Here is a 229611-nt window from a genome sequence, read left to right on the forward strand (position 1 = left end):
CCAATGTCTTTCTTCTTGACTGAGTTTGGTGGGCTGTATGTCTCTAGAAAGTTGTCCATTTCTTTGAGGTTGTCAATTTTGTTGACATATAATTGTTCATAGTATTCTCTTAGGGTTTTTAACATTGCTGTAGTATTGGTTAAGATTTCTCCTTTTTCATTTCCTCTTTTGTTTATTTGGGTTCCCTCTTCTTCTCGGTGAGTTTGGCCGGAGGTTTGTCAAATTCATGTACCCTTTCAAAGAACTGGCTCTGTTTTTTTGTTTTTTTTTTCCTATTGTTTTTTTGAATCTCTTTTTTTATTGATTTCCTTCCTTCTGCTGACTTGAAGTTTTGCTGTTTTTCTATTTCTAATTCTTTTAGGTGGTAGGTTGGGTTGTTGATTTGAGATTTCTTTTCTTTTTTTTGAGGAAGGCCTGTATCACTATGAATTTCACTCTAAGAACTGTTTTTGTGGCATTCCATAGATTTCACATGGTTCTGTTTTTGTTTTTTTTCTTTTGTCTTTTTGCCATTTCTTGGGCCACTCCCGTGGCATATGGAGGTTCCCAGGCTAGGGGTCCAATGGGAGCTGTAGCCACTGGCTTACACCACAGCCACAGCAAGTCAGGATCCGAGCTGAGTCTGCAACCTACACCACAGCTGACGGCAACACCGGATCCTCAATCCACTGAGCGAGGCCAGGGATTGAACCTGCGTCCTCATGGTGCCAGTGGGATTTGCTAACTGCTGAGCCATGATGGGAACTACTAAAAAATAGAATCTTGGAGTTCCCGTCGTGGCTCAGTGGTTAACAAATCCGACTAGGAACCATGAGGTTGCGGGTTCAATCCCTGGCCTCACTCAGTGGGTTAAGTATTCGGCGTTGCCGTGAGCTGTGGTGTAGGTTGCAGACTCAGCTCGGATCCTGAGTTGCTGTGGCTGTGGTATAGGCTGGCGGCTACAGCTCCGATTAGACCCCTAGCCTAGGAACCTCCATATGCTGTGGGTGCAGCTCCAGAAAAGACAAAAAGACAAAAAAAATATATATATATACATATGTACATATATAAAATCTTTATGCTTTAATTAAAAATACTTTATTACTGGATTTCCCTTGTGGCGCAGTGGGTTAAGGATCTGGCATTATCACCACAGTGGCACGGGTTGCTGTTGTGACACGAGTTCAGTCCCTGGCCCAGGAATTTCCACACGCCATAGGCAGGGCCAAAAAAATAAATACTTTATCACTAAAAAGTGCTAATCATTACCTGAGGCTTCAGCAAGTCATAATCTTTTTGCAATAGTAATATCACAGATCACTGCTCACCATAACATATATATTAATAATGAAAAATTGCGAAATATTGTGAGCATCCCTAAAATATGTAAACACAAGGTGAGCGCATCTGGTTAGAAAAATGATGCTAATAGATTCGCTTGATACGTTACCACAAAGCTTCAATTTGTAAAAAACACAGTATCTGTAGAGTGCAATAATGCAAAGCCCATTGCTACAAGTGCCTGTCATACTGGGTGGAGGCAGTGCCTTGGTCGCTAAAAGAGTCCGATAAGATGCTGAATGCTGGCACTCGAGGGGAGTGTATTTGCTGCTGGCTGGGGCAGGTGCTTAGTGCAAATCTTCATAGGAAGCCAGGTAGACTGGTGGTTGTTAACCTGGCTCCAGGACTGACGTTTGCTCTTTGACTCAGGGAGGAGGGTTCTAAAGGTAAGGCTAGCTGGTCTAACTGCTGGGCACTTTCTCAAGCACACCGTGGCTGGCCCAGGTGGAAGTTTGTGATTTCGTGTAGAGGGTGAAAAATTAGCAGTGAGACGCCTCCAGAAGAGGAAAGGGCCTAATACATACGTCTGAGTGTGGAAGCTGCTTTAATGGTGAGCACTTGGTGTTCAGTGGTTGGGGGAATTTCTCGGCCCTTGGAGCAGCAGGTGATGCCCAGAAACTTGACAGCTGAGGCTGGGCCTTGGATCTGGTAAGAGGCGATGCCATGTGGGTATAAGAAATCTCCGAGGGGGTGCCACTCACTGTACCACTTGCTCTGACAGTCACCTCAGCATGATGTCGTCACTGTAACGTCAAAAGGGTACTTTTTCAATGGTAAACATAAATTGAATCCCTTCAGAAGTGGAAGCAAATTGGGCCTAAGGTTCCTCTGTGATGGGAGCAGAATAGAACATGAGAGTAGGTTGAAGACAGCAGCAGAGGTTGCTCCTAGGATCTGCTGTATAACCTCAACCAGTCCTGTCATAGGAATCGGAGCCTTAATTGGGAGACCTGAGCATCGATGTTTCCGTGAGGCACCATCATTCCTGGCTGGCTTAGGTGCCGGCCAACTGGGGCTATTGCTCGGGGGATGGTGGTCTGAAGACTGTCACTCGAGCATGTCTTTAATGACAGGGAGTGGGCTTTCAGTGCCCTGTTTAAGTCGGTATCGGGAGTGTTGATCATCTTTTTGCGGAAGAAGAGTCACCCATGTCCAACTGGCGAGTCCACCAGAAAGGCCAAGAGCTCTGGCTTGGTCTCTGGGACGTGGTGTGGTGGCAACCGATGGATGCCTACGAGAGTAAAAGAAAGAACCTGGGCAGCCAGCACCAGTGGAGGCCAGCTGTTTGAGGTCAATGTCCCAGTAGTTATATCCAAATGGGTTTGTAAGCCTTCGATTGTTTTATAGACAAAGGACCTTCCTTTTGGGAATTTAGACAGTGACTTGGGTCCCAGTGTCTGTCAGGACCAAAAAGGACTGAAATCTTGTCTCAGTGGGCCACCAGAGTGGTACAGGGGCAACTGTCCTCAGTAGACGGGTCAGGCCCCAGAGAGCTGTTAGTTTTCTAGGATAGGGGCTTAGGTCGCTGCCAGGCTTGGAGGTTAGGAAGCGGGCAGAGGGAATATCCAGGACAGGCTCGGGGCTGGAAGGTGGCTGCGTGGCGAGAAGGTGGACAGCAGGATTTCCTGTCGTGGCTCAGTGGTAATGAATCTGACTAGTGACCGTGAGGACGCAGGTTTGAGCCCTGGCACTGCTCAGTGGGTTAAGGATCTGGCGTGCCGTGAGCTGTGGTGTGGGGGTGGTAGACATGGCTCAGATCTGGCCTTGCTGTGGCTGAGGTGCAGGCCTGGAGGCTACAGCACTGTTTCAACCCCTAACCTGGGAACTTCCATTTGCTGCAAGCGCGGCCCTAAAAAGACAAAAAAGAAGAAGGAGAAGAAGCAGCAGCAGGTGGACAGCAGAGGCCGGGGGTAGCTGGAGAATGCACGTTTCAGGGCCCGGAGTTTAGAGACTGGCTGTCCAAAGGTCAAGTGGCCAGGTCCCCTGAGTTTGTGGAAGTGTCCCAGTGAAGGCTGGCCTAAGGACTCCCGTAAGGGACAACATGACGTTGGGGGTGTATCGAGGGGAAGGGTGGGAAGCCTTTTCTATTGAGGGAAAATTTGTTTGAGGGAGATGCTTCCAAGGCAAGGGGAGAGTAGAGGGCCATGAATGCATAAGCTAAAATAACAAAAGAGTCAGTTATTTCAACCAAAAACGTGTTTACTCCAGACCAGCAGAGACGTTGCACTTTGGGACATGCAACTATGGAAAACCGCATGTAAGCCCAACAAAACAAAAAAGAGGAGGGGAAGCTGGGAGGGGCTGCTAGAAGGAGAAAGTCCAGTGGAGGAAACTGGGAGTTCGAGGCAAGGTGGCGGTTCACGGCTGAGATGGCAGTTTCTCATTGGCTGAGCCGTTGCCAGGCAAGGAGAAAACCTTCCTCCTAATGTCGGTGGTGCCTTCCGGTGGGAACTGCAAAGTCAGTGTCTTCCCGTCAAGATCTGTATTGAGTTGCCTTCGTGGCTCAGTGGTGAACCCGACTAGGATCCATGAGGATGCGGGTTGGATCCCTGGCCTCGCTCAGTGGGTTCAGGATCCGGCGTTGCCCTGAGCTGTGGTGTAGGTCACAAATGCAGCTCGGATCGTGCGTTGCTGTGGCTGTGGTGTAGACTGGCGGTTGTAGCTCTAATTAGACCCCTCACCTGGGAACCTCCATATGCCGCAGGTGAGGCCCTTAAAAGCCAAAAAAAAAAAAAAAAAAAAAAAAAAGATCTCTATGGAGGTGGAGTAGTGTGGGGGTGAATGCTCCCCCTTCTGGCCTCCTGGCTCCATTTTAGTGAGGTTTTCCCTCTATTCATTTTCACAAGTCTTAAATATTTGGGCTTCTCGAGTTTCCATCGTGGCTCAGCGGAAGTGAATCTGACTAGCATCCATGAGGATGCAGGTTCGATCCCTGGCGTTGCTCAGTGGGTGAAGGATCCGGTGTTGTCGTGAGCTGTTGTGTAGGTCACAGATGTGGCTCGGATCTTGCGTTGCTGTGGCTGTGGCATAGGCCAGCAGCTGTAGCTCTGATTCGACCCCTAGCCTAGGAACCTCCATGTGCTGCATGTGCGGCCCTAAAAAGACCAAAAAAAAAAAAAAAAAAAAAAAAGTGTGTGGCCTTCCAATTGGGAATCTCTGTGTCTAGAAACCAGGTCAGTGTCCTCCGGTGCCTTTCGGATGGTTCAGCAGTTCCAAGAAAACTCATCCTGCCGCCCTGTAATTAGGGAGAATGCCTGTGCAGAGAGTTGTCTGGACTCCGGGTCAAATGCGGCCTCTTCAGGGTTGGAAATGAAAGGGTCATTTGGGTCACTATGGTCATGAAAATAATAAATAAATCCATTTGTGATACTGTGATTTCACACACACAGTCTTTTTCTATAATTTACCTTTTATTAATTTTTTTCATTTTTAAAAGTTTTATTAAAGTATAGTTGATTTACAGTGTTGTGATAACTTCTGTGTAGCTAAGTGATTCAGTTATACATAGACACAGAACGCTTTTTTTTCCAGATTTTTTTCCCCATATATGTTATCACAGAACATTGAGTAGAGTTTCCTATACTACACAGCAGGTCCCCATTGACCATCCATTCCACATACAATAGTGTACATAGACGCAATCCCAAACTCCCAGTCTGTTCCTCCCCCACGTGTCCCCTTCGGTAACCATAAATTTGTTTTCAAAGTCTGTGATTCTGTATCTGTTTTGTAAATTAGTTCATTTGTATCATTATCTTAGATTCCATATATAGGTGATATCATATGATGTTTGCCTTTCCCTGTCTGACTTACTTCACTTAGTATGATAATCTCTAAGTCCATCCACATCATTGCAAACAGCAAAATTTCATTCTTTTTTATGGCTGAGTAATACTCCATTGTATGTATGAACCACATCTTCTTTAGCCATTCCTCCATCAAAGGACATTAGGTTGCTTTCATGTCTTGGCTACTGTAAAAAGTGCTGCAGTGAACATTGGGGTGCATGTATCTTTTTTAATTTTTTGAATTATTGTTTCCTCCAGGTGTATGCCCAGCAGTAGGATTGCTGGATCATATGGTAGCTCTATTTTCAGTTTTTTGAGGAAACTGCGTAGTGGTTGTAACTTTACCAACAGTAATAGTAGGGTTCTTTTTTCTCCACACCCTCTCCAGTATTAATTGTTTGGCCATTCTGACTGTTAAGAAGTGATACCTCATTGCATCATTTCTCTAATAATTAGTGATGTTGAGCATATTTTGATGTATTTTTTTTGTCATCTGTATGTCTTTTTTTGAAGGAATGTCTATTTAGATCTAATGCTCATGTTTTGACTGGGACATTGGTTTTTTATATTGAGATGCATGAGTTGTTTGTATATTTTAGAGATTAATCCATTGAAGGTCTCTTTGTTTGCAAACGTTTTTTCCCATTCTGTGGGTTGTCTTTTCATTTCATTTATGGTTTCCTTTGCTTTGCAGAAGTTTTTAAGTTTAATTAGGTTCCATTTGTTTATTTTTTAGTTTATTTTCATTATTCTAGGAGGTGGACCCAAAAAGATGTTGCTGCAATTTTTGTCAAAGAGTGTTCTGCCTGTTTTTCTCTAAGAGTTTTGTAGTATCCAGACTTAAATTTAGGTCTTTAATCCATTTTGAGTTTATTTTTGTGTATGGTGTTCAAGAGTGTTCTAATTTCATTCTTTAACATGTAGCTGTCCAGTTTTCCAGCACCAGTTATTGAAGAGGCTGTCTTTTCTTGGTGATACATTCTTGCCTTCTTTGTCATAGGTTAGTTGACTATAGCTACATGGGTTTATTTCTGGGCTTTTTATTCTCTTCCATTGATCTATATTTCTTTTTTTACACCAGTAGCACACTGTTTTGATGACTATAGCTTTGTAGTATAGTCTTAATTCAGGGAGCCTGATTCCTCCAGCTCCATTTTTCTTTCTCAGGATTACTTTGGCTATTTGGGTCTTGTATTTCTATACAACTTAAACCTTTTTTGTGTGTGCTAGTTCTGTGAAAAATGCCATTGGTAATGTGGTAGGGATTGCTTTGAATCTGTAGATTGACTTGGGTAGTAGAGTTATTTTGACAATATTGAGTCTTTGAATCCAAGAATATGGTATATCATTCCACCTGTGTCATCTTTGATTTTCTTGATCAGCTTCTTACAGTTTTCAGAAAACAGGCCTTTTGTCTCTTTGGGTAGGTTTATTCCTAGATATTTTATTCTTTTTTTTTTTCTTTTTACAGTGGAACCTGCAGCATATGGAAGTCTCTGGGCTAGGGGTTGAATTGGAGCTGCAGCTGCAATCAATGCTATAGCCATGGCAACACAGATCTGAAGTGCATCTGCAGCCTATGCTGCAGTTTGTGGCAATGCTGGAAACTCAACCCACTGAGCGAGTCCAGGGATGGAATCTGCATCCTCATGGTTACTAGTTGGGTTCTTTACCTGCAGAGTTACAGTGGGAAGTCCCAGTATTCCGTTCTTATTGATGAGATTGTAAATGGAATTATTTCCTTAATTTCTCTTTCTGATAATTCATTACTAGTTTATGAGAATTCAGGAGGAGTTCTGTTGTGGCTCAGTGGTAATGAACCCAACCAGTATCCATGAGGATGTGCTTTGATCCCTGGCCTCGCTCAGTGGGTTAAGGATCTGGCTTTGCTGTGGGCTGCAGTGTAGGTCACAGCCACAGCTTGGATTTGGCATTGCTATGGCTACGGTGTAGGCCAACAGCTGCAGCTTGGATTGGACTCCTAGCCTGGGAACTTCCATATGCCATATGTGTGGCCTTAAAAAAAAAAAAAAAAAAAAAAAAAAAAAGAATGCAAGAGAGATTTCTACTTTGTATCCTGCAACTTTACTGAATTCATTGATGAGCTCTAGTAATTTTCCTCTTTAGGATTTTCTATGTTTAGTATCAAGTCATTTGTAAATAGTGACAATTTTACTTCTTTTCCAACTTGAATTCCTTTTATTCTTCTTCACTGATTGCCATGACTAGGACTTCCAAGATTGTGTTGAAAAACAGTGGCAAGAGTGGACATCCTTGTCTTGTTCCTATTATTAGAGGAAATGCTTTCAGCTTCTCACCATTGAGTATGATGTTAGTTGTGGATTTGTCATATATGGCTTTTATTATGTTGAGGTAGGTTTCCTCTATGTCCACCTTCTGGAAGGTTTTTTTTTTTTCTATCAGAAATGAGTGTTGAATTTTCTCATATGCTTTTTCTGCATCTACTGAGATGAAATATGGTTTTTATTCTTCAATATGTTAATGTGGGGTATCATGCTAATTTGCAGATACTGAGAAATCCTTGCATCCTTGGGATAAACTCCATTTGATCATGATGTATGATCCTTTTAATGTATTTTTGGGTTGGTTTGTTAGTTTTTTTTTTTTTCATCAGTGATATTGGCCGGTAATTTTCTTTTGAGGTATGTCTAGTTTGGATATCACGGTGATGGTGATTTCATGGAATGAGTTTGGGAATGTTCCTTTCTCTGCAATTTTTGGAAAATTTTGAGAAGGCTAGGTATTACCTCTTGTCTAAATGTTTGATAGAATTTGTCTGCGAAGCCATCCAGTCCTAGACTTTTGTTTGTTGAAGGTTTTTAACATTAAGCTTTTTTTTCAGTATTTTGATTGGTCTGTTCATATTTTTTCTTCATTCCTTGGTCAGTCTTGGAAGACTATACATTTGTAAGAATTTGTCCATTTCTTACAAGCTGTCCATTTTCTTGGCGTATTGTTGCTTGTAGGTGTGATCCTTTGTATTTCTATGGTATCAGTTGTAATTTTTCCTTCTTCATTTCTAATATTATTGATTAGAGCCCTCTCCCTTTCTTTTTTCTTTTTTTCTTTTTTGTCTTTTGTCCTTTTAGGACTGCACCAATGGCATATGGACATTCCCTAGGCTAGGGGTCTAATCAGAGCTGTTGCTGCCAGCCTACGACAGAGCCACAGCAATGCCAGATCCAAGCTGTGTCTGCGAGCTACACTACAGCTCACGGCAACGCTGGATCCTTAACCCACTGAGTAAGGCCAGGGATCAAACCTGCAACCTCATGGTTCCTAGTCGGATTCGTTTCCACTGCGCCATGACAGGAAATCCTCCCTTTCTTTCCTGATGAGTCTGGCCAAATGTTTATATTTTATCTTTTTAAAGAACCAGCTTTCGGTTTCATTGATCTTTACTACTATTTTCTTTGTCTACTTATTTATTTTAGCTTAAACTTTTCTTGGCCACACGATGGCATATGGAATTTCCCAGGCATGGGATCGAATCCAAGCTATAATTGCAACCTATATCACAGCTGAGGCAATGCCAGATCCTTAGCCCACTGTGCCAGGCCAGGGATTGAACCTACAGCACCCCAGCAACCTTAGCAGCTGCATTTGGATTCTTAATCCACTGGGCCACAGTGGGAACTCCCTTTTTGTTTATTTATTTACTTATTCATTTATTTAATTTTTTTAGGGTTGCACCTGCAGCATGTGTAAGTTCCCAGGCTAGGGGCCAAATTGGAAGTGCAGCTGCTGGCCTACAGCACAGCCACAGCAATGTGGGACCCGAGCCTCATCTCTGACCTACACTGCAGCTCGTGGCGATGCCAGATCCTTAACCCATTGAGGGAGGCCAGAGATTGAACTCCCATCCTCATGGATACTAGTTAGGTTTGTTTATGCTGAGCGGTAACAGGAACTCCTAGTTGTTTTCTTTTTTAAAAATGGTTTCCTTTGCTGTGCAAAAGCTTGTAAGTTTTATTAGGTCCTAATGGTTTAGTTTTGTTTTTATTTCTATTGCTTTGGGAGACTGACCTAAGAAAACGTTTGTACAGTTTATGACACAGGATCTTTTGCCTATATGCTCTTCTAGAAGTTCTATGGTGTCATGTCTTACATTTAAGTCTTTGAGCCATTTTGAGTTTATTTTTGTGCATGGCATAAGAGTGTGCTCTAGTTTCATTGATTTACATGCAGCTGTCCAGTTTTTCCAGCTACACTTGCTGGAGAGACTGTCTTTTTCCCATTTTATATTCTTGCCTTCTTTAGCAAAGATTAATTGATAGGCGTGTGTGTTTATTTCTGGGCTCTCCATTGTGTATGTCTGATTTTGTACCAATACCACAATGTTTTGATGACTGTAGCTCTATAATATTGTCTGAAGTCTGGGAGAGTTATGCCTCCTGCTTTGTTTTCTTTCCCTCAGGATTGTATTGGTAATTCTGGGTCTTTTATAATTCCATATGGATTTTTGCATTGTTTATTCTAGTTCTGTGAAAAGCATCATGGGTGATTTGATAGGGACTGCATTAAATCTGTGGATTGCTTTAGGTATTATGATCATTTTAACAATATTCTTCCAATTCAGGGGCATGGGGTAGCTTTCCATTTCTTTGAATCCTCTTTAATTTCTTTGATTGATGTTTTATAGTTCTCAGCCTGTAAGTCTTTCACCTCCTTAGTTGGGTTTATCCCTAGGTATTTTATTTTTTGAAGGGGGCTGATTTTAAAAGGTATTGGTTTTTCATATTCTTCTTCTAATATTTCACTGTTAGTATACAAAAATGCAACTGATTTCTGAATGTTAACCTTGTATACTGCTACTTTGCTGCATTTGTTGATCAGTTTGAATAGTTTTTTGTGTGGTGTCCTTAGGGTTTTCTATATATAGTATCAAGTCATCTGCATATAGTGACAATTTTACCTCTTCCAATTTGGATACATTTTATTTCTTTTGTTTGTCTGATTACTGTGGCTAGGACTTTCGATACTATGTTGAATACAAACAGTGAGGGTGGGCATCCTTGTCTTTTTCTAGATTTTAGTGGGAAAGACTTCAGCCTTTCTCTGTTGAGGATTATATTGGCTGTGGGTTTGTCATAAATGGTTTTTATTATGTTAAGTTCCCTCTATAGGTACTTTGGTCAGTTTTGTTTGTTTGATTGTTTTTGTTTTGTTTAAGTTCCTGGGCCAGGGATCAGATCCAAGCCACAGTTGTAACCTAAACCATAGCTGTGGTGATGCCAGATCTTTAACCCACTGTGCCAGGGCAGAAATACAACCTACATCCCAGGGCTCCAAAGATGCCAATGATCCTGTTGAGCCACAGCTGGAACTCCTGGTCAGAGTTTTCATCAACAGTGGATGCTGGATTTTGTCAAATGCTTTCTCTGCATCTATTGAGATAATCATGTGGTTTTTGGCTTTTGTTTTGTTAATGTAATGTATGACATTGGTTGATTTGTATATGTTGAACTTTCCTAGTGAACCTGGGATTAATTTCACTTGGTCATGGCGTATGATCTTTTTAATGTATCGTTGGGTTCAGTTGGCTAAAATTTTGTTGAGAATTTTTACATCTATATTTATCAGTGTTATTAGCCCATAATTTTGTTTTTTGGTGGTATCTTTGTCTGGTTTTGGTATTAGGCTTCACAGAATGTCTGGGAGTGTTCCAAAAGATGAGGGAAGAGTTTAAGAGGATGGGTATAATTTCTTCTTTGTATGTATGGTAGAATTTGCCTGTGAGGCCATCTGGTCCTGGACTTGTGTTTGTAGGGAGTGTTTTTATTACATATTCAAATTTCATTTCTAGTAATAGGTCTGTTCCAATAATCTATTTCTTCTTCTTTCTCTTCCTCCTCCTCGTTTTCCTCCTCCTCCTCTTCCTCTTCTTTTTGCTTTTTAGTGCCACACCTGCAGTATATGCAGGTTCCCAGCCTAGGGGGTCGAATTGCAGCTACAGCTGCCAGCCTACACCACAGCTATAGCAACGCAGAATCCGAACCGCGTCTGCAACATACACCACAGCTCATGGCAATGCCAGATCCTTAAGCCACTGATTGAGGCCAAGGACTGAACCCACAACCTCATGGTTCCTAGTTGGATTCGTTTCTGCTGTGCCATGATGGGAACTCCAATGTCTTTCTTCTTGACTGAGTTTGGTGGGCTGTATGTCTCTAGAAAGTTGTCCATTTCTTTGAGGTTGTCAATTTTGTTGACATATAATTGTTCATAGTATTCTCTTAGGGTTTTAACATTGCTGTAGTATTGGTTAAGATTTCTCCTTTTTCATTTCCTCTTTTGTTTATTTGGGTTCCCTCTTCTTCTCGGTGAGTTTGGCCGGAGGTTTGTCAAATTCATGTACCCTTTCAAAGAACTGGCTCTGTTTTTTTGTTTTTTTTTTCCTATTGTTTTTTTGAATCTCTTTTTTTATTGATTTCCTTCCTTCTGCTGACTTGAAGTTTTGCTGTTTTTCTATTTCTAATTCTTTTAGGTGGTAGGTTGGGTTGTTGATTTGAGATTTCTTTTCTTTTTTTTGAGGAAGGCCTGTATCACTATGAATTTCACTCTAAGAACTGTTTTTGTGGCATTCCATAGATTTCACATGGTTCTGTTTTTGTTTTTTTTCTTTTGTCTTTTTGCCATTTCTTGGGCCACTCCCGTGGCATATGGAGGTTCCCAGGCTAGGGGTCCAATGGGAGCTGTAGCCACTGGCTTACACCACAGCCACAGCAAGTCAGGATCCGAGCTGAGTCTGCAACCTACACCACAGCTGACGGCAACACCGGATCCTCAATCCACTGAGCGAGGCCAGGGATTGAACCTGCGTCCTCATGGTGCCAGTGGGATTTGCTAACTGCTGAGCCATGATGGGAACTACTAAAAAATAGAATCTTGGAGTTCCCGTCGTGGCTCAGTGGTTAACAAATCCGACTAGGAACCATGAGGTTGCGGGTTCAATCCCTGGCCTCACTCAGTGGGTTAAGTATTCGGCGTTGCCGTGAGCTGTGGTGTAGGTTGCAGACTCAGCTCGGATCCTGAGTTGCTGTGGCTGTGGTATAGGCTGGCGGCTACAGCTCCGATTAGACCCCTAGCCTAGGAACCTCCATATGCTGTGGGTGCAGCTCCAGAAAAGACAAAAAGACAAAAAAAATATATATATATACATATGTACATATATAAAATCTTTATGCTTTAATTAAAAATACTTTATTACTGGATTTCCCTTGTGGCGCAGTGGGTTAAGGATCTGGCATTATCACCACAGTGGCACGGGTTGCTGTTGTGACACGAGTTCAGTCCCTGGCCCAGGAATTTCCACACGCCATAGGCAGGGCCAAAAAAATAAATACTTTATCACTAAAAAGTGCTAATCATTACCTGAGGCTTCAGCAAGTCATAATCTTTTTGCAATAGTAATATCACAGATCACTGCTCACCATAACATATATATTAATAATGAAAAATTGCGAAATATTGTGAGCATCCCTAAAATATGTAAACACAAGGTGAGCGCATCTGGTTAGAAAAATGATGCTAATAGATTCGCTTGATACGTTACCACAAAGCTTCAATTTGTAAAAAACACAGTATCTGTAGAGTGCAATAATGCAAAGCCCATTGCTACAAGTGCCTGTCATACTGGGTGGAGGCAGTGCCTTGGTCGCTAAAAGAGTCCGATAAGATGCTGAATGCTGGCACTCGAGGGGAGTGTATTTGCTGCTGGCTGGGGCAGGTGCTTAGTGCAAATCTTCATAGGAAGCCAGGTAGACTGGTGGTTGTTAACCTGGCTCCAGGACTGACGTTTGCTCTTTGACTCAGGGAGGAGGGTTCTAAAGGTAAGGCTAGCTGGTCTAACTGCTGGGCACTTTCTCAAGCACACCGTGGCTGGCCCAGGTGGAAGTTTGTGATTTCGTGTAGAGGGTGAAAAATTAGCAGTGAGACGCCTCCAGAAGAGGAAAGGGCCTAATACATACGTCTGAGTGTGGAAGCTGCTTTAATGGTGAGCACTTGGTGTTCAGTGGTTGGGGGAATTTCTCGGCCCTTGGAGCAGCAGGTGATGCCCAGAAACTTGACAGCTGAGGCTGGGCCTTGGATCTGGTAAGAGGCGATGCCATGTGGGTATAAGAAATCTCCGAGGGGGTGCCACTCACTGTACCACTTGCTCTGACAGTCACCTCAGCATGATGTCGTCACTGTAACGTCAAAAGGGTACTTTTTCAATGGTAAACATAAATTGAATCCCTTCAGAAGTGGAAGCAAATTGGGCCTAAGGTTCCTCTGTGATGGGAGCAGAATAGAACATGAGAGTAGGTTGAAGACAGCAGCAGAGGTTGCTCCTAGGATCTGCTGTATAACCTCAACCAGTCCTGTCATAGGAATCGGAGCCTTAATTGGGAGACCTGAGCATCGATGTTTCCGTGAGGCACCATCATTCCTGGCTGGCTTAGGTGCCGGCCAACTGGGGCTATTGCTCGGGGGATGGTGGTCTGAAGACTGTCACTCGAGCATGTCTTTAATGACAGGGAGTGGGCTTTCAGTGCCCTGTTTAAGTCGGTATCGGGAGTGTTGATCATCTTTTTGCGGAAGAAGAGTCACCCATGTCCAACTGGCGAGTCCACCAGAAAGGCCAAGAGCTCTGGCTTGGTCTCTGGGACGTGGTGTGGTGGCAACCGATGGATGCCTACGAGAGTAAAAGAAAGAACCTGGGCAGCCAGCACCAGTGGAGGCCAGCTGTTTGAGGTCAATGTCCCAGTAGTTATATCCAAATGGGTTTGTAAGCCTTCGATTGTTTTATAGACAAAGGACCTTCCTTTTGGGAATTTAGACAGTGACTTGGGTCCCAGTGTCTGTCAGGACCAAAAAGGACTGAAATCTTGTCTCAGTGGGCCACCAGAGTGGTACAGGGGCAACTGTCCTCAGTAGACGGGTCAGGCCCCAGAGAGCTGTTAGTTTTCTAGGATAGGGGCTTAGGTCGCTGCCAGGCTTGGAGGTTAGGAAGCGGGCAGAGGGAATATCCAGGACAGGCTCGGGGCTGGAAGGTGGCTGCGTGGCGAGAAGGTGGACAGCAGGATTTCCTGTCGTGGCTCAGTGGTAATGAATCTGACTAGTGACCGTGAGGACGCAGGTTTGAGCCCTGGCACTGCTCAGTGGGTTAAGGATCTGGCGTGCCGTGAGCTGTGGTGTGGGGGTGGTAGACATGGCTCAGATCTGGCCTTGCTGTGGCTGAGGTGCAGGCCTGGAGGCTACAGCACTGTTTCAACCCCTAACCTGGGAACTTCCATTTGCTGCAAGCGCGGCCCTAAAAAGACAAAAAAGAAGAAGGAGAAGAAGCAGCAGCAGGTGGACAGCAGAGGCCGGGGGTAGCTGGAGAATGCACGTTTCAGGGCCCGGAGTTTAGAGACTGGCTGTCCAAAGGTCAAGTGGCCAGGTCCCCTGAGTTTGTGGAAGTGTCCCAGTGAAGGCTGGCCTAAGGACTCCCGTAAGGGACAACATGACGTTGGGGGTGTATCGAGGGGAAGGGTGGGAAGCCTTTTCTATTGAGGGAAAATTTGTTTGAGGGAGATGCTTCCAAGGCAAGGGGAGAGTAGAGGGCCATGAATGCATAAGCTAAAATAACAAAAGAGTCAGTTATTTCAACCAAAAACGTGTTTACTCCAGACCAGCAGAGACGTTGCACTTTGGGACATGCAACTATGGAAAACCGCATGTAAGCCCAACAAAACAAAAAAGAGGAGGGGAAGCTGGGAGGGGCTGCTAGAAGGAGAAAGTCCAGTGGAGGAAACTGGGAGTTCGAGGCAAGGTGGCGGTTCACGGCTGAGATGGCAGTTTCTCATTGGCTGAGCCGTTGCCAGGCAAGGAGAAAACCTTCCTCCTAATGTCGGTGGTGCCTTCCGGTGGGAACTGCAAAGTCAGTGTCTTCCCGTCAAGATCTGTATTGAGTTGCCTTCGTGGCTCAGTGGTGAACCCGACTAGGATCCATGAGGATGCGGGTTGGATCCCTGGCCTCGCTCAGTGGGTTCAGGATCCGGCGTTGCCCTGAGCTGTGGTGTAGGTCACAAATGCAGCTCGGATCGTGCGTTGCTGTGGCTGTGGTGTAGACTGGCGGTTGTAGCTCTAATTAGACCCCTCACCTGGGAACCTCCATATGCCGCAGGTGAGGCCCTTAAAAGCCAAAAAAAAAAAAAAAAAAAAAAAAGATCTCTATGGAGGTGGAGTAGTGTGGGGGTGAATGCTCCCCTTCTGGCCTCCTGGCTCCATTTTAGTGAGGTTTTCCCTCTATTCATTTTCACAAGTCTTAAATATTTGGGCTTCTCGAGTTTCCATCGTGGCTCAGCGGAAGTGAATCTGACTAGCATCCATGAGGATGCAGGTTCGATCCCTGGCGTTGCTCAGTGGGTGAAGGATCCGGTGTTGTCGTGAGCTGTTGTGTAGGTCACAGATGTGGCTCGGATCTTGCGTTGCTGTGGCTGTGGCATAGGCCAGCAGCTGTAGCTCTGATTCGACCCCTAGCCTAGGAACCTCCATGTGCTGCATGTGCGGCCCTAAAAAGACCAAAAAAAAAAAAAAAAAAAAAAAGTGTGTGGCCTTCCAATTGGGAATCTCTGTGTCTAGAAACCAGGTCAGTGTCCTCCGGTGCCTTTCGGATGGTTCAGCAGTTCCAAGAAAACTCATCCTGCCGCCCTGTAATTAGGGAGAATGCCTGTGCAGAGAGTTGTCTGGACTCCGGGTCAAATGCGGCCTCTTCAGGGTTGGAAATGAAAGGGTCATTTGGGTCACTATGGTCATGAAAATAATAAATAAATCCATTTGTGATACTGTGATTTCACACACACAGTCTTTTTCTATAATTTACCTTTTATTAATTTTTTTCATTTTTAAAAGTTTTATTAAAGTATAGTTGATTTACAGTGTTGTGATAACTTCTGTGTAGCTAAGTGATTCAGTTATACATAGACACAGAACGCTTTTTTTTCCAGATTTTTTTCCCCATATATGTTATCACAGAACATTGAGTAGAGTTTCCTATACTACACAGCAGGTCCCCATTGACCATCCATTCCACATACAATAGTGTACATAGACGCAATCCCAAACTCCCAGTCTGTTCCTCCCCCCACGTGTCCCCTTCGGTAACCATAAATTTGTTTTCAAAGTCTGTGATTCTGTATCTGTTTTGTAAATTAGTTCATTTGTATCATTATCTTAGATTCCATATATAGGTGATATCATATGATGTTTGCCTTTCCCTGTCTGACTTACTTCACTTAGTATGATAATCTCTAAGTCCATCCACATCATTGCAAACAGCAAAATTTCATTCTTTTTTATGGCTGAGTAATACTCCATTGTATGTATGAACCACATCTTCTTTAGCCATTCCTCCATCAAAGGACATTAGGTTGCTTTCATGTCTTGGCTACTGTAAAAAGTGCTGCAGTGAACATTGGGGTGCATGTATCTTTTTTAATTTTTTGAATTATTGTTTCCTCCAGGTGTATGCCCAGCAGTAGGATTGCTGGATCATATGGTAGCTCTATTTTCAGTTTTTTGAGGAAACTGCGTAGTGGTTGTAACTTTACCAACAGTAATAGTAGGGTTCTTTTTTCTCCACACCCTCTCCAGTATTAATTGTTTGGCCATTCTGACTGTTAAGAAGTGATACCTCATTGCATCATTTCTCTAATAATTAGTGATGTTGAGCATATTTTGATGTATTTTTTTGTCATCTGTATGTCTTTTTTTGAAGGAATGTCTATTTAGATCTAATGCTCATGTTTTGACTGGGACATTGGTTTTTTATATTGAGATGCATGAGTTGTTTGTATATTTTAGAGATTAATCCATTGAAGGTCTCTTTGTTTGCAAACGTTTTTTCCCATTCTGTGGGTTGTCTTTTCATTTCATTTATGGTTTCCTTTGCTTTGCAGAAGTTTTTAAGTTTAATTAGGTTCCATTTGTTTATTTTTTAGTTTATTTTCATTATTCTAGGAGGTGGACCCAAAAAGATGTTGCTGCAATTTTTGTCAAAGAGTGTTCTGCCTGTTTTTCTCTAAGAGTTTTGTAGTATCCAGACTTAAATTTAGGTCTTTAATCCATTTTGAGTTTATTTTTGTGTATGGTGTTCAAGAGTGTTCTAATTTCATTCTTTAACATGTAGCTGTCCAGTTTTCCAGCACCAGTTATTGAAGAGGCTGTCTTTTCTTGGTGATACATTCTTGCCTTCTTTGTCATAGGTTAGTTGACTATAGCTACATGGGTTTATTTCTGGGCTTTTTATTCTCTTCCATTGATCTATATTTCTTTTTTTACACCAGTAGCACACTGTTTTGATGACTATAGCTTTGTAGTATAGTCTTAATTCAGGGAGCCTGATTCCTCCAGCTCCATTTTTCTTTCTCAGGATTACTTTGGCTATTTGGGTCTTGTATTTCTATACAACTTAAACCTTTTTTGTGTGTGCTAGTTCTGTGAAAAATGCCATTGGTAATGTGGTAGGGATTGCTTTGAATCTGTAGATTGACTTGGGTAGTAGAGTTATTTTGACAATATTGAGTCTTTGAATCCAAGAATATGGTATATCATTCCACCTGTGTCATCTTTGATTTTCTTGATCAGCTTCTTACAGTTTTCAGAAAACAGGCCTTTTGTCTCTTTGGGTAGGTTTATTCCTAGATATTTTATTCTTTTTTTTTTTCTTTTTACAGTGGAACCTGCAGCATATGGAAGTCTCTGGGCTAGGGGTTGAATTGGAGCTGCAGCTGCAATCAATGCTATAGCCATGGCAACACAGATCTGAAGTGCATCTGCAGCCTATGCTGCAGTTTGTGGCAATGCTGGAAACTCAACCCACTGAGCGAGTCCAGGGATGGAATCTGCATCCTCATGGTTACTAGTTGGGTTCTTTACCTGCAGAGTTACAGTGGGAAGTCCCAGTATTCCGTTCTTATTGATGAGATTGTAAATGGAATTATTTCCTTAATTTCTCTTTCTGATAATTCATTACTAGTTTATGAGAATTCAGGAGGAGTTCTGTTGTGGCTCAGTGGTAATGAACCCAACCAGTATCCATGAGGATGTGCTTTGATCCCTGGCCTCGCTCAGTGGGTTAAGGATCTGGCTTTGCTGTGGGCTGCAGTGTAGGTCACAGCCACAGCTTGGATTTGGCATTGCTATGGCTACGGTGTAGGCCAACAGCTGCAGCTTGGATTGGACTCCTAGCCTGGGAACTTCCATATGCCATATGTGTGGCCTTAAAAAAAAAAAAAAAAAAAAAAAAAAAAAAAGAATGCAAGAGAGATTTCTACTTTGTATCCTGCAACTTTACTGAATTCATTGATGAGCTCTAGTAATTTTCCTCTTTAGGATTTTCTATGTTTAGTATCAAGTCATTTGTAAATAGTGACAATTTTACTTCTTTTCCAACTTGAATTCCTTTTATTCTTCTTCACTGATTGCCATGACTAGGACTTCCAAGATTGTGTTGAAAAACAGTGGCAAGAGTGGACATCCTTGTCTTGTTCCTATTATTAGAGGAAATGCTTTCAGCTTCTCACCATTGAGTATGATGTTAGTTGTGGATTTGTCATATATGGCTTTTATTATGTTGAGGTAGGTTTCCTCTATGTCCACCTTCTGGAAGGTTTTTTTTTTTTCTATCAGAAATGAGTGTTGAATTTTCTCATATGCTTTTTCTGCATCTACTGAGATGAAATATGGTTTTTATTCTTCAATATGTTAATGTGGGGTATCATGCTAATTTGCAGATACTGAGAAATCCTTGCATCCTTGGGATAAACTCCATTTGATCATGATGTATGATCCTTTTAATGTATTTTTGGGTTGGTTTGTTAGTTTTTTTTTTTTTTCATCAGTGATATTGGCCGGTAATTTTCTTTTGAGGTATGTCTAGTTTGGATATCACGGTGATGGTGATTTCATGGAATGAGTTTGGGAATGTTCCTTTCTCTGCAATTTTTGGAAAATTTTGAGAAGGCTAGGTATTACCTCTTGTCTAAATGTTTGATAGAATTTGTCTGCGAAGCCATCCAGTCCTAGACTTTTGTTTGTTGAAGGTTTTTAACATTAAGCTTTTTTTTCAGTATTTTGATTGGTCTGTTCATATTTTTTCTTCATTCCTTGGTCAGTCTTGGAAGACTATACATTTGTAAGAATTTGTCCATTTCTTACAAGCTGTCCATTTTCTTGGCGTATTGTTGCTTGTAGGTGTGATCCTTTGTATTTCTATGGTATCAGTTGTAATTTTTCCTTCTTCATTTCTAATATTATTGATTAGAGCCCTCTCCCTTTCTTTTTTCTTTTTTTCTTTTTTGTCTTTTGTCCTTTTAGGACTGCACCAATGGCATATGGACATTCCCTAGGCTAGGGGTCTAATCAGAGCTGTTGCTGCCAGCCTACGACAGAGCCACAGCAATGCCAGATCCAAGCTGTGTCTGCGAGCTACACTACAGCTCACGGCAACGCTGGATCCTTAACCCACTGAGTAAGGCCAGGGATCAAACCTGCAACCTCATGGTTCCTAGTCGGATTCGTTTCCACTGCGCCATGACAGGAAATCCTCCCTTTCTTTCCTGATGAGTCTGGCCAAATGTTTATATTTTATCTTTTTAAAGAACCAGCTTTCGGTTTCATTGATCTTTACTACTATTTTCTTTGTCTACTTATTTATTTTAGCTTAAACTTTTCTTGGCCACACGATGGCATATGGAATTTCCCAGGCATGGGATCGAATCCAAGCTATAATTGCAACCTATATCACAGCTGAGGCAATGCCAGATCCTTAGCCCACTGTGCCAGGCCAGGGATTGAACCTACAGCACCCCAGCAACCTTAGCAGCTGCATTTGGATTCTTAATCCACTGGGCCACAGTGGGAACTCCCTTTTTGTTTATTTATTTACTTATTCATTTATTTAATTTTTTTAGGGTTGCACCTGCAGCATGTGTAAGTTCCCAGGCTAGGGGCCAAATTGGAAGTGCAGCTGCTGGCCTACAGCACAGCCACAGCAATGTGGGACCCGAGCCTCATCTCTGACCTACACTGCAGCTCGTGGCGATGCCAGATCCTTAACCCATTGAGGGAGGCCAGAGATTGAACTCCCATCCTCATGGATACTAGTTAGGTTTGTTTATGCTGAGCGGTAACAGGAACTCCTAGTTGTTTTCTTTTTTAAAAATGGTTTCCTTTGCTGTGCAAAAGCTTGTAAGTTTTATTAGGTCCTAATGGTTTAGTTTTGTTTTTATTTCTATTGCTTTGGGAGACTGACCTAAGAAAACGTTTGTACAGTTTATGACACAGGATCTTTTGCCTATATGCTCTTCTAGAAGTTCTATGGTGTCATGTCTTACATTTAAGTCTTTGAGCCATTTTGAGTTTATTTTTGTGCATGGCATAAGAGTGTGCTCTAGTTTCATTGATTTACATGCAGCTGTCCAGTTTTTCCAGCTACACTTGCTGGAGAGACTGTCTTTTTCCCATTTTATATTCTTGCCTTCTTTAGCAAAGATTAATTGATAGGCGTGTGTGTTTATTTCTGGGCTCTCCATTGTGTATGTCTGATTTTGTACCAATACCACAATGTTTTGATGACTGTAGCTCTATAATATTGTCTGAAGTCTGGGAGAGTTATGCCTCCTGCTTTGTTTTCTTTCCCTCAGGATTGTATTGGTAATTCTGGGTCTTTTATAATTCCATATGGATTTTTGCATTGTTTATTCTAGTTCTGTGAAAAGCATCATGGGTGATTTGATAGGGACTGCATTAAATCTGTGGATTGCTTTAGGTATTATGATCATTTTAACAATATTCTTCCAATTCAGGGGCATGGGGTAGCTTTCCATTTCTTTGAATCCTCTTTAATTTCTTTGATTGGTGTTTTATAGTTCTCTGCCTGCAAGTCTTTCACCTCCTTAGTTGGGTTTATCCCTAGGTATTTTATTTTTTGAAGGGGGGTGATTTTAAAAGGTATTGGTTTTTCATATTCTTCTTCTAATATTTCACTGTTAGTATACAAAAATGCAACTGATTTCTGAATGTTAACCTTGTATACTGCTACTTTGCTGCATTTGTTGATCAGTTTGAATAGTTTTTTGTGTGGTGTCCTTAGGGTTTTCTATATATAGTATCAAGTCATCTGCATATAGTGACAATTTTACCTCTTCCAATTTGGATACATTTTATTTCTTTTGTTTGTCTGATTACTGTGGCTAGGACTTTCGATACTATGTTGAATACAAACAGTGAGGGTGGGCATCCTTGTCTTTTTCTAGATTTTAGTGGGAAAGACTTCAGCCTTTCTCTGTTGAGGATTATATTGGCTGTGGGTTTGTCATAATGGTTTTTATTATGTTAAGTTCCCTCTATAGGTACTTTGGTCAGTTTTGTTTGTTTGATTGTTTTTGTTTTGTTTAAGTTCCTGGGCCAGGGATCAGATCCAAGCCACAATTGTAACCTAAACCATAGCTGCGGTGATGCCAGATCTTTAACCCACTGTGCCAGGGCAGAAATACAACCTACATCCCAGGGCTCCAAAGATGCCAATGATCCTGTTGAGCCACAGCTGGAACTCCTGGTCAGAGTTTTCATCAACAGTGGATGTTGGATTTTGTCAAATGCTTTTTCTGCATCTGTTGAGATAATCATGTGGTTTTTGGCTTTTGTTTTGTTAATGTAATGTATGACATTGGTTGATTTGTATATGTTGAACTTTCCTAGTGAACCTGGGATTAATTTCACTTGGTCATGGCGTATGATCTTTTTAATGTATCGTTGGGTTCAGTTGGCTAAAATTTTGTTGAGAATTTTTACATCTATATTTATCAGTGTTATTAGCCCATAATTTTGTTTTTTGGTGGTATCTTTGTCTGGTTTTGGTATTAGGCTTCATAGAATGTCTGGGAGTGTTCCAAAAGATGAGGGAAGAGTGTAAGAGGATGGGTATAATTTCTTCTTTGTATGTATGGTAGAATTTGCCTGTGAAGCCATCTGGTCCTGGACTTCTGTTTGTAGGGAGTGTTTTTATTACATATTCAAATTTCATTTCTAGTAATAGGTCTGTTCCAATAATCTATTTCTTCTTCTTCCTCCTCCTCCTCTTCCTCTTCTTTTTGTTTTTTAGTGCCACACCTGCAGTATATGCAGGTTCCCAGCCTAGGGGGTGGAATTGCAGCTACAGCTGCCAGCCTACACCACAGCTATAGCAACGCAGAATCCGAACCGCGTCTGCAACATATACCACAGTTCATGGCATTGCCAGATCCTTAAGCCACTGATTGAGGCCAAGGACTGAACCCACAACCTCATGGTTCCTAGTTGGATTCGTTTCTGCTGTGCCATGATAGGAACTCCAATGTATTTCTTCTTGACTGAGTTTTGGTGGGCTGTATGTCTCTAGAAAGTTGTCCATTTCTTTGAGGTTGTCAATTTTGTTGACATATAATTGTTCTTAGTATTCTCTTAGGGTTTTTAACATTGCTGTAGTATTGGTTAAGATTTCTCCTTTTTCATTTCCTCTTTTGTTTATTTGGGTTCCCTCTTCTTCTTGGTGAGTTTGGCCGGAGGTTTGTCAAATTCATGTACCCTTTCAAAGAACTGGCTCTGTTTTTTTGTTTTTTGTTTTTCCTATTGTTTTTTTTGAATCTCTTTTTTTATTGATTTCCTTCCAGAGCTTTATGATTTCCTTCCTTCTGCTGACTTGAAGTTTTGCTGTTTTTCTATTTCTAATTCTTTTAGGTGGTAGGTTGGGTTGTTGATTTGAGATTTCTTTTCTTTTTTTTGAGGAAGGCCTGTATCACTATGAATTTCACTCTAAGAACTGTTCTTGTGGCATTCCATAGATTTCAAATGGTTCTGTTTTTGTTTTTTGTTTTTGTTTTTTGTCTTTTTGCCATTTCTTGGGCCACTCCCGTGGCATATGGAGGTTCCCAGGCTAGGGGTCTCATCGGAGCTGTAGCTGCCAGCCTATGCCAGAGCCACAGCAACGCGGGATCCGAGCCGAGGCTGTGACCTACACCACAGCTCGTGGCAACACCAGATCGTTAACCCACTGAACAAGGGCAGGGATCAAACCAGCAACCTCATGATTCCTAGTCGGATTCGTTAACTGTTGCGCCACGACAGGAACTCCATCAAATGGTTCTATTTTTATTGTCACTTGTTTTGAGGTATTTTTTAAATTCCTTTTTCATTTCCTCTTTGACCCACTGGGGTTTTTTTTTTGTTTATTTTGTTTTTTGTTTTTTGTTTTTTTTGTCTTTTTAGGGCTGCATCCACGGCATATGTAGGTTCCCAGGCTAGGGGTCTAATGAGAGCTGTTGCTGCTGGCCTACACCACAGCCACAGCAATGCTGAATCCCAAACCCACTGAGCAAGGCCAGGGATTGAACCTGCAACCTCATGGTTCCTAGTAGGATTCGTTTCTGCTGCACCATGATGGGAACACCATTATTGTATTCCTGTCGATTTATCTTTTTATGTCTGTTAGTATTTGTTGAGTGTACTTGGATGCTCCTATATTAGGGGCATATACACTGACAAGTGTAATATCGTCTTCTTGAATGGGTCCTTTTATCATTAAATAGTGTCCTTTATCTTTCTTTATGGCCTTTGTTTTAAGTCTATTTTTTCTGATAGGAGTATTAGAACTCCTGCTTTCCTGTCATTTCTATTCTCATGAAATATCTTTTTCCATCACCTCATTTTAATTTTCCTATGCCCTTTGCCCTAAAGTGAGTCTCTTGTAGGCAGCACATTGTAGACTCTTGTTTGTTTATCCAGTCTGCCCCTCTATGTCCTTTGATTGGAGCATTCAGTCCATTGACATTTAAGGTAATTACTGATACATATATATTTATTACCTTCTTAAACCTTGTTTTTCAGTCGACTCTATGTTTCTCCATCATTTTGTTCTTTTTTTCGTTAGATGATTTATTTTATGCTTGTGTCCTCCTTTTAGTTTTTGTGAATGTATTGTTTGGTTTTGGTTTGTGGTTGCCCTGTTTTTCAAGTATGTTACTCCCTTCCTATATCTACTTGCTTTATTTAGCCTGATAGTCACATAGGTTCATATACATTCTAAAAAAAAAAAAAAAAAAAAAAGACTCTAGATTTTCCTACTTTCCTTCCCCACATTTTATGATTTTGATGTCCTTTTTACATCTTCATCCTTTTGCATATTCATTTACCCTTTTGCTGTTCCTTGTGTTTATCATCACTTTCACAAATAGCCTTTTTTTTTTTTAATTTGTATACGGAATTATTTAAGTAATTCCTTTTTTTTTTTTTTTTTTTCTTTTTAGGGATGCTCCTGTGGCATATGGAAGTTCCCAGGCTGGGGCTGAATTGGAGCTGCAGCTACTAGCCACAGCATCGCCAGATCTGAGCCGTGTTTGCAACCCATACCACAGGTCACAGCAACACCAGATCCTTTAACCCACTGAGCAAGACAAGGGATCAAATAGGCATCCTCATGGATACTAGTAGGGTTCATTATTGCTGAGCCACAGTGGGAAATCCCAAGTGATTACTTTCCAATTGTGATTTCCTCCATCCTATATCTTCTTAGTTCTTTATTTCAAGTAGACTTTGCAGTATTTCTTTTAGGATAGGTTTAGTACTGCTGTATCTTTTAAGTATTGCTTATCTGAGAAATTCTTTATTTCTCGTCCTATTCTACATCATTACCTTGCTGTGTAGAGTGGTCTATGTGGCACATTTTCCCCTTCCAAACCTTTTTTTTCCCCCTTTACTCAGGGCATAAGAAAATTCCTGGGCCAGGGATTGAATCTGAGCCACAGTTGTGACCTATGCCACAGACGCAGGAATGCCAGATCCTTAACCCATTGCACCAGGCCAGGGATCAAATTCACACCTTTGTAGTGACCCAAGCTGCTGCAGTTGGATCCTTAATCCACTCTGACAGTGGTAACTCCTGGAGCTGTGACTATATATTGCCATTCTCTTCTAGCCTGCAGCATTTCTAGAGAAATCAACTGATAGGAGTTATGGAGTTTCCCTAGTAATTAACTGTTTTTCTCTTGATGCCTTTAGAATCTTCTCTTTAAATTTTACCATTTTCATTATATCTTTTTTAAAAAAATTATAATGTCTGGTGTAGGTCTGTTTGGGTTCACCTTGCTGGGGACCCTCTGTGCTTCCTGTATCTGGATATTTGTTTCCTTCTTTAGATTTAGGAATTTTCCAGCCATAATTTCTTCAAATACATTTTCAATCTCCTTTTCTTTTTCTTCTCCTTCTTGAATCCCTATTGTCCACAGACTGGGATGCATTTTTTGTTGTTGTTGTTTTGTTTATTTAGGGCCAGACCCACAGCCTATGGAAGTTCCCAGGCAAGTGGATAAAATCAGAGCTACAGCTGCTGGCCTACACCACAGCCACGGCAACACCAGATCTGAGCCACGTCTGCGACCTATACCATAGCTCACGGCAAGACCCGGATCCTGAGCGAGGCCAGGGATTGAACTTGCATCCTCATGGATGCTAGTCAGATTCATTTCCGCTGAGCCACGAAGGGAACTCCTGGGATGCTTTACATTAGTCCATAAACTTCTTACATTGATTTCATTTTTTTCATTTGGCTTTTTGTGTGCTATCCTGATTGGGTCATTTCCATTATTCTATCTTGCAAGTCACTTAGCTGTTCCTCTGCATTATTCATTCTGCTGTCCATAGTCTTAGCTCAGCCTTTGTCTCGGCAAATGAATTTGCTGATTTTCCTTGGCTCCTCTTTATAGTTTCTAGTTCCTTTTAACAGTAACCTTTATTTCTGTCAATAGCCTTTTTCAATTCCTTCAGTATTTTCATTACCTCCTTTTAGAACTTGGTGTCTGTTAGACTGAAAAGGTCTGTTTCATTGTTTGTTCCTTCAGTGAATTCTCTTGTTCTTTTAGCCAGGAATAGTTCCTCTTCTTCATTTGTTTATATTCCTCTTGACCTGTGAGTTTACAGGGGAACAATTGTCTACTGTCGCCTTGGAGGGCTATTTTTATTTGTTGGAGCATCCCTATGTAGTTTGTATGGGTTTACTATTCTTTTTGGCGTGAGGGCTGCTTTTGGTTTGGAAGCTTGCTGTCTCTCCTTCCCATGAAAGAAAGAAGAGAGAAAGAGGTTCCTATGGTGGCCCTGTCCCCCCCCTCTAGCATGCCCCAACAATGGCACCTTGCTTCTCTGGCAGGCCCAAGCCGCCTCTAGCCCTCTGTTGGCTATGGCGCACCATTCCCGTGCCCCCTCAGGCTGTTTCCACACAGGCAGCTCTCGTCCTCTCCTCAGGTCTAAGCTCTGAAGCCCAAGCCTCAGCACCCAGACCCTGCCTGGCACAGTGGACAAGCATCTCAGGCTGGGGTGCACTGGACAGAGGCACCACCCATCCATGTGCATCTCTCGCTGCTTTGTCCTCCTCAGACCAGCTGCTGCACTTTCCTCCAAGGCTCTGAAGCGCCCCGCTTTCCCCAGCTGCCCTCCCTGCCAGTCAGAAGGCGTTTCAGTGTGTGGAAGCCTTTCCTCATTCACAGCTCCCTCCCAGGGGTGCTGGTCCTGACCTGGTCCTGTCCTGATGCCTTTTTCTCCCTTCTTTTTTCCTTTTGTCCTACTCAGTTACAGGGAGATTTTCTTGCCCTTTTGCAAGTCTGACCCTCACCTCCCCAGGAGACCCATATAGGTCTGACCCAGGTGAGTATAGAGTTGCTGCTTTGCCCCAGGTCCCAGTGCACATGAGACCCGTGTGACCCTGCAAGAATGGAATCTATCTTTCTCCTCATCCTGGAGAGCTCCTGCACTTGAGCCCCACTGGCCTTCAAAGCCAAATGCTCTGGGGGCTCCTTCTCCAGATGCCAGGCCCCCAAGCTGAGAAGCCTGATGTGGGACTCAGCCCTCTTACTCCTGTGGGAGAACCTCCGTGATGCAATTATTTTTCAGTTTGTGGGTTGCCCACCTGGCAGGTATGCGATTTTATATTGCGAGTGCAGCGCTCCTACCGTCTTGTGATTTCTTCTGTCTTTGGATGTAAACTATCTTTCTTGGTAAGTTCCAGTCTTCTTTGGCGATGGTTGTTGAGCAGTTAGTTGTTCTTTTGGTGTTTTTGTGAAAGGAGGTGAGCTCGAGTCCTTGGACGCCACATCTTGTCTCTAATCTTCATAGGTTATTTTGATTGAACTTTTGTCTAGTTCTGTCACTTGTTGAGAGATGTTAAAATCTTGAGCTGTGCTTGTGGGAATAGTTCCTCTTCTTTAAATATGTTTATTTTTGCTTTGTCTTTTTTTTTTTTTTTTTTTTTTTGCTTTTTAGGTCTGCACCTGCAGCATATGGAAATTCCTAGACTAGGGGTCCAATTTGGAGCTCCAGCTGCTGGCCTACACCACAGCCACAGCAACACCAGATTCAAGCTGAGTTTTCAACCCACGCCGCAGCTCATGGCAACACCAGATCCCCAACCCACTGGGCAAGGCCAGGGATTGAACCTGCATCCTCATGATTACTGGTCAGGTTTGTTTCTGCTGTGCCACAATGGGAACTTCCTGCTTTGTCTATTTTGAAAGTTTCTCATTAGGTACATTCATGCTTGTCTGCTTGAATTGAACTCCTTTATCATTAGGATTATCTTTTATCTCTAGTAACACTCTGTTCTGACGTCTACACTCTATCTGATAGTAAGAGTACCCCTCCAAGCATCTTGTTTATCAGTTACATAATATTTTCCCCATCCACCTACTTTCCATCTGTGTATGTTTATTTTTTTCTTTTTTGGCTGCCCTGTGGCATATGGAGTTTCTGGGCCAGGGATCAGATTCAAGCTGCAGTCAAGACCTAAGCTGCAGCCAGATCCTTGATCCACTGTGCTGAGCTGATACAGAACCTGCGTCCTAGTGTTCCCAAGATACTGCTGGTCCCATTGTGCCACAGCGGGAACTCCTGTCCTTATATTAAAAGCATGATTCTTAAAGAGCATATTGCTTTTTATTTTTTTAATCCATTAGACAATTTCTGCCTTCTATTAATACGACTGAATTTTGGGTCTACCATTTTACTATTTTGTTTCTCCCTCCCCTCTTTTTTCCCTTTCTTCTTACCTTCTTTTTAGGTTAAATACAGTCTTAAAAGCTCCATTTTAATTTATCTATTAGCTTTTAATACATACTTCTATGATTTTTTTCAGTGGTTGGTCTGGATTACAATAAACCTGAACTCTCCATATTCTTCTGAGAGTTAGCGTCATACAGTGTCATGTACCTTGAGCAAATTCCTTAGCCTCTTTGAACCTCAATTTCATTTATAAACAAGAATAAACTTGTTGGATGGGTTATTTGACCACTGAATGAGCTAACCTATAGAAAGTGAAGAAGGGAGTTCCCGTCGTGGCGCAGTGGTTAACGAATCTGACTAGGAACCATAAGGTTGTGGGTTTGATCCCTGCCCATGCTCAGTGGGTTAAGGATCCGGTGTTGCCATGAGCTGTGGTGTAGGTCGCAGACGGGGCTCTGACCCCGCATTGCTGTGGCTCTGGCGTAGGCTGGCAGCTACAGCTCCGATTAGACCCCTAGCCTGGGAACCTCCATATGCCTCGGGAGCGGCCCAAAGAAATAGCAAAAAGACAAAAAAAAAAAAAAAAAGAAGAAGAAAGTGAAGAGGACACTGCCAAGAGCAGAACAAGCAAGCAAATACCTATGCCATCCTCACTAACGGCAGTGCTGTTTTTACTCTTATTACCACTGCTACTGGTCTGGTGGTAGTTGCTGTTGCTGTTGTTGTTTTTTGACATTCTGAGGCCACAGGGTAGACATACTGACATCCTCACCAGCATAACTGTCTTGAGGTCATGTTTTTCCAACTGCTACTGATCACTCATTCCTTTAGGTGGCCTGTTCCATCAATGACAGTTTGTCTCGGTTGGGCACGCCTCAGCTGCCACTTCCTTACCCAGGCTTGGCCATCTTATGCCTACTCCTCAGGCTTCTCCTGTACCCTGAGAGCTAAATGATCTGACCACAGCTAGGCCCACCCCTAGGCTAGTCCTCATCCCAGACAAAAGCCGGCTGGCTTGTTTTCAACGTTACAGCATCTGTTGGTCCTAAGCAAAATGATTTGAAGCCACAGTCCCACAGGTCCCCTGCTACCTTCGATGCATACCTCTCAGCATGAAAGGGTTCCCCACATGTCAAGGGGGTGGCCCCTGCTCTGCCCTGGCTTCTCTTCATTTCCCTTACAGCTATCAAGCCCCATCTGCTGCCTCTCCTTTTTTTTTACTTTCAGTCCCAGCAACTGTGGGACATGAGAGTCTGGTAACTTCCTCTTCTCACATTCAGCATCAACCAGGCAGAGCTAATGTCAGCCCTACCCCCAAACAGCCTGCACTAACTACTCTAAATGTTTTTCAGGATATGGAATTGCAGTTTGGAGGTGAGAACAGGTAATCCTCAGTGGTCTGGTTGGGCTGGAGGCAGGAGGAATGTGGCAAACACCAAAAGACACGAAGAACAGATCTAGGAGAGCAGGAGGCATTCCCTGGTGGCCTAGTGGTTAAGGATATGGCACTGTCACTGCTGTGGCTTGGGTCACTGCTATAGAGCAGGTTTGGTCCCTGGCCTGGGACTTTCTATACGGCGTGGGTTAAGAAAGAAAGAAAAGAAAAGGAAGGAAGAAAGAGAGGGTCCTTGCCAGATGATTTTCACCAGTCGCCAACAATCAGTGACAGACAGGAGAATGCACTTGGTTGCTCTCTGAAGGAGTTTCGTGGAACGCAACTGAGAAGGGAACTGTGAACTGGCAGAGCTCCCTCCCTTAGGTTTCTCTTAAGTGAGAGTTTTTGCTCTGGGCAGCTCCACCCAAATCCCCTCCCTGTTAGCATTAACCTCACATGGAAGTTTCTGGGCCAGGGGCTGAACCTGGGCTCTACCCGTGACCTATACCATAGCTGCAGCAATGCTGGATCCTTAACTTACTGCACCAGGCCAGAGATTGAATCTGCGTTGTCAGATACAACACTGGATCCTTATCTGCTGCACCATAGCGGGAACTCCAAGCTCATTTACTTTTAAAAAAACAGGTGAAGAGTTCCCGTTGTGGCTTGGTGGGTTAAAAACCCAACTAGTATCTATGAGGATGTCGGTTTGATCCCTGGCCTCACTCAGTGGATCGGGGATCTGGTGCCATGAGCTGCAGTGCAGGTTGCAGATATGGCTCAGATCCTGTGTTGGTGTGGCTGTATAGGCTGGCAGCCACAAATCCGATTCAACCCCTATCCCTGGAACTTCCATATGCTGCAGGTGCCACCCTAAAAAGAAAACAAAAATCAGGTGAAAGGTTTCTCCTGATGTGTAGCAGGTTAAGGATCCAGTGTTGTCATTGCAGCATCTTGAGTCACTGCTGTGGCATGGGTTTGATCCTTGACCTGGGACCTTCCACATGCCACAGGCATGGCCAAAAAACCCAAAACATACATTTAAAAAAAAGCAGGAGTTCCCTGGTGGACTAGTGGTTAAGGATTTGGTATTGTCACTGCTGTGGCTCAGGTTTGATCCTTGGTCTAGGAACCTCCATATGTTGGGGAAGCGGCCCTAGCAAAAGACAAAAAGACAAAACCAAAACAAACCCAACCCTATTGTGGCTTCTCATTCTTCTCACAGGGACAGTCCCAGGCCATCCCTATATTTCTGGCTTCAAATAATCTATCCTGTGCCCAGGTTGTCTCTCTGCTCCTGGGGTGCAATGCTACTATGTAAATGCCCCAAGGGCAGGAACCATCTGTCGTAATACAGTCTTGTTCACCAGTGTATCCCCAGCAGCCTACAGTGTCTGCCCCTCTCTGGTGCTCAGGATGTCTTTTGGGAATGAATAAATCAATGTCCCCACATCCACGTCCATCATCAGTGTCCACAGTCTTGGTCAAGACGTCCCATGGGGTTTCACGCCCTCTTAAGTTCTTCAGTGCCCATCTCTGGGGCCTTTCACAGGAGTCCTGCTTACCTTTATGGTATGTTTTGCCTTGTTTGTAACATCTTAACATTCTAATTGTTATAAAACCAAGAGGTAGGTTCTCCTGCATTGAAACGTGTGTGACACACACAATGATTCCGTGCATGTGCCTGAGGTAGCATGGCAGCCTCTCTCGGGGGGCAGAAGGAGAAAGACCTGAGGGTAAGACTGTTGCCAACAGTGAACTGAGAGCTGGAAAATATAGCAGAGGGGATCCAGCCATGTTCCTCTCACTATTTCTTAGCTGGATGAGCTGTGGGAATTTCCTTCTCCAAAACACTAGAGGTCAGACTGGATGAAGGTGGAAGACTGTAGAGACCAGGTCCCAAGAGTCCACTGTACTCTGGCCGGTGGGATCTGATGGGACTTTCAGGCAAGGACTTGAGCCACACACAGCCCAGGTATATATAGTACAGGGTCCTGACTTTGCAGACCAGCTGCCTGGCTGGGAACAGGGCCTGTGTTGGCCACTCAGCTGAAGAGATGAAGGGGACTGTGGCCCAGGTCAGTGAGTGTGTAGGGGAGACAGCAGGGGGGCTTGGACTAAATCCCCAGCGGCATCCCACCCCTGGAGGACCTACAGGGTCTCACGCACTCACGTCTTTACAAGCTTTGTGCCTCCTGCCTGGGATGTTGTCATCTCACTCCCCATCTAACTAGTCCTGAGACTTAGCAATAGTCGAGTGACGTCAACGGGATTTAGCCACACCAGCTTTATACCAAGAAGATGATCCCAACTTTAGATTTATAGAGCACAAAACAATGTGGAAACGCTAAAATACTTAAGCACTTTAGTTATGAAAAATATATCTATGGAAAGTGGAAAGAAAATCTCTGATTAAAATCAGTGGGGAGTTCCGTTCGTGGCACAGCAGAAATGAATCCGACTAGCAACCATGAGGTGGTGGGTTTGATCCCCGGCCTTGCTCAGTGGGTTAAGGATCTGGCCTTGCCGTGAGTTGTGGTGTAGGTCACAGACGCAGCTTGGATCCTGTGTGGCTGTGGCTGTGCCATAGGCCAGCGCTGTAGTTCCAACTGGACCCCTAGCCCGGGAACCTCTATATGCCACAGGAGAGGCCCTAAAAAACAAAAAATAAAATCAGTGGAATAAAGACAGGTCATGGGGCCAAGTGCAGTGGGTATGGGTCTGGAGTCAGACAGGTGGAGGTCTGACTCCCAGAACACTGCTACTAGCTGAGTTTTCTAATGCCAACTGTTCTGCCTCCTGGCCTGCACCTCACCAGTGGAATGACCCCTGCCTCTCAGCATGCTGTGAGGTTCATGAAATACAGTCATAGATTCAAGCTACAAGAACTCATCTTTAAGAGGAGTTTCCGCTAAAGCCACTTTGGTGTATGAGGATTACAAGGCACTTTCTAAAAAAAAAATTACAAGTTCTGATCTGGATTTCTAGGGCCTGGGGAGTAAACAGCTCATGAAAGGACAGTGACCTCCATGACCACTGGTGCAGTTCAAAGGTGGGTATGTTCAGGTTTAGCAAAGCATTCATAACTTGCTAATTTATAGTAGTAATAACCTTGGCATTCCCTGCATTTTTCATTGGTTTTTCTGTCTTTACTTTTTTTTTTTTGTATTAAAGATCCATCACGTGAACAATGAATGTCAAATATTGCTTTTATTGAGAACACAGGCACAGGTGTACACCAGCCGTGAAGGGTGGAGCTGGAGCACAGCAGCTGGCCGTTGTACACAGTAAGAGAACTGCCTTGTATTGTGCTATGTTAACTAAGGTTCATAAGTTAACTAACCGTGTCCATTTTAATGGGTCATGGTGGTATTCTAGTATGAACAAGTATTAACTTAGAGACTAAGGAATGCGTGAATAATTTTACATTGAAAGTAATGTTAATTGTATCTTTTGACTTTAGAGAATTGCTATCCTCCAGGCCCATAGAGTCATATATAAATACACAATATACACACAAGTTTTTCCCTCTCTCTTTCTGCCGCTCCCTCCGTCCACTCCCCCCCAATCTGACCTGGTGGCATTTGCCCCTCCACACCCTTGCTCATGGAATACCATCCAGCCATGGCATATCTTCACCACAGTTGATTCAATCATTCCCTTACTGATGGTCAGTCAGTTTCCTTTTTTTGTCCTTACCAAAAAATACAGTATACCTTGACAAACATATCATCTTGGGTACTGGCACTTTTTTTCTTAGGGATAAATTTTCAGAAGGGAGTCTGCTGGGTTCAAGAGTCGTTGGCCCCTGAACAGCACAACGTCAGGAGCACTGACCCTCTGTGCAGTTGAAAACCCGAGTGTAACTTAGGCCAGTGCTCTGAATCTGAGGTTCTGCATCTACAGAGTCAACCAGTGGGGATGGTGTAGTCTTGTAGGATGTATTTGCTGAGAAAGATCCGTGTATAAGTGGACCTGTGCAGTTCAAACCTGTGTTGTCCCAGAGTCAACTGTGTACATTCTTAATGTTAAAAAACAGTGTTAAGATGATTTCCAAGGAGGTTGTTACAATTTATATTTCTAACAGCACTGAAAGAACTTAACCTCTCTCCTGCTTCCTTGCTATTAGTAGATGACAATTTAGAATGACAAAGACTTACTAGACTACAGATATTCTGATAATTTTGTTTAGAAAATCATGTTCTTATACAGTCACAGCATATCAATAATCTTCAAAAATAAGTGCAAGAAAAAAGCCAGTTTTGGTTACCATTTACAATTCTAACGCATGATTTGTGATTGATAAAAAAAGGAATTGTAAATCTGAAATCAACCCTAAAATGGTATATCTGAGTTAGGCAAAAAGCAAAAAAAATTTAGGTTAATCATTAAACAACTACATAAGGAGCGATCACTGAAAAGTCTAACTTTTCAAATGTTTGTGAGCCTTTAAAGCAAAGACATGACTTATATACCAAGTTAGGTCCTAAAGAAAAATGCTTTTGGTTGACAGCAGTCAAACTCATTGAAGTAGGATTTCTTTCCCCCCATTTTTGGCTGCCCTGCGGCATATGGAACTCCCAGGCCAGGGATCAGATCCAAGCCACAGTCTTCAGCTAAGCCGAGGATGCGGCAAGGCTGGATCCTTAACCCAAAGTGCTGGACCGGGGATCGAATCCATATCCCAACACTCCCAAGAGCTGTCAATCCTGCTGTGCCACAGCAGGAGCTCCAGAAATGCCTCCTATAAACAGACTATTGCAAAAATTTATTTCTGGGAGTTCCCGTCGTGGCACAGTGGTTGGCGAGTCCGACTAGGAACCATGGGGTTGTGGGTTCGGTCCCTGGCCTTGCTCAGTGGGTTGAGGATCCGGCGTTGCCGTGAGCTGTGGTGTAGGTTGCAGACGCAGCTCGGATCCCCGTTGCTCTGGCTCTGGCATAGGCCGGTGGCTACGGCTCTGATTGGACCCCTAGACTGGGAAGCTCCATATGCCGCAGGAAGGGGCCCTAAAAAAGGCAAAAAGACAAAAAAAAAAAAAAAAAAAAAAAATTTCTGAAGTGGACTATGCACGTGGAAATTTTAAAAAGCAGTAAGACATTTATTGACAATTTCTTAAAATAAATTACTTTTTCCCTACAGTCTCTGAAATGTAACATTTGTGAACTACACACGCATTCTATTTTTTGCAAGACAATTTATAAAATATTAAGAGAAATACGGAAACACACAAAAATACAAGTCGTTTCTGGGTTATACAATATTTTGGTAAAAAGACATGCATCTGTCTGTAAACACCCCACTGAAAGATAGAGACAGCACAGTGGTATGGCTATTCTTTACACAGCCCGTTTATTCTGTGGTGCACACTGAGTGACAGAAGCCACCTCTGCCTCCTTCCACCCTCTCCAATTTCTCTTAATCACCTCACACTTGCATATTTATGTCAGTGAGACTTGTAAGAAATCTTCGGCAAACCCGGAAGGTTCCAACTTCACCAGTACGGTCTTCTGTTGACTGAGGAGGTAGCTCAGTTAACCATGGTCATACCAACTTCTACATGCCAGCAAGCAGGAGGAGAGAACACAGAGGCTATATGCTACTAAAACCTGTTAGATACTTCATTTGGAATGCATCCTGGGTTGTGAAGATAATGAAACACATGTGATGTTCAGTATGGAAAATCTTGATGCGTCCTGACTATCAGGACAAGAATTTCAAACTCCCGGTGCCGGAGTTAAATTTACACGTGCAGACTGCAGTGTGTGTGGTGGCATGCTCCCGCACATAACCACCGACTTCCTAGTGTCCTGTCTCTAGATTCCGTACACTGCTGCCCGGAATATGTCATGATGGGAGAATTCATTCCCGATTTTTAAAAGCTCACTGTAATACAGGTAAGTTTGTTTATTTACAGCTGGAGATATGCTGATATGTATTATTTAGCTGGGTTTCTCATCTAACTTGCAGTACAACATTGCTCTCAGAAGACTCCATTTTTGCGCATTTCTGAGCTGATAGATTATATCTCTGTATGAGCGCCCACGTTCCTACAGCACCTCCACATGGGCTCTCCCCAGTACAAGCTGGCTGCAGTCTCAGGGTTTATCCCCCGTATGAACTCTCTGATGGACACTGAGTCGAGACTTCCTGCTGAAGGCTTTCCCACATTCAGAACACTCATACGGTTTCTCGCCTGTATGGATTCGCAAATGTAATCTCAGGGTTGACCTCTGGCTGAAGGTTTTGCCGCATTCAGTACATTCATAGGGTTTCTCTCCTGTATGAGTTCTCATGTGTATAATAAGCTGTGAGTTCTGGATAAAGGATTTTCCACATTCACTGCACTCATAGCGTTTCTCCCCTGTGTGAATTTTCTGGTGTATAATGAGGTTTGATTTCTTAAAGAACGTTTTTGCACATTCGTTACACTCATAGGGTCGTTCTCCAGTATGAATTCTCTGGTGTGTAGTAAGTTCAAACTTCTGGGCAAATGTCTTGCCACACTCACTGCATTCGTAGGGCTTCTTTTCCATATGTGCTCTCTGGTGTACAATGAGGTTTGACTGGTGGGTGAAAGCTTTTCCACATTCAAGACATTCAAAGGGTTTCTCCCCAGTATGAATTCTCTGATGCTTAATGAGGTTCGCCTTATGGGAGAAGGTTTTCTTGCACACATTACATTCATAAGGTTTTTCTCCAGTATGTATTCTCTTATGACTAATGAGGAGTGATTTAAATGAGAAAGCCTTGTCACAATAATTACAGATAAAAGGTTGTACCAAATTTCTAATTTTCTGGTGTTTAAAAATGGCTTCTTTATGGCTGAAGGCTTTTCCACTTTTACTATATTCAGGGTAGTCCATTCCAGTATGGGGTTTCTCCTGCTTCACATAGAGGAGGGCTTTGCCAAATCCATTACAGTCGTCAGCTTTCTTTCGTAGATAGCTTCTATTGCTATTAAGTAAGTCTGAATTGTATCTCAAAGTTTTTTCATATAAGTCGTATTTATACGGTACTTGTCTTAAAGAAACAAAGTCTGTGCTAAGATTAAACGTTTTGCCAAAGAGATGATGATCTCTTTCTTCAATTGGGGTTTGGTTCTTAAAGATTATAAATGGCCTTGCCTGCTCATCTGGGTTTCTGTGGTCCTTCTCCATCTGGTCATCAGCCTTCCATACCTCTAGGAAAGAGCACATGAAATACTGTCAACACTTTCACCAGAATGTGAAGTCTCCACAAATGTTTCATCACAGGACTACCTCTTTGGTTTGGGACTCAGCTGTTCAAAAGTAAAAAAGTCCCTAGTGCAAAGTTTTCCTAGCTCTTAACTTTGGGGGAAAAAAGACAAAGCCTGTGGCAAAAGGGACAAAAAAACAGCACTACCAAATTATAAAACGGCTTTAAACGTGGGTGCAGTGAAATAAAAACAAATGACATAAGAAAGCTGGTAGGTAATTCCACACACAAAGCCAATCTAGTGTCCTCAAGGACACTACACAGTTGGCACAGATCGAGAAAATAAGCAGACAGATGTTAAGGGAAAAACCCAGACAGATCTAAGTTGAGCTTCCACCATTTAGACTGAATTATGGTGCTTCAAGGCTCTGTTCCCTTCTCTCTGCTCTATTCGTCTGGACCAATAATTTCCTCAAGGCAGCTTTTTTCACAGGTTTGCAGGGAGAACCCTATGCAGAGGTCCAATCTCCAAAGTGAGACTTTTGCAAACAGAACCAAAATCCAGAAACCCATACAGTCTGTAGGAAATAGAAAATGGGTCCAAGATCCTCTGACAGACTCACTGCTACTGCTGGTGGCACTCCTTTTGTTCTATCGAAGTAGTTTGAGAGAGAAAATATTTCTACCATCATATCTTATTTTTTTCCTTTTAATCTAATTTCTTTTTTTTTTTTTTTTTGTCTTTTTGTTGTTGTTGTTGCTGTCTCTTGGGCCGCTTCCGCGGCATATGGAGGTTCCCAGGCTAGGGGTTGAATCGGAGCTGTAGCCACCGGCCTACGCCAGAGCCACAGCAACGCGGGATCCGAGCCGCGTCTGCAACCTACACCACAGCTCACGGCAACGCCGGATCGTTAACCCACTGAGCAAGGGCAGGGACCGAACCCACAACCTCATGGTTCCTAGTCGGATTCGTTAACCACTGCGCCACGACGGGAACTCCTAATTTCTTCCTCAAACCAATCTTGTCCCTGCTTTTATGTGAAGGAATTTTAAGGGTCATATTTACCCACCTCAACCTAGACCTTACAAACCTTTGCTTTCGTCTCTGTATTACTGGTTATTCCTGACTCTTGTGATCCTGCTGCCATCTGTGTCACTCTTATACTGAAAAACCTGTATTTTCTTTAAGGCTATGACACCAATTCTCATGACCTAAAATATGGAAGTCACCATTTTGGCAAAATGAGAATACTAATGAAAAAAGGAACTAATTACAAAACAAAGTTTTAAAAAATGTTAGGCAAGAATTAAGGCTCGCATGTGAGAGGTTAATAGCTATAAAACTTAAAACAGGAAAAAAAGTTAAGCAAGGAGAGATGGTTATTTGGAGATATGGCTCAGATCTGAAGTACAAAAGTATCTGTTAGCCACCTCCAAAGGGTTAGGGATGTGAAAAACAGATTCCTAAAAAACATTCCAAAGGCACCATTACATCCATTGACTTCTATCTGATTCTCCTCCCTGCCTTGCACTTCTTCCCTAGAAAGTTCTGAATTGGAAATTTCTGATATTCACAACCCTCTCTCACTGATCCAACCTGAAAATCCGGTTTGATAATAATATCAGAACTTGATAGTGAAACAGAGCTCCTAACTGCCTGGACTTCAGAAAGCTTGGAAACAAAGAAGGTAAAACTTGAGAGTTTGCATTCTCTCTAAGCTTCAATACATGAAGTGTGAAACCAAAACCACTTAGTAATTCAGAAGCTCCTAATTTTGGGTACCTGAGAAAGAACCTAAAGGCTACTAGGCAAACCTTGAACTATGCCTGAAAGCTGTGCTTACCCACTGAAAGTAAGTTGCTATAATTCTCCAGCATCACATCCATGTAGAGGATCCTCTGAGAGGGGTCCAGTTGCTCCCATTCCTCCTGGGTGAAGTCCACAGTCACATCCGTGAATGAAACTGATCCCTGAAATGGCATATTGCTATTCATTCTGAAATGATCAACACCAGTGATGTAGGAAGGACATGTGAAAACTTACTCTTACCATGTTGTAAAAAGAGTCATTTATCTTTAAAATTTACCTATGACGCCAACTGTAAAATGTCATTGTTTTGTCATGTCTTCAAATATTTTTAGAAAGCATTTATTCAGATTCCCCTACATCTCTGGCACTGTCCTATTTGGCAGATATCTAAGCTTAATAAAACACTTTCTTCTCGGAAGATGCACATATGGCTAGAGTCACACAGACATTAATATGCAGTGTTTAATGTTAACACTATAGTGACGATGCTCACGGAGGTATTATTTTTGGCATCTCAAACTACATAATATTAAAAGATTAATTAAAGCTTTAAATATTTAAAGGCAGAAGGTGAAATTCTAAGATGAAATATCAGGCATAAGTAAAGCTCTGCACCATATCAAAACCATAAAAAGAGTTTTAGAAGGGCAAAACCAAGTGAGACTACCTCAAACTGACAAGCTTCTGCAGAGCAAAGGAAAACAACAACATGAAAAGGCACACTACCAAATGGGAGGATATATGCGCAAGGTGTATATCTGAGAAGGGGTTAATCTCCAAAATACATAAAGAACTCAAAGCAAAAAAAACAAAAACAAAAAACCGATTAAAAAATACGCAGAGGAGGAGTTCCCGTCGTGGCACAGTGGTTAATGAATCCGACTAGGAACCATGAGGTTGCGGGTTCGGTCCCTGCACTTGCTCAGTGGGTTAACGATCCGGCGTTGCCGTGAGCTGTGGTGTAGGTTGCAGATACAGCTCGGATCTCGAGTTGCTGTGGCTCTGGTGTAGGCCAGTGGCTACGGCTCTGATTGGACCCCTAGACTGGGAACCTCCATATGCCGCGGGAGTGGCCCAAGAAATAGCAAAAAGACAAAAAAAAAAAAAAAAAATACGCAGAGGAGATAGACATTTTTCCAAAGAGTACATGAGAAGGTGTTGAAAATCACCAATCATCAGGGATATGCAAATCAAAACCACACTGAAATATCACCGCACTTGTTAGAATGGCTATTATAAAAGAGGACATCTACAACGACTTACACATTTACATTGTGTTAGGTATTTTACCCTAGAGATGATTTAAAGTACACAGGAAGATGTATGGAGGTTATATATAAATACTATGCCTTTTATATAAGGGAGCTGAGCATCTACAGATTTTGGTGTCAAAGGGGGCATCCTGGAACAATTCCCCAGGGATACTGAGGGACGATTGTCCTCATGCTCAGCTCAACAGTATTTATATTTATTTATTTTTTTTGGGGGGGGGGTCTTTTTGCTATTTCTTTGGGCCGCTCCCGCAGCATATGGAGGTTCCCAGGCTAGGGGTCGAATCGGAGCTGTAGCCATTGGCCTACGCCAGAGCCACAGCAACGCGGGATCCGAGCCGTGTCTGTGACCTACACCACAGCTCACGGCAACGCTGGATCGTTAACCCACTGAGCAAGGCCAGGGACCGAACCCGCAACCTCATGGTTCCTAGTCGGATTCGTTAACCACTGCGCCACGACGGGAACTCCTCAACAGTATTTATAAAAGCCAGGATACGGAAACAACCTAAGTATCCACTGATGGAGGAAAAGATAAAGAAATTGGGGCAAATACACACACACACACACACACAGGAATATTATTCAGCCATAAAAAATGGCATGTTACCATTTGTTATAATATGGATGGAACTTGAGAGCATTACATCAAGTGAAATAGGTCAGACAGGGAGTTCCCGTCATGGCTCAGCAGAAATGAAACTGACTAGCATCCATGAGGACACAGGTTTGATCCCTGCCCTTGCTCAGTGGGTTAAGGATCTAGCATTGCTGTGAGCTGCAGTGTAGATTGCACACTTGGGTCGGATCTAGCATTGCTGTGGTGCAGGCCAGTGGCTAAAGCTCTGATTCGACCCCTAGACTGGGAACCTCTATATGCTGTGGGTACAGCCCTTAAAAAAAAAAAAAAAAAAAAAAAAAGAAAGACACAAAACAGACAAATACCATATAATCTCAATTACATGTGGAATCTAAACAAACAAGACAAACAAGTATGTAGATACAGAGAACAGACTGGTGATTGCCAGCGGCTAGGGGATAGAGCTAGGAGAAATGGGCCAAAAGATACAAACTTCCAGTTATAAAATCACATAATATACAGTATGGTGACCATGGTTAATAATGCTGTACTGCATATCTGAAAGTTGCTAAGAGAACAGATCTTAAAAGTTTTCATTATAAGAAAAAACTATGTATGGTGATGGATATTAACTAGACATTGTTATCACCTCACAAAACATACAAATATCAAATAATGTACAAGTGAAATAAGATGGCCAATTATACTTCAATAAAAAATAAAAGTCTACTAATTAAAAAAGAATGTTCACAACTACATTTTACATAAGAGCCCCAAACTGGAAAAACAAGTTCATCAATAGATTAATTTCTGGTGGTGTATTAAAACAACTATAAAGCAATGAAAAGGAACTAATTCCAGCTACAGAGGGAGGATTTCCCAAGGGTTTCAACAATGTTGGCTACCTAAAAAGACAAAAAAAAAAAAAAAAAAAAAGTAGGCTAATTTTTACTTCCTGGCCTGAATGTAAATATGATACTTTTTATTCTAATAAATAGTTCTCATGAGACAAAAGACATGCTAAAGCATATAAATACAAAGAGTCATAAACTAGAAAACCAAGCTTTTCACCAAAACCAGGAAGAGGAAGTTGTAAGGAAAGCAAAACTGAAGATCCTTTGATTCACTTGGCCACATGACAGGTCCCATAAGAACTTCTGCCTTGCTGCCACACCAACAAGGGGGATAAACCTGTGGCACATGATTGTGGCTCAAGTTCAATGAATCAGAAATGACTCATATCAAATATGAAACTATTCTGTATTTTTTCTAACACTGCTGTTTTCTATACTCTGTACAAAAACTTGCTCCAAAAGTTAGTGGTAAGACACAATTCTGAAAGGGAGGGCAAACAAAACTGTGCTCAAAGAGTCACTTCTGTCAATGACATGCAGTTTTGACCTGGAATGAATTTTGTGTTCAGAGAAGAAATCTAATGGCCGTGAGTAGAGATATATATTCAGTGTATCTGGTACTCAGAGCAGACCTCAACCCTTCAAACTATTAAACATCTAAAATATTGACCTACAAATTTACTTCTGATTACAAGAATTCTCTCTAACCTGTTCACATTCCCTCTCTTTTGAATCTGTACATCTGCCATCTTGACCTATGCCACAGCTGCGGCAATGCTGGATACTTAACCCACTGTGCTGGGCCAGGGATTAAACCAGTGCCTCCAAAGAGACAAGCTAGATCTCGAACCCACTGTACCACAGTGGGAACTCCCATATTTGTCATCATCTTTAAAATCCATGCCCCAGTGACTTCCCATCATCTCCCTCTCATAACTTGTAGTCTCAGGAAAAGTTATAGGAAGAAAAAAACAAAAACATGAGACAAAGGCCTGGCCACTACAAATGACCTAGTTATACTGCACAAATTTTCAGATAACCCAACTGTATTATTTCATGACATCTTATAGGAATCTTTAGCCACTTAGCATGGGAGCAGACAATGCAGACAGATGGTTCATCTGTGCCTGACATCAGTGACACTGAGGTCAATTATAGAGTTGAAATTTTCCCAGGAATAAACACTTATTACCATTTTCAGATCACTTCTGAAAGTATAATTCTCAAAATAAGTACACTAGGAAAATCCCAGGGCCTAAATTAGGAACCAAGGACACAAGGGCTAAGATATTTCCACCCTCTCAAGCCTTAACCTTTGCTTCCTCTTTCCATGAACACCTCAGCTATAACAAAAGCTCCTTAAGTCTTATTTCCTGCCTCCTCTTCTTCTCATCTACTCTAAATTATAAAGCTAACAGAATTTTTCTGAAGTATAGCTCTAATTATATGATTACCCTGATTAGCAACATTATCCGTTATCTCCTGAACTAATGAGTGGCCCAACATTCAGTACCATTCGAATTCCTTTTCCGTCTCCCTTTCCCCTGCCCCCACCCCCTGCTCAGACCCTCCCACTTAGGTCACATCACGGATCACTTAGATGTGATCTTCCATATTGGAGTCCTTATTTTCTTTTAAACCCTGGGGCACTGTGTATTTCTCTTGTGGCGCTTATTTCACTCTGCTCTTTTTTTTTTTTTTTCTTTTTAAAAATGTGTCTTGTTTATGTGGGAGAAGAATCTGAAAAAAGAACAGATGTGTGTACATGTAAAACTGATTTACTTTGTTGCACAGCAGAAATGATCACAACACTGTAAATCAACTAAACTTCAATATAACTTCCTATTTTTATTTTATTTTTTTGACTTTTTGCCATTTTTCTTGGGCCGCTCCCACAGCATATGGAGGTTCCCAGGCTAGGGGTCGAATCGGAGCCGTAGCTGCCGGCCTACGCCAGAGCCAAAGAAATGCAGGATCCGAGCCACGTCTGTGATCTACACCACAGCTCACAGCAACGCCGGATCCTTAATCCACTGAGCAAGGCCAGGGATCGAACCCGAAACCTCATGGTTCCTAGTCGGATTTGTTAACCACTGAGCCACCACAGGAACTCCTCAATATAACTTTTTAAAAAATATTCCTTATTCCTCTTACTTTCCATTAGATGCTGCAATTTTTTAGACCAGATTTTTTTTTTTTTTGGTCTTTTTAGGGCTGCACCCACGACATATGGAGGTTCCCAGGCCAGTGGTCTAATCGGAGCCGTAGCCACTGGCCTACTCCACAGCCACAGCAACGCAAGATCCGAGCTGCATCTGCAGCCAACACCACAGCTCACGGCAAGGCTGGATCGTTAACCCACTGAGTGAGGCCAGGGATCGAACCTGAGTCCTCATGGGTGCTAGTCGGATTGCTGAGCCAATGATGGGAACTTCCAGAAACTGTATCTTTGTATTCTTTTAGCAGAAAGTAAATGAGTACATGTTAGGTACTCAAATGAGATAAAAACAATGCTATTGAATGTATCTCAGTTTTAAACTTTTCCCCCCACTAACTTCCTGCTTCCTGAAGAGCCATGCCACTTAATTCCTGCAGCAACATCCTAAGTAGCTATCTAAAATAATATAGTATCTCTACTGTTCACACTCAGATTATATAAGCATTTTGGTAAATCCTAAAATACGGCTCATTTTCCTGAGATATCATGCATACCAACCTGCTTGTCTCTTCATTAAAAATGCTCTATGTTATTTGTAATCTGCTTGATTCCCAGGTCAAGTCTGGCTGTACCTGTATTGACTTTATTTGTATTTGGCTACTGGCCTTAGTAGTAGTTATTTAGCTCTTTAGCATCCAGGATATGGTCAGTCCATTCACAGAGTAAGTATAAGTAAAATCATCACCACATTGTCAGCATAATTTAAGCAGAGACACAATGGGACTCATCATCACACAGGCATAAATCATAGGCTAAATAACCTTTCACAAAAGAAACAGTATAGCATAAAACTGAGCAGAAAAAGTGTTAGAAAACATATTTTAATAGCAGATTAGACACAGCTGAAGAGATGGTGAGTAAACTGGAAGATTGGTCAGTAAGGAATGTCCAGACTGAAATACAGAAAGAACAAAGGATGGAAAATGCATCAAGATGCCTAAGAGACACAACGGACAAAGTAAAGGTCTAACATACTTGCAAATGGAGTCCAGTAAGAGAAGCAAAATGCAACAGAAATAGTATTTGAGGAGACAATGGCTTTAGACCTTTCTGGAACAGTTCACATTAGACTATAGAATATCACTAACCCAAGAATAAATATAAAGAAAACCACATTTAGGCATATTATAATAAAACTGCTAAAAATCCCAGAGGGAAAAAAATACTTTGGTTTCAGAGGCACAACAATAACATTGACAGTTGGCTTTTCAAAAGAAACAATGGAAGATAGAAAATGACAGAATACTGGTAAAAGGACTGGAGCTCATGTTCTCTTATAAGAGCAACAATATTACAACCAACTGCTGAACAACCTCCAAACAAATAGACTGCACACTATCAAAAAAGATATCCTATTCCAGAAGACAAAGAGGAGGCAACATCAAGATGGTAGGTGGGGCAATTATAGCATATAAGCAACCCCATACTCACCAGGATCAGAATGGGAGAAAATCGCAAAACAATGCAAAATACAAGGGCTTAATCTCCAAAATATACAAACAACTTATAAAACTCAACAGCAAAAAACCAAACAACCTAACTGAAAAATGGGCAGAAGAGATCTAAACAGACTCCAAAGAAGACATACAGATGGGCAGCAGGCACATGAAAAAATGCTCGACATCACTAATTATTAGAGAGATGCAAATCAAAACTACAATGAAGTACCATCTCACACCAGTCAGAATGGCCATCAGTAAGTCTACAAATAACAAATGCTGGAAAGGTGTAGAGAAAAGAGAACCTTCTTACACTGTTGGCAGGAATGTAAACTGGTGCAACCACTATGGAAAGCAGTATGGAGGGTCTTTGAAAACTAAAAATAGAATTACCATTTGATCTAGCAATCCCACTCCTGGGCTCTATCCAGAAAAAACCATGACTCAAAAAGATACATGTTTCCAGTGTTCATTACACCACTATTTACAATAGCCAAGACATGGAAGCAACCTAAATGTCTGTTGGATAAGATAAAGAAGATATGCTACTGGAGTTCCCATCCTGGCGGGGACTAGGGTTCTGGCCAGGAACCATGAGGGTGTGGGTTCGATCTCTGGTCTAGCTCAGTGGGTTGAGGATCCAGCATTGCCGTGAGCTGTGGTATAGGTCGAAGATTCAGCTTGGATCCTGCGTTGTCATGCTTGTGGTGAAGGCTGGCAGCTGTAGCTCTGATTCAACTCCTAGCCTGGGAACCTCCATATGCTATGGGTGCAGCCCTTAAAAAAAGAAGATGTAGTATATATACACAATGGAATATCACTCAGCCATAAAAAGGAATGAAATAATGGCATTTGCAGCTACATGGATGGACGTAGAAATTATCATGCTAAGTGAAGTTAGAGACACAAATGTCATATGCTATCACTTATATGGGGGAATCAAAAAAAAAAAAAAAAAAAAAAAAAGGACACAATGAACTCCTTTGCAGAACAGATACTGACTCAGACTTTGAAAAACGTAGTTTCCAAAGGAGACAGGTTGGGGGGAGGGGTGGGCTGGGGGTTTGGGATGGAAATGCTGTAAAACTGGGTTGCAATGATTGTTGTACGACTATAAATATAATAAAATTCATTGAGTTTAAAAAATAAAATTAGGTCAATTTAAAAAAAGAGAATAGAGATGGGATTAAGATGGTGGAATAGAAGGACTGAAGCTCAACTTCTCTCCTAAAAACAACAAAATTCACAACAAAGGCTGAGCACTCTTCACCCAAATGGACCGGAAACCTTAAAAAAGATACCCCTACTCCAGAAGAAAAAGAGGAGGCCACATCAAGAGGTAGGAGGGGTGATTTCACAATATAAACAACCCCCTACCTCCTGGGTGGGAAGCTCCACAGACTGGAAACTAACTGGTTCACAGAGACTGACGTACAGGAGTGAGAGTTCTGAGCCACACATCAAACTCTCACGTGTGGGGATCTGGCATGGGGAGAAAGAGCCCCGGAGCATCTGGCACTGAAGGCCAGTGGGGCTTGTGCACAGGAGCTCCACGGGACTGGGAGAAACGGAGACCCCATTCTTACAAGGTGCACACAGATGTTCATGTGCACTGAGTCCCAGGGCAAAGCAAAGTCTCCAAGGGAATCTGGGTCAAACCTGACTGCAGTTCTTGGAGGACCTCCTGGGAAAACAGGGGTGAATGTGGCTTGTTGTGAGGGAAGAACATTGAAAGCAAAGCTCTTGGGAATATTCAGCAACAGTGCCTTTCTCTGGAGGTGGCCATTTAGGGAAAATCTGGCCCCAACCGTCAGTCAGCTGCTGAGAAGCCCCAGGGCAAACAACAATCCAGATGGGATCACAGCCCTGCCCCTCAGTAAACAGGCTACCTAAAGACCCCTCAGGCACAGAGCCTCTAATCCCATCCAGAGACTAAGCCCCACCCACAGGAGGGATTAGCATCGCCTCCACCTACCAGGGGCAAGCATCAGCCCTCCCATCAGGAAGCCTACAGCAAGCTCCCATACTGACTTCAGCCACAGGGGGGCAGACATCAGAAGTAAGAGAGGCTACAACTCTAGTATTTGTAAGAAAGTCACCACACCAAAAACCTATAAAAATGAAAAGACAGACGACTATAACTCAGATGAGGGAAAAAGGAAACACCCCAGAAAAACAGCTAAGTGATCAGGAGATTCTCAGCCTCCAGGAAAAAGATTTTAGACTGTTGATGCTGAAGATGATGCAAGACATTGGAAATAAACTGGAGGCAAAGATGGATAACTTACAGGAAACACTGAGCAAAGAGATACAAGATATAAAACTTAAACAAGAAGAGATGCAAAATACAATAACTGAAATAAAAAATTCACTAGAAGCAGCTAACAGTAGACTACAGGAGGCAGAACAAATAAGCAAGGTGAAGGACAGATTAGTGGAAATCACAGATGCGGAACAGCAAAGAGAAAAAAGATTGAAAACAAATGAAGAGAGTCTCAGAGAACTCTGGGACAATGTTAAATGCACCAACATCCGTATTATAGGGGTGCCAGAAGGAGAAGAGAGAGAGAAAGAGACAGAAGAAATATTCCAAGAGATAATAGCCAAAAACTTCCCTAACATGGGAAAGGAATCACTCACTCAAATCCAGGAAGCACAACGAGTACCATATAAAATAAACCCAAGGAGGAACACCTCAAGACACATACTAATCAAACTGGCCAAAATTAAAGACAAAGAGAAAATATTGAAAGCAGCTAGGGAAAAGAAACAAATAACATACAAGGGAACCCCGATAAGGTTATCGGCAGATTCTTCAGCAGAAACTCTGCAGGCCAGAAACTCTGCAGGGAGTGGCACGATAGGCTTAACGCGATGAAAGGAAAAAACCTCCAAGCAAGATTACTCTACCCAGCAAGGCTCTCATTCAGATTTGAAGGCGAAATCAAAACCTTCACAGGTAAGCAAAAGCTGAGAAAATTCAGCAACACTAAACCAACTTTACAACAAATACTAAAGGAATTTCCCTAGGCAGAAAAGAACAAGAGAAGAAGGAAAGAAAAAAGAGCAACAAAAACAAATCCAAAGCAATGAATAAAATGGCAGTAAGAACATACACATCAATAATTACCTTAAATGTTACTGGACTAAATGCCCCAACCAAAAGACAGAGACTTGCTGAATGGATACAAAAATAAGACCCATATATATGCTGTCTTCAAGAGACACACGTCACTTCTAGGGACACATACAAATTGAAAGGGAGAGGATGGAAGAAAATATTTCATGCAAATGGGGATCAAAAGAAAGCTGGAGTAGCAATACTCCTATCATACAAAATAGACTTTAAAATGAAGAATATTTTAAGGGACAAAGGATATTATATAATGATCAAAGGATCAATCCAAGAAGATGATATAACAATTTTAAATATCTACGCACCCAACACAGGTTCACCACAATATATAAGGCAACTGCTAACAACCTTAAAAGGAGAAATCGACAATAACACAATCGTAGTGGGGGACCCCACTTCCAGCAGTGGACAAATCAACCAGACAGAAAATCAATAAGGAAACACAGGCCCTGAATGAAGCATTAAACCAGATGGACTTCATAGATATTTATAGGACATTTCATCCAAAAGCAACAGAATATACATTCTTCACAAGTGCACATGGAACATTCTCTAAGACTGATCATAACCTGGGCTACAAATCCAACCTCAGTAACTTTAAGAAAATTGAAATCACATCAAGCATCTTTTCCAACCACAACGCTGTACGACTGGAAATCAACAAGAAAAAAACTGCAAAAAGCCACAAACACGTGGAGACTAAACAACATGCTACTAAATAACCAATGGATCACTGAAGAAATCAAAGAGGAAATTAAAAAATACCTAGCAGCAAATGACAACAAAGATACGACACTCCAAAACCTATGGGATGCAGCAAAAGCTGTTCTAAGAGGAAAGTTTATAGCAATACAAGCCCACCTCAGGAAACAAGAAAAAGCTCAAATAAACAAGTTAACTTTACATCTAAAGCAGCTCAAGAGAGAAGAAGAGACAAGACCTAAAGTTAGTAGAAGGAAAGAAATCATAACGATCAGAGCAGAACTCAATGAAGTAGAAACAAAGAAAACCATAGAAAAGACCAATGAAACGAAAAGCCGGTTCTTTGAAAAGATCAACAAAATTGATAAACCCCTAGCCAGACTTATCAAGCAAAAAGGAGAGGACTCAAATCAATAAAATTAGAAATGAAAAAGGAGAAGTAACAATGGACATCACAGAAATACAAAGGATCATGAGACTACTATATGCAGCTATATGCCAATAAAATGGAAAACCTAGAAGAAATGGACAAATTCTTAGAAAAGTACAATCTTCCTAGACTAAACCAAGATGAAATAGAAAAGACGAGTGGACCAATCACAAGAACTGAAATTGAAACTGTGATTAAAAAACTTCCAACAAACAAAAGTCCAGGACCGGATGGCTTCACAGGCGAATTCTATCGAACATTTAGAGAAGAGCTAACACCTCTCCTTCTGTAACTATTCCAAAAAATTGCAGAGGAAGGGACACTCCCAAACTCATTCTATGAGGCCACCATCACCCTGATACCAATACCAGACAAACATTCCACAAAAAAAGAAAAGTACAGGCCAATTCCACTGATGAACATCGATGCAAAAATCCTCAACAAAATAGTAGCAAACCACATCCAACAATACATTAAAAGGACTGTACATCATGATCAAGTGGGATTTATCCCAGGGATGCAAGGATTCTTCAATATCCGCAAATCCATCAGTGTGATACACCACATTAACAAACTGAAGAATGAAAACCATATGATCCTCTCCATAGACGCGGAAAAAGCCTTTGACAAAACCCAACACCCAATTCTGATAAAAACCCTTCAGAAAGTGGGCATAACGGGAACCTACCTCAACATGATAAGGGCCATATATGACAAACCCACAGTGAACATCATTCTCAATGGTGAAAAGCTGAAAGAATTCCCTCTAAGATCAGGAACAAGACAAGGATGTCCGCTCTTGCCACTACTCTTCAACATAGTTCTGGAAGTCCTAGCCACAGCAATCAGAGAAGTAAAAGAGATAAAAGGAATCCAAATTGGAAGGGAAAAAGTAAAACTATCACTATTTGCAGGTGACATGATACCATACCTAGAGAATCCTAAAGACTCTACCAGAAAACTCTTAGAATTGATCCATGAATTTGGCAAAGTCGCAGGATACAAAATCAATACACAGAAATCGACTGCATTTCTATATACTAACAATGAAAGAGCAGAAAAGGAAACTAGGGAGGTAATCCCATTTACCATTGCATCCAAAAGAATAAAATACCTAGGAGTAAACCTACCTAAAGAAACAAAAGACCTGTACTCTGAAAACTACAAGCCACTGATGAAAGAAATCAAAGATGACACAAATAGATGGAAAGATATACCATGCTCGTGGATTGGAAGAGTTATATTATTAAAATGACTATACTACCTAAGGCAATCTACAGATTGAATGCAATCCCTATCAAATTACCAAGGACATTTCTCACAGAACTCAAACAAAATTTTTGAAGTTTGTTTGGAAGCACAAAAGACCCGGAATAGCCAAAGACATCCTGAAAAAGAAAAATGGAGCTGGAAGAATCAGGCTCCTGGACTTCAGACTATACTACAAAGCAACCGTCATCAAAACCGTATGGTACAGGCACAAAGACAGAAATATAGATCAGTGGAAGAGGATAGAAAGCCCAGAATTAAACCCACACACCTACAGCCAACTCATCTATGACAAAGGAGGCAAGAATATACAATGGAGAAAGGACAGCTTGTTCAGTAAGTGGTGCTGGAAAAAGTGGACAGCCACATGGAAAAGAATGAAATTGGAACACTCCCTAACACCATACACAAAAATAAACTCAAAATGGATTAAAGACCTAGATATAAGACCCAAACACTATAAAACTCTTAGAGGAAAACATCTGCCAAACACTCTCTGACATAAAGAACAGCAACATCTTCTCAGATCCACCTATCAGAGTATTGACAACAAAAATAAAAATAAACAAATGAGACCTAATCAAACTTAAAAATTTCTGCACAGCAAAGGAAACCCTAAACAAAATGAAAGACAACCCACACAATGGGAGAAAATATTTGCAAGTGAATCAACTGACAAGGGATTAATCTCCAAAATTTATAAACACCTTCTGCAGCTACATACCAAAAAAACAAACAAGCCTATCAAAAAATGGGCAGAAGATCTAAACAGACAGTTCTCCAAAGAAGACATACAGATGGCCAAAAAACACATGAAAAGATGTTCAACATCACTCATTATTAGAGACATGCACATCAAAACCACTATGAGGCACCACCTTATATCAGCCAGAATGGCCACCACCAAAAAATCTACAGACAGTAAGTGCTGGAGAAAGTGTGGAGAAAAAGGAACACTAGTACACTGTTGGTGGGATTGTAAATTGGTGCAACCACTGTGGAAAGCAGTATGGAGATTCCTCAGAAAATCAAACATAGAACTACCATTTGATCTAGCAATCCCACTCCTGGGCATCTATCCCGAGAAAACCATGAGTCACAAAGACGCATATATTCCGATGTTCACTGCAGCACTATTTACAACAGCCAATACATGGAAACAACCTAAATGTCCATCAACAGAGGAGTGGATCAAGAAGATGTGGTACATATGCACAATGGAATATTACTCAGCCATTAAAAGGAACGCAATGCCAGCATTTTTTGCAACATGGATGGACCTAGAAACTATCATGTTAAGTGAAGTCAGCCATACAATGATACACCAACATCCAATGCTTTCACTGACATGTGGAATCTGAAAAAAGGACAGACTGAACTTCTTTGCAGAACAGATGCTGACTCACAGACATTGAAAAACTTATGGTCTCTGGAGGAGACAGTTTGGGGGGTGGGGGGATGTGCCTGAGCTGTGGGATGGAAATCCTGTGAAATCAGATTGTTATGATCATTATACAACTACAGATGTGATAAATTCATTTGCGTAATAAAAAATTTAAAACAAACAAAAAAATGAGAATAGCTTCAAAATGCTGAAAATACCAGAATGTAAGTTAGCAAATTTTATTCTATAAAGGGCCAAGTAATACATATTTTAGGTTCTGTAGGCTGTATGTAGTCTCAACTACAACTAATAAGGCTGGCTATGGTACCACAAAAGCAGGCACAGACAATGTGTAAACAAACGGACATGGCTGTGTTCCAATAAAAGCTGATCTATGGACACTGAGATTTGAAGCTATTTCATGAAAGATTAAGACTTTCAGAGAAATTAAAACAAAACCATACCTTTTACAATAAGCCAACAAATAACATGAAGCCTGAAGATAAAAGGCATAATAAAGCTGCCACAGGAACATTAGTAATTAGTTAAAACAAAATCTAAAAATATGTATATATAACAAACCCCAAATTCTACTTAATGAATATTAAAGTATTAGAAAAGAGAAATGGCTACCTCTAAAGTGAGAAGACTGGCTTTAATGGTAAAAAGATTTTAGCTTTGAGTAAGGTGACCTGATACCAAGATTAACAGCATGTTAGGAAGTCAGAACCATGCTACAAGGAGAGAGAGAAAGGAGACAGAATTCATGTATGAATTGTGTAACATAAAGAAAAAAACTTATGTATCACAGGTGGAAGCAAATAAGCCAAGATGTGAAGTACTGATGACTAGGTAGTGCAACAGGTTGATAGTTATTAGGTTGAACCACATTAAAATTAATGATATTGGGTGGTTGGGGAGCTTGGGGTTAATAGATACAAACTATTGCCTTTGGAATGGATTAGCAATGAGATCCTGCTGTGTAGCACTGGGAACTATGTCTAGTCACTTATGATGGAGCCTGATAATGTGCAAAAATAGAATGTGTACATGTATGTGTAAATGGGTCACCATGCTGTACAGTAGAAAAAAAATTGTATTGGGGAAATAACAATTAAAAAAATGATATTAAAATTCAACTATGTGAACATCTAAAGATGGCAATTTTATATAGGTCAACCTAATACGCTTTTATTTGTATTTCTATGCATTTTCATACCTCACAGAATCAAACCAAAAAGAGAAAAGAAAATATTTTACAAAATACTAGGCAAACAGGAAGAGAAAAATCATAAAATTTTAGAATACTGGGAACAAAGAGAAAAGCCTACAAATTGCAGCAGAGAACTAAACGGGTCACATTGTGACAAACAGAAAGGCCTTTGCACTTGGTGACTACAACACCAAAACACAATGACTTCAAAATTCTGAAAGAAGGGAGTTACAGCTGCAGCTCAGCAGGTTAAGACTCCGACTAGAGGGAGTTCCCGTCGTGGCGCAGTGGTTAACAAATCCGACTAGGAACCATGAGGTTGCGGGTTCGGTCCCTGCCCTTGCTCAGTGGGTTAATGATCCGGCATTGCCGTGAGCTGTGGTGTAGGTTGCAGACGCGGCTCGGATCCTGCGTTGCTGTGGCTCTGGCGTAGGCCAGTGGCTACAGCTCCGATTCGACCCCTAGCCTGGGAACCTCCATATGCCGCGGGAGCGGCCCAAGAAATAGCAAAAAGACAAAAAAAAAAAAAAAAAAAGACTCCGACTAGTATCCGTGAGGATGTGGGTTTGATCCCTGGCCTTGCTCAGTGGATTAAGGACCCAGTGTTGCTATAAGCCCAGCATAGGTTGCAGATGCAGCTCGAATCCAGTGTGGCTGTGGCTGTGGCTGTGGTGTAGGCTGGGAGCCACGGCTCTGATTTGATCCCTAGCATGGGAACGTCCATATGCTGCAGATGTCGTCCTAAAAAGGAAGGAAAAAAACAAACCCAAAACAAAAACAAAACAATTCTGAAAGAAGAAAACAATAAAAGCTGGGCAAATAAATGAAAAAGTTTGAAGGCACTGGTAAGTATCCATTGCAGGGCTCCAGTTACTCAAAGAAAGGTGAACATGAAGAGAACTCCACTTTCACACTGACGATAAATGTGCTGAAAGGACAAAATTATCCATCTCGCAGTGCCCTAAAGATATTTCCTAAACTATGGCACAGAGAAAAAGAGATCAAGTAGAACGTGACAGTACTGCTACACGGAATAATTAAAAATTGGCATTTGGGTCTCCAAAAGAAGCGGGATTTGGGGGCAGGGTAATGGAGATAAGGAAGCCATAGAGAGAGGCTCTGAAATTCTGCATAAAAATTCACCTCAGATCTTTGGCTGGTTCCTAATATGTTCAGGTGGAAGGCAAACCTCCAGAAGAGCCAGCAGAGAACAGAAGTTATGTTCCACCAGATATTTAAATCAATAGCAGAGTAAAACATAAGAGTCCTTAGAGGGAATTATGTATCATACAACACGTCCAACACAACATACCCTGAGGTGGGAAAATACTAATTTGAGGTGGTTAATAAACAGTTTATATAACCGTATTATTATATAAACTGTAATTTCCAGAAAAACCACTTTAAAAAAGTGATGGAAAAAAGGCACAGACAGGAGAGATTAAAAAAAAAAAGTTGGAGTTCCCACTGTGGAGCAGTGGAAACGAATCCAACTAGGAACCGTGAGGTTGCGGGTTCGATCCCTGGCCTCACTCAGGGGGTTAAGGATCTGGCATTGCAGTGAGCTGTGGTGTATGTTGCAGACATGGCCTGGATCTGGCATTGCTGTGGCTCTGGAGCAGGCCAGCAGCAACAGCTCCAATTAGACCCACAGCCTGGGAACCTCCGTATACTGCTGGTGCAGCCCTAAAAAAAGATGAAAGACAAAAAAAATAAATAAATAAAAATAAAAATTAATTATAACAAAAAGCAAAATGACAGACTTAAATTAATCTATGCCAATAATGAAGTTAATTATAAATAAAGTAATAAATCATTTAAAAGATAGACTGTCAGGCTGGATAAAAACTATGACCCAACTATATGCTGTTTTAGAGGAAATATACTATAAATATAAGAACACAAATAGGTTGAAGTGAAAAGAATGGAAAAGATACCATGAAAACACTAATCATAAAAAGGTATGTAAGGTAGTTCCCTTCTCCCTGTGGCATAACAGGATTGGCAGCATCTTGGGAGCTTTACAACGCAGGTTCAATCCCTGGCCCGGCACAGTGGGTTAAAGATCTGGCATTGCTGCAGCTTTAGCTAAGGTTGCAACTGTGGCTCAGATATGATCCTTGGCCAAGAACTCCATATGCTGCGGGGTGGCCAAAAAAAAAAAAAAAAAAGGTAGGTATGGCTATATGAGACAAACGCTATGATCAAAGATGAAGGACATTCAGGAGTTCCCGTCGTGCCTCAACGGAAATGAATCCAACTAGGAACCATGAGGTTGTAGGTTCAATCCCTGGCCTTGCTCAATGGGTTAAGGATCCAGCATTGCTATGAGCTGTGGTGTAGGTTGAAGATGCGGCTCGGATCTGGCGTTGCTGTGGCTCTGGAGTAGGCCAGTGGCTATAGTTCCAAATGGACCCCTAGCCTGGGAACTTTCATATGCCGCAGGTGTGGCCCTAAAAAGCAAAAAAAAAAAAGGAGGACATTCCAAAATGATAGAAGGGTAAATCTATCAGGAAGATAGAACAAGCATAAATGTGCATGCACTCAATTAATGTATACAAACTCAATAACAGCTTCAAATTACATCAAACAAAACATGACAGAACTAAAGCAAAGAATGGTCAAATTCTGGAGTTCCACTGTGGCACAGTGGGTTTGGGACCTGGCATTGTTACTGCAGGCTCAGCTTGGGTCACTGCTGTGGCATGAGTTCAGTCCCCAGTCTAGGAACTTCCACATGCCCCAGGAGTGGCCAAAAAAAATGTTATTTCTCACATACCCTTTCTCAAGAAGGATGTACTCCAATTAAATGATAATCCAAAAAAGTCAAAGACATGGGAAAAAACAATAAAAGATCAGTAGGAAAGCTGAAGGAAAGCCCTAGGAGAAGTTAGGAGAAGATTGAGGGATGGCAGTGGTTCTCTATTAATAGCAAACTGTTTCTCACAGAGATTGGAAGTGTGATTTAAAAGCAGGCATTTTAGGAGTTCACACTGCAGCCCAGCAGAAATGAATCTGACTGGGAACCATGAGGTTGCAGGTTCTATCCCTGGCCTCGCTCAGTGGGTTAAGGATCCAGTGTTGCTGTGAGCTGTGGTGTAGGCCAACAGCTGAAGCTCCAATTAGACCCCTAGCCTGGGAACCTCCATATGCCGTTGAGTGCAGCCCTAAAAAGCAAAATAAATAAAGAAATAAATAAATAAAAGCAGGCATTTTGAGGGCTATCATAAGATGTCTATTGACATAGTATCATCTTTTAACCTGAGAGAGAAATGCCTTTGGGAGACTATTCTTTTTGTTTGTTTGTCTCTTTAGGGCCACACTCACGGCAAATGGAGGTTCCCAGGCTAGGGGTCCAGTCAGAGCTGTAGCCACCAGCCTACGCCACAGCCACAGCAACTCCGGATCCAAGCCACGTCTGCAACCTACACCACAGCTCATGGCAACACCAGATCCCTAATCCACTGAGCGAGGCCAAGGATTAAACCGGAGTCCTCCTGGATGCTAGTCAGGTTCGCTAACTGCTAAGCCACGGCAGGAACTCCTTGGGGAGCCTATTCTTATCTGTTTGGCTTGGTTTAGCTTTGGTCTTGAGCATCTGCTGAAGACATCTATCTACCCCCTCCACACCAGGCTGCTCTGGATCAGATGAGGACACTCATTTCATCTCAAAGCAGTGTTCTGCTTTGATTTACTCCCGAGAGCTGGCAGTTGACCAGTGAGCTAAGAAGCAGAGAACACTGAGTAGCCCACTCACTCTAATTATATTCCTGTCAGACATTCAGTACTTGAATCACACCTGGACCCTGCCAGATAGCCCAACCTTTGAGCCCTGTGTTTCTCGTGACCTTGCCAATGACTTCTCCAAATAGGATTTTTGTAAACTTTCAGAAAAACTGAAGCCAGACTATGATACAGAGACTTTTTTTAACCAAATGGTTAAGTATCTGGCATTGTTATAAGCTGTGGTATAGGTTGCAGATGTGGCTCAGATCCCGCATTGCTGTGGCTGTGGTTTAGGCTGGCATCCGTAGCGCAGACTCAACCCCTAACCTGGGAAGCTCCATATGCCGTGAGAGCGGCCCTAAAAAGCAAAAAATAAAAAATAAAGGTTTGTTTTTTTTTTTTTAAACCATGTGTTTGAGCCTATATGACTATCAAACTAAAACAAGCAGGTTAATATATTTGAAAAACAGGACAACCACAAATCACACCCCAAAAATACAATTCACAAGAACCAAAAAGACAAAGACACAAGCATAAAATAAAAGGCAATCATCCAACCAAAGAAGAACAAAAGAGAAACACAGAATCAACTGAAAAACAGGGTTTAAAAGGGTAATAAATACATATTTATCAATAATTACCTTAAATGTCAATGTACTAAATGCTCCAACCAAAAGACTGAGAGTGGCAGACTGGATAAAAAACAAGAGCCTACAATATGCTGCCAACCAAAAGACTGAGAGTGGCAGACTGGATAAAAAACAAGAGCCTACAATATGCTGCCTACAAGAGACTTCCCTTAGAGCAAAGGACACACATAAACTGAAAGTGAGGGGATAGAAAAGATATTTCATGTGAAAAGAAATGACAGGAAAGCAGGAGTCACAATACTCATATCAGAAAAAATAGACTTAAAAGAAAGGCTGTAAAGAAAAACAAAGGACATGAGTTAATGATAAAAGGATCAATTCAATAAGAGGATATTACACTTGTCAATATATACGCCCTAAATACAGGAATACTCAACACATAAGACAAATACTAACAGGCATAAAAGGAGAAATTGATGGGAATACAATAGTAGGAGATTTTAACACCCCACTCACAAAAAAGGACAGATCCTCCATAGAGAAAATCAATACAGCAACAGAGATCCTCAATGACACAAAAAAAGTTAGATTTAATTGATATTTTCAGGTCATTACATTAAAAATAACCAGAATATACATTCTTTTCAAGTGCACATGGCCTATTCTCAAGGACTGACCACATACTGGGGCAGAAAACTAACCTCAGCAAGTTTAAGTTATAGAAATTATTTCAAGCATCTTCTCTGACCACAATGGCATGAAACTAGAAGTCACCACAGGAAACGAAAGGAGAAAAAAAACTGACTACATGGAGACTAAACAACATGCTACTAAAAAACCAAATGGGCCAAGGAAATCAAAAGGGAAATTAAAAAAAGACAAATCTCAAATCAACAACTTAATCTACCACCTAAAATAATTAGAAAAAGGAGTTCCGGAGTTCCTGTTGCGGTACAGCAGAAACAAATCTGACTAGCTACCGTGAGGTTGTGGGTTTGATCCCTGGCCTCTCTCTGTGGGTTAAGGATCCAGCATTGCCATGAGCTGTCGTATAGGTTGCAGATGCAGCTCGGATCTGGCACTGCTGTGGCTCTGGCATAGGCTGGCAGTAACAGCTCTGATTAGACCCCTAGCCTGGGAACCTCCATATGTCACTGACGCACCCTAAAAAGAAAAAAAGACCAAAAAAAATTTAAAAATTAAAAAAAAAAAAAAAAAAAAAAAAAAAAAAAAGGAGTTCCCATTGTGGAGCAGTGGAAACAAATCTGACTAGGAACCATGAGGTCGTGGGTTTGATTCCTGGCCTCATTCAGTGGGCTAAGGATCTGGCGTTGCTGTGGGCTGTGCTATCGGTTGCAGATGCAGCTTGGATCCTGCATTGCTGTGGCTATGGCGTAGGCGGGCAGCTGCAGCTCTGATTAGAACACTAGCCTGGGAACTTCCACATGCCTCGGTTGTGGCCCTAAAAAGCAAAGAAAAAGAAAAAGAACAAACAAAACCCAAAGTCAGCAGAAGGAGAGAAATCATAAAGAGCAGAGAGGAAATAAAAAAAATAGAAGTTAAAAAAAAAAAAAGAAAAAAATCAATAAAATCAAGAGATTATTCTTTGAAAGGTTACCAAAACTGATAAACCTCTGGTCAGACTCACCAAGAAGAGAGAGAGAACCCAAATAAACAAAATAAGAAATAAAAAAAGAGAAAGCTTAACAGGATACTTTTTTTTTTTTGTCTTTTTGCCATTTCTTGGGCCGCTCCCATGGCATATGGAGGTTCCCAGGCTAGGCGTCGAATTGGAGCTGTAGCTGCCAGCCTATGCCACAGCCACAGCAACGTGGGATCCGAGCCGCATCTGCAATCTACACCACAGCTCGTGGCAACACCGGATCCTTAAGCCACTGAGCAAAACCAGGGATCGAACCCACAACCTCATGGTTCTTAGTTGGATTCATTAACTACTGAGCCAAGACAGGAACTCAACGGATACTTTAGAAGTATCAAAAAAAAAAAAAAAAAAAAAAAAAAAAGGGAATATTGATAACCCAAAAGAAATGGACAACTTTCTTGATGGCATACAGCCCACTAAAACTGAATCAAGAAAAACCAGATCATTTGTGAGAGTTTCCACTGTGGCTCAGCGGTAACGAACCAGACTACTATCCATGAAGATGCAGGTTCGATCCCTGGCCCTGCTTAGTGGATTAAGGATCCAGAATCACCTTGAGCTGTGGTGTAGATTGCAGACACAGCTCAGATCTGGTGTTACTGTGGCTGGCAGCTGCAGCTTCAATTAAACCCCTAGCCTGGGAACTTCCATATGCTGCAGGTACAGCCCTAAAAAGCAAAAAATAAATAAATAAATAAATTTTTTAAAAAGGTAAGAAAAAAAAAAAAGAAATAGATCATTTAAACAGACCCATCACTGAATAAAACCAAATAAGTAATAAAAACACTCGCTACAAATAAACCAGGGCCAGATGGCTTCTCAGGCAAATTCTACCAAATATACAAAGAACTTATACCCAAAGGTTGAAGAAGAAGGAACACTCCCAAAGACATTCTATGAAGCCACTATTACCATAATACCAAAACTAGACAAAGCTACTACCAAAAAAGAAAATTATAAGCCAATATCTTTGATGAATACAGATGCAAAAAATCTCAAGGGAGTTGCAGTTGTAGCTCAGTGGTAATGAAACTGACTAGTATCCATGAGGACACGGGTTGATTCCTGGCCTCAATCAGTGGATTAAGGGCATGGCATTGCTACGAGCTGTGGTGCAGGTTGCAGATCTGGCTTGGATCCCTCGTTGCTGTGGCTATGGTGTAGACTGGAGAAGCTACAACATTAACTTGACCCCTAGCCTGGAAACTTCTATTTGCCTCAGTTTCAGCCCTAAAAAAGACACACACACACACACACCTCTCTCAACACAATTTTAGCCAACTGAATCCAACAACACATAAAAAAGATCAACATCATGACCAAGTGGGATTTATCCTAGGTTCACAAGGATGGGTAAATCAGTCAACATCATATCCCACATTAACAAAAGAAAAGTCAAAAACTATATGATCATCTCAATAAACGAAGAAAAAGCATCTGACAAAATCCAACATCCATTTATGATAAAAAAACTCTTACTAAAGTGAGTAGAGAGGGTACATAATAAAAGCCATTTAACAAATCAATAGCCGATATAATACTTAATGGAGAAAAGCTAAAAGCCTTCCCCCTAAAATCTGGAATAAGACAAGGATGCCCACTCTCACCACTTTTGATCAACATAGTACTGGAAATCCTAGCCACAGCAATCAGACAAACACAAAAGGAATAAAAAGTATCCAAATTGGAAAAGAAGGGATAAAACTGTCACTCTTTGTAGATGACATGAAACTATATATAGAAAATCCTAAGGACTCCACACAAAAACTACTTGAACAGATCAATGAATTCAGCAAAGTAGCAAGATACAAGATTAACATTCAGAAATTGGTTGCATTTTTTTTTCTTTTTCTGTTTTTTTTTTAGGGCCATACCCACCCTAAAAGGAGGTTCCCAGACTAAGGGTCGAATTGGAGCTACAGCTGCTGGCCTTCGCCATAGCCAGAGTAACTCCAGATCTGAGCGGCATCTGCGACCTACACCACAGCCCACGGCAATGCCAGATCCTTAACCCACTGAGCAAGGCCAGGTATCAAACCTGCAACCTCATGGTTCCTAGTTGGATTCGTTTCCACTGCACCACGACAGGAACTCCCTGGTTGCATTTCTGTACACTAACAATGAACTATTCAAAATGAAATATAAAAAAATAATACCTTTTAAAATTGCACCCCCCAAAATTAAATACCTAGGAATAAATCTGACCAAAGAGGTGAAAGACTTATATGCTGAGAATTATAAAACAATAATCAAGGAAATTAAAGAAGATTCAAAGAAATGGAAAGAGATGAGATTAAGACGGCATTACAGAAGGACTGGAGTGCAACTTCTCTCCTAAAAAAAACAAAATCACAACCAAATGCTGAGCAATCTTCGACCAAATGGACTGGAAACTTTCAAAAAGATATCCTACTCCAACATTCTTCTCAAATACTCATGGAACATTCTCAAGAATTGACCACATATTGGGACACAAAGCTAATCTCAATAAATTTAGGAGCATAGAAATTATCTCAGGTATCTTCTCTGACCACAATGCCATGAAATTAGAAATTAACCATGGGAAAAGGAAAGAGAAAAAACCTACTACATGGAGACTAAAAAACATGCTACTAAAAAACCTATGGGTCAATGAGGAAATCAAGAAGGAAATTAAAAACTACCTTGAAACAAATGATAATGAAGATACAACCTCTCAAAATCTATGGGATGCTGCGAAAGCAGTGCTCAGAGGGAAATTTATAGCAATACAGGCCTTTCTCAAAAAAGAAGAAAGATCCCAAATTGACAACTTAACCCTCCACCTAAATGAATTAGAAAAAGAAGAACAAAAAAGTCCTAAAGTCAGCAGAAGGAAGGAAATTATAAAGATCAAAGAAGAAATCAATAAAATAGAGACTCAAAAAACAACAGAGAAAATTAATAAAACCAAGACCTGGTTCTTTGAAAAGGTGAACAAAATTGACAAACCCCTGGCCAGACTCACTAAAAAGAGGAGAGAAAGAACCCAAATAACCAAAATTATAAATGAAAAAGGAGAAATCAAAACGGATACAGCAGAAATACAAAAAACCACAAGAGAATACTATGAACAACAGTACAGCAACAAGTTTGACAATCTGGAAGAAATGGACAATTTTCTAGAATCTTATAGCCTGCCGAAACTGAATCAAGTAGAAACAGACCAACTGAACAGACCAATCACTAGAAATGAAATTGAAGAGGTCATAAAATCACTCCCTACAAATAAAACTCCAGGACCAGACGGCTTCACAGGTGAATTTTATCAAACATATAAAGACCTTCAAAAGGTTGAAGAAGAAGGAATACTCCCAAAGACATTCTATGATGCCACCATCACCCTCATTCCAAAATCAGACAGAGATACCACCAAAAAAGAAAACTATCGCCCAATATCATTGATGAATATAGATGCAAAAATTCTCAACAAAATCTTAGCCAACCGAATCCAACAACATACCAAAAAAATTATACACCATGACCAGGTTGGATTCATCCCAGATTCACAAGGATGGTTCAACATACGCAAATCAATCAGCATCATACACCACATTAACAAAAAAAAAGTCAAAAATCATATGATCATCTCAACAGACGCAGAAAAAGCATTTGACAAAGTCCAACATCCATTCATGATCAAGACCCTCGCCAAAATGGGTATAGAGGGAACATTCCTGAATATAATCAAAGCCATTTATGATAAACCCACAGCAAATATAATCCTCAATGGGGAAAAACTGAAAGCCTTCTCACTCAAATCTGGAACAAGACAGGGATGCCCACTCTCAGCACTGCTCTTCAACATAGTTTTGGAAGTCCTAGCCACAGCAATTAGACAAACAAAAGAAATAAAAGGCATCCATATAGGAAGAGAAGAGATAAAACTGTCACTGTATGCAGATGACATGATACTATACATAGAAAACCCTAAGGACTCAACCCCAAAACTACTGGAACTGATTAATAATTCAGCAAAGTGGCAGGATATAAGATTAACATTCAGAAGTCAGTTGCATTTCTGTATACCAGCAATGAAATATTAGAAAAGGAATACAAAAATACGATACCTTTTAAAATTGCACCTCACAAAATCAAATACCTCGGAATACACCTGACCAAGGAGGTAAAGAACCCATATGCCGAGAACTATAAAACTTTAATCAAAGAAATCAAAGAAGATGTAAAGAAATGGAAAGATATTCCATGTTCCTGGATTGGGAAAATCAATATTGTAAAAATGGCCATATTACCCAAAGCAATCTACAGATTCAATGCAATCCCTATCAAATTACCCATGACATTTTTCACAGAACTAGAACAAACAATCCAAACATTTATATGGAACAACAAAAGACCCAGAATTGCCAAAGCAATCCTGAGAAACAAAAACCAAGCAGGAGGCATAACTCTCCCAGACTTCAAGAAATACTACAAAGCCACAGTCATCAAAACAGTGTGGTACTGGTATCAAAACAGACAGACAGACCAATGGAACAGAATAGAGAATCCGGAAATAAACCCTGACACCTATGGTCAATTAATCTTTGACAAGGGAGGCAAGAACATAAAATGGGAAAAAGAAAGTCTATTCAGCAAGCATTGCTGGGAAACCTGGACAGCTGCATGCAAAGCAAAGAAACTAGAACACAGCCTCACACCATGCACAAAAATAAACTCAAAATGGCTGAAAGACTTAAATATACGACAGGACACCATCAAACTCCTAGAAGAAAACATAGGCAAAACACTCTCTGACATCAACCTCATGAATATTTTCTCAGGTCAGTCTCCCAAAGCAATAGAAATTAGAGCAAAAATAAACCTATGGGACCTCATCAAACTGAAAAGCTTTTGCACAGCAAAGGAAACCCAAAAGAAAACAAAAAGACCACTTACAGAATGGGAGAAAATAGTTTCAAATGATGCAACAGACAAGAGCTTAATCTCTAGAATATATAAACAACTTATACAACCCAACAGCAAAAAAGCCAATCAATCAATGGAAAAATGGGCAAAAGACCTGAATAGACATTTCTCCAAAGAAGATATACAGATGGCCAGCAAACACATGAAAAAATGCTCAACATCGCTGATTATAAGAGAAATGCAAATCAAAACTACCATGAGATACCACCTCACACCAGTCAGAATGGCCATCATTAATAAGTCCACAAATAACAAGTGCTGGAGGGGCTGTGGAGAAAAGGGAACCCTCCTGGACTGTTGGTGGGAATGTAAACTGGTACAGCCACTATGGAGAACAGTTTGGAGATACCTTAGAAATCTATACATAGAACTTCCATATGACTCTGCAATCCCACTCTTGGGCATCTATCCGGACAAATCTCTACCTAAAAGAGACACATGCACCTGCATGTTCATTGCAGCACTATTCACAATAGCCAGGACATGGAAACAACCCAAATGTCCATCGACAGATGACTGGATTCGGAAGATGTGGTATATATACACAATGAAATACTACTCAGCCATAAAAAAGGATGACATAATGCCATTTGCAGCAACATGGATGGAACTAGAGAATCTCATACTGAGTGAAATGGGCCAGAAAGACAAAGACAAATACCATATGATATCACTTATAACTGGAATCTAATATCCAGCACAAATGAACATCTCCTCAGAAAAGAAAATCATGGCCGTGGAGAAGAGACTTGTGGCTGCCTGATGGGAGGGGGAGGGAGTGGGAGGGATCGGGAGCTTGGGCTTATCAGACACAACTTAGAATAGATTTACAAGGAGATCCTGCTGAATAGCATTGAGAACTTTGTCTAGCTGAATAGCATTGAGAACTTTGTCTAGATACTCATGTTGCAACAGAACAAAGGGTTGGGGGAAAAAATGTAAATGTAATGTATACATGTAAGGATAACCTGACACCCTTGCTGTACAGCGGGAAAATAAAAAAATTATAAAAAAAAAAAAAGATATCCTACTCCAGAAGACAAGGAGAAGACCACATAAAGAGATAGAAGGGGCGATTACATGATATAAGCAACCCCATAAATACTGGATGGGAAGCCCCAGAGACTGGAAAGTAACTACCACAGAGACTCACCTACAGGAGTGAAAGTTCTGAGTCCCACGTCAAGCACCCATGCATGGGGATCTGGCACTGGGAGAAAGTGCCCCTGGAGCATCTGGCATTGAAGGCAAGTGGGGCTTATGCGCAGGAGCTCCATGTGACTGGGGAAAACAGAGACCCCATTCTTACAAGGTGCACACAGACTTTCACGTGCACTGAGTCCCGGGGTAAAGCAAAGTCTCCATAGGAATCTGGGTCAGACCTAACTGCAAATCTAGGAAGATTTCCTGGGAAAACAGGGAGAGACTGTGGCTTGTTGTGGGGGAAGGGCATTGGAAGCAAAGCTCTTAGGAGTATTCATCAGCTTACCTTTCTCTGGAGGTGGCCATTTAGGGAAAATCTGGATCCACCCATCAGCAATGAGAAGCCCAGGCCAAACAACAATCCAGGTGGGATCACAGCCCCACCCATCAGTAAACAGGCTGCCTAAAGATCCCTCAGGCACACAGCCGCCTCTAATCTCACCCAGAGACAAAGCCCCACCCACCAGAGGGATAGGAATCAGCTCCACCTACCAGTGGGCAGGCACCAGTCCCTCCCATCAGCAAGCCCCTGTACCCACAAGAGGGGCAGACACCAGAAGTAAGAGAGGCTACACAACTCTATTATCTGTAGGAAGGTCACCAAACCAAACACCTATAAAAATGAAAAGACAGACGACTATAACTCAGATAAGTGAGAAAGAAAAAACCCCAGAAAAACAGGTAAGTGATCAGGAGATTCTCAGCCTCTGGGAAAAAGACTTTAAACTGTTGATGCTGAAGATGGGAAGACATTGGAAATAAACTGGAGGCAAAGATAGATAATTTACAGGAAACACTGAGCAAAGAGATACAACATATAAAACTTAAGCAAGAAGAGATGCAAAATACAATAACTGAAATTAAAAAAATCCATGAGAAGCAGCCAACAGCAAATACAGGAGGCAGAAGAACAAATAAGCAAGGTGGAGGACAGATTAGTGGAAATTATGGATGCAGAACAGCAAAGAGAAAAAAGATTGAAAACAAATGAAGAGAGTCTCAGAGAACTCTGGGACAATGTTAAATGCACCAACATCCGTATTATAGGGGTGCCAGAAGAAGAAGAGAGAGAGAAGGAGACAGAAGAAATATTCCAAGAGATAATAGCCAAAAACTTCCCTAACATGGGAAAGGAATCACTCACTCAAATCCAGGAAGCACAACGAGTACCATATAAAATAAACCCAAGGAGGAACACCTCAAGACACATACTAATCAAACTGGCCAAAATTAAAGACAAAGAGAAAATATTGAAAGCAGCTAGGGAAAAGAAACAAATGACATACAAGGGAACCCCGATAAGGTTATCGGCAGATTCTTCAGCAGAAACTCTGCAGGCCAGAAACTCTGCAGGGAGTGGCACGATAGGCTTAACGCGATGAAAGGAAAAAACCTCCAAGCAAGATTACTCTATCCATCAAGGCTCTCATTCAGATTTGAAGGCAAAATCAAAACCTTCACAGATAAGCAAAAGCTGAGAGAATTCAGCAACACTAAACCAACTTTACAACAAATACTAAAGGAACTTCTCTAGGCAGAAAGGGCAGCAACCAGAAACAAAAATATCACAAATGACAAGGCTCACCAGTAAAGGTATGTATACAGTAAAGATACAAAATCATCCATGCACAACTATGCCACCAAAATCAGAAATCATGAGAAGAGGAGGGTACAAAAGCAGGACACTGGAGATTCACTTGCAATTAAAAGACCAACAACTTAAAACAATCTCATATATATATAGACTCTTATATCAAAACCTCAGAGTAACTGCAAATCAAAAATCTACAATTGATACACACACAAATAAGAAAGATAAACTCAAATACAACACTAAAGATAGTCATCAAACCACAAGAGGAGAGAACAGGGAAGAAGGAAAGAAAAAAGAGCAACAAAAACAAATCCAAAGCAATGAATAAAATGGCAATAAGAACATACATATCAATAATTACCTTAAATGTTACAGGACTAAATGCCCCAACCAAAAGACAGAGACTTGCCGAATGGATACAAAAACAAGTCCCATATATATGCTGTCTTCAAGAGACCCACTTCACTTTTAGGGACACATACAAATTGAAAGGGAGAGGATGGAAGAAAATATTTCATGCAAACGGGAATCAAAAGAAAGCAGGAGTAGCAATACTCATACCAGACAAAATAGACCTTAAATTGAAAAACATCTGAAGAGACAAGGAAGGTCACTACACAATGATCAAAGGATCAATTGATGAAGAAGATATAACAATTTTAAATATCTAGGCAACCAACATAGGATCACCAAAATATATAAGTCAACTGCTAACAACCTTAAGGACAAATCGACAATAACACAATTAATAGTGGGGGACTTTAACACCCCACTTACAGCAATGGACAGATCATCTAGACAGAAAATCAATAAGGAAACACAGGCCCTGAATGAAGCATTAGACCAGATGGACTTAACAGATACTTATAGGACATTCCATCCAAAAGCAACAGAATACACATTCTTCTCAAGTGCATATGGAACATTCTCTAAAATTGATCACATCCTGGGCTACAAATCAAGCCTTGGTGACACTATTTATTTTTATTTTTATTTTTTTTGTCTTTTTGCCATTTCTTGGAACGCTCCCATGGCATATGGAGGTTCCCAGGCTAGGGGTCGAATTGGAGCTGTAGCCGCCGGCCTACGCCAGAGCCACAGCAATGCAGGATCCGAGCCACGTCTGCAACCTATACCACAGCTCACAGCAATGCCGGATCGCTAACCCACTGAGCAAGGGAAGGGATCAAACACGCAACCTCATGGTTCCTAGTTGCATCTGTTAACCACTGCGCCATGACAGGAACTCCAAGCCTCGGTAACTTTAAGAAAACTAAAATCATATCAAGCATCTTCTCCAACCACAACAGTATACGACCGGAAATCAACAACAAGAAAAAAAACTGCAAAAAACCACAAACACGTGGAGACTAAACAACATGCTACTAAATAACCAATGGATCACTGAAGAAATCAAAGAGGAAATTAAAAAATACGTACAAACAAATGACAACAAAGATATGACACTCCAAAACCTATGGGATGCAGCAAAAGCAGTTCTAACAGGGAAGGTTCTAGCAATATAAGCCTACCTCAGGAAACAAGAAAAAGCTCAAATAAACAACCTAACGTTACATCTAAAGCAGCTCAAGAGAGAACAGACAAGACCTAAAATTAGTAGAAGGAAAGAAATCATAAAGATCAGAGCAGAACTCAATGAAATAGAAATGAAGAAAACCATAGAAAAGATCAGTGAAACTAAAAGCTGGTTCTTTGAAAATATCAACAAAATTAATAGCAACAACAACAACAACAACAACAACAACAACAAAAGACAAAAGACAAAAAAAAAAAAAAAAAAAAAAAAAAAGAAAAAGGAGTTCCCGTCGTGGCGCAGTGGTTAACGAATCCGACTAGGAACCATGAGGTTGCGGGTTCGGTCCCTGCCCTTGCTCAGTGGGTTAACGATCTGGCGTTGCCGTGAGCTGTGGTGTAGGTTGCAGACGTGGCTCGGATCCTGCGTTGCTGTGGCTCTGGCGTAGGCCGGTGGCTACAGCTCCGATTAGACCCCTAGCCTGGGAACCTCCATATGCCACGGGAGTGGCCCAACAAATAGCAACAACAACAACAACAACAACAACAACAACAAAAGACAAAAGACAAAAAAAAAAAAAAAAAAAAAAAGAAAAAAAAGAAAATATCAACAAAATTGATAAACGCTTAGCCAGACTTATCAAGCAAAAAAGAGAGATGACTCAAATCAATAAAATTAGAAATAAGGAGTTCCCGTTGTGGTGCAGTGGAAACAAATCTAACTAGGAACCATGAGGTTGCAGGTTCAATCCCTAGCCTCCCTCAGTGGGTTAAGAACCTGGCATTGCCGTGAGTTGTGGTGTAGGTTGCAGATGTGGCTTGGATCCTGAGTTGCTGTGGCTGTGGCGCAGGCTGTCAGCAACAGCTCTGATTAGACCCCAAGCCTGGGAACCTCCATACGCCATGGGTACAGCCCTAAAAAGACAGACAGACAGACAGACAGACAGACAGCAAGACAGAAAGAAAGAAAGACAGACAGAAAGACAGACAGAAAGACAGACAGAAAGAAAAAGAAAGAAAGAAAGAAAGAGAAAAAGAAATGAAAAAGGATAAGTAACAATGGACACCACAGAAATACAAAGGATCATAAGAGACTACTATATGCAACTATATGCCAATAAAATGGAAAACCCAGAAGAATCGGACAAATTCTCAGAAAAGCACAATCTTCCAAGACTAAACGAAGATGAAATGGAAAAGATGAACAGACCAATCACAAGTATTGAAATTGAAACTTGATTAAAAAACTTCCAACAGGGCATTCCCGTCGTGGCTCAGTGGTTAACAAATCTGACTAGGAACCATGAGGTTGTGGGTTCAATCCCTGGCCTTGCTCAGTGGGTTAACGATCCGGCATTGCTGTGAGCTGTGGTGTAGGTTGCAGACGTGGCTTGGATCCTGTGTTGCTGTGGCTCTGGTGTAGGCTGGTGGCTACAGCTCCGATTTGACCCCCAGCCTGGGAACCTCCATATGCCATGGGAGCAGCCCTAGAAATGGCAAAAAGACAAAAAATAAATAAAATAAAATATACTTTGAAAAAAAAAATTCCAACAAACAAAAGTCCAGGACCGGATGGCTTCACAGGCGAATTCTATCGAACATTTAGAGAAGAGCTAACACCTCTCCTTCTGTAACTATTCCAAAAAATTGCAGAGGAAGGGACACTCCCAAACTCATTCTATGAGGCCACCATCACCCTGATACCAATACCAGACAAACATTCCACAAAAAAAGAAAAGTACAGGCCAATTCCACTGATGAACATCGATGCAAAAATCCTCAACAAAATAGTAGCAAACCACATCCAACAATACATTAAAAGGACTGTACATCATGATCAAGTGGGATTTATCCCAGGGATGCAAGGATTCTTCAATATCCGCAAATCCATCAGTGTGATACACCACATTAACAAACTGAAGAATGAAAACCATATGATCCTCTCCATAGACGCGGAAAAAGCCTTTGACAAAACCCAACACCCAATTCTGATAAAAACCCTTCAGAAAGTGGGCATAACGGGAACCTACCTCAACATGATAAGGGCCATATATGACAAACCCACAGTGAACATCATTCTCAATGGTGAAAAGCTGAAAGAATTCCCTCTAAGATCAGGAACAAGACAAGGATGTCCGCTCTTGCCACTACTCTTCAACATAGTTCTGGAAGTCCTAGCCACAGCAATCAGAGAAGTAAAAGAGATAAAAGGAATCCAAATTGGAAGGGAAAAAGTAAAACTATCACTATTTGCAGGTGACATGATACCATACCTAGAGAATCCTAAAGACTCTACCAGAAAACTCTTAGAATTGATCCATGAATTTGGCAAAGTCGCAGGATACAAAATCAATACACAGAAATCGACTGCATTTCTATATACTAACAATGAAAGATCAAAAAGGGAAATTAGAGAGTTCCCGTCGTGGCGCAGTGGTTAACGAATCCGACTAGGAACCATGAGGTTGCGGGTTCAAGCCCTGCCCTTGCTCAGTGGGTTAACGATCCGGCATTGCCGTGAGCTGTGGTGTAGGTTGCAGACGCGGCTCGGATCCTGCGTTGCTGTGGCTCTGGCGTAGGCCGGTGGCTACAGCTCCGATTAGACCCCTAGCCTGGGAACCTCCATATGCTGCGGGTGCAGCCCAAAGAAACAGCAAAAAGACCAAAAAAAAAAAAAAAAGTAAATTAGGGAAGTAATCCCATTTACCATTGCATCCAAAAGAATACAATACCTAGGAGTAAACCTACCTAAAGAGACAAAAGACCTGTACTGACGAAAGAAATCAAAGATGACACAATAGATGGAAGGACGTATCATGCTCTTGGATTGGAAGAGTTATATTATCAAAATGACTATACTACCTAAGGCAATCTACAGATTCAATGCAATCCCTATCAAATTACCAAGGACATTTCTCACAGAACTCAAACAAAATATTTTGAAGTTTGTTTGGAAGCACAAAAGACCCGGAATAGCCAAAGACATCCTGAAAAAGAAAAATGGAGCTGGAAGAATCAGGCTCCCGGACTTCAGACTATACTACAAAGCAACCGTCATCAAAACCGTATGGTACAGGCACAAAGACAGAAATATAGATCAGTGGAAGAGGATAGAAAGCCCAGAATTAAACCCACACACCTACAGCCAACTCATCTATGACAAAGGAGGCAAGAATATACAATGGAGAAAGGACAGCTTGTTCAGTAAGTGGTGCTGGAAAAAGTGGACAGCCACATGGAAAAGAATGAAATTGGAACACTCCCTAACACCATACACAAAAATAAACTCAAAATGGATTAAAGACCTAGATATAAGACCCAAACACTATAAAGCTCTTAGAGGAAAACATAGGCCAAACACTCTCTGACATAAAGAACAGCAACATCTTCTCAGATCCACCTATCAGAGTATTGACAACAAAAATAAAAATAAATAAATGGGACCTAATCAAACTTAAAAGTTTCTGCACAGCAAAGGAAACCCTAAACAAAATGAAAGACAACCCACACAATGGGAGAAAATATCTGCAAGTGAATCAACTGACAAGGGATTAATCTCCAAAATTTATAAACACCTTCTGCAGCTACATACCAAAAAAACAAACAAGCCTATCAAAAAATGGGCAGAAGATCTAAACAGACAGTTCTCCAAAGACATACAGATGGCCAAAAAACACATGAAAAGATGTTCAACATCACTCATTATTAGAGACATGCACATCAAAACCACTATGAGGTACCACCTTACACCAGCCAGAATGGCCATCATCCAAAAGTCTACAAACAATAAGTGCTGAAGAGAGTGGAGAAAAAGGAACCCTATGACACTGTTGGTGGGATTGTAAATTGGAGCAACCACTGTGGAAAGCAGTATGGAGATTCCTCAGAAAACCAAACATAGAACTACCATTTGATCTAGCAATCCCACTCCTGGGCATCTACCCAGAGAAAACCATGACTCGAAAAGACACATTTACTCCAATGTTCATTGCAGCACTATTTGCAATAGCCAATACATGGAAACAACCTAAATGTCCATCGACAGAGGAGTGGATCAAGAAGATGTGGTACACTGGAGTTCCCGTCGTGGCGCAGTGGTTAACGAATCCGACTAGGAACCATGAGGTTGCGGGTTCGATCCCTGCCCTTGCTCAGTGGGTTAAGGATCTGGCGTTGCCGTGAGCTGTGGTGTAGGTTGCAGACGCGGCTCGGATCCCGCGTTGCTGTGGTTCTGGCGTAGGCCGGTGGCTACAGCTCCGATTCAACCCCTAGCCTGGGAACCTCCATATGCCGCGGGAGCGGCCCAAGAAATAACAACAACAAAAAAAAAAAAAAGACAAAAAACAAAAAAAAAAAAAAAAAAAAAAAAAAAAAAAAAAAAAACAAAAAAAAAAAAAAGAAGATGTGGTACATATGCACAATGGAATATTACTCAGCCATTAAAAGGAACGCAATGCCAGCATTTTTAGCAATATGGATGGACCTAGAAATCCTCATGCTAAGTGAAATCAGACAATGAGACACCAACATCAAATGCTTTCACTGACATGTGGAATCTGAAAAAAGGATACAATGAACTTCTTTACAGAACAGATACTGACTCACAGACTTTGAAAATCTTATGGTTTCCAAAGGAGAGAGGTTGGCTGGGGGGTGGGGGGGAATGCTGAGGGTTTGGGATGGAAATGCTATATCATTGTACAACTATAAATGTAATAAATTCATTGAGTAATATAAAAAATATAAAAATTTTTAAAAATGCAATGAAATGCAAAGATACATTCCACGCTCCTGGATTGGAAGAATTAATATTGTTAAAATGGCCATACTACCCAATGCAATCTACAGATTTAATGTGATTCCTATCAAATTACCCATGACATCTTTCACAGAACTAGAACAAACAATCCAAAAATGTATATGGAACCACAAAAGACCCAGAATTGCCAAAGCTATCCTGAGGAACAATAAATAATAAGGAGGCATAAACTCTCCCAGACTTCAGGCAATACTACAAAGCTACAGTGATCAAGACAGTGTGGTACCAGATCAAAAACAGCCATATGGACCAATGGAACAGAATAGAGAGCCCAGAAATAAAACCATACACTTATAATCAATTAATCTTCGACTAGAAGGCAAGAATACAAAATGGGAAAAGGACAGTCTCTTCAGCAAGCGATGGTGGGAAACTGGAAAGCTGCATGTAAATCAACGAAAGGAGAACAGACCCTCATATCATGCACAAAAATAAACTCAAAATGGCTTAAAGACTTAAACCTAAGACATGACACTATAAAACTCCTAGAAGAGAACATAGGAAAAACATTTTCTGACATCAACTGTACAAACATTTCCTTAGGTCAGTCTCTGAAGGCAATAGAAATAAAAACAAAAATAAACCAGTGGGACCTAATCAAACTTACAAGCCTTTGCATAGCAAAGGAAACCATTAAAAAAAACAAAACAACAAGCCTATGGAATGGGAGAAAACAGTTGCAAATGATGCAACAGACAAGCAACTAATCTCCAAAATATACAAACAACTCATAAAACTCAAGAGAAAAAAACAACCCAACTGAAAAATGAACAGAAGACTTAAGTAGACATTTCCCCAAAAAAGATACATGGATGGCCAACAGGCCCATGAAAAAATGCTCAACATCACTAATTATTAGAGAAATGAAAATCAAAGCTACAGTGAGGTGCCACCTCTCACTGGTCAGAAGGGCTGATAAGACTATGAACAACAAATACTGGAGAGGGTTTGGAGAAAAGGGAACCCTCCTGCACTGCTGGTGGGAATGTAAATTGGTACAACTACTACAGAAAACAGTACGGAGGTTCTTTAGAAAACTACCCTATGATCCAGTAATCCCACTCCTGGGCATCTATCCAGACAAAACTTTCATTCAAAAAGATACAGGCATTCCTATGTTCATTGCAGAACTATTCACAATAGCCAAGACATGAAAACAACCTAAAAGACCACTAATAGATGAGTGAATTAAGAAAATGTGGTACATATACACAATGGAATACTATTCAGCCATAAAAAGAACAAGATAATGCCATTTGGAGCAACATGGATGGAACTAGAGATTCTCATTCTAAGTGAAGTAAGTCAGAAAGAGAAAGACACATACCATATGATATCACTTATACGTGGAATCTAAAATATGGCATAGATGAACCTACCTACAGAACAGAAATGGACTCACAGACATGGACAGTGACTCGTGGTTGGGGAGGGGCACAGGGAGTGGGATGGCCTAAGGAGTTCAGGGTTAATACATGCAAACTATTACATTTAGAATGGAAAGACAATGAGGTTCTGCTGTATAGCACAGGAAACTATGTCCAATCCCTTGTGACAGACCATGATGAAAGATAATGTGAGAAAGAGTGTGTGTACAGATGTATGACTGGGTCACTTGGCTGTACAGCAGAATTTACAGAATAATATGAATCAACTATATTTTTAAAATTTTTAAATAATATTAAACAGGAAAAAGTATCATAATGCTTTATACATTCATTTTTACACGTTACATTACACACCAAAAAAAAAAATCAGGAAAAAATGAGGAACTTCTATGCTCTGATATGGAAAGACTTCAAAAACATGTTACTGAGTGACAAAAACAGACATAATCAAGAGAATGAAAAGACAAAGACATCTCTGCAACACACATACTTGATAAAGGACTGATACCCAAAATAGATAAAGAACTTTTAAAATTAAACAATATAAAAGTAAATAAACATTTAAAAATTGGCTAAAAACTTTGAGACACCTCACTAAGGAAGATATACAGATGGTAAATAAACCCATATAAAGATACTCAATATCATATCATCAGAGAATTATAAATTACAACAAGATACTGCTAAACACCTATTAAATGGCCAAAGTTCATGACAACAAATGATTGCAAGGTTGTGGAGTAACAGGAAATCTCATTCACTGCTGGTGGGAACGCAAATGTTATAGCCACTTTGGGGAATTCCCATTGCGGCTCAGCAGTAACAAACACGACTAGTATCCATGAGGACATGGGTTCGATCCCTCGCCTCATTCACTGGGTTAAGGATATTGTGTTGCCATTAGCTGAAGTGTAGGTCACAGACACAGCTCGATCTGGAGTGGCTATGACTGTGGTGTAGGCTGGCAGCTATAGCTCCAATTCGACCCCTAGCCTGGGAACTTCCATATGCCATGGGTGCAGCCCTAAAAAAATAAAGACGAAAAAGTGTTATAGCCACTTTGGAAGACAGTCTGGCAGTTTCTCACAAAACTAAACAAACTCTTACAATCTAGCAATTGTCCTTAGTGTTTACCCAAATGATTAACTTATTGCCACAAGAAAACACTACACAGAGATATTTACAGCAACTTAATTACAATCCTCAAAACAAGGAAGCAACCAAGATATTCTTCAATAGCTGAATGGATAAATAATGGTGGTACATGCAGACAATAGAATATTATTCAATACTAAAAAAAAAAAAAAAAGAGCTATCATGCCCTGAAAAAACATGGAGGAAACTTAAGTGCATATCACTAAGTGAACAAGACGCCAGTCTGAAAAGGGTACATCTGAATGTTTCCAAGTATATGACATTCTGGAAAAGGCAAAAGTTAAAAAAATTAAAAGGGGGACAGTAAAAAAAAAAAAAATCAGTGGTTTCCAGGGGCTCAGGGAGAGGGAGGAGGGATGAACAGATGGAGCACAGGGGATTCTGTGGGCAGTGAAACTATTCTGTATGACATGATATGGTGCATACATATCATTATATATTTGTCAAAACGCATAGGATGCACAGCACCAAAAGCAAATCCTGATGTAAACTATGGACGTTAAAGTATCAATTGTAACAGGTATACCACATTAATGCAAGGGGTAAATAAGACGGGAAACTGTGTGTGCAGACGGAGTGAAGGAGTATAGGGGAACTGTCTGTACTTTTCACCCCAATTTTCTCTGTGCCCAAAACTGCTCTAAAAAAAATGAAGTCTATTCATTAAAAGCACAATAACCTACATATAAACAGAAGAGTATGATTAGTATGCTATCTCATAATAACCTAGACTTGTACTTGTATAAACATGTAGAAATAAATCCTAGAATGGTACTCAAGAAAGTAATGACAATGGAACTCGTGAAGATTAAAGAACTTAAATACATATCCAACTATTTAATGGATTCTCTTGCATCATGTTAATCTGACTGGAAAAATAAAATATACAATTACCCTGAAGAATGCTATATGAAATAAACAGAGACAAACTAATAACCTACTTAATTTGGGTTGTTTCTGGGGGTGCTATTCAAAACACCATCTATATAAAAGTCTGTAAAATTTATTCAGACCTAATACTAAAAAAACAAGGAAATGGTATTCAAAACCCATGCAAGACAATTAACTTCATTTACTTTTTGGCTGCTGGTATTGATTATTTTTATGATGTTTTCCTTGAGCTTTACTTATTTATACCTTTCTATTTTATCTTCTAGTTCCTTATAAACTTCCTCAAATGCACAGAAAAATAAAACTGAGAATTAATAACTCACCTCGGATTTGCTCATTTTCTGCAGCTTTTGGGCAGAGAACTATGAAGGAAGAACTGGAAGAGAGGTAAAAGGAAGATACTGTTATTAAAAATCTGACCTGACTCACAACTTCTAGAATGACTTGTTTAGAAACCCTGGGAAAGGAGTTCCCATTGTGGCACAGTGGTTAACAAATCCGACCAGGAAACATGAGATTGCGGGTTGGATCCCTGGCCTTACTCAGTAGGTTAACAATCTGGCATTGCCATGAGCTGTGGTGTAGGTTGCAGACGCGGCTTGGATCCCACGTTGCTGTGGCTCTGGTGTAGGCTGGCAGCTACAACTCTGGTTAGACCCCTAGCCTGGGAACCTCCATATGCCACGGGAAGTGGCCCTAGAAAAGGCGAAAGGACAAAAAAGAAAGAAAGAAAGAAAGAAACTCTGGGAAAATATCACCTCCTAGGCTAATAGTCCCTTTGCCTGTTCAGAAGGGGAAAAAGGCTCATGTTGGCAGCATTTACCCTCATTATGAAACATTATGAAATACCTGAAAAAACAAGACTAAGACAACCCACTATCAATGGACAAAATAAACAACAGAAACCATAACTGATGAGATTATCAGGCAGGGACTTTAGAACTTTGATTCATATGTTAAAGCCTTAATTGCACAAGTTTACAACATGAATAAACGAATAGAGAATTTCAGGAGAGAAACTTCACGAACAAAATGGAAATACTAGGAAAAGTATAGTAACTGAGTTGAAAGAATACCTTCAATAGGCAACACAACAGAGCTGCAAAAATTTTCAGTAAATCTAAAGATAAGTCAAAAGAAATTACCCAAACTGAGATAGAAAGAGTAAGTGAGAAAGTAAAGGGGGAGGAGGAGAAGGACAGAATTCAAGGTCAGTAGTACAATATCAAGTGGCCTAATAAAAATGTACTGGAATCTCAAAAGCAGAGAAAATGGGAGAGAAGTAGTCTCCAAAGACAAAATGACCATAAGTTTTCCAAAAATAATAAATGATATCAAACCACAGATCCAAGAAATTCAGATAATTTACCAAAAAAGTTTAAACAATACAATAAAACAAAGACACACCATGTTCAAATATATGGAAACCGGAGTTCCTGTTGTGGCTCAGTGGTTAACAAACCCAACTAGTATCCATGAGGACACGGGTTCGATCCCTGGCTTTGCTCAGTGGATTAAGGACCCAGCATTGCCATGAACTGTGATGTACATCACAGACGCGGGTCATATCCTGCGTTGCTGTGGCTGTGGTGTAGGCCAGCAGCTGTAGCTCCAATTCGACCCCTAGCCTGGGAACCTCCATATGCCTCAGGTACAGCCCCCAAAAAGACAAAATAAATAAATAAATAAATAAATAAAAACAAGTAAAAGGAAAACAAAGTTAGAAATTCTTGAAAGCAGCCAGGAAAAAAACTGACACACTATATATAGACATACCTCATTTTACTGCACTTTACAGACTGCTTTTTTAAAAAAAACAAATTGAAGATTTGTGGCAACCCTGCCTTGTCAGATGATGGTTAGCGGGGTTTTTTTTTTAAAGTAATACAGTTGTTTGTTTGTTTGCTCGTTTTTGCTTTTTAGGGCCACACCTGTGGCATATGGAAGTTCCCAGGTTGGGGGCTCAATCAGCTGCAGCTGCTGGCCTACACAGCAGTAATGTGGGGTCCCAGCTGCATCTGGAACCTACACCTCATCTCAAGGCATCATAGATCCTTAACCCACTGAGGCCAGGGATCAAACCTGCATCTTCATGGATACTAGTCAGGTTCATTACCACTGAGCCACAAGAGGAATTCCCAGTAATAATAAAGTGTTTTTAAACTAAAGTGTATACATTGTTTTTTAGACATAATGCTACTGCATACTTAACAGACTGAAGAATAAGGTAAATATATCATTTATATGCCCTGGGAAACCAAAAACCTCATGTGACTTGCTTTATTGTGGTCATCTGGAACTGAATCTTTGACATTTCCAAGGTATACTTGTACAGAAGAACCAACAAAAAGAATCACAGCCAATTTCTTATCAGAAACTCTGTAAGCCAGAAGACAATGTAGTGACATCTTTAACACACTTAAAAAAAGAAAGAAAAAAAGAAAAAACTACCAATCCAGTATTCTACAGTATTCTATACCCAGCGAATATATCTCTCAAAAAATAAAAGTGAAATAAAAACCCTTTCAAAGAAACAAAAACAGAAAAAAATTCATTAACAATAGACCTGATCTTCAAGAAATATTTAAAGAAGTTCTTCAGATAGAAGGAATATGATATGAGACGGAAACATGGATCTACACAAAGAAATTAAGATCTGTGGGAATGGTTGAAATGAGGACAAATATAAGACATTTTTTCCTACTTTTAATCAATCTAAAGGAGAACTGATTGTCTAAAGCAAAAGGAGTGGAAAAGTTGTGTGAGCTTATAACATATGAAAAAGTAAAATATATAAACAAAAATGGCATGATGAAATTGTTGATGGGAGTATACCGTTTTAAGGATCTTATGATACACACAAGCAGTAGAATATATCTTAAGGTCTACTGTGATTCACTCAAGAAATTAATTTAAACCCTAGGGCAACCACAAAAGATTTTTTTTTTTTGTCCTTCTGCCATTTCTTGGGCCGCTCCCACAGCACATGGAGGTTCCCAGGCCAGGGGTCTAATTGGAGCTGTAGCCACCAGTCTACACCAGAGCCACAGCAACGCGGGATCCAAGCTGCGTCTGTGACCTACACTACAGCTCACAGCAACGCCGGATCCTTAACCCACTGAGCAGGGCCAGGGACGAACCCACAACCTCGTGGTTCCTAGTTGGATTCGTTAACGACTACGCCACGATGGGAACTCCAAAAGATTTTTTTTTAAGAGGGATAAACAGTAAGCCAATAGTGGAGAAAAATATGAAATCATGAAAACTACCACTAAATCCAAATATAATCAGAAAAAGAGGAAGAGAGGAACAAAGACTAGATGGGCCAAGTGGGAAAAAACTAACAAGATGGTAGATTCGGAGTTCTCATCATGGCACAGTGGAAATGAATCTGACTAGGAATCATGGCTTCAATCCCTGGCCTCATTCAGTGGGTTAAGGATCTGGCATTGCCATGAGCTGTGGTGTAGGCCGGCAGCTACAGCTCCGATTAGAGCCTGGGAATCTCCATATGCCAAGGGTGCAGCCCTAAAATAAAAAAAGAAAGACAACAAACCCACAAAAACCAAGATGGTAGATTTTAACCCAACCATCTCAATAACTGGTACAAACACATCAATTAAACAACAGAGGTTGCCAAACTGGATTAAAAAAAAAATTATGTGCTCTCTACCAGCAATGTATTTTAAATATAAAAACAGTGATGAATTTAAATTTATACTTTAAGGCAGAACGAGAAGATTTAAGATAGAATTCTCTCTCTCTGTTCTTTGGGCCTCTTCCCTCAACCTTTAGTGTGCAATGCCCATCCACATTCACCAGACCTCCTCAAAGATGGGAATGCCTGGAGTTCCCACTGTGGCACAGTGGGTTAAGAATCCGATTACAACAGCTCAGGTTATGGAGGCATGGGTTTGATCCCTGGCCTGATGCAATAGATTAAAGGATCCAGCACTGCTACAGCTGTGGCTTAGGTTGAAGCTGGGGCTCATGTTCAATCATGCCTCAGATGCAGCCATTAAAAAAAAAAGATGGGAATACCTATTTAACCATAAAGATCCCCCCCTTTTTTTCCCTTTCTTCTCATGTAACTTCTTAAAAGATTAACACTCTTTCTCAATTCTGTAAAGGGTCATGATGACTTGCTGCTCACTTTGTATGTGCTTACCTGGACTACTGTTTATTTGGTGAATTTTATGCAAATTGTCAGTATGTCATTTTGATGTATGATCCTCTGTATCAAAAATGTATATGATTCCTCTCTGGGCTTGGATTGGATTTGCAATGAAATGGCCAAATGCACCAAGGTCAGAATTGTGGGTAAATACAGCATTATGGTGCTTCTCTCAGGAAAATGGTGATGAAAATTGAAATCAGCCAGCATGCCAAGTACACTTGCTCCCTTCTGTGGCAAAACCAAGATGAAGGGAAGAGCTGTGGGCATCTGGCACTGTGGTTCCTGTAGGAAAATGGTAGCTGGTGGTGCCTGGACCTACCACACCACTTCCACTGTCTGCCATTAGAAGACTGAAGAAATGGAAGGACCAGTAGAAGCACCAACATTGGAAAGCCTATAATAAATGGGTTAATTTATGTAACAAAAATAAAAAATAAAAAAACATGTATACAACTGCACCTTCAACTTCTAACAAGCTAAACAGTTCTCAGAGCTTCTGAGTGTCTCCCAGGTTATAATCCTCAGGTTGACTTAACTAAAATTCTCTTTCTTCTTAATTTGACTGCTAACTGAATTTTCACCAACAATAGCCAGTCACAGACAAAGCTCAGATCCCACGTTGCTATGGCTGTGTGTAGGCCAGCAGTTGTAGCTCCGAATTGATCCCTAGCCTGGGAATTTCCATATGCCACAGGTGTGGCCCTAAAAAGGTAAAAAAAAAAAAAAAAAGATATTCCTTGCAAACTTTAATCAAAATAAAGTTGCAGTGATTATCTTAATATCGAAGTAGACCTAAAAAAAACTATTACCGGGAATAAAGTGTAATAGTACATTATGTCACTGTGATAAATGACAGGTGATAAAAGCGTCAAATCACCAGAACACATAACAACCCTAAATTTATATGCAAAAAAAGAAATTCAAAATACAAGAACTGAAAGAAAAAAATGATAAATCCACAATTACAGTTCAAGACTTCAATATTCTTTTCTCAGTAGGTGACAAAAACCAGTAAGGATATATAAGAACTGAGCCACACTATCAACCACCCTGACCTATGTAGTATTTACAGAAAACTCTACCATCAAAAGCAAAATAGTCATTAGTGTACATTACAAAAAAAAAAAAAAAAAAAAATCCCCAAGACAAATACTATCCTTGGCCATAATTTTTTTCTTTTTTTTTTGGCCAAACCCACAGCATATGGAAATTTCCAGGCCAGGGATTGAATCTGCCTCACAGCAGCAACCCAAGCCACTGCAGTGACAATGCCAGATCCTTAAACCACTGAGGCACACAGGAACTCCAAATCTCAACAAGTTTTAAAGAACTGCAATATGTAACGATGAACACTCTTTGGCCAAAAGAGAATTAAACTAGAAATCAATAATAGAAATAACTTTAGAAAAACTCCCAAATTTTGGAAATTAAATAACCAATGAGTTAAAAAAGAAACCACAGGGAAAAGTTTAAAAACAAACAAACAAACAAAAAAATCCCAGCAAATTGAATGGAAATGAAAGCAAAACATATCAGAATTTGGGGGATGAAGCTAAAGCAGTATTTAAAGAACAGTTATAGCCTTAAGGCCAATATCATGAATGATCAAGGAGACATTACTACAGATGCTACAGACCTTAAAGTTAGTTATTCACAATAAAAATGGATAACCATTAGCTACGCTAATTAAGGAGAAATCCCAAATATACAAAATAAGAAAAGTGGAACACGAGATAAAAGATAAAATAATGGAAAAAAGATTCCATCTTCAATAACAAAATACTACATAAGAATAAAGTTAATAAAAATGCAAATCTTTCATAATCAAGACTATAAAGTGTGAAGGAGGCAAAAATCAAAGAGAACTTGAACAAACAGGAAGGCCGACAGAAAGATTCAACATCATAAAGGGGTCCATTTCTCCTACTTAAATGTAACCATTAAGTGGAGAATGATAAAAAGTACCAATATATTTTCTTAAAACACAATTCATTCTAAAGTACCAATAGGAATCATAAGTAAACCTGTATAATGAGATTATACTTTGAGAAGTGTGGGGAAGGCTTTTGAGTGTATAAAAAGGAAGAGCAGGAGTTCACGTCGTGGCTCAGCCGTTATGAACCCCTAGTAGGAACCATGAGGACATGGGGTTCCATCCCTGGCCTTGCTCAGTGGGTTAAGGATCCCCCGTTGCCCTGAGCTGTGGTGTAGTTTGCAGATGTGGCTTGGATCTGGTGTGGCTGTGGCTGTAGGCCGGCGGCTACAGCTCCGATTGGACCCCTAGCCTGGGAACCTCCACATGCCATGCGGGTGCGGCCCTAAAAAGACAAAAATAAATTAAAAAATGAATAAAAAGGAAGAGCAGTAAATTGAACCATGGGGAAAATCAAATTGCCTCCATGGCAAAAACTAGCAGTGAGTGAAGTTAAAAGGCAAATGAAAAAAATATTTGCCATTAATTTGACAAAGTACCAGCTGGCTATGTGATGCAGGGTAATGCGCTTCACCTGTGCCTTCGTTTTTCCTTCTGTTGAAACTGAAGAACCAGTGAAGTCACAGGGTAGGTGTGAGGATTGCGTGAACATACGACGAAAACGCTCCTGCAAACAGGTCACACCTCTTACTCATTCCGCACTTCGTGCACCTCAGGAAACTTGCGAAGGTTTTTGAGCCTCCCTCCAACCCCGCGAGGCCCGGGACGCAGCACGCGGCAGCCGGGTGCTGCCAGGTGTGCCCGGCCCCGCCCCCAGCCCGCCCGGCCGGGTCACGCGCGCGCCCGCCTGCCGGGCTTCCGGACTCGCTCCCGCCCCACCGGAGACCTTCGCTGCCGGTCGGAGGCGCTTTGCCTGACAAAGGGAGGAAGGCGAACCCTCGCCGCCACCCTCCACCTTGGCCGTCCCCGCCCCCGCACGTCCGGCCAGGCGGGCCCCGCCGGCCCCGCGCCAAGGAGAGCGCGGACCTGCCCCAGACGCCGCCCCGAGGGTCACCACCGCCTGCGAGTCGCCGAAGTTTGGGCTCCTACCCTGCGCGGGCACGAGCCCATCCTTCATCGCCTTCCCCTCGGCCCCTAGACTCCGCAGAGCTGCCTGGCAGGCCCCTTCCTACCTGGAGGAGCACAGTCTCCGCTCGTGGCTCAGTGCCAGGCCGGGTCAGGGCGCAGGGCGGCTAAGACGCGGAGACCGGGGCCCTGTCACCCACTCGCGGCTGGAGGTGGGGGAAGGGCGGCTACCGGCGCGCTCGCTGCATCGCACATGCGCAGATGCAGGGTTGTTCGCGGTCCCAGGGTCTGCCGAGGGGTGGGCCATCGAACTTCGGGACTACATCTCCCATAAGGCTGCGGGGCCGCGCCGTAGGGACTCTCAGGAAAGTCTTCACCTTGTTTAGCGGGTCGGAGGAGGGCTTACCAAAATAATCCCTTCGTGGTGGAGGGGAAACTTCATTTCCCTCAGAACGGGTTGTGAGTTACAATCGCTACGTCCCCCAAATACGGAACACTGGCTTTTAAAGAGTACACAGGTGATTGACGTTAAGTGTATTTAAATTGTAAATATGCATAAAATAAAGCAAATGTCACCCATAATATCACTTTTCAAAGGTATGTAACAAACTTACACCCTCCTGATATTTTTAAAAAATAAAATTGGCCATAAGGATACTGTGTGCTGCAACTTTTTTTTTTTCTTTTTAGGGCCACACGCAGGGCATATGGAGGTTCCCAGGCTAGGGGTCTAATCAGAGCTACAGCTGCGGGCCTACACCCCAGCCACAGCAATGCCAGATCCCAGCCGCATCTGCCACCTACACCACAGCTCATGGCAACACTGGATCCTTAACCCACTGAGCAAGGCCAGAGATTGAACATGCAACCTCATGGTTCCTAGTCGGATTCATTTCCCCTGAGCCATGAGGGGGAACACCTAACTTTTTTTGTTTTTTTCAAGCTTCATGCTCACAGTTAAATTTGAGGAAAATGTACACGGAGGACCGATACACCATCTGCCCCACATATGCACGGCCTCCTCCACTGTCAACATCCAGTACCAGAGTGGTACATCTGTTGTAATGGAACACACGCTGATGTATCACCTAAAATCAACAGTTTACATTAGGGTTCACTTGGTGTTGAACCTTCCACAGGTTTTGACAAATATATAATCTGTAGGCACCATAATCATATCACGCAGAACAGTTTCCTGCCCACAAAATCCCCTGTGCTCCATCTGTGCATCCCTCCCTCCCTCTCCCTGAGCCCCTGGAAACCACCGAATTTTTTTTTTTTTTTTTACTGTTCCCCTAATTTTGCCTTTTCCAGAATGTCTTATAGCTGGAATCATTCAGTATGTAGCCCTTTCACTTCATAATATGCATTTAAGTTTCCTCCATATCTTTTCACAGCTTGAAAGCCCATTTCTTTTTTGCACTGCATAATGTTCCACTGTCTGGACATACCACTATTTATTTATCCATTCAGCTACTAAAGGACATCTTGGTTGCGTCCAAGTTTTGACAATTGTGAATAAAGGTATAAGTATCCCTGTACAGTGTTTTGTGTGGAAATAAAATAAGTTTCGCATTTGTGTAAGTACCAAGGAACACAACAGTTAGAGTGTATGGTAAGAATATGTTTAATTTTGTGAGAAACTGCCAGACTGTCTTCCACAGTGGCTGTAATATCTGCATTCCCACCAGCAATGAATTGAGTTCCTATTGCTCACATCCTTATCAGCATTTGGTGGTGTCAGTGTTGTGGACTTTGGCCATTTTAATAGGCGTGTAGTGGTAGCAACTAGATTTTAATTAAAACAAAAAAAACTACCGTTACTGAACCAAACTTGGGTCTGTATGCCCACACATAGTGAAGCCCAGCTACTGACACCAGATTGTGGTGAAGAAAAGAGCAGCCTTTATTGCAAGGCTCAGCAAGGAGTACGGGTAGCTAATGATCAACACACTGGAATCTCCCAATGGCTTATAGAGAAGGGTTTGCTTTATTCCTCTATTTTAAATAAACCTTTACTGGATAAATAAAACAGTAAAAACATTAAAGAAACAAACTATTTCCATTTTTGTATATTCCTTCCTAGCTTTTGGTCATAAGCCTGCTATTTCTTAGCTATAATAAATGCACATACTGTCTATTTTATCAAATTTCAAATATTTTTATATTTAGTCTTTAAAAATAAAGAGAAAAAAATGCACCTATTAGAGTGTCCTTAATAAGTGCTAGTTAAACGTTTTTTCCTAGATTTAAAGAGATGAAAATGTTAAGATCTTTTATTTATTTATTTATTTATTTATTTATTGTCTTTTTGCCTTTTCTGGGGCCGCTCCCGCAGCATATGGAGGTTCCCAGGCTAGGGCTCTAATCAGAGCTGTAGCCACCGGCCTACACCAGAGCCACAGCAACTCGGGATCCAAGCTGCTTCTGCAACCTACACCACAGCTGACGCCAATGCCGGATCCTTAACCCACTGAGCAAGGCCAGGGATCAAACCTGCAACCTCATAGTTCCTAGTCAGATGTGTTAACCACTGCGCCACGACGGGAACTCCCTAAGGTCTTTTTCTTTCTCTTTTTTTTTTGTCTTTTTGCTATTTCTTTGGGCCGCTCCCGCGGCATATGGAGGTTCCCAGGCTAGGGGTCGAATCGGAGCTGTAGCCATCAGCCTACACCAGAGCCACAGCAACGTGGGATCCAAGCTGCTTCTGCAACCTACACCACAGCTCACGGCAATGCCAGATCGTTAACCCACTGAGCAAGGGCAGGGATCGAACCCGCAACCTCATGGTTCCTAGTCGGATTCGTTAGCCACTGCGCCACCCGGGAACTTCCTAAGGTCTTTTTCTTATGTTAACTTTTCTAATGATATTTTGCCATTGCATTTCGGAGATACTCAATCAAATGTAGTGAATTGTTGATATTCGATTTAGATTTAGATTTTTTATTCTGAGTTTATGAAAGAGATTGACTTGTAATTTTTTTACTCTTTGTTTGAATCTAGAGAAAAGTTTTTAAAGACAGGGTGAGAGAGAGGGTGGTGTGATGTGGGATGATCCATTGGTTCATGGACATTTTCCTGATTGGTTGGTGGTGAGGTAATCAGGAGTCAACATCCATCAACTTTCTGGTTTTAACCGGCCTGGGGTCTATGTGCTTATGGTCAACATGTAGTTAATTTCTTCCACCTGGTAGAGGTTTCAGGATTTACAAAATAGTTCAAGCATTTGGTTCAGAATATTATAAACAGTCTTTGAGGAAGAGATCCTTGACTTAGTTTAATGGCTAAACTATTATTATTTTGTCTTGCTTGACTGTTCTTCTCTGTGTATTTTCTCATTTCTCTGATTAAATTTGCTCTTTGGAACTTGGGGAAGGCAAGTTTTCTACAAACAAGAGACAGAAGTTCCTGTCATGGCTCAGTGATTAACCAACTCGACTAGTGTCCATGAGGATGCGGGTTCAATCCCTGGCCTTGCTTGGTGGATTCAGGATCCCGCGTTGCCATGAGCAGTGGTGTAGGTTGCAGACATGGCTTGGATCCCAGGTTGCTGTGACTGTGGTGTCGGCCAGCAGCTGTAGCTCCAATTCGACTCCTAGCCTGGGAACCTCCATATACCACAGGTATGGCCCTAAAAAGACAAAAAATTTAAAAAATTTAAAAAAATATAAAAAACACGAGGTAGGTAGAGGACATTGTGGGGTTTCTGTCCTGGGAAGGCCTCATAGGGTTCTTCTCAGTCATAGCACTTGAACACAAATGTTCATAGCAGCATTATTCACAAGAGCCAAAAATGGAAACAACTCAAGTGCCCATCAACAGAAGAATGGGTAAATAAAATATGGTATACACTTTTAAGAGAATATTATTCAGCTAAAAAAAGAATGAAGTGCTAAAACAGGCTACAACATGGATGAACCTTGAAGACATATGAGTTGAAATGAGCCACATACCAAAGGACATATACTGTATGATTCCACCTACCTAAACTATCTAGAAGAGGTAAATTCATAGAAAGAAAGTAGAATAGAGGTTACTGGGGACTAGGAGAAGGGAGGCATGGGAGTTACTACTTAATGGGTGGAGAATTTCTGTTTGGGAAGATGAAAAAGTTCTGGAAAGAGACAGTGGTGATGCGTAGCTGTGAATGTGGTTAGCACCACTGAATTGTACACTTAAAAGTGGTGAAAATGGTGAATTTTAAAAAATAATAAACTGGATTGAAGTGATTGTTGCAGAACTCTGTAAATTACTAAAAATCAAAGTGTCAGCAAGATATTTTTAATTATGTATTGTTTGCACTGTTTTGATTCTTTTTTTGTTTGATGGGATAATTCCATACTTCATCAGAAAGAAAAAGAGAATACTCAGGATATTTTTTAAAAGAGAGATTAATAACTATTAGACATAAAAATGTATTACAAGAGGTCCCGTCGTGGCGCAGTGGAAACAAATCTGACTAGGAACCACGAAGTTGTGGGTTCGATCCCTGGCCTTGCTCAGTGGGTTAAGGATCTGGCATTGCCGTGAGCTGTGGTATAGGTCGCAGACATGGCTTGGATCTGCTGTTGCTGTGGCTGTGGTGTAGGCTGGCAGCTACAGCTCTGATTCGATCCCTACCCTCGGAACCTCCATATGCTGCTAGTGTGTCCCTAAAAGGACAAAAAGACCAAAAAAAAATAAAAAATAAAAAAAACTAAAACAGTAAGAAACTTTTTGGCCATGCCTGCAGCACATACAAGTTCCTGGGCCTGGGATCAAACCTGGGCCACAGGAGTCAAACCCGAGCCACAGCAGTGACAATGCTGGATCTTTAACCTGCTGTGCCTCAAGAGAAATCCAAGTAAAAACTTGTTAATAGTGGCTACAGAAATAAATAAAGGACCTCAAAAGTATATATTAATTTAATGTCTGTTTTCACAGCAGCACTTGTGAAAAACTGGAATTTTCCATGATTGTTCTTAGGCAACTAATTAACAATTTGAAGGAAAAAATGTTAGGTTCCTGTCTGCACATTAGAACAATTAAGTATAAGCAAGATGCATGATTTTAAAATGAAAACTATCAAAGCAGTTAAAAAGAAATAAGAGAATATTTTTTCTATTTTTTGAGTGAGAAGTTTTAACACCAAAGGAAGAAAATCATAAAGAAAATAATTGACAAATTCAACTACAAAGATAATTCTGAAAAAAATGCTACAAAGTTAAAGACAAACAAGCTGCTAAAATAAAGAAATGGAGAAATGGGTATTCTCTCTTTCTTTTTGTCTTTTTAGGGCCGCACCCTCAGCATTTGGAGGTTCCCAGGCTAGGGGGCTAAACAGAGCTGTAGCCGCCGGCCTACACCACAGCCACAGCAATGCCAGATCTGAGCCGCGTCTTCGACCTACACCACAGCTCACGGCAACACTGTATCCCTAACCCACTGAGCAAGGACAGGGATGGAACCCGCAACCTCATGGTTAGTAGTCGGGTTCATTAACCACTGAGCCATGACAGGAACTCCCAAAAAATGGATATTATTAATTTATGAACTCCTCTTACAAGTTAATGTAACCCCAATAATAAAAATAAGCTAAGGAGGGAGTTCCCATCGTGGCGCAGTGGTTAACGAATCCGACTAGGAACCATGAGGTTGTGGGTTCCATCCCTGGCCTTGCACAGTGGGTTAAGGATCCGGCGTTGCCGTGAGCTGTGGTGTAGGTTGCAGACGCGGCTCGGATCCCGAGTTGCTGTGGCTCTGGCGTAGGCCGGTGGCTGCAGCTCCGATTCGACCCCTTGCCCGGGAACCTCCATATGCCGCGGGAGCGGCCCAAGAAATGGCAAAAAAGACAATAAGTAAGTAAATAAATAAATAAATAAATTCACGGTACTTAAAAAAAAAAAAAAAAACAAAAAAAAACTAAGGATATGACCAGCCAATTAAAAATGAAACACATAGAAAAATAAGTTTGTCAAAAATGTTTTCTTGGAGTTCCTGCTGTGGTGCAGTGGGTTAAGAATCCAACTGCAGTGGCTTGGGTCGCAGTGGAGGCGAGGGGTCCCTGGCCTAAGAACTTCCACATGCTGTGGGTGCTACCATTTAAAAAAAAATTTTTTTTCCCTCAGGAGTTCTCTTGTGGAAAGCTCAGTTAATTAAGCAACCAGTGCTGTCACTGCTACAGCTTGGGAAGCTGCTCTGGCACAGGTTCGATCCCTGACTCGGGCACTTGTGCATGCCACAGGTGCAGCCAAAAAACAAAAAAAAAAGTCTTCTCTCTACTCAAAATCAAAGAAAAGCAATATAACTCATGCAATATCATTTTGACCTGTAAGTTTGGCCAATGCTTAAAAGAGTAATGATACCCAGGGTTGGAACAACTTGGAAAAATTTTTTTATAAAATTCTGGTGGGATTATAATATATAAAATCATTCCAAAGGCCTCATTGTATCCAAAGTTAAAATTTTAGAGGCATCACAACTTTTAAGCTTGTACAATGATGTATAAACAAGAATGTCTGTTCTCACCCTGCAGTTTATATCTGCAAAACACTGGAGACAACCTAAGAATCTTTCAACAGGTAGAAGTAAAATAAATTGTGATACATAAATAGAATTTGGAGAGACATTGAGAATGATAACATACACTACGGGGAGATGGTGAACGCATTGAGAAATGAACAAATGTATGTGCTGGGCATTTGGGATGGAAATGCCATAAAATTTGGTTGTGATGATTGTTGTACAGCTATAAAAGTGATAAAATCCTTTGAGTAAAAGAAAAGTGAATGAATGTAAAGGATACAAGAGTATTAGCGTGTGATCCTATTTTTATAAAAATTATGCATATTTAAAAAATACTAAATACTAGAATGTACAAAAAGAAGAAATACACACTCTTCCCCCAACAAACACACACAAAATAAATTCCCTACTGTCTTATGCATCACACGTGGAGTACTGTGTGCATGGCCTGTTTCTGAAGACCCTGCAAAATTTAAGACCACATTTTTTTTTTTTACTAATTTCCTCTGAGGCATAAAGGAAACATGTAGAGGATGTTTTTTTGAATAAGATATTTTAAATGTTGCCTTTAATTTTTTGGACCTTCCGCTAAGGTTTCACACCCTCTTCTCCACCACCTACCCACTTATCCTAGTGGCTGTTTGCTCTTCTGAGCCTGCTGTAATATTCACTTCTGTTCCAACAAGCACAGGTACCAAGAGTAAGTGCTTGCTTGGATGGCACCACTCTTGAACGTAAACAGACTTTAACTGTAAATATAGGGACGGTTTAAAGTGGAGCAAATATCCCAAAGGACATAATAACAATGATTTGTTCACAGAGAGTGAGCAAAAATTTTCACTTCTGTCCACTTGCCCCAGTGACATTACAGTGGGGTGCAGATTGGATCCAAGAACGTGTGTGCTCTGTTGTATTAAAATCCATTGGTCTTTCTCGTACTTTGGATCATTTATTCAGGCATCATGCCCTGGCCATGTGAAAAATACCGCCTTACAGAATCATAAAGATCTTTGAAATGCTGATACCTCCTCTTACACAGGGTCAAAGGACTGTAAGAAAATCACCACTGGGCTCCTGAGAAAAGTTTTAATAAGTATTGGGGAGGAGAATCAGGTTTTTGCCAAAATTCTAATTTTCACTTTAAAGCTCGTTTTATCGTTGGACAACAAATAGAGTCACTTGTTTTCCCTGAAATGACAGCTCATTTGATTCATTTTTGAGAAAATGTCTGCCAAATAGCCAGCCTTCATTTGAGTCTTAGCCATTCATGTAAAAATGTTTCATGAGAAAAGCAGCTAGTTCAGCTCATGACTCAAACAGCTGCATAGTGGTTTTCCTGGAGACAACATCATGCTTCTGTACCTTGTACGTACTTCCTGTTTCATCAGACAGAATGTTAAAAGGACATGCCCTCGAAGCTGAGACAGTACAATTAATCATTTTTATTGCATTCTTTTTTTTTTTTTTTTTTTTTTTTTTTTGGTCCTTTGTCTTTTTAGGGCCACACCTGCGACATATGGAGGTTCCCAGGCTAGGGGTCAAATCAGAGCTACAGCTGCCAGCCACAGCCACAGCCACAGCAACCCAGGATCCAAGCCACATCTACGACCTACACCACAGCTCACAGCAACGCCAGATCCTTAACTCACTGAGCAAGGCCAGGGATCAAACACACATCTTCATGGACACTAGTTAGGTTCGTTCACCACGGAGCCACGATGGGAACTCTTCCACTAAGGGCATCCTTAAGTGAAACCGGCATTTCTTTCCTGCAGCTGCATGAGAGTGCAGAAAGCAGTGACTGCCCGTGCAACTTGTTGCCACTCTCTGGAATCCTGCTGTGGCACCAGCAGGCTCCTCCACCAACTGCTTTTGCACCATCAGTGCAAATGTCAACTCAACAAAATAGGAAAATAATGCCCAAGTATTATTATTACAATAGTCTTGACCTCCTGGATCCCCTGCAAGGGTCAAGCCCCAGGGTCTATGGCTTACACTTAAAGCAAGATCACTGCGTGCCATTATTACACCTAAAAAATGTACAATGTTTCCTTAGTAGTATTCAAATATCCAGCTGGTAGCACATTTCCAAATTGTTTTCATGGATGTCATATATTTCTTCAAGTTTTTATTTTATTTTTTTTTATTTTTTAAGGTGGTACCTGTGGCATATGGAAGTTCCCCAGGCCAGGGGTTGAATTGGAGCTGCAGCTGCAGGCCTACACCACAGCCACTGCAACACAGGCTCCAAGGTGCATCTGCAACCTACTCCACACAGCTTGTGGCAACTCCAGATCCCTAACCTACCGAGTGAGGCCAGGGATTGAACCTGCATCCTCAGGGACACTGTGGCAGGTTCTTAACCCACTGTGCTGCAGTGGGAACTCTGTTTCTTCAAGCTTTTAAAACTCAAGATCCAAATGAATCCATGTCCCATGACTGACATCTTTTAATACATAGGCTCTCCCACCATATCTTTTTTTTTTCTTTGCTATTTACATGCTGATAACACTGGCTGATTCATTCTGAAGAACTTCCACAGGGTCTGGATTTTCTTGATCACCTTAATTTTTTTTTTTTTTTGTCTTTTTAGGGCCACACCTGCAGCATATGGAGGTTCCCAGGCTAGGGGTCGAATGGGAGCTGTAGATGCCAGCCTACACCAGAGCCACAGCAACGCGGGATCCCACCCGCGTCTGCGACCTACTCCACAGCTCATGGCAACGCCGGATCCTTAACCCACTGAGCAAGGGCAGGGACCGAACCCGCAACCTCATGGTTCCTAGTCGGATTCGTTAACCACTGCGCCACGACGGGAACTCCCCCATTAAATTTTATTTATTTTATTTTTTTATTTTTTTATTTTTTGTCTTTTTTTTTTTTTTTTTTTTTGCTATTTCTTTGGGCCGCTCCCACGGCATATGGAGGTTCCCAGGCTAGGGGTCGAATCAGAGCTGTAGCCACTGGCCTACGCCAGAGCCATAGCAGCGCGGGATCCGAGCCGCGTCTGCAACCTACACCACAGCTCACGGCAACGCCGGATCGTTAACCCACTGAGCAAGGGCAGGGACCAAACCCGCAACCTCATGGTTCCTAGTCGGATTCGTTAACCACTGTGCCACGACGGGAACTCCCCCATTAAATTTTAATGATCGATTTTCTGTTCCTTGATCTGGACTTGGAACCTGAGAAGGTCAAGATTTCAGAAGAATTTAGGGCCAAAAACTAACAGCAGTTCCTTACTCCTTGCCAGGTCTTAAAACAATTCTTTTCCTAAGATACTGAGTAAGAGGTTCAGGTTTTCCCGCCAAGCGTCCTCATGGATACTAGTCCGATTTGTTTCTGCTGAGCCACAGCAGGAACTCCGGGGGTGAATTTTTGAATTGAGTGGCTAGAGAAGGTTTTACTCATCAGGTGAGGTCTGAGTCAAGATGTTAGGCACCGAATGTCTATAATCATAACTCCAAGACTCCATAATCAGACTCCTGCTGGTGCATGTTCCTGACCTTGTATTATTTCCAGTGTCTGACACCACCACTCCATCTGGTTACCAATTTCTCCCAGCAAGTCGATCTGTCTCCCTCTTTATTACGTCAGAAATGATGGGAAGGAATGATAACTAATCATGGCTTCTCCTTCATTTGGGGCACTGAGAAGTAGCCTTCAATTGATTTTTTTTTTCATGGAAAAATTACAAAATAGGAAGCCTGCAAAAATCCCCCTGATTTGGAGTATCTCATGCTATCTTTCTTTATTTTTAACATAAATTAATTCCGGGATGGAAGAACTTGAACCTCAAAAAATCCAGTTATCTTACTGAGTGTTTGACAAGTCCATTTTTTTTTTTCAATGAACAAAGGGGCGTTACATGGCCAGTGGCTTAGTTTTTATCCAGGGGTCCTCTGGGCATACACAGACTGTCTCTCTCATTTATCTTAGCCTTCCCAGCACTGTGCTTGGTAGAGATGCTGAATGAATGAATGACTGGGACAAGAACTCATGATGCTTGAAACCCAACCCCTACCGGGGACATGCAGTTCTGAGGTCCTGTCCACCTGGGTGTACCAAGTGCTGCCTATGCAGCCTGCATCCTGCTGGAGTTGACAGCTTCCAGCATCACCCAAATCTTCAGTGCTGCCCACCTCAGGGGAATGGTGGTGCCCCTGCATGACACCAGGGTGGGCAGCTGCTCCTTCAGCCCTTTTCTCCTGCAGGCCAGGTCTTGGGACTGCAAAGAACTCCAGCTTGCTCTTCGCTCTATCTGCTCCTCATGGAGAAACACCTAAAGAATATTCTATTTATCTCACTTTGGGGGGAAAAATCATAGTCATTCTGAATCAGGTTTATTACTGGATGCATTGGGGTTTTTTTGGTCTTTTGTCTTTTTAGGGCCACACACAAGCATGTAGAGGTTCCCAGGCTAGGGGTGGAATCAGAGGTGTAGCCGCTGGCCTACACCACAGCCACAGCAACATGGGATCCAAGCTGCGTCTGCGACCTACACCACAGCAGATGGCAACGCCCGATCCTTAACCCACTGAGCGAGGCCAGAGATCAAACCCGCGCCCTCATGGATAGTAGTCGGATTCATTAACCACTGAGTCATGACGGGAACTCCTGGATGCATTGTTTTTATAGAGGAGTCAGAGATAATTTCATATAGGTCAGAACGATATGGCTGAGAGTATTAATGGGCAAAGCATTACTACACAATGAAGCAACTGAATCAAAGCTTCCCATGTTTCATGAGTAGATCCATAAACAGATTAGGAGTCTACTGGTCCAAAAACTTGTTTACAAATGGAAAAACTAAAGCCTGGAGAAGCCAACGGTTCTAATTCTGACAAGATAATCTGTTTATGGTTTCAAAATGATAATATGACTCTTTTCCAGGGCCAAGTTCGAGTTCAGTTTTTCCTTAGAAGGACTCATAGAACTCAGCAAGCTGTTACACTCTTGGTTGTGGTTTGCTGCAGGGCAAGGAGACAGGTTAAAATCAGCAATGCAAAATGAGCAAAGGCCAGGATCCTAGAGACACCAGGCGCACGATTCCAGTTGTCCTCTGTCAGCAGCTTGGCTTGATTCTCCCAACAATGGTGTGTGACATTACAATGGGGTCCGGCTTACCTGAAGCTCGTTCATGGTACATGCATGTCTGACAGTCCACTCAGGGGACCCCAGTCTCCAATCCCTCCTCCAGTCAAGCTGACACCACATGGACCAAGGGCCCCAGCATAAATTACGTTTTTTGGTTTTTTTTTGTCTTTTTGCTATTTCTTGGGCCGCTCCCGCGGCATATGGAGGTTCCCGGGCTAGGGGTCGAATCGGACCTATAGCCACCGGCCTACGCCAGAGCCACAGCAACGCAGGATCAGAGTCGCGTCTGCAACCTACACCACAGCTCACAGCAACGCCGGATGGTTAACCCACTGAGCAAGGGCAGGGACCAAACCTGCAACCTCCTGGTTCCTAGTCGGATTCGTTAACCACTGCGCCACGACGGGAACTCCATTTATGTTCTTAATATAAACCAGCTGGCTGGTTCAAGGCCTCCAGGTCAAGAAAAATACTCTTATCAGACAGGATATTCCACAAGCTTAGAGGTTATCTCCCAAGAGCTGGGCAACAGTCAAACCTTTCTTTGGAAGGTACAGGGTTTAGCAACCTGCACTTGCTGAGTTAACCCTTTCCTGTATAATCCTCTATGGTGCTTTTTCTATGTCATGGGAAATTGGTTTTGTATTTTGTTTTCTTTTTTTCTTTTTTGTCTTTTTGCCTTTTCGAGGGCCGCTCCCACGGCATATGGAGATTCCCAGGCTAGGGGTCTAATCGAAGGTGTAGCCACTGGCCTACGCCAGAGCCACAGCAATGCGGGGTCAGAGCCCCATCTCCGACCTACACCACAGCTCATGGCAACACCGGATCCTTAACCCACTGAGCATGGGCAGGGATCGAACCCACAACCTCATGGTTCCTAGTCGGATTCGTTAACCACTGAGCCACAATGGGAACTCCTGTATTTTGTTTTCCAGAAAAGCAGTCCTGAAGATCACTGAGATGGTCTTCGTGTACAAGCAATCATTTCTTTCTTTTCTTTCTTTTTTTGTTTCCTGTCTCTTCTCTTTTTAGGGCCGCACCCTCAGCATATGGAGGTTCCCAGGCTAGGGGTCTAATTGGAGCTGTAGCCTCTGGCCTACACCACAGCCACAGCAATGCCAGATCCGAGCTGCCTCTTCGATCTACACCAGCTCATGGCAATGCCGGATCCTTAACCCACTGAGAGAGGCCAAGAATTGAACCCGCAACCTCATGGTTCCTAGTCAGATTCGTTTCCACTGCGCCACGACGGGAACTCCAAAGCAATCATTTCTATGTGTCCGACCATCGGTCGCCTTTTGCAGAATAGCTTGAAGGAACTTTATTTCTGTATCAGAAGTAGCTGATATCTCCCTGGGATGTGGCGAAGGAGTGGCCTCCATGAAAGGCCCACATGTCTCCACGCCCTTCACGGCAGGACTTTACACTCTCCTTATTAGGAGGTGCGGTCTATTTCCCTGCCTCCTGAACTGAGGCTGGCTTTGTGACTTGCTGTGGCTACAAAGCTATGAAAATAAGCATGTGCTGGCCCGCATATGTTCCTGCTTTCTGTTAGAACCCTGTTGGAACGAGAGAGACCACAAGGAAGCGAGCCGGTTGTCCCAGCTGAGTCCCCTCTAGACCAGCCTACAAACAGGTGATGCCCAGATATATGAGAAAGCCCAACTGAGGTCAGCAGAGCTGCCCACCCAACCCCCAGAACTGGCCAATATGCCCAAGCGAGGCCAGCCAAGACCAGAAAAATCTCCAGCTGACCCACAGACTCATAAGCAAGCGTAAATGTTTACTGTTTTATGCCACTGAGTTTTAGTTGCTTGTTACACAGCAACAGCTACCTGATACAGTGGGGAAGTATATGGAGGAACAAAAGTACTTTTTGATATGAAAATGTCTTAACACAAATCAGATAACGGTCATGACATGTTTTCTCCAAACACTGCTGTCAGCCAAACATCACTATTCTAAGGAATGTGGCAATGAAGGATCAGCAATACTTGTTCTTTAGTCTATTTTATTTTTATTTTTATTTGTCTTTTTGCCTTTTCTAGGGCCGCTCCCACAGCATATGGAGGTTCCCAGGCTAGGGGTCGAATCGGAGCTGTAGCTGCCAGCCTACGCCAGAGCCACAGCAATGCAGGATCCCAGCCGTGTCTGCAACCTACACCACAGCTCACGGCAACGCCGGATCCTTAACCCACGGAACAAGGCCAGGGATCAAACCTGCAACCTTATGGTTCCTAGTTGGATTCGTTAACCACTGCGCCACGACAGGAACTCCCTTGTTCTTTAGTATTAAAAAAAAAAAGTTCTCGTAACATTTTACTTGTCACATAGGTCTTTTAAAACTTTTATTAAAAAATGTTACATGTGGAGCTCCTGTTGTGGCTCAGCAGACACGAGTCTGACTCGAATCCACGAGGATGCAGGTTCAATTCCAAACAACCCAGACTGAAGTAACGGATCCGTACTTCTCAAAATGTCAAGGTCAGAAAGACCAGGTGAAACTAAGGCACTGTCACAGACTGGGGGAGACAAGACAACTCAGTGCAGCATGGGGTGGTGGATGAGATCCCGGGCCAACCAAACACCCCCTGGAAGCAAGAAAGCATTTGTGGACGAATGGGAAATCAAATTTATAGGTGAGTAATGTACCAATTCTGCCACGGTCCCTGTTAGTATTTCACTAATTCTTAGTTTTGATGGTTGTACTGTGGATACACACAACATAAATATCAGTGAGATCCAAGCGAAGCGAAGGAATTCCTTGTACTGTTTTTGCAACTTTTCTGAAAGTCTAAAATTCTTTCAAAATAAAATGGCAACGATGTGGACACTCACCCTTTATCCCTGGGCCTCCTGTTGCGTTGATGCCTGTCTGGGCGTGCGTGTAAGCTGTACCTTCCAAAGGCCATCCTTTCCATTGCTCTGTCAGGTGGGTGGTCTCTGGCTGGTGAGATGCACATGAGGGTTAGTGGATCCCACAGCCATCTACCCATTACTGCACCCCCTTTGCTAAAAAGTGGGTGGCTTGGCCTGAGGTGTGTGTGCTATACCATGTCGTTGGCGCAAACACCGTGTGAACCTTCAGGCAGCGGGGCTGGCTGAGGCCACGCAGCCAGGAGGAGAGGCAAGCCCGCTCCATAATAGGTACCGTGTGGATTTCAGCAGTCAAGCTGCTCCCCTTCCAGAGCGGAAAAGGTCTGATGTGATCAACTTGTTACCAGGTGGCTGGCTGGTCTCCCTGAGGAATGGTGCCATGCGGGGGATTGAGTGCTGCTGGGGGGCAGACACTCGGCATGGCAGTAGCTAGGTCAGGCTTAGTGAGCAGGGGTCCGTGCTGGTGGACCCATTATCAGGCTCTTCCTTGCTCCCACTGTGCCTGCACTGGGGTGTCCACTGATGGAGGTTCCCCAACGACAGCGGGCTGAACCACGCTGTCTGCTTGGTTTAGTCTCTTCCAAGGTAGATGCTCTCAGGTGGGCATTACCATGTGATGCTATAAAGATCTCACTTTGTTCCATCTGCATCTTCTCCAAACTTCCTTTGACCCTGATGTTCCAGTCTCTGCACAGGCCCCTGACCAACCAGCCAAGCCATTCACCTTTGCCTCTGGGCCCATATACACTCGCCTATTGATTTCCTTTTCTGTCTCCGAAAAGGGATAACCAGATGTTTGAGCTGCAGCTCTGCCAGCTGGGGGCATCTCAGGGTCACCCCCATGCAGGGCTGTAGTGCAACAGTCCATTTTCAGTCTACAAGTTCATATTGAGCCAATCCATTCATGAGCTGAGCTTGACTTTTTCCCTCCTCCATCAGCTGGTCGTCATAGCTCCCCCCACATGGCCATAGGTGTGAGCTGAGGGACAGGTGCTGACATGGGGGTTTGGGCCACCTACACACACAGCTCACTTTGCCCTCTGGCCCTGCTCATGCCCGATTTTCCTGGCCCTCACTTTGTTTTTGCTCCTGCCTGATTTACGACTTGGTGGGTCTGCCAGAGCACGCAGCTCATCAAGGTCAGCTCTGACGACATCATCACTGAATGTCTTCTGGTCACATTCACTGTCTTAACCAGGACCCAGGAGTCGGCTGGGGCAGTTTTTTTGGTATAGTGTATGGCTCTCTGCTGCAGCTGCTGTGATCCTTCTCCGGAACTTCTGGGATCAATATCATGGCTCTTCTTGGGGTTCGCCATCCAGCTCTACCCAGGAGCTCTCCCCCATCCACAAATACCTCTAGGACCATTGGCTACAGGTGGCTAATGGCTACCAGGTTGGGAAGCATATAGAGAGAACATTTCTATCAGAGCGGAAGTTGTACTGGACAGAGTACCACACCTAGATCTAACAGTTGACAAGAAGTACAGAAGCTGGAAAAATATCTTAAACAATCCCACAAGATGCAATCATCCAAAAACAGAATGTGGAAAATTCTACCGGCCAAGTGACCCAGTTTCTTTAACAAATAAATGGCATGGAAAAGTGGGAGAGCGAGAAACTGTTGTAGTTGAAGAGGCTTATGAGACACATTAACCAAATGCATTGGGTGGACTTTCCCTGGATCTTGATTTGAACTAACCAACTGTAAAAGAGATTTTTTTTGAGATAAGCCAGCTAAACACATTGAGAGTGAAATGTGAACTCATTCAAATGCGGCTGGGGAGAAGGACCCAAGTGGGAGTTTGTATTCCTAGTTTGATTCCTGGGGGGGAAAAAAAAACAACAAAAAAAAATAGCCAAGCTAGAAATAGCTTTATCTCAGTAATGTTAGCAACACACGTCTTCAAATTTGCTGTGGGAGGAAATCTGAGCTTGAAATAGTTTCAAAAGTAGCAGCCACATCTCTCCGCACAATTCTGGGATATGCCCAGTGGGAGAGTGGAGACAAAGGGATGCAATAGTCTTTTCCTTCACTTATCTGGTGAACCGTTGCTCATCCTTAAAGTGCTCCTCTTCCAGGAAGTCCTCCTGGCTTGCCTCACTGCCCTGCCCCAAACCATCCCCCAAGAGCTTCCCTGTGCTTCCCTCCTCATACCCTCCATCTAACTGTGACAGTGGATCTGGGACTTGCAAGGTGAGAAAGGGCAAGGGTGTGTGCCAAACCCCAGCCTGGATGGAGGGTAAGTACACAGTCTTAAGCCAGCAAGTGGCCTCTGTTGTTTCCCTTTATGCTTAGTAAGCTCCGCCTCTCCTTTAAGGAGTGGACTCCGAGGTCTGGCGGGGCCACCTTAAAACGGCGCCACCTTAAGCAGCCCTGCCCCCAGCAGAATTACTAGGCTGGGGTGGCTGCTGGCTTCTGCCCAGCTATGGCCTGCCTGCTCCGGGCTGCAACCTGGCGGCTGTTCCCCTGGAGGGGCTACTGCTCCAGGGGGACACAGGTAGGTGGGGGGGGGGCTTGGAGGCTGGGGACCCTATGCCAAGTTTCCGCCAGGCTCTGTGCTGCTCCAGCAACCCGGAGACTTTGGGCAAAGAATCACCCACCTGGCTCACATCCCTTCCACCCAACCCCCACCCCGGGTCAAATGTGGGTACTGAGTAAAGTAGGCCCAGGCCCCCACAGCTGCCATGAGTGGGGCTGGGGGGTTTCAGCTGGAAGGTCTGTGGACTCCACAGGGACGCTTTGGGGCTTAAAACAGCGCTTGGGCAGCAAGGAGCTGCGTTCTAGGCCAGGCCCTGTCTCTGACTTGCTGGCCTCGTTTCCCCATCTGTAAAATGGGACGAAATCCACGGAAGGGCTCTGAGAGCCCCATGAGCCCCTGGCCGAGGCAGCATGGAGGTGTGGGTGCCTCTGTTCACGGGCCATTGAAGCGCCACTCTGACGCCTCCCCCTGGCCGGATGGCCTCTGGCGTCTTTGAGAGACCCTGCCAGGGTGTTTGTCCCCTGCAGGGCGAACTCAGCAAAGGCTTTGTGGAGGCTCTGAAGGCAGTCGTGGGAAGCCCGCACGTGTCTACCGCCGCTGCGGTCCGAGAGCAGCACGGGCGCGATGAGTCCTTTCACAGGTGGGAGGCCCGCCCCCATCAGAGCCCCTGGCTGAGAGCCAGGGTCCTGGGTTGTCTTCTGCGCCCACCCCCACCCCGCCCATCCGTTTCTGGGTGCTCTGGCCTTCTCCACCCCTCCTCTTCACCTCCAGAAGGGTGCGCTCTGCCCCTGGCCCACTGTGCAGCCTCAGGCCCTGCAATACCTCTGGCTGCTTCAAATTTGAGCAGGACCAGAGGGCACCACACGCCCCTAAGTGGCTGAGGGTCTGGTTGCAGGTGCCAACCTCCTGACGCTGTGGTGTGGCCCCAGAATGTGGAGCAGGTCAGCCAGCTGGCAGCCCTGTGCTATGACCAAGGCGTGCCCATCATCCCGTTTGGCACAGGCACCGGGCTTGAGGGTGGAGTCTGTGCGGTGCAGGTATGTATGGTGGCCTCCTCCCCTGGCCAGATCCTAGTCCCATCACACTTGCCACCCTGCCCTCTGCCTCCTCCACCACCCACGGCTAGCCAGCTCCAGCCTCCTTACCTGCCGTCTTGGGGCTCTGGTCTGGCTGCTGAGAGGTCGGCCACGAGCTGGGGTTCTCGGGTCTGTGTCCTGGGGAAAGACCTTGGTTAGCAAACGCTGGCACCCTTCCGGCCAGGGCGGTGTCTGCGTCAACCTGACCCACATGGACCGAATCCTGCAGCTGAATCTAGAAGACTTTTCCGTGTTGGTGGAACCCGGCGTCACCCGCAAAGCTCTCAACACCCACCTGCGGGACAGTGGTCTCTGGTTCCCCGTGGGTAGGCTGGGGCTCGAGGCCGTTCCTGGGCTGGGAGGGCTCCCTGGTGGCACGGGTGTTTCTGGGGCTTAGGGGGACCCCTCTGCCCATGGGCGCCTGCCCCAGGCTGCCTTCTGCCTGACCTCTGCCCCGCAGATCCGGGTGCAGACGCCTCTCTTTGCGGCATGGTGGCCACCGGGGCCTCGGGCACCAACGCTGTGCGCTATGGCACCATGCGCGACAACGTGCTGAACTTGGAGGTGGTGCTGCCTGGTGGGCGGCTGCTCCACACCGCGGGGCCCGGCCGGCACTTCCGGTGAGCGCCCTCTACCGGCAGCCACCGGGGCCTCTTGGAGAAGCGGGTTGTGAAAATGTCCGTGGGCCGAAAGTGAGGGTCCCAGGGTTTGCTCCCCCTGCTTGAGGCCGATTCGGGCTGTGCCAGGGAAAGGCTGCCTTGGTGGCAGTCTGCACCCGAGGGGGCCAGCGCAGACCTTGGGCGCAGCTCCCCACCTGGCTTCTGGCCAAAAATCCATAGTCTCGTGGCCTGGGCGCTCACCCTCATGTCCTCGGGCCTAGGAAGAGCGCAGCGGGCTACAACCTCACCGGGCTCTTTGTGGGCTCCGAGGGGACCCTGGGACTCATCACAGCCGCCACCCTGCGCCTGCACCCTGTCCCTGAGGCCACGGTGGCCGCCACCTGTGCCTTCCCCAGCATCCAAGCGGCAGTGGACAGCACTGTACACATCCTCCAGGCTGCAGTGCCTGTGGCCCGCATTGGTGAGCCAGGGACTGGGCAGTCCCCGTGGGCGCCCTGGAGGAGGTCTGGAAGGCTAGTCCTCACCTCATCGGACTTCTTGGTCCCAGAGTTCCTGGATGACGCCATGATTGACGCATGCAACAGGCACAGCAAGCTGAACTGCTGCGTGGCGCCCACACTCTTCCTCGAGTTCCATGGCTCGGAGCAGGCGCTGGCAGAGCAGGTGCAGCGCACAGGTGCACTGGGGTGCTGCGGGAGGGGGGCACGGGCTGCCCCGGAGCGGGGCCAGTGTCAACCCTCGACCTTCCACAGAAGAGATCACCCGGCACAATGGAGGATCCCACTTCTCCTGGGCCAAGGAGGCCGAGGAGCGCAGCCGGCTCTGGGCGGCGCGGCACAACGCCTGGTACGCAGCCCTAGCCCTGCGGCCCGGCTGCAAGGTGAGCGGGCTGGGGTGGACGTGGGAGCCTTTCCTCCGCCCTCTAGCCTGTTGTCCGGAGAAGCAGGCTGAGGGCACGGCTGACAAAACTGCCAAACCCTCAGCGGGGAGCCCCGGCCTCGAGCCAGAGAGAGGGCAGGCTTTCAGGAGGAAGCGGAAACTGCTAGCCAGCCGGAAGGGGAGGCTAGGCTCCAGGTAGCAGGTGCTTTGGGACCGGAACACAGCTGGGGATGGGGAGTAAGACGAGAGACTTGGGAGCACCTGCCGGCCAGTCACCTTGTTGCTGGAGGCTTAGAGCCAGCCCCCTGAACCCATTCGTAGCCTTGACCCCTTAGCTCCGAGCAGGTGGGATGGGGGGGGAGCTCACAGGCCGGCCTCAACTCAGGGCTATTCCACCGACGTGTGCGTGCCCATCTCCCGGCTGCCGGAGATCCTGGTGCAGACCAAGGAGAACCTGAAGGCCTCTGGACTCACAGGTGCTGCCGGCCCCCCGCAGAGTGGGTGGGGGAGGGAGAGCAGGGGAGGGGCCAGGCTGAGGGCAAGCAGCTCTGTCCTCTGGGCTCCCAGGAACCATCGTTGGGCATGTGGGCGATGGCAACTTCCACTGCATCCTGCTGGCAGACCCGGAGGACCCTGAGGAGCTCCTCAAGGTCATGGCCTTTTCAAAACAGCTGGCCAGGTAAGGGTGAATGAAGCAGGGAGGGGGCTGGGGAGAGCTGAGGGAAGTGGGGGGCACCTGCTGAAGAATTCCTTCCGCTGCCTCTCAGGCACGCACTGGCATTCCATGGCACCTGTACTGGGGAACACGGCATTGGGCTGGGCAAACGGCAGCTGCTGCAGGAGGAGGTGGGTGCCGTGGGCATGGAGGTCATGCGGCAGTTCAAGGCCACACTGGATCCCCGCGGCCTCATGAACCCAGGCAAGGTGCTGTGAGGGGCTCTGAGCACCTGCCCCACAAGCCCCCAGTCAGTGGCACTTCCTGATCTGGGACGTCTTCGTGCCACAGAATGACTCTGCCTTTGCCCTGCCCACTGGCTCTTTCATTCAGAGGCAGCCGAGGCCCGAGGAGAGAAGCCTGCACAGCCGGCTCCTCCCTGGCCCTCTTGCTGTTCTCAGGAGCCTTTTGAAAAGTCCAGTAAATGGCTCAGGATCACTCCCTGTGAAGCTGCTTCCTCTCTGTGCTCTCACACTTCCTGTCCTGGCTAGGAGAGGCGGTGTGGGTCACCCCAGACTAGGACAACGCCCCTCCGTATCAGCCTCCCTACTGCTTGGGGGGTGGGGGTGGGGACAAAGCCTGGGGGACCCAGCACGCATAGCCCTTCTCTGTCTGCCTGGTGACAGGAACACTCAGTTGCTGGTGGGGGAAGGGACCTCCCACTCCATGTTCGCGGGCTCCCCAAATAAATCTGAACCCTGTTTGCAGCCATCTGGAGATGAGCACGTGGCACCTGTGAACAGCCCCCTGTGCCTACCCCACCTCCTTCAGGTTCTCTGTCCTTTGGGTAGTGACTCCCTTGTCCCTTGTCCTGGGCCTGCCCTGAATTGTACAGCCTGAGGAGGGGTTGTGGTCTGACTACAGAAAGGTTACTTTCAGAGGCCCAGGCCCCTGTCCCAGTTGCTCCCACTATGAGAACCCCAGGGCCTGAGGACTTGCCCATGGCCATCATCAATTACTACAGATTCCTCCATGGAGCCCCAAGTGGGATCTAGAACATTCTGAACAAGTCCTTCAAGTGGCTGCTACTAATCACTGGAGACGGAAGTGATTTTCCAGGTACCACACCTCTCCATGGTGTGATGTGTCATACTACCAGCTTTTTTTACCCTCAACACCAGACGCTGCCCACCCTGGGGCCTTGCCTCTGTCTTGTTGGGATCCCTGGCCAGACTGCCTCACCCAGGGTACCTGGTAGTTGTTTCCCTTAAGTCCACGAGGGGGCGCCTGACTCCACAAAGCTCAGACGCCAGTGTCTGCAGGGGCAGCGGCACCCAGCACTCACCTCTGCAGGGACCTACAGCCCTGGGCGCCCCCTCCTTCCCAGGGTGTAGGCAGTGCCTGGCATCCTGGAAATCAACCTCTAAGCTCTCCAGCCCACTGCAGGTCCCAGGAGCCTATAGTGGAGATCTCCCTCCCTTACCCCGTGGCCCTGGCCCTTAGGAGAGGGGCTGAGTGAAGGACGCAGGGGAGACAGCAGCATCCTCCTTCTTGCCTCACCCCCAATCTCCCAAGCCACCTCCCAGCTCCTGCCCTGCTTCCATCACATCAGCTGTTCAGGCTCTCCACACAGGCAGCCCCGCTGTCTCCTGAGACTAGTTAAGTTCTTGGAACCCCTCCTCTCTGCCATCACTGGGCTGAGTGCTGGTTCCCTCCTCTGTGATGTTTCTGTCCCCTGGATGAGAGCAGTAGCTGTGCCAGGGGGTGACATGGGGCAAGTGTCATGGCTCCTTCCAGGAAATCACCTGATAAAGGAGACACAATCTAACCATCGGCCACACGTGTTGATGGGGACACAGCTCACCAGTGCCCTCCCCTCCACACAGGCTGCCAGCTACCTGTGGCCCTCCCCGGGCAGCCCCCTCCGCCCCCTCCCTCCGCGGTGGCAGACTCTCCCCTGCTGGCAGGGCTCCTCTCTGATGTGGCCCCAGCGCCTGGCAACAAGCAGGTGCTCAGCAAATGGCCATTTCCATGCAATTTTCTATTAGGAAAAACTCCAAACATGCAGGGGAGTTCGAAAAAGTACACCGTTCACTGAAATGCCAGCCACTGAAGACTCACCAGTGAACATTTTTGCTTTTATTTGCTTCATGTGTGTATTGTGGGGGGAAACCATCTGGAATTGGGCTACAAATTTTTTGACATCACTCACCTATATAATTCAGCACCTGTCTCCTAGGAGTAAGGACATTCTAAAAACCTCAACACGGAGCTCCCAGCATGTCTCAGTGGTTAGCAAGTCTAAGAACCATCAGGTTGTGGGTTCGATCCATGGCCTTGCTCAGTGGGTTAAGGATCCAGTGTTGCCGTGAGCTGTGGTGTAGGTCGCAGCCTCGGCTTGGATCCCGCGGTGCTGTGGCTCTGGCATAGGCTGGTGGCTTCGACCCCTAGCCTGGGAACCTCCATATGCCGTGGGTGCGGACCTAGAAAAGCCAAAAAGACAAAAAAAAAAAAAAAAAAAAAAAAACCAAAAAACCTCAACACCATTAAATGGCTATAAGACAGATGGTTCTAGCAAGGGGGCCTGTCCAGGAAGCCCCCACCCCAAGCGCACTGGGCCCTTAAAAGAGGGAGTGGGTGGAACCTACCTCCCAGTTCCTGCCAATTCCCACCCCTCCAGAAAGGCAGAGCTCAGGAGAGCGGTTTGGATGGAGGATGACAGACACCAGCTCCATCTGGAAAACCCAGACAACCCCGGTCCCACCCCCATCTAGGAGCTGGCAATCCGGGACTGAATGTGGAGAACTTGGCAACCAGCAGAGGGCCAGGTGGGGGGGGGGGGAGTCACTGCGGGTGGGGACGAGCACCAGCCTCAGGAGCCTGGAATAGCAGCCAGTGTGGGCTCCAGCCCTGCCTCACCCGGCTCAGGACCACTCAGCTCACCCTGGGTGCTGCCCAGGCCACTGGGCCTAAGCCACTGAGATGGGCACACAGGCCTCCTCTCCATCTTCAGGCCCAGGGGTCAGACAAGGAGATCTCTGGGGCCAGCTCTGCAGGAGGACTTAAATATAGAACAGGGAGACACAGTTGCCAGGCAGAAGCAGGAGGTGCTGTGAATAGAACAGTGCTCTTTGCAGTGACAAAGCCAAAGGCAAGCCTGCTATGCATGTGCCAGGGGCTTCTGGGCAGATTCTCTGCCCCTCACGGTGACCTCTGAGCTGCGTGACTTTGTTCCCACTTCACACATGGGGCAGCTGAAGTTTAGATGCAGTTGTTTCCCCAACATCCTCTGCAGAGGAGTCTGTGCAGGTAGTTTAGAGCCGAGGTTCTTGCCACCATGGCGACTGCGGGTCTTGGGGGGTCTCCACCCTGCAAGCTCAGATCCACAAACTCGAGTGTTTCTCGGAAATGTTGGGTGCGCTGGTGCTTCGCCCACATCTGCCCACCAGCCTGCAATGCCCTTGCAGAGAGCAGGTGTTTCAGGCAACAGAACAGAAGACGGCAGAGGCAGGGCCTGGTGGGGTTGGCGCCCACAGAGGCAGCGGCGCAGGCATCTCCCTCCAGAGCTTTCCTTCGCAGCCTCTGTGGGAGGCTCTGGAATGCCGCTCCGGGAGCCTGTCTGGCACAGAGACAGAGGCCAGGCATGCATGGCTACCAGCTGCCCTGGGCTTCCTGCCCCGCCCAAGGAGTGCCAACTTTTGTGAGCCCCGAGTGGCTGGTCCTAGTTCAAGGGCTCTGAGCTGGCTCAGCCCCAAACTAGGGCCTCTTTCTGGGCCTCAGTGAAGCATGCCCATGAGTCAGCACTGAGCCACAGACACGGCAGGGTGTGGGATGGGGAGCCAGGGGTGAGGTGGTGGGGTCCAGGCCAATGCCTGAAGAACCCACATCACTGCGGCCTCCAGGGGCCGTAAGATCTTTACCCCTGCAGATCTTTCCACGACAGCTCTGTCAAAGCCACTCCACAGGTGACGGGAGACAGAGTGAGTCCACGAGGCTTGCAGGGTTCACACACCTGCAGGACTCTGGCCTGACCTGCCACATTCTCTCACCCAGGCACGGCTGCCGAGAGCCATGCCACATACCTGTAACCCCGAGTACCAGCCTGAAGCAAGGCTAAAGAGCTAGGCCTTCACTGCCCATGTCTTGACTGTGTAGAAATACTTGATTAAAATGAAGTCACACAGTGCATCTTTTATTAGACATTATTTTAATACCATATCAAAACACCTTGACTAATGAAGTAAGCTTTTCCCCCCGGCTTTGAACATGTTTTTAAACATTTTATAAGGGTTTTTTTTTTTTTTTTGTATTTTAATATACAAATACAGAAACCTATCTTGCAGGGGCTGATGCCATGTGTGAACACCAATGGCTAAAATGTTCTCAAACAGAACGCCTGAACACGGGGTGGCTGTACAGATCCGTTAAATAAGTCTTTTGTGTGTCTAAGTTTTTTTTGGGGAAAAAAAAAACTCCACAAGGGTCTAAGAAAAATGTTCAGGCATTTTTGCAGGACACTTGTGATTGTTAAATCCTTGCAACGGACCAGAACCAGGAGGAAGCGGGAAGGAAGAGAAACGGAGAGGAGGAGGAGGAGAGGTCCCTTGGGGGGCTGGTTTTTGGCAATGAAGTCAAGATACCAGGGTCCCGAGGGGAGAAAGTGCGAGACCAGGGCAGAAAAAATGGGGAAGAAACCAACCAAACAAGAAACCAAGGCCGAGCGGTTGGCGAGGGCGAGGCCGCCGGGCGCCGTGAGCAAGGCCGCGCCTGGCGAGAACCCACTCTGTCGTCTCTGCCCCCAAGCGAGCGGGTTCTGAGCGGGTTCTGGCGGGGCCGCAGACAGCGATCTGTAAACATCACGAGGGAAAACACCAGTCGACACTAGACTTTTTGTTTCTGTTTTTTGTTTTTTTGTTTTTATAGTTTTTTTTGTAAACACTTTAGAGACAGACCCACAACGCCTTTCGAAAGTGAAAAAGAAAATGCCCTTTCCCTCCTGGGATGAGGATGAGGGAAGGAGAGCGGGTGGTTCTTCCTTCTGGCAAACGCGCGCTCATCCAGTCTGGTGTCCTCGGGGAGAAAGGGAGAACCATCTCTGGAAGTCAGTGCAGGAGGGGCGCCCTGTTCCCACGGGTGTCCCCAGCTCAGCTCTGCCCCAGGGTCCGAAGCCTCCTCTCAGGAACGGGGGCGGGGGGGGGCCTGGCTGTCCCTGTGGGGACCAGGAGACGTGAGTCGTGTTCCGAGGGGCCGAGGCTGGCCGTGTGCATCCCGCGAGGCCGGGCCGGGGCGCCCGTGGTTCCGGTCCGGGGGCCCCGGCGCCGAACATCGTGAAGCCAAATGTGCCAGGAAGGTGGGCTCGCAGCCAGCGCCAGGCTCCACTCCCTCGGCCTCACTCTCCCCCTTGCTGTTTCTTCGCCCCACGTCCTCAGTTTTTGAGGCGAAGGTAAAAAGAGCCAATGTCCCTGAATAGTTTGACATCATCAGCTGTTCTGGGAGTTTACTTGGAATAAAGAAAATAAACCTAACGAAGAACAAAAGAAAACAGAAAACAGAGGCAGGCGGGAAGAGAGAGGGAAAGAGGCCCCCAGACCCTCGGATGCGAGAGGAGATGGAGTCCGGGTTTGGGTGTGGGTTTCTCTGCGGGTTTAGTCTGTTAGCAAGGAGCACAAGCGCCAGCCCAGATGGGGACAGGAGGGGACGGTGGCAACAAAGCAACACGCCCAAGGAGAAACGGGGGTCAAACGATGGTTTGGGGAGAGCAAGTGCACATCTGGGGAGGAAGCCGATCGCACTGCTCTGCTGTGGGTAGCGGGGCCCCAAGCTCGGCCTGGAAGCCTCAAGAACACGTGCTGTCTCGAACAGGGCCTGTGATGTCCCTTCCCCAAAGAGGCAGCAGAGACCCCTAAGGTGAGGACCTGCCCCCACCACCCAGGGAGCACGAGGCAGTTGGGAAGCAAGGCAGTGTCTTGTCCCAGAGTTTGTGCTGCTTCTCCTGCCCGGCCCTCTCCTCAGGGAGACCGGCCCCAGACATCTGGAACACAGCCCAACGAAGCTACCTCTGCTAAGCAGGTTCTTCTCCATGACCGAGCAAGTCTCCACTCGCATCCTGCCCGGGAACCACCCCACCCCACGGCACCACTGCTGCTAACATGCTCCCCTCTCCCCGACCCTCTCAGGGGTGGGGGGGGTGTGAGGGCAGCTCGGAGCCCCCCACCCTCCTGGTCCCAGAGCGACTCCATCCCAACCACAGGCTCACCTTTGAGAGGAGTCAGCAAGCGAGCCCAGCAGGGTCAATCCGCGGGGTGTTCTGGACAAGATCTGTTCACTTCAAACCATGAGTCTATGCAACTGAGGGGAGAGGCAGCAAAGGAAACACATCACCAGCTGACCGGGCTGCTGCTTAGGGAGCTCGCTCCAAGGACCAGGTCTCTGAACAGGGGATTTGTAACTCGCCTCGAGGCCCCCAGATACCCACTGTCTCCAAGCAAGGAGAAGGGAGGGCACCCAGATGGGTCCTGGCTCGGCCGGAGGCCCGGTGTCGGGGGTGTGGGGCCGGGCTGAACCTCGGCGCTTCAGGAAGCTGGGGCTGTGGTCTCGAGAGGGACCAAGACCTCATGGAGGGGGAGCCCGGGAGGACGGCAACAGCTACCAGTGAGAAGGCGAGAGTCGGGGCTGTGCAGGGCAGCCAACCAGCTATCTGCAAGTCCTCTCCCGGGTCCAAGGAGCAGCCTGAGGTACCCTCCCTGGTGGGTAACTTCTGAGGTGACCCCCATGCTCTGGCCTGGCTGGCCATGGTGGGCAGCCAGCATGTGGCCTTTCCAGAGCAGGGCTGGCCCTGTGGCATAGGGACATTGTTCAGGAGAGCCAAACAGGAGGCTGGCAGGGAACTCTGGTCTCTGGAGTTTACAGAAAAGAGTCTGAACAGAGAGGGAACAGCAATTGCCCCAAGACGGCTTTCTGTAAAACAACATCTGGGTATTTTCAAAACAGGAACCAGACAGATTATTTGCATAATCTCCCCAGAGCTGAAGTTCCCTCCTGGTTCCGGTCGATGCTGCCTGGGACACTGGAGCCCTGGGTGCTGGGCCCAGGCCAGGACGCACCCCTCCCCCCGCCCAGGCCTCACTGGAGCCTTCCCGGCACCGGCCACATCCACATGCTGCCCCGTGGCCAGTGGCCCTGTGAGTCAGGCTTTGGAAAAGCCCATGTGTCAGGAAGCAGCGCTGGGGCTCAAGGGGCTGAGAGCAGGTGGCGGCCACAGGCAGCACACAGCGTCCTCCGGTCCTGAGTAAGGAGGTGTCTTCTTTCCACTTGGAAACAAGAACGAGTCTGAGGATGAGTCTCAGCCCTGCTAATTATAGTGGCTCACAGCCCACGGCCCCACAGGTAGTGGCTATTCCTGCCTGCCTGGCCTCCGGGGGGCAGGGGAGGGGCCGGGGCAGCAAGCACACCCTCCGTGCTGCTCATCTCGCAGAAGAGGCCCCACGCCCTGTGGAGCAAAGGGCCACAGAGAAAGGGAAGGCGCACAGAGACAGAGACTCAACCTTCCAGGAGCTTCTTCTGCACCCCCACGGGCCTCCCCATCTGCCCCCACCACCCAGGACCTGCACTCGGCATGTCCAGACCTCCTGCCTGCTGGCCTCTGCATCGACCCCACCCAGAGTCCTGGGGGACAGGGTGACCAGCAAGGCCCACCCTCCACTCTGCCCTCAGCACAGGGAAGGAGCCCTCTGGGGTCTGGGTGCAGTTGAGCTGGCCCTGCTGGGCCTCTCGTACCTTTTGTGATAAATGCACAGGCAGGGCAGCCTGGCTATCGTGTCCCCCTGAAGCAGCTCCTCCAGGCAGATCACACACTCCCCTGCATCTTTAGTCAGCACGTCATCTGCAAAGGGGGGACAGGGAAGAGTGGGAGTGGTGGGGGGTCAGTCACCAGCAGGCAGGTGGCACACGGCAGGTATAGGTCTAGGAGGCTACTAGGGTCGCCTCACGTGTGTGGGGTTCTGTGCAGGGACACAGACGCCTAAGAGGGACCTGGATGTGCAAGCCCTTACCGGGGAGACAAGACATGCAAACCTTCTCACCAAGATTAATCACCAAATGAGTGGCCCAGGCAACGAAGGACAAAAAAACACTTGGACAGGAAGAGACAAGTAGCAGAGGCAGCATGAAGCCAACTAATTCCCTGAAGAGATCTTTCCCCTAAACATGCACACACACCAGGTGTACTGGATGTCTGGTTTGGAAAAATAAGATGGGAAGAGGGGTGTCAGGCAAGAATGACAGGGACAACAGAACAGGTCCTCTGGCAAATACGCGTGCATGCATATCCACAGCGGCATTATTCATGAGCCAAGGTGGGAACAACCCAAATGCCCACCAGCTGACAAGACAAAGGAAACGCGTGCACCTACATAATGAAGTATCACTCAGCCAGGAAAAGGGAGAGCTGACAGGTGCTGGAATGTGGGTGCACCTCAAAAACATGATGCTGGGTGAAGGAAGCCAGACATAAAGGGCCACCTGCTACATGATTCCATTTATATGAAATGTCCAGAACAGGCAAATTCGTGGAGACAATAATAGATCAGGGGCTGGGGGCATGGGGCTCGGGGGAGTGACTGCTTCATGGGGAAGGGAGATTTTCTTTTTTTCTTTTTCTTTTTTTGTGGTAGGAACACCCTCTTTTTTTTTTTTTTTCCTTCTTTTTTCTTTTTAGGGCCGTACCTGCAACATATGGAAGTTCCCAGGCTAGGGCTTGGTTGGGGCTGCAGCTGCCGGCCTACACCACAGCCACACCAGATCCTTAACCCACTGACTGAGGCCAAGGATCAAACCTGCGACCTCACAGAACTATATGTCAGGTTCTTAACCTGCTGAGCCACAATAGGAACTCAGGGATCAACCCTTTTAATAAAAATTTCAGAGTAGAGAACAGTATTATAGGCACCCTGTTGCAAAGCAGACCTCTAGACTTATTCATCTTTTTTTTGTGTGTGTGTGTGTCTTTTTGCCTTTTCTAGGGCTGCTCCCTCAGCACATGGAGGTTCCCAGGTGAGGGGTCTAATCGGAGCTGTAGCCACCGGCCTACGCCAGAGCCACAGCAACGCGGGATCCGAGCCGCGGCTGCAAACTTCACCACAGCTCATGGCAACGCCGGGTCCTTAACCCACTAAGAAAGGCCAGGGATCGAACCCGCAACCTCATGGTTCTTAGTCAGATTCGTTAGCCACTGAGCCACGACGGGAACCCTTAGACTTATTCATCTTGCGTAACTGAAACTTTCTATCTGAAATTTCAATCTGAACAGCGACTGCCTATTTCTCTGTCTCCCTCTCCTCTGTCAACCCCCTTGTACTCCCTGGCTCTATGGGGTTGATGACTTTAGATCCTTCATGTAAGCGGAATCATACTTGGATCTCCTTCTGGAATGAGGACATATTTGGAACTAGGCAGAGTTGGTGGTTGGGCAACACCCCGAATGTCCTAAAGGCTACTAAACTGTACGTTGAAAAATAGGTTATTTTTGGGGAGTTCCTGTTGTGGCTCAGCAGAAACGAATCTGACTAGCATCCATGAGGACACAGGTTCGATCCCTGGCATCGCTCAGTAGGCTAAAGATCCAGTGTGGTGTAGGTGGCAGACGCGGCTCAGATCTGGCATTGCTGTGGCTGTGGTGTAGGCCAACGGCTACAGCTCCGAATCGATCCCAAGCCTGGGAACTTCCATAGGCTGGAAAAACAAACAAACAAACAAACAAAACGGTTACTTTCAGAGTTCTGGTTGTGGCTCAGCAGTAACAAACCCATCTAGCATCCATGAAGATGCAGGTTCGATCCCTGGCCCCGTTCAGTGGGTTAAGGATCCTCCTCACAGAGGAGGCTTGGATCCCATGTTGCTATGGCTGTGGCTGTGGCGTAGGCTGGTGACTGCAGCTCCAATTCAAGCCCTAGACTGGGAACCTCCATACACCGTGAGTGCAGCACTAAAAAGACAACAACAACAACAACAACAACAAAACAAAACAAACAAACAAACAAACAAAACCCAACCACGGTTGCTTTCATGTTATTCAAATTTTAATTCCATTAAAAAGAAAGACGAGGAGTTCCTGTTGTGGCGCAGTGGTTAACGAATCCGACTAGGAACCATGAGGTTGCGGGTTCGGTCCCTGCCCTTGCTCAGTGGGTTAACGATCTGGCGTTGCCGTGAGCTGTGGTGTAGGTTGTAGACGCGGCTCGGATCCCGCGTTGCTGTGGCTCTGGCGTAGGCCGGTGGCTACAGCTCCGATTGGACCCCTAGCCTGGGAACCTCCATATACCGCGGGAGCGGCGCAAGAAATAACAACAACAACAACAACAAAAAAGACAAAAAGACCAAAAAAAAAAAAAAAGAAAGACGAAACAAAACAAGACAGCCCATACCAGAAAAGAATGAATGGAAGGAAGGTGCTGCCCACCACAGTCCCTGGCGAAGCTGTGGCCACAACAGCCCAAGCCAAAGAGGGGGCCCCATGGCCGAGCGAGCAGCCTGCCTCCATTTCTGTGACATTCTGGGCACTGGCAACTCAGTGAACAGACCACAGCCTCAGGATTCAGGCAGCTCACCGTGCAGCAGGGTGGCCAACAAGAAGACGGAAACGAACAGCATGGGAATCCCTGAGAGTCTCCGAGGCACACGCATCCAGGTGTGAGAAGTACGGGAGCCGCCTAATCGGGTGTGGACTGTTCCGTGCCCCCAGGAGGCAGGATGTTTGCTCTGCTGGGTGCACAGAGAGCCATAGGGCCATGAGGGGAGTCTTCTATCCTGCCTGGCTGCCTGGGCTTTACAGGGTCTCTGAAAGGCCCTGGAGACGCTTTGTGATCACACTGGGTCTCCGGAACCTACTAGAAATGACTGGAAAAGCCCACAGATGGGAAGCCTGCTCTGGAGGCCAACAGAGCACTGCAGGAGAGATGAATTCAAGGCTGGCATCAGCAAGAGCGGGGGGGAGGACGGCGCAGGGACAGGGCAGCTGGGCAAAGTGAGGTGCCCTTCTCAAGGAGCGGGAGTCCGGGAGGTGGGCGACCCCCGCGGACTCGCAGCTGGGTGGCCAGTGCTGAGCAGGCTCCTGCCCCCGGGACACACTCATGGAAACCCCCAGGAGCCCGTTCGAGTCCCGGTCTGGGGTTTAGAGGAGAGACGTGTGCAATAGGGGTAGATGCAGGATGAAGAGATTAGTCAGAAAAGCAAAGAAGGCAGCTGACTGAACCCAGCCGAGCTCTAATATTTGAAAGGCAGGTGCAAGAGGTGAAATAAGCGAAAGGTTATCCAGAAGTTCTCAAAACCACCAGAGAAACACCAAGGTGGTGGGTTCTGGATGTGAAGAAAGCAGAGCTTAAAGGAGGATAACTCCCCACTTCTAAAAGATTTTAATCAACGGTGAACCATGCCAACGATACACACTGAGATTTCACACGTGTGTGTTCAGTGAGCGTCACAGTCTTACGAGCCAGGCAGGGCATACGGTGTTATTCTCGTTTTGCAAATGGGGTGACTACAGCCAGAGAAACCAGACGCCTTGCCCAAGTCCGAGGGCATGCGGACAGGAGCAGGGATGGGGACCCTCTGGCTACCTCAGTGGAAGGAGAAACATCTGGGGCCCATAACATGAGACTTGTTCGGGGGCTATGGTGACTCTCAGCAGGAACTCCAAAGAAAACAACCAAGAACCAACTCAATAGTTCAGTTCCTATGCGTAAGAGCTGGGAGAGAAGTCACCCGTAGCCAATTTCTCTCTGAAGATCTGCTTAACCCAAAGCCCACATGAACAGAAAAGGCAGACAGCACACAGTCTGTCTGCCACTGGAGCGTAACCTCAGACTCCAAATGCGGCAGGTGGCAGATCTGTAAAAGGGTATGTTTCCATTTTTCAAAAAGCATTAGAAACCACATGTAAATATGTGTGTATATAAGCACAGAAAGAAGTCTGGAAGGAAACACACACTTTAATAGTGGTGGAGGAAAGGAAGGGTCAGACGAAACATATTTTTACATATTTCTGAATTGTTTGTTTGAACATGCATTACTTTTTTTTTTTTTGTCTTTTTTTAGGGCTGCACCCACGGCATATGGAGGTTCCCAGGCTAGGAGTCAATTCGGAGCTGTAGCCGCCTGCCTACACCAGAGACACAGCTACACAGGATCCGAGCCGAGTCTGCGGCCTACACCACAGCTCACGGCAACGCTGGATCCTTAACCCAATGAGCGAGACCAGGGATTGAACCTGCAACCTCATGGTTCCTAGTCAGGTTTGTTAACCACTGCGCCACAATGGGAACTCCGAACATGCATCACTTTTATAATTACTTTTATAACTCAGTAAAGTAGTTTCCATCATGGCTCAGTGGTTAACGAACCCGACTAGTATACATGAGGGCACGGGACTGATCCCTGGCCTCGCTCAGTGGGTTAAGGATCTGGCGTTACTGTGAGCTGTGGTGTAGGTTGCAGATGGAGCTCAGATCCCGTGTTGCTGTGGCTGTGGTGCAGGCCGGCAGCTACAGCTCCAATTCAACCCCTAGGCTGGGAACCTTCATATGCCATAGCTGCGGTCCTAAAAAGACAAAAACAAAAACTCTCAATAAAGAAAAAGACTAGTGTTTTCATTTTACTCTGAAATGTATCAAAAGGATGAGCGGCACTGATAAAGTACAGGACAATGGGACGTGGCAGGAGCGTGTTTTGGTGTTCCCTGTACGTTTGACGTGTTTCATAATAAAATACTGGAGGAAAAAAGAGTTCAGCTTTGAGAAGGCGGTCATACTGCAGACATTCTAGGGTATTTGTTTCCCACCCTCTCTGTCTAGGCATCTCGTCTGTGAAGTGAGGCTCGGGGATATGGCCCCTTCCCCGTGCTTCTCTCCCCACTCAGGCTGATTTCCGGGGAGCACAGCAACGTTACGGATTCTGAATCGGCGCCCGCTTCTGACTGGTGATTCGGCTGGGCGCCAAGGGACATATTAAAATTCCTGGGTCCCTAACAGTTTTCTGCATGGGCCGTGCTCTCCCCGTCCTGTGGGCTTGGGAGGGTCCAGGCTGAGTGGGGGCAGGGAGCCCGTCACTGGGATGAGACCAGGCCTTGCCTCTCAGCTGGACCTGCCTCTCCTGCCTTTTCTCAGTGGGAAGGGGAAGGAGGCACGAGGGTGGTTGGTTTTCTTAGCTAGGACTCAGACATGAGCCCAGCAGGGCTGGATGCTAGACTTTTCGTACCATCACCACCACGCAAGCCGGGGCCAAGTATCCTCACGCAAAGTGCCTATGCCTTACCAGCCAGCCTGGGCTTGCAGTATGGGGCACTGGGGGGACTAAACCCTGTAGCTGCCTGCCAGGCTGGCACAGTGGGGAGCACATTTCACCAAGACCCAAAGCTCTGGCTACCAAAGGCTGCCTGAAGGTTCCTGTGATGGGGACGAGCCAGGGCTGGGACCTTGAGCATGCAGGAAAGCCAGCAGAGCCCACACCCAGGGCAGTGCCCAGGGAGCAGCACCTACCCGCAGGCAGAAGGAAGGAGGAGGCCAAATCCAGCAACAGGCTTGAGTGGGTTGAGTGAAACTTCCTGTCCCAATCCCGGGGCCCTAGGACTCAGCAGCCCCAGATGTCGCTGGGTGCTTGTAGGGGGGTGGAAATGGCTGAAATTGAAGCCTGTTCATCATCCAGATCCCATGAGACCACGGCGCCACTGAGGGGAGCCTGCTGCCTGCTGCTGTGGACCTTGAAGAACAAAGCTGGGAACCCCAAGCCTGGCACAAGTTGAGGCCACTCTGCAGATGGACTCAAATGCTCCTGGGCATCCCCAGGTCCCCAGAGGAGGGGGGCTCAAGGCTGGTTGATGAGGACACGGAATGGAGCTGTACTTCCCTCCTTTTTCTTACTGCCTGCCAAGCTTCCTGACCCCATGCGCAAAGCCAACGTTCCCTCCCAGGCAGGAGTGTGGACGTGTGCTCAGCCTGCTGATGCCAATGCCTGGCCCTTTAGCCTAGTCAGGGGACCAGCCGAGAGTGGCAGGTGATGCTCTCCGTGATGGGGCTGGGGTGGGAGGTGAAGGCACATTTCTGCCCCCTCCCTGAGACACAGGGGAGGCTTTTGACGGCCGCTGTTTATCAGACACGTGGTGGAGAAGGACGAAGAAAGAGGAGCCCTCACTTCTTGGAGGCCAGTCGCATGCCACACGTATCACAGACACAGCTCAAGGAACCCTAAAGATCCTGCGTTTGTGGGGGCGTCTTTACTTCACCTCAGGCAGCTGGTAAGTAGCCATGACTCCCATGCCAGGTGCCTTCCTGGCCACCCCGCAGCCCTTCCTTTAAAGACCAGGTGATTGAGCCTGTTCCACCCCCGCCCCCTGCCCCCATCCCGTCTCACAGACAGCTCCAGATCTTTCTCATTTTGTGACTGTGGGAGGAAGAAGCTAGTGCTTAGCACGAACACCTCAGGGGGCTGCCCTGCGGAGAGTGCATGCAGGCCTGACATGCCCCCAGGGGACCCCAGAGCTGCCACGGCACGGGAGGCGGGGTGGGTGGGGTGGGGGGAGAAGGCTGGCTGGTGGGAGCCATAATCCACCCTCCTCGGGCGCTGGTGGCAGGGAAGGTGGGAGAACCCCCAGCAGACGGCTCAGAGACACGGGCTCCACCCCTCGGCCTCATTTCCAGCCTGAGTGCAGCAGAGCCTAGCCCTGCAGCCTCTCCAGCATGCGCAGAGCAGCTGGGGCCACCTGCTGGGGGACAGGAAGGGGCAGTGCCACCAACACCGGGCCTGGCAGCTCCTTTCTCAGGAGATCTCCAGGCCAAGGGGAGACTTTGGTACAGAGTCTGGACCAGCAGCAGCACCTCCACCCAGCCCCAGGACTGTGGGCTGCAGGCACAACAAGCAGAGGAGGGAGTCCTCAGTTCTGAGAGGGCCTCATGTTTACAGGGGCTCCCCTGTGACCCACTGGGTCCCCTCTCCTCCAGCCTCCCTCCTACCCACTCATTCACCCAATGGCCTGCTGAGGAGCAGCTGCTGGGAGCTGCCTACCCTCTGGCAGGAAGAGCTCCCGGAGAGACACCTCTGGACAGAGCCCTCTGCAGCCAGACCGCTAGGCATCGAACATCAGCTCCTAGCCGCGCCCCAAGGGGCTGGGAAAACTCCCTGGCCAAGGTGGGGCTCCCCCAAGGCCCAGAGAAAGGCACTTGCATCCCAACCCTAGGGTCCCTGAGAGCAGAGACACAGGCAGTATTTACACAGCAGTATTTACACAGGTCTGCTGGCTGGGGGTAAACTAGCAGGAGGCGTCCTGCTTCTAGGGGAGCCAGATACCCCTTTCCTTATGTGACATTCGGCATCTTAAGAGCCCTAAAGCTGGGGGCAATGACCTTCGGCAGAGAGGAGGGGTGGGCAGTCAGAAGCTCCGAAGCAGGGCAGGGGTCTGGGCCCCAGAAGAAAGCTGGGGGGAGAGGATCTTCTGAAGCCGCCATGGCAGCCACCAAGCTCTCTTAATACGGCTGGCAAACCACCCTGCCACAGCCCAGACTCTTCCAGAGCAAAGGCCCCGGGCTGGTCCTGGAACCAGGGCCCCCTTGGCTTTGAGTGGACAACTGGCCATCTGTCATGAGGCACACCTCCCCCCCTGCCCCACACTACTGGGACTCTCTTCTCTTCAGAGCAGAATCAGGCCCCCCATCTCCAGGCTCGTTCTGCTGGCTGACCAGTTTGACGGCCAAAGTTTGAGTGCATGTTCTTGAGGGTGCAAGTGCTCCCAGTCTCAGGACCACAAAGAGATGCTGGAAAGGGAGAGGAATTACAAGGCCCAATGAATCTGGCCACATTTACCCACAGAAATGGGTCCCCCCAACTCCTTCCTATCTTCAAGGGGTCCTGGGCTCAGAGCTGCCTATAGAAAAGCGTGGAGAGCAGAAGATTCTGAGCTCTGGGGTGTGGCCCCCTTTCCTGCCCCCTCTGAGCAGCTCAGCCACACCAAGTGCCCACCTGCGAGCACCAGTCACTGGCCTTCAAGTTTTCTCAAGCACTGGGTGAACCAGTTAAACGACTCTTGGCTTTCCTAAACTGGCTTTTTTTGGAAAATCTGGCAGGCGGCTACTGGAGGCCTTCCAACCCACGGCTCAGGCCAACCCTCATAATAAGAAAAATACTACTTTTTATCTGCCTCATTTAGGAGGTTTCTACTTTTTTTAATCCCCCCTTTGCTGGTTAACTAAATTTCACCTTATATAACCACTGTAAAATTTTAAAAAATTTCCCCAATTGGTGCCAGCAACTACAGAAAGGGTGTGTATGTGCGCAGAGGAGAAATAGAAATCTCCAGAGTGACCAGGAGTTCCAGCGAGTCTTCGCAAGGAAAGAGCACTTCTTAAATGTCCCCTCTCCGGAGAGATTCCGAGAGCAGAAAAGATGAAGTGAAGTTGGGGAGGTTGGGAAATCACTGGCAAAATCTGTTACTGGCCAAACCGACACAAATACCTAGAGGTCTGACCTGGGACTCTGGCCAGAGGCCCCCAAAGGCCCGCGTCTTATCTGAACTAGAACAGGCCTTGGGCCAGCCCAGGAGACTCGCTCCGTATACAACCCAGGTACCCAAGGCCTTCCCCTCAGCTGGAAGGTTTAGGTGTCTCTAGAAAAGACAAAGACAATGTGAGGAATCCAGGCAGCCAGAAGGCTTCCTTCTGACCGCGCACCCAGAGCACCCAGAGCGGCCAGGCTACTTCCTGCAGCACTGTCCTCCCCTTAAGACAAAGTCCACTGAGAGGACCGGATGCCACAGGCCTCTCTTTGCCTCTGGCAAGAGAGACTGGCTTTTGCGAAAGAGACCCTTCAGTTTAACGCCTTTAATTTACACACACACACACACACACACACACACACACACACACCCTCTACAAAAGCGCTTTCAAGAGGAGGGAAAAAATGGGAACAGACCAAGAACAGCCACAGTCATGTCTCAGGCTAGCTGGCCAAGCTCTGCTTCCTCTAAGGGGACTCTGATTCTGAGAGTGGCTTCTGCAGCTGACCTGTGCTCGGGCTCCTGTCTTTGGAGGCAAAGAGGAAAGGCAAGGAAGACAGCTAGGGCGGCACCAGCACGGGCAGGGACAAGGAACACGGAAGCAGCGGCAGAAGCGGGCAGTTCTCTGGCACAGCGGCTGTTGCCCTCGCCCCCCTGCTGTCGGGTAAGTGGACACCTGGGTAAGGGGGACCCAGCTCCAAGGGCCCCAGGGTCCTCCTTACCCAGACGGCCCTCCACCGCAGCCCAGCAAGGTTCTCCCTGACGACGCCAAGCACCCAGGCCTGTGGGCCGAGCCCACTCTGAGGCTGCTTTGTGTTCCCGTGACAGCAGAGACCTCTCCCGTCGCCAGGGGACAGAAAGCAGCCTTCACAAGGGCGCTGCACGGGTGGGAAATAAATGAGCACAGTCCCTGAGGCCGCGGCTGGGGAGGGTGTCAGCCTGGAGAGAGACTCCTCTCCCTCCCTGGTCCCGGGCGGAGACCAGAAGACAAGGAACGAACACAGCGGAGCTGAGCACAGCGACAGGGAGCCCAGAGCTCAAGGGACCAGATTCAGAGCCTCAGCATCAGTCAGTCCCCAGGGGCAGGAGAGGCTGTCTCTTGGGGAGAAGAGGGGCTTCCTGGACACCAGGGAGGAAATGAAGGGGACGGACACCTGGGGTCAGAGGCAGCTACGGTCAGCAGACCACGTGTATCTGAGACAACAGGGAAGCGGCCTGCCAACCCACAGGAGGAATCTGTTGGCTTCTCAAATGAAGAGATAAAGAGAAATAGTGAGAAGTGTTTTCAGGAGAATCAAGGGGGGCACATGTGAAAGGTTAGTTTCGTAAGAACAATGTGGAATCACCTGGCCCCCCCAGGCTAATGCTGGAGGAAGGAGCAGAGCAGGTCTGAGTAGGCAGGAGCCCAAGGACAGGTGTGTAAGGAGAGGGACCCAGGAGACTTTCATCCACAGAATGGGGGTCATGTGACCTGGGCCTCTGGCCCGGAGAGACCTCTGTGCTTCTCCTAAGCACGGCAGCACCTCTAAGCGACAAGGCGGCCAGGGCCTGCAGCAGGTGCACCGCGTGCAGATCCAGGGCCCGTTCTCGGAGAGGATACAGTTCTCCAGGAACATGGTCTGAGGACCCGACCCAGCACACAGGGATGGAAAGCCCGAGAGCTGCCTGAAGCACAGGATACAAGGAACACATGAGTGTCTCTCCCCTGCGGAAACAATGCAAAGAAGCCCATGGACGGCCCTCCACCTCTCTGGGGGGCTGTAACTTCCGGAGCACCGACTGTGTGCCAGGCTGCTGTGTGTAATACCTCACTTTATTCTGACAAAAATCCTATAAGCAAGGTATGGAGATCCCCAATTTTAGGGAGGAGGAAACCCAGGCTCTGCTAACTGAGTACCAGTCTAAGATCACACAGCCAGAAAGTGCGAGACAGGCTCTGAACCCAGAATAGCTGGACTCCCAGCCGTCCCCGTGGCAACCAGGCAGGTGCTGGCACTCATGTCGTCCACAGAGGTGCTGTGGAGGGGATGTGGGTTTCACACGCTTACTGCTGCACTTACTGCTCAGCTCCGAGGCAGCAAGCAGCAAAGCCTCGGTGCAGTGATGAGGTGGCAGGTGAGCGTTTTTAACCCCTACAGGGTGTCCACATGTTGCACTTGCTCTGCACTCTGCATACCACGGCAGACGCCCCTTCCCCACAGAGAGCTGGCGCTCCCTTTGAGCCCCCGGCCGTCAGCCGTGTGACCAAGGCCTGTCTCCCGACCAGAGGTGTGAGGAACGGAGCAGGCAGAAGAAAAGACCCGGCAGCCTGGGCCACCTAGACTTCCCGCCCCACCCCTGTGCCTTCCTCCCTGTTCCACCCCGACTTCTCCCCACCCCAGCACAGCAAGGCTCCCAAATAGCAGCTTGCTCACCACCGTGTAGGCACTCCTGCCGAAGGTGGGGTGGCAATGCTGGGCAGAGCCACTCGAGGGCGGGAAGACCCTGGCTCAGAGCGCCCCCCCGCCACTGGCCAAGCCCTTACCATTGTAGGAGAGGCGAGGTTTGCTCAGACACATTATAAAGTGCATTTCCATCTCATCGGAAGCCACAGACTTGGAGCAAATGGGGCACTTGAAACCTGAAAAAGAGGAAACAGAATGAAATGTTTTTTCCAAACCAAGCATATCGATAATGAATGTGGGAACTCTTAAATGACTATGGCTGCATGGATGTGGGGTCAGAGTCAACGTGGGGAATTACAATCAAGACAAACTCTACAGGAGTTCTTGCTGTAGCTCAGCAGTAATGAACTCAGCTAGTATCCATGAGAACGCTGGTTTAATCCCTGGCCCAGCTCAGTGGGTTAAGGATCCAGCATTGCTGTGAGCTGTGATGTAGGCTGCAGATGAAGCTTGGATCCTGCGTTGCCAGCGTCTGTCACAGGCCAGCAGCTGCAGCTCCAATTCAACCCCTAGCCTGGGAACTTCCATATGCCATGGGTGGAGCCCTAAAAAGACAAAGACAAAGACAAAAAAAAAAAAAAAAAGAAGATACACCCTACAACTGACTGTTCCTTCATTAAGGCAGGCAAAACTTTGTTTTTTATTGCAGCCTCCATCTCCCAATTTCTTACTGGGGTTCACCTCGCTGTGCCCCTAGCTGAAGTTTATCAGAAGCCACGGACAGCTGATTGTTTTCTTTTCAACCCCTTCTCGAGGGGATCCAGTGGGCTGAGGGATAGGCAGGCATCGACTGAATAACCTGTCTTTGACTACTGAAGAGTTTAACACCCTCTGCCTCACAGTCCTCAGCCCACGCGGCCAGAGCCCCTGCGAAGGAATCCCTCTAGTCATGGGCAACCACGTGCCTCGCCCGGCACCTTTCCTTCCTGCAGCTCCGCAGCTGTCCGTGGAGTGGAGTGGCGGGTGGCCCTCCAGAGCACTCCCAAATGCCACACATGCCTTGCCACATGCCACCAGGAGTAACAGCTGTTTCATAATGACAGGCCACAGACCCTGCAGTCCTGCTCCTGAGGAGGTCGAGGTTTACACCCAAGGACGTTCACGGGACGGTACAGTAGTGAAGATGTGGGTGGAGACTCTCTGAGTAGAACTCCTCTAAACAAACCTAGTTCTTTGATCTATTTTATTTATTTATTTGTTTGTTTGTTTAGCTTTTTAGGGCCACACCTGCGGCACAGGGAAGTTTCCAGGCTAGGAGTCAAATCAGAGCTGCAGCTGCCAGTCTACACCACAGTCACAGCAACGCAGGATCCGGGCTGAATCTTGTGACCTATACCACAGCTCATGGCAATGCCAGATCCTTAACCCACTAAGTGGGGACAGGAATCGAACCCTCGTCCTCATGGATAACAGTTAGATCCGTTGCCGCTGAGCAACAGTGGGAATTCCCTTTGATCTATTTTTAAAATAATTTTTATTTTTTTAAATTTTATTTTATTTTTTGCCTTTTTGCCTTTTCTATGGCCGATCCCGAGGCATATGGAGATTCCCAGGCTAGGGGTTGAATCGGAGCTGTAGCCACCGGCCTAAGCCAGAGCCACAGCAACGAGAGATGCAAGCCTCGTCTGCGACCTACACCACAGCTCATGGCAACGCTGGGTCCTTAACCCACTGAGCAAGGCCAGGAATCAAACCCACACCTCATGGTTCCTAGTCGGATTCGTTAACCACTGCGCCACGACGGGATCTCCTAAAATAATTTTAAAAAACCCTACTTTTATGAATACAGAAACACTATTTCCAATTTCCCCATTTTGCTTTTATTAAAAATTATTTTCAAATGGATTGTTTCTTTTCCATTCTGCTAAAAAGATCCAACACCACTGAAAAGTTATTCATTTCTCCACATCAAATTTTACACATCACAGCTTCTCCCTTTTGTGACCATAACCCCTGCTTCCTCAGCCTGGAATTCCTAGGTCAAATACAGCCCATCTAAATACCGCTGTCAGGGTTTGACTCTTCAGCTAATTTTCCGTCAGAACATCCTACGCGCAGTTTCCCTGGGTGCTGGTCACATCCACCAGCAACATCTACTGAGGCGTAAACGAGGTGAGGGGTCATGAGGCCAGAGTTCACGTTCGCCTTCAGCTGCTCCAGGAGAAGAGGCGGCCACACCTTCGCCAGCGTCCTTCCCAAAGGGCCCCGCTCACTCTGGTTGGAAAGCCCTCAACTGCGACAGCTGGTGATGCCGAGACAGGAAGCATGGCAGCCCCCTCGTTCCCACGCAGGGCACAAGCACTCTGCAGGAAGTCTTCTCCAACCCTCGTCTCTTCGGGGGTGGGGGGCAATGCTCTGAGCTACAGAACTAGACGGAAAATCCAGGGTCTGGCTCACTCGGGGCAAAGTGAATGGACCTCATACTCCGTGGCACAGTCCCCATCCCCCCAACTCCTTCCTCAAAGATCTCTAGCACCTCGGTGTCCGAACTTAAAAAGTCTTGGAAGTACACCAACCCAAGGATCCTGGCCAACCTTTGGGAAGGGCTGCATTTTCTGATCTCTGGGTGGTTATGAGTTCACTAAGGACAAAACCAGAAGATGGAAAAGAAGCATGCCTGGAGAGGGTCCGCCCCCAGTTTCCTCGCCAGGTGAGTAATGAACTTGAATCTGGGGGAATGAGGATACTCTTCACAAGTCCCTCTGTACCCCGGAATCTGCCCTCGTGCCTGTGCCCCGCGAACGAACCAATACTTAGATGAAGTGACACTCCACGGAACGACCAGCCACGGGGAGACTGCCTCATTCTCCTCAGAGATGTGTTCATCTTTTATTCTGACTCAAAAGACCAAGGTTTTCACAGCACTTTAAGCGACTACCGCGTGCTTCCACTGTGAACCTGCTAAGACAGCACCGTGTCTGCAGTGACCCTGACGCAGTCACTGGAAGGTGTTAAAGTGACTTCTTACCAAAGAAAAGCCCTTCACCTAGTACATGACTCACTTTTCTATTAACTTAGAGCAGAGTCATGGTTATTATTACGACAGCATCATTCAAGCCCCCTGCATCCCAACGTGATTGCTTAAGTACAAGAGAGGCGTCGAATTATAGCAACAGTGCTGGGAAGGAGGACGCCCCACAAGAAGGTCTACAGACATTTATGTCCTAGAAAAAAACAAACTGACCCAGGTCTAGACTGGTCCCCCTTTGTACAGATAAAGAAAGAGACCCCAGTGAGGCCATCAAACAGCTAGGAGGCAGAGCTGAGACTGGCATCAGATTTCTCAGCTTCCAATCTAAAGTCCTTTCTATGAGGGAAGAAAGAATTGACTACAAGTATGACGTGATTTTATAATAAGAGCTATATATTCGGTCTTTGTCCCATTTCTGGCACAGAGCTCCTAAAACCACTGAAGCTCTCTAACATAATAAGACCAAAAATAGTTAGGAAGTTCCCTTGTGGTGCAGCAGGTTAAGGACTTGGCGCAGTTCATAATGGCCTGGGAACTTCCATATGCTGTGGGTGTAGCCAATAAAACAAAACAAAAATATTTTTGGTCTTTTGTCATCACTTCCTGAAACAGCTCCAGAGCCAAAGGCAAGAGTGAAAGAAGTGCCTTGTTATTCATAACCAGCCCCTTTCCACCACATCAGAATTTATGTTAATGAGGTGGCTTCTGGAAAGCCCCTAGGTGTCCCAAGGATGGGGGCTGATTGTCAAGGGAACCAATTATGTGACCAGAGAACTGGACCTTTCAGCCCCACCCTCCACCTGGAGGCTGGATCAGGCGCCAGTGGTCAGCAATTTAATCAATCAGCCTAGGTAATGAAGTCCTTGGAGCCCCCGAAAGGACAGGCTTGGTGGACACAGGAAAACCTGAGGAGAGTGGTGTATCTGGGGACACGGTGGCCCGGAGCCCCTCCCCACGCCTTGCTCTATGCATCTCTCCCCTCTGACTGTTCCTGAGAGATATCCTTTTATAATCAATCATTCACGTAATGAGCAGAATGTTCCTCTGAGTTCTGGGAATCACTCTAGCAAATTAAAAAATGTGAGAAGGGGGCTATGGGAACCTCCAATTAACAGCCAGTTGGGCAGAAGCAGAGGTGACAAACGGGCTTGTGACTGGCTTCTGAAGGGGGGGCAGTCCTGTGGGACTGAGTCCTTCGCCTGTCGGATTTGATACTGTTCCCGGGTGGATACTATCAGAATTAAGTTAACTGCTGGTGCTGTTGGAAGACACACCTTGAAAGAGGGTTTTAAGAGGTGGGCTGGGAAATATGTCTTGGAGGAAGTGCCAGAATAGTAGGGAGAGACCTACCTTCTAACAGAAGCAGGGTCTGTACCACCTGCATCACCTACTTCTGCATGCGTGTGTGAGTAAGGCTCAAAAAAAAAAAAAAAAAAAAAAAAAAAAAACTCACGATCTGGTATGTGTGTGGCTCAAAAAAATAACTCGAGGTCTGTCATGTGAGCGGGAAAGCCCAAGATGACCTGGGTTTTCCAGCTTCAGGACCTTGGCAAGTTATCTGCTCTCCTGGCCCCAGTTCCTCATCTGAAAAAAAGAGACATTTACCTTCCTCTTGAGGACCAAATGCGATAAGAAACCTGAATGCATATGCTAAAAAGAAGCCAGCGAATGTTTGATAGTACCATCCTCCTCAAGCCTGGCTGTGCTTAACAAGGAGGAGGGAGGGAACAGGGCTGGAGAAGGGGTTTAGGGCGTGGGGTGGGACAGAAGCGATGGATCAGCAGGGCACCTTGGCCCCCATCCTGGCTGGTACCACCTCCATTTCCTCGAAACCTTGGGGCACTGTGAATGGCACTTCCTGTACAGCGGACATGGAACAACAGTACCTGGCTCACCTCTAGGCACCTGCTTCTGCACATGGTGAAAAGTAACAGCTCACATTTACATTGCTATGGGCAGCTGCTGGGCTTTAGATGTCTTCCCACGAACCAAAACATGAGGTGGGCACTGACTATGCTGAGTTGAGTCTATGCTGCAGAAGAGGACACCCGGGGAGAGGTCACCTGCCCCAGGGAACAGCCAGAGCTCCAGAGCTGACCCACCACAGCCAGGAAGTCTGACCACCCTGGGAGCATCCTGTTCCCCAAGCTGTGGGACAGGCTGACTAGCAGGAGGCAGCAAATGGGAAGGACATAAAATGCTACAGATACAAGGAGGTACCAGTCACCTCAAACCTTCCACAGTGTCTGAGCAATTTCTCCTGAAGCAGCCACGGTCCTGGATAAGCCCATAAACTCTGATATCTGATCATTTCTTCCTGGGAATTCTGTTAGTAAGGTGGGACAGCGTTCTGCCTCCCACTGGCACTGAGCCTGCCGCACTGGTTGTAGGTCGATGAGTTTGCAAGTTACCTTCGCAAGTTTTCAAGTGGAAAATAAAGGGCAAAAAGTAAAAGGGATGGAAAAATAAGGAGAGCCACACGGAAAAAACTAGCGTCCCCACCTTCTGAGCCCAAAGGTCATCCAATGATCGAGATGGATGCTACCAGCCAGATCTTTGCTTGTAATTATCTGGTCAATTATTCAGCACCAACAGGCCTACAGAATGGTGTCTACTGTGATCTTCATGAGCTCTTTGAAGGTTTAAAAAATCTAGGAAGAATTTTGATACTCTTTTGGGAAAAAGTCCCAACGGAATTAAAACCACCCCTGCAAAGATCAAACAGTGGTCCACGAATTCATCCAACTGACATGCTCTTTGTCAGATTTCATGAGATGTCCGTTGGCATTCAGGAAATACAGATAAGAGATGCTTTCTTTTTCTCTGTGAGGAAGCAAGCTACAGGTTGAGTCTTTGGGACACTCCCCAACTGTGCTAAGACCAGACCGCCCATCCTGCCTGGGAGCCAGGTGAGCAGGTGGCACGTGCACCCAGCTGCCTGTCTTGCTCCTGTCTCATCGCCTTTCAGAGGGAGCCCTGCCCGGGTTGTATCTTTAACATTTGACAGAGGGAAGGAAGGCATCGGCTAGCTCAGGCCTGCAAGCCAAGTCCGACACTGGTTCCCCCAAGCCCTTGTCGGCCCCCGTGAGGCTGTGAGAGAGGCGGGGAAGCTACCTGGTTCCTAGTCCTTTTCCACCAGCCTCTCAAAATGAGGGAGGAACAGAGGACAGAGCACCAAGGGGAATGTGACCCATGCTGGGTGGGCTCTCCCAAGCATGTGCTACTGCAGACTTCCCCGACCCCCAATCCAGGAGAGGGAGGTCCTAACGGAGACCTCGCGTCCCTTCCTCCTCTCACCATCTGACCGGTCCAGGGTTATGTGGCCAGAAGGGCCTACACGCACCCCCTGACCCATGGCCTTGACCTTGCTACCGCCAGGCCAAAGGGAAGTGGTGGCAGGGTAATAAGCAGGTGAGCCAGCAGAGACCCAGGAATACACACGTGGTCCTGGGCATCAAGCATCTGCCTGGGTTGGATTAATGAGGCCCCTCGGACTTGATCCAGATTCTCCCATTGGACAGAGCAGCCGAGAAAAGGACAGGGCCACGGGCTCAGGTTATAGCTCTCTCAGTTCTCCACAGCATTTATCGTGCAATTCAAATTAAAGATTTTCTCTTTCCAAAACTGCGACCTTCTCCTTTAAGACCTGGTTTCTTGGGCAGGACGTGTGCTCTGCACGTTGCCCCAGTTCCCTCCTGGACCCTCCCTCCTATGCTGATGCCCTATTTTAGCCCTGCCCCAGTTCTGCCTGTCTCTGGGATCACCTAAAGGGAGAGGAGTCAAAAGAAGCAAGCAGGGTAAAGGAAGGCCCGCCACACACGCAGCCCTCGGTCCCTGAGCGGTGCTGATGGACCCCCTCAAAGTGAGGGGCTCGGGGAGTCCCACCCCACACTCCATCCCTGCCGTCCAGCTCCTGGTTTCCAGCCCAGATTTTTCCCTCTCACATGCTTGTGGAGCTTAATGTCTGTTAAAGGAGACTCGACTACATGACTTTTTTTTTTTTGCTTTTCAGGGCAGCACCTGCGGCATATGGAGGTTCCCGGGGTAGGGGTCAAATCGGAGCTGTAGCTGCCAGCCTACGCCACAGCCACAGCCATAGCAATGCAGGATCCAAGCCAATCTGCGACCTACACCACAGGTCAGGGCAACGCCAGATCCTTAACGGAGTGAGGGAGGCCAGCGATCAAACCTGCGTCCTCCTGGATGCTAGGCAGAGTCGTCAACCGCCGAGTCATGACGGGAACTCCCTTCTTTCCATTTCTACACTGAAGAAATGTGCCCTCAGGAGCAGAGGCTGTAAGTATCATGATCTTCTCTCTCTCTCCCTCCCTCCACCAAAGAAATAACTGGAAACCAACGCACAATTTATCAGCTGCTGGAGAACACTCTGGAAAGGCCCACCAGTTCTGACTGTGGCTTCTTTTAATGCCTCTTCTGGACACAGCCTCTAGATTCTTTTCTAGAGGCCTATTGCCCCGGGAGCCAATAAAATTCTCACAAACAGACATTAGGAGAGAGCCACACTGATACTTAAAACCAAATTAACATACAACTTAAGGTTTGTCTGTGTGTGCACCTAACGTAATCTGTTGTGTTGGTTAACTTCATGTGTCAGCTTGACTGGGTGTGCAGATATCTGGTTAAAAAGTATTTCTCAGTGCGTCTGTCCAGATGTCTCTGCGTGAGATTAACATTTAATTGGTAGACCGAGTAAAGCGGCTTGCCCTCCCCGGGTGGCTGGGTATCAGCCAGTCCATGGAAGACCTGAAGACAAGAAAAAGGTGGTGGAAGGAAGACAGGGAGCTCACTGGCCGTCTGATCAAGGGTCTTCTCCTACCCTTGGACTGGGATTGTACACCACTGGTTTCCTCCTGCTCCTCAGGCCTTTAGACTAGAACCAAAGCTGGTGTGCTCTCCTGGATCTTTAGCTTGCACGACGCTGATCACAGGACTTCTCAGCTACTATAAGTGCACAGGCCAATTCCGCACAATAAACGTATTAATATATATATACATGTGTATGTATGTACATACATATATATACAGACAAACACACACATATCCTACTGGTTCTGCTTCTCTGGAAAACTTTAATATATTTATATTTATTAAAATGCCATATATTAAAAAGTTAAAAGACTGACAATGACAAATGTTGGTGAAAATGTGGAGCAACTGGAACTCGGATATTGCTGGACAGAATGTAAAAAGACACAGTCCCTTTGAGAAAAGGTCTGGTAGTTTGTTGTAAGACAAAACATACATGGACCCTAACCCAAGCAATTCCTCATTTCAATATTTACCTAAAAGAAACTAAAACATATGTCTACAAATAGGTTTTTTTTTTTTTTTTTTTTTTTTGGTCTTTTTTTGCCTTTTCTAGGGCTACTCCCTTGGCATATGGAGGTTCCCAGGCTAGGGGTCTAATCGGAGCTGTAGCCGCCCGCCTACACCACAGCCACAGCAGCACAGGATCTGAGCCGCGTCTGCGATGTACACCACAGCTCATCCTTAACCCACTGAGCAAGGCCAGGGACCGAACCCGCAACCTCATGGTTCCTGGTCGGATTCGCCAACCACTGCGCCACGACGGGAACTCCTACAAATAGATATTTTATCAGAATGTTCATCACAGCTTTATTCTTTTTTTTTTTTTTTTTTTTTTTTTTTTTTGTCTTTTGTTGTTGTTGTTGTTGCTATTTCTTGGGCCGCTCCCAGGGCATATGGAGGTTCCCAGGCTAGGGGTTGAATCGGAGCTGTAGCCACCAGCCCACGCCAGAGCCACAGCAACGCAGGATCCGAGCCGCGTCTGCAACCTACACCACAGCTCACGGCAACGCCGGATCGTTAACCCACTGAGCAAGGGCAGGGACCGAACCCGCAACCTCGTGGTTCCTAGTCGGATTCGTTAACCACTGCGCCACGACGGGAACTCCACAGCTTTATTCTTAACAAGCAAAACCCAGAAACAATCCAACTGATCATCAACAGAATGGACAAATAAACTATAGTATAATCACGGAATGCAACAGAATACTACCTAGCAATAAAAAGCACTGAACTCTCGATATATGCAACAGGGATGAATATTAAAAACATGCTGAGTGGAGTTCCCATCGTGACCCAGCAGGTTAAGAATCTGACACAATCTCCATGAGGATGCAGGTTTGATCCCCTGGCTTTACTCAGTGGCTTAAGAATCTGGCAGAGCCACAAGCCAGGTCACAGATGTGGCTCGGATCCTGTGTTGCCGTGGCTGTGGCATAAGCCAGAGCTGCAGCCCCAATCTGACCCCTGGCCTGGAACTTCTATATGCCACAAGTGTGGCTGTAAAAAGAAGAAGGAAAAAACAAACAAACAAACAAAAACATGCTGAGTGAAGGACCCAAAAGAGCATACACATTTGGAACTGTATGAAGTTCTAGAACAGGGAAAACTAATCCATGGTGGAAAAAAAATCACAACGATGGCTGTCTCGAGCGGGGAGCAGTGGGGCAGAGACTGACTGAAAAGGGGGTGATGAAAATGTTCTGTGTCATGAGGGTCCGAGTTACACACATGCCTGCATTTGCCAGCATTCAGTGAATATACACCTAAGATTTGAGATTTCATGTATGTTTCACCTCAACCAGGAAAACAGTTAATGAGAGACGGGCTGAAGCAGTTAGAGGGGAGGTCCTAATGCCCTCAGGAGAACGAGCTGCATCAGAAAGGAAGATGCTTACTGAGTCCAACTTCTTTCAACTTTTCTGTCTACTTGAAATTTTCATAATGTAACAGTGGGGAAAGTGTAGGCAGTGACTGTACACGAACTTAGCTACAGAGGTCAGGGAAGGTCCCTCTGAGGTGGTGACCTCCGTGTGTCAGAAGGACACCACAGGCCAAGTGTCACTGGGCACAGGAAGTATTCGGGGAGCAGGTGATGGGAGACGCGCTCTCTGACTCCCTGTCTGTGCTCAAATACCTTCGTCTCATTCGGACAGGCGAGTGGCTACCTGAGTACAGGATCACACCCACACCCACCCCAGCCTTACCAAGGTATAACTGATAAATAAGATCTAACATACTGAAAGCACACCATGGTGTCGGACATACACATACACTGTGAAAGGACATTTCCATCACCTCACTTACTTACTTTTGGGGGCGGGGGGGAGAATGCTTAAGATCCTCGCACACTACCGATTATGTAATACAGGATTTTACTATGTCGGGCCTCATGTTCAGGTCTTTAACCCTTCTGAGTTGATTTTTGCATATGGTGGAAGATAGGAGTCCGGTGTCATTCCTCGGCATGTGGATATCCAGTGTTCCTAACACTATTTATTGAAGACTATTGTGTTTTCTTGGGCCTCTGTCAAAAATTGACAAAATATGCATGAGTTTGTTTCTGCGTTGTAACCAACTTATTCTATTCAGAATGAACTCAATTCTGCTCCACTGGTCTATATATCTACTTTTAAGCCAATATCACATGGTTTTGATGGTGATAACTCTGTAACATAGTTTGAAATCAGGAACTGTGATGCCTCCAGCTTTCTGCATCTTTCTCTAGATTACTTCAGCTATTCAAGATCTTCGGTGGTTCCATATGAATTTTAGGACTGTTATTTCTATTTCTCTGGAAAATGCCACTGGAATTTTGAGAGGGATTGTATGTAATTTGTAGATCACTTTGGGTAGTATGGAAATTTTAACAATATTAATTCTTCCAATTCATGAACACAGATTATCTTTACATTTGTGTCTTCTCTGTTTTCTTTCTTCAATGTCTTAAAGTTTTCAGTGTACCTTTCACCCCCTTGGTTAAATTTATTCCCAGGTATTTTCTTTTTTGCTTTTTAGGGCTACATCTGCAGCATATGGAATTTCCCAGGCTAGGGGCTGAATGAGAGCTGAAGCTGCTGACCTACACCACAGCCACAGCAACGCTGGATCCGCAACCCACTAAGTGAGGCCAGGGATCGAACCTGAATCCTCATGGGTTCTAGTCAGGTTCATAAGCCACTGAGCCACAATGGGAACTCCCTGTTTTCAATTAATTCCTCTTCCAGATATTTCGCTGACTTTACTAAACTTGTTTATTAGTTATAACAATTTTTGGAGAAGTCTAAGGTATTCTATATAATATCATGTCACTTGATAATTTATTTACTTTTTCTTCTCTGATTTCTGGTGTGTTTTCTTTCTTTTCTTGCCTAATTGCACTGGTTAGGACTTCCAGTACTATGTTAGACAAAAGTTTGCCTGAGCATAGGATTCCTGAGTTGCCTTTCTTTTTCCCCTCAGTCATGTGTAGATAAATTCTACCATCTTCTAGCTTCTTGGTACTGCAAATAGAAAATCTGATTGAAAACAATCAGTGTGGTTGGTTTTTCCTTTGTAAAAATATGTTCCTTTGGCCTGAAAAGTTCAGACAATTTTTTTTCTTTTTTTTCTTTTTACAACCACGCCTGCAGTATATAGAAGTTCCCAGGCCAGGGGTCAAATCGGAGCTGCAGCAGGCAGCCTACGTGACAGCCATGGCAACACCAGAGCCACATCTGCGACCTATGCCACAGCTCACAGCAACACCAAATCCTTAACACACTGAGCGAAGCCAGGGATCCACCTGCATCCTCAGAGAGACAGTATTGGGTTCTTATTTTTTTTTCTTTTTTTTTTGTCTTTTCTAGGGCCGCACTCGGGGCATATGGAGATTCCCAGGCTAGGGGTCTAATCGGAGCTGTAGCCACTGGCCCACACCAGAGCCACAGCAACGCCAGATCTGAGCCGTGTCTGTGACCTACACCATAGCTCACAGCAATGCCGGATCCTTAACCCACTGATCGAGGCCAGGGATCAAACCCGCAACCTCATGGTTCCTAGTAGGATTCGTTAACCACTGAGCCACGACGGAACTCCCAATATAGGGTTCTTAACCTGCTGAACCACAACAGGAGCTCCTAGAAGATTTTTCTTTGCATCCTAAGAGTTAAGAAATTTTACTGAGACCTATCTTAGTTATTTCCTCTAGTGCTAAGTCAGGAGTGCCATTCATCAAATATTTCCGGCTTTGCTCCTTCTGGCTATATGGTAGGACCCCACTTGCCTCCCTCTGAAGTTAAAGGTGGGTTTGTGATTTGGCCAGTAAAACAGGAGCAGAAGTGATGATGCACATTTGAGCCAACTTTAAGCACTAGTTTATGATTCACCACATTCCCTGCCCTGCTGCACTGAGACAAAGCCTCTATTACCTTTTGTTCCTGAATAAAAGGTAATCAGCAAAGACCCCTCCTCCCAGACCTGGACTGGCTACTGCATCACAGGGGAAAAATTAAGTTGTTGAGTTAAACTACAGAGCTTACAGGATTGTCTGCTATCACACTGCAACCTAGTTCTAGCCTGCCCTGACTGAAACACACTTCCTTTATCTTTTTCTCCTATCACTGGTACGCCAAGCATCTTGGTTGCATATTCTGGGTCTCTGGTCTCTTCCTGCATAACCTCCCTGTCTTAGCATTTGCTCGGAAGCTTGGCCTTTCTGGCTCCTCTAGGCCCCATCGGCCTCTGCTTGCTGGAAGAGGTCAATGGTTGGCATCCTGGTCACACCTTCCTAGAATCCTCTCTGCCTGGATATCCATATCCCCCTCTTGCCTAACACTGTAAATCAAATATACTTTAAATTTTTTAAAAAAGAAAAGGGGGAAAAAAAAAAAAAAAAAAAACAACCTAGTGCCTGACCTGTAAAAAAAAAATACATTCTCTTTGGTGCGTCTGTGTGTGTGTTTTGCTGCACTTGTGCCAAGTGGAAGTTTCCAGACCAGGGATCAAACCTGCACCACAGCACTGACCCAAGCTGCTGGAGTGATAATGCTGTATCCTTAATCCACTGAGCCACAAGGGAACTCTACAATACACACTCTCTTTGTATAAGCAGCAATCCGCATACTTGTCGTTTTCTAAGTCTATGCATTCTATAGTGATAATACACTGTGCTTAGCTATTTTTTCCTGTGGGCGTTTGGATTCCCAACTTTTACCTACTATAAAGATTCTCTCAGTAGTTATCTCCATTCTCTACTCCAAGTATGGTAGATTCCACGCCCAAACAAATTTTTGCTGTTTCTGGATTGTAGGCTGACCGGTTTGGAAGAAAGAAAACTACATGAGGAGTCAGAAGGAACAGCTCTCCTGATCACTCACCAGGCGGCCTCAGCGCATGCGCCTCGTGTCCTGCCTCCTGTCCACCGTGGCTGTAACATCCAACCACAGGTGGAGGTGCAAGTCATCTCTGCAGAGCAAAGCCATGTGAGATGTGAGGTGGCCACTTCACTCGGCGGCACTGAATGGAACTTAAATATACTGAGGCTTGCTGGTAAATGTGCCTAGTTGGGGAAATTTACAAATTCTTCAGGCAAAGAAATGAAAAATGAGCTGACCCTACATCATGCATTTTGTGGACTTAAGGATGCCCTCAAGTTTTTATTTTTTCAGGGCCGCATCCAAGGCATACTGAAGTTCCCAGGCTAGGGGTCGAATTGGAGCTATAGCTGAGGCCACAGACACAGCAACGCAGGATCCGAGCTGCACCTTCAACCTACACCACAGCTCACGGCAATGCCAGATCCTTAACCCGCTGAGCGAGGCCAGGGATAGACCCTGAATCCTCATGGATACTAGCTGGGTTCATTACTGCTGAGCCACAAGGGAACTCCGATGCCCTCAATGTTAAGAGGCACCATTACGAACGTCTGAGAGAGATAAAAGCTGCCAATTATCATTTTAACATGTGACTCTATGACACACTGGGATTTTATAGTTGTTAAATTGTGAAATGTATGTGCCTTATAATGAATACATGAAAAATACACATGTATGTATTTTTCAAATATACAGACTGAATCCCAATCACAGCCTCAATGCATTTATTCCTGTTCCTTTACTATCAATGAGAACAGGCTCAATGAAGCCAGGGGCAGTGGGGATTTTACTATCAATGAGAACAGGCTCAATGAAGCCAGGGGTAGTGGGGATTTTACTATCAATGAGAACAGGCTCAATGAAGCCGGGGCAGTGGGGATGAGGGGAAGAGCTGACGCCACGCTTGGGACATGTGCCTGATGACATCATACCCGCTCGCAGCCAGGGCAAGTCTGGGCTGCAATCCTGCCAGATGGAGCCCAACGGCATTCCGGCCGTGGGAAGAATGGGAAGTGCAGCCACAAACGGGCCTGTTCCCTTTGACCCTCTAACCCCTTTCGTCCAGAGGCGGGCCCTGGAAGGACTGTTTAGGGGACAGACTATGGGGCGGGGGCGGGGGAGGGGCAGGTGAGGGATATGAGAGTCTGATGACCCCAGCCTGAGCAGGTACAAATACAAAAAAGATGAAAGCCTCAGTGTGAGTGTGATCCAGTTTCCAACTACTGATCAGAAAACATGAACGTCAAATTACTGCCACATGGCTACCATGCTTGGGCAAGTTTAGGGGCATCCAGTCACAATGCAGAATGTATGGGTACAGTCTCCAGATGAACAGCTGGCTTTTATGCTGGAGGTGCCTTCATTAAACGATAGCCCATCTGTTAAAAGAGGAAGACTGGCTAGGACGCAAAGGGCCAGGCCAGAGAGTCTTTCAGTGCTTGGGTATCAGGGATCACCTACAAGCAAGGCAGGAGGACAGACGGGTCTGGCCAGGAAATGCCTAGTTATGTAGCTGATACCATGCTTTCCTCTCCAAGGCTGTCCGACCTTCCTTCCAATCCCAACACCCCACATGCCCGTGTGCCTCCCCCCACCGGCCCACACCCACAGCCGCTGCTGGAGGGGGCTTTCTGGTGTTTGGGCAATGCCAGGGAACATCTCAGTAGGCAGAACTCCCCAGTCTTTTCCTCACAAACTCAACAGCATCAAGGGGGGTCCAAGGACCACCTCCTCTCAAAAAAGACAAAGGGACTGTAACACCTGGGTTTTAGGCCCAAAAGGCAGTTATCCCTCCCAATGGACCGGTGCCTCCACATTAACAGAAGAGAGCCTCACCTCTTCTGATTCCAGCGGGGACAGTGTCTGAGCAGGGCACCCACCCCCAGGCAGGTCTAGCCTCATGCACAGCAGGTGCCCTCAGCAGACCTGCCCAGAGAAACGACTATGCTTGGCACTGTCCTGCTGCCGGCCTATATTCTTTCCCACACCATGGGGGTCTTGGCTGATATTCTTAAAATGCCCAACCTTTAAGTAACTTTTTTTTTTTTTAAATGCTGTGTGTGTGTGTGTAAAGAAAAAAAAGAAGAGTTAGGAAAGGGAAAAGAACAAAGAAGGAAAGTTTCACACAAAATCCACACAGGACCAAGAGTTTCCTTCTGGGTTCCTAAAGGTACTGTTCTTCCCAAAACACAGAGAGCCGACAAGGACTTTCCCTGACAGGACGGGAAATGCTTGCACACACTATTAGATCATGTTCGGCCAGTGTCTGACTCCCCAGGAAAATGAACATGACACTCGTGTCTCAGTGACGCTCATACTGGAAAATGCCATTTGCCTGGCACTGTGGGACTTGCGTCTATCAATGCCGACAGCCCAGGCCTTCGTGTCACGGGAGGTCTGCTAGAAGAAGGCTCCTCCCAGCTCCCAATACAATCTCAGGCCGCAGAACACACACTGCTGTATTTGCTTCCTAAAAGCTATCAGCTCCAGCCTGGGCCTGGGGCGCAGCAACACTGCAGGCCCAGCTTGCCTACCGGCAGAACGAACGCCGACTGGCTTCCTGCCTGGACCCGCGGGGCATCCTCTGCTCACCTGTGCCTCCAACACAGAAGTGGATGGAGACAGGAACTCAGAGGACATGGTCCTGCAGGCCACAACTGTGCTCTGAAATGGCATCTAAAGAGGAAGAAGAGAGAAGAACAGCATGGGGTTTTGAGAGCTCAAGGGCAGTGGAGTGATCAGTCCTAACAGAGGGAACTATCAGGGCGAGAGAAGACCTCCAGGCTGCAGCCCTTGCTGTTCTGTCATCTACACCTCTGAAGACCACAGACAAAGACGGAAGACCCTACAGAGCACCGGGGTCCCGACCAATGAGTTATTCCCTGGGACTGGCCAGACACAAAGCACGGGCAACAAAGGTCATCAATGCTAAGCTCCTTAAAACAGTAAATGACCCCATCAAGATGCGGCGTGTGCTGCTATACGATACTGGCTCAGATTACTTGGAGTCTGGGAGACACAAATGGGAGAGGGGGACGTCGGAGAGCAAGGAGGGCAGGGAAAGAGACTCCAGCCTGGTAGCAAGAACATGGCAATACTTCCTCAATCTCTTTTGCCATGGGACATGCCCATGGCATGCAGAAGCTCCCAGGCCAGGGATCAAACCCATGCCACAGCAGTGACAATGCTGGATCCTTAACCCACTGAGCCGCCAGGGAATTCCAATAGCTCCTCAATCTTTATTCACAATATTTCCAAGGTTGGGAGTTCCCGTTGCGGCACAGCGGAAATGAATCCAACGAGGAACCACAAGGTTGTAGGTTCAATCCCTGGCCTCACTCAGTGGGTTAAGGATCTGGCGTTGCTGTGAACTGTGGCATAGGTTGCAGACATGGCTCGAATCTGATGTTGCTCTGGCTGTGGCACAGGCCAGCAAGTATAGCTTCAATTGGTCTTCTAGCCTGGGAGCCTCCATATGCCGCCAGTGCGGCTCTAAAAAGCAAACAAAATACAATACTTCCAAGGTTAAGAAAGTCAGAGATCTTGGAGTTCTCATTGTGGCTCACTGGGTTAAGAACCCAACATAATATCTGTGAGGATGCTGGTTGGATCCCTAGCCTTACTCAGTGGGTTAAGGATCGAGCAAAGCTGCAAGCTGAGGCATAGGTCACAGATGTGGCTCAGATCAAGTTTGGCTAAGGCTGTGGTGTAGGCCTGCAGCTGCAGCTCCAATTTGATCCTTAGCCCAGGAACCTCCATATGCTGCAGGTACGGCCTTAAAAAGGAAGAATAAAAAGAAAAGGTCAGAGGTCTCCTAACAGTAAGTAATCTGGCTGTCAAACAAAACATCAGTAATATGCTGTAACATTCTGTATGTCGGTGGAAAAAATATTAAGCAAGTAAGCAGTCTCTGTACTGGATCGCACACATGTATGTTTATGGGAAATGGAAAGGCCACATAATCTGGGAATTCCCTCTTCACTTTGATATTTTGCCTTGATGACTATTTTTATATAGATTTTAACATTTCCTTACTTTGAGTCAACACATCAACTTCCTCAAATACTGGCATCAAAAAAACCTAATACCAGAGTCCCACTGTGGCACAGTAGAAAGGAACCTGACTAGGAACCACGAGGTTGCAGGTTCAATCTCTGGCCTCCCTCAGTGGGTTAAGGATGTGACATTGCCATGAGCTGTGGTGTAGGTTGCAGACGTGGCTCAGATCTGATGTTGTTGTTGCTGCAGCTATGGTGTAGGCCGGCAGCTATAGCTCTGATTGGATGGACCCCTAGCCTGGAAACCTCCATATGCGATGGGTGTGGCTCTAAAAAAGCAAAACAAACAAACAAAAAAACACCTGACAAATGCCACTTACTGAAGTCTATGGAAGAAGAGAGAATTAAGATACAAGCAGCTAAATAGAATGGAAGAAGGTAGACAGGAGTCAGAATTCTGGTGTTCAAGTCATGAATTCTGGAGCTAAGGGAAAGTCACTTAATCTCTCTGAGCTGCCATTTTCTCACTTGTAAAACAGGAATAATTTTACCAACCTAGCTGCTAAGTGAGACCGTATGTGTAAAGAGCTGCAGAAATGTGTGGCTGGCAGCACAATGGCCCCCCCCCACATGACCACATCCTAGTCCCTGGAACCTGCAAATGTTATCGATGTGGTGAAAAGGGCTTTGCAGGTGTGACAAATCAAGGCCTTTTAAATGGGAGACGATCCTGGATCACTCGGGTGGGCCTGAGCAATCACAAGGCTCTTTATAAGGGAAAGGAGACAGTGTCAGGGAAGCAGATGTCAGAGAGAGGGGTAAAAATACTAGAGCTCCTGGCTCTGAAGATGGATGAAGGGGCCACAAGCCAAGGAAAGCGGGCAGCCTCTAGAAGGTGCAGAAGGTGAGGGAATGGGTTTTCCTCGGGAACCACCTGAACCTCCTTCCATCAACACCTCGATTTTAGGCCAGTCAGATCATTTCAGATATTTCACCTCCAAACACATATGAGGATAAATTTGTGTTGTGACCGTCTGTTTTAGCAGTAATAGGAAACCAATATAAAATATGTGACATGTGGTTATTTTCCTAAAGGATCAGATTTTAAAAGGTGGAAGCCACTGGGTTCCTGGGCTCTGCAGACAATTCCCGAAACATCTTCTCTTGGGGCATCACTGAAAACCGTACAGCTAGTTGTTGGCCACACTCGAGGAGGATGTGCAGCCAAGTGAGTCCATCTGTCTGTCCACTCCATTTTTATTCCAGTTATTAAGTGGTGAGGAAGCATGGCAGAACATTAGATATAATTTCTACCCTCAAGGAAACGGCCATCTACTAGGGAAAAGAGAGAAGCCACGGCCACAGGGCTCTCAGTTTTCCCACCATTTTCAGAGACTGAAGTGATAGATGACACAGTCAGTCTATCTGTCATGTAGACCTTTGACCTGGACACGCCTAGAACAGACGTCAGCGGATCCGTCAACCTCCTGACAACACGCCAGGTTCTGGGTAGCTGTGTTTCTGGTGGGAAAGAACCTGCAGATTACGATCACCGAAAGGGTTTCAGTTTAAAATCCCAAAGTTCAGAACCATTTGTATAACAAGAGAAAGATTACACATAGAAGATAAAGCATGCTAAAACAGAGATTTGGAGAACAGTCCAAAGACGGGTGAAATTACTTTTAGCACGGAGAAGAGGAAACGCCAAGGGAGAAACAAAAAGGAACCAGGCCCTCCAGGCCTCTTCTTCACTTAATATTTAATATGTGCTAAAGCACACCAGAGGGCCATTTACAACAAGTTCCATCAAATCCATTTCCCGTCCCCACTGAGTCAGCACACGTGGGCCACTCCCCACCTTACAGGGCACTCTCTCAATCCCACCCCATCTTTAGCAACTGCCCCGTTCACAATGAAAAGCACTTGAGAAGAGTTGTCTGAATGGCCTCTTCACTCCCTCTCCTTCCCTCCCCTGCTGAAGGATCCAGAGGCCCCAAATCGCCCTCAGGGGGGTTACCAATGGCTTCCACATCACAGTCTCTGACAGTCAATCCCCCAATAATCAGAGCATTTGAGAAGGGTGAGCCCCTCCTCCACCTGCCCCCCCATGTTGTTGCAGGTGCTTTTTGGGCCCCCAAAGGCCCCCTTCTCTGACATCTGCTGGTTCCCATCTGCTCACCTTCTTCACAGCCCATCCGAAATAGCCACCCTTCTGAACCCACTGCCCACAATGCCCCTGACTGCCTTCTCAGCACTCACCACCGCTGCACCTGCTGTCACCCCCATTACAACACAAGCTCCTTGAAGGCAGTCTTTTTCTCTTACTGCTGTGTCCCCAGAGCATGACACATGACAGACTCCTGAAAACAACTGCTGGATGAAGGCATGTCACACTTTGTGGAACTGTGAGGAAAAGGTCCAGCTGAACAGGTGGAAGGAGGCAACACATTCAGGGTGTGTCACACTGCTGCGTGAGTCCATTCCCAGCAGAGGTTACTGTCTTCCACTCAAGGCTCCAGCAATTGCCACACCGCAGTGCGGGGTGGGGGGGCGATACAGTGTGTGAGCCAGCATGTCGGTTAAAAACCCACGGTGGTCACGCTGCTTCCTGCCCCACCCATGGTTCTGATGAGGGTGCAGATAATGATCACATGAGCCTGTGCACAGCCTGCGGGCGCCCCTGCCACCAGCCCCGCGGTGTAGAGCGGATGTGAAAGCATCTTGCTTCAGTTGCCACCTGCGCAGGCCTTGAAAGCTCTGAGGCAGGAAAAAGGTCAGCCCTGCCCCCATACCAAGTCATGCTGAGCTAGAACACCCTCAGGTTTCTCATTCCTCCTCCCAACAGGGCGGGCAGGGCCCCTCCTCCCCACCCCCCAGGCCCACGCGGAAGAGCCCAGAGGTGGTGGAAGAGCAGCGCCTGGTGAACTGGGCTTTCTGCCCCAGGCAGGGGCAGCCTGGAACCCAATGGCCATTTCCTGGACAGGGAGGGCTTCTGAATGCTTCAGCAGCTTGAGAGATATATTTCCTGTTTTAATTTAATTTAATTTTTTCCTTTTTAGGGCCGCACCAGAGGCACATGAAGTTCCCGGGCTAGGGGTGGAATCAGAGCTGCAGCTGATGGCCTACACCACAGTCACTCGGATCTGAGCCGTGTCTGTGACCTATGCTGAAGCTCACTGGCTCAGATCCTTTAACCCCCTGAGTGAGGCCAGGGATCGAACCCACAGCCTCATGGATACTAGCCACGTTCTTAATCCACGGAGGCACAAAAGGAGCCCTTAGATATATCTCCTTTCGCAAACCCTTTTTTATGATGGAAAATTTTTAAGAAAAACAAAAAATAGAATATAATGAGCTCCCAGGTACCCATTACCCAGCTTCAACAGTGATGAACTCACAGGCAATTCAGTCTCATTTCCCCCTGGAGTGTTCACGTCTTGGTTTGTTGTCTTGGTATATGGAACGCCCCCTCCTTCGGTCTCAAATCCACCTGGGACTGGACAGCAAAGGACATGGCCACTTGAGCTTTGCCCCCTCCCCCCAAACCTGGATTATTCTGAAGCCAATTCCAGACATAAGCCTATCCACAAATATTACACCATGTGATTCCAAAGATTTTAAAACAGCTCAACACTCTTTAGACACCAACGCACGTCTAACACTGTGCTTTCTGCTCAACACTCTTGCTGGAGGCTTTCCTGTCTCCTAAGAGGGAGCCAAAGGGGAACAGGTATGGCCAGGACAGGTTCTTGCTGTGCCCTTGCGAGTGGGCCTCCACGCCCACTTTGCGGGCTGATGGCATGGTTCCGGCTCATGGGCTGGGCTGCCACGCACACGGAGAAAAGCTGGTCTGACTCCACTACACCACGCTGCCTCCACCCAAGAGGTCTGGAAACAGCCACCGACAACAGGACACCAAAATAATCCTCGGCAGTCGAAACCCATTGTATCCATGGACACAGAAGGAGCAGAGAGAGTCTGAACAATGCAGAGTAAAGGAACTCAAACTTCAAACTACCCACAAGAGATGAAAGCCCCAACCTTTGCCTCTGTTCCCTGGATGGTGTCACTGCCAGATTCCAGAGCCAGGCTAAAAGCCGGGGCAGTCTAAGCAACCTACCTTTGCAGCACTTAAGAGAAAACAGGGAGGGAAATGGACACAACCACCTCTTTTGAGTCCTCAGAAGAAATGATCACAGAGAGTTCACTCGTCTGATAACCAGTAGGCCCACTTCAGGTACGTTTCCCAGGGAAATCCTCGCACAGGCCAATCAGAAGGCAGCCCAGAAGCTTGCCCCGGCAGAGTGGGGTAGCAGAGAGCTGCAGGCGGCCCAGATGATGAAGGGGGACAGGCAAGAGCCATGCAGAGCGGCCATGTTCACTATGAGGCGCTGTGCAGCAGGCATTGGCAACAGAAGAACCGTCCCCCCAGGAAAGAGCTCAACACAGTGCCGAGTAAGAAAAGATGCAAGAGGATGCACGGCACTAAGCCATCTAAGGTAAAAACATGGACGTGACCAACCAAAATCCAAATCCAAAAACAACAAGAAATTCCACAAATGCACACAAAGCAGCAATTCCAAAGACACTAATAAGAGAATACATATCAAGCACATTTGCATAGTTGGCTACGAAGGGGAGGGGAATGGGGGAAAAGAATAAAAGTGAGGCAATCAAGGCACAGACAAATAAACCCAAGAGAAGAGCCTAACCCAGGCCAACGACAACATGCCACAAACTGAGCAAGTTATGACTCAACCCTCTGCATTAGAAGGGCTAAAAAGAAAGGAAAAAACGAAAGAGGCCAGGGGTGGGGGTGGGGGCTCAGTATTAACAAAGGCTGGCAAATAAGCAACTTGTGAGGAGTAGCCTGGTCTCATTTTTTTTTTTTTTTTTTTTTTTTTTGTCTTTCTGCCTTTTCTAGGGCTGCTCTCACGGCATATGGAGGTTCCCAGGCTAGGGGTCGAATCGAAGCTATAGCCACTGGCCTATACCAGAGCCACAGCAACGCGGGATCCGAGCAGCGTCTGCAACCTACACCACAGCTGACGGCAACGCCGGATCGTTAACCCACTGAGCAAGGCCAGGGATTGAACCCGCAACTTCATGGTTCCCAGTCGGATTCGTTAACCACTGCGCCACGATGGGAACTCCCCAGGTCTCAATTTTTAATTTTTTTTAATGCCTGCTAACACCCACCTAACACCCACCTAGATAACTGGTTGACAAACAGTCCAGCAGCAGGGAGGGACAAAGCAGGGGGACTGAAAAACAACACCTCACTCCTCGCGGCTGGCTCACGGGAAGGGCACTGCTGAACACAGCAGCCGAGCTTTATCCCAGAACCCACATGGCCCCTCTCGCAGAGGTGAAGGCAGGAGTGCCATCCACCGCAATGCCTGCTCTCACGGCATGGGCCTGGAACTGCTGTGGGTCCCAAAGGCACCAGCTCCCGGTTGGCTGACTCTTATCACAGCCGTTTACATGTCTTATCTGCAAAAGGAGCGTGTTTGATAGGACCACCTAAAGCTAAAACGGCTCCCTGCTCTAATACTTGGTGCTTGTGCATGCACATAGCTAATCCTGTGTTAAACTGTTAGGGCTCAGGTTTGCGCATCTCTAGTGGGCAGACACTGAAGGATGAACCCATTTTCTACAGTTGCGGGGGTTGTTGCAGTCATTCAGGCCAAAAGTGGTGTAAAAGTGGTATGAATGGAGAGAAGCAGGCCTGAACCAGGCTACTCTGCTGCCCCACCAACCTCTGGTAAGCATTAAGCTCCCCTGTGCTATTGGGGCCTCAGGACTGGCAGCTCAATAGGCCACCTGGTGGACAGAGAGTCCAGAAAGGACATCTGGTTGACCCAACTCTGAACAATTATTTATCTTGATTACTGAGCTTTTCGGTGTCTCCTGACACTCTGTGCCCAATCCTGGTGGAAAAGTATATATACGGATTAAAAAGATCTCTAAAGGGTTCATTCCCCTCAACTTGTTATCTCAGAAGTCAGAAGAATGGGTGCAAAAGTAATTAAAAGTGATGCTCAAGTTTCTGCCTTTGGGGATTGAATAAATAGTGCATTTCATGGACATATGAATCCTAGAAGGATGGCTAATAGGAAGAGGGCAGGAATGAAGATGCTAGTTCACTGGGGACATATCAAGTTTGGGGAAATGGAAGTAGACATAACTGGTGTGTCTGGTGTTAGGAATCGAGGCCCAAAGAGAAGATCTGGACTGGAGATATAGATTAGGCTAGAAACCGTGTTTTTTTTTTTTAAAGGCCATGGGGACACATAAGCCCACTCCAGGGAAATATATAAGGATCCAAGCCTGAGCCTTGAGCGAAAATAACACTTAAGGGACCACACTTAAATACGTGTGCAAGTATGGTGGAGACGGAAGAAAAAGGGAGCAGCTAGGAATAACATTTACAGCATACATCCCTGGGGTCCAGAACTAAAACCAAAAACACACTCAAGTTCCCAAACTGTTGGCAATCTCTAGGGCAACTCTTGCCTTCTTCTTGATTTTTTCACTCCTCCCTTTCTCCAGACCCACAGGTGCTCCTCAGGCATCAGTTTGATTCCATCCATTTGCCAAGTGCAACCAGAGAGGACGGAGTGGATTCTCATGGTTTTTGAGCGACTTCAAATACATTGGGAAGGGAACTTCAGGTCCATTTCACAAAAGACGGGGGGGAAAAAAAAAAAAGGTCAGAAGAGTAAGGAAATAGATAAAGGGTGAAGAGGGAAGTGTGTTCTTATAACCTGAGCCACCAGGGCCAACTCCTCCACAAGGATCAGGGAGAAGCATTTCATGCCCTGGAGGGAGGCAGGATACAGGGCTGGAGATGCGCAGCCTGTTGAACAGACTCCAGACCCCAGGACAACCTTGGCCTCACTCACAGCCATGGCTGGGGTTGGAGGCCCTCACGCACATCTGGGGCACATTTCCTCCAGACGTCACACCCCAAAACTAAACCGCTGCCTCTTTAACTGTTTGGACTGACCAGCATTTGAGTTTGGCTGTAACAGGCAAAACCAATCAGCTAGGCCATCCGTGAAAAAGGAACATCGGGGATGGATTAGAACCTTAGCTTGGCCTCCTGAGAAAGGGATTCGTCACAGGAGGCCCCGCAGCCTGCTCTCCACACAGACGGAGACCCGTGGCCTGGCAGGGCACTCGATTTCTTTCCACTGCTGGGATGGTGTAATGCTTGCGGATTTGTTTCCCAATCACTTAGGCATGTTACAAAATGTTCACCAATTTTAACCGCCACCCTCCTCCAGCTCAAGGCTTTCCTAGCGTACTGCACTCCTAGGAAAGCTAGCTAGCACTCAGCTCTGACTGAGGCCAGTTTTACATGACGGTAAAGGGTTTTATTTTAATTTTGCTTTTTAGGGCCACACCCTCGGCATATGGAAGTTCCCAGGCTAGGGGTTGAATCGGAGCTACAGCTGCCGGCCTACACCACAGCCACAGCAGTGCAGGGTCTGAGCCGTGTCTTCAACCCACACCACAGCTCGTGGCATCCGCACGGTTATTAGTCGGGTTCATCCGCTGAGCCACAACAGGAACTCTGGGTTTTATTTATTTTTATCATTATTATTATTTTGTCTTTTTGCTATTTCTTGGGCCGCTCCCGCGGCATATGGAGGTTCCCAGGCTAGGGGTCCAATCGGAGCTGTAGCTGCTGGCCTGTGCCACAGCCACTTGGGATCCGAGCTGCGTCTTGGCCTACACCACAGCTCACGGCAACGCCAGATCCTCCACCCACTACTGAGGCCAGGGATCAAACCCTGCATCCTCATGGATGCTGGTCAGATTCGTTTCTGCTGAGCCATGACAGGAACTCCCCTCCCTACTTTTTAATAATCCCTTATCTGCAAACCTTGGGGCCAGAGGGGTTGTGGAATTCAGATTGTTCCGGACATAGGAAAGGTGATCTCATGTAATACTCCCATTAATGTTCAGGACAGCACAACACATTGCTTAGATTAATAGTTTTAAAGTCACTCCCCCCAAGGAAATAACTGATTAGGCAAGGATCATCAATGGATAACAAACCATTAGACATGTCATTAGAACACTAAAATCATTTAGTTCTTGGAGAAGAGAATACTTGCAAGTCAACCAATGAATTGCCCTGTAACTTGCTAACTGCAAAGTGGAACAAAAAATGTCCTTTTACAAGGGAAATATCTGGCACTCACCATTTAACCAAATGTTCAAACTTAATAGAACCAATGGTGGAAAAACCTAACATTCAGTACATGTCTCCCGACGTGACACAATATGAAGACATAGCAGCAACACCTATATTCTTGCCAAAACTGTTTAAACGGAAAGTAATCTAGACCTTGTTTCCAGTTTATCAAGAAACATATATACCAGTATACGGAGGAGCAGGTGAAATGACACGATGAGGAAACAATCGGACGAACTCAGAATGAGGGACATTCTACAAGTCAACTGGTTCCGGTAGTCACAAGAAGTCACTGTCACACACACACACACACACACACACATACACACACGCAGTTCTGGATCAAGAGAAATGAAAAACGAAAAAAAGATACCAACCAAATGCGGTGTATGATCCTTGGCTAGATCTTAGTTCAATAAAATAATCTAGGAGTTCCCTCCGTGGCTTAGCAGTTAACAAACTTGACTAGCTAGGCTCTATGAGGATTCGGGTTCGATCCCTGGCCTCACTCGGTGGGTTAAGGATCTGGCCTTGCTGTGAGCTGCAGAGTATGTTGCAGATGCAGCTCGGATCCTGCGTTGCTGTGGCTGTGGTGTAGGCTGGCAGCTGTAGCTCCGATTCAACCCCTAGCCTAGGAACCTCCATATGCCGCTAAAAAAAAAAAAAACCTAAAAATATATAATTTGGGTCAATCTAAAGCCAAACATCTCTCAAATTAGAATCATTTTAAGGTGTGAAGAGAGAATGAGGAAGAGGATTTAGCCGTTTTCCCAACATGCTAGAGAGGGAGCAAGGTCCCCTCCAGAAGGAAGTGACAATCCCCTGCCTCCTGCCCTTAGAGTTTTGTTTCTGCCAGTATTATGGCACTCACTGCTGCCTATGCTGCATCTTATTTTTTGGTGTAGTTTGTTTCCCCCCACACTGGATTGTTCCTGAGGATAGCGAGCATGTCTAATTTATTTTTGTATTTTCCATGGTGATTCACAGTAGTAGGTGTTTAATAATGTTCACTAAACATTATTCAATGAACAGTGAACAAACAATATTCAAATGCTCCATAAACATGTGTTGAGTGGGGAAAAACATTTTAGGGATAATTGGGGAGTTTGAATATGGATACTAGATGATATTATGGAATTACTGTTAATTTTTTAAAATGTGTAGGAGTTCCCATCGTGGCACAGTGGAAACTAATCCGACCGGAAACCATGAAGTTGCAGGTTGGATCCCTGGCCTCACTCAGTAAGTGGGTTAAGGATCTGGCGTTGCCGTGAGCTGTGGTGTAGGTTGCAGACACGGCTCAGATCTGGAGTTGCTATGGCTGCGGTGTAGGCTGGCAGCCGTAGCCCCAATTGGACCCCTAGCCTGGGAACCTCCATATGCAACAGGTACGGCCTAAAAAGCAAAAATTAAAAAATAAAACAAATAAAAACCTGTCTATTGTGATTCTGTAGGAAAATGTCCTTTTCCTTAGGAAATACCGATACACAGCAGTATATACAGATAAAGTGCCACAATGTTTGCAACTTATTTCAAATGGTTCAGCAAAAAAAAAGGAAAAAATACACACATATATACATATATAGATTACAGCAAATACAGCGAGATGATAAGTGCTGACTTCAGGGAGTGGGTACACGGGTGTCCACTGGACTATCCTTTTAACTTTTCTGAATGTTTGAAAGGTTTCCTAAGAATAGTGTGGAAAAAAAGAACCACTGCAGTGAAATGTGTGATAGTCACATTAAGCAGGATAAATAAATGATCAAAAATAGCCTCACCTCAACTCACTTTAGCTGCCATGTGGGTTATGAAAGAGCTTTGGCTTTTCAGAGCTTTCTGGACTCCGTATTTGTGGATAAGAGATAGCACACCTCTATTAATTCTGTGGTGTTATCACCTTCATTTAGGCCTTTAATTCTTCTAGAATCTCCCCCTGTTTGTGATATTACATGGCAATCGGGTTTATGTTTTCCCATCCAGTAAGTCAATTTTCCTAACACTGTCTACTGAGTAATCCATCTTTTCCTCACTGATTTATGGTACCTTTTTATATTAAGTTCCCATATATACAAGGATCTGTTTCTGAGATCTTTGTTCCATTTTTGTCTATTACCTATTCTTGCATAAATACCATGCAGCCTGTAGTACTATGGCTTGGTAGCTTACAATATCTGGTGCAAAAGTCCCCTTTTTCTAAAAGTTGATTTGTTATTTCAAATGCATTTAAGAATAAAAGTTCTGGGAGGTCCTGTGGAGGCTTAGCAGTAACAAACCCGAGTAGCATCATTGAGGATGCTGGTTCAATCCACGGCCTTGCTCATGGGTTAAGGACCTGGCATTGCTGTGTGTGTGCGCCATGGTGTGGGTCACAGATGCAGCTTGGATCTGGCACGGCTGTGATGTAGGCTGGCAGCTATAAATTCCAATTCAACCTCTAGCCTGGGAACTTCCATATGCCAAAGTGTGGCCCTATAAATATAGACCCCCAAAAAAGGTTTAAAAAAAAAATTCTTCAAAAAAAAATCCAGTTAGAATTCTCAATGGGGTTGCACTTTTGGGGGACTCTCACTTTCCAAAGATGGCTGCACCATTACACGTCTCACCCCACAGGCTTTTTTTACCATGATGTGAACATTCTTCTATCAATAGATGGGGTCTATGTTCTCTTCCCTTCTACCTAGAGCCATCTTCGCACCTGCCTGACCAACAATGTGCAGAGATGACACTGTGCGACTTCCAAGGCTGGCTCAAAAAAGGCTTCTACCTGGTTCTTTCTTGGGACAAGGGATGTGGGAGCCCTGAGCCAACTTGGAAGAAGTCCAGCTACCCTGAAGGCACCCTGCTGGGGAGATCACGTGGAAGGCTTGCACGGGAACAGAGCTCCCCAGCTGTCTGAGCCCCTACTGCTCAGGTCTGCCTAGACTGGGCACTGGGCATGGGATGCAAAACTCTTTGAGACGGTCCCATCTACAGCCACCATCGGACAGCAACCTCAGGAGAGGCCAGAAGGACAAAAATGCCTGGAAGGGCTGCCACCAAATTACTAGCTCACAAAAATTATGAGAGAATGATTATTGCTTTTAAGCTATTAAAGTTTTGGAGTAACTTGTTGCTCCATAGTTGCTGGAAGCACCGAATTTATAAATCACGTGAAAGGAAGATTCTGAATCTACAATATTAGATCTCAGGCAAGTATACACAATGGCTTTCCCACAGAGGTTCTACGTATTTTTGTTTCAGTTAAATACCAGAAACCTGATGGTTTCTCCCGCTAATATTTCTTAAACTTCCAGTTGATTAATGTTTGCATAGGGAAATACAACTTAATTTGATAGATTCATCGTGTATGATTATATATGCAAAAATAAGGTGTCACCGGAGTTCCCTGGTGGCCTAGCAGTTAGGGATTCAGTTTTTTCACTGCTGTGGCTCAGGTTTAATCCCAGGCCCAGGAACTTCTGCATGTTGCAGGCACAGCAAAACAAAGTGCTGTCTCTTCCCTTCCAATTTTTACATTCAATTTCTTTTTCTTTCTGCTGATCAGAACCCTCCCTAAACAGACGTTTCTTCGAATGAATATATTATTTGCTACAGACTGTTGTCATATAACTTCTGTCAAATTAAAGTTTCTTTTATCATCATTTATTGAGAATTTAATACAAAAAATGCTACTGAACTTATCCAATTATTTTCTGTATCAACTAAGGTCATCATTTCCCGCCTTTGGTCTATTGATATAATAGGTTTTCTGAAGCTGAACCATCCTTGTACTTGGGGAGAAAACAGTATCTGTATATGCTCTCAATAAATTATTGAATTGGTTAGTTGGTATTTCATTTTGGGATTCTGGTAAGAGAAATGCCAGCGAGTTTTTTCATTTGTGACCAAACATTAGTATCTACAAATCTTTTTTTTTCCTTCCTTTTTAGGGCTGCACCTATGGAATATGGAAGTTTCCAGGCTAGGGGTCGAAATGAAGTTGCAGCTGCCAGCCCTCACCGCAGCCAAACAACGACAGATCTGAGCTGCACCTGGAACCTACACCACAGCTTGCTGCAATGCCAGATCCTTACTCCACTGAGCAAGGCCAGGGATGGAACCCACTTCATCATGGATATTCATCTGCTTCTTTATCCACTGAGCCACGTGAACCACCAGTATCTACAAATGGAACTCCTCAGGGGCATTTTTTTTTTTTTTGGGGGTCTTTTTGTCTTTTTCTAGGGCCGCTCCCGCAGCACATGAAAGTTCCCAGGCTAGGGGGTCTAATCGGAGCTATAGCCACCAGCCTACACCACAGCCACAGCAACGTGGGATCCGAGCAGCGTCTTCAACCTACACCACAGCTCACGGCAACGCCGGATCGTCAACCCACTGAGCGAGGGCAGGGACCGAACCCGCAACCTCATGGTTCCTAGTCGGATTCGTTAACCACTGAGCCATGATGGGAACTCCGCTATCTCCTTGTTTTCAAGGTTAATGGAGGTCTGATTATGGATTTGTGGAATGTCCACATGATGGGCAGTTTGCATAGACAGATAAAAAGGCAAAATTTCAGTACACTAATTTGTCTACAAATTAAATTAAAAAAAAAAAGCAAGGTTGGAGTTCCTGTAGTGGCGCAGTGGAAACAAATTCAACTAGGAACCATGAGGTGGCGGGGTTTGATCCCTGGCCTCCATCAATGGGTTAAGGATCTGGCGTTGCTGTGGCTGGGGAGTAGGCCAGCAGCTGCAGCTCTGATTAGAACTCAACCCTGGGAACCTCCATATGCTGTGGGTACAGCCCTAAAAAGACAAAAGACAAAAAAAATAAAAAGCAAGATGCAGAATACTATGTAGTGTGACGCCCTTGGAAAACGAAGAAACCCACACATGCTTGCAGAAGCAGAAGCCGTCCCACGTCTGCACAGGCACACCCATGTTTCACAGGGGTTCCCTGGTTACCCGCAGACAGGGAGACTGCAGCCCGAGAACGGACACAGCCTTTTACTTTCAACACTGTATTGTTTGATTCTGTGATAATGAACTCAAATTACTTTCATAATTACAAGAATCAGAAAAGATTTTTTTTTGTTACGTCCTCCCACTCCCTAACCCTTACCCCAATTATCCCTGGATCCTGGTGAAAATCATAGTGTTGAAACTGCTACTTACTAAGAAGCCAAGGCCCGCAGTCTGGGCCAGGACGATGACCCCAGCTGAAGGAAACCTGGGCGAGTGTGCATAAGGGGGCTGCTTCCACAGCCGGCCCCACAACAAGCCCAGGCAGGAGCAACACAGAACCTTCTCGTGACTCTCTTATCACTTTAGCTTCCCTCTTGTCCGTTTTCAGCCCTGGTCGCCTGCCTTTGGCACATGTAAAGCTCCAGTTACCAAAGCGATGGGTATAGTTTCTCACTCCGAGAAAGCACCTTCTCTTCTCCCCTATTTGAAGGCCAAGAGCTACTGAGCAGGGGCCACAGGAGCAAGGCCCGTCCCTCCCGTGAGATAAGGTGAGCGGTAGGTACACCCGCACTCCAAGGGAGGGCAGCTGCACAGGTCTGAATTCACTCAACACTGTGCTCCTGCTCGGCCAGCTCTGAGCCCGACACGCTGGCTGGTGGTGCAAGCGCCTTTCTGTGAGCCCTCTGTGGGGCACAGGACGGCACATGTGGCACCCAGGAAGGATGCCCAGCGAGCCAAGGGGAGCGTGGGGCAGTCAGTCCTTCCCCAGAGCCTCTTCAGCTCTCCGTGATGGAAGACACACCGGTGCCAAGTGCTGCAAGAACAGCCAAGAGCAGCCCGAGTCTGCTGCTCACTTAGTGTTTCCATCCGCCCAGGAGGGGCAGGAGGAGGGAAGGACAATGAGAACAGGGGCCTAGTGTCCGGGGCTGTGCCTGGCACAGGCCCTGGGCCCCTTATTGCTTTTCTGCACTCAACCCCTTGAATGCCCGTGCTGGGCACCATTATTTTTCCTACTTTAAGGTAAGGAAACTGAGGCACAGGGAGAGGAAGGTCAGACAGGTTTGAATGATTGGAGATGAGGTCCCAACCCAGGCAGACTGACCTCAGGGCAACAGAGAGATGCAGACGGGGGTGGGGGGGGGGAATAAAGCAAGCCGCCAACACTCTGCCTTGTCTCTCCCGTTCGGTCAAGGACAGAGTAGCTGAGTTTTAGTTTACTCCTGTGGGTGACCTAGAAATACAAAGGAAAACCTGTGAGGATAACGGGAAAGGAATCCATGTTTGAACAAAAACCCTAAGCTGGCCAACTCCACCCCCCCTCTAGTCCCGCATGGGGGGGGGGGGCAGACACACTCGGGGAGGGAGCAGCCAACCTGTCCCCCACCTTCATACTGAGGACAAAGCAGTGACTCTTTGTGCCTCTATGAGTATCCTCCCCTCATCTGGATTCTGGTAGGAACAGGTCCTTCCCTAATCAGCTACGCTGAATAGCAGGGGACAAGCCACTTTGTGTGGCTGTCAGAGAGATGAAGGCTTGTGATCTCCCAAGCATGGTGCCTGCATTCATTTATTAATCCAAACACTTTCAAGAATACATCAAGATCTTTGGGGTGAAATTCAAAATATACCAATGAAATGCCACCATATATTTTCCTATTCAAGACAAATGGTGAACCCAGCAGGGTGGGGTGCGGTGGGAAGGGAATCCGAGAAGGGGGATAAGGTGAAAGTAAAAGCAGGTGCAGCCTGGCTGTCAATGCCCACCCCCATCTAGGCTGGAATCTACCCCAGGCCTCCAGGAATGTGAACACCCCTCACCATCACCCCCACCCAGGTCCGAGGCTCCTTCCCCACCTCCCTGAAGGCACTCCTTGTCTATCTTCCAGCTCCCATGCCCAGGCTGCGGCCTGTGTGGTGCAAAAGGCTCTAAGCAGGGAGCTGAAACATGCGCCTTCTCATCAAGGGTCTATGTTTGACATGGACTAAATCTTGACATTTCTGAGTCTCTACTTTTTCACCTGTAAAGCAAGGTGACTGGGTTATGCCTCTAAGAGTCCTTCTGGTTCTAAGGCTTACAGATTCAACGTTAGCAATGATTTCATTTCAGGAAGGACCTTGGGTTCACCTGTCCCTGAGGAACAATGTACTATTCCCAGGTGAACTAAGGGAGACGAGCACCTCCAGGCCTCACATATTGTAAAGGTTCTGAAGTATTTTCAGAATTGATACCCCTGTTTAAAAAGGGGGAGGGGGGGTTCCTGTCGTGGCGCAGTGGTTAACGAATCCGACTAGGAACCATGAGGTTGCGGGTTCGGTCCCTGCCCTTGCTCAGTGGGTTAATGATCCGGCGTTGCCGTGAGCTGTGGTGTAGGCTGCAGACACGGTTCGGATCCCGCGTTGCTGTGGCTTTGGCGTAGGCCGGCAGCTACAGCTCTAATTAGACCCCTAGCCTGGGAACCTCCATATGCCACGGGAGCGGCCCAAGAAATAGCAAAAAAAGACAAAAATAAAATAAAATAAAATAAAATAAAAAAGGGGAGGGGGGTTCTATTAGAAAAGGCAAGGAGATACTTGCTAGTCACATGCTGACTGTTCTACTTCAGAAGACTCCTCCTCCTCTGACACCTCTCCATGAACCACCATGCAGCATCTTTCCCCCAAACTCCCCTCATGAGGCCTCCATCACCCACAATGACCTAAAGGAGAGACACTCACAAAGAACTTAGGCACATGCAGCCAAAGCTGCTATGAAAAGGTAAAGACGTATGCCGTAGGTATACTCCCTTTTACTTAGCTCTTTTAAATGATGCTTTCTGATAAATAATTCATCTCACTTCAGCAACTGTCAACTTTAGCAAAAGGTCAAAGCACTGACCTTGAGCTGCTGCAGGTGGGAACTTCAGCTTCCTTCAGAGAAGCCTAGAAAGGAGCAGGATTTCTCTCGTGATTAAGAAACGTACTTTCTGAAGAGACACGGGGTGCCTGCCTCTGATAACGCCAACCCCCCAAGTGATTCCTAATGGAACAACTACAAGGCATTTGTTACCTTCGTCTGAGATGCTCTTAAACAAATAAGGTTCTGAGCATGTTATTATAAATGAGATATAACAGGTCTGTCAAAGGAGGTTCTTTAAACTGTCTCGATTCTTTTGAAGTCACTGAACAGACATTTGCTTAGATCTTTCTAAGGAGTGTAACAGCGAGAACACTGATATTTTGTCAAGTCAAAACTATAACCTAATTTTATGTTTCTTTCACAGATTCACTTGGGGGAAATACAACATAAACCAGTGTCTTCCACTGTCTCAGCAGCCAGGCTCTTCGGAAGGGGAGCCTCCCCGAGGTAATACTACCCTTAGGCCAATTTTCATCAAAAGGCCTCGGCCAGGTGAGAAGCTGTGACAAAGCTGATTCCTTAAAGGCAACACTTTATTTTTTATTTTTTATTTTTTTTGTCTTTTTGCTATTTCTTTGGGCCGCTCCCGCGGCATATGGAGGTTCCCAGGCTAGGGGTCTAATCGGAGCTATAGCCACTGGCCTACGCCAGAGCCACAGCAACGCAGGATCCAAGCCGCGTCTGCAACCTACACCACAGCTCACGGCAACACCGGATCGTTAACCCACTGAGCAAGGGCAGGGACCGAACCCGCAACCTCATGGTTCCTAGTCGGATTCGTTAACCACTGCGCCACGACGGGAACTCCTAAAGGCAATACTTTAAACCAAGCTGGCGGAGGGATGATTAATTCTCCTAAGAAAGCTGGTGGAGTGGCGGTTAAACTCAGGTCCAGGAATCAACGGTGAAGTCCCACACTCTTCATGGCCTCTTCCCCAGTCTGACTGAGCCGTCACAAAGCCTGTGGGGTCCACGGCGCAGCTGCAGGTCTGAATTCATCAGGAGCCTTGAGGGGAGGTCACCCTGGGGCAACCTCATTGAGATCGTCTTGCCTCACTTTCTCAGCCTCCCCCTCACATAGTTAAAGACATTCCAGCAGCCGCACAGTATAGAGCAGAAATGAAGAGATGACCTCAGAAGTCTTGCCCGCAAACAAGGGTGCAGCCGGGACTAAAATCCAGGTGTCTGGACTCCTAAACTCTCCTGTGACGCTGGTGTGCGAGGGTGGAGTTCACGGTCCCGGTGCTCAAGGGCACAGAGAGAATTGAGTCATATAACCCTGCCCAAACACTCTACGCTGCTGGACTTGGTAAATGCAAAGAAGGGATGGGAGAAATAGAAGGCGGAGGGGAGGAGGCAGGAACAGGAAAGAACAGAAGCAGTACGACTTCCAAGGGGCAGATGAAAAAGAAACACAGCCCTGAAGGAGACAGGGTAGCAGTCAAATCTATCGGTGTTAAGATCTTTAGCCCATTTTAAAACTGATTTATGTGGATCTGGCTCAGTGGTTATCGAACCCGACTAGTAACCATGAGGTTGCGGGTTCGATTCTCTGGCCTTGCTCAGTGGGTTAAGGATCTGGCATTGCCATGAGCTGTAGTATAGGTTGCAAACACGGCTCAGATCTGGTGTAGCTATGGCTGTGGCATAGGCTGGCAGCTACAGCTCCGATTCAACCCCTAGCCTGGGAACCTCCATATGCTGCGGGAGCGACCCTCAAAAAAAGACAAAAGAAAAAAAAAAAAAAAAAAACTGATTTACGCAATTTCCAACCATTACGGGGACAATAAAAAAACTCAAAACTTCTGGCTCCAAATACTTTCTGTTCACATTAAGAACTGGGAAGATCAAGGGTACCAGAATGGCCGAGTGGCTAAGGCATTGGACTTAAGAACTGGGAAGATCAAATAAGACCTAAGAACAAACTTCAAGAACCCAGAGTCTTTTGATGGCAGAAAGGCTGGTTTCTAGGTGATCCAAGCCATTTCACCACAAACAAAAATAAAAAGACCAGTTTTCTCTGATACCCTCACAGTGTCAGAGATTTATTATGCTTCATCTTGATTTACTGTGCTGTTCTTTTTCAAATCCTACAGGTATGTGATGCCAAGCCTGCAACAGGAAAGGTAACCACCAAGTGTCTATAATGAGTCTTGGTGTCTAAAAAACGGTCCCAAGAGTGGGCTCTTCCTATGGCAGCAGGTCTGGGACATTTTGAGGGCTTCCTCTCCCAAAGGCTCATGCAAATGCTCACACAGCTGGAGATCAAGGCCTATATCTGCTCATTTACATCCAAACATGAAAAGCCTAGTGGGCAGCACCCCTGGGATGCTTTAGCTCGGAACCAGATCAAGGGTAAACCTCAATGCAGGTGTGCAGAAAATGTGGTACAACTTCTGGGTGAAGAGACTTGATTTATTTAAAGGAAAAAAGGTGAGTTCTCTGGGGCCCAGTGGACTATGGATCTGGAGCTGTCACTGCTCTGGCTTGAGTCACCACTGTGGTACGGGGTTTGATCCCCTGCCAGGGAACTTCCTTATGCTGCAGGCAAGGCCCGTTTAAAAAAAAAAAGGAGTAAAAAGTAAAAAAGGGAAGGGAACAATCTTCCTGGATTCCACCAGCCACAGCTGCACACAGAACGAGCATAAATAGTACTAGCTACTGCCATCTGACCACTTACCAAGCTACCAAACTCAATCCAAACGCTCGTGCCCAAAGCAGTGGTGTGAGATTTGCTGCCTGCTTGGGCTCAAGTGCAACAGGCAGGGTTGGGACCCCCACTTCCCAGCAGGGCTCCAACTGCCCTTCAAGTTACCCCCGTCTTGAACCATGTCTCTCACTCTTTTGTGAGGTCTTGGCCACTTTCCTTCCTCTTGTTTCCGCTGCCTGTGGTGGGGCTGGGCCAGCAAGTATGGGGAAATAATCCTTGGACTTAACTGTTACTGTGGAGTTATTCTCAGAGTGTCCTTTGCCACAATGCTACTGAAAGCCAAAAAAGGAAAAAGCTGTACACCACTGATGAGGACAGCCCACCTAAGAGGACAGCCCTAGGCTATCGTCAGATCTACAAACCCCTACAGAGAAAGAAAAGGCAAGCAGGGTCAAGCAGCAGGGGCAGAACAGAGGTTCTCCTCTCTCGGTCCCCACATCTGCTGAGGGGTTTACAACAGCGCTGGTCCCTACCCCTCCACACACAGCTAGAGGCTAAGACAGTAGATCCCAAGGCAGTCAGGCAGAACCAGATACTTTGCAAAGCGCCTGCAGGGGACCAACCCAAGGCCAATGGTGACAAATCCCTTGCGGATGAAGTTTTCACTTTCTCCTGTAAAGGTATTTTCCATTCTGCTTCCTAAGACTTTTGACTTTGGAACTAGAACTAGAAGGTTCAAAGGTGATGGAGACCCAGAGGAAGCACAGGCAAGACCAGCATCTGGTCATCCTGTTGCCCAGAGCCAACCAAGCTCCCACCCAGCTAAAGGAAGGCACTCTAGCCTCAAGACTGAGGGGTCTGTCTTCCTCTAGCCCCTCTCAATCCAGGACCAAATTAAGTCATTTTAAAAAATCTCCAGGTATTGATCTAACCTGGTGATTCTCGCTGAGCAAACAGTACAACAAAACTCTGTCGCCATCTATATTTGTACTGGAACAAGCCCACAACATTCTGTTTAGATCAGAAACCCACCTGGCACGAAAACACACAAAACGAGCACATGAGTTACATGGGAGTCAAAGGAGGGGGGGAAGGAGGAGGAGGCTGGCAGGGTGGAGACTTTCAAAGCAGCCCTGGAGCCACTGGGCTCTGAATGAAGGAAAACCCAGGAGATTCTGAACAAATCTGAAAGAAAATACAGAGGCGGACTCCGTAAGGAGAAATGTCACCATCACAAGCACCCTAAACCTTGAGTTCCAGCAACTCGGGTTCCTGAACGGGAGGATGCCATGGGACTGAAGGAAAGCACTGGGCCAGGCGAGTTTTCCTGAGAAAACGGGCAAGTTTAAAACAAAAGCCAGGGTCTAAGGGGTGGAGCCCAGCGGCATTCCCTCCCTACCCACCCCCCCGCCACAGCCGAGGCCACAGGCACCAGCCCTGCAAGGACCCAGACATTCACCGGGGTGCCATTCCAAGAACCGCACACACGCCTGCCCGCCTGCCGGGAAGTTCATCTCTGAACAAATCAGGACGTCAACTGTCTCGGCGATGCAGATGCAGTAAACCAGGAGTGCCGCTGACTCATTCTCACTTTGGTTAACTACAAAAATGACGGATGGCTGTCTGTGCCCTGCAGTCCCGTGGCCTTATTCTTCTGGTAATAAAATGGCTACAGCTGGAGAGCTCTGGGTTTTGGAGTTGCTTCTCCAGGAGGATTCCCAAGGTGGATGGTTGAACTCAGTGGTATTAAGTCTCCTCCAGGAGTTCCCACTGTGCCACAGAACCTGACTGCAGGGGCGCAGTTTACAGCTGCGGCTCAGATTCGATCCCTGGCCCAGGACCTTCCATGTGCCACGGGTGTAGGCTCTCGCATGAGCCTAGTACTCGGTGATCTCTCCGCCCACACACTGCTTGTGCGCTTCAGCACTTTCACCTCTTGGTACAAGCATACAGTCCCATTCTGGCTAAAGAGGAACCAAGACAGGTAAACCCCAACATCAGGTACACTTTCACACCTGCTCTGTTCATGACCACTAGAACCTACTAGCAGTACGTCACCGAAAATGATGGAACTGTCAGCCCAAGACCGTATTTCAGGGCCTCTGGCCAGAGCCACCAGTGGATCTGTGAACTAACATTACCGCCACTGGGACCTATGGAAGGAGACAGATCCTGTCACGGTCAACGTCTGCAAGCCCTGACCTCTAAAGAGGAAGATTCCAATTCACCCTTTTGGATCCTCTTACTTCAAACAGATATTAAAAAAAAAAAAAAGACTTCTGAAGTGAAATGAGGAGGCGGACCTATAGCATTAACCATCAGCTGTTACTACCTAAACGGCTGCAGCCCTTAGAATTTTCCAAAACAGCAAATAGTCCTGATTACATATAAATATAACCTGCCATGCAGCAAAGAGCTGGACCTCAATTCTGAGCAGCTTAGGGATGGCTCTGGGCCACTGGCTAGCAAATGTCTTTACTGAGGAAATACTACTTGTTTCCCCCAAGAGACACTGTCCCGGTCCTTCGAGAATGTGCCGGTTAGAGACAAGGCTGACTCCCTAGGCAAGCTCATTTCTGTTGGAAAGGCAACCAGACACCCCTCCCCACAGACTCTGTGTTTACACTATTTTTTGTCTGTGAAATTGAGGTCCTTTGTCTCTGTGCTCGCCTGACGAAGTCACAGGCATCATTCTCATGCCTTCAGGCAGAGTGACTCCCCACAGCAGGAAGGGGTTTCTTGCTCCAGAGGGTGGCTGGTGTGTCCATGGTGCCTCTGGCTTTGTGGGCAGAGGAAAAGGGTCTCCCCCTCAGGGAGTAGCCGTGCCGTCATCAAGCCTACAGCCTTTCCGAGAAGACCTAAGCTGCTCCAGTAGCATGGAGAGTGCAAGGACTAAGTTCTTCCCAACAGGAGTTCCCAGGGCCTTCAATCAGGACCCTGGTTCTGCATAAGAAGGGTGGGGGGCTGGAAAGGCGGGGTGAATATGCACAAAGGGAGAGGTGGTACTTAGTTCTAGCTAGCCAGCACTGCCACCATATTCCAACAAGAAAATAGTTCCGGAGTTCCCGTCGTGGCGCAGTGGTTAACGAATCCGACTAGGAACCATGAGGTTGCGGGTTCGGTCCCTGCCCTTGCTCAGTGGGTTAACAATCCGGCGTTGCCGTGAGCTGTGGTGTAGGTTGCAGACGCGGCTCGGATCCTGCGTTGCTGTGGCTCTGGCGTAGGCCGGTGGCTACAGCTCCGACTCAACCCCTAGCCTGGGAACCTCCATATGCCGTGGGAGCGGCCCAAGAAATAGCAACAACAACAACAACAACAACAACAACAAAAGACAAAAAGACAAAAAAGACAAAAAAAAAAAAAAAAAAAAAGAAAATAGTTCCTTTAGAAGACACTAAAATGAGGAGTTCCTGTCGTGGCGCAGCGGAAACGAATCGACTAGGAACCACGAAGTTGCAGGTCTGATCCTTGGCCTTGTTCAATGGGTTAAGGATCTGGCGTTGCCATGAGCTGTGGTGTAGGTTGCAGACTCAGCTCGGATCCTGCATTGCTGTGGCTGTGGCGTAGGCCGGCAGGTGTAGCTCCGATTGGACCCCTAGCCTAGGAACCTCCATATGATGTGGGTGCGGCTCTAAAAAAGAACAAAAAAAAAAAAAAAAAAAAAGAGAGAGAGAAAGAAAGAAAGAGTAAAAAGAGAACACTAAAATGAAGGCCGGAGCAAAAGCCTAAAGGATGCTCCCACACTTTTCAACTCTCTTCCTGCATCAGTGCAGCCCAGGACACAGCCTGGCCCTCCTCTTCCCTGTGGAGAGAGGGAAGCCACCTCTACAATGAAGAACGTCGGCCCACCTGCTCTGCCTGTGACAAAGCCCTCTTTCTGCATTTGCTCTGGGAAGCTGAGAAGATCGAAGTAACAGACTCATCCAGACACCCTGCTCCTTTAATTACTGTTCTAAAACAAGAAAGCTACTCAGGAGAACAGACCAGGAAGAGAGTCAGACCTTCTTGTTTGGACTTGACCAGTACGAAGGGCCAGGTGTGAGAGACAAGGAGAGGCTTCGATCGTCCAGCTGATGAGGGCAGGGAAAGCCAAGGCACCGTGGCCACGAAGCTGGTCTCATGCTCCAGGAGAGGTGAGGCTCCACATGAATACACAGGGCCAAACCCTCCTCCCCCTGCCCCACCCGTGGAATTAATGTAGGAAATGAGTCATGGGGCAACGCAGTGATGCCCTCACAGGACTGGGACGGAGGAGATGGTCAGGGATGCTCAGAAGGTGGCTATTGCTGACTGCTAATATAGTAAGTCACTTCCTAAAGTAAAAAAACCAATATTCTAGGAGTTCCCACTATGGCATAGTGGGTTAAGGATCCAGCACTGCTGCAGCTGAGGCTCTGACTCAGTTTCTGGCCTGGGAACTTCCACATGCTGCAGCTGCAGCAAAAGAAAAAAAAAAAAAAATCAGTAATTCAGACCCTTAATTAGACGTGCCTGATTCAGAGGTCAGAGTGAGAGCTGCAAACCCAGCGCAAGATGTGAGAGGCCCCCAGTGATCTCCTCTGGGCCAGCCCCAGCCCTTGTGTCCTGACCAGTCTTCCTCGCTGCCCAGGATCCTAGACCAGAGACCCAGACCTAGACCAGTGTGGGTGGACCCGTGGAGGCCAGCGAGGTGACAGAACAGCCAGGGTACCAGGAAGGCAAAGGGGCATCAGCTTCTCCCAGCAGGGCCATGACTGGATTTTCAAACCAGACTCCCGAAAGTACTCTGCCCCCATCATCACAACAGTTGCTGGGCTTTATTTTCCTTCTCCAAACCAGGAACCACTTTTCTGGATCCATACGGTTAACAAGGCCCTTCACACAAGAAGCAATACATGAAAATGCCACGCTGTTGAAACACAGAGCAGGCAGATTATCTCCCACGTGGGCTCTGCCATTTCCACAGGAACCCCGAACCCTGAAGGAACTAAGGGGCCCTGCTGGGGATTGGCAGGGGGGAGGAAGTACAAAGTGAACTGTCAACGGGAAGGAAGAAATGATTTTAAAAGGGTTTTAAATGGAGTTGAAGGAAGAGACCGCAAAGATAACTCAATGAAAAGCAAAGTTTTGACCTGGGCTTGGGAGGACACTGGCCACCAAAGGGACTGTAACACAAGAACGTGAGCCACCAGGATGAGCCAAACAAGCCAGTGGCTGATGCTACAGCGGAGGCGGCTGAACAGGGAGCTCAGGACCAGCCAGCAATTCCCTAAAGGACTGTTTCTCAAGTCTAGGTTTTCTTGAAAATGTGACGTATCATCCCAATGCACGAACTGAAAAGACATCACCTGAGCACAGGAGGAGACCTCCCTGAGTCACGTCTGCTCCTCTAACTGTGTTGGGTTTTGCAGCAGGAGGCGCACCAATGACGGAAATCACAGAGGCAAAGAGAGGAAGACCTCTGGGCTCTTGACGGCTGCAGTTTTCATCACTCCAGCTGGAGTCCTCCAGGTGGAAAACAGAATTCTTTTCTGACCCTCTGTTCCCACCTTACAAGATATATTTAGATAACTGGTGTTTCATGCTGAGGGTCTAGCCACCCACCTGAACGAATTATAAAAGGTGGGGCGGGCAGTGAGGCAGAAGCCCCCAAGATTTCCCGCAGGATCTGCGGGCAGAGCTTCGGGAAGGCGGCTGGCCTACCTGGGGCGGGACTTGAAGGAAAAGTCTGTTTCCTCGGGAGGTGCCTCCTTCACTTCAAGCACAGACGCCTTGCAGAGCTAAGTCAGGATGCCTAGACTCGGGGACACATGCGTCACATCCCCAACCGCTTTTCCCGCCTGCAGGTTCAGACGCTCCTCGTGTTCACATGGGTCTCCAGATCCGCTTGAATTTTAAAAGCACCACAAAGGAGGAGACTCACAGAGGACATAATGGAGATTAAAGCTGCATTCCATGAAAGGCATCAAAACGCTAAGATAGGTCGATGCAAGACCGCACAGACAAGATCTGTGACACAGCAAATATAGGAAAATGCAGACTGCAGGGTCTAGGTAGTAGTTTTACGGATGTTCACTGCACAATTCTAATTTCACTGTCTCTGGATGACCCATCTGCGTGAAGGTGGAAGCGGCCTTGCAGGAGTAAGGGGGGTAACCTAGCCTCACTTTACACAAGATTACTGGCCTAAAGGTGGCTTTCTGGGTCACCAAGGGTTCTTTACAAGGGCACACATAAGAATCAGCCTCATCAGGGAGTTCCCATCGTGGCGCAGTGGTTAACGAATCCGACTAGGAACCATGAGGTTGCGGGTTTGGCCCCTGGCCTTGCTCAGTGGGTTAACGATCTGGCGTTGCCGTGAGCTGTGGTGTAGGTTGCAGACGCGGCTTGGATCCTGAGTTGCTGTGGCTCTGGCGTAGGCTGGTGGCTACAGCTCCGATTTGACCCCTAGCCTGGGAACCTCCATATGCCTTGGGAGCGGCCCAAGAAATAGCAAAAAGACAAAAAAAAAAAGAATCAGCCTCATCAAAATTAGGGACCTTGAGAGTTCCCTGGTGACGCAGTGGGTTAGGGCGCTGATGGCTCAGGTTGCTGCTATGGTGCAGGTTCAATCCCAGGTCCTGGAATTTTTGCATACCGTGGGCATGGCCGAAAAAAAAAAAAAAAAAAAACTTGAAATTTTTTTGGAGTTCCTGCTGTGGCACATCAGGTTAAGGATCTGTCATTATTGCAGTTGTGGTATAGGTTGAAGCTGCAGCTCAGATCTCTGGCCCAGGAACGTCCATATGCCACAGATGTGGCCAAAAAACAAAATTAACAAACTTTACAGAACAACTCATACCTCGACCCCACTGTAACTCTTGAGTCTTACTTAACATACCCAAAAACTGAGGTTGTCAGGGTGATGTAACTTTTCTATTTTAACAGAGGTTTGCATTGTACCTGCATATACATTTATCAAAACTCAGTGAGCATACACTCAAATGTGTGCTTTTCACTGTATGCAATTTTTTTTTTTTTTTTGGCTTTTTAGGGCCACACCCTCAGCATATGAAGATTCCTAGGCTAGGGGTCGAATTGGAGCCATAGCTGCCAGCCTATGCCACAGACTACAGCAACACCGGATCCTTAACCCCCTGAGCAAAGCCAGGGATGGAACTTGCATCCTCATGAATACCAGTCGGATCTGTTTCCACTGAGCCACAGTGGGGACCCCTGGGTGTAAATTGCTTTTGGCCACACCAGCAACATGTGGAAGCTCCCAGGCCAGGAATCAATCCCACACTACGGCAGCGACCCAAGCCACAGCAGTTACGACTCTGCATCCTTAACCCACTGAGACGCCAGGGAACTCCAATGCATGTAAATTTTACATTAAGAGAAACTGTAAACAAATACTGAACACCAATGAACGGTATTATGCATGTTGAACTATTTCGAGGAAAGCATACAAATGTGTTGTGCATTTACTTTGAAATGTGTCAACAAATAAGAGTGGTTAAGATGAAAAGAAACATGATGATGAAACAAACGTAGTAAAAAAGATGTATTGGGGGAGTTCTCGTTGTGGCACAGTGGTTGACAAATCAGACGAGGAACCATGAAGTTGCCGGTTCGATCCCCGGCCTTGCCATGAGCTGTGGTGTAGGCCGCAGACTCGGCTCAGATCCCACGTTGCTGCAGCTCTGACGTAGGCCGGTGGCTACAGCTCTGACTGGACCCCTAGCCTGGGAACCCCCATATGCCACGGGAGTGGCCCAAGAAATGGCAAAAAGACCAAAAAAAAAAAAAGATGTATTGGGGTGGATAGTGATGGTGGGGGCATGGCTGTGCCAGCAAACAAGTATTTTATAGAAGTTCCTCAGGTAGGTTAAACAAACCGTGGTCCACCTGTACCATGGATCAAAAAAACAAAACAAAAAAACGAAAAACCAACAACAAAAAAAAACCCCTGTTGATATACACAATTTGGAAAGGGAAAAAAAGCTAATCCTGAAGGTTATATACCATAAGATTGCATTTAGAGAGGGTTAACAAATAACACAATTACAGAGATGGAGGAGAGCTCAGTGGTTGCCAGGGGTTACCGGCGGGGTGGGGGTGGGGGTGGGGTGGGAGAGGAGGATGGGTGTGATGCTAAAGGGAAGCACTGGGGGTCTCAGTGGTGATGGAACATCCTACAGCTTGACTGTGGTGGTGGCTACTCCGCTTACACACATGAAAAAAGTGCACATACTACACACACACACACACACATGTCAAATGGTGAAATCTGAGATCTGTGGATGGCCCCAAAGGTACCAAGGCCAATGTCTGTGTTTTGACACTGTGTCATAGGTACACGAGGTGAACCACTCCAAGAAACCACATGATGGTCTGTGAGACCATGCTATTATTTTTACAACTTCCTGTGAATCTATAATTACGTCAAAGTAAAAAGTTAAAAGTTTCTCAGATGATTCCAAATTTCCCTATTAAGAACTACGAATCTAGGGAATTCCCTGGTTGGCACAGTGGGTTAAGGAGCCAACACTGTCACTGCTGCGGCACAAGTTCCATCCCTGGCCCTGGAACTTCTGCATGCTGCAGCCATAGCAAAAAAAGAAAGAAAGAAAGAAAGAAAAAAGAAAACTACTAATTTAGTCTAACCACTTACTGTAGAGAAGAAAAATCAAGTCGGTAGAGGTCTCTCAATCACAAAGAAACAAGAGGACATTTAATCAATTATTTAAAATGTTGATTGATATTTCTGAGCCATTTGTGCCTAAAGACATCATCCCTTCCTTCCCTAGGAGCGTAATTTTGGCATTACATGAACTGCTAAGATTGAGATCTTCCAAACAGGTAACGTGGGAGCAAAAGAGGACCAAAAGGAGTGAGAGGGGGGAAAAAAGATGCTTTCCAAGCTACAATGGGGCAGATACAAATCTGCCAACTAAAAATTGTAAGTTTTTTAAAAATGAGTGTTTCACACCCCTTCCACCCAAGCCTGGGTTTGTCCAAAGGGGGTTCTCTTGGCTTTAAGAGCTCCTAAACCATTATTTGCCAGTAAATTTCATGAGAAGCGGGAGCAAACATGCTCTAGACACAGCTGTTTCCATCTGCTGTTGAAAATAAGATCCTGTCTAAAAAATGAAAATGTTAAAAAGTCATAAATCCTTCAAACTACAACCTCAGCAGGGGAGGGAACCACGATTCCTTTCATCTTTTAAAATGTAATAACTTAGCTCCAGCTTGATCATATTGAAAAGGAAACCTTTCTGACACATCTAAATGCTGATGTGCTGATGCCCTTTTAGACGAACGAAGGTTAAGCAGGAGCCCAATGGGGGCTCTTATGACGTGACAACTACCGTCCTCCCTGCTGATTTCCATCACCCGTCCCTTCTCCAGCCCCTAATCATTAAGAAAAAATAACCTGGAAGAGCTCTGTAATCAGCATTAATAGTAATTTGGGAACAAGGTTTCTCCAACTTGTTAAATCTTGAGAAAGATACCCACTCTGATCCCTTGCTTAAAGTTCACAGAAGAGTAAACCCAAGCCTCGAAAATTATTTGAAGTACCCAGTCTCCATTCTGAAAATGAAAACCAAGGGAACTTCCAGTTACAGTAATAGGATAGCCTAGAAAACCAGAGAACCCCGCTGCTACAAATACTGCCACCAGAGAACATGAGAAAGAACTGGAAATCCCCAAGTGCCAGCACCTGGGAGAACGGAGAAGAGAAAGTGAGGGCAGGGAAGAGGCCAGGCTGCGGTGCCACCAGCAGAGCAAGAAAAGCCGCTCCTGAGCTCTGCAGCCAGAGGCCAGCCCCGCCGACTAGGTTGGCAACGAGCTCACAGTCAAAAATTGCAAAACCAGGGGAAACCATCCATCCAGGGCAGGAATCTGAAAACAGCAGGTCTGACAGATCCTGCAAATAAGTATCATATCTAAAATTTAACTTTTTTGTTTCTTTTTAGGGCCCCACCAGAGACATTATGGAGGTTCCCAGGCTAGGGGTTGAATCAGAGTTGCAGCCTGAACCACAGCCACAGCAACACCGGATCGGAGCCACATCTGCTACATAGGCTGCAGCTTGCAGCGACACCGGATCCTTAATCCACCGAGAAAGGCCACGGATCAAACCCTCATCCTCAGGGAGGCTATCGGTTTCTTAACCTGCTGAGCCACAATGGGAACGCCTACAACTTAGCTTTTAAATGGTTCAGAAAAAATTATACAGAAGAGAGGTAAGGGACTGAGAGGGAAGAGAGCTCAAATACAGACAAAATGTGATTAACTGACTGGGTCTAGGCGAGGGAAACAGTGTTTATTGTCCTACTCTTTCTTTCTGTAGGATTGAACTTTTTCAAAATACCAAACTAGGATAAAGAAAAAATACATTTTACACACTTATAAACATAAAAACCAATGAATGTTTCAAGGCAATTAAACACAGCAATGAGTGTGGGAGTTAAAAAAGGAGGAGAAAGCATTGGAAGCACTCAATGAATGATTGACTATGGTTCCCATCCAAGTAACTCAGAGAAAGAAGGAAGTCCCCAGGAGAGCCTCTGAGGGAGAGTTAGTTCGTGTATTTCAGGGGATCTCATTTCCATACTACTTAAAACAGAGCAGATAAGAGTATGCATTTGTACTGGATCGTCTAAGGAAACGAAATTGCCAACTTCACCAAAAGATCTCAAGAATATTTTCACTAAACGTTCTACAGCCATGAATCCTGAATACTAAATTAGAATAAGCCTTTTTTTTTTTTTTTTTTTTGGTCTTTTTTTAGGGCCGCACCGACGGCATATGGAGGTTTCCAGGCTAGGGGTCAAATGGGAACTATAGCCACCAGCCACAACCACAGCAACGTGGGATCTGAGCCCAGTCTGCAACCTACGCCACAGTTCATGGCAACGCTGGATCTTTAACCCGCTGAGAGAGGGCAGGGATCGAAGCCTCAACCTCATGGTTCTTAGTCGGGTTCCTTAACCACTGAGCCACAACGGGAACCCCAGTTTCTTTTTTTTTTTTTTTTTTTTTGTCTTTTGTTGTTGTTGTTGCTATTTCTTGGGCCGATCCCACGGCATATGGAGGTTCCCAGGCCAGGGGTTGAATCGGAGCTGCAGCCACTGGCCTACGCCAGAGCCATAGCAACGCGGGATCCGAGCCGCATCTGCAACCTACACCACAGCTCACAGCAACGCCGGATCGTTAACCCACTGAGCAAGGGCAGGGACCGAACCCGCAACCTCATGGTTCCTAGTCGGATTCGTTAACCACTGCGCCACGACGGGAACTCCTAATCTTTTTTTTTTTTGTCTTTTGTTGTTGTTGTTGCTATTCCAGTTTCTTACATTAGTATCAAAAGATTGGGAGAATGAAACAAGGAAAGGAGGTTAAAAAAAATAATTCCTCAATGGATTAAAGCAGAATCTATGGGAAATTTAAAATGTAAATACTAGGGAGTTCCTGTTGTGGCTCAGTGGTAACAAACCCAACTAGAATCCATGAAGATGTGGGTTTGATCCCTGGCCCTGCTCAGTGGGATAAGGATCTAGCATTGCCATGAGCTGCAGTGTAGGTTGCAGACACAGCTTGGATCTGGCGTTGCTGTGGATCTGGTGTTGCTGTGGCTGTGGCACAGGCTGGCAGGTGCAGCTCCAGTTCTCATCTCCTAGCCTGGGAACTTTCATATGATGCAGGTGTGGCCCTAAAAAAAAAGAAAAAAAAAAAAAAAGCATATACTAGAATAGGCAAATCCATACAGACAGGAAATAGATTGCCTAGTGTTAGAAGACTCGGGGGGGGTGGGGGGTGGGGGGAACAGATGTAGAGGGTGTGGAGTTTCTTTCTGTCTAGGGTAAATGGATGTTGGTAATGGTTATGCAATTCTGAGTATACTAAAAGAACTGTGTTTTAAATGGATGAATTATATGTTGTATCTCAGTAAAACTGCACAAAACAAGGAAAGGAGGTTAAAAAATAATTTTAACAAAATATACATAAACTAGGAAATAAAAATAATGGAAAATCATCACTGAGAATGTCCAACTCAAAAACCTAAGAAAGCATGGAAGCAACCTAAATGCCCATCAATAGAGGAGTAGATCAAGAAGATGTCGTACATATACACAATGGAATACTATGCAGCTATTAAAAGGAAAGAAATAACAGCATTTGCAGCAACATGGATGGACCTAGAAATTATCATGCTGAGTGAAGACACCAATGTCATATGCTATCACCTACATACGGAATCTAAAAAAAGGACACAATGAACTTCTTTGCAGAACAGAGACTGACTCAAAGACTTTGAAAAACTTAGGGTTTTCGAAGGAGACAGGTTGGGGGGGGGGGCTGGGGGTTTGGGATGGAAATGCTGCAAAACTGGGTTGTGATGATCACTGTACAACTATAAATAAATTCACTTCAAAAAAAAAAAAAAAAAAAAGGAAAGAACTATGGAGCAAACCCAAAAAGAGGGGAAGGGAGGACAAATGGCCCCAAAACACAGCAACCAGCAGAAAATAAGTTAATTAAAAGGATGGTGGCAGTGGACTGGAAGCTAAGCTTCTAGGGATAAGGCCAAACACTACACCACAAACTGAACTGAGGAGGAGCCTTCCACCTTGGGGACACTTGAGAAAAACCATCGCACCATCCCGATGCCATTTACACACTAGAATTTGACCCTGTCAACATGCCACCTCCACGGCCTCAAGTTGCTCTTTCCAAATTAGCCTCTGGACAGGGCCCAGGTCATCTCTCTGGACCCTGCTGTGAGGGAGGCCAGGTAGTAAAAGTTTTCTGAGCTCTAATTTACAAAGACCTTCTCTAACCCAGAGAAAGGCATCCACAAAGCCACAGCAAAGATTGCTTTTGATGCTGAAACTTTGAGCATTTTCTTTAAAAATCCCTCTGGTCAGGAACAAGTCAAGGATGCCCACCAAAAGTGCTTTAATTGAGTGGTGCATGAGATGGCTGGGCCAGCACAGTGTGAGACGCCGAACTGTGTCCCTCCAAGTTCCTGTGTCGAAGTCTGAACCCCCAGGAACCCAGAATGGGACTGTATTTGGAGATGGGCCTCTTAAAGAGGTAATTAAGGTTAAATTGGAACATCCTAATCCAACGTGACCGGTGTTCATGTAAGTAGAGATTAGAGGAGCTCCTGTCGTGGCTCAGACGTAACGAACCAGACTAGTATCCATGAGGACTCAGGTTCGATCCCTGGCCCCACTTAGTGGGTTAAGGATCCGGCGTTGCCGTGAGCTGTGGTGTAGGTCAGAGATGTGGCTTGGATCCCTCGTTTCTGTGGCTGTGGTGTAGGCCGGCAGCTACAGCTCCGATTCATCTCCTAGCCTGGGAACTTCCATGTGCTGCTGGTGCAGCCCTAAAAAGACAAAAACAAAAAGAAAAGAAGAAGTAGCGATTAGGACACACACACACACAGAAGACTGTGTAAAAAACAAAACACAAAAAAAGGAAAAACTCTCTGAGGTCCAGATAAACACAAACATTAAATTCTAAGGGGCTCGTGGTGTTTTACGAAGTCCCACAACACTGTTCTCTACTACCTGCACACACATGCCTTTTGGGGGACCCTAAGCTCACTCCCACATGACTGCTACTCCAGCAGGAAGGTGAAAACCAGCAAAGCGATTGATTTAATTCCCAAGACACTTATTTTTGAGTCAGAATAAAAACCAACTTTAGGCAGTGTCCCTGCCTCATCTGAAAGGTGTCAGAGCTACACTCTCCACCTGGGAGTACTCAGTGAGCTCATTAAAGACAAGACTCAGCGGAGTCGAAAGAGCAACGCGGGCCTACAGGCACAGGGACGATGTCAAAGTCAAGTTAGGATCACACTAGGGATCCCCTGGATGAAACCAGGGATGGATAATGCCACAGAATCTTTATTGCTACGTTCAAAAAGAAATCTTGGGTCCAGTAAACTGCACTGGCCCCCCTACGCTTATTAGCAGTTATCTTCCCCACTCAGCCTAGGACAATGACCCAAGCTTTGACTTCCCAGCCTTTTCCTAAGGGGGAAAAAAGCCACACACACACACACAGTCAAGAGTACCTAACAAAAAAACGAATGCAAAGGGCAGGGAGAGTTCATGTGTTTAATTTTAGGTCAGTTACCAGGTTTTTCTTGAGCCCTGGCCAAGGTTATTCTGGTACTGGCATGGGGGATGTATTCTGCATGGGTGTGGATTAGATTAAAAGCAAACAAACAAACAAAACTCTCACAAGAACAAGTCCCTAACCGGATACATGAGGCCATGACACAAGCACCACCCATCCATCCATCCAGGACACCTGCCAGGAGGTTCTGCTAAAGGTTTCCCACAGTTCAGAAAGGGACAGGGAGGCGGCTAAAAGAATCACTATTTCAAATCTTCTGCCCCTGCCTCCTTCAGGTGGAAGCATTAAACAATGCTTGAGAAAAGAATTCCCACTTTCAAGAAGCCCATGGGTGATAAAGACCCAGCTTAAGATCCCCTTGAAGAATAAAATACTAGGTAACAGATGAGGTGCTTAAAATATTATGTTACTCTATTTATAAGTATGTCACTCTTGGTTCATCTATTACATATGCAGCCCTTTTTCTCCCAAGGGAAAACAGAATGCCCATCAAACAGTTTAATTAAAAATATACCCTGGATCCTTGTAAAAACAGCGGCCACAAAGTGAGTCAACACGACAAGGGGGCCTGGAAGCCAAGTACTCTCTCTGTTCTTTACCCAGCAAGGTTGACAGCTAAACCACCACGAGCGATTCCTAAGGATTAAATTAGGAAAGTCAAGATCTGGGTTTTAAAATATCCAGCAAAGGCAGCTCCGGGCATACAGGCAGATTCTTCGGAGAACGGCACTCTATTCAACCCCGCGATCTCCCCATCTCTCAGGTGCTCCCCTTCTATAGTCATGTGTGTACTTTAACTACACACCGTCACTCGGGCCAGAGCGCAAGCTCCATGAAGGCAAGAGTCATGTTTGGTCCATTTCTGCACATTTGACGTATGGCATAGACTCAAATGCTCAATAAGTATCAGCTGGGTCCAAGGAAGTCCGGCCCCAAGAGACCTAGTGAAAAAGAACTGCAGTGGAAGGCAGCCTGTTCAAAAGAAACACACATTTAAAATGTTAAAAGATGAACAGCCACCCTGTGCAAGAGAGAAAATGTTCCTCTAAGTCAACCTGGGGAAGAAGGAAGTCCCGGAGCTTCCTCATGCAAGCTTCCGAAAAGATAAAAGCATGCCTGGTTTGAGTGATAATGTGTGAGAGGCTTAGACAAGAACAGGTGAAAAAAACATCTGATAAAAGCAATCAAGCATGAAGCTGCTGAGAACTCAATGAAGAGGGAACCAGGCTTGGCCAGGCTGCTTCAAACTCATGGCCACAAAGACGGCTTGAAAATAAGGAAGACTCACAAAGAACAGAGAGGACAAAGGCAGCGTCCTGAGCGGATGCTTTATGGGAGATGCTCTCTTCAATTAAGTATTCACGGAGTGCCAAGCGCTGGTGAGCCGTGGAGGTAAAGGGACATGCCTCCGTCATCACGGCTCTGGGGTTGGCCTCGGTGTGTGTTCTCATTAGCTGTTTCACCCTCTCTACTCCTAACCTGGAGAAAGGCCGGTACATCAAGTGTCTCTCGGGAACCATTTATTTTCACCTCTCAAAGAGCAGTGAGTCAGTGTCAGTTTCTTTCTGAAAAGTTCCTCTCTGAAGACTCCTGAATGAAAACTATCAGGATTCAAAAACATAACCAGGAGTTCCCATCATGGCTCAGTGGAAACAAACCTGACTAGCATCCATGAGGACTCGGGTTCAATCTCTGGCCCTGCTCAGTGAGTTAAGGATCCGGCGTTGCCATCTGCTGTGGTGTAGGTCGCAGACATGGCTGGGATCCTGAATTGCTGTGGCTGTGGTGTAGCCTGGCAGCTACAGCTCGGATTTGATCCCTAGACTGGGAGCCTCCATTTACCATGGGTGTGGCCCTAAAAAGACCAAAAAAAAAAAAAAAAAAAAAAAAAAAAAAAAAAAAATCCATTGTGTAGAAACTGACAGGCTGATCCTAAATATTCAGATGGGAATAAAAGGACCTAGTATACCAAAACAATTTTGAAAAAGAAGAATAAATTTTGTCTTTTTTTCTTTTTTTAAAGGCTGTGAGTAACCAAGACAGTAATAGAAGTATAAATCAATGGGACAGAACTGAGTCCAGAAATAATCTTTTACATTTACGGCCAGCAGAGTTTGCCAAGGGAGTTTTCAGTGGAGGAGAGAATGGTCTTTTCAACAAATGGTGCTAAAACAACTGAATCTACAAGTGTTTTTTTTCCAAGGAACTTATCAGACCCTTACCTCACACCATACCGCCAAAATAAATCAAAATGGAACATAAACATACATACGAGCTAAAACTACAAAACTTCTAGATGAAAACACAGGAGAGTATCTCTGTGACCTTGAACTAGACAAAGATCTTTTTACATATGACACCAAAGTGTGATCGATCAAAGAAAAACACTGAAAAACTGGACTCGACCAAAATTTAAAACATTTGCTCTTTAAAAGACACTACAGGAATTCCCTGGTGGCCTAGTGGGTTAAGGATCCTGCACTGTCACTATGGTTTGGGTTTATGCCACTGGTATAGGTTTGATCCCTGGCCTGGGGAACTTCCGCATGCTACAGGCATGAACAGGGAGGGAAAAAAAAAAAAAAAAAGGCACCATATGAAAAAGCCAGATGCTGGGAGCAGACACTGGGAGAAAATACTCTCAAATCACATATCTGATAAAGACTTATCTGGAAAACATAGGGAAATTTTACAACTCAGTAAGATATCAGTCAACTCAATAAAAAAAAAAAGAGATGGGCAAAGATACGAGTAGACATTTCACCAAAGAGAATACATGAATTGCTATAAAGCACACGATAAAAGGCTCAACATCATTAGTCCCTAGGGAAATGCAAATTAAAACCACAATGAGATACCACTACCCACCTACCAGAAGAGCTATAAATTTGTAAAACTGACAATACCAGGTGTTTTGAGGATACGACACAATTGGAACCCCAATCCATTGCTGAACTGAACAGCCACTTTGAAAAAGTCTGTCGGCTTCTTAGAAGGTTAAACATAGACCTGCCATATGGAAATATGTTTACACAAAAATGTGTACATGGAGTTCCCGTCGTGGCACGGTGGTTAACAAATCCGACTAGGAACCATGAGGTTGTGGGTTCGATTCCTGGTCTCGCTCAGGGAGTTAAGGATCCGGTGTTGCCATGAGCTGTGGTGTAGGTTGCAGATGTGGGGCTCAGATCCCGCATTACTGAGGCTGTGGTATAGGCCTGTGGCTACAGCTCCGATTAGACCCCTAGCCTGGGAACCTCCATATGCCACAGGAGCGGCTCTACAAAAGGCAAAAAGACAAAAAAAACAAAACGAAACAAAACAAAAACGTGTACATGAATGTTCAAAGTAGTATCATTCATAATTGCCTGAAACTGAAAACAACCCAAACATCTAGTAACTGGGTGAAGGGGAGGAGAAATGTGGTAAATTCATACAACAGAATACTATTTAGCAATAAAAAGGAACAACACTCTCAACATGGATGAACCTAAAAGAAGGAAGCCAAATGTAAACTTTGTATGCGGAGTTCATGCTGGGGCACAGCGGGTTACTGATCTGGCTTGTCTCTGTGGTGGTGGAGGTTCAATCCCCGACCTGGAGCAGTGGGCTGAAGAATCAGCGCTATCGCAGCTGTAGATTGGATTTGATCCCTGGCCCAGGAACTTTCACGTGCTGAGGGTGCAGCCAAAAAAGAAAAAGAAAAAAAAAAACTTCATATTGTATAATTTCATTGATAAGAAATGAAATTTCCCATCGTGGCTCAGTGGTAACAAACCATGAGGATAGAGGTTCAGTCCCTGGCCTTGACAGGTGGATTAAGGGTGAGCTGTGGTGTAGGTCACAGATGCGGCTCAGATCCCAAGGTGCCGTGGCTGTGGCATAGGCCAGAAGCTGCAGCTCTGATTCGAGCCCTGGCCTGGGAACTTCCATATGCTGCAGGAGCAGCCCTAAAAAAACTCCCAAAAAAGGAAAGAAAAAAAATTCCAGAAAATACAAATCCAGAACAGCCGATTAGTGGATCTAGGGGTGGGAGCAGGAATTGACTACAAACAGATCTGTAACCTTTAGCGGGGTGGAAGTGTTATAGAATTAGATTTTAGTGACAGTTGTACAACTAAGTTCACTCAAAAAAATCACTGAACTGTACACTTACAACAAATGAATGTTATGGTATATAAATCACACCTCAGCTTTAAACAAACACACAAGAACCAATCACCTACATTATTTGGGATGTCTCTAACTGGAGGTTCCGTTACACAGTGAAAATCTTTGGGGATACTTTCTAGTAGAAATAAAGCTTTCAGGCAGAGAACTAAGAAAGAGATTTCTAACAGTGCTTCTCCACCTGTAGCACATGTAAGAATCACCTGGAAAACCTGTTAAAACACAAACACCCCAGACATGGATTCAAAAGGTCTGGGATGAAGCCCATTAATTTGCATTTCTAGGAAACTTCCAGAACACTCAGTAAAAACACAGATTCCAAAGTCCCACCAGAGATCCATTACGTAGACTCTTTAGGAAAGGCAGACCTGAGAATCTACGCCTATTGTAGGTATAGCCTATTATTACAGGTATACCCGTCCCTCAGTACCCACAGGGGACTGATTCCGGGCCACCCTCTCCCACCCCTCATGGATTCCAAAGCCCGTGGATGCCCAAGTCCCTTATATAACACGGCATGCTCGGTATATAGCCTCAGCACATCCTCCCGTGGACTTAAATCATCTCTAGATACTTATCATACTAAGACAATGTAAATGCTAGGTAAATAGTTGCCAGTGAGTGGAAAGCTCACGTTTTGCTTTTTGGAACTTTCTGGAATTTTTCTCCGGATATTTTCAATCGGCAGTTGGTTGACTGCAGAGATGTGGAACTCACCAATAAAGAGGGCCAACAGATAGGGAAAACTTCACACGTGATCTCAAGGTCAACACTCCATGAGCTATAACATTCTCACATACCACGAACTCCAATGACGCAAGTAGTTTCAACAGTAAAATCTGTGGGATTCCCATCCTGATGCAGCGGAAACAAATCCAACTAGGAATCATGAAGTTGCAGGTTTGATCCCTGGCCTCGCTCAATGGGTTAAGGATCCAGCATTGCTGTGAGCTGTGGTGTAGGTTGCAGACACAGCTTGGATCCCGAGTTGCGGTGGCTGTGGTGTAGGCTGGCAGCTGTAGCTCAGATTAGACCCCTAGCCTGGGAAATCTCCATATGCAGTGGGTGTGGCCCTAGAAAGCAAAAAAAAAAAAAAAAAGTGAAAGTAAAATCTGTGTGTTCCTATTTTGAAAATGACAAAGTAAATGCCATATTTTAAACGGTTTAAAATTAGAAAGGTTCCGGAGTTCCCGTCGTGGCGCAGTGGTTAACGAATCCGACTAGGAACCATGAGGTTGCGGGTTCGGTCCCTGCCCTTGCTCAGTGGGTTAACGATCCGGCGTTGCCGTGAGCTGTGGTGTACGTTGCAGACGCGGCTTGGATCCCGCGTTGCTGTGGCTCTGGCATAGGCCAGTGGCTACAGCTCCGATTCGATCCCTAGCCTGGGAATCTCCATATGCCACGAGAGCGGCCCAAAGAAATAGCAAAAAGACAACAACAACAACAACAAAAAAAATTAGAAAGGTTCTGCCTTAGGCCTTTCTAAATAAAGTAATTTGCAGGGAAGGAAACTGTGTTTATTCAAAGTATTCTAAACATGATTCCCCATCAAAAGTTTTCTCCTTTAAAAATGTTCAGGCCATTTTTCAGGTTCAATCTAATTTTGATTTTAATCACATGTTTTTCTGAACTCTGAACAGGGATGGGTAATTGCCTGATCTACAGGATGACAATTCTGACTGCTATACGTAGCATTTAGCAGCAGTGGTGCCAATTTTAATGGTTCAACTCAGTAACCGTTGGGGAGTAAAAAAAGCTCTTCTACCACAGAAGACACAAAGATTAGTTCATACCAGAATTCACCATACTTGTTACTATTATAAAAACAACAGTAGTCAACATTAGTGTATGCAGGAACAGATGGGGAAAATTTTTACAAGGTGGGACTGTATTCTAGAAAAAAATGTAACACTCCAACTATTTCCAATTGCTCTTATCAGCATGGTTCAAAGGAGCGGGAGTGGGCTCGCACACTGAATGCCACAAGTCAGAAAGAGCTGGACAGAGCACACACGGACTCCCCTAAAAGCACCGCACCTCACCTCACCTCACCTCACTCACCCTTCAGATTCGCACCGAAAGGCCTGGGGTGGGGCTCAGGCTCTCTAAATAAAGGATCTGATGACAGATTATGTTTCTAAAGACCATCACAACAATACTGTCTCACGGGCTCCTCTGCCACGTTCCCCCTTCCCAGGCAAGATTCCTGTGCTGACCCACCAGATTGCGGAGGAAACGACACGCAACTTCCGAGGCTTGAGCCCTCAGAGAACTGCAGCTCTGCCTTCGGTGCTTGGAGGGCTTGCTTTAGGAATCCAGCTGCCGTGAAATGAAACCCAAGCTAGACGAGTGGAGAGAAAGCCACATGGACAAGAAGAGGTCCCTGCCTCCCAGGCGCGCCCATCACGGTGGCCACTGTGAGTGAAGCCACCCTCCCCCGCTAGACGACCTCAGGAGATGCCCCGCCATGCCCCACAGAGAAGAACCACCCAGCTGAGCCCTGCCCCGACTGCCGAGCCCCAGAACTATGAGCAACTATAAAATGGCTGTGGTCCACTACACTTTGGAGAGGTTTTGTTATGTAACAAGAGAAAGCAAAAATAGGTTTCAAGTCTGCTCTCAGACCTTCTCCTGCGTAAATGATGTGCAGACTGTAGGCAACACGTAGGGACTTGGACTCTACACCCAGGGGTGGGAGAAGCCTGAAATCTTGCTACTGGGAGGAAGAAAATAAACCAAATCCAATCTGCTTCACAGACTCTGGTCACATTTGTTGGCAGAAAGTTTTGCTGCTTTTCAAATTTTATACTAAAAAATCAAGTTGGGAGTTCCCGTCGTGGCTCATCAGTTAACGAACCCGACTAGGATCCATGAGGATGCGGGCTGGATCCCTGGCCTCGCTCAGTTAGTTAGGGATCCAGCATTGCCGTGAGCTGGTCACAGCCGTGGCATTGCGGTGGCTGTGGTGTAGGTCAGCGGCTACAGCTCTGATTAGACCCTTAGCCTGGGAACCTCCACATGCCACAGGTGTGGCCCTAAAAAGAAAAGAAAAAAAAAATCAAGTCACATGAACTTTTTTTTTTGTCATGTCCACGGCATGTGGAAATTCCCAGGACAGGGATGGACCCCACACCACAACAGCAGCCCCAGCCACAGCCATGACAATGCTAGATCCTTACCACACTATGCCACGAAGAACTCTAAGTCACATGAATGTTTTATATTTTTTTCTCAAGACCAAACCAAGCAGAGATGTTCCATTACACACCTACCCATTAATATGGTTCCATTCACATTAAGAGCTTGCTAAAAGAGAAGGAACAAAAGATCCTGAAGACAGAGATTTCTATAGAATCATCATCTGCTCTTTCCTCTACATACCAGCACCTTTGGTCAATTTTATAAGAGGGAGGAGAATTTAAACCAATCACATCTAAAATAACGCCCTTCACAAAGGCTGCAAAAGTAGATGCAGGGGTCAGGCAGATTCAAGTTTTGGCTTTGTCATTTCCCATCTATAAGATGGGAAGTTTGGAAGTGAACAAACACTCGAGAAATGTCAAGTTCATATTCCCTTCACTCTTCCTTCCCAAATCAGTGCAACTGAACCTACTAAGTTAAGTATTGCAGAGCCCAAGGATTTTCTTCACCGTACTCTAAGCAGACACAGTAAAGAAACTGAGTCACGTGTGGCTCAGCTCTCGGTGTCAGGGGATTTAAACATAAGTATCCACGTATACTGAATAAATCTTACTCAACCAAGTACCATACAGGTAAGGTACCTTTTAAGTGTTTTTAATTTCAACATCTGAGAAAGAAAAAGAGTGAAGTTACCTCCATATTTCTGGACAGGTTGTCCAAAATTCTTTGGATGACAGAGCAGATAATTTAGCTGCCAGAGAACAGGCTGTGCTTGTCTAGAGATGGATCCTTAAAAGGAAAAGTGATGAGTTCTGGGCCTAAAGCAGCTATGCAAGTCTTCATGATCCCACCTCCCAACTGAGAGCTGGCTGGTGAACACTTTAGTGCTGGGAACTAACAAGTTACTGAGTTTAACCACCCAGAGAGAAGGCGGCTTTGACTGAAACAGGGCAAACGGTCTTCATATTCAGAAGGATGCTGGTAGGCAGAGAAGCCTGGTTCTGCTAGGGTTTAGGAGGCCGAAGACTGCCAACATGATCCCTCCTGGTTCTCATGCAAGGTAGTCAGTTGACTCTCCTACTCTGGCATCAAACTGAAAATGGCAGCCTCCTATTAATTACAGCCCAGTCTTCACCTGATTCTGTTACACTGAAATTTCCTTCGCTCTTTAAGCACAAAACCAGAAGATCATGAGATCACTAATACGTGGAATCTAACAGAAATGATACAATAGAACTTACGAAACAGAAACAGACTCAACGATTTCAAAACAAAACTTAGGATTACCAAAAGGGAAACGTGGGGGTGGGGGGGTGGGGGTGGGGGTGGAATACACACACAACTATGTATAGACTAGATGGGAGGAGTTCCTGCTGCGGTGCAGTGAGATACAGATCCCACGTTGCTGCTGCTGTGGCATAAGTTGAGGCTCCATTCGGATTTGATCCCTGGCCCAGGAACTTCCATATAATTTGGGTGTAGCCAAAAACAGAAAAAAAAAAAAAAAAAAGAATAGATGGGAAACAGGGACCTACTGTGTAGCATAGGGAAATTTACTCAGTACTAACTGGTAATCTATAAGGTGAAAGAATCTCAAAAGGAATGGATATGTAGATGTATTTACTGATTTACATTTTGCTGCATGCCTGAAATTAACACAACTTTGTGAGTCAACTGCATTCCAATAAAATTTAAAAACACACACACACAGAAAAATGAGACTATATGTGCTCTTCAGGTCTCAATATAATTTGCTCAAATCCTATAATGCCTGCTATATGAACTGTGAAAACTTTTCTTTTTCCCCGTCTTTTTCTAGGGCCGCACCCTCAGCATATGGAGGTCCTCAGGCTAGGGGTCGAATCGGAGCCGTAGCTACCAGCCTATGCCAGAACCACAACAACGCTGGATCTGAGCTGCGTCTGCAACCTACACCACAGCTCACGGCAGCATCGGATCCTTAACCCACTGAGTGAGGCCAGGGATCGAACCTACAACCTCATGGTTCCTAGTCAGATTTGTTAACCACTGAGCCACAATGGGAACTCCCCTGAACTGCAAAATCTGAATTTTAATATTTAGGGCCTATCTAAATCACTTACCCTCTCTCTTGCAGTTACAGTGGTTGAACTTGAGACAGCGATAAAGGAAGCAAATAAATGGAAGAATACTATTGCAAGGTGCTTACCCTACACATGAAGGTAACTTAAAAATGCATAATGTAAAACCCAGAGCAACCACTGAAAAAAAATAAGCTGAAGAGGTAAAAAACTAGTAAGTCCATAGTGGAGATAAAACAGAAATAAATTATCCTAGCCCAAATGAACTAAAGGAAAGAGGGAAAAAAAAAGAACAAGGAGACAAAATGAAAAAAAAAAAAAAAAAAAAGCAAGATGGTCACCTTAAACCTAATCATATTGATAACTGCAATAAATGAAAATATTCCAGTCAAAAGGCAAAAATAAGTCAGTTTTAAAAAAGCAACACAGGAGTTCCCGTCGTGGCGCAGTGGTTAACGAATCCGACTAGGAACCATGAGGTTGCGGGTTCGGTCCCTGCCCCTGCTCAGTGGGTTAACGATCCGGCGTTGCCGTGAGCTGTGGTGTAGGTTGCAGACACGGCTCGGATCCCGCGTTGCTGTGGCTCTGGTGTAGGCCGGTAGCTACAGCTCCGATTCGACCCCTAGCCTGGGAACCTCCATATGCCGCAGGAGCGGCCCAAGAAATAGCAACAACAACAACAACAACAACAAAAAGACAAAAGACAAAAAATAAAAAAATAAAAAAAAAAAAAAAAAAAAAAAAAAAGCAACACAAAATTATATGCTTTCTCGAAACGATTTTAAATAAGAAGACACAGACATGTTAATAGAAAAAGATCATCCAAACATCAAAAGAAAGCTGGAGTGGCTAAAATTATTGCTGGAGATTTTAACACTCTGTCCTCTATGATTCATAAAAGAAGCAGACAGAAAATCAGTATAGTTACAGAAGATCTGAAAAACACTATCAACTAAATTGACCAAACTGACATTTACAAAAATCCACTCAAGAGCAGCAGAAAACACATTCTTCTCAAAAGCATGTTAAATGTTCAGCAAACTAAACAGCTTCTGAGTTACAAAACAAGTATCAAAAATTTAAGAGGATTCAAGTCATACAAAATATGTTCTCTGATCACAACAAAATTAAACTAAAAGCCAACACCATAAAGATATACAGAAAATCCCTAAATATCTGGCAATTAAATATGACACTTTTAATAACCATAAGTTGAAGGGGGAAAAAAATACCAAAAAATTAGAAAATATATTGAAATGAATGAAAATAAAACCACAGTATATGAATTTATGGAATGCATAATATTTTTAAAAAGCTATATAAAACAGTGTTTATAGAGACATTTATGGTTTAAATACTTATATTAGAAAAGAAGAAAGGAGTCCGCTGGTGGCACAGCAAGTTAAGGATCTCACTTTGTCACTTCTGTGGCTCTGGTCACAGCTGTGGCCCAGGTTTGATCCCCGGGCCCTGGAACTTCTGCATGCCACAGGCACAGCCAAAAAAAAGGAAAGAAAATAAGGTCTAAAAAAATCAATGATCTAAGCTTCAACCTTTGGAAACTAGGAAAAGGGCAAATTAAACTGAAAGAAGGAAGAAATAAAAAGCAGAAATCAACAAAATAGAAGACAGAAAAAAGACTGAATCGAGGAAAATAAAAGCTGCTTCATTAAAACAATAGAAGTGATAAATCCCTAGCCAGACTAATCAGAAAAAAAGGCCCAAATTTCCAATGTCAGGAAGGCCTAAATAGCCTACAGCGACTAAAAGTCTAAGGAAATATTATGAACAACTTTTGGGCAATTAATTTAAAAACTTAGATGAAATGGACAAACTATGTGAAAAAGACAAACTACTAAAGCTTATTTGATAAGAAGTAAATAACTTGAATAGCCCTATACCTGCTGAAGATAATAAAATTTTAGTTAAACTTTGCAACAAAGAAAACTCCAGGCCTAGAAGTCTTTACTAGCGAATTCTATCAAATATTTAAGAAAGAAAGAAAAAAAATACTATACAACATCATCCAGGAAATAGCACCGGAACTCCTGCTGTGGCACGTGATCGCTGGGACACAGGTTCTATTCCCACCCTGGCACAGTGGGTTAAGGATCCAGTGAGGCCGTAGCTGCAGCTTAGTTCACCAGTGCGGCTCGGATCTAATCCCTGGCCTGGAAGCTCCATGTGCTACCGGGACAGTCGGGGCGGGGGGGGGGGGGGGTAAAAAAAAAAAAAAGTAAAGAAAAAAAACACTTCCCAAATCAATGTATGAGGCCAACATTACTGGCACCAAAACAAGACAAAAATATTACTTGAAAATTACAAACACTCCTTATGAACATGAAAGTAAAAATCCTTACCAACATTTTAACAAACTGAGGTCATGAAAGTATAAAAAGAATAACAAATCATGACCAATTGGATTAGTTAACTCTTAGAAATCAATATAATAACTATAAGCAAATTAAGAACAGAAGGAAACTATGGAACAGCTAGCATCATATTTAATAATGGAACAATGAATGGCTTCCTCCTAAGATTCAGGAACAAAGCTAAAATGTCTGTCTTTGCACAGCAAAGGAAACCATAAAAAAAGCCAAAAAGACAAGCTACAGAACAAAGAAAAGAGTTTCAAATGATGCAACTGACAAGGGCTTAATCTCTAAAATATACAAACAATTTATATAACTCAATAGCAAAAAAAACCAACAATCCAATGGAAAAATGGGCAGAAGACTTGAATAGACATTTCTCCAAAGAAGATATACAGATGGCCAATAAGCACATGAAAAAATGCTCAACATCACGAATTACTAGAGAAATGCAAATCAAAACTACTACGATGTACCATCTCACACCACTCAGCATAGCCATCATTAATAAGTCCACAAATAACAAACAATGGAGAGGGTGTGGAGAAAAGGGAACCCTCCTACACTGTTGGTGGGAATGTAAATTGGTACAACCCCTATGGAAAACATTATGGAGGCACCTCAGAAAACTAAATATAGAACCACCATATGACCCAGCAATCCCACTCTTGGGCATACATCCAGACAAAACTTTCCTTGAGAAAGATACATGCACCTGTATGTTCACTGCAGCACTATTCACAATAGCTTAGACATGGAAACAACTTAAATGTCCATCGACAGATGAATGGATTAAGAAGATGTGGTACACATACACAGTGGACTACTACTCAGTCAAAAAAGAGAACAAAATAATGCCATTTGCTGCAACATGGATGGAACTAGAGACTCTCATACTAGGGGAAGTTAAGTCAGAAAGAGAAAGACAAACACCACATGATATCACTTATATATGGAATCTAATATATGGCACAAATAAACCTTTCCACAGAAAAGAAATTCATAGACATGGAAAACAGACTTATGGTTGCCAAGGATGGGGGAGTAGGATGGACTGGGAATCTGGGGTTAATAGATGCAAACTAGTCCATCTGGAATGGATAAGCAATGAGATTCTGCTGTATAGCACTGGGAACTGTATCTAGTCACTTGTGATGGAGCATAATAATGTGAGAAAAAGAATATATATGTATGTATGACTGGGTCACTTTGCTGTACAGTAGAAAATTGACAGGAACACAAAACCAACTATAATGGAAAAAATAAAAATCATTAAAAAAAAAGAACATGATGGAAGATAGAATAAGAAAAAGAATATATATATATATGTATGGCTCATAAATACACACATATACTGTACAGCAGAAACTGATGAAATACTGTAAATCAACAATACTTTAATAAGAACAAAATTGGTATATATTAAAAAAAGATGTCTGTCTCACTACCTTTTTTTTTTTTTTTTTTTTTTGTCTTTTGTCCTTTGTCCTTTTAGGGCCACACTAGGGGCATATGGAGGCTCCCAGGCTAGGGGTCGAATCGGAGCTGTTGCTGCCGGCCTATGCCAGAGCCACAGCACGCCAGATCCAAGCTGCATCTGTGAACTACAACACAGCTCACGGCAACGCCAGATCCCTAAACCACTAAATGAGGCCAGGGATCGAACCCACAACCTCATGGTTCCTAGTTGGATTCGTTTCTGCTGCGCCACCACGGGAACACCTGTCTCACTACTTCTATTCAACATTGTATTGGAGATCCTAGCCAGTGCAATGAAGTTAGGCATATAGATTTGAAAAAAGTACTAAAGCTGTCTCAGATTGTGTAATTATGTGTGAAGAAAGTTCTATGGACTACATGAAGCTACCAGAACCAACAAGTTAACTTAGCAAGGCCGTACGATATAAAATCAACATACAAAAAATCAACTGTATTTATTTATAAACCAATGAACCATAGGAAAATGAAGTTAAAAGAACCCTCAACATATATGACACCAAAAGAACAGGCAACAAAAACAGAATTTTTTTTTAATTTAAATCTTGATGTGGTAAATTAGACCACATCAAGATTTAACACTTCTGTGCATCCAAGGACAAAACAGAATAAAAAAGAAACCTACAGAATGGGAGAAAGTATCTGCAAATTGTTTATGGCATAAGGGGTTAATATACAGAAAATATAAAGAACCTCTATAACAACAAAGAATAAACTTTTTTTTTTTTTTTTTGGCTTTTTAGGGCCGCACTCGTGGCATATGGAGGTTCCCAGGCTAGTGGTCAATTTGGAGCCACAGGTGCGGGCCTACGCGACAGCCACAGCAACATCAGATCTGGGCCACGTCTGTGGCCTACACCATAGCTCACGGCAATACCGGATCCTTCACCCACTGAGCAAGGCCAGGGATGGAACCTGTGTCCTCATGGATGCTAGTCAGATTCGTTAACCGCTGAGCCATGATGGGAACTCCCCAAATAACCCAATTTAAAAATGGACAAAGGTAGTTTCTGCTGTGGTGCAGCGGATTAATGATCTAGCTTGTCTCTGTGGCATTGCTGGTTTAATCCCCAGCCAGGTGCAGTGGGTTAAGGATCTAGAATTGCTGCAGCTATGGCACAGGTCACAGATGGGGCTCAGATTCAAACTTTTGGCCTGGGAACTTCCATATGCCAAGGGAGCAGCCAAAAATGAAAAAGAAAAGGACAAAGGACTTTTTTTGTTCAGCTACACCCATGACAGGTGGATCAGACCTACACCATCGCCCACGGCAACACCAGATACTTAACCTACTGAGCAAAGCCAGGGATTGAACCCTCATCCCTGTGATACTAATCAGGTTCTCAACCTGCTGAGCCACAACAGGAACTCCTATACTACATCTTTATCTGTTAAGTAGAGTTTTCCATGATAATTCAATAGGGGAAAGCACAGTCCTGTTTCCTAGCTGAAACAACTAGGCGGAAAAATGAACTATGAAAGCAAAGACAAAGCCTGTACATCAAAAACAACAAAACACAGCAGAAAAAAAATCAAGGAGATCTAAAAAAATTGGAAAGCTACCCCATGTTCATGTACTAGAAGACTTTAATATGAAGATATCTACATTTCCTAAATTGATCTAGAGATTCAGTGCAATCTCTCAAAATCCCAAATGCCTTTTTCACGGAAATGGATAAGCTGATCCTAAAATACAAACGAAATTTCAAACAACCTCAGACAGCAAAACCATCTTGAAAAAGAAGAACAAAGTTAAAGGACTCATACTTCCTGACCTCAAAATTAACCACATGGAGTCCCTGTCATGGCTCAGTGGTTAACGAACCCAACTAGCATCCATAGGATGCAGGTTTGATCCTTGGCCTCTCTCACTGGGTGAAGGATCAGGTGTTGCCATGAGCTGTGGTGTAGGTTGAAGACGCGGCTGGGATCCCATGTTGCTATGGCTGTGGTGTAGATCAGCAGCCACAGCTCCAACTGGACTCCCTAGCCTGGGAACCTCCAAATGCCTCAGGTGTGGCCCTAAAAAGACAAAATACCAAAAAAAAAAAAAAAAAATTAACTACAAAGTTATAGTAATCAAGATAGTATAAGCAGAAGGACAAACATATAGACCAATGGAAGAGAACTCAGAGTACAGAAATAAACCCATATACCTGTTGGGTCAACTGACAAGGATCCCAAGACCATTCAATAGAAAAGGATTGTATTTTCAATAAATGATGCTGTGACAACTGGATAACCCCATGGAAAAAAAAACAAAGTTGGACCCCTTACCTCACACCATAGATAAAATTTAACTCAAGGTGTTCAAAGACCTAAGTGTAAGAACTAAAACTATAAAACTCTTAGAAGTAAACACAGGTGGGAGTTTCCACTGTGGTTCAGCAGGTTAATAATCTGACTGGTATCCATAAGGGTGCAGGTTTGATCCCTGGCCTCACTCAGTGGGTTAAGGATCCGGCACTGCTGCAAGCTGCAGTGGAAATCAATGATGCAGCTCAGATCTGATGTTGCTGTGACTGTGGGGTAGGCTGGTAGCTGCAGCTGCAAATGAAACACTAACCTGGTAGCTTCCATATGCCACAGGTGTGGCTCTAAAAAGCAAAAGGAAAAAAAAATAGTAAACCACAGATGTAAATCTTTCTGAGTTTGAATTAGGCAACAATTTCTTAGAAGTACAAGAAATAAAAGAAAAAACAAATTGGCCTTCATGAAAATTAAAGACTTTTGGAGTTCCCGTTGTGTTGCAATGGGATCTCTGCAGTGCCAGGACACAGGTTTGATCCCCAGCCAGGCACAGTGGATTAAAGGATCTGGCGTTGCCACAGCTGCAGCATAGGATCTGATCCCTGCTCAGGAACTCCATATGCCATGGGGTGGCCAAAAAGGAAAAAAAAATTAAAACTTTTGTGCTTCAAGAAAATGAAAAAGCAGGAGTTCCCTTTTGGTGCAGCAGGTTAAGGATTCTGTGGTGTCCCTGCAGTGGCTCTGGTTTAATTCCTGGCCTGGCAACTTCCACATGCCACTGGTACAGCCAAAAAAAATAAAAAGAAAAGAAAAGAAAAGGAAAAAGCAACAGAATGGGTAAATTTTTGCAAGTATCTGCTAAGAGATTAGGATCCAAAATATTGACAGAAATCTTACAACTCAACAGCAAAAAGACAAACAACCCAAATAAATCATCAAAGGACTTGAAAAGACATTTCTCAGAAAAAGATACATGAAAGACCAACAAGTGAGAAAGATGCCCAACATCCTTAGGAAAATGCAAATCAAAACCACAATGAGATAGCACTTCACAACCACTAAGATGGGTATTATCAAAAAAAAAAAAAATCAAAACACAAAAACAAACAGAAACAGATAGTAAGTACTGGAGAGGATGCAGAGAAATTAGAACCCTCATATACCGAGGGTAGGAATATTAAATGGTGCAGTCTCTTAGGAAAATAATCTGGGGTTCCTCAGAAAGATTATAAACACTTGGAGTTCCCTTGTAGCTCAGTGGGTTAAGGATCTGGAGTTGCTACTGCTGTGGCTATGGTGACAGCCGTAGTAGCATGGTTTTTTGAGGGGTTTTTGTCTTTTGTCTTTTTAGGGCCACACTCGCAGCATATGGAGGTTCCCAGGCTAGGGGTCCAATTGAAGCTTAAGGCGCCGGCCTACACCACAGCCATAGCAACTCCGGATCCGGGCCACATCTGAGATCTACATCACAGCTCACGGCAACGCCAGATACTTAACCCAATGAGCAAGGCCAGGGACTGAATCCCCGTCCTCATGGATGCTAGCTGGGTTCGTTAAGCCCTGAGCCACAACGGGAACTCCTGTAGAGTGAGTTTGATCCCCATCCCAGGAACTTCCACATGTCATGGATGTGGCCAAAACAAACAAAAAACCAAAAACAATAATCACATGACCCAGCAATTTCACACATAGGTATGTGTCCAGGTGAAATGAAAACATGTGTCCACACGAAAACTTGTACTTGAATGTCCACAGCAGCATTGCTCTTAATGTCCCAAGTGGGAAGCCCTGCAAATGTCTATCAAGAGATGAACAGATAAAACATGATATTGAAACCCAGCAGGACCCTGTGGGGCTCCTGGGCACAAGCCATTCTGTGTCCCCCATTTCTTGTTTTTAGGCAATAGGCCTCATTCATCCTCCTTGACCTTCCCTGAGTTCCAAAGGGCAGGTTCCAACAAACAGCTGCTAAACAGGGAAGGGAGGGGATGCAGAGACAAGGGAGGAGCCATCCAGAAACAATAATGCAGCCTTAGGGCAGGGTCCCAGTTTGTCAAGAAACATACATAACAATAGCTTTGAGCTCTTCTGCAGAACTAAAACCCCCAACAAAAGAAAGATGTTAACTACTTGATGAAGCAGTCTTCATTCCAAAAAGGAGGACCATCAGAAACAGTCCTGGGGCCACTAAACACCAGCTCTGAAGAAGAATGTAAGCTTGCTTCTACCCTGATCCTTATCTGAGGCCCCATTCTCCACTCCCAAACTCTAAGACCACCTCCTATTCTCTCCCAAAGGAGGACACAGTCTTGAAGGCATTAGCCTGAGGTGACCTCCTTTGCCTGGCAAAGCAATAAATCTGTTTTTTTTCTCTTTCACCCAAAACTGTCTCTGTGTGTCTGTGTTTTTAGGGCTGCACCTGCAGCATATGGAAGTTCCCAGGCTAGAGGTCAAATCAGACCTACAGCTACAGCCACAGCTACGCCAGACGCGAGCCTACACCACAGCTGGAACCTTAATCCCCTGAGCAAGGCCAGGGATTGAACCCGCAACCTCAATGTTCCTACTCAGATTCGTTTCTGCTGCGCCACAACGGGAACTCCCAGTCTCCATGTTTCTATTCAGCACTGGTTGACAGTTTCAACAATATACCCATACAAGGGAATATTATTCAGCAGTAATGAAGTACTGACGTGTGCTACAATATGGATCGACCTTGAAAACACCATGCTAAGTGAATCAGACGTAAAAAGCCACATATTACACGATTCCATTTTTCAAAGTAGAGTTAATTTACAATGCGCCAATTTCTGCTGTACACCAAAGTGACTCAGTCATACATACACATACATCTGTGCATACATTTCCTTTCTTACATGATTCCATTTTCATATAATGTCCAAAACAGGCAAATACATACAGGTAGAAAGCAGACGGTAGTTGTCTAGGGCTGGGGTAAATTGAGAGTTACTGCTTAATGGGTAGGGGGGTTCTTTGGGAGGTAATGAAAACGTTCTAAAGTTGTGGTGATCACTGCACAACTCTCTCAATACACTAAAAATCACTAAACTGTATATTTCAAATGGGTCAACTGTATGGCATGTGAACTGTATCTCAATAAAGCAGGTAAGTAAAAACAGGTCAAGGGAGCTGTTAAGATGGAGAGGTAAAACTTGGCGTTACCAGCAGACACACGATACTTACGTAACCACTAGATTTCTCCAGGGTTGTGCTGTACAAAAGAATGAGTTGGTCCAAGGATTAAGCCTCCAACATTAGAGGCAGAGTGAAGAGGAGGAATTGTAAAGGAGATTAAATCAGTGAGAGAGGTAGGAAGAAAACTAGGTGAGTGTGGCATTCTAGAAGCACGTGAAGAAAGAGTTTCAAGGGGACCAGCTCGTCAAATGCATCCAGCTTTCCCAAAATGAGCACTGAGACGGGACCACGGAGTCAGCGACATGAAGGTCCTTGAACTGCCGTGAAAAGGGCCGTTCTGATAAGAGGAGTGACAGCAAACACCCGATGACAGTGAGTTCAAGGAGACTGAAAGAAGTCAAAAATCAAGAGAATCCTCAAGGAGTTTGCTATAAAAGGAAGTAGAGAAATGGGGCAGTATCTGGAGGAGAAGTAGAATCAAGAAAATCCATTATGCTATTTTCAAGATGAAAGAACCACCAACAGTTTGGATGCTGACGGGAACATGCCACTAGAGAAACGGCTTTGCGAGAGAGGGAGGAGGAAGGCCGGGGTGAAGCTCTGGACTTCGTAAGGCGGAACGAGACCCAGAGCCCAGCGGAGGCCTTGGCCTTTGCTCGGAGCACGGACAGCTCAGACCGACCAGACAGCGGGAAAGGGGAAGGTGCACAGATGCAAGGAGGTGGGTAGATATGGTGCTGAGAGCTAATGATGTGTCCTCCATGAAACAGGGCGTCGTCAGCAAAGACTGAGAAGGGCGTGTTGAGAAGAGAGGAAGAGTCCTCGGGGAGGCCAGGGAATGAAGGAACTGCGGAAAGACAGCAGCACTCCGAGCAGCACTAAGGACCTCCTGGAGGTCCGTGACTGTGGATTAACAACGAGACCAGAGAAGTGCCTGGAGTTCCCTCTGGCCGAGGACTACACTGGCAGAGTGGGCAGAGATTGGGATCTGACCCCAAGCAAGTGTGACCAAGCAAAAGAGGGGAAGGGGACTGACAGTGTACAAGAGGCAGTTACAGCGACTGACCTTGGAAGTTGCACTCTCTACGGAGAAAAGCAAGCGCACCGAGGGGTGAGGGGTGAAGGAAACAGAACCAACGGACCACAGGACCTGCTGGAGACTAGGCCTGCTGAGAGGACTGAAGTTTTGATGGGGATGTCATAACACTGCGTGATACCACTTGTTAGAGCCACATCACTTTCCACCTGTGTGACCTTGGACTCCTTCCCCAACTGCTGGGGCTCCGACTTCTCATCTGTTAAGTGGGGATGATAACCACCTCGCAGGCTGAGGATTCAAAGAGGGGTTGTTTTGTGTGTTTGTTTGTTTAGGGCTGCACCCGCGGCATATGGAGTTCCCAGGCTAGGGGTTGATTGAATTGGAGCTATAGCTGCTGGCCTACCCCACAGCCACAGCAACTCGGGATCCGAGCCGCATCTGCAACCTACAGCAACCTACAGCAAAGCTCACGGCAACGTAGGATCCTTAACTTACTGAGCGAGGCCGAATAATCAAACCTGCAACCTCACGGTTCCTAGTCGGATTCATTAACCACTGAGCCACGACGGAACCTCCATCAAAGAGTTAATGTATGAGAAGCATTTACACTCGGCCTGGCACTTAGTGAGCATAGATAACTGTCTTTTAGTAGTAAGGCTGGTACTACATACTCCTGTTTAAGAATGTGCATGTTTCTGATTTTGTTAAAAGATGCAAAACCCAACAAAAACAGATTGTTATAAAAGCAACTGTCTCAGTAGGGAAGAGTTCAAAGACTCAAGTATTAAGGCTGGCTCAGACTCAAGTCATTACAGAATTCTTCCAAGTACTTTTCCCACTCTGCTCCTGTTTCTCCACTTTCGGGGACATGGGAAAAATAACATGTGCCATCTGAAAGGGCTGTGAGCTCACAGCAACTCTATAAACATTGACTTAGCTGCTGGGTGATGGGTTCAACTTTACCCGAAACTCAATTTCTAGGTTCTATGCCAGCACCTGTACTTCCTGCCACACGGGTGGGCTTAATAGTCACACGGAATAGCAACATCTTCAAAAATAAAATTAAAATAAAAAAAAAAACAAACAAACCTTAGGAAAGAGTGCTTTTTCCTATTTAGGAACATTTCCATGTCCATTTAGAAATACACCAGACTTCTTCTACGGTTCAAATGATCGCTGGTCATTTTATGGCTCCACAGGTCACTGGAAGAGGGAGGAGAGCCAGACATTTGCCTGCCCTGCCAGCCAGGTCACCTGATGGCTCTTCTAGCCCACGGAGACTCGTCTGTAGGATGTAACCCCAGACAGTGTCCAGGGCCCGGCGGGTTGCTGCAGGCCCCTCTGGCACTGCCTGTTTGACAGTTTCTGTTTGCAGCACCCTGAGGAACAAAAGCACCCGCTGCTAAGCGCAGAGTCAGCTTAGCTGCCTCTCCACCCCTGCCCTCACCTGTTGTTTTCATTTATTTTTTAATTTTTCTTTTTCTTTTTTTTTTTGCTTTTGGGGGCCACACCCACAGCAAATGGCATTTCCCAGGCTAGGGGTCGAATCAGAGCCACAGCTACCGGCCTACACAACCACAGCAATGCCAGATCCGAGCTGCATCTGCGACCTACACCACAGCTCAAAGCAGTGCCAGATCTTTAACCCGATGAGCAAGGCCAGGGATTGAACCTGCATCTTCATGGTTACTAGCTGGGCTCATTTCCACTGCACCACAACGGGAGGTCCCATTGTTCTCTTTTAAAAGGGTGGCTCAGACTGTGAATCCAAGGTAAAAATTTCTAATGCCCAAAGTCTAGCTACTGGCAGAAGCAATCGTCCCATTAGAAGTAAAAATGGAAAGAAGCAGTGAATTCTGAAACAAGTTGCACATACTTAGATTGCTTTAAAATTGAAGGCTGGGAGAGAACAGAGGTGCTATGAATTCTACTGCCTAGTGTGATTTATCTACCAAATGTTCTCTGCATTTGGGGCTGAGCTCTGGGCTCTTTCTAGTTTATAATGTAATAGCTCCATTGAGATAAAAATAAACTTATAGGCGGGGCTATGTGATCTTCCCCTGTGGCATTCTTAGAATAACATACAAAGAAGTTGGACCAGGAATTCCCTTGTCGGGCAGTGGGTTAAAGATTTGGCATTGTCACTGCAACAGCAAAGGTCACTGCAGTGGCTCGGGTCTGAGCCCTTGCTGGGGAACTTCCACATGCCATATGTGTGGCCAAAAACAAACAAAAGAAGGTGGACCACATGAGACAGACAGTCTCTCTAGCCAAGAGGTAAAAGGGTAAAAGCATTTTGGGGGGAAACTTCTTGGGCATCAACCTATTACATTATGAGTTCACCCAAACAGCACAATGGCTGGGAAGGGCAGGGAGGGGTTTGCTTTGAATAGGTTCTCCCTCCCAGGTACAAGTTTCTGGCAATTACCCAAGAGACAAAAACAAAACAAAATCCACATATGCACAAGGAAGGACAGAGAACAATGAAGAAAACATTAAGAAAAAGACAGGGTGTGAAACAATATAAGCAGAGTGTGACTTCTACTGTTTTAAACATATCTATTAATCCCCAGGGAACAAATTCTGGAGAAACACATACCAAAGGGCTCATCGGGGAACTTAGGCTTTCTATGTCAATGTTTGAAATCCTTACAAAGAATATTCTGATTATTTTTGTGATCATGGGGAAAAAATCCAGGAAGAAGAACCCACGCTTCCAGATTTGCTTGAAAAACAAAAAACTGCATCTGGAAACCAGAGAGGCCTAACTTCTCTGTTTCTGCCGAGCGACTCTGGTTCATGCTTTCCAACTCCTTCACCTGCTGGAGGACGTGTTTCTCTTTTACAATTGCTTTTTTTCTTCTACAAATGCTGCCTCTGAATTCTTTCGAAACCTCTCCCAGCCATCTTGAAGCCATCTTTTTCTTTTGGATTAATTTCTTCCAGAAAGTCAACTCCAAGCTAGCTTTACCAATCCTACAAAATTCACCAGAATGAACTAAGTAATGGACTCTTTTCTATAAAAATTACCTTTATCTTGGAGTTCCCTTCGTGGCCCAGTGGTTAATGAATCCAACTAGGAATCATGAGGTTGCGGGTTTGATTCCTGGCCTTTCTCAGTGGGTTGGGGATCCGGCGTTGCCGTGAGCTGTGGTGTAGGACGCAGACGCAGATCGGATCCCGCGTTGCTGTGGCTCTGGCGTAGGCCGGTGGCTACAGCTCCGATTCAACCCCTAGCCTGGGAACCTCCATATGCCATGGGAGCGGCCCTAGGAAAGACAAAAAAAAAAAAAAAAAATTACTTTTATCTTTACCCCTAAAATTAATATCCTCCTCATATATATCTTCACTGAACAACTTTTATATTTAAGGACCTACTCTATACCATGAGCCATGAATTCTCTAGAGATGGAATTAAAAAAAAAAAAATTTCTCAAGTACTACATTTGGCTCCTAGCAGGTTCTCTGCAGTCAACAAGAACAATGTCCTTTCTCTGAACAGCAAACTCTAAGCCTCAAATCCCAGTAAACAGGTTTAGTGTCACAGGCCAAGTTCAGTTTGTCTGCATCAGGCACCCGAGCACTGTGTTGAGAAGGATTCTGAAGCCATGGAGAGCTCCATGATAAAAAGCGAAACATGTTTTCAGCAGTTCTTTGTCGCAGGCAAAGCACAAGGCTGGGGTCACTAGCACCTTCCTCTCTTCACAGTCTTCTGGGGCCAGGCTGGTCTGACCCACACTGTTCTTATTTTCGGTCTATCTTGAGTCCAGTCACTGTGAACTGCTGCTAAATTTGAAGAAGGCGTGGGTGTGTGTATGTGGTGGGGGGGGGGGAGGTGGAGGAAGAAGGTACCTCTTTTCTTGAGAATCTTTAACTGCTGTACTGCAACTCAAAGGAGAATGAGATGGCAATTTAAGGGGGTGGAGAAAGATGATTCCATTACAAGGAATTTCCAACCTGTGTCAAATTTCAAGTAATAAGAACTTGGACTGGTTTTCTCCAGTCATTCACAAACCCATCCTCCCTTGTCCAGTTTAATCACAACTGCATAAAATCAACAGACCTGGGCAATAATTCTTCTCCAGGTAAGATAAGTAGGCTTGGGTTTACCACTCCATCTCATAAACCATTCTCAGAATGCAGCACCCAATCTGAGTGCCTCCCACCTACATATACAACAGAATGGCAGTAACTCAAAAGAAAGCCATCTACTTTCTGGTTATCAACAAGTTCACGTGATCCAGTCCTTCAAACGCCACACTCACCAATTCTCTGTCTACTGTAAGAATACTACGGGAGAGTTCAGAACAGCACTATCCAAGAAACTTTTCTGCAGTGATGGAAACATTCTGTATTTGTGCTGTCCAATTATAGTGGTCACTAGCAATTTGTGGCTACTGGTACTTGAAATGTGGCTGGTGTGACTCAAATGAAATTTTAAATTTCAATTAATTATAATTGAAATAGCCACATGACTACTATATTGGAGTGCTACTATACTGGACAGAAGAAAGAGAATAAACCCATCCTCCCTAGAAAAGAGAAAGCTCTAAAAGTTTATGCTGTAACTTCCCTTTGCATATCCTGAATTCAGAGGAAGAGTTAAGCCCTCTGTTGCCATAGAAACAGAAACAGATCCCTGCCACAGCTGTGAGGCCCCAAGAGGTACTGTGCTGAAAGATTTCCCTATATGACTCAGGAGCTGCTCTTCCTCTGGAAATACAGAACAAAATCATGATGGGCTTCCAGCTTCCTGCCTCCCTGTTCACAGCACTTGTTTGCTCAACAGTATAATGCCAATGATAGAGCTCTATAGAATTTTTGAGCAGGAAGAGAACAGAAATCACTTATTTTCCTAAAGAGAAAATCTAAATCCATGAAAGTAAGGTGATTTATTCCTTTGAACATTTTTTACACAATTGAAGGTAATAAGTCAACAACACACAAAGAATTTAAAATGTAAGAGTTCCCTGGTGGCATAGCGGGTTAAGGACCCAGCATTGTTACTGCTGCAGCTCATGTCACTGCTGTGGCATGGGTTTGATCGCTGGCCCAGGAACTTTCACATGCCACTGGCACAGCCAAAAAGAAAATAATAAGAATAATACAATAGGAGTTCCTGTCGTGGCACAGTGGTTAACAAATCCGACTGGGAACCATGAGGTTGTGGGTTCGGTCCCTGCCCTTGCTCAGTGGGTTAACAATCCGGCGTTGCCGTGAGCTGTGGTGTAGGTTGCAGACGCAGCTCGGATCCCGCATTGCTGTGGCTCTGGCGTAGGCTGGTGGCTACAGCTCCGATTCAACCCCTAGCCTGGGAACCTCCATATGCCGCGGGAGCAGCCCAAGAAATAGCAACAACAACAAAAGACCAAAAAAAAAAAAAAATTATAAAAAAAACATTATAAAAAAAAAGAATAATACAATAAAATGCAGTTCAATGAAATAAAGAACTCAATGGATAGATCAAAAAGCAGGTGAACAAAGAATTAGTGTACTAAAAGGCAGAGACAGAAGTTACCAATAGTGTAGCATACAGAAATAAAGAGTTGGAAAATAGAGAAGTGTTTAAGAAACATAAAGGATAGAATAAAAAGGCCCAATATATGACTTTCCAAAGGGAAGGATGGAGAAGAATAAATTGCAAAATTTGAAGAGATACATGCCTGAGAATTTTTCAGACACTTTGACAGGCAAGAAATCTCAGTTTCGGAGTTTCCATCATGGCACAGCAGAAACAAATCCAACTAGGAACCATGAGGCTGTGGGTTCAATCCCTGGCCTCGCTCAGCAGGTTAAGGATATGACACTGCGGTGAGCTGTGGTATAGGTCTCAGACACGGCTCGGATCTGGAGTTGCTGTGGCAGTGGTGTAGGCTGGCTGCTACAGCTTCAATTAGACCCCTAGCCTGGGAATCTCCATAAGTCAAGAGCGCAGCCCTAAAAAGACAAAAATAATAAATTGAAAAAAAAAAAAAGAAAAACAAATCTCAGTTTCAAGAACAAATAGCAAACAAGAAAAATAAAAATAAATTAAACCCTGAACACATGACAGTATATTTGCAGACTACCATGAACAAAGAAAAGATTATAAAGCAGCTAAAAGAAAAAACAAAGTAACTCTAAGAGCTGAGAATCAAACTTCTCAACTGCAATGTCAGAAGTCAGAAGATACATATCACTGTCCCATTGCTAAGAAAAAAATAACTGTCAACCCAGATTTTTACACCCAGCTAAATTATCGTTCAATAGTTATGGCAGGTAAAAACACTTTTTTATTTGCAAGCAAAAAAAAAAGTTTATGTTTAATAAACTGAAAAAAAATTTAACGTCTATCTCTGGAAGAAATTTAACTCAGAAGGATCAAGTATGATAAAAGAAGGATCAGCAAGCAAAGAATCTGGTAAGTAGATGGATGACTCCAAATAAGCAGACTTTATCAAGCAAAAATAGCAACAACTAATTCTAGCATATAAAAAACGAAGCACAATTATAATCCTAAATCTCAACAATGTGTAAGACAAGCTGTGAGTTCTTATATTATTTGGGAAGAGAGTACAAATACTAACATAACTTTAGATTTTATTCAAGTATGCAGAAACTTAAGAACAGTCTCTAAAAGAACTAAAAGCTCAAAAAGGGGGGGTACTAGTCAGGAAGTTTCCACATGGCACAGCAGGTCCTATGTTTGATCCCTGGGCCATGAACTTCCACATGCCATGGCCATGCAGGATCCTTAACCCACTGTGCCAGGCCAGGGATCAAATCTGTGCCTCAGCAACAACTTAAGCCACTGCAGAGACACCAGATCTATAACCCACAGAGACACAGCAGAACTATTCACAGTCCCTTTTTCTTCTTTTTACAGCTGCACCCGCAGCATATGGAAGTTCCCAGGCTAGGGGTTGGATCCAAGCTGCAGCTGCTGGCCTATGTACACCACAGCCACTGCAATGCCAGATCCCAGCTGCATCTGCGACCTAAGCTACAGCTTGCAGCAACACCAGATCCTTAATGCACTGAGTAAGGCCAGGGATCAAATCCACATCTTCATGGGTACAAGTCAGATTCTTAACCCACTGAGCTACAACCAGAACTCCTCACAATACTTCTTAAAGGAATTAAACTTGCTGATTAAAAATCTCAGATTAGGCTGAAAAAAACTGTCATTTACAGGAGACATATCTAAGATAATAGGAAACAGGGATTGAAAATAAAAGGACAGACAGGAAAAGACATTGGCAAATAGTTAGAAAAAGAAAGCTGGCTTTAATACCAAACAAAACAAACCGAAGGAAAAAATACTGCTAGAGATAAAGATGTTCCCAGGAGTTCCCATTGTGGCACAGCAGAAATGAATCAGACTAGTAACCATGAGGTTGCAGCTTTGATCCCTCAGTGGGTTAAGGATCTGGTTTTGTCATGAGCTGTGGTGCAGATTGCAGATACAGCTTGGATCCTGGGTGGCTTTGGCTGTAACATAGGCTGGCAGTTGTAGCTCAGACTGGACCTCAGCCTGGGAACCTGCATGTGCTGCAGAGTGCGGCCCTAAAAGGAAAAAAAAAGTTCTCTCTGAGGAGTTCCCATCGTGGCTCAGTGGTTAATCTGACTAGCATCCATGAGGACACAGATTCAATTCCTGTCCTTGCTCAGTAGGTTAAGGATCCAGCGTTGCCATGAGCTGTGGTGCAGGTTGCAGACGAGACTCAGATCCTGCGTTGCTGTGGCTGTGGCATAAGCCAGCAGTTGCAGCTCTGATTCGACCCCTAGCCTGGAAACCTCCATATGCCATAGGTGCAGTCCCTTTAAAAAAAAAAAAAAAAAAAAAGAGATGTTCTCTATGAAAGCAATTCTCCAGGAAGAAACAATTCTAAATGATTATATACTTCAAAAAACTTCAAATTATATACAGCAAAATTTGAAATAATGAGAGAGTGAGGTTGACAATCCAGAGTCAGATTTTAACACAGTTCTCTCAGGAAATGGTAAATCAAGAACACCAAAATTTAGTAAGATATGGAAGATTTAAACAACACAACTAATAAGAGCTTGATCTAAGGATATCAGAATCAAATTTCATCCAATTAGAACAGAATCTTCTCAAGTGTGAATGAAATATGTATGGAAACCAACTATGTAATATGCCACAAATCAAGTATCAATAAAAGCCAAGCAATCAGTATTACACAGACTGCTCTATGACTATAATGCAATTAAGTTAGAGGTCAACTTAAAAGTTCTTGAAGGAGTTCCCGTCGTGGCGCAGTGGTTAATGAATCCGACTAGGAACCATGAGGTTGCGGGTTCGGTCCCTGCCCTGCTCAGTGGGTTAACGATCCGGCGTTGCCGTGAGCTGTGGTGTAGGTTGCAGACGTGGCTCGGATCCCACGTTGCTGTGGCTCTGGCGTAGGCCGGTGGCTACAGCTCCGAATCTGCCCCTAGCCTGGGAACCTCCATATGCCGCAGGAGCGGCCCAAGAAATAGCAACAACAACAACAACAACAACAAAAAAGACAAAAGACAAAAAAAAAAAAAGTTCTTGAAAATTTCAAACCATACCTATAAATAACTCATGACACAAAGAAATACTAAAAATTAGAAAAACATGTAGAAATGAATGATAAAGAAAACAGTGTAGGCCAAATATCATGGGCTCGAGTTAAAGAAGTACTCAAAGAAAAATTCTAGAGCCTTAAATGTCTACAACAGAAAAGGAAATTAAAGTCAGTGAGCATAGGATACACTTAAGAAGTAAGAAAAGCACAAACAGCAAGCCCAGGGAAAGTAGAAGGAAAAGATAAAATACAGTTAAAAGCATAAAGCAATGAAATGGGGAGAAGAGGCGGTAGGCACTGGCAAAACCAAAAGCTGTCCTTTGAAAATAAACTAATAAAAGATAGCTCTGGCAAGACTAATCAAGAATTTCAAAAACCCATATAAGCATTTTTAGGAATGAAAAGGGGGACATAATATAGAGGTAGACACAGAGACTGTCCTGAAATATATGCCTTATCAAAAATAACACAAGAGGGGAGTTCCCGTCGTGGCGCAGTGGTTAATGAATCCGACTAGGAACCATGAGGTGGCGGGTTCAGTCCTGCCCTTGCTCAGTGGGTTAACGATCCGGCGTTGCCGTGAGCTGTGGTGTAGATTGGAGACGCGGCTCGGATCCCGAGTTGCTGTGGCTCTGGTGTAGGCTGGCAGCTACAGCTCCGATTAGACCCCTAGCCTGGGAACCTCCATATGCCGCGGGAGTGGCTCACGTAAAGGCAAAAAGACAAAAAAAAAAATAAATAAAAATAACACAAGAGGGAGTTCCCGTCATAGCTCAGTGGTTAACCAAGCCGACTAGTATCCATGAGGACGTGGGTTCAATCCTTGGCCTTGCTGAGTGGGTTAAGGATCCAGTCGGTGTTGCTGTGATTGGACCCTAGCCTGGGAACCTCCATATGCCGTGGGTGTGGCCCTAAAAAGACAAAAAAAAAAACAAAAAAAAAAAAAACACAGGAATAGAAAACCTGTATAGACCAGTAACACTGAAGAACTTGAATCATTAGATAAAAGCCTACCCACCAGAAAAATCCTAGGCCCAGATGGTTTTAGAGGAGAATTTTACTTAAGTTCTACCAAGCATTCGAAATACAGATATTTTCTTTGTCTCTGTTTCCTCCAAATCCACCTTCCTCTCTGTCCTGTGATCCAGAAGGCTAACAAATCTGGACACTGTTTCCTTGCCTCCTAAACTTCTGTTGCATTTGGCCAATGGGAAGCAGGAGACTGGAAGACAAGACGATAGAGAGACTGGGGGTACTTACTACCTGGCTCCTCCTGAGCTTTGCCCTGGTCTGGCAGTGGTTCCACTCCCCTGTCTAAGTCCGCAGTTCTGTGGGACATCTCTCCCAGGGAGAGAGTTCTCACAACATTGGTAACAGCTCCCTCCCCAAGCACTTCAGATCTAGGTGTTTTAAGGGCTTCCCACCGTGGCCAGTTTCCAGGTGCTTCACTAGCCACAGACAGTTCCTTTAATTCTGTCCACACCTTTGTAAACTGTCTGTTCAGTTAAATTTGATTCAATTACCTCTCTGAGTGTGACATCTCTTTGCAGCCAGAGCTCTAATATGCCTTCATACAAACTATTCAAGGAAAGAATGAACTCCTAACACCTTTTAAAACACTACATTAATCCTAATAACAAGAAAAAGAGTACAAAATTAAGATTATCATTGAAATTTTTTAACATGTATGCAGAAATCCCAAGCAGAATATTAACATATTAAATCTAGCAATGTATAAAAAAGAACACATCCCAACCAGACAGGATTTATTTCAAGAATATGAGGAGAAAAGCGAAAAATAAAAATTTTTTTTAAAAATTAGGAGTTCCCGTTGTGGTGCAGCGGAAATGAATCCAACTAGGAACCATGAGGTTTCAGGTTCCATCCCAGGCCTCGCTCAGTGGGTTAAGGATCCGGTGTTGCCATGAGCTGTGGTGTAGGTCACAGACTCGACTCGGATCAGGCGTTGCTGTGGTTGTGGCATAGGCCAGCAGCTACAGCTCCGATTGGAACCCTAGCCTGGGAACCTCCATATGCTGCGGGAGCGGCCCAAGAAATAGCAACAATAACAACAACAACAACAAAAAAAAGACAAAAGACAAAAAAAAAAAAAAAAAAAAACCTATTTGTGATATTCAACAAATTACGAATAAAGGGAAGAAAGGATACTCATCAAAAACATACACAATGCTTCCAATGCCAGAAGCACTCCCTTTACTGGGAGGAACACAAGGATGCCCATAGTTTATAGATCCATATCAACTTTTTACCAGAGGAACTTGCCAACAATCCTAAAAAAAGAAAGAAAAGTGGAGTTCCTGCTGTGGAGCAGCAGAAACGAATCCGACTAAGAACCATGAGGTTACAGGTTCCATCCCTGGCCTCGCTCAGTAGGTTAGGGATCCAGTGTTGCCATGCGTTGTGGTGTAGGTGGCAGACACAGCTCGGATCCTGCGTTGCTGTGGCTGTGGTCTAAGCTGGCAGCTGTAGCTCTGTTTCAACCCCTAGCCCAAGAACCTCCATATGCTATGGGTGCAGCCCTAAAAAAAGCGGAAAAAAAAAAAAAAGAAAGAAAGAAAGAAAAGTGACACATAAGAGAATCAGAAAAGAAGAAACAAAATTGGCACAGCATTGTAATTCAACTACACTTCAATAATTTAAAAAACAGTTAAAGAAAGAAACAAAGCAGTCATTATTTACTGACATGATTCTCTTGGATTTTCTGTGGTTGCTTCCATTAACCACTAGACCTGCAAGAGTTCATCGAGTCTGCTGAATATATCAGAAACCTGAAATAACTATAAAATGGTTCTAAGTATTATTTATAGCAATAACACACAAAAAAACTGTAAGGTTCCCAGGGCTAAACCTAATAAAAAAGACTCAAGATCTTTAAAAAAATTTCTAAGCTTCATCCAGAGACATTAAATAAATAAGAGGTTATTTTTACTAATCATTTACTATCTCCTGGGCACTGTTTTGAGCGACATGGATCTATCTATAAGCTCATTTAATTGATACAGAGTACTATACGATACATACTTTTTTTTTTTAACAGTCAATGATGCTTTTATTAAAGCACTAACCCTTTTAGTCTAGCTCTAATGTCCCATTTTGGGGTAGAATGAAGGTTTTCACATAACGGTTATCCAAGTTGTGATTCTGTTTCCTCCTAACTATCTGCAATTGTGTTTTTTGTTCGTTCTTTTGTCTTTTCTAGGGCCACACCCACGGCATATGGAGGTTCCCAGGTGAGGGGTCAAATCCGAGCTACGGCTGCTGGCCTACACCACAGCCACAGCAACGCCAGATTCAAGCCGCATCTGCGACCTACACCACAGCTCACAGCAACACCGGATCCGTAACCCACTGAGCAAGGCCAGGGATCGAACCCACAACCTCACAGTTCCTAGTCGGATTTGTTAACCACTGAGCCACGATGGGAACTCCTCTGCAATTGCGTTTGAAAAAAGCCGTAATAATAATATGATCTATTTTTAGCAGTGTAAAAGCTCTTATTACAATTTTTATTTTATCCCTTAGTATAAGATGGGCATCTATGTTTAATCATATTCACAGATTATCTCAATGAATAGAAATGTTCACATTTCAGAGTACTATATGAATATATAATTATCATTAGCCTCACTTAACCTTAACCACTACCCCACACTGCCTCTACCAAGGAGTGTCTTATTGCAGGCACCTCCCTCGCAGACACCTCTGGTGCAGCTGGGCCAAGCCCCCAGATAATGCTGAGCCAGACCTGTCCTGAACTCCCCAGCCTCTAGCAATCTGAGGAGACTCTCAATTGAAGGGCAAGAAGCCTCCTTCTGTCAGAGGAGATCACAGCACATACCATGGAAGCAGAGGTTGGGACTGTATCTACTCCAACTCACCCAAGGATACAGACCAAGGCTGAAGAAAGTAATCTCCACATGAGGCCTGGCCACCCCTTCAGATGCCACGTGGTTTTCCCACCCCTTGGAACAAGTCAACCAATGCAGATTCCTCGGACTTGGAACGTCTGCAGAGTCAAGACCTTGAGGGACATATAACTATTCTTGTCTTTTTAATAACATTTGAAGATTCTGGCTAATGGAAACGAAATACTTATTTAGTATTTTACCCCAACTTTTCTGTTAAGTCTGTAACTATCTCAAAGTTTTTGGGTTTTTGTTGTTGTTTTTGTTTTTACTTTTTAGGGCTGCACCTGCAGCATACGGAAGTTCCCAGGCTAGGGGTTGAACTGTAGCTGCAGCTGTCGGCCCACACCTACACCTACACCACAGCCACAGCCACAACAGATCCACATCTGCGACCTACACCACAGCTCACAGCAATGCTGGATCCTTAACCCACTGAACAAGGCCTGGGATCAAACCTGCAACCTTGGGTTCAATCCCTGGCCTCCCTCAGTGGGTTGGGGATCCAGCGTTGGCATGAGCTGTGGTGTAGGCTGCAGACGCAGCTTGGATCCCACACTGCTGTGGCTGTGGCTGTGGCGTAGGCCTGGGAACTTCCCTATGCCAAAGGTGTAGCCCTAATCACAGGTTCATGATTAGTCAGGTTCATTACTGCTGAGCTACAACGGGGAACTCCCTCAAAGTTTTCTAAAATGTAAAAAAAAAAATTCCATTTTTATATCTGTAAGTCCACTCCCATCACGTTCATAGATAGACTCAGTTTTATTGAAATGGCAACTGATAAACAACATGAAACTCCAATAAACATATCCTAACAGCTTTCCCCCCTTCTGTGCTGGCAGAGCTGATTTTAAAATTTATCTGGAAGCAAAAATCTCCAAAAATAGCTGGCCAGTTTTTATTGTTTTTATTGTCGTTGTCTGTAACGTACAGAACTGTTTACTCTGCTGTTTGCTATACAAAGACATAGGGAAACATTACTGTTTGTGCAATATAGTAGGGAAAAAATTTTGAAACTGCCCATTTGGGTTCAGTTTGCCAGATGTCCTGTCATTAAGAATAACAGGTATGAACAGAGAAGTTCACGATAGTCCATACTTTATTTTGTTGATTCTATCTGGATTCCTTTATTTGTCCCCAGAAAGCTTTATTTAGACAGCACAGCTTTGAAAGAGAATAAGTAACAAGATGAAAGGATTTGCCCTTCCACAAGGCAAGACAAAACTACAGTAATTAAGAAAGTATTAGCACAAGGATAGACAACTTGACCAGTGGAACAAAACAAAAAGCCCAGGAACAAATCCATGCCTGGAGAGAAACTTGATATCTTGACAGAGTTATCTTGAAAAGGCAGCTTCAAATCAGTAGGAAAAGATTTTTACCATTCCTCACTTGCTGCTGGGAGAGCTGGTTATTCAGATGGAAAAGGATATATTTATATCCTTATCTTATCCCATTCAAACAATTTAATTCTCTACAGATTAAGAAGATAAGGCAAAATGTAAAAACTTTTAGAAGAAAATATAAGATCTTAATCCGAGAAGACATACAGGCAGCGGGGCAAATCCAGATCCCAACACTGTCTAGGAGTGTTTGGCCTCAGTCTGCACACAACTGAGAGCGGATCTTCACAAAGGATTTTCCCCATGTGGGCCACTGAGTGGTGTCAACATGGTTTGTGATCAGAGAACTAGAAGATCACGAGGATTTGCTTTTGTTTATTTTGAGAGAACAGATGATTCAAAGGAGGCTATGGAAAGGGCTAATGGAATGGAGCTGGATGGTAGAAGAATTTGTGTAGATTATTCTGTCACCAAGAGAGCACACACACCTACCACAGGCATACACATGGGCAGACCAACTCATAGCGGTGGAGGTGGTGGCAGACGTCGAGATTCTCACTCCGCTCTTACCATGACAGAGGGTATGACCGTGGGAACGACGGATACGAAGCCCACGAAGATCACCTTCCCTTTACCATGGTCGACACAGTCCACGATCAAAATCTCATTCCCACAGCCCAAGAGGCTGTTGATAAACAGAATGACTGCAGTTGAGGACCTCTTTATCTCTTTATTTTCTTTTTTTCTTTCTCTGCTTTTAATTCTGGATTTCCCCAAGCTTCTAATCCTTCATACTTCCAAAAGAACATTTAAAAAACCTTTGGTTTATTTAGGATCTACACTTTGTCAGTTGTATTGCCTTTGTCCACCCCTTTTATTATAGTCTTAAAGATGTAACTGGAGTCATCATTTTGAGTAGTTAAACATCTCGAGTAAAAAGGAACCCCCAGTGTTATGCTTTGGGAAAAAAAAAAAATGTATATATATATATATATATGATCTTTATGACCTCAGGGAAAGAAAATTTTTCTTAAGACACAAAATACATAAGCCATTAAGGAAAACACTAGAATATTCAATTACATTAAAGTTACCCATAAGAAATTACAAAGAAAATAGAGATAACCCACAAATTGGGAGATACACATCTGCATCACATATACAGATACATATCTGGAAACAAAATGAAACTGAAACATAAATTCATACAAACTAATAAGAAAAGATGAACTATCCTAAATCAATTATAATAAAAAAAATTTTTTTAAAGGATGAACCAGAGTTCCTGTCGTGGCGCAGCAGAAACAAATCTGACTAGGAACCATGAGCTTGCAGGTTTGATCTCGGCCTCACTCAGTGGGTTAAGGATCCAGTGTTGCCCGTGGGCTGTAGTGTAGGCCAGCAGCTACCAGTGTTTCATCCCCTAGCCTGGGAACCTCCATGTGCCGTACGGTGCAGCCCTAAAAAGCAAAAAAATTAAAAAAATAAAAACAAAGAATAAAAGATGAACCATATGGAATTCCCTTCATGGCTCAGCAGTTAATGAACCCAACTAGGATCCATGAGAATGAGGGTTCAATCCCTGGCCTCATTCAGTGGGTTAAGGATCTGACCCATGAGCTGTGGTGTAGGTCGCAGACTCAGCTGGGATGCCACACTGCTGTGGCTATGGCATAGCCTGGCAGCTGTGGCTCTGATTCGACCCCTAGCCTGGGAACTTCCAAATACCGCAGGTGTGGGCCTTAAAAAAAGAGAGAGAGAGAGAGATGAACCATCTAACATAAACATGGACAAAAACAATGAAAAGGCAAGACGATTAAATATACAGCATTAGTATATTAATTATGGTAAATCACAATGATATATACTATTCCACACTCGTCAGAGCAATCAAGTTTTGGCAAGGATGTGGAACAAGTGAACACATACTATTTGGGGAATATAAATTGGCACAAGCACACTGGCAATCTACTGGGCAATATTTAACTGAGAGTTGAAGGTGTGTGTGTATATACATATATATATGAGCCTATGACCCAGCTATCTCATGACTAAGGATGTAGTCACCCAGAAAAGCTTTCATTCAAGTATGTAAGCAAACAGAAAAACATTCTCAAAAGAACTGAAAATAACTATAACAGCCACTGGTAAGAGAATGGATAATAAATGGTGATATTTGTGGTATATTCATACAATAGAGCAGCAAAAATGAATGCATTTGAATAGTAAATAGTACAATGGATTTACAGATCTGAAATCCATTTTGAGTTGTATCATCTCTAGACACAGACATGAAAGGATAGAGACATTATGATCAAGTTTATGTAACTTATACAAGTACTGTTTTGGAGAGTGGCAGGCAGTAGAAAGTACGAACACATGATAGACAGGAGAGTCAGGGCAGTGGTTTACCTTTGGGAAGAAAAGGAGAAAAATGGGAACTGGGCAGGGTCCCTGCCAATTACATCTGTCATGTTTTATTTATTAATCTGCTTGGTAGGTGAGTACATTATCTCTTCAGAATACCTGGAATAGTTCATTTTTCACCTTTTTTTGTCTTTTGTGGGCCGCACCCGTGGCATATGGAGCTTCCCAGGCTAGGGGTCGAATCGGAGCTGTAGCTGCCGGCCTACACCAGAGCCACAGCAACGCCAGATGTGAGCCATGTCTGAGACCTACATCCCAGCTCATGGCAACGCCCCTATCCTCAAGCCACTGAGCGAGGCCAGGCATCGAACCCACAACCTCATGGTTCCTAGTCGGATTCCTAGCCACTGTGCCACGATGGGAACTCCTGAAATAGTTTATTTTTTGAAAAGATCCCAAGAGACCAGAACTCCTATTTAGAGGCACACGACTATTTGATTTCCGAAAATGTGTACGTGAAACCAAAACCAAAATAGCACAAACCCCTGTGACTTTTCTACCTTGCAGTCACAGAACTGAAACTTTCAGAGAGCTCCTCTAATAAATGTGAATGAACAGGGAAAGGAAGGGTCAGACTCCTGCCTGGACCCCGTGACAAGAAGAACACTGAGGACCCCCCCAGGGAAAAGAGAGGAAAGTAGGCCCTGCTGCTTTATGAAAGTGATCATCGCTTTTTTCTTGGTTGTTTTGAACTCCTTAGGCAAGAGAAGCTTTGTAATTATCCCATCAATTTAACATGTGGAGCCTCCTCTAACCTAAGACAAACGTGTTTTCTCAGAAGAGAGATTCCTATTGCTTCTTCCTTGTTTGAAGAAACTGGTTCAAGTCATCTCCAAAGGAGAGATCTATAATCCCAGAGGCCTGGATACCTTCAAGGCCCCACACACGCCCCCCACCCCCTCCCAGTTCCGCGCCTCTGCCCTTTTTTCTTAGTTATTGCTGGCTCTTAGGCATCAAACGCTAGCTTCCTGTTCCCCTTTATTGAGCTCTGGAGACTTGGAACTGGTAAGAGGCTTTGAAGAAAAGTACAAAGCCAGGAAAACATGGAATGGAGACAGCTATGACTTTCCAAAGGAAAGCAAATCTCAACAGTTGTAATAACCGCTCCGACTTTCCTGTCTGTCGCTTACATAAGACAGGGTTCAGACACAGGACCTAAGATGTACTGTAAGTACCTGAGGTTGGAAACATTGAAAATGCAGGTTCCAGCGGGCAGAAAGAAGCTGAGGATGTTGGTATTAAAATCCTGGCTTGTTCTAAACTCTTAGCGTATCTCTAGCATCCCCTTGTCACCATCCTACAAGGAGACCGGGTGTCATCCTAAGTTCTTTACTAGACCTCAAGTCTTAAAAGCACAGACCCTATAGGAACTCTCTTTGCAAAGCAGTCCCATGGTCAGTGCCAAGCACCACGCCACCATTTCACAATATGGAAAAAAAGAGGCATACTCGGGCCTCTTAAATGCTCATCATTAGGCCCACAGCCATCCCTTAATCCAGAAATATGATGTTCTTGAAAATGGTCTCAGGCCCTCTGACCCAAGGCCTCCGTTTCATGATCCTTTTACACTAGTAGTGTTTTAATGAACAATCTCCCATCTCACTTGGTCCCGCTACTGCGACAATTCACTGAGCACAGGCCTCCCCATGCTATTCTGCGGTCCCGCACTTTGAAGTCAGGGCCTGCTGTCAGCACGGAAAGCACCAGAGCTCGGCGGACATGGCAGCCTCTGGTTCTGTTCCACCGAGGGATTTATCATCCACAACCTACTCAAATCTCTCCCCCAACAGCTACCAAAAATTCCCCTGGTGAGAAATGCTATTATGAGAAGGAGTGGCTGCTTTGTGACTCACACTGTTTCATTAAAGAGATTTTTTTTTTCAAACAAATGTTCAGTAGAAGAATCCAAAGGTTTTCCAAAGCTACAGCAAAAACAGAACAGCTCATAATACTATTTCCCAAAGGTCTGCCACTTCATAGGAGATTCCTATACCTCAAAACACTGAAGATGCTTAGATTCACTATGCTTTCATGTTGCACTTGGCCTCTGGTGTGAGAGGAGGTAGGAAATGGATGAATTAAACACATCCAACATGACTGGGCTTGTCAGATATTAAGATGGAAGGCGGCTGGCTTGTAAGCCAGACCTAATCACAGGTCCTAGACTTTCCGCAGTTCTCCAGGGCAACTGGCTGCAACATTTCCGCCATATCTGACCAGGATTGAGGAAATCTAATAATTCACATCGCATTTGGTAATGCTTATTACAGCAGTGGGCAGTGTTATCACAAAATTTCTCTGAACAGCTTAGATGGCGTTATATACTTGAGCGCATTAGAAATGTGTATGATCTAAACAATAGAGCAATATCAAAGGAAGTTAATTTGTATTTATGGTAGACCAGGTACTTCTGGTTCAGGTTAGACTCCCAAGGGCTCCTTCAAATCCTTGTAGCATTCCTGCAGAACTTCGGCAGGTAGCAAGATAAAAGAATCCTAATAGCCCTCTAAGGAAAAGCGCCTTTTCCGTGCAGGGGCTTGGGGAGGGGTATTTGAAAGGGAAACAGATGAAAAGATCCCCAAAGAGTGGAGAGATGTGAGCCAAAAGACCAAGCTGGCTGGGGTCACAGGGCCTAGGTCTTGCATTCTCCTACCTCTGTCTCTGATCATCTGGGTGACCCCAGATTTACATTTCTCCCATATGATCACAAATGAACTTTGACCTTAAAAGGTACCCTACAGAGGTGAGCAGTTTCAGAACAGCTCTTTCTGAGGCGTGGCTTCTTTAATTACACTTTGTGGAGGGCTGAAGGTAGTACCAACAAGCAAGCTGGATCCATGCTATGACACACCTAATTCACCAGGACCTAGAGGACCACCCAGGCTGAAACGTAAGGTGAAGTTTCTCCAAAGATCATTCTATGGAGATGAAGGTAATAGCCAAAGACTGCAAAGTCTTTCAGCATGGAACTTTCTTCTAAATTCTTTGCTTTAGGCCAAAAAATACTCAAATATAACACATATTTAACAACTGTTTCGGGGAGAAATGACACTTCAGTCTTCGGTATTGCCTATCATAAACAAAGTTTTAAAAATTACTTAAAGAGTTTCCTTGTGGTACAGCGGGTTAAGGATCCAGTGTTGTCACTGCATCAGCTCGGGTCACTGCTGTGGCGTGGGTTTGACCCCTGGCCCAGGAACTTCCATAAAGCCATGGGTGTGGCCAAAAAATAAAAACAAATAAAAATGACTTAAAACAGCACTACAGTGTCAATGTTGTGCAGCTCAGGGACTATACGTACAAGACCAAGGAGGAAAACTTACTCCTCTGTCCTCAGACACACTTTGGCATAGGATAGGTTTTACAGACAGGGATTTTAAAAGTGGTGGATCAGGCTTCTAGAAAACAGTGTTCAGTGACCAGAAAGAAAAGTGGCTCTAGGGATGGCAAAGATCCTGAAGGCAAAGATAATGAAAAAAACGTTTTCCTTTTGCCATTCTCACTGAGAAGATAGAGGACCACTTTGTATTGGCACATGGGAGGCATTTCTTCTCAGGAGGCACTTGACTGGAAAGGAAAAAGAAAAGAAACGATCGCCTGCCCCAGCCCAGAGACAGGATTTAGGAAAGAAGGCAGAGAGTGCGTGAAGAGTAGAGAGGAATTCATCTGGGCAGCAGGCTCATGGATAAGCACCTGAATTTGTCTGTTTATTCCACAAAGAGACTAACGAAGAAGGTAAAATCTTCCATAAGCTGCAATATTCAGACTCTCTTAAAAGAGTGAGGAAACAAAGATTCTTAGAAAGAACAAAGTAATGCTAATCACCTTCACAGCAAATAAACATTCCCAGCACCCAGCACAGGTCTGGGTACACTGGAAGCACGCGCTCAATCTCAGGTGAATAAATGAATGTCTGAGTCACCAGATCTCCATACACATAACAAAAAGTCTCAGACTTTCAGTCAGTTAAAAAAAACCAAAAAAACACACAAAAACAAACAAACAAAAAACAAGGAAAAATGGGTATTTTGTCCACTTTAAAGTCTGGATTCATCCTAAGTCTTTTTTTTTTTTTTTTTTTTTTTTTGCCTTTTTCTAGGGCTTCACCCGTGGCATATGGAGGTTCCCAGGTTAGGGGTCGAATCGGAGCTGCCAGCCTACATCACAGCCACAGCAACGCCAGATCCAAGCCGCATCTGTGACCTACACCACAGCTAATTGCAATGCCGGATCCTTAACCCACTGAGGGAGGCCAGGGATCGAACCCACAACCTCATGGTTCGTAGTCGGATTCATTAACCACTGAGCCATGTTGGGAACTCCCATCCTAAGATCCTGACTGGTCTAGCTGCCTGCGAGGATATAACTCCTAAGCCCTTCTGTAGCACAGGCTGCCAACACCAGCCGTGGCTAAGGAGAAAAAATTGGAGGAAGACAAGCACAGAAGGAGAGACATTGCCATCACTGCCTTCAATTCTCAGGACCAAGGCACGTTGGCTCAGGCCTGTTGGGAGGAGAAAAATGCATGGTACCATGTAAAAGAAAAAGGTCAGATAATGAATAATGCTCTTGCAGGGTGGATCTACCCTCCGGGGGTAACAGGAGAGAAGATTTGTATGGATCTTGCTAAGGAAATATCTGACTGGTTTAATGATATTGAAAGCAATGCTAATGAGTGCATGAGAAAAGCATTTCTCTGAGAGAAAAATTAAATCCATAGTAGGGCTGAGTTTCAGGAATAGATGATATTCTGACTACATTTTTAGAATCATGTGGTACAAATTCAGATTCTGGAGTTTCCCTTCAGCTCCATGGAACTCGGAGTGGCGCAGTGGGGGGGGTGTCCTGTCATCTGCACTGTTAGCAAGGCCCTAGAGAATCCTGGGCAGAGTCAAGTTTGAAAACCCTCTGAACCAATCACAGAAATTAGGACAGCTCTGGAGTTCCCTGGTGGTCTAGCAGTTAGGACTTGGTGCTTTCACTGCTGCAGCCTGGGTTCAATCCCTGGTCTGGGAACTGAGATCCCAAATCAAGCTGTTACAAGCCGTGGGCAACACCCCCCCCCCAAAAAATCAGAAGAGCTCTTGTTTGCATGGGGCCGCCTTTTTACAGATCTGGGTGTGCACTGTAAATTCTGACCTGCTCTAACTTCCTGCTCTCACTTGGCACTGAGAGGACACAGAGAGTCCTCCCTCCTCTTTACTCCCCACAGAGGAAAGCTATCCTCCCAACTCCAACAACTCCAGGGAGATCTCCAGGTAAACAGTCTCATTAGTCTACAAAGTACCCCAGCTGCTGCTTCAGGACTGAACGTGGTTCTTTCTTTAATTTGCTTCACACTAGAGGGTTGGTCTTCAGGTGACCCATTCACAGCCACCACCTACCCCTCGCCCACTGAGCAGATCAAAACCAGGAACCTAACTGTTGGATTCAAGGAGGAATCTGTCCTTAGGAGAAAATAAGATTCAGAGGTGAAAACTGCCAGGCCTGTGAGGCGTCTACTCCCAGAGTCAAGGCCACTGTAATCACTAGGAACCCATCTGATTGAGACCAGGCTATGACAAAGCTTTTTGGAAAAGAAACAGATGGCAATCTGTAATCATCCATCATTGAAAAAGACGGGGGAGAAGATGAGGTTTGGGACTAACTTCAAGATTCTGGGACCACAACCTCAGTGACCCGGTCATTAAGAACACCCACTACACTTAAGGGTGAGGACACGTGATACCAAGAACCCATCTAATTTACCACCACTTCCCAATGATATTTTTCCCAATTTTGAAACTGTCAAAATTGAAGTTTATCTTTAAAACTGGGCTGACTAAAACGTAAGTGCCCAGTAAGCTTGGGTTGAAGACCACATCTGGAAAGCACAACGCATGTTCCTTTTCCCAAAAGGAATTAAGAGTTTAATTTCTCTGGTAAAGAATGGGTTGGCTCCGAGTTTTCCTTCTGACCTATCTGGGGTGTGTCTTTGTTTAAGGGCAAAATATACACATCCCATTAAACACACACTTAAAAAGTGAAACCACTGTTTCTTGCAACACCTTTCAAACCCCAATGCGGAAGAATTCATTGTAACCTTTAAGAAGTGATCTTCAGAGTTCTGTTGTGGCTCCGTGTTAATGAACCTGCTAGTAACCAGGAGGACAAGGGTTCAAACCACGGCCCTGCTCAGTGGGTTAAGGATCTGGCGTTGCCATCAGCTGTGTTGTGAGTCACAGACGGCTCAGATCTTGCATTGCTGTGGCTGTGGCGTAGGCTGGCAGCTGTAGCTCTAGTTCTACCCCTACCCGGGGAACTTCCATATGCTACAGGTGTGGCCCTGGGGGGAAAAAAAAAAAAAAAAAAAAAAGACATGAAAATAGGCCCTCAGAGTTCCCTTGTGGTGCAGCAGGTTAAGGATCTGGTGTTGTCACTACAGCAGCTCAAGTCACTGCTATGGTGCAGGTTCAATCCCTGACCCAAGAACTTCCAAATGCCACAGGTGCAGCCAAAAAAAAGAAAAGGAAGTTGGCATTGTGGCTCAATGGGTTAAGAACCCGACTAGTACCCATGAGGATATGGGTTCGATCCTGCCCTTGCTCAGTGGGTTAAGGATCCGGCATTGCCACAAGTTGGGGTGTAGATGGCAGATGTGGCTTGGATTCTGCGTTGCTGGGGCTGTGGTGCAGATCAGCAGCAGCAGCTCCGCAACCCCTAGCCTGGGAACTTCCATGTGCCGCAGGTTTGGCCCTAAAAAGAAAAAAGAAAGAAAGGAAGGAAGAAAAGAAGCCCTCATGCTAAGAGACAACTAAAAATTCTACAGACTTTTTTTTTTAAAAAAAGGCTTCATTAAGAACTTGCGGGGCAGGGACGATGATGCTCTTTACCGCTTTTCCTTCTCCAGAAACCACATAAAGACCATTCCCTCTAGCACACCTAGAAGAGAGGCACAAAGAGGCTTTCTGATGCACTCCAAAGGAACCGGCAACTCTCCCTAATTAAGAATAGAGAAAATTAAATCACTTGAGAACCCCAGAGTGGCAGCAAAATAGAACCCATGAGATATTCTGCTCGCTTGTTCAAAGACATCATAAGTCACATTCCATCAGCCCCAGTTGATGGTTTGGTGACGAGAGAACAGTTTAGTTTTCTGAACACGCATGTGTACACACACGACTAAGAAGCTGGAAGGAAACCCTCACGACCAGCCATTTTACCTGAGGACCCAGGCAGCCTCCTCCTTCCAACCTGGTGGGTCCTCTTATGTTTCCTCCCACATCTGGAATTCTGTCGTCTGAGATAAACAGGACTACAAAAGGATAGCCAGACCTCCAGAATACCACCCAGAAAACCATCAGGAGTTAAACCCCTTCCAGCAAGACGCATTTTAATGCGGGAAGGAAGAGACTCTACTCGGATTCTATAAAGCAGCTCTTCTCAAATGGGATTCCTTATTAAGAAGGGCCCCATTAATACAGATCAGATTTCGGGAGCGAGCACTGCTTCCATTTTGGGGGAACAGTTCACGCCACGCGATTCTCAATCTCTCTCCCCAGCCAATTCCGAGGTGATGAAAGAAGGCAGAGCGCTATGGAAGAGCCCCTGAAAGAACATCACTTCCCATGTGTATGTTATTTGTCTTTCATAAACAGTATCTCATGAGACCACAACAGCGACCCGCAAGATAAACAGGCCAGGTGTTATCTCCATCTTACAGGTGGAGAAATGACGACTCTGAGGCTAAACCACTCACTTGCACAAAGTCACAAGGCAGGCGGTTAATCAGCAGCCTAAACCAGAAAGGAGTCTGGCCCTCCTTGATGTGCAGGCCAGTGCAAGTTCCAGGCTGCTACCCAGTTCCCCTGCATTTTAGGATGAGAGGCAGGAGGGGGTAATGCTTAAGAGACCAGGTGGATTCTGATACTGACAGACCTGCGCTGCAATCCCGGCTCTGCCACCTACTAGATCCCTGGCCCTGTGTGGGTTCCCTAACCTCCCTCTACATCTCAGTGTCCTCTCCCGAAACAGGAGAATAAAAACATTCTACCTCGTAGAGTTACAGTGATAATTCAAGGAGATAATGGCCATAAGGCACTCACAGTTATTCACTCAACAAATATTTCTGCCGGCACACAGAGTGCCAGAGTTACAATAGTGGCCAAGAGGCATATCTTGCTCTCAGAGAGCTGAAGTCTTAGTCGAATTAAACAGAGTAAACTGCTAAATAATATACTTATCAAGTATGTGAAGTACTATTAAGGTAACAGGTAAGTAACTGAAGAGGTTGACAGGAGGGAGCCAATGTTTAAGAGTGGCCTCTGAGGAGAAACTTAAGTGGAGTCCTCACAGATCATAAAAGACTACCCATGGGAGTTCCCGGCGTGGATCAGGGGTTAATGAAACCGAGAAGCATCCATGAGGATGTGGGTTGGATCCCTGGCCTCGCTCAGTGGGTTAAGGATCCGGCATTGCCGTGAGCTGTGGTGCAAGTCGCAGTTGCCGCTCTGATACCGAGGAGCTGTGGCCGCCAGCTGTGGCTCTGATTTGACGCCTAGTCTGGGAACTTCCATAGGCTGAGGGTGGGGCCCTAAAATGCAAAAAAAAAAAAAAAAAAAAAAAAAGACAACCCGTGTAACACAGAATGGAAAGAAAAGCTTTCCAGGCTGAGGGAACAAGGTGTGCAAGGGTCACAGCCGAGCGAAGTGTTAAGAACAAGGTGCGAGAAAGCAAATGCGACTGCTCTGTATCCTCACAGGATTTGGGGAACAAACAGTACAGGCTGGCTGGCTTTGTGTTTTAAAAATAACAAAGATAAGGCTCAAGAGAGGTGAGGTGTCTTGTCCAAGGTCATAGCTCCTCCAAGCAAGAGCTGGGACCCCAGTATTCTACCTCCTGTCACAACATCTGCTTGCTCACTCCCCTTGCGGAAGCCTTGTGCACACTTAACCCCCCGAGGTACTTCACTGCAAACGGTTTCCTGGGTCCATGAAGAACCCCCAAAACTCCTTGAAAACGTAAGCGACACCATCACATCAACTTCCAGGCATGTGGTCAACGGTGCACTGAAACCATTACTCTTCTACTCTTCGGATACAAGATCGAAAACTGCCCAGACCTTATTCAAAGGTTCCAAAAACTGAAACCAGTTGCTCTTCTTAAAAGCAATGAACAAGAGAGGAAAGGGATGTCCTGGAAGGAAGAGCCCGTGGCCTGTTTCAGAAGGTGAGACAGAACCATCATTGCAGAAGAGCGGAAACATGAAAGTTCCTCTGAAACAAGCTGCACAGAAAAAAACTAATTACTTTATGTGAACCAAACAACAGATCTCCAAGGCAGTGGTTCTCAATGAGGTGATACCCCAGCCCCACCAAGAGTACTTGGAAATTTGGGGGGCATTTGGTGCACAGGGGTAGGTATGTTCAATGCTCTACAAAAGAAAGGGACGGTTCTACAAAGACTGTGTTACCCAGAGTAACTCAAAGAGCTCAGTTGGTAGAGCGTTAGACTAAAGACTTTATCACCCAAAATATTAATAGCAGCACCATCTCCCCACTTTAATATTAATCCCCCAAAGGATGAACGTGCTCCACCTTTTTCTATAGTCCCTGGTTAGTGACTCTTCCTAACCTCACTACAAACAGACTAGAAAAAAATTGAGGTCTTACAGCTGAGGAGTCTGAATTTTGGAAATCGAATCGTAAGCTCATAACTTCAGCATGGAACCTGGTGGTTGAACATGGAAAAGAAGTTTCTAGTAAGAGACAGACAAATTTAAGCAAAAAGAGAACTCCTTCTCCAGACAAATCTCTGTAAGATTACATTTGTTCTGCAACACACAAAATTCTGTGAATTTTGAGGACCTTCTTACAGCCCTTTTCAGCTTAAAATCAGACACTAATGACAGTTCTTTTAAAAACGTAACTACAGTCAACTCAAAATACAGCTGACCCTTTCTGGACCAAATTTTATAATAAAGATGACTAATTCCAAGAGGTCTAAAGCTGAGCAAATGTTTGAAAATGCCCTGCGTCTCATTCAGGGCAGAGTTCGATGCAGGTCAGAGAAGCTCCAATGATATCCAGAGGTCTGTTCAGGGATTAAAATTCCATCCTAGCAATTAAAAGCCACTTTCAAGTGTAACCTTACATTCGTCACTATTTCTCCCCGCAAGCTATTTCACAATTAGCTTAAAGAATTGAAAAAATATCAAGACTGTTTCCAGAAATAGAGATAAAAAAAATCTACCGTATTTCACAATAGCTAGAACAGTGATCTAACAGATAAATCCTCCATAAAGCAATCTCTCTTCAGCATGGTATCTAAATTTCCTGAAATCTCTCAAAGGAGTCTGAAGATGTTAACTTCTTCACTCCAATGTGCCAATTAGTAAATAGTGGCCCCACACCCCTTCCGACCAATTTTTCAGAAGCCTAACCTGGCTTTTCAGATTAGCTAAGCAGACAGACCTGTTTTCCTCCAGAAGCTCCTGCCACTGCCTTTTCTGCCCTGCTAGTTAGAGCCTGGGAAAATCTCCTCCAGCTTTTAGCTGACCAGTCACCAGAAGTTCAAAAAATAAATTCATCCAGGTTCTCTGAATCCTTCTTTCCCCTGACATGTGTCAACAGCCGGGCAATAAAATACCACCTCTTGGTTACAGAAAGATGCAGAATACCTGGAAGGCCTAGCACTTAGCACGGAGGGGAAGAAAAAAGATGGAGGGATGCAAGAGTCATTAAGACAAGCCTACTGCACGCATCGCAGGTAACGAGAGCCCTGGTCCCGCAAAGCCTGTGAGGGAGGCTCCCTTGGCTGGGCCCTCCACCCGGCAGGCCACACCTGTCTAATGCCAACAGCCTGGTGGCCACTCAGTTTTAAAGAATTCAAACAGATTTCCAGCAGGGTGGCAACACTGGGCACCCCCTCCCTTCTCCAAGCAAAATCAAGAGTCCTAATCCAAACATCACTTGGCCCCAATTTTCTTTCTTTTCGCACTCTTTGTCTGGGAGACATCGCTTGGTCAAGTTGGACCCCTCTCTCTGTTCCAGGTAAGGCAAGCACAATGCAGCAGGAAAAGAAAGGAAGCACCCAGGCCGACTTGCTATAAAGCCAGACCAGACCTCTCTGAGGCTGAGGATGCCAATGAATGGGACTTGAATAAGCATCCACAAGTGAACCAACGCCTGAAGTCCTAATACGCCCAGCTCCGCAGCCTCTCAGGAAGCCTCTTTTCTATAGGGTAGGGATCCCATTCATCCCTTGGCTTCGGGAATCAAAGGGAAGACAGATTCAGGTCGCGCACTCCACCTCCAAATCCCCGCACGCGCGCGAAGGTGTGGGGCGCCCCGGCGCGCCCTCCCTTGAACTCCACCCTCCGAGGCCTCCACCACCCGCAGACTCACCACTGTGCGAGCTGAACCACCTGGGTGCGATGTGCAGAGGTAGAGCATCCGCCAGCGAGGCTCGGGAGCCCAGGTACAGCATCCCGTCTCTATGGTGACCGCCGCCCGTCTCCTGGTAACCATTGCCGTGGGCATAGGTGGAGTCGGACGCCGACCCTCCGCCGCCGGGCGCCCTCTCCGAGTCGCCGGTGCCCCGGGAGGCGGGGGTGTAGAGGCCAAAGGGCACCCCCCCGGCCGTGCTGGGGTCCATGCCCATGCCCGCCACCGAGCTGACCGAGCGGCTGCGCAGCCCCATGGCCCCGCCGCCTGCCCGGTAGTGCCCAAAGTGGGGCGCCCCTCCCGGCGGGGGCACGGCGCTGTCATCGGTGGAGACCCCAGGGAAGGGGCCCCGAGAACGAGCCGCCGTGCTCTGCTTGCCCCCCATGCTCGCCCGGGCCCCGGTGGGGCGGGAACCTGGAGGCCGAGACCCTCCCCCACTTCTCAGCAACCGGGGGAGGGTTGGGCGAGCATAAAGGGGGAGGGAGTCAAAAAGGAGACTGGGAGGTGGAAAAGGACAAAAAAAAAGAAAAAGAGAAAAGAAAACCCGCGGGGCGGAAGAGGCAGGCGGGCGGGGATCCCAAACTAAGAATTTAAACCGATCCAAGCCAAACGCATGTTTCCCCTCAAGGTCCAAAGAGGCGCAGTCCGCCGCGGGCTCGGCGCGCCACAGGCCGCCCCCGGGTTCCCGAAAGCCGGGGGAGCCGCAGGGAAGGAGGGAGGGAGGCGGCGGGCGAGCAGGCGGGCGGGCGCAGGGAGGCGCCGGAGGAGGCCGCCCGCCCGAAAGCAGGAGGCGGAGGAGGGCTGGGGGCGCCGGGCGCGTCCCCCGCCTCAGGACGCCGCGACCATGGACGGCGGCCCGGACCCCTCCAGGCCTCGGGAGGGCCGCGGCGCTGGGAGGCCAGACAGAGCTCGGGAAGCGGTGATAGCGTCGCGTCGCGCCCGCTCCAGCAGCCGCCGCCTTCCCGGCGAGCCGCGCCGCCCTGCTTGGTCCGGGACTGCGCTCTCCGGCGCTCCTCGCCGCCGTGGAGACAATGGAGGGCGGCAGAGCGCAGGCGCGGCCCGCGCCCCCTCCCCCCTCCCCCTCCCGCCGGGTTAACCCTTTCCCCGCCCCTGCGGCGCAAGGCCGCGGGCGCCCGAGAAGTCCCACCCACCCAATCCGCCCTGACCTGAGGGGCCTGAGCCATGGGGCGTCGGGACCAAAAGCTAGGCGTCTTTTCAAAGCAAGCACTCTTTAAGCCCCCGAAAGTAGCCGCTTACTGGGAAAGGAGGGAACCTACCTGGGGGGCGAGGGGCGGCCATGGTTCCAGGGGTGGGAAGGAAACCCAAGGAAGAAAAAAAATTACTCGAGACGCCTACCTGGCTCTGAGGGTCAGCGGTCAAGCTCCCCACCCGGCGCAAATTTGCCCCCACAGCACCCTCTGGTGGACATGCTATGCGTTCTATCTGAGGTTCCTCATCCAAGAACCCCTAAAAATCAGGAAACTTAGGAGTTCCCGCTGTGGCGCAGTGGTTAACGAATCCGACTAAGAACTATGAGGTTGCGGCTTCGATTCCTGGCCTTGCTCAGTGGGTTAGGGATCTGGCATTGCCGTGAGCTGTGGTGTAGGTCGCAGACGCGGCTCGGATCCTGTATTGCTGTGGTTCTGCGTAGGCCGGTGGCTACAGCTCCGATTTCACCCCTAGTCTGGCAATCTCCATGTGCCGCGGGAGCGGCCCTAGAGAAGGCAAAAAAAAAAAAAAAAAAAAAAAAAAAAAAAATCAGGAAACTTAGCATTTGGGGAATTCTTAGTTGTTGGGGGTAAATGGAGCACCGGGGCCCTTGTGACTCCAGTTTTTGCTGACAGTAGATCAGAACTTTCTATTTTGTCCTTAATCAAATGGATAGATTCCTTAGCTAAAATGTGATTCTGATGATCATTAGATGTATGATAAAAAGTGAAAAGATATGGACATGAGATGGAATAATACAGCTAGAACTAGTGATTTTAGAAACACTCTAGTTCACGGTGGGACCCCTGTTTTGTTCACCATTTATCTTGGCATGCACCACAGGGTCTATCACAGAGCCGGTACTCAATAAAGATTTGCTGACCAAGTCTGAATTTTGCAATCTCTCTTATTCTCACTAACATTCATTCATTCATTCATTCAGCACCTTTTCTTTTCTTTTCTTTTTTGGCCACGGGTGGCGTGTGGAGTTCCTGGACCAGGGATTGAATCTGAGCCAGAGTTGCAATCTATGCCACAGCTACAGTAATGTTGGATCCTTAACCCATTGCTGGGGGCAGGGGCTTGAATCCACACACCCCACACACATAGCTGCAAAGCCGCCAGTGCAGCCATGGATCCTGTTTGCGCTACAGGGAAAGCTCAGTATCTATCAAATGCTGAGTGCTGGCTATGAGCATCATTTAGTTCCTGGCCTGACTTCCTTGCTCTAAATGTCCCCCAGATATTTCCCAATCAAGGAGTCAAAACAAGGGAGTTCCCTTTGTGCCTCAGCAGGTTACGAATCTGACTAGGAACCATGAGGATGCCGGTTGGATCACTGGCCTCACTCAGTGGGTTAAGGATCTGGCTTTGCTGTGATCTGTGATGTAGGTCACAGACTCAGCTTGGATCCCACGTTGCTGTGGCTTATGGCATAGGCCGGCAGCTGCAGCTCTGATTTGACCCCTAGCCTGGGCACTTCCATATGTCACATGTGCAGTCCAGAAAAGAAAAAAAAAAAAAAAAGAGTCGAAACAAGGTGTAAAGAAATATTGAAAGAAAACCAGTAAAAGAAAGGTTGGTCTTGAGGTTCCCATTTGGTTCAGTGGTTAACAAACCTGACTAGCATCCATGAGGATGCGGGTTTGATCCCTGGCCTCACCCAGTGGGTTAAGGATCCAGCGTCGTGTTGAGCTCAGGTGTAGGTTGCAGACGTGACTTGGATCCCGTGTTGCTGTGGCGTAGGCCGACAGCTGTAGCTCTGATTAGACCCCTAGCCTGGGAAACTATGTGCTGCAGGTGCGGCCCTAAAAAGACAAAAGCCAAAAAAAAAAAAAAAAAAGAAAGAAAGAAAGGTTGGTCCATCATAGGTATTAATTGCCCCCGTAGGACCAGCTTGGAAAGAAACAGGAAGGAGGGAGTTCCCGTCGTGGCGCAGTGGTTAATGAATCCGATTAGGAACCATAAGGTTTCAGGTTCGGTCCCTGGCCTTGCTCAGTGGGTTAACGATCCAGCGTTGCCGTGAGCTGTGGTGTAGGTCACAGACGTGGCTTGGATCCTGCGTTGCTGTGACTCTGGCGTAGGCCGGGGGCTACAGCTCCGATTCGACCCCTAGCCTGGGAACCTCCATATGCCGCGGGAGCGGCCCAAACAAAATAGCAAAAAGACAAAAAAAAAAGAAACAGGAAGGAGGAGAGAGGCTTTTTTCAAGCAGGGAGTGCTTGGAGGTGAGCAAAAAGCCCTGTAGAACAAAGTTGAGATTTCTGAATGAGAAATAACATAGGAAAAAGATGTTTTAATACCCAGGAATTTATCTGTGGGTGCCTATATGGGGAACTTGTGTACACCTAAGATCCAAATGAGTCATCAGAAGAAAAACAAGAAAGTTTAAGTTTAACCCAACTTCCTCCCTGAAGAAAGAAAATGGAGGGAGTTCTCGCCATGGCTCAGCAGAAACGCATCTGACTAGTATCCATGAGGTTGCAGGTTCCAACCCTGGCCTTGCTTAGTGGGTTAAGGATCTGGCATTACCGTGAGCTATGGTGTAGATCACAGACGTGGCTCAGATCTGGCATTGCTGTGGCTATGGCATAGGCCAGTAGCTGCAGCTCTGATTCAACCCCTATCCTGGGACCCTCCATATGCCGTGGGTGTGGCCCTAAAAGGACAAAAAAAAAAAAAGAAGAGGGAAAGTTCAGAACTGTGCAGAAGAGGTTACTAGATCCATTGACAGATCTCTATTGGGGAGACAAATACACAATCAATAAATATTGTAACCAATATTGTAACTAACTAGCTTTTGATTTATTATTCATTCAACACTTTTTAAAAAATATTGAATTCTGGAGTTCCCATCATGGTGCAGTGGTTAACGAATCTGACTAGGAACCATGAAGTTGCAGGTTCGATCCCTGGCCTTGCTCAGTGGATTAAGGATCCGGCGTTGCCGTGGGCTGTGGTGTAGGTCGCAGCCGCAGCTCGGATCCTGTGTTGCTGTGGCTCTGGCGTAGGCTGAGATTTGACCCCTAGCCTGGGAACCTCCATATGCAGAAACGGCAAAAAAAAAAAAAGACAAAAAAAAAAAATTGAATTCTGGAGTTCCCTTGTGGCACAGCAGGTTCAGTATTCACCAATATCACTGCAGTAGCTTGGAAGACTGCTAAGGTATGGGTTCAATCCCTGACCCAGGAACTTCCACTTGCCACGGGCATGGCCAAAAAAAAATTTTTTTTAATGTTGAACAAAGCATGAATTTCTTTTTTTTTTTTTTTCAGTCTTTTTAGGGCGCCCCTGCAGCATATGGAGGTTCCCAGGCTAGAAGTCAAATCAGAGCTACAGCCACCAGCCTGTGCCAGAGCCACAGCAACACAGGATCCGAGCCATGTCTGCGACCTACACCACAGCTCACGGCAATGCCAGATCCTTAACCCACTGAGCAAGGCCAGGCATTGAACCCGCAACCTCGTGTTTCCTAGTCGCATTCATTTCAACTGTGCCACTATGGAACTCCAAAATATGAATTTTTAATAAGTGCCAGACACTACACTAGGTTCTGGGATACAATCATGAGATATATGGAGTCTTGTTCTCACAGGGCTTTAGAAGAAACACTAACCTAAAGGTTAGTCAACTGATGAATGGATAAAGTAAACGTGGTACATCCATACAAAGGACTATTATTCAGCCACAAATAGAATAAAGTGCTGATATATGCTGCAACGTGAATGAACCTTGAAAACACTCAGTAAAAGAAGCCAATCACAAAAGACCATATATGGTCTGATTCCACTTATAAGAATTGTCCAGAATAGGCAAATCCATTCAGACAGAAAGAAAGCCTGGGAGGAGGGGAGAAGGGAGAATGATCGCTAATGGGTTTCTTTTTGGAGTGATGAAAAATGTACTGGAATTAGATGATGGTGTTGGCTGTACAAACTTGTAAATATACATATAAACACACAAACCACTGAATTACACACAGAAAAGGGTGAATTTTATGGTATGTGAATTACAGTGCAATAACACATATAAGTATGAACCAGGCAGTGACAATTCAGTGGAGCAGATAAACCCAGAACAGTGCCTGGCACATAGGTGACACAATGTCCATGAAATGAATGAATGATTGAGGGCTATGAGTGTGCAAGACTATGGGGCTGATGAAGGGAGACTTGCACAAACACAATGATTCCAAGGCAAGACCTAGAAGGTGAGTAGATCGGCCAGGGACCTTGGCATTGGGAGAGGGATTAGCTGTGTTTTAGGCAGAGAAAAATGTTCCATGTAACGGGAACAGCACATTCAAAGGCCTAGAGAACATGGCATCGGAAAGGATCTGAAAGATGCAATGGAGCTGCAATGAGAAGACCTGAGAGGCAAAGAGGAAGCTTGTCCTCAGGAACTGAGAAAGGGGTCCTGGGAGCCACCGAAGGAAGCATGACCATATCCTGAGGGGCTGAGGAGCTGTGGGAAGCTTGATCAATTCATTATCATCAAAAATAATAGTAATTAGGAGTTCCCTGGTGGCCTCGTGGGTTAAGGATCCGGCATTGTCACTGTTGTGGCTCAGGTCACTGCTGTGGAGAGGGTTCAATCCCTGGCCCAGAAAACTCCGCATGCTGTGGATGTGGCCCAAAAAAATATGATTAATAAGGCCAATGATCAATGAGACTTAAGATGCCAACTTGAAAAATTAAGAGACTTATCCTCTCCCCAAATAGAGATCTATATTTTTCTCAGTTTATATATTCATAGAGATACTGGATGGAAATATGAAACAACATAAGGTAGTTCCTTGGGGAGTGGGCAAAGAACTGGAGCGCTGGTGACAGGGTGGATGAGAAATGTTTCATTTCATTATAGGCCTTTTTGTGTTTTGCCTCTTTGAGAAAAGTACTTTTTTTTTTTTTTTTTTTTTCTTTTTCGGCTGCCCTGCGGCACATGGAGTTCCTGGGCCAGGGAGCAGAACTGAGCTATAGTTGCAACCAAACCCACTGCAGGGCTGGGAATCCAACTTGCATCCTGATGTTGCAGAGACACGGCACCACAGTGGGAACTCCTGAGCCAAGTAAATTTAAACAGAGAGAGACAGATAAAGATATAGAGGTATATACGTGTACATTAAAAAGCCACACAGCTGGAGGGAGCAAAATTGGACTTCTAAGCTTTACAGTGAACATGCTCATCAAAGAATCTTTGCATGACAATTTCCTCTTCCCTCTATGCTTTCCTATGGGGTGAAAAAGATGAGATCCGCTTAACAGCTCAATTTCTTTTTATGAGTTAATAATTTGCCCTTAAGTTTTATATTCCAGTCTACTGGTTATCATAAGCCAGTCTCTCTCACATCTGGCTCCGCTAAATAGTTGAGAACCTGATCTGAGACAGGGAGGTCCTTGCTTACTGTAATGCGATGATTCTAAGCTCAGGCGGCCTGTGGGACACAGAATGGCAGTCTTCAGGCAATGCCCTTGTTATCTTCCTGTATATTTATTCAAATGATAATTTTCCCCCTGAAATGAAAATATGAAAACACAGAACAGGGGAAGTTCTTCATTCAGTAACTTGATTCTATCCTTTACATCTTAAAGAGAATGACTCACAGCTGAGCAACAGACATCCACGGAGACCAGAAGCCTCAGATTAGTTTCGTTTTGTTGTGCGTTGCATCAAGAGTCCAGCATGTATTTTGCTCCAATTTTCTCCCACGGTTTCTTGGTTTAAAGTTAATGGGTCTGGAGAGAGTGGAAATTTTGGAGGCTCTTGGTGCAAAAAGATACCAGATTCAAGAATGGCCCCAGACATAGGCCGGCGTCTACAGCTCCGATGAGACCCCTAGCCTGGGAACCTCCATGAGCTGTGGGTGCCATCCTAAAAAGATAAAAGAGAAAAAAAAAAAAGAAAGAAAGAAAGAAAGAAAGGCCCCAGCTAGAATTGGGATCTCTGTTTTATTTATCTTCATGCTCTCACAGACCCTCAAGCCGCTTCCTGGCTCTCCTTCAGCTGTGAAACAGGGTCAATAAATCAGTGACCCACCAACCAAAAGAATCAGGAGAAAGAGCTGATAAAACCAGCATTGCCTATAGCCAATATTTATAATAACTCCAGAAGAAATATAACTTTTTAAAATTGTGATTCAGGGAGTTCCCGCTGTGGCCCAGTGGGTTAAGAATCAAGTATTGGTGCAGCTGTGGCGTAGGTCACAACTGTGGCTCAGATTCAGTCCCCGTCCCGGAATTTCCCACAGGTGCAGCCAGGGGTGGGTGTGGGGGGGCTTGGGGGGGAATGTGATTCACTGTGGTGTTTACCTGAAACTTCTTTTTTTTTTTTTTTTTTTTTGGTTATAAGGGCCACACCTGCAGCATAGGGAGGTTCCCAGCCTGGGGCTTGAATTGGAGTTGCAGCTGCTGGCCTACACCACAGCCACAGCAATGCCAGATCCGAACCATGTCTACAACCTACACCACAGCTGACAGCAACACAAGATGATCTGTGACCTGCTAAGCAAGGCCAGGAATCAAACCCTCATCCTCATAGATACTAGTCAGGTTCCTAACCCGCTGGGCCACAACAGGAACTCCCTGAAACTTATAAGAATACTGTAAATCAACTACACCTCATTTCTAAAACATCAGCATTGCTGAAGCCATTTGCATTTGCAATGTGAGTGCATAACAATGCTGCAAAAACCCAGTTTTGAACACCATCTGGAAGAAAGTAAGCCTGTGGCTTGAAGGGTTCAGAAATGGAGAGAAATGGCTTGTTAGGGCCTATTCTTGGGCAGCCTGGAGAAACCTGGGGCCTCTGCTCTGTGTCCATGAACAGAGGGAGGGGCTGGTTTCCCATGGCCTCTCTGGGTAGACAAGCACCTCCAAGTGAAAAACTTCCTCCTTAGCCTCTCAAAGCTCTTCACATTTTTATTGTTTCGCTTGAAAAGAGAAACTTAAATAGAGAAAGCCAGGTAGGAGTTCCCCGTTGTGGCTCAGTGGTTAACCAATCCGACTAGGAACCATAAGGTTGCGGGTTCGATCCCTGGTCTTGCTCCGTGGGTTAAGGATCCGGCGTTACCGTGAGCTGTGGTGTAGGTCACAGACTCACTCGGATCCCGTGTTGCTGTTGCTGTGGCTGTGGTGTAGGCCGGCAGCAGTAGCTCCAATTCGACCCCTAGCCTGGAAACCTCCATATGCAGCGGGAAGAGGCTCTAGAAAAGGCAAAAAGACAAAAAGAAAAGAAAGCCAGGGTAATGACCAACCAAATGCCTGTAGCAAAGGACAGGAGCATGTGGCCACATCCACAAATATTTGTTGATAGATGAGGAAAGGAAGTTACTGGCAGAGCCCAGGGCAGGATTCCAAGATTCTCGGATGCAGAGGGGCTGAGGGGTCACCGAACACCATGTTCTGCCTAAGAGGGAACAGCACCAGAAAGATAAAGAATGGTGCTCAAACTTGCAAGGCTAGTGGCTGATAAGAGCCAGCCAGAGCCCTGGATTTCTGGGTTGGCCATTTACCCTGCCTTCCTGTGGCTTGGCTAGCAAGCGACCTTCTGAGAAGGCATTGTTTGGTGATAAGGGCGCTGTGGCCTTGTCAGCAAGTAGAGGTCTGCTTGACAAGGGGACCCCTCCCCGAGCAATCCCCAGTCTCTGACTCAGACAAGATATTCCTATGCGGATCTCAGGGGAGCACAGCAGTGAAGAGCAAGATGAAAACTCTGGACTTGGCTCCAGATCCCTCCTCTGCTTTTTTTTTTTAAGGGCCGCACCCGCGGCATATGGAAATTCCAAGGCTAGGGTTCAGATCAGAACGACATCTTCGACCTACACCACAGTTCATGGCAATGCTGGATCCTTAACGCACTGGGTGAGGCCAGGGATCAAACCCTTGTCCTCATGGATACTAGTTGGGTTCATTACTGCTGAGCCACAAGGAGAACTCTCCAGCTTCGTCCTCTTTCATGGTGGTAGCTTGGGTGGGAGATGGAAAGGCCTGAGGAGGCAATTGGCAAGGTGCACACACTCCCTCTCTCGAAAATTCTACTTGGCCTTTTTCACATTCAAGAAAGAAAACATTAGGGAGTTCCCTGGTGGCCTAGTGGATTAAGAACCTGGCATTGTTACTGCTATGGCTCGGGCAACTGCTGTGGCCCAGGTTGATTCCTGGCCTGGGAACTTCTGCATGCTGTGGGTGTGG

The 229611-nt window shown here is 45.2% G+C and overlaps 2 protein-coding genes, 2 long non-coding RNA genes and 2 pseudogenes across 14 annotated transcripts; 4 read left to right on the forward strand and 2 right to left on the reverse strand.

Moving 5' to 3' along the window:
* On the forward strand, nt 32121–33055 carry LOC110260914. The gene is made up of 2 exons (XR_002344503.1): nt 32121–32605; nt 32728–33055. It is a non-coding gene; the product is annotated as an uncharacterized LOC110260914 (long non-coding RNA).
* On the reverse strand, nt 32744–101922 carry ZFP1 (ZFP1 zinc finger protein). Of its 5 annotated transcripts, none has more exons than XM_013998178.2 (5): nt 101826–101922; nt 98160–98268; nt 76869–76921; nt 38575–38701; nt 34628–36734 (listed from the first exon to the last, which is right to left on the reverse strand). In XM_013998178.2, the coding sequence occupies exons 3-5, from the start codon at nt 76881–76883 to the stop codon at nt 35650–35652; spliced, it is 1227 nt and encodes a 408-aa protein (XP_013853632.1). In that variant the 5' UTR covers nt 76884–76921; nt 98160–98268; nt 101826–101922; the 3' UTR covers nt 34628–35649. The 5 variants fall into 5 exon arrangements, with proteins under 5 accessions (XP_005664402.2, XP_013853631.1, XP_013853632.1 ...); XM_013998179.2 differs by lacking the exons at nt 98160–98268; nt 101826–101922 and adding exons at nt 83230–83322; nt 83828–84136; XM_005664345.3 differs by lacking the exons at nt 98160–98268; nt 101826–101922 and adding an exon at nt 83828–84137 and having other exon boundaries at nt 32744–36734; nt 38575–38726.
* Nucleotides 79668–81828, forward strand: LOC110260913 (annotated as a pseudogene).
* Nucleotides 100544–104683, forward strand: LDHD (lactate dehydrogenase D). The gene is made up of 11 exons (XM_021093784.1): nt 100544–100698; nt 101208–101320; nt 101576–101717; nt 101941–102082; nt 102217–102376; nt 102637–102836; nt 102924–103052; nt 103129–103256; nt 103641–103731; nt 103823–103934; nt 104023–104683. The coding sequence occupies exons 1-11, from the start codon at nt 100627–100629 to the stop codon at nt 104186–104188; spliced, it is 1455 nt and encodes a 484-aa protein (XP_020949443.1). The 5' UTR covers nt 100544–100626; the 3' UTR covers nt 104189–104683.
* Nucleotides 108101–221253, reverse strand: ZNRF1. 7 transcript variants are annotated; one of them, XR_002344499.1, is made up of 5 exons: nt 220175–221253; nt 122969–123064; nt 111687–111792; nt 110167–110258; nt 108101–108757 (listed from the first exon to the last, which is right to left on the reverse strand). It is a non-coding gene; the product is annotated as a zinc and ring finger 1 (long non-coding RNA). The 7 variants fall into 7 exon arrangements; XR_002344498.1 differs by lacking the exon at nt 108101–108757 and adding an exon at nt 108797–109372; XR_002344497.1 differs by lacking the exon at nt 108101–108757 and adding an exon at nt 108797–109431.
* On the forward strand, nt 158330–207102 carry LOC100736686 (annotated as a pseudogene).

The sequence above is a fragment of the Sus scrofa genome, chromosome 6, assembly GCF_000003025.6.
Source record: "Sus scrofa isolate TJ Tabasco breed Duroc chromosome 6, Sscrofa11.1, whole genome shotgun sequence".
In the NCBI taxonomy this organism is placed as follows: Eukaryota; Metazoa; Chordata; class Mammalia; order Artiodactyla; family Suidae; genus Sus; species Sus scrofa.

Coding starts and splice junctions, on each gene's coding strand:
- LDHD (XM_021093784.1), top strand. CDS start 100,627: ATGGCCTGCCTGCTCCGGGCTGCAACCTGGCGGCTGTTCCCCTGGAGG. Junction 103,053..103,128: donor AGAGCAGGTGCAGCGCACAG/GTGCACTGGGGT, acceptor GACCTTCCACAG/AAGAGATCACCCGGCACAAT. Junction 103,935..104,022: donor TTTTCAAAACAGCTGGCCAG/GTAAGGGTGAAT, acceptor GCTGCCTCTCAG/GCACGCACTGGCATTCCATG.
- ZFP1 (XM_005664345.3), bottom strand. CDS start 38,725: ATGAATAGCAATATGCCATTTCAGGGATCAGTTTCATTCACGGATGTG. Junction 36,735..38,574: donor TAGCAACTTACTTTCAGTGG/GTAAGCACAGCT, acceptor GCTCTTTCCTAG/AGGTATGGAAGGCTGATGAC.